Genomic DNA, 288,358 nt, shown 5'->3' on the forward strand with positions numbered 1-288,358 from the left:
GTGACACTCTCTCAGCCTCAGAGCAAGGCCTCTCTGAAGAAGCCTGCCAAGAAAACCCTGCTGTGCCACAAGTCAGAAACAACCTGAAGGCACACAACAACAAGGCTGGCAGCACTGAGAGCACTATAGGCCAGAGAGAGTGGCATTCTTCCCAGCCAGCCCCCCCTCCGTTGCCAGCAATGGGCTCGCCCAGAACTCCTGGGCTGTAGTTCTTCAGAACCTTCGCTGCTTAAGGACCCGAAGACTCTGGCCTCGCGGGAAAACTACAAGCTCCAGCATCCTTTGCGGGAGAAGGTCTGCGCTACGTGCAAAGCGCGGGGGGGATTTTGTTATTTGGCCAAATAAAAACCTGTCGCGGAGCCCAGGAAGCCGGTAAGTCTCTGTGTGTGCCATGAATGCTCGAAAATGGAGGGAGAGGGAGGCGCAGCTGCCACGAAAGGGATTCGGAAGGAAGGGAGGGGGATGCATCCACATTGCAGAAATAACCCAGTTTATACCACTTTCACTGCCACGGCTCAATTCTGTGGGATTGTGAGGATTGTAGGGTGGACCTCTGCCATGCAGGAACTCTCTGCCATTCTGCCATGCAGGAACTCTCAATCAAAGCATCCCTGACAGATGTGTCCAGCCTCTGTTTAAACGCCTCCAAAGAAGCAGACCCCACCACTCTACGAGACACTTTTTTTAGCCTTCACTGTGAGACTGCTCTGGGGCCCACAAGAAACAACTCCTCCCAGGATTCCATAGCATTCAGCCATGGCAGTGAAAGGGGCGTCAAACTGGACCATTTCTGCAATGCATAAGGTGGTGAATCTACACCAGTGGTCCACAAACTGTGCCCTTTAGAAGATATTTTGGACTTCAGCTCCCAGAATCCCAGGCTATTGGCCGACATGGCTGAGGCTTCTGGGAGCTGAAGTCCGAAATCTCTCATAAAGGGCACAGTTTGGGGACCAAAGATCTACACTGTAGAAACAATGCAGTTTGACACCACTTTAAATGCTGTAGCTCCTGAACCTAAATAAATAAATGACCCTGGAAGAATTCATCCTAGGCAATTAGAAAATGGAAATAGTGTATAGTTTATTTGTTGCTATCATTTTAAGGATGTTTTAATTGTAATTTGTTTTAACTGAATTTTAAGGGGTGGGTGGGATTGGGAGTCATGGGACATATATTTTAATGTTGTAAGCCGCCCCGGTTGCGTTGCTCAGAGGGGCAGGATATAAATACATTTTATTTATTATTTATTTATTTTTATGAATGAGTTTCCATACCTTGGATCAAACTTCGAACAGAATGGAGACCGTGGTCAAGAAATCAGAAGAGCATTATGAACGGGAGGGGCAGCCATGAACGAACTAGACAAGATGCTAAAGATAAACTGAGCACTAAAGTGAGAATCGTCCAGGCCATCGCATTCCCCATCACCATGTATAGATGTGAGAGCTGGGCAGTGAACAAAGAGAATAAGAGGAAAATCAATTCATTTGAGGTGTGGTGCTGAAGAAGAGTGCTGAGGATACGGTGGATGGCCAAGAAGGCAGACAAATGGGTTCTAGAGTAGATCATGCCTGAACTCTCTCTGGAAGCCAAGATGACTACACTGAGGCTGTCATACTTGTCAGGGGTTAAAGTCAGCACACTGGGAAATGCTTAGATGTGTGTGTGTCTGACCATGAGCATCCAGCACTGGAAGGACAAGGCTGATCAAGCACAGCTGATGCTCATAGGCTCAAGGACACTCTGGTGCCTGCATGCACTAAGCCTGGAGGATGAAACATCTAGCTGGATTGCACAGGAGGACACTTTAGAGTGTAAGACAGGAAGTCACTGTGTTTGGGAGACCGCATGGTCTGAAGGCTATATAAACTCAGGAGCTTCCAGTGATTGCTTTGTGGGTTGTAGTAGGAGAGTTGGTATTCGTGTGTGATCTGTATTATAAGCACTGTAAATAAAGCACTTCAGGAGACTTGGATTGTCTGGTCGTTTATCAGCTGAAGCCTGGCATCGGTTGCTGGGAGTCCCCGGAGGTTCCTGCATTTCTTCAGTTCCTGGAAGACATCCAGTTGCTGTTATCTCAACTGAGGACTGAGAACCACGTTTCTGAATTTGCCAGTTTACTCTGCCGTATGCCAGCATTGGCCACAGGGCTCAAATGAGTTGCTGACAATACTTTGGTCCCATTATGAGAAGGCACAACTCATTAGAAAAGGCAATAATGCTAGGAAAGTTAGAGGAATAGAAAGAGGAAGACAGCACACCATAGAACCATAGAGTTGGAAGAAACCACAAGGGCCATCCAGTTCACAAGGGCCATCCAGTTCACAAGGGACATCCAGTTCTGCCATGCAGGAACTCTCAGTCAAAGCATACCCAACAGACGGCCATCCAGCCTCTGTTTAAGGACCTCCAAGGAAGGAGACTCCACTTCCACTACACTCCGAGGAAGGAGTGTGTTCCACTGACGAACAGCCCTTACTGTCAGGAAGTTACTTCTAGTGTTGAGGTGAAATCTCTTTTCCTGTAGCTTGCATCCATTGTTCTGGGTCCTGTTCTCTGAAGCAGCAGAAAACAAGCTTGCTCCCTCCTCAGTATGACATCCCTTCAAATATTTAAATAGGGTTATCATATCATATCACCTTTTAACCATCTCTTCTCCAGGCTAAACATCTCCAGCTCCCTGAGTCTTTTCTCCTAGGGCATGATTTCCAGGCCCTTCACCATTTTAGTCACCCTCCTTTGGACGCACTCCAGTGTCTCAATGTCCCTTTTGAATTGTGCCCAGAACTGGACACAGTATTCCAAATATTTCAGGTGGGGCCTGACTAGAGCAGAATAGAGTGGCCCTATTTCTTCCCTTGATCTAGACACTATACTTTTATTGATGCAGCCTAAAATCACATTGGCCTTTTTAGCTGTTGCATCACACTGTTGACTCATGTTCAATTTGTGGCCTACTTGGACTCCCACATCCCTTTCACACATAGTTTCATTCAGCCAGGTGTCCCCCATCCTATATCTGTGCATTTCATTTTTCCGCCCTAAGTGTAGTACCTTACATTTCTCTGTTGAATTTCATTTTGTTAGCTTTGGCCCAGCTTTCTAGTCTAGTAAAGTCATTTTGAATTTTGATCCTGTCCTCAGGGGTATTAGCTACTCCCCCTAATTTGGTGTCATCTGCAAATTTGATAAGTATGCCCCCAATTCTGTCATCCAAGTCATTGATGAAGATGTTGAATAGCACTGGGCCCAGGACAGAGCCCTGTGGGACCCCACTGGTCACTTCTCTCCAGGATGAAAAGGAGCCATTATTGAGCACCCTTTGGGTTTGGCTGGTTAACCAATTACAAATCCATGTAACAGTTACTGTGTCCAGATAGAAAGATTCAGTCAGAGAGGTCATGGTCTTGAATTTACAAGACTACAAGAAGAGCAGTGGAGGTCAAAAGGTCTTGGAGATATCTCATCCACAGGGTCACCATGAGTCAAGGTCGACTCTAGGACGACTAACAACAACAACAATCTAACAAGCTCCATCCTATGGAATCCTGGGATTTGTAGCTTTACAAGGCCGTTAGCCTCATCTGCCAAAGAGTGATGGTCACTGCCTCACAAAAGTACAAATCCTAGGGTTGTGTAGGATGGAGCTATTGCAGTTAAAGCGGTGTCACACTGGACTTTATCACATGGGAGGCTTAGTGTCCTCCTCCTGTCATTAAATCGGCTTTAAATCGTCCAAATTGCGCAATCGGGATTCACACCCCTCCATGCTTCTCCCATCAGTAAAGTGTAAAACTTCCATCAGGCCTAACTGTGAATGTACTCACTTCGCTCTCTGTAATTTTATTGTATTTTATTTATTTATTGTATTTTATTTTATTATCTTTATTTTTACTGTTGTAACCCGCCTGGATTCCTTGTGATTGGGCGGGCTATAAATAAATCATTATTATTATTATTATTAATGGAGATGTCATTTGGTAATAACGGGAACTTCTGTTATTACCAAACGACGGCTCCATTACGCTTTAAACACAGGAGAAGGATGGGAGAAGCGCACGGGGATGTGAACCCCGATCACATGATTTGGACGATTTAAAGCCGCTTTAATGATGGGAGGAGGATGTTAAGCCTCCTGTGTGATAAAGTCCACTGTATTATTTCTATGCTCCCTATCTCGCATTTCCATTTAGTCACTGTTTTCCCCCTAAAAGCTCAGCTATTCATTGTCCTCTGAAATCCAAACACTTGCACCTTCCAGAAGAAGTCCATCTTAAATTTTCTTTCAGGCAGGTTAGTTTTCAGATTCCTCATGTTCACTTGTAGGAAACAAGGCAGAAAGGATATGTTTGTTTTATTATTTATTTTATTTGTATCACACAATACTTCTGACATTAGGTCCAAAGGTGTCTCACAACATTATTTAAAACAACCGTAACAGATACAGTTAAAAGTAAGTTACAATGTTAAGGCTCAATTAAACAGCTTTTTATGTTAAAACAGCTGCTGAATTTTACAAAAATAAAGAACTGTTTAAAAACAGCTTTGTCAACAGGGAACGTGAAGTCAATTTCTAATGTTGGCAAGATGACCGTTCTTTCATCAGAAAGAGATTCATGACAGAAAAATTGTTCTTAACGTTCAATATTCCGTCCATTCTTTGCAAAAATATAAGTGTAATATTGGCATTCTTGATATTAAATGCACAGAGCAGAGTAGTCTGAACAGTTTTTTTTCTCTTAAGCATTTATTTGAACATGTTTTCATGTGTGGACTTGAAAGCTATTTCAAGATCTCATTGACATATCTTAAACAAAATAGTGTTGCACATAAACTCTGTGAATGTTAGGGTTTTAACTGGAAACAGTCTTGAAGACCAAAGCTTTAAAAAAGAGTTTTGTGGAAACTGCAAAATTAACAGATTCACAGCCCAGTCCTAGCATTTCCACTTACAGGTGGGCTCCATTGAATTCTGTGGGGATTTGTTGTTGTTGTTTACTGTCAAGTGAACTTCAACATATGTTGACCCTATGAATGAGAGACCTCCAAGATTCCTGGTCATTAGCTGCCCTGCTCAGGTCTTCTCCTAAATAAGTAGGAATAAGCCATACTGAAAATATCATACAAAAAGCAGAATTAGGTTCAGAAGAAGGAGGTGTGAAAATTGGAGGAAGGAAATCAGCAATCTAAGATATGCCAGTGATACTATACTACTAATAGAAAATACCAGATGTGGAAATATTATTGAAGAAAGGCAAGGCAGAAAGCACAAAGGCAGGTCTACAGCTAAACACTGAGGAAAAGATAGTGACTACAGATGATCTACAAGTGGTTCTCAACCTTTGGGCCTCCAGATGTCTTGGACTTCAATTCTCAAAAGTCCCAGTCAGTATGCTAATTGTTCAGGAATTCTGGGAGTTGAAGTCTCAAAAGTCTAGAGGACCAAAGGTTGAGAACCACTGATATACATAATTTTAAACTAGGTGGTGAAGACATTGAAATAGTACAATATTTTCCGTATCTGGGCTCAATCATCAGTCAGAACAGAGACTGTTATTAAGAAATCAGAAGAAGACTTGGACTTGAAAGGAAAGCTTTGAAGGAATAGACAAGATCCCAAAGTGCATTAATAATAATAATAATTCTTTCCTGCCTCTCCTCAAGGCTTGAGGCAGGGTACAATGTTAAAATACAAAACACAATTAAAAACACATAAACCCATACTATAAAATCATTAAAATACACTCATAGGAGTACATATATTAATTAAAAAGTCATGATTTAAAAGTGACTGGGTAGGCCTGCCTGAAGAGATATGTCTTTAATGTTGTTTTGAAAGGAGTCAGCATTTTCAGTTGTCGTATCTCCTCTGACCAGTCATTCCACAGTCTGGAGGCAGCTGAAGAAAAAGTCTTATGGGAAATCATTGCCAATCTAGTCCTGTCTAGTTGGAACAAGCATTTCCCAGAGCACCAGAGTGTACAGGGCGGATTGTATAGGATTGTATATATCACTGACTACTAAAGATAGGACTGTCTGTGCCATCGTTTTTCTCATTTCTATGTATGGTTGTGAGAGCTGGACACTAGAAAACTGATCAGCTCATTTGAGATGTGGTGCTGGAGAAGAGTTCTGAGAATACTGTAGACCACTAACAAGACCAATGGATGGGTCCTAGAGCATATCAGACCCGAGCTCTCCCTAGAAGCAAATATGACTAAAGTGAGATTGTCATATTTTGGTCATTTCATGAGAAGAAAGAACTCAATAGAAAAGACAATAATGCTTGGTAAAGAGGAAGGCAACAGAAAAGGAGGAAGACTGTATACCAGAGCGATGGATTTAGTCAGAGAAGCCACGACCATGAATCTGCAAGAGCCGAGCAGTTCGGTTGAGGGTAGGAGGACTTTCTTATTCATAGGGTTGCCATAAAACAAAGTTGACATGAAGGCAGTTAGCAACAACAACAGCCGTATTGAATTTAAATTATGTTGTTCTTGTGTAGACATCTATGGGACTGTAGTTCTGGTATCACAATCTTTAATTAATGGAATTCATTGCTTCAGACCACTTCAGACGTTCACAGCCTTGGCTTCTTTAAATTAGGAGACAAAGAATTTGGAAACAAAAACAATGGTGTACAGTTTTGTTCTTCAGGAGGGAAACAATTTCAGCATTTCTTTTACTGGAAATTAATTTAAATTAAATATGGTTTGATGATTAATAAAGAATGAAACTGGTTTTTTTCCCCTATCTGCAGTCTATAATTGTCAATAATAATGCAATCTCTGCATACTAGATTTCCATGTTGCCCAAATGGTTTTGGTAATATGAATGTTAGTAGCAGATACATGTTGTCATACAGACACATCTGTCTGAGTGGTGCCATTCCAGATGTTGTGGGACTAGCTATCACAAGACAAATGGATCTGTAATGGTAGAATAATATGTTTGTTTTTTATTTATCTTTTCATTAGAGTTAGGATTTCTTTCTTTCTTTCTTTCTTTCTTTCTTTCTTTCTTTCACCTTCTTTTCTATTTTCTTTTCTTTTGATATTGATAGACTGATAGTGTTAAAAAATAAATAACTTGCAAGAAAGAAACAAAGACTTAACGATAATTAAAAAGATGTGTGTAGAAATGGAGTTTGGAAAAGTTACTTTCTGGGCTATAGCTCTCAACATCTCCCATCTGAGAAAAGTCAAGAGTATAAAGTTTTTACCCTCTGTACGTAAAGCATGGTTTGCAAGTATATGCATGTCCTTTTTTCACTGATTAAAACAATCCTTTCTGTGCTCAAGGGAGTATCATGTGATGCTGGAAATGCCCTAAAATATACATTTGTCAGAGGCAAGCTGTTTCTCATTGGCAGTTGTGGGAGAGCATGAGCAGAAAAAAAGGGTGCTATTGCATGCATGTCATGCTTGTAGACTTATCACAGGGTTGTTGATCACTGCAAGAACAAAATGGTTGGCTCGATGGGCCTTTGGTCTGATATGTTATTAATGGCTTTGCTTATGTTCAGTTAAAAAGATACAGTAATAGTTTAGATCCCCAGTGATTCCCAAACTTTGGTCCGCTAGGTGTTTTGGACCCAGAAGTGCCAGCCAGCTTGGTCAATAGTCAGGAATTCTGGGAGATGAGGTCCAAAACATCTGCAGGACCACTGTTTGGCAACCAGTGGATTAGATCATCCTTATGTCTTTGCAAGAAGGATGTCTTTATTTCTACTGTCTTTCTTCCTGTTGTTGTGTGCCTTCAAGGAATTTCAAACTTATGGTAACCCTAAGACCATCCTATGATGAGGTTTTCTGGGACTGAGAGTGTGACAATTACACAATTTAAGCTGTAGATAAATTGCATAATCACAACTGTGACTGAAATATCATTGCTAGATTGATAGCAGTTAATTGAGTCCAAATACTGTAACTGCATATGCAATACTGTGGAAAGTGGAGCTGGAAGAATCCCAAGCCTCTCATGATCTAAGCAGGTGGAAACCTGTTCCAGGGTACAGAAGAATCAACTTACTGACCCTATTGATTTCCATAATGGGACAAATTTATATCAGTGCTGTGATCCTAAGCATCTTTTGTGATAGTAAGCTTACCTGAATTCAGCAGGATTTCTGGCATTGAGAATCATTGTATTAGAAGCATATTGCATATCTGACAGGGCATTTATGATTCCCCTGACGGATGTTATACCAGCTCATTTATATGCCAGCTGTACGCCAGTGCCTTATGAAAAAGGTATAAAGTAATTCATTCTAACTGCTCCCTTTATATTTTAATAAATTCCCTTTTTATTACATTGAGAAATTAGTAGAAATAAAAAGGTGTTTGTGTTACTTAAAAGCACAGCTGCTATTCCACTTCCTCACTGAAGTTGCCATTCTTTGTTAGGTGTTGCAATTAATAGAGATAGTAGTAGTGGGATGGCACAAAAACTATACAATATGGCTTTAGGTGAGAATACAATATGGCAGCAGATGGGAGTTTTAAAATAAAAGTTCTTTTAAAAATGAAAAAATGGAAAAAGAGAGGAGAATAAGATTTTTAAAAGGAATTCTTCAAAGATCTTGACCGGGGGTGGGCAAGGTGTGGACTATAGACTGCTTGTGGCCCTCCAAGGCTGTTTTTATGGCTCTCAGGGCCTCCCAGGGTAGTAATACTATTTTCCAATTTTTTTGAAAGCTTGTTGGTTCCAGGCAGTGTGGAGGACATTTTCACCACATTTGGAGGCCCTCTGGGCCCCCAAGGGCCAACAATAAGTTTTGCAAAACTTTTCAAAAACATTTTGTTTTTGCCCTGAAAAGCTCCAAATGTCCAGTGGGGGAGTAGGGTGCATTTCCACCAGATTTTGCAGGCTCTGTGGGTAAACTTAGGTCGAGGATGGAGAGGTCTTTTTTGAAACCCAAAACATGGTAGTGCTGTTTCTGTAAATATAAATATTTAGCAATATATGACATATCAAACTCCTTCTTTTCCTACAGTTGCAACACTGCATTGTGTGACACTCAGTTGCATTACCAGTGCAGTGGGTTCTGATTAAGATATGATTACAGAGCAGGTAAAAGAAATATTTGTTCAGTGGAATCAAAAGAAACTCCCCCTCACTATAACGTTTAGCCCTAATAGCAATGACCTTATGCAGAGCATAGGATGGCTATGTGTCTTATTTGCAGAGGGCGCTCCTCTGTTAAAAGGCTGCTAGCAGACAATTCCCTTTGTAGGGTTCTGCTGTTTGCAGGTGTTTTCTACTGATTGGCCCTCAAACTTTGGCTTTCCAGATGTTTTGGACTTCAACTTACAGAAATTCTGGCTAGCATGGGAGGTGAAGTCCAATACCTCCATAGGACCAAAGGCTGGGCATCACAGTGTTCTCTGAAGAGCTGTCCCAGTTTAGTTTAAAGTCTGGTTTAAAGATAAAGAGCCATTAGAAGTGGGAGCAATTTGTCCATTTTTTTGGTTTGCCGGTATTACTACAATATGGACTTTAGCATTTGTCTTATGGCTGTATGAGCCAGCCTGGGCTTTGAGATCTTCAGGAGAGGCCCTTCTCTCAGTCCCACCACCATTGCAAGCATGGCTGGTGGGGACATGAGAGAGAGGCCGTTTTGATGGCTGCCCCTAGACTCTGGAACTCCCTTCTCAGGGAGACTAGAACGGCTCCCTCCTGGTTGTTTTTCGATTTGCAGACTAAAATGTTTTTGTTTAGACAGGCTTTTAAAACAGAAATTTTATAAAGAATGAGCCAGATGGTGCTTTATTGTTTTAACTGAACTGTTTTTAAGAGCTTCTTATCTTTTAAACTGCATTTTAGTCTTTTAAGCAGAGGTGTGAATTGTTTTAATAACTGTAAATAGTTAATTCTATTTTAATGTCCATTTTTTCTATGTTTTAATTCTATTGTCCTTTTAAATTGTGAGCCACTTTGAGTCCCAATTTTGTGGGGAAAGTGGGACACAAACAACAGCAGCAACAACAATGGTCATTGTTGTTATTCCTCCATATGTATGACTTGACACCCTGATAGTGGACTGAGGAGACACACAGTCTAGCTTCTTCACTCCAATGAGATGTATTGTTTTGTGCTTTCAAGCTGTTTCTGACTTATGGAACCCTAAGGAGATCCTATCATGGGGTTTTCTTGGCAAGACTTATTGGGGTGGGGGTTGCCCTTGCCTTCCCCTGAGGCTGAGAGAGTGTGGCTTTCCCAAGGTCACCAGATGGGTTTCCATGGCTGACTGGGGATTCGAACCCTGGTCTCCAGAGTCATAGCCCAACACTCAAGCCAATATACCACTCTGGCTCTCTTGATTGAAGGTATGCAGTATCTTATTGCTATGCATCCCAACAAGCTGGGTCGCATAAATATGACACCAATTCACTGGTTTTAAATGGGTCTCAGATGTAGTTTCTTGTGTAGCCACTGCTTCACCCCTAAAGTACCTCTGTTGCCCCTCCATTCCTGTTATCCCAGCAAACACAGATTTGGGAATACAGTTCCGGTAGATTAGTGACTGATATCATCCTGAGAAAGTGCCACTTGACCATGTATAATAGAAAGAACTTGGGACAGTGTTACTTTTGTGGACTTCTGTTCCCAGAATCTCTCAGGCATCATTGCCAGATGGGTAGAAGTTTCTGGGAGCGGAGGTCCAAAAAAGCAACTTTCCCAAGCTCTTGATAACAGTACGTAGTTATATACATTACCCCTTTTATCTCTAGTGTTGATTTTGTTTTGTAATCTAGTTGTCTGGGAGTTAGATGTGCTGGTTTTACATAGGAGAAGGGAACAGATGAGCAGGAGTTGGGAACCTTTGGCACACCAGGTACTTTTTGTGCATCCATAATCTTTTACCATTGACCATGTTGGCTGAGAGTGATGGGAGCTGAAATCCAAAAACATATGGTAGACATGGTTTTTTGTGGGTTTTTCGGGCTATGTGGCCATGTTCTAGAAAATTTTCTTCCTGACGTTTCGCCAGCATCTGTGGCTGGCATCTTCAGAGAAATGGCCCGAAAAACCCACAAAAAACCATGGATGCCAGCCATGAAAGCCTTCGACTTCACATATGGTAGACAAACGTTTCCCCACCCATTTCTGTGCATATTCTTGTGTCTTCAGGTTGCCTAAGAAGGTGATTGATTCCTGCTTTTTGAACCTGCTGAGGGTCTTGTCTTGTGGGTCAGGCACCCTTTGTTTAAAAGATTATAAAAGCCATTCTCCCCTGTTAAAATATGTTGCAAAATCATTTTAGAATATCACCCACATCCATACTTTTCTTCTGGTAACGACTCCTACTTTATTTCTCTGCAGTGTTTGCTGTTATGGCCAGAAGGGCTTTAAAACTTGCATCATTTGCAACAGTAGCAGCCGCCGCCACCACTGGTTTCTGTCTGTACAGCAACAAGCACCTGGATCCCAATGACTTTGGAGTTGTTCGAGTGGGCAGAGCTGTTGCCACAGTAAGTTGCACCCCAGCAGCTTGTGTGAAGTTGTTTTGCCCGCTGGAGTTCAGATGAGTTGGCTTTAAAAGATGTTGGACTCTACATGCTTCTTTGATCTGAGTCTTTCTAGTTTACAGTAGGAGTTTGTCATTGAGAATCCATGTTTTAAATTTCCTGCAGTGCAGAATTTGGTTTTTAAAAAAGGTAAATCATAGTCTGACTGTTCAAATTTAGGGGTGGCATCTTCCTGTTTCCTGACAAGACTCTGGGCCTTTAACAGCTGACGAAAACAACAGAAACACTTACTCCCCTTCTCTGCAGTTCCATAGCAGGAAAAAAATATAACTTGATACATTTCTGTCTATAAATTTGATAAAGGCTCAAAACCTGTGTCAGAAATTAGGTAGCAATCCAACCCTAATTGGATATCTGCATGATCCTACAGGGACAAAACACTGAAAGGATCCAGGAAGGAGGATAAAATCTTGAAAAAATTTCTTTTGTCTGTACCATTTAGGTCCATGTTTTGCTGCTGGACCACAAATCTCGAACAAGATGGTGAGATGAAATAAGGACTGACAGATAAGGGGGAGCTAGGTTGTGTAAAGCTTTAAACATTAAGAGAAGAAGCTTTTACTGAATCCTAAAAGGAATGGGTAGCCGGTGACATAGTGATAATGTCACTATGAGAGCAAGTATGATGCCACTATTATAGGTTGTGATGCAGTTGTGAAGTAAATAACTAAGGAAAAAACAATAAAAGTTAACTTTAGTCTGTTTTACCTTTAAGATAAAGTCAGCTTCACTCTTCTGTCTATTTAGACTCCAATCACATATACCTCTGTTGGTGGACGTCACAGTGCTAGGTTAGGCCATTGTTTCCTTGAGTTTTCTTCCCACCTTTGCTAAACAATCTTTCTGGGACACTGGATACATATTTTTTTACTTCATGTAAACACCCACATCTAAGACAGGCTATTTTAATTGGATCATTACTATTCTTGAAAGGACCTTTTCAGTATTTAGTTTTTACATATGCTCCCTTAATGTATTTTAGGCTAAACTTCAGTTTGGAAGCTTGGACTGAACAAAGCCCCTCTGCCAAAGTTTTTGGTAGAAAATATGAATTAGGATATGCGGGGGAGCTTGGTGAGCTGAAGATGAATTATTAGATAGATAAGGGAACACTTGAGCAGAATGAGTTGAGAGGTCAGACAGTGTGAAATCCTTTATAATAATAATAATAAAAGTAAGAACTACTAGGGAAGATGCTATGTGGTTTATAATTTTGTTTCTGGCTTGTTTTGTAGACTGCAGTTATCACCTTTGACTACCTCACTTCTTTACGGAATGTTCCACGTGGGACAGAAGAGTATGACTATGTCAAATCACAGGTAAAGGAACAACATTAGGGTGAAAGAGCCAGAGGTTGGGAGAAAGAAATGTTTTGATTACAAGCCCCAGAATCACCCAGCCAATATGGCCACTGACCAGGCTAGCTGAAGGATTCTGGAAGTTCAAGCAATAGAAGTAGATTTTTCAAATTCTGGAAAAAACTGTACTGAAGGAAATATCACGAAGTAGTGAATCCAATTGCTGATTTAGCAGCCACACAGCTGGAGAAGACATGGATTTGAGCCTATTGTTACTTTTACGGAAGTTTACCCCAGCCTCAAATGATGCACACAGCCAAGCTTTCAGCTGCTGCAGATGTGGGAACGCAAACTCTTTGACTGCGATGGCAGTGAGAATTTTGATTTTGCTGGGTATATGACAGCAGTTGTAAGCTGGAACAAATGCATATGTGAAAGCTAGGATGGGCATGAGAACAAGAAATGTTATCTGGATTCCTCTCCCTAGAGAAATGAAATTAAGACATTAGAGAGCATCTGTTGTAGTTGTTTGGATGTTGCTGAGTAGTGCGATTCAAAATAGCATCTGATATAGGACAACAAACAAGATAGTGACTGTCATATTTCTGTGTTGTTCTGTTCCAGAGCTTGGAAGTAACACATTACCAATATGTCATATAAACTTTATTGTTCATAGCCACAGGTCTTCACAGGTTTGTACATAACATTAAAATACATATAGAAAGCAGAATACAAAATTAACTTAGTATATCATTTCCATTTGTCAAAGAACAACCATTTCTAAAGTAGCTAAAATTACTAAAAACAGCTAAAACTTAAATCTATGATAAAACATCCCCTTCTACTACTAGAAGATACATTAAACCCATTCCAGCTCAAAGCATACATGTGTATGTGCTTTGTTGACTTACAGCAATCCCATCAATTTCATAGGGTTTTCTTAGATACAAAAGGCTTAAAAAGGCAAGGCAGCATTCTGTTTAGCCCACTATTTTTTTATGCTTGGTTATTTTTTTTTAAACCAACCAGACCAAATTTAGCTACGTGCATAGTACACAGTAAAAATATTTTTGCATCTCAGCAATATACAAATGTTCCCAAGGGGGATCTCTTTGCTAAGGAGCAAGAGAGGCATTGGATTTATGCACTGGGGACTTATACAGTGCGAATCTTAATAAACGCTGGGTGATAGTCTCAACTTCACTAGATACAAAATGCCACCCAAAAAGGCAGTGGGCATACATTGGAATCACAAAATTGTAAATAACTTTCTTAAGGGAGCTGCATTGAAGAGTGTGAAGTATGATTCTAAACCAAATGACATTTTATATAAAGGATACCATGAAGAATAGAATGTTTGTCTCACTGAATATTAATCCCACCATTTCGAATAAGGATGGATTCTTTCCTTAAACAGCTTTTTAATTCTGGTGGACAAGAAGGTTCAAAACACCTCAGTATTAGTTTCATAGATGTGCAAAATAGTTTAGTACAGTGATGGTGAACCTTTTACAGACCGAGTGCCCAAACTGCAACCCAGACCCCACTTATTTATTGCAAAGTGTCACATCCCTCTGGCTTTCTAGTAAGAAACTCTGGCAAACTCTGTGCTAGGAAGACAGCATGTGTGCCCACAGAGAGGGCTCTGAGTGCCATCTCTGGCACGCGTGCCATAGGTTCGCCATCACTGGTTTAGTAGAAGTTACTAAGGAGGTTTGTGATGGAATTTGCAGTTATTTTTTTTTAAATATCTTATAGTTTTACCGGCATTCCTAATGCTCATATAACCAAACTCCCCCCTTGCAGTTTTGGAAAAAAAATGCATCAAAGACTGTATGGAGCTTGAGGGTTTCAGTTTGTTTACTTTACGTTATTGGTTTCTTTGCTGTATTGCAGCTTCTGTTAATTTAACTTCTGTGAAAATGGCATCAAACCTAAGTGCCAAGTATTAAAAATGTATTTCTATTCAATGAGATTTTCATCTAGCTTCCATTTAGGGATTTTCCTCCTCTTACTAAAAACCAAATCTTTTGTTTTAGCATGGTTAATAGTCAGTTGTTCCAATGTGAAAAACTTTCTTAATTTACTCAACAGCCTTTGCATCCCAGTTTGTGAAGTTGAAATCTCAGGCTGCATCTGCACTGCAGAAATAGTCCAGTTTAACATCACTGTAATTGTCATGGCTCCATCCTGTGGATTTCTGGAAACTGTAGTTTGTTGTGGCACTCTGACAAAGAAGGCTAAATATCACAAAACTGCAAATCCCAAAATTCCATAGTGTTGAGCAATGCAGTTAAAGTGGTGTCAAACTGGATTGTTTCTGCAGTGTGGATGCACCCCCAGTTGCATCATGAGCATGTGAAAGGACTGTAAGCTTTACATCTACTTTACATCTACTAATGAAGCTGGGAAATGTTCCAAGTCACACAGTTCTTGTATGAGGTTGTTAATGTAAACATTAAAGAGGACGGGGGCCAAGAGGCATCCCTGTCATTGTCCTCTACTGCAAATAATTATTGTTACTTGTAACATATTGCTTTTGGAAGTAAGGGGAATGTAACAATGTTCCTTTGAAAAATAGCATAGCAAGTGTTGTTTTGATCAATTTAGCATAACAAGTAATGTTTACTTGATACTTTTAGGTGCCAAAATACTTTGGGATAAAAAAGCTAGGGTTTTTTTTTTTTTTTTTTGCCTTTCTAAATATTTTTCCCAAGAAAAGGAAGACTGACATAATGAAAAAAATATATAATGAACAACTTAATGAGATCTTCTAATAGGTAAAACTAACAATTTATCATTTTTTAAAAGAAAAAAAATCACAGTGTAATGAATTATTTTAAAAGTTACTTCTGTAAGCTCTGTTAACTGGAGTTGGTCTTCCTGTCTTTGGCCGTATCCTCACAGCAGAAATAATCTGGTTTGACACCACTTTAACTGCCATGGCTCAATGCTATGGATTTCTGGGGATTGTAGTTTGTTGTGGCACCAGAGCAGAGCAGAGTTTCGTTCTGGTGTCACAACAAATTACAATTTCCAGAATTCCATAGCACTGAGTCATTGCAGTTAAAATGGTATCAAACTGGATTATTTTGGCTGTGTGGATTCGTCCTTAGACCCTCTTACAGAAGGTAGAAAGGTTTCTGCTGGAGTACAATACTTTTGGAACAAATCATTCCTATGCCTTGATTTGGAATCTCCCATGAGGACAAAGATGACGTCCATTTACCTGAATCCATCAAGTAGGATCTCCCGAAGTGTTTAAGCCAGAACTTCAGCTGTAGCATTTTTTAATTGACATAAGGATATATGCTAACTTTGTGGCACACTTTTTCATGTTTTTTCTTTGTTATTATTATCAGGTTGTAATACTGGCAGGGCCTTATCAGTTTCATTTTGTACAATGTCACTCTGTTTCAGGTGCTTGATGATGATGCTGGTGGTGGTAGTGGTGCATCTAATAAGTAGGTTGTCAAAAAACCTGGAAAGTACTAATTATATAGTGATATTTCTGATATGTATTTGTATACTATATTTCAGTTAGAAAAAAGGCCCAGGGTTGTTTACAAATTTTAGTAAAGCAAACAAACCCAAATATGAGCAACTGTAACAGTTTTCAGGTTCTTGCTACCCTTTAGTTCTCTTATCCTTATAAATCAGATTAAAAACAAAACAACAGGACTAAAAATAAGTCTAAAAGCATGTAGAAAAAATAAAGCTCTTTATCTGACCCCAAAAGCACCACAAAATAGGCACCGGGCAGACCTCTGGCGAAACCAGAGCTTGGAAAAGTTACTTTATTGGACTGTAGCTCTCAGAATCTCAGCGAGAATGGGCTAGCCTCCAGTTTGGGCTTGAAGGTTCCAAGCTATTATTTCATTTTTGGGAGCAAAGAAGTATTGTCATTGAATAATGAGGCAGAATCCAAAACAGTAATATATACCTCTGGGATAGGAATATAAGTTGGGAGAGACAAGAATTGGATGATGAATCATGGGACAGGCTGGTTTGATAGAATAGTCCTTACGCCCATTAAATGTGACTTTAGAGGTAAATTGAACATTTTAAAAAATGCTAATAGCTGTTGCAGTGTGTGTGTATGTGTGTGTGTGACTGAGAGAAAGGGAGGGGAGGCAATGAGAATTTCAAGGACTGCAGCAAGTCAGAAAAAGGTGTTTGTCCCTGCTACAACCTTGGCAAATATTGCTCTTTTCCAGCTGATATTTGCAGCAGGAGAAATGCTCTTGTTGGCAAGAATGAGAATTGTCCTTCCAAAGAAGATAATGGCTTCAGAGAGGGAATTTTCATCAGGATGATAGCAAGAGGAGGAAAGGGTCAATTTCCCCCTTCCTACCCCCTGAGAGCCCAGTAGTAAATGTAAAAACATGATGCACGTGAAAAGCAAAGATGCAGTTAATGTCATATCTGCCTTGTCCCCGAGAAAGCCTAGGACTCTGGGATTACATAAGTTTTTATATAATGCTGCCTAAGCAAATGCAAGGTTAGAGTGAAAGCATTCCTCCCCCTTTCCTGCACCCTGCAATGAATAAGAAACAAAATGCAGGTTTACTTCATGGTAAGCTCCAATGTGTTTAACTAGTTAGGAGCTGCTGCTGGCTCTGGTGCAACTCAGTGACTTCTAGTCCTTTTCACACTAAATAATTGTAACACTATAATTCCACGTTAAATGCCATGGCTGCATGCTACAGAATCCTGGGTTTGTAGTTTGCTGAGGCACTAGAGCTCTCTGGCTGAGAATTCTATATGACCCTCTCTAAATTGCCAATTCCAGCACTCCATAAGATGGAACCATGAAAGCTAAAGTGGAATCATAGCACTATATTTGCATAGTGTGAAAGGGCCTCTAGATGCTAAAAGAAAAACCTACAGGCAGATAGATGTATATTTAAAAGGGGGAGAAGCAGTGTTCTGGTGGTGATTGCCAACTGGAGCTCTTTGGGACCAGCCCTGAGAGACAGCCTGCTTGTCCATTTTCTCCCTTTCCCTCCCTCCTGGTGACTAAGATGGTCCAGGAGGGCAGGAAGATGTTTTCTGCCAGTGATGCCAACAAGCCTCGAAGATATTCCCCAGAATGTTTTACCAAAATCCAAAATCCCCTGAATTCTCCAATATTTATTAATATTATTCAGTCAAAATCCCTGGAAAGAAATTAATTAAATTCCTTGGAAATTGGCAACACTGTTTGCTGCTGCTGCAGCAGGACCACAACACTTGGGTTGGTTTAACATCAGAAAGTTTAAACAATGCAGTCTGAGGACTCTCTTTCTCAAGAGGGGACAGGATTGAGAGAAGGTAAGCACAGAGGATCTTGAGAGGCAGCACGGCTTAGTGGTCTGAGTGTTGGACTATGACTTGGGGACCAGGGTTTAAATCCCCACTCGGCCCTGGAAACCCACTGGGTGACCTTTGGCAAACCACACTCACTCAGCCACACAAGAAGGCAAGGGCACACCTCTTCTGAACAAATCTAGCCAAGGAACCCATGTGATAGGGTCATCTTAAAGTTGTTTTAAGTTGGAAGTGACTTGAAGGCACACAACAACAAAAACAACAAAGCAAAAAGGGAGGAGGACCAGGACTAGAACCAGGACCTAGTGTGGGAGTAGGCACCACACTTCTGAGAACCATCTAGGCAAAGGACTCAGTTTCCAAGTCACTCAGCTGATGCTCCTGTTTACGGCTAAAAAGTGACGAAGGAGAAAGAGGCAGGCTGGGGAGAGAAAGATCAGCTGGCTGTAGTTGTCTGCCTACCTCTTTTCCTTCACCTGGCCAGTAGCAACAAGGCAGAAGGAGCATTATCCCCAGGGAGCTTGGAAAAACTCCACTGGTGAGTGGCCAGGCAAAACACTTTGCTTGTTCTTCTACCTGCTGGCTGTTTTGTCCCACTTGGCAGCAAACAGGAGGGGTGGTACCTTATCATCTGTGGGAATGGCTTCATTGGGTCTCATGTAGAGTGAGCCCTGAGCATTATTAGTTATGTGGCTGAAGTTTTCTAAGTGCTATTCAGACATTAAAAAGAAAGAAAATACCTGTTCATGGGCAAGGGGGGAAATGAATGGGGAAGGAGAGGGAATGCAAGCAAATTCTGGCTACAGTTTTCAAAACTAAAATGTGTCTGTCTGATTTTTTAAACTGTTAAATGACCACAAGGCTTGATGAAATTACAGCTGTCTTTTAAATTGCCTTTATCTTCTTATGCTAACTTTGAACAGATAGGTTCTAGGCAGATCACATTTTCTGGCCTCACTTTCCACAGAACATCTACACATTTTCACCTCTCCTACCAATATCCAAATATCTCTTTTGTCTCTATTAACACAGGTATAGTAGCAGTGCTCCTTTATCCATGACTATGGGGCATTTATAACACAGAGTTTTGCTTCATCCCCTCTGTTGGTCTCTGTGGAATCTGACAAGCTGCCATCTTGGCAGCGGAAATTTACAGGTAAAGGAGTAAGTAAAGGAGTGGATGAGATGCACTGCTGAAACAACAATTGCAATAATAATAATAATAATCATAATTCAGATTCAATGACTAATAATACTCTGGATTCCTCCTTGGCCTTAACAGAGCTGATTGAAAGCAATAATGACCTTGAAATCTGCTGAAGAGTTGATTGTGTTTATTTTCTGTGCTGCAATCAGCTTATTGTTTGATAGATGTTGCCAATAGCCCAAGTGATGCTTTGACCCTTGGCCTTGTGTCTCTATGGCCTCATTAACCTCTGTCAGGTACTGGTTGAAGGTTTTTCAGTTAATATATGGGGAAGAGGCCCAGTTCATTTCAGCTGATTCCTCCTGATTTGGCAGCCTAGATGTCATGGTTAAAGGTTTGCCAAGAGGGGAGGTAAGGCAGTGCAATGTGCTGCTGTATTGCAAGAACACTGGTCTTGTCAGTTTGTGTGTTCTCTCTTAACTGTCACTGAATTTAGCAATGTTGCTAAATTTTATTTTTTGGAGAGTTAGAATTTAAATATAATAATCCCATCTGGTTGGTTACATATGTGTTTTTTCTAGAACCACACTCTCACATGTAGCTTTCAGTTTCCTTCCAAAACTCATTTTGAGGTACTGAATATTCTTTCTGTCTCTGCGAGATGGATATCTCCGAGCCGTCATCTGAGAGATTTCACTCTTCATTCTGTAAACTGCAGGTGTACTGTATTCCACATACACCCAATCCCTTAGCTGTTTCTTTACCCCTGGAGACTGTCTGCAGGGAATGTGGATAATGCTGAGTAATTAGTAGGCTGTGCCACTTAATAGAATATGCATAATGGTATTCAGGAGATAGGAAACCTCAGTGCCTGCCTTGGTCCCTGAGCCTGCTGGGGCCAAACAAGGACATTGTCATTAGGAAACAATTACCTACAAAGCAGATTAAGCAGGAAATAGGCTCCCTATAGGCTCTTGGGCAAGTTCCTATTTAGCTTCAAGAAAATGTCTTCAGACCCTCTCTGTCTTCCTTTCATGTGTGAGCTACTAGTGCTGCTAATGCTCACAGCTAGGCAGTTTCATCCTGGCATCTCTTTATGGGCATCCAATTGGGGGACTATTTACTGCTTTCTGTACAGAAATGAAAACAAGTCTTTTCTGCAAGCGTTTCTCTCCCAGTTAACTTTTATTTTGGCTGCAGAACTGCTTTGTCAGGGAGAAGGGTGTGAGGAGGTTAATTATCTCCTTTCTTTTGGAGAGCAAGGCAAAGATATTTTCTGCCTCTGAGATACAATTTTTTGAGCTGGAGACGTCTGAGCAATCTGTTCTAATGCCATGCAAGGAGAGGCAGTGTTTTTGGGAAGGTGGAGTACGTGGGGGAAGATGTCCCAAACCCAGGTTCTCCTCAAGTAAGACCACTAAAAGTACTCAGATTTTGAATTAGGTGAAATGGAAGCCTAACCAGTCCTTAAAACTAGGTAGCAGTAGCACTGTTCTCTTCGTTTCTCATAAAAAAACCTTAGCCGACCATAGTATGTAAGGATGGCTACCAATTTCAACAGCTTCATGGGGGAATTAGACAAATTCATGATCAATCAGGCTATCTATGTCATATTTTACCTCTAGCATCACAGGAATGCATGCACAGCATCTGTATATCATTTGTTGAGGAATATGCTATCATACTGGTGGGCTTCACATAGGAAACTAGTTGGACACCACGCCAGAGTGAAAGCTGGAGTGGACTTCTGTTCCTTTAATGGTTTTGCTGAAATTCCCACTTCTATGCAACTATTAAAGGAACAGGAGTCCCCTCCAGTTTTAATTTTGGCAACCCTTTATGAACAGATTGTTGGACTGCATAGACAGGCCTTTGGTCTCATCCAGATGACCCTTTTAAATGTTACTTGCTAGGGGGTAAAATGGTGTGGCTAGATAAAGTAATCTCAGCTAAGTTATTTCAGTTTAGAGGAGGGGAAAAGCTCTTTAATATACAGGTTGCAATCTAAGAAGGCCTAGGCAGAGAACAAATGGAAGTTAAAAGTGTGCTCAAGCTATTTGACATTTACTTTGTGCTCCATATCATATTCAGAGCAAGCTGTATTCTCATGCTGTATTAGCTACCAAAAGATCTTAGAAGTAACTAGTTATAAAAAAAAACTATTTCCAAATAACTGCTTATGTGAAATCAATTCATATACTAAAGGTTACACTCCGATTATAATTTAGCAAGCCTCTAACTTCACTCCAAAACAGGGCATGTTGATAATCATAAATGACTGGAATGCAAAAGGAGGAAACAAAGCAGTATCAAAGACAGTAGCAAAATTTGGCCTAGGACCAAGAAATGAAGCAGGAGAGCAACTGGTTGAAATTTTTGAGGCTAACAGTTTGTTTATTGCAAACTGTATTGTATACATGGACATCACCTGATGGCTAATATAGAAATCAAATAGACTATATATTCCGAAGCAGAAGAGAGAGAAGCTCAATTCTCTGCAAAAATATGACCAGGAGCAGACTGTGGCATAGACCATGGACAGCTAATAGAGAGGAAAAAAATAGAGTAAAGCTAAAGAAGAACATTAAACCTGCCATCTTCTAAAATACAACCTGATGAATTTCACCGTAGAATTTAAAGATAATGCAAAAAATAGATGTTTTGCTAGCATCACCACTCACTTCCATGCCAGCATTCTCTGAAGATGCCAGCTACAGATGCTGGCTAAACACCAGGAATAAACTCTTCCAGAACACAACCACATAGCCCCCAAAACCCACAAAAAAAACTATAGAACATCTATTGATCATTCTTCTGCCCCAACCAGTTAAAGCTAAAGATATGTTTAAATAAAAAGGCCTTTGCCTGCCAGTGAAAAGTGAAAAGAGGGGCCAACTGAACCTCCATTGAGAAGGAGTTCCATAATCTAAGAACAGACACTGAGAGGGCTCTCCCCAATATCTCCTTCAAATGAGCCTGTGAGGACAGTGGGACCAAGAAAAAAACATGTTCTGAAGACTGTAAGATTCAGTTGGGCTCAAGGGGAGATAAGTTATTTCAGGGAGTCTGGACCTAAGAAGTATAGGGCTTTATGGATAAAAACTAGCACTTTGAATTTCTCCTATACTTGTTTTGCAATATAATGGGAACATTCAATTACTTTTATAGGAATGTAAGTTCACTATTGTGACAGAGTAGGAATATTGCATAGTTTCAATGCTGCTTTTCTGCTGTGCCTGATGTTCTTCATGTTATCTTGGAAGATGACAGTGAGGTACATGGGAGGACAGTATGTTTTGTACCATAGGCCTGGGACTTGTAGCCATTCAATTTTTTTTTTTACAAAATAACTAATTGAGAAAGAGAAAAACAAAGTGTTACTTTTAAAAGCTGTATACATTACAGTTGTAACAAACTACTTTACAAGCAATAGTCAGAATGGTGTAGTGGTTTGAATATTGGACTATGTATGACTCTGGAGATTAGGGTTTGATTCCCTGCTGAGTCTTGTACAAGTCACTCACGATAAGCCCCAGAAAATCCTGTGATAGATTCCCTGTAGGATTGCCATACATTGGAAAAACTTGAAGGCACACAACAACAACACCTTTACAGTATATAACTGTAACTGTAAATAATTACTTTTAAATGTATCTTTCTAAGCTATGAGTACCAGATATGGCTCCAGAATCTAGCATAGTTTCCAGCAGACGTATTCTCCTCCGAGAGTTCTCCACACATGCAGATTCTGGATGTGCTTTTTTCAGGTACAAGAACAAGAAACAGAGTTCATAATGTAATGCAATGCAAGATAGTAGATCACCTACTCCAGAACCACCTGTTTGAGATGTTTTACAACAGTTGACCAAGTGGTCCTTTACAAGTCTGTATAATAACTGATCATCTTCTAGACACATACCAATTTAACTTCAGCAGGATTGTTGGATTATGTGCTTTCAGAACAAGCATACCCTACAACAGTCACAGTTTGGCAAGGACAGTCCCAATTAATTCTCTGTCATCCCATTTTTCCAGCTGCTTTAAAAATATTCCAGTTTCTCTCTCCTCCCTCCCACTTTCTTCCTTTGCCCTCAGCTTACTTCCACTGATGTAAATTGGGTTCAAAGTGCAAAAGTAGTTTACTCTCAATTAGCTCAGCAGGGACAGAGGAGAGGAAGGGGCAGAATCTTGTGCTTGCCTGGAGACTCAGGCAAAAGGAAATGGCTGCAGCCTCTCCTAGCTTGGCTGTTCTTACTCATTAATAACATTTGCCATCTTGGCCACGCTGATGTTGCTTGTCGACATGCGTCCCAGTTTTCATCTGTGAAATGTTGGAGAGTATGGGGAGACATTTTTGTATAAAGTTTACTTTAAAAAAGGCTGCTAGTGGCAGACTAGTCCATTAACTTGATGAATGCAATATCTGACAACAGAAACTGAAAATATGTTGCCTTACTCCCCAGTTTGTCATTGTGGAAGTATCGGCTGTGACATTACGTTTTGAATTTTGCAAAGCAGTCATTTTTTTTTTGTTTGGTGGCAGGTGTAGCTCAGGGCTTGGAAAAGTGTCTTCTTCAGACTTCATTTTCCAAAACAAGCAGGCCATGGTGTCTGGGAGATTTTTACAGTAATATTCCAAGGAGTCACATTTCCAGGCTATGGAGATCTGCAGCGTTTGGAGACATTCTGTTTAGTGGGATGGACAAATTCACTCTGACTTCTAGTAAGGTACGTTTTGGAGGAGAAAAAATGGTGTCTTGCTCTTTGTTGTTTTCCATAATAATATTAGAACAAGTCTTCAAATAATATTTAGTTTAATTATAAATTATGATTTATAATTTATAATTATGAATTATATATAGTGAGCACTCACTAAAAAGGATATTTACCTCTGATTTCTAGTTCATTTACTTAGCAAGGATTTGTTTGCCTTCCCACTTGCCACCTCCAGGTGGGGCTGTTCCTTTGTTGTTGGATCAAAGATAGACCTAATAGATTTATCACCTTAAAGGACTTTGGCCCTTTTCCAGACGGCTGGAAACAACAAAATTCTCTTCCCTCTTCTGCTATTTTATGGCTTTTAGTTCCTGATCTGTGCCACTGCTGTGATATCCCATGATGATGTAGCGGATTTGGAGGTGTGTTTCGTGGGGAGGCAGGTATAGTCTTGCTGTGGGGTAATAGCTATATTTTTCCTCTCAGTTTTGCAGTCAAGGTAGGTGTGAGTTCCAGATCTGAAGAGGGCTGGGAGCACATGGTTGTCAAAGAGGAATGTTAAATTAAAAAACAACAGTGCTGTGTAGAATCATAGACTCATAGAGTTGGAAGAGACCACAAGGGCCATCCAGTCTAACCCCCTACCATGCAGGAACACAGAATCAAAGCACCCCCAGCAGATGACCATCCAGCCTCTGTTTAAAGACCTCCAAAGAAGTAGACTCCACCACTCTCTGAGGGAGTGTGTTCTTACTACCAGGAAGTTCCTCCTGATGTTAAGGTGGAATCTCTTTTCCTATAGCTTAAATCCACTTTTCTCTGTCCTATTCTCTGGAGCAGCAGAAAATAAACTTGCTCTATCCTCAATATGATATCCCTTCAAATATTTAAACAGAGCTATCATGTCATTTCTTAACTGTCTTTTCTCCAAGCTAAACTTCCCCAGCTCCCTAAATCTCTCCTCATATGCCATGGTTTCCAGACCCTTCACCATTTTGGTCACCCTCCTCTGGACACACTCTAGCTTCTCAACATCCTTTTTGAATTGTGGTGCCCAGAACTGGACACAGTATTTCAGGTGGGGCCTGACCAAAGCAGAATAGAGTGGCACTATTACTTAACTCGATCGAGACACTATACTTTATTAATGCAGTCTAAAATCTCATTGGCTTCTTTAGCTGCTGTATCACACTGTGCTGCATCACACCATGATTCTATGATCTCTGAACTGATAGTTGGCATGCAGTTTTTTCAATATCTGTTTACTTCTTTTTCACTGTGCTGAAAATTTACAGGTTATTATTAACAATGGGATGAACGGATGCTCAGTCTTTTCAGAAACCTAAGTGCTAAACCCCAAAGGGGGTTTTCTACCTTAGATTGCAAAGTAAAGGTCACAGTTCTCTTGTTAGTTGTCCTGTTTTGCCCTTGGGAAGCTAGCCAAACTCCTAGCCCATAGTCTAGCATCTTAAGCAGGGAGGGAGAGAGGGTGTCTAAGCTGACCAAGGTGTCTGTCAAAAAGTGGTAGTCGTCTAATCAAGTCCTGGTCCTTCATGAATCAGTTGTCAGTCCAAAGGGTAATAATCTTAAAGAATAGTCAGTGTCCAGGCAGAGTTCCAGGCAACAGGCAATCAATCAAGGAACAAGGCACCAATGTGGTTTTCTCCCAAATACTGTAAGGTTGATGGTTGTCCCAGCTCCAGGGGTTTCTGGATGAAATGGATTATCTAGATCCACTTCAGTCTGGCTTCAGACTTGGCTATGGGACAGAGACAGCTTTGGTTGCCTTGGTGATGACCTACAGAGGGAACTGGACAGAGGGAGTGTTGGTCCTCCTAAACCTCTCTGTGGCCTTTGATACCATTGACCATTGTATCCTTCTGTGCTGCCTTTCTGGGATGGGACCTGTGGATGCTATTATGCAGTGGTCCCAGTCTTTCCTGGAGGGGCAGACCCAAACATTGGTGTTGGGGGACTCTTGTTCGACTCCTTGGCCACTGACTTGTGGTGCCCCACAGGGTTCTATTTTGTCCCCCATGTTGTTTAACATCTACATAAAACTGCTGGAAGAGATAATCATGACTTTTGGGGTACAGTGTCACCAGTAAGCGGATGACACCCAACTCTGTCTCTCCCTTCCATCTGATTCCAAGAAAGCTGTCTCTGTACTGAACCAATGTCTGCTGTCAGTAATGGACTGGATGAAGGCAAGCAAATTGAAACTTAATCCAGACAAGACAAAGGGTCACTTGGTCAGTTGTAAGGTAGATCAGGTAATAGGAATTTTGCCTGTGCACCTCCTGAAATCTCAAACTTGCAGCTTAGGTGTTCTCCTGGACTGAATGCTGAGCCTGGATGCCCAGGTCTCAGGAGTGGCCAGAACTACATTTGCACAGTTAAAACTAGTGCACCAGCTGCACCCATTCCTTGAGACGTCAGATATGGCTATGGTAATACATGCCTTGATTACATCCTGTTTGGACTACTGTAACACACTCTATGTGGGGTTGCCTTTGGAAACTGTTTGGAAACTTCAGTGGGTTCAAAACGCTGCAGCCAGAATGCTGACCAGGGACAGTTATAGGGCACGTATAACCCCTTGGTTGAAATGCCTTTACTGGCTACTCATTTGTTTCTGGGGACAATTCAAAGTGTCTATAAATCATTGGGGGTTGGAGATGATAGCCTAAACATCAGGCCAAAGCCAAGTTCTAAATACAAAGATATGAATTCCAGAGGAGAATCTGAGGGAAAAAATAGGATCCACAGAAAAAGTGGTAGTAAATGAATAGGTGAGAACAATCAGAGCTTCAAATACCTATACACCAATGCACTGTTTGAAAAATAAACAAGATGAGCTTGAAGTCCTAATGCAGGAAGGTAAATATGACTTTATTGGCAAAACAGGCTTGGTGGGATGACTCCAATGATTGGAATATTACAATTGCAGGATGTAGCTTATTCAAAAATAATAGATATGGCAGAAAAGAAGCGGGAGTATTTTTTTAAAGGTTGTACGCCGCTTTGATTGTGGAAACAAAAAGCGGGATATAAATTAAAGTATTATTATTATTATTATATGCCAAAGATGTCTCCTGATATGCCATGGTTTCCAGACACTTCACCATTTTGGTCACTCTCCTCTGGACATACTCTAACTTCTCAACATCCTTTTTGAATTGTGGTGCCCAGAGCTGGACACAGTATTTCAGGTGGGGCCTGACCAAAGCAGAATAGAGTGGCACTATTACTTAACTCAATCGAGACACTATAATTTAAAGGGCCCCACATACCTCCATTTTTAAGGTAGGGTATCCAAAATTAATAAAATATATCCCAATCCTCTCATGGAAAAACACTGCCCAGTCAGCCAAAAACAAAGCTGGAATTAACTTCAGGATTCAGTTTTCAGTTATTTTTGGCTTTTGGAGGGTGGGATTGATTAAAGATAGGCAGTCGGAGGTCAAACTGCACACCTCTATAGTTGTTGGCATGGCTATAGCATGATAAGATCTTTATTCTCCAATGTACTTGGGAGGCAATAGGCCAGGGGAAAATTGCTCTGGAGTTTTTAGGAGATGGACGAAGATGAATCAAGCCTTCCCATGCAAGAGGCAAAGCCTATGGAAACAAGGGCCAGACTCTGGGCTAAACATTCAAACAACTGGTCTGTCACTTCAGTTACAAACTGTGGAAGCTCACTCTAGCCCTCTTCAGGTCTTCTAAATCCTTCTCCCAAACCATGATGAGGTAGGGTGGGGATGGGATGAGCATACTAATTCTGCTGTCTATGACTTGGAAGACTCTCCAACCAGGGAAGGGATCTGGGTCCTTTAATAAGGATGATGATGATGAAAAAGACAGAATTTAGACATTAATTGTCACAGATAACAACCAATTACCATATTTAATCAATACTGATGATATTTTATATTATGATTGTAACTTAACAGGATAACTTTACTCCTTTAGTGATGGGCATGTAAGCCTTTCTGTTATAGTTACAGAGGTGTGGCTTTCACTAAATGGTGAAGGAGGAATAATATCACATAGTTTTAGTGTTGGCTTGTGGATGCTGATGGGATGATGAGATTAACGACAGGAGAGTCTATTTTATAGAACAGGCCAGTGACTTGTAGCATTCAGATTTTTTGAAAATAAGTAAAGGCAGCTATTTTAGTTACTTTTGAAAAATGTGAAAGCATGGATCTACTTTTAAAATGTAATAATAATGGCACCTAACTAGTTTTTGGGGCACAGTGGGATAACAGTAACTAACTACTTAAAAATAATAACTTTCCAAATTCTGGGAGAGGACACAGCTAGAATGTTCATCCATGCTTTCCCTTGATCACAGAATCATAGAGTTGGAAGAGACCTGAAGAGCCATCCAGTCCAACCTTCCTGTCATGCAGGAATTCACAATCAAAGCACCCCTGACAGATTACCATTTAGCCTCTGTTTAAAAAAACTCCAAAGAAAGAGACTCCACTACATTCTGAGGGAGTTTGTTCCACTGTCAAACAGATCTTACTGTCAGGAAGTTCTTCCTAATGTTTAGGGGAATTTCTTTTCCTGTAGTTTGAATCCATTGCTCAGTGTCCTGTTCTCTGGAGCAGCAGAAAACAGAAATCAATTTTAATGGCATGAAGAAAATTAAAGACTCCTTCGGCTTAAGTTTCTGTTTTTTCAGTAGGATTAATACCAAGGAACAAGAGAACTTCAAATGTCTGTAGAGAAGCTCAAGAATGTTAAAAACCCTTCCCAAACTGCAGTATACAGGATTGGTGGGGGGTGGGGGGCGGGCGGGAATCAGTGAATAAGATTTCAGCGAATAAGAATATATCCACTCTTCCAACTTATATTAAGTTGGTAGAGTGGATATATTCTTATTCGCTGAAATCCAATGTAGTGTTGCTGTGAGCGCAATAGCTTCAGCTTTTCATCTGTAAAATGGACTCAGCTTGTGTTGTAGCACTGCACAGAGGAAGAAAAAGGCATGCTCATAAAAGATCAACATGCTAGAATGAAATCTGCAGTTTCATTTCAAGATATTTACACATGCTCAGCAGGGTTCATGAGTAAGAAAATCCCCAATGAATTCACATGAGATGGATGGCAATGGAATGAGAGTAGAAAAGGCGTGGTTTTGCCCTAGCTTACTTAGAAGAGAAGCTGAATTGCTGATGTTATTCCTGTTGTGGCAAGGTAGCTACTGGATCACGTATTTTTTTTGCAGAGACTGAGGAGTAGATTTAGCATAAATCCTACTAGCTTTCTCTGCTAAACCAGTGACCTTATCAAAATCTCCCTAAAGTGTATCTGATGAAGGGATATGCTTGAGGCTAACACACAATTAGCTTACCTGTCAAGCCAACATCTTCATTTTTACCCTATTCTGTCAGTGCCAAGGGGTTAACTGAAATTGGTATTGGCTTGTAGATGCTATTCCAAATTAGGAAAGGATCTTGAGGGTGATTCATACAACAGTTGGGGCTGATTTATATATTAGCTGCTTTGAAGACCTTCTGGTACCCTAGAAATAGTAATGCGAATAAATTTGTGCCACTTTGTGGGATATTTGGTTTGTGATAAATAAAGAGGGAAAAGAAAACAACCTTTCATGCTAGCTTTGTTGTCTGTAGCCAGCTGTTTCTGTACAGCTGCTGGCACATGTAGGATAAACCTTTGTGTGTAGAATGTTAGTTTTTCAAAAGCAACTCATTCCTGTTATTCATTCTAGAGATTAAACAGTAATTTGTTGGCTTTTGCTCAGTGCAGTATATTTTTGTATTATGTACTGCGTGAGTAAGAAAATCCCCAATGAATTCACATGAGATGTTGCTTTTCATTACCTTTAGGGGAAAACCCCCTCCCCCCCTACGCACCCTATGTTAAGAGAGTGGCATAAAAGTTGAAAAGATCCTGCCAAAACGTGTCTAAAAATGTCTTAAAATGCCTTTTTAAAGTTACTTTAAAAAGTAGCTAGATGATTTTATGTTATACCAATAAAGTCACTTTGTCCCGGTAGCTATTTGTGGAATGTTTCTTCTTTATGTCCTCACTGTCTTCCAAAGCTGGTTACAAGTAATTTAATTACTTTTAATGCATAATTTCCAACCTCTGGTTCCAGGTTCTCAAACTTTGATTCTCCAGCTGTTTTGAATTTCAGTTCCTTGAATCCTTGAGCAAGCTGGCTGGGGCTTCTGGAAGTTGAAGTCCAAAATACATACAGGACCAACATCACAGCTGTAAATCAGGGCTGGTTGAATGACAGCCCTCCAGATGTTGGACTAAAACTCCCAGAATTCCTCCTAGCATTAGCTGTCAGGCTAGAGTTGATGGGAGCTGCAGTGTAATAGTATTGGGAGGGTTGCACTTTGTCTGCCTCTGCTGTAAATACCAAAAAAACCCAGTTTGCAACTGATGTGCATTTTAATCCAACATCTTGCTGCAACTGTCTATGCTTGGTTGACAACTCACAAGAAACTGACATGGGTAGGTTTTCAGTGGCTTCCACATTAGCTTGTGTGAACCAGCCTTCAAGGACCTAAAGAAATACTGGAACCCAGTTGTGGGTTTTGGTTAAACTACTGGAGTGAAAGGCCAATTCAGGCTGCATCTGCACTGCAGAAATAATGCAATTTGATACTGCTTTAACTGCCATAGCTCAATGCTTTGGAATCCTGGAATTTGTAGTTTATTATTTATTTATTTATTTATTTATTTATTTATTTATTTAGTGCTGTAGATTTGCACAGCGCTGTACATAAAAGCAATAAATATATAAGAGTAAACCTGCCTATGGCGTACAATCTAAGAAATAATAGGATAATACATATAAAATACATAGCAATACAGGAAATGGTTCAATGAAACAGGCAACAAAAAAGAACATCAAATAGCAAATGATAATCACGCAATGCCTGGGAACGCTTCTCTGAACAGTGGGCATACATCCAAAATGATTTGAAGGCACACATTTTTGGTGAAGGGCTATGTTCTACCAGGCATGTCCAAAGGCAACATTTCTGGCTATATCTCTGTGTCTGAATAGAGGTCTGTTTGTTTTTTGCTTGTTTGTCACATTTAAGTACAACAATGGTAATTTTTCCCCTCCTCTTTGTTCCACTCCTGCAGACAACATTTCATGATTCAAAATACAATCAGGCAGTTGCAAGTAAAAACAGATTATGATCAATATATAAATGTATTCCCCACAAAAGCTTCCAGAACATCTTATGTGTCAATGATGGGCCATGCACAGAATTTAAATAACATTTATGTGTTATAAATAGGTAGAGAGCTGGTGTGATAATCATGCCAGTCAGACTGATAGCACTAGAAAACAACAACTTGAAATGTTGATGGTACACTCTTTGTGAAAACTAGAATAGCTGTACTGTCTAGATCTAGGTAGGAATTTGCTAAGCTTGTTAAATAAATGTGTGAGGAAGAAGTGTGCATTGGCTTTGCCTATCCATCATTACATCTGATCTCTTAGATGCATAAGAGTCAATAGTCCGAAGAAGAGAGTCTGTGTTATCCAGTGAAACAGTAGATGAAGTTTGGAACAATGATTTTATAGGCTTCCAAACTGCATGGGAGCCTCCACAGATAAGAGAGGCTCTCTGCTTTTAAAAACTGCCCTCCATCCCAAAGGGTGAATGAAATGGCAGGGAAGGCTAGTGCATTCCTGGGGCAGTTGGTAAATGTGTTGTCATGGAGGCAACAAATCTACTCTAAATTTTATGATTGCTTCTCCTGCTGCTATTCTAAGCTGTATTGCTCTCCTGATGCTGGGCCCTATCCTGACAAAGGTTTGACACTGGGAGAAGTCCTGTACAACTCGGAACTTCTATGGGAGAAGCACCCATTCAAATCGAGATGGGATTCACTATCACCACCACCAATGGCAGTGGATCCACCAATGGCAATTTATCCACTGTTTCTGGAGCTTGCCTTTTTTACAAATGTATTTAATACATAGACTCAGTTATTTAGTGAACACTTGCATATGGCTTCTGTGTTACTCCAGATGTTATGTGCATGTTATCAATAGAAATGGGGGGCATCATATGTTGGGCTTTTGCATTTTGCACTAAAACAAAGCTTCTAATCATTATCTTCCTGCCAACCCTGGAGTAACACATTCTGTTGCAGAACATCCTCTAAGCAAGATTTCTGAGGTCTTGAACTTTCTGAATAATACAAGTAGTAATGCCGTACCCTGGTTTAATACTGGCCATTTTCTGAAATGTGGAAGAAACAGTGCTTTGTGGAACATAGACTCAAGCCTACTTCTTTGCCCTGTAGTAAGCCCCCCCCCCTTTTTTTTTCTTGACTTGCTTTAAATACAGTGATTGTGGAACATATGTGCAATTAATGAAAGTTCCTTAAATATATAAATAAACTGTTGACTGCTTGTAAAATGTGAGACATATGTGCAGTTAATTAAAGAAGCAATGCATCTCTGAGGCCCCTCTTGTACCAATGACAGATGCCCCCCTCCACCTGGATTGTTTTAGAAGAAAAGTTTTATCTTCAGATGGAAGATGTAGTTTCAATCACAACATGCCCGTAATTAATTGCACAATAATTCCAGTGTGCAGCTCCGTCACCCATGATAGGGAAGGAGGAATGTGGACGGTGTTGATATTTTTGTTGATGGTTGAACATTTGTTTTCCTCATCATTTTGACACCAGAGGTAATTGCCATTCCTGAAAGATTTTCTTGCTGCCATTGCAAGGAAATGGTTAGGTACAAATTAATTATGAAGATTCTTGTTATGGCAGATTAATAAGGTGACAGACAAGATTTCTTCCTGTCTTCTGTAAATTTTGACTTGGTATGTGGTGGGCATTTTATACACTAAAAAAGAAAAATCAAACTTTCCCCTAACACTTGATTAAAGGTGTGTTATCTGTGCACATTAGGAAAAAGTGCATCAGTTTACTCCCTAGGACAAAATTAAGAATAGCTTTCATTGTGGGCCGAGTCTGGCTAGGAACAGTTTTGCCACCACAAGTCAATTTCATTGTTTTTCAAAGGGATTATATCTACCAGAATTCTTTTCCAGATGTTTGTTTACTAATTTGCATGCACACATTTATTCCTCTCCCTTTCTCTCTTTCTCTGACTAGCATAATCTATGATAACAGCACAATACAGAGGATGGACAGAACTAGCTACACTGTTAGGCAATATGAAGAAAATGTTTCAGCTGGGGAGTATTAGGCGGCAGTAGTAGCCTAAATACCTAAAGGCACCAGATCCCATCTGAACTTGGAAGCTAAGCAGGGTCACCCCTGGTTTGTACTTGAATGGGAGGCCGCCAATGATGACCAGTGCTGTAGCCTGTATTTTAGAGGAAGGAACTGGCAAAATGACCTCTGAGTAGTCGTTGCCTATGAAAACCCTATGAAATTAATGGGGTTGCCATAAGTCAACAGGCAGCTTGAAGGCACACCCCCACACACATGGTAGCAGACATGCAACCATTTCCATAGACCTTCCTAATCACTTCCCTCTCTTAGAGAACAGTGCTTGGCCTGGCCAGTCCTCCTTAAAATGGTCTGCTGTCTCAACAATGGTTTCAGGTCTGGTATGGCAGTTACTGAGACCTGGAAATGAGGAATTGGCTCCTGGGCCTCTGATTTCCCTACCCTGCTACAGGCAGTTTTTCAAATAACCTGATCCCAAAGTAGTTGGGTCCAGAAGCCCACTGGCAACCAGTGCAAGTAGTGCAAAATAGCTGTTACATATTCCAGTCTAGTCACTTGGACCTCCACAAGCAAGCTGCATTGTATAAGAGCAGAATCTTCCAAATAACTTTTATAGGCAACCTCAAGTTGTAGAGCACATCGCACAAATCTAATCTGGATGTAACTGGTGCATGAATTACTATGGCCAAGTCTGTTTTTGTCAGCTAGAGTTGCTGCTGGCAAATCAGCTGAAGTTGACAAAAGGTAATCCTGGCAACTGATTCCATCTGCATTTCAACAGATAGTGTTACATTCAGGAAAAGAGTTAAATTTGGTTGTTAAGAGAGAATACACCCTTGTATACTTGCCTGAGTACTGAGATGTGCTGAGAAGACTGTCTTCTGTTTCACACAATTAGAAGCAATACATTAAGTGGAGACATGGGACAGGCTCTTCTTTGCTGTTGTATCCTATTCATGGAAAATCCTAAGTAGGCCCAGTTAGAACTCATCCAAGTCAATGGTCTGTCCACTTAAATGTGAAGTCGAAGGCTTTCATGGCCGGCATCCATGGTTTTTTGTGAATTTTTCAGGCTATGTGGCCATGTTCTAGAAGAGTTTCTTCCTGACGTTTCGCCAGCATCTGTCCACTTAAACTTTTTGGGTTCATTGACTATGGCTTGGTGGGAATTGTTGAACTCTGTATTGTGAATTCTGTTTTGATTCTGTTTAGTCATGTCAAATTGTTTTACATTTTAAAGATTTTTTGTAAGTTGTCTTGAATTTTCCTCTGTTATCTGCATCCCTGTGCTGTAGAGTTAAAAATACAATATTAGGTGACACTGATACCTTATCTTTCTTTGGACTGAAGGTTCTTCGCAGATAACCTGTTATCTGCTTGGATATCCCTCTCATCACCTTCTGGTTAACTTGGCTCCTACCTTGTGATCATGGTATAATCGAAACAGACAGATTTAACATCAATACTCCACTTAAGCACTTTTAGGTACTGGGATCTCAGAATTTTTAACATGGGGAAATGAGTAAGCAACTTAATAACCTTTAAGGCTATTTTATTAAAATTCACAAACTAGTAAATATGTATACATCCTCCCGGGGTGTCGGAGGTGCGCATCTGCGCACCGCCCCGGGAGTGCCGCCCACGGACTGGGGAGCTCCGCTGCTGCGGAGCTGCGCAATTGCGCAGCTTTTATTGGGCGAAGAGGCTTTGGATTAGCCTGGGAGCAGGGGATGCCTGTGGTGGCTAACCCCTGCTCCTCTAATAGCCATAGGAGGGTGGGGGGAGGATAGGGAAGCGGGGGATGCCTGGGCCGGGGATAACATCCTTGCGAGCGGGGCTCCAATTGAGGTTGTGTGGGGCAGGGGGAGGTATGGTGGTGGGAGAAGGGACTGGCGTTCCAGGGGAAGGCGTGATAGATGCATCTTATCTATCCCGCCTTCCTGTCCCCCTCCCAACCAGAAGGACCTGAGGGTCACTCCAACCGTGCCACAAACCCTGTCGCTGCTCCTGTGCAATGCCAGGTCTGTCAACAACAAGACCCACATCCTCCAGGATCTGCTGGAGGACTCTAAGTGTGACCTGGCTTGCATTACCGAGACCTGGCTGGGGCCTGAAGGGGATGCGGTGTGGGCTCAGGCCCTGCCTGCTTGGTTCTCGGTGAAGGATCAGCGCAGGTTAGGTGGGCGGGGTGTGTGTGGCCTTGATACATAGGAACACCGTGTCCCTCACCAGGAACCACATCCGACAGACCTCCTATATCGAGTGTATTTACCTGACCCTAAAGGCTAGGGACAGTCTAGGGATTCTGTTAGTGTATCGGCCACCCCGTGCATTAGCGGACTCCCTTAACGAGCTGACACAGCTGGTCGCTGAGTTGATGCTGGAGACGCCCAGGCTTCTTGTCCTGGGCGACTTCAACATCTCCCTCACGGCCAGCCATGTTCCATCCGGTGCGGCTCGGGAATTCATGGAGACCATGGCGGCCATGGGCCTGTCCCAGCTGATACAGGGTCCTACGCGTTGTGCGGGTAATACTCTTGATTTGGTCTTCTGTTCGGAGGCGGAGAATCCGTGGGCGGAAATAGTTAATGTTTCCCCCCTGTCATGGACGGATCATTTCCTGGTAGAGGTGAAACTCAAGGCCTCTACCCAGATCCCCCCCGGGGGTGGTGGACCTGTTAGGATGGTCCACCCTCGAAGGCTGATGGAACCTGAGAGGTTCCAAGAAGCCTTAGAGGGGCTCACGGTTGGAAATGACGGCGACTCTGTTGATGCCCTCACCGGTATCTGGAATACCGGTCTTTCTAGGGCTATACACAGGATCGCTCCCAAGCGCCCTCTCAGGCCCGCTTCCAAGCGTAAGCCCTGGTATACGGAAGATTTCCGGGCAAGGAAGCGAGCTCTGCGACGGCTAGAGTACCGTTGGCGCAAACACCTCCGCTTAGACGACAAGACTCTCCTAGACCAATTGTTAAAGGACTATGGAGAGGCAATACGAGCAACAAAGAACTCGTTCTATGGTGCTCGTATTGCGTCCGCTGAGTCGTGTCCGGCAGAGTTGTTCAGGGTGGTCAGGGAGCTAACTCAGCTCCCTCCCGCCCTGAACCAGATCCTTGAACCTTCTAAGGCCTGCTGTGACTTGTTTAACGACTTTTTTGCGGATAAAACTTCTCATATAAGCGAAGGTCTGAACGCCGACATTACAGCAGAACCTAGAGTAGAAGTGTCCAGAGCCTCCGTGGACTATGTTAAACTGGATCAGTTTGAGTTGGTGAGTACCGAGGATGTGGACAAGATCCTCGGAAGTGTCCGGAAAACAACCTGCTCTCTTGATCCCTGCCCCTCGTGGTTAGCAGCCCAGGGGGGACCGGCGGTAACATTGTTGTTACGCCGGATAATTAATACATCTCTGAGGGATGGGCTATTTCCATCGGATCTTAAATTGGTCATTGTAAAACCGATCCTAAAAAAGCCCTCCCTCGACCCCCTGGTTCATAATAATTATCGGCCTGTTTCGCTGCTACCGTTTTTGGGAAAGGTGATCGAGAGGGCGGTTGCGATCCAGCTTCAGGCGGTCTTGGATGAAACGGATTATCTGGACCCATTTCAAACTGGCTTCCGGGCGGGTTACGGGGTTGAGACTGCCATGGTCGCCCTGGTCGATGATCTCCGTCTGAGCATCGATGGGGGAAGCGTGTCCCTGTTGGTGCTCTTGGACATCTCAGCGGCTTTCGATACCATAGACCATGGTATCCTTCTGGGGCGCCTGGCAGAGGTGGGGATCGGGGGCACTGCGCTCCAGTGGTTCCGTTCCTACCTCTCCGGGAGGTCCCAGATGGTGCAGCTGGGAGACGTGTGCTCTGATGAGAGGCCCCTTAAAACTGGGGTCCCTCAAGGAGCCATTCTGTCTCCCATGCTATTTAACATTTACATGAAACCGCTGGGAGAGATCATCCGGAGACATGGGGCGCGGGGTTATCAGTACGCTGACGACACCCAAATTATTTTCTCTATGTCTCCGACTGATGCAGTGACCGGGGATGGCGTCTCTCCTCTCGTGGCCTGTCTAGAGTCAGTAATGGGCTGGATGAGGGAAAACCGACTCAAATTGAATCCAGAGAAAACGGAGGTACTAGTGATAGGTTCCCCTGGTCCAGGAATGGCGGTGGTTCCACCTGTCCTGAACGGGGTCACGCTCCCTGTGAAGGACTCCGTGCGCAGTCTGGGAGTGCTCCTTGACTCGTCGCTTCACCTGACTGCTCAGGTGAATGCGACGGTCAAGAGCACCTGTTATCAGCTTCGGCTGATTCGCCAGCTGCGCCCATACCTGGCCCAGAGGGACCTAGAAACTGTTGTACATGCTCTGGTAACTTCGAGACTGGATTTCTGCAATGTACTCTACATGGGGCAACCCTTATACCAAACTCGGAAGCTGCAAATGGTGCAGAACATGGCAGCCCGGCTGGTCACTGGTGCTCCCAGGACCAGCCATATAACACCGGTTCTGAAAGACCTCCATTGGCTGCCCATTCGCTTCCGAGCCCAATATAAGGCGTTGGTAATCACCTATAAAGCCCTAAATGGCTTGGGCCCAGGATACCTGAAGGACCGACTCTCCCCGTACATTCCGCCTCGCACCCTCAGAACGTCTGGGCAGCAATTACTGAAGGTGCCTGGGGCTAGGTTGGTCTCCACTACACAGAGGTCATTCTCCACAGCTGCCCCAGCCCTTTGGAATACGCTGCCCACTGAGCTCCGCTCGTCTACCACCCTGGCCCAATTCAGGATTTAAAGACCTTCCTGTTCCAACAGGCATTCCCCGAATAAAATCCTGTGGGCCTCCCTCCTCTTCCGTGGCCAAGAGGTTGGGCTATGGGGCTTTTGTTGGTTTTTTTCTCTGTATGATTACTGTATTGTATTTTAACTCTTGTCTTGATGTGTTTTGATTGTATTTTAACCCATGTTGTAAGCCGCCCTGATTTTTAGAAGGGCGGGATATAAATAAAAATTTTATTATTATTATTTATTATACATACTCCCTTTAGGGTGGGGCATAGATCTTCCTTTGTCTGAGCACATAGCTTATATATTGACATTACATTTCATGTAAGAAATCACATATCTTGCATCATCTTAGCATCTTAGCACACATCACTATGTGGCAGCCATATGGTCTTATATTTGTAATTGAATAACCCTCATATACAGTACTGACACATAATCTCATATTGCCTGATTTATCTCTAGCAGGCATACATTAAATCATAGAGGAACTTAAACATTTCTGTGTTTATAGCCTATTAGATATGTGGTGAAGAGTTTCTCATACCCTTTCTGTTACCAGCAGACTGTTTGGGAATGGCTGTATCTTGAATGTACAATTAAGATCCACTTACTTCACAGAAAAGTGAAGAGGAAAACTGCTGGAAATAGTTTATTGACTTTGTGATAGAGATAATACAAGGAAGCAAATATTAACAGTTGGTGCCACTTGGTACCACCTAAGAGTGCCATCACATGCATTCTCTAAAAGGCATGAGGGATGTGGTGGGGAAGGATGACAGTAAACTGTCCATGCTACCCCTCCCATCCAGAATGACGATGAGGAGAAATGGCCAAGCAGGCTGAACAGACTCATGCACATTGATCCATACAAATCCTTTTGTGTTTCTTTGGTATGATGTATCTTGGCAGTTAAGTGTGTGTGCATGTACACATGTACACACACCTAGATAACAAAGAAATGAAATAGTTAAAGATTTCTCATACCTTGGATCAAACATTGATAAGAATGGAGACTGCAGTCAAGAAACCAGAAGATTAGGAATGGGAAGGGCAGCTATGAAAGAACTAGACAAAATACTAAAATGTAAAGATGCACAGCTGAACACTAAAGTTAGAATCACTCAAGCCATTGTATTCCCTGTTACCATCTATGGATATGAGAACTGGACATTGAAGAAAGCAGAAAGGAGGAATATTAATTCATTTGAGATGTGGTGCTGGATAAGAGTGCTAAGGATACCATGGACAGCTAAAAAGACAAACAAATGGGTCCTTGAACAGATCAAGCTAGAACTCTCCCTGGAAGTCATGAGGCTATCATACTTCGGCCGCATCATGAGAAGGCACAACTCATTAGAAAATACAATGTTGCTAGGGAAGGTGGAGGGAAGTAGAAAGAGAGGAAGATCGCATGCCAGATGGGCCTGAGTCTGCAGAATCTGAACACGGAGGTAGAGGATACAGGGACTTGGAGACATCTCATTTACAGGGTTGCCATGAGTTGGGATTGACCCGAAGGCAGCTAACAACAACAACAAGGTCAAGCACAAAAGAAATTGTGATCATTTTTTAAAATAAAATCAAGAGCTACAGCAACAAACACAGCAGGCAACAAAATCATTTACTCTTCTGGAGACCTCTATAAAGTGTTTTAAACTGCTGATAGGGCAAGAAACTCCATTTTTGGACACTCTTATAAGAACAGAAAGAATATAGGGAGTATCATGATGGGCACCTGTACTATGAAATATACTAATCCACCATCGGTTGGCCACAAAATAGTCTTTCAGTACAATGCCATAGGTATGCATCTTGAATTCTTGCACATTTCTCTGGCTGTAGAATGCAGCTGTATGGGGGGAATAATCTGCTTTTTCCCCTTCTCTTCATGTTTGTATATTTACCATAATTGGCACTCTAGGTCAAAGCGAGAGTCTTTTAAAGGAAGCTTGTTTTCTCATATGTTGAAAAGCAGTGCTGAAAGTCTTTAAACAGTCCAGATGCCCAAGAATACTGTCATTCAGAATGTTAGGTAAAGCCAGTTTTTGGTGATTAGACATCTGTGTTCATTGATGCACTGCAATCCATCCCATTTCTCCCTTTTCCTTCATTAGCATATTAAATACTACCAAAAATACTGACAAATCGGAGGACATTCAAAGGAGAGCAACATAAAATGATCAGGCAGCTGGAGAGATCGATCAGAAACTGTATGTTGCAGTATCATTTGTTTTCATGTGGATCCAAATGAAGAAGTAATGATCAGTAGGCTTGGTAAGTCTTATCTGCCCCTTTGTTACATTGTTGATCTTTGTCTCTGGGAGACAGCATACCTCGCAAGGCATCCTGTCAGTTCTGCTCAATATTTTGGGCTTGAGCAGATGGGCAGGATACCATGAGCCAAGCTGGTTGTATCCCGCCCCTGGTTCTAACCCGGGTAAGTCCTCAGGCTGCTGCAGTGATGGGCAGGTGTTTACATCCCCTCCCGCCACCACACCATGGACCCACTTCTGCCATGCACCCCTTACCTGCTGCCACTGTTGTGTCTTCTCTGAAGGCCCTCCATCACAGCCCATGAGGGTGAAAATGGTTTGCCTGGCTACATCCAGACGTCAGAGGTTGCAACAGAGGCCTTCAGAAAAGGCATGATGGCAGTGGCAGGTTAGGGGTACACAGGACCATCTGGTCTGCTGACTGTTGCCATGGGCTTTCTGGAAACTCTGCAGCAATCAGCCAGTCTTTTTGGACCAGATTAAGGCCCCTTCAGGCAGGATTGGTCTGGGATTGCAGGACTGGCATCTGGATTGGCCAATTTTGGTTTGGGGCTAATGGCCTGCATCATCTGGATAGGACAACGCTACACGAAGGGGAATACGGCTGTTTTGGCCCATGCATACAAGCTCTTCCCCTGAGCAGGGAGTCACCTATCACAGAACACGTATCTTCTTCCTCTGGGAACTGGCAGGGGCTCTTCTATCCACAAAACCCTCCAAGGTCACTACCATGCTGTCTGAGGAGTGAGACTGTGGTCCCTGTTCCTGTGCTTCATCATCATTGATTAGGGAGAGAGCTTGGAATTGATTGTCTAACCCCAAACTCACAATTCTTGATAGTCCTGCTTCAGTGTGTTATGTTGTTCCAAGTGTCTGCCTACTGCGTTTAGGAGTTCTCGTCATCCATAGAGGCATCTCCTGTGTGTTGTCCCCTGGCAGGAGAGTCTGTTGTGCTCTACCAAAAAACCTTCAACTTCTCTGATAAGTTTGAAGTGTAGAAACAGGGGCTTCAAGCTTTTGCATTTTGTCTTCCTCTTGGACTTGCTGCGGGTATAGCTTCCCACATTCTCAGACAAGAAAATGAATATACTGTATAGTCATGTATAAGTCCAGAAATTTAGGTCAAAAAATTGACCTGAAAAACCTGACTTGACTTATCCATTGGTCAATGTAAGTACTGTATCTTAACTCTCATTTAAAACAAGAAACCATCTCTTGGTGAAAAGCAAGAGTATAGTCTGTCCTAGAAGCACTGACCCCCTCTATTCTCTCATCCATCCAGCCTTAAGAGTAAGCACAAATAATTATGTCTGCTGGAATTTCGCAAGTTCTTTGACATTGTTTTGTTTTGCTTCATCCTTTAGATCCTTTGCTAAATACCCCTATGTTTTACCCTCGATTTATCCATGGGTCATAGCAAAATCCATAATTTTGGCCCCAAACTTTGCCCTTGACTTATACATGTAATCGACTTATAGTTGACTATATACGGTAGTTCTATCGCTGGAGGTGGCTGCAGCTGCTCCCTCACCAGCCATATTGAATGGTCCCACGGAGGCAGTTTATCAGCACTCTGGACCTCCCCCTAACACGCTTTGAGGAACATACTCATACAGAATATCTGTTGTCCTTGTCTTGTTAGCTGAACTCCTGTTTGCCGAATATGATTGATTTGTTCAATCAAATTATTAAATTACATTTGTAGGGTTTGTGTAACTGTCAGATCTATTCTGCTCCTGATAAGTTTAGCTTTTCTGGGTACCTAGTTGGAGTTTTTGGTTTTATGGCAAACTGCCATCTCCAATCTTGAGTTTTCTCAGAAATCCCTTTCTTGCTCTTTCACAAGAAAAAATTCCTTGTTGGTATTGCTTTGCCACATGCTATTTGAGTGACACTGTGTCAAATGTATTTTTCCCCAACTCCCATGAAACAAAGTTTGCTGTCACAGTGTCCATTTGCCTGAAATGCTTTGTTTGATTTTTGCAGCAGTTTCTCTCAATACCTTCCCATGTCACTTGTGTGATATGCACTTGTTCAAATTTCAATTTGGGTCATTGCTAGACTGGGCAATCAGCATTATCTACTGAAGCAGTATAATCCCATTTTTGGAAAACCATTTCGCCTCATTGTTCATGGGTTGGTCTTAATTGGAGAGATTGTGCAAATGACCCTGTGTTCTGTCCTCTAACCTTTCAGCCCCATTAGTTTTAGCTGAGCTTGGACCAGTTGCTTGTTTTCATGACGACATTTAGATCTTCTGTCTAGAGAACAGGCTAGGTCAAATGTTCCAAGCCTTTACTCCTTTTTGAGATGAGAACAGCAATAAAGCTAATGGGTTTTGAAGGCATGTCTCATGCATATCAGGTGATATATAGTAGGTAGGCTAAGCTTCAGGAAAAATTCAGGTCAAAAATATGTGAAAGGTTACCATAAAAAAGGCAGAGGAGAAAAAGATGTGTGTGTGAAAATGTTTTCAACTGTCATCATAGGTGATATCAGGATAGTATTTCCACTGAAATATTGACAGAAGTCAAATGCATCTAAATATGCCTGGTATTCTTATGCAAGATCCACACTTTGCAAAAAATCTTTCCAAGTGTAGTGGTGACCAGAAATGTAGTTCTGATCATGCTAGCAAAGGCCTCCAGTATATTTTGCCACAATTTTCTTTAAAAATTGCATTCTACACAGGAAGATAGTGTGCCCCATTTGGATTAAAACAAGTGTGTGCCTTGTACTGGGATAAAAGCACCTGTGTTTGGAGATGGATGAGAATTGCTGTAGCCACAGGCACACATATACCACACACAACTTATCTCCTTCCTACATGTACTGCCTTTTTATGAGGTGGTGCAAGAGGAATTTTCGTAACATCAGTAGGGAAAAATGTAAAAAACTTTAACCTAGTTGACTACCAAGCCCACTGAAAATGAATGGGCCTCTGCTTTGCACAGTGGTTGGCAACAACTTAAAGGAAATTCTGTGCCTGTATAATAGGAGGAAGCCTTGACTGATGATGCTCCAAACAATTGAATTCAACAGATCAAAGCTTTCAGACTGAATGCTTTGGACACTGGGCTCTTAAAATTGGAAGACTGAGAATAGGATGGCCCATTTCACTCTATATGTCCAGCAGGAGGAAAAATTGTGGTGGGATTCACTATTAGCTCTCTCTGTGCTGTACAAGCACACCCACATGAGTGCACACATGTGTGCTGTAGTCCCAGTGGCAGCAGGACCAACTACATCGACAGCTGACCTGACCACCATTTTGCATCATGCATCAGAATGTCATTCCAGAGCATTGTTGAATGGTAGGGCAGCAGGTGGCAGCACAAAAATGTAATAGAATACTTGGAGAAAATATTGCATAGTGATGTTTTCTAGGAGTGTGAGAAAAACAAAACATAAACATTTATCCTGAAAATATATTATGGTAAATTTTGGATATACTCTAATTCAAAGTGACTACAGTTGATTCTAATGTTTATGCAAATGAATTTAGCACCCTGTGCTGAGAAAGCTTTTACAAAACTCTCCTTCTGACCAGGGGCCATTCACACTACTGTCATGGTTCTGTCCTGTGGAATCCTGGGATTGACGGTTTGGATAGCCATTTAGATTTCTCAGCTAGTGCACTCCAGTGCCCCACCAAACTGTAGTCCCCAGAATTCTATAGGATGAAAGGATCCGAAACACACTGCAGAAATAATCAAGTTTGAGACTGCTTTAACTGCCCTGACTCAATGCTAGGGAATCCTAAGAACGTTTTGTGAGACATTTAGCCTTCTCTGTCAGAGAGCTCTGGTGCCACAACTAACGACAATTCCCAGGACTCCCTAGCACTGAGCCAGAGCAATTAAAGCAGCCTCAAATTGCATTATTCTTACAGTATGTTTTGGACCCATGTCAGTTAATGTGGAATAATAGCTATATAACTGTAGTGTGAATGGGCCCGATTTGTTGATTAGGTATTATCTTTTCTAAAAGACTGTTCTGGTCAACCACCTGAAGTATGTGGAGGCAAAAAGGAAGAGAACCAATAGCTGGGGGATTTGGAGCAGGGTGTCTGAGAAGGAGACCAACCAGTTCTAACTGCACTGAAAAGTTTCTTGTGCAAGGTATCCTCTGTGATGGTGTATGGGGTGGAAGTTTGGGAGTTGCTAGTAGAATTGCTGAGGCAATAGTTAATCTTCAAAATAGAATTCTTAAACCAATGCTAGTGCTTCCAAAGAAGACCCTGGTAGCCTTGCTGCAGATGGAAATTAGCTTCTTCTCAATTATTACAAGATTTCATTGTGCCTGTTGACATGGCTTGATAGTCTAGTGGCTGTTAAGGGAAGCATATACTAGTGTTTAGCCAGTGGATAAACAAGTTCACTTTGGAAGTTCTCTGAACAGGGAGCAAATGATCGGAAGCAAGTAAGGAAGTACTGCAATACCAGGTGAATAAAATCAGCCAAAGAGTATTTACTTTGGATGTTCTTCTTGATATTAGGACATCACAAAATGGCTCTCTCAACTTAGTAGAGTTCATGATAAAGTAAAATAGTTGGATGATTTGGCTGTCTTGGAGCAAAGGCACACAATGACTGTGTTTAATATAATAATAATAATAATAATAATAATAATAGGTTTTATTTATATACCGCCCAATCACTGGGAATCCGAGCGGTTTACAATAGAGGGGATAACAGACAGTTCCCTGCCCACAGGCTTACAATCTAAAAGACACGACACAAAAGGAGAAGGGAATGGTGAGGGAGGGAGGGAATCAGGTCCAGCATTCTTCTCTCCCTCTGAGGCCTAGACCAAGGCACATGGACCGGAGGGAGGGCTCTTCTTCTTCAGGCTAGCCCCTGATGGAACTGGGCCAACCTTCTCTCTCCCTCAGAGGCCGAAAGATGACAGTTAGGGAGGGAGGAGCCTCTTTCTTCAGGCCAGCCCCTGATGGAACTGGGCCAGCCTTCTCTCTCCCTCAGAGGCCGAAAGATGACAGTTAGGGAGGGAGGAGCCTCTTTCTTCAGGCCAGCCCCTGATGTAGTCCCCATATATAGCTGTGCTGAAAGGATGCTCTATCAATGTGCCCCGAAGGGGTGCAGGTGTCCAAATTGCCACATCAGTTGAGGATTTGATGCATTATCTTTTGAAATGTCCCTTGTTCTGTTACATCAGAACTGGGTCTGTAATGTACTGCATGTTCTTTTCCTATCTCAGTCACTTGTGTGTGTGTGTGTTATAAATGAGTGAGTTGACTCAGTAAATGGCCTTTGCTAAGACACATTCTCTCAGTCTCAATTCCCTACATGAAAAATGAAAGTAATAACGACCTATTTTCACAAGATGATTGTGAGAATGAAGTGTACAAGGAAGTTTTTCTTAAGCTGTGATATGCACTTCACTTTCAAGAGGTCCATAAAAATACCGGGGCAATAAAGAAAAATGCTGATAGGCCAGACTTCTGGCCATTTCCACTGTTGCAAAGGCAAGTGCATGGATCAGTGCCCACACCTTCCTCATCAGTGCTGTAGACATAGTATATGATTCTTGCTAGAATAGTAGTGAACAAATGTCTCAGTGACACAGAGCATACACAAAGCCAGTGACGACTACTGGGAACATAATAACACTGCCCCTTTTATTTTTTAAATTTTATCTGCAATTAGTATTTTGGTAGGGAGTATGTGAGAATTGTGCTGGAATGCAGAAGGAGTTGCATTTTAATTCAGAAGCCTTTTAAACACACTTCCATATGCTACCCAAGATTTAAGAAAATGTGATGTTTTGCAAAGAAGGAGAATAGAGGTCTACAAGAAAACAATATTGTTGTTAACTTGGTTTATATCCTGCCTTTCCCCCAACATTGGGACTCAAAGTGGCTTAATAATTAAAATGATTACACTAAAATTAGAAACATTCAAAATAATTAACATTAAACCAAAATTCAGCTATAACTATAATGTTTTAGGTATTGCTGAGAGCTAACCAGATGTTATAGGGAAGAAATCCATGTCTAGAATGTTTCAGTCTTTTTTCAGTCTTTTATTTTTTCAAAGAATCCTAGATTTTTAGAATTGGAAGGGACTGCAAGGACAATCTAATCCAACCTTTTGCCATGCTGGAACATACAACTGAAGCACTCCTGAAAGATGCCCATCCACCCTCTGTTTAAAGATTTTCAAAGAAGCCCCCCAGTAGTCTATTTCATCATCAAAAAGTTCTTACACTACAGATGTTCTTCCTAATGTTTAAGTAGGATCTCTTTTTTTGTAATTTGAATCAATTAGTTTCTATTTCATTCTCTGTCGGAGCAGAAAACAAACTCACTACATCTTCTACCTGACATCCCTTCAGATATTTAAAGATGGCTATCATGTTGCTTCTTAGTCTGCTCTCCTCCAAGGTAAACATACCCAGCTCCCTGAGTCATTCCTTATAAGGCTTGGTTTCCAGATCTTTGTCATTCTTCCAGATCTAGGTCATCCTTCTCTGGATATGTTCCAGTTTATCAAATCCTTCTTGAAGTGTGATGCTCAAAACTGGACACGGTATTCCTGGTGAGGTCCAACCAAAGCAGAATAGAGTGGCACTACTGCTTCTCTTGATCTATATACATTGTGCTCCAATTGATGCAGCTTACAACTGCATTGGCATTTTTAGCCAAACTGTTCATAATAATAATAGGATTTATTTATATGCCACCCAATCACTGGGAATCCGGGCGGCTTACAACAGAGGGGATAATGGATGGTTCCCTGCCCTCAGGCTTACAATCTAAAAAGACATGACACAAAAGGAGAAGGGAATGGTGTGTGTGGGGGGGAGGGGATCAGGTCCAGCATTCTTCTGTCCCTCTGAGGCCTGGACCAAGGCAGATGGACTGGAGGGAGGGCTCTTTTTCTTAATTGAGGCCGGGCCCGATGGCGTTGGGCCTGTCCTTTCACTTCCTCCCAGGCCAGAAGATGACAGTTGGAAGGAGAGAGGGGAGGGCTCTTCCTCTTCAGGCTCAATGGTGTTGGGCCTGTCTTTTCGCTCCCTCCCAGGCCAGAAGATGACAGTTGGAAGGAGGGAGGGCTCTTCCTCTTATCTCTCATCTCTTTCTGTTGGCACCAAACTGTTGATTCATGTTTAGCCAGTGTTCTACTAAGACTACTTAGAACCTTTTCATATGCACTTCTGTCAAGCTAGGTGACATCCACCCCATATTTGCACATATTGTTTTTCCTGCCTAGATGTAGTACCTCACATTTATCCTGGTTGAAATTCAATGCTATTAGAATGACTATATGTCATTCTGTATGCTGGGGAATGACTAGACTGACTATATGCCATCCTATATGCTGGAGAATGCAAGACAGATGCTGCAGGCACACTCATATCTTGCTAGTGGGATTCTCACTGGGGACTCTGAACAGACGGCTGGAGTAGATATGCTCTTGACCTCATCCAGAAATGCTGTTCAATTGTTTTTGGATCATCCCAAAGATTGAAGTGGCTGAAAGAATTTGGCAGATCATAAAAGAACCCTCAAAACAGAGTGGAACATGGGGGAAAATCAAGAATATAGAAAAAATAGGGCTTATACAGAACCACAGTTTTGGGAAGAGTGAACATTTTCTCCTGGTCTACATAAAGAGTAACAAAAGATTGACTTGTCTAAAATGCACCCATATCTTTGGCTTCTTTTCTTAATATCATACAAACGTTGCATCCAGTGTCTTTGAATTCAGCAGCCTTAGTTATTTTACAGTGCTCAGTTATGGTAGCTGTCTTAGGCCCGGTCCAGACCTGCGCTTTGTGCCAGCCTGGCCATGTAGTAGGGTTGCGTGGGGGCGGAGAGTCTGCATGCCCCGCAACCCTAGTACTTGGCGTTGTCGTCGTTATGGTGGCCTCCTGTCCACACAGGGGCCTCCATGATGACATCAGGCATGGGCCATGTCCAAATGGTGTGGCACGTGCGTGATTTCTCCGCACCGCCCCAGCCCACTTATGGCGGCTTGGGCATGGCGCAGGAAGGAGCTCCGAAATGGAACTCTTTTTGGGTGTCGCATTGTTCCCGCAGCAACCAAACGGCTGTGGGAACGGTGTCAGGGCATCCCCTTTCTCCCAGGGCTGTGGCTCTCGGGGTGCCCAGGGGCATGAAGCCCCAAGGACACCCATTTTCCACACCACAGAGATGCGGCATTTTGCCGCTTCACCGTGGCCTGGAAAAACTCCAGATTGGGGCCACAGGGCTGCCGGTGAGCCTGCCCTGCCCCCAACCCAGAGATAAAAGGGACGCCTACAGACCGCCCCTTTGGGGTGGTGTGTACCGCACCTACATCTTGTTTTTTGATCCTCATCATTTTGGGGGTGCTTTAATTGTGAGTTCCTGCATCTCAGGGGGTTGGAATTGATGGCCTTTGAGGTCTGTTCCAATTCTATGATTCTGTATTTCTAGTACACGTCTGATTGAGAATTTCTGGGAGTGCTCAGCTACATATAATTCTTGGTAGCCTAATATACAGTCTTCCATCCATTTGTGTGGACTTCGTATCCACATCCCTCGATTACGCATGAGGGGCAAATGGAGGGACATAAAATGGGGCATGTGTTTGTGGGTGCCTACGGGGGCATGCTGCCATTCAAGCCAGTGGGGCTTGAATATTGGCAGAGTTCCATTTTCATGAAAATGGAGGGACAACTGTATTATTCTGGGGAAAGGGCTCAAGCCTCCTTTGTCCTTCCCCTTACATGAGGCAAAAAGTTCTAGCTGTTGATTTCTCTGTGTAGCAAAAATGGCATATGTGAAAGCAGGATCTAATCTAAACTCTCAAGACTCTTATAAATTCAGTGAAGTTGGGTGTACCAAGATCCAACTAGTTTCAGTCTTGGGTAATTTCAGCTTTGGATAACTTAGTCTAGTTATCATTTGATACATTTGAATAAAGAGAATGAGCAAGGAGACAGTGGGGCCACTGTGCAATAAGGATAGCAAAGATCACAATGAAAAGGCTCAATACTCAATATCCATTTTGCTGCAGTCCCTCCCTCTCTCCCTCTCTCTCAAAGAGAGAGACAGAGAGAGACAGAGAGAGAACTGTGTGCTTCCATAGGGTAACAAAGACCTTGGAAAGGGATCTGGATTGCAAATCAAAATTGATACAGAGTTAGTGAGGTATCACCAGTCTAACTTAAATGAGTTCAAATCTGCAGGGCCAGAAAAACTGCATCCCAGAGTGCTGAAGGAATTTGCTGATGTACTCTCTGAACCCTTACCATGATTTTTGAGAAATCTCGGAAAAGGACAAACATTGTCCCTTTTTTTCAAAAGAGGCAAAAAAGAATATCCAGGAAACAACAGACCAGTCAGCCTAGTACAAGGAAAAATATTGGAATGGGTTATATAGGATTACTGTCTAAAAGAGTCTAAAAATGTATGCCCCAAAATTAACCCCCAAATCCCAGGTCAACTTATTTATGGGTCACTATGGAAATGTGATAGCAGCTCTTTCAGATTTTTCCCATGCAGTGTGAGGAAGAGCTTATTTCTCTCTGAAGCCAAGCAGAAAGAGTCCTGGGTGATTGATTGATATTAATAATAATATAAATAATAAAATTTTATTTGTATACCGCTATTCCTAGGTAGATCATAGCAGTTCACAACATACAAAAACAATACAATAAAATAAACAACATATATCCCCAGTAACATCCAACAATCTTCCCACACCAATTAAAACTTCAGAATACAACCTAAAAACATTACAGCATAAAACCATTAAAACCCCCAATACAAACAATAGCTGGATCGAACAAATGTGCATCAAGGGAAGGAAGGATGGTATAATTAAGGAACATGGGGGAAAGCTTGTCGGAAAAGATAGGTCTTCAAATTTTTCCTAAACAAGTCTATAGAGGTGACCGAGCGGAGCTTGTCGGGCAGAGAGTTCCAAATCTGATAGAAAATGCCCTTTGAGAAGATGAAATATATCTCGACTTAGGAACTCCTAACAGATTCTTCCCGCCCGACCTGAGAGTGCGGGGCGGACTGTATGGGGAGAGGCGGTCCTCCAAGTACCCTGGGCCCAAGCCATTTAGGACTTTATAGTTGATAACCAACACCTTGTATTGCACTCAGAAGTGAATGGGCAGCCAATGTAGATCTTGTAGAATAGGTGTTATATGACTGGTCCTGGAGGATCCAGTGACCAATCTTGCTGCCATGTTCTGAACCAGTTGTAGCTTCCGAGTTTGGTACAAGGGTTGCCCCATGTAGAGCGCATTACAGAAATCTAACCGAGAGGTTACCAGAGCATGTACCACCGTTTCAAGGTCCCTCCGGCCCAGGTAGGGTCGCAGCTGGCGTATCAGCCGAAGCTGGTAACAGGTGCTCCTGACCGTCGCATCCACCTGAAACGTCAGGTGGAGCGACGAATCCAGAAGCACCCCCAAACTGCGAACTGAGTCCTTCAAGGGGAGCGTGACCCCGTTCAGGACAGGTGGACAAACCTCCTTCCCCGGGCCCGGGGAACCTATCACGCGTACTTCCGTTTTCTCTGGATTCAAGCTGAGTCTGTTTTCCCTCATCCAGCCCATTACTGACTCCATGCAGGCATTTAGAGGAGAGATGCCATCCCTAGTCACTGAATCAGTCGGAGACACAGAGAAACATATTTGGGTGTCATCAGCGTACTGATAACACCGTGCCCCGTGTCTCCGGATGATCTCTCCCAGCGGTTTCATGTAAATGTTAAATAGCATGGGGGACAGAATGGCTCCTTGAGGGACACCAGATGTAAGTGCCCTCTTATCGGAGCAAACGTCCCCCAGCTGCACCATCTGGAATCTGCCCGAGAGGTAGGAACGGAACCACTGGAGCCCAGTGCCCCTGATACCTAACTCCCTCAAGCGTTCCAGAAGGATACCATGGTCGATGGTATCGAAAGCCGCTGAGATGTCCAAGAGCACTAACAGGGACACGCTACCCCTGTCCATGCCCAGGCGGAGATCATTGACTAAGGCGACCATGGCAGTCTCAACTCCATAGCCCGCCCGGAAGCCAGTTTGAAATGGGTCTAGAAAGTCAGTTTCATCCAAGATTCCTTGGAGCTGGAAGGCAACCGCTCTCTCGATCACCTTCCCTAGAAAAGGCAGCAGCGAAACAGGCCGATAGTTAATCCGATTCAGGGGTCTAGGGAGGGTTTTTTAAACAGAGGTTTAACAACTGCAGTTTTTAGATTAGATGGAAACCGCCCTTCCATAAAAGATGAATTAATAATACGGCGCAACACGATGGTTACAGCCGTTCCCCCCTGAGCTGCCAGCCATGAAGGACAGGGATTGAGAGAGCATGTCGTCTTCCTAACACTACAAAGAATCTTGTCCACATCCTCAGTACTAACAAACTCAAAATGATCCAGTTTAACAAAGTCCACGGAAGCTCTGGATACCTCTACTCTAGATTCTGAACAAATACTGGCGTCGAGATCAGCCCTAATCCGAGAGATTTTATCCGCGAAGAAGTTATTAAATTTGTCACAGCAGGCCTTAGATGGTTCCAAAATGGGATTTGGTGAGGGAGACAGCTGAGTCAGCTCCCTCACAACCCTGAATAGCTCTGCCGGACGTGACTGTTTGTTTAAGAGTCCATCTCCCGCCCACTGGTCTGGCTGAATCAAAAGCTGAACGATGAAGTAAAAAGCCTCAGTGAGAGTCTCTCTTGCCATATGCACATATACACACCTTGAAGGAGCCTCGAAGTTTTACCCTTAACGTATTGACTGGTCATGGCAAAATCCATAATTTTGGCCCCAAAACCTGACCTCGACTTATACATGAGGTTGAGTTGTAGGTGAGCATATACAGTATATTGCCTGCAAGTACCTTGATGACAATGCAGTGATCAGTAAGAGTCAGCATGGGTTTGTCATGAACAAATCCTGCCAAACTAATGTTATATCTGTTGTTTTTTTAAAATCAGGTCACTAGTTTAATAGATGGTGGAATACTGTGGATGTCATTATCTGGATTTTGGTAAAGATTTGATAAGGATTCCCCATAATGTTTTGATTAGTAAACTGATTAAATGTGGAAGAGATGGGAACACTGTCAGATGGATCCATAACTGGTTGGAAAAGTGCTGAGTCATCATCGGTAGCTTGTCTTCAAACTGGAAAGATGTTTCAAGTGGAGAGCCTCAGGCCATTATCCTCAGGCCATTACTCTTTCAATTTTTTTATTAATTACTTAGATGCTGTGGCAGAAGGAATCCTTCTCAAGTTTGCAAAAGACAAACCTGGGAGGGGTGGCTAACAAACTAGAAGATAGGAATAGAATTCAGAAGGAACTACATAAATTAGAAATCTGGGAAGAAATTAATAAAATGAAATTCAGTAGGGACAAATACAAAATTTTACGTATAGGTGACAAAACCCAAATACATAGGTATAAGATGGGAGATACATGGTTCAGCATGCAAAAAGGACCTTGGGGTTATTGTTGATCATACTCCGAACATGAGCCAGCAGTGTGATGCTGCAGAAAAGAAGCTGAATGCTATTTTAACCTGCATTAATAGAATCATGTTGGAAGAATTAATAGTCCCACTATATTCTGCACTGGTCAGGCCTCATTTGGGGTGCTGAATTCAGTTATGGGTGTCTCATTTATGAAGGATATTGGCAAGTTGGAGCAGATTCAGAGAAGAGCAATGAGAATGATAAGAGGCATGAAGAGCAAAACCTATGCAGAAAGGTTGAAAAAGCTGAGCATGTTCAACTTGGTGAAGAGAAGACTGAGGGGTGATGTGATTGTATTTCAATACCTCGGGGGCTGTCACAGAGAAAAAGGTGCAGGCCTGTTCTCTGTTACCTTAGTGGGTAGAACAGGTCTAATGGCTTGAAGTTACAGGATGTTAGATTTCGATTCAACATCAGACAGAATGTCTTGACAGAAAGAGCAGTTTGGCAACGGAACCAATTGCCTAGAGAGGTAGTGTGATCTGCTTCTCTGGATGTCATCTAAAACAGACTGGACCACTCAGGATGCCTTAGCTAGTGATCTGGCATTCAGTTGGCCTTGATGGCCCATAGGGCCCCTTCCTACTCTATGATTCTATGACTCCATGAGCTTGCAATTTCTGACTCTAGATTTTACACATCTGAGAATATTATTTATCTTAAAATTTCCCACACCATCCCTATGGAAATTAATGGGAGTCAGTCAAAAGCACAGTAGTGAAGAGTGAATGCTGGGTCAGAGCTATCTAGGCCTATTGGGTCCAGCAATTTGTTCACACACAGTAGTCAAGTAGTTGGTTATAGGAAAGCCTCCAGCATCACATGAATGCAGCGGTACTTACTTTCTTGCATTTGCCAGCAATATACGGAAGAACACTGGCTCTCTTTTGGAGATGCTACCTAGTTATCCTGCCTAGTAGTCACTGATGGCCAGATCCTCCATTGAGTGCCACCGTGCACATGAAAATATCAGTGGAGCTTTCAAGGGAGAATGTCCCAGCAGATTATGTTCTCATTTTTTAAAATATATTTTTAAAGACTTGGCTTCCAAAATTTTCTAATGGGGTCTTGTGCAAAGATCCTATTGTGTCTCGTTGTTTTTTAGATGGGGAACAGCTGCTCCCTATGCACATTTTGATCCTCCCCCTTAACAACCCCTATTGATAACTAATCGCAGCCCAGACACTTCTATTAGCTATTTACCCCAAATCGAGCTGGCTAATGAAAATGTTTCTAATTAATACGAGGCAGATTAAAACTCATTACAGCAAGGTCGTTGGTAATGAGAGATAATCAGAGTGCAAATGACCGAGCTTGGAGCAAAATGAAGATGGAGCATGAGCCAGGAAATCGGCACCAGCTGTGTGTGCATCAAACTGCAAGGGAGAACAGGAACATGGCAAGGTGGCTCGAGGAGTTCTCTGAGCTTTGCTGCAGGCCTTGCACGACTGCCTAGTCTCTTCCTCTGGGCTTCATGGCACTTCTGATTTGGACCCGTGTCTGAGGTTCTCTGTTTCTTTGACTGTGCATAGAGAAGCTATTTCCCAAGCAAGACAACAATGACAACTTTCTCAAGCCCTGGAGATGAATTTGGAGAGTCATGATGTACTTTTCTCACATTTTCCTGAAGATGATGCATTTATTTGAGATGCTAATTCATAGCACTGGGACATACTCAGTGGTGGATAAATGTTAGCCATCCAGATGTTGATAATTTTTCCTGGTTACAGAATGGTTATAGGGAACATACAACTTGAGTGGTTACAAGAGTTCTACTAGTTTTTTGAGCACAGTTCAAAATGATGGTTATGACCTGTGAAGCCCTATGCAGCCAGGTTTCCTGAAGGTGTTATTCCACACAAGCCTACTCAGTGCTGTCACAAGGGTTGGCATCACCCAGTGCTGTTACTCATAGAGTCACCCGCACCTAGTGAACCCCTCGCATACCACACCATACAGAATCCTTAGCAATGTTCTTTTGTACTGATGTTACTTATACATTGTAATCCCCATATATCACTAGATGTAATGGCAATAGTTGTGACATAAACAACTACCAAAATTAAAATTTTACCTTTAAATTACAATATCATTTAGACAGTCTAATATATTTACATGTACATAGTTTCGTGTATTTAAAGTGAAAATTTGGTAAATTGTGATGTTTTAAAGACAATTTTAAAATAATATTTTTTAAAATAAAAATTTTAAATTTTAAAAAACCTGAGGCCTCTCCTTTCTTCTCCCACTGAGCTTCACACAATCTCATCAGTGTTTTAAATGGGTGAAATTACAAAAGGCAAGAGAATAGGGGTCCATTCACACAGCAGAATTATAGTGCTATTATTCCACTTTAACTGGCATGCTTTCATCTGATGGAAACCTGGGGGTTGTAATTTGGGGAAGAATTGGAGTCCCTCCCTACATTGTAAGTCCCAGGATTCTATAGGACAGAGTTATGGCAATTAAAATAGAATAATGGCACTATAATTATGTAGTGTGAATGGACCCTAGAAAGCTTGTGTTCAATTTATCTTTTACCTGTGAAGCTCACAGCATGATTTTTGGGCAAGCTATTTATCTTTCCACATAGGGATGTTGTGAGGGTACGAGGAGGGGGAGGAGGGGGACAAAGCATCTGTCTTTTCTTCATTTTTATATCTCACCCTTTTTTCACAGTTGAGATGCAAGGCAGTTTCCAACATGCATAATTAAAACAGGCTCTAATAAAAATCCCTTTAAATATACATGTTAAAATACAATTAAATTAATTATGCTATTTAAGCATTAATTTGTGTCTTCTTACAGCAACCCTAACACAAATCTATCATGGGGTTTTCTTGGCTAAATTTGTTTGGAGTGGGTTTGCCATTGCCTTCCTCTGAGGTTAGAGAGTGTGACTTGACAGTGGATTTCCATGGCTGAGCAGGGGTTAAAATCCTGGAATCCCAGAGTCCTAGTCCAACACTCAAACCAGTACACCATGCTAGCTCTCAAATGCCAATTGAAACGAGTTAAATTGCCTCACTAATAATAAATAAGCAGAAAAACATCAAATAGTTCAGAATATACATTTTATTTTTTATTTATAAATAGGTTTTATTGCATTAAGTAGTGATACATATTTACATTGTCTTATTTCCTCCTCCTCCTCCATTATTTCAGTGTTGTTTATTCTATTTTCCATATTCCATTTCTCCCTGTTACTTCATTATTCTGCTTTTTATATATGTTTCTCTTTCTTGCACCATTTATCTATCATCTTATTACTTCACTCACCTGTCTTTTTTTTGTATTACATTTCTCTACTTTCTACTTCTTCATACCCTACTTTCCTTTTCTTTCTTATCCTTTCCTTATCCCTCTCATTTCTACTACTATGTCTCCTAACTCTTCCTTAACTTTCATCTCTCCTCTCCATCTCTTCACATACCTTCTTTTCACTTTCCCTTACCTTCTGTACTCTTTCGTATACTTTCCTATCTTTATCTATTCTCTCAACTTCTTCACTTTCCTTCTTATCACCTTCACATGCCTTCTCATATGCCTACCTACCTTTCCTGTCCTTTCAACACCTTCTCTTACCTTCTTATCACCTACTCATACCATCTAAACAGTTTTATGTATCTATCAGAATATACATTTTGTAACTATAGCCAGCTGTCAATTCTGAGACAGAAAGATCTGTGCCCTCCAGCTGAAGTTCAACTGGGGAGGGAGGCACTAAACTCCTTTGAAGAGAATTCCATAATCTGAAGGAGAAAAGAGGATTCACTTTGTAATAGGTCACCTGAAACCAGAATGACCAAATATCATATCCACAAAGGGGTACAAACACCACAAAATATAGGACATTCAAGAAAAATGTAGGACATTAAAAAAAGAAAAGCTAAAAACACTAATATAGATATGAACTCATGCTTCTCAGTCATGCTCAAAATGGAGAACACTTTGAAATTTCCTGGACAGAAGTTTGAAAGGAAGCTCATGTCTTGGAAAAGGAGCATACTTACCCTTTGGGAGCTGTTTCACCCTCAGAGTCAGTATGGTGGGTTAATGGAAGGAGAATCGGCTATCACGTTTTAGATTAGTGCCATAACAGTGATACATTAGTACTCTGATTGAAAAGAGAGAGAGAGAAAGGAGGAGGAGACTTTTGTATTCCCATATATCTTAGAATTTAAAAGAAACCCACTTGAAGGTGGGGATAAAATGTTGTATCTGATGCCAGGAATTGCCAGAAAATAGTCTGGGACAACATCAGCAGTTTTTGTTTTTGTTTTTAAAAAACTGAGAACTACAGCAACAACGCAATCTCTTATTTGCTCCACCTGGAGGATCCCCATGAATAATCTGAAGATATTGCTATATAACGTGAAATTATTTTGCTCTAAAGTAATTTCCAAAGATAATGGCAGAATTTCATATAAATAGTTGTGGTGTTTTCAAACATGATGATGTGTAGTAGCATGTATGATTCCTTTTTTGGAGGATGGGTGGGTTATTTCTAAAGACCACATTCCAGATGGATAGGTTCAATAAAAGATGAACAGAGTGGTGAAGATGGAGTGACTTGGAGGTTTCTCATTCATGAGAATTCCATAAGTTGAAGTTGACATGAAAACAGTTAACAACAACAAAGCTGTTTTTAGTGCAAATTTGTATTATATAAAAACCGGGGGAAAGTTTCCCAGAAGACAAAGTTCTGTTTTGGGATCAAGAAAACATTCAATATGCTCACCAAACTGTAACTTTAAGATTCTATGGGGGAAGCCAGGGCAGATAAATTAATATTAAACCAATACAGTTTTATACCCATGCACTTCTATCAGGCTTTGCCATTGTTTGTGCTGGCTAAGGCTGATGGGAATGTAACTTTAGGCATAAAATTTGCATAGGATCTTAGACTGCTACTGCAGAGTTGGGTCTGACAGCCCCATAATTCCGTTTCCTGCCCTGTTCCCATTTCCTTTATATCTATGCTCCTTGAGAAGACTAGCCAATCAAAATTATATTTTGCTGTAAAGACTTGATTTGCCCACATGTAACTGCCAACTGCAGTGCCATGCCAGAAGTACCTAAAAGGCAAGAAAGAACACACCACCTTGAAATTCACTGTAGTGATAGTGGTAGTAGTAGTAGTGAGCCAGCCTGGTGTAGTGGTTTTAGCGTTGGACAACAACTCTGGAGACTATTGTTCCGTTCCCCACTTGGCCATGAAACCCACTGAATGACCTTGGGAAAGTCACATGCTTTCAGCCTCAGGGGACGACAATGGCAAACGTCCTCTGAACAAATCTTGCCAAGAAAAGCCCATGATAGGTTTGCCTTAGGCTCGCTATAAGTCAAAACAGGTTGAGGGCACACAACAACAAACAACAACAACATAAACTGTAGTAGTAGTAGTAGTAGCAGTAGTTACTGTTGTTGTGTTTCCTGTAAAGCTCCTGCAATGATGCCATTCACTTTTTTAAACAAATACTTCTTTTGTAAGTAAGTGTAGAGAAAAGCTTAATATCGCAAGCCCAGTGGCTCCTCAGAGCTCAGAAACCATAAAGCAAATAACAGCACTCTAAACCAAAATGTCTTGCCTTTCAGTTCCAAACACACACATGCGCACGCACGCACACACACACACACACACACACACAGAGAGAGAGAGAGAGAGAGAGAGAGAGATGGCTATGTTAGTCATTTGATTTCTTGGGTTTGAGTAATGCTTTCTATTATTTTGACATTGACATTGGTGGCACTATCTCATTTTTCATTGTCTTTGTAATCTATTCTGTTTCCATTTCTACATTTTGGATTTACTGCACCCAATAGCTCTGCTTTTGCTCTAGTGGCTGCTGTGTAATCAAAAAACTGACCTGAATTCCATCTGGCACTGGGCTACCAGATCTCTGTGTTTGACTCCATATGGAGTTTCCAGGATCTTTCCTTAATCTAATACAACCCTAATATATAAGTCAACCTTGAAGCTTTACCACCTTCAGTCATGTTTTCCTACCTAGTCCTGAGGGCAGAATTTACCTCAGCAAATAGGTGTTCCCAAACACCATGCTGCTGTATGAACCAACAGGATAAATGCTATTTAGCTGATGCTCCATCCAAACAAGACGGAAGTAGTATTTACCTGAGGAGAGTGGTGCTTAGACTTTACTAGAGGGGTTTGTACTCACCCTAAATCACAGTTGAACAACTAACAGCCTATCCCTCTTAATTTGTCCCTATAAACCCACCACTCAAATGTTTGGGGAAACTGGAGGAAATGAGATTGTTATGGGGAGAAAGTGTGCAGGAAAGTCCCTTCTTGTATGCTGTCTTCCCCATATAAAATGCTTTCCTGAGCCTACCATGCATCTTTTTCACAGTCTGGAGGGAGCATAGATTGAGTGGGGCAAAGACTGATTAATTGACAAATTATTGTAGTCCACTGTTGCTATTTTCCATCAAATTGGCTCCAACTTTGTGGCAGCCTTATGAATAAGAGACCTCCATGATCACCAGCTCAGATTTTGAATCTCAAAGCCATGGCATTCTTCATTGAGTCAATCCACTTGTAATGTGGTCTTCTCTTTTCTTGTAGCCTTCTACTTTACAAACATTATCATTTTTTCCAGTGAGTCATGCCATCTCATAATATAGCCAAAGAATGAAAGCTTCAGTTTGTTGCAGCTTATATGTAATATATATTATGCATTGTTTTCTTTCTTATTTGATTATATTGCTGAGATCTTGTACTCTTATTTTGTTGATTCTGAGAAGATAAAGTTAGAAATATTTTACTACAAAAAGTTTTGTACAAATTGTTGTCATCAGACAGAAAGAGATTTGTCAGTAGCCCATGACATAAATGACTGTTTTTGGAGAGATTAAAACATCAGCATTCCTTTTGCCCTTCAATCTCTATTTCTCTTAATGCACACAGATGTTTGAGAAACATGCGTACCAGGAATCTACTAATCAGCTGCATATTGCCTTTCAGAACAATCAGATTTATTAGCCTGAGAAACTTCCACTAGCATCGGCTCACGAACGCATGTGGATATTTAATTCAACCTTTAATTTTAAGCATGGGTTGACTTTAATAATATCATTGCAGTGAATAACCTGTTGTATTCCATTTCAACCTTTTGAAACAACTTGATATCTGAGAATTTAAAAAATGTGGCCTTAAAAATGCCATCCTATTCTACCGTGTCTCAAAATGTTAGATAAATGGAGTGATAAAGAACTAGAAAGATCCTGCTATGAACACCTGTCAGATGTGTTCTGGAGATGAGACAGATTGCTTATCTTCAGAACACATCTGACAGATGTTCATAGCAGGATCTTTCTACATGCAGGTGTGCACCCAACACATATACATATATTATATGTCCAGTTTCATGTCCTGAATCTCACACCATTTAGTAATATTGGGTTCTAATATTAAGAGAGAGGAAGAAAATCTTTTTTCTATTGATTTTCTCTACACTGTGGGTAATTTTGTGTGCCTTCTTTTTTCTAAGCAAAACATTCCCTAGATGTTAATAACGCTCTGGTGAGGGAATGGCTTACAGAATCATTGCAACCACAATGATCAAGGGAAGTCCTAGTAAGGGAATTGCCTTGACCATTGTGATTGCTTTTTAATGCTCTTTTTCTAGTTATAAAGCATCATTTTCCAGGTATTGTGATCAGAACTGTCCACACTATTCCAGATGTAGCCATATTGTGGTTTTGTATAAGGGTAATGTAATATTGGAGAACAGGCATGGTGTAGTGGTTTTAATGTAGGATGACGACTCTGGAGACCAGGGTTCAATTCTCCACTTGACCATGGAAATCTGCTGGGTGGCCTTGAGCAAGTCACACCCTCTTAGCTCCAGAAAACCCAAAATAGGATCACTTTAGGGTCGCCATAAATCGGAAATGTTGACAACAACAATGTAATACTGACTTTTATTTTCCATAAAATAATTCTTTTTCACATAACACCCAATATGGCTTTTCCCTTTTTTACAGCAGTTGCACACTGGGTTGATATGTTCATTGAGCTATCTGCCACAACTCCAACATTCCTTCTCTGCCATCTCTGATGCCCTCAATATATGTTAAGTTAGGTTTACATTCACTTTCATTTTTCCATTTTACTGTCCATTCTCCCAGTTTGTAGAGATTCTTTTCAGGCTATTCACAATCCATTTTTGTTCTCCCCATTCTAAATAATTTAATATCATTAGCCAACCTACCCACCTCGTTAGTCACCTTTAACATCAAAAGTGTGAAAACTGACCATTAATTTCCTATTCTCTGCTTCTTATTGTTGAATGATTAATCCATATACGGACTTATCCCATAACTTCTACATTTGCTCAGGAATTTTTGGTATATGACTTTTGCAGCTCTAAGTAAACAATGCCTACTAGATCACATCTGCAAAATGGGAACATTAAAATGTAGGAGTTGGATGCTAAAGATAAATGGGAATTAAGTTTGTAAAGTATCTTGCAAAATAAAGTATCTTATATCAAATGATTAATAGTATTTAGTTTGTATTTGTATTTTAAATACAAAGCAAATGATTAATAGTAAAGACAGTCTAGTAATCACTACTTCTGTTAACTCCATGGCTATATTATGTCCATCAGGTGCCTGTCTTAGGCATAACTAATGTTTTCCAATATTTTGCGTTTGACACTAGTGGTGGCATCTAATTTCTCAGTGTTCACTGCAGTTTTAATAAAGGAACTGGCTCTACATCATTGCTGCTATTTGACCTTTTTCATAATTATTCTCAGTAGCAGAATATAAAGAAGTATTCTTGTGGCTTGCAAAGCCTTGTCATCACCAGGAACCGAGTTTCTGCTTTTTGGAGCTAAATCTGAACCTAACAAAGGCCGTGTTCCCACTGGCTTAGACTGCGTATCAGGATGCGAATCATGGGTGCATCATTCCCATTTAAGCATGCATTCGATCCGCATTGCTCCAATATCGTTCCCATTGGAATTCGAATCTGACTCCCATGTGATCGAATTATTCTGAAAAAACCCGAATCAGTGGTTGATAAGTCAGTTTAATTTAACACCTGCTTGTTCTCTTTCCTGCATTACCGGCGCCATTTTCTCCCGTTCGCATAGTCTTTCCCCCGGTGGATTGGGAAGCGGGGTAAGGCGATCTACATTGACCTCCAAACGCAGTAAACACATTACGACCCCTGCAACCTCCCCCCTGCTCCACATTCATAGATCAACGTGTGTGGAGACTGAACACCATTTTTTAAACTATTCTTTTTTCTTTTTTCTTCTTTTGCCTCTGCCTGAGCACCTGAGCAGCAGATTGGCTTTGCATTACATGCCTTCTTGATCGCCCCCCAGACAGCCCAGCGAGCAATGGGGGAGGCAAAGGGATTTGGGGGGAATAGAGGCCCCTTCTCTCTTTCCCAGAGGAACTATGGGAACTATGGGAAGACACAGAAAAACCTGGGACGCAAAGGGATTTGGGTAAATAGAGGCCCCGTCTCTCTTCCAGAGAATAGATTTGAGGGGAATAGAGGCTCCTTCTTCCTTTCCTGGAGGGGAAAAGTGGCTAAGCGACTGATTGGCTGTGACGTCAAGTGCTTAAGAGCTTGATTGACAGCTGCTTAAAAAAAAAAGAGGTTCCAGAAGGGCACTGGGAACGGGGAGCAAAATAACACGTTTCAAATTACCACAGGGAAAATACCAATGGAAACGAAAACTGGGGTAAAAAACCCCGGGTCTGTTTGTACCCATTTTTAATGGGAACGATGAGTCAGATTTGATTACGACTCAGAAAAAAAATCTGAGTAAGAATCTCAGCGAAATACATCGCTTTATATGCCCAGTGGGAATGGGGCCTTAGTGTTAAGAGTGTTAAGAACTACAGTGGTGCCTCGGGATACGAATTACCCAGGTTACGAAATTTTCAGGATACGAAAAAAATTAATTTAAAAAAACTGTTTCGGGTTAAGAAAGTTTTTTCGGGTTACGAAAAAACTTTTGGTGCTTTTCGGCGCGATTTCGCACCAAAAAGCGGCTTTTCCCCATTAGCGCCTATGGGGATTCGGCTTGCGAAAGCCTTTCGGGTTACGAAATTGACAGCGGAACGAATTAATTTCGTAACCCGAGGCAGGCAAACTGGCCTCCACCCAATCAGTATGTGGAAGGAGTAAACACACCATCACCACCAATTTGAGAACTCAGTTCTAGGCCTTTTTATAGGGTAGGAAGTAGCAGAATTGAGCAGACACTGGTGGCAATTGCTCCAGGCTTTCTACATGGAGGGAGCTATATCAGCACTGACAAGCCGTGGTATATGTCTGTGTTTCACACAATCCAGTCCTTTTCATTCCAAGCCAGTAACACTCACTGATCATTAAACAGAACTACAGAACTGGGAATCATGTGAGTTCTTTGGTTTTATCTGAACATTCAATTTCATCCATATCTGCAGCAGACCAGCATTTTGAAAGATTACTTGGTGGCTAGTAGAATAATCACTACATCCACGGGTGCTAAGGAATATTTTCCTGGCATAGCAATAGACTTGATGTTCAGTGTTAGTTTATGAAATCTGAGAAAAGGGTTTTGTGTATGGAAAGAATACTGTACTTCGCCAGTGAATCCAATAGCGTGTGTGTGTGTGGGGGGGCATGCATCTGTGTGCATGCAGACATGTACAATTTAATTCTCAGTTTTTAAGCCATAAAATCTTAATATAGTGCTGTGTTTTATTAAATTCAGAAATCAAATATATTTTTAAAGAGAGGGAGAGAGAGAGAGAGATGTTCTTTATTTGAAGTTTTTCTATGCTACCTTTCAGATGTAAAAAGTTCTCCCTACAGGACAATATATTTTGTTATATATGTATTCCAGCTGAGTAAAAAAATAAAATATTATACAGGTGCAGTGAAAAGAAGGGAGACTTTACATGAACATTCAGCTCTCAAGTCCTGTCCTGACTTTGACAAAAAGCGTATAAGCTGTTATCTGCCAAAGCAAATCTGTAGTTGCAGTACCATGGAAAGCTCAAAGTGAGCAGTTTACTCCAATGTAGCACAGCTATGCCTGGATATGTTTTCTGGCACTAATAATGCTTATTTCTTACCTTTTCTTATGGATCAAGGCAGGGAACAAAAACAGATTAAAATATACCAACAGAACAGACATGTGACACCAGTTAAAATAGCATATAAAACCAATACATATTAAAAACAATTAATTAATATTTTAAAACTTTAATTTAAAAACCATCTGGATCGGCCTGCTGGAAGAGACTGATCTCTAGTGCTGTCTTCAACTCAGATAGCATAGCCAGTTGTTGAATCTGTTCCAGCAGGTAATTCCATAGTTGAGGAACAACTGTAAAGGGTGACATTTGCCAGCCTAGACCTTACTGCCTTATGTAAACATCCCCCAGAAGACCATAATATAATGTACACTGTAGATCACTCCACTCTCCATATGAGGAAGGTTTTAAAGGAGAAGGCCTTTTCCCCAAAGTCATCCACTTTTCCTTCCTTCAGACAATTCCTTCCAGCTCTCCTGCTTTGTTGATGAGCTGACATTGAATCAGAAGCCACTGGGATTGATGGGACAGATCATGGTAAGCCACTGAAGTGCAGGTGACAACATTCTGGTGAAATACCCTCCTAGTGACTAGTGACACTACCTGCCCAAGGTGGCCTTTGGCTACTTCTGGAGAGGAAGGAGTCTAACAAGGCTCCTTGTTCTAGCTGAAGATTGGTTGAATAACAGACTTTTTCTAAGCTTCATCATGCTCTCTGTTTTTGCAGGGGATCAGTTCCGCGCCCCCCCCCCCCGAAAACGAAGGCTCATGCATATCCAAGCCCCATAGGCTTGAATGGGGCACATGCCTGCAAGTGTGCGCAGGCGTGTGCCGCAGCTGCACACCCCACTGGAAACAATGGAGGTCATCCCTCTGTGAGTATTCACGACTGCAGTTCCGAGATCTGCGCGTTAGGAGGGGCGACTGTATACCATTGGTTGTTCCTTGGTCCTGACATTTGGCTTGTTCTTGCTCCTATCTCCATGTTTATCCCTTGGTTCTCAAATTGACCCTGCCTACTGACTTTATCCCACAGTTCCTAGCTCCCCTCAGCTACTCCCCACAGCCAAACTCTCGTATGTTGAAATTTGTTTTCTGTCTGTTGTGGAGGGAGTCAGTTGTTATGACTTCCAATCTAATGATCTATGTTTTAGATCCAGCCATGGTGCTGGACTTGAGGCAGCCTCCAACATCTCTGCTTCTTGTGTCATCAGAATCATAGATATGATGAATCTTTTGAATCATAGTCAGATCCCCAGTTGCTAGTCAAGACAGTGGCCCTGCTATCCCTGCCTTATCCAGAATTTTAAAAGAGGCCAGCTCAGGTTCTGTTAGTTTTTGCTAGTAGTGAGGTTAGTCCTATATTTTGACAGGGAGGTGGATAAAGTTTACTTTATATAGAATAATAGGTAGAATTCTTTCTACTCATTTCTTAGTATGCTAATGGCATTGCAGTCCACTCTAGATTTGGTGATGACAATTGGACCTTTGAGTAGGACTGAGCTTGAATTCAAGTACTGGAAAGGTTAGTCAGTCCTGGTCATGCTTTTGCATTTCATGAAATGATTATTTTCTAACAATTTGTAATGGACTTCATCAAATGCCATTTGAAAACATTCTATTAAATATCTCCTCTCTGTCTCTGTCTCACAGTACTGTGTTGAATGTCCTAAAACTGTAATGAATTGGGGAGGAAATCATTTTTTCCCTTTGGCAAAGTCCATGCTGGTTCATCACGTATCATATTCAATGAGGTGATTTATAGCTCTGTTGTTAATTATTGTTTCAGATTGTTTATGTGTTGCTGAAGTAATTGAGAGCCCTGGTGTGGTTATGTGGTTAAAGGTTTAATTTATTAAAAATGCCTTTTATGCACAGTAATGCATAAAGCTGTTGTGCTCAGGAGATTTGTGTTCAAGAATTTGACCAACCACGAGCGTACTTTTAATTTTGTGGACAGAAACATAACACATAGGATTTATTTTATTTGGTTGTTCAAATAAAATATTACCAAAGTCTGGGTAATAATGTCCTCTGTTGGTGCTGAGCAATGCTCCGATCTAGCTCAGGTCCAGCCTTGGATTAATCTGTTGGGGACTACAACTCTCACTAGCTATGTTAGCACAGTGAATATGGGAGTACTAGTGAAAAAGTACCTTTCTCTGTTTAAGAAGAATGGATGTAACAACATACTGAAGCCATCTATAACTGAATAGTAGTAGGATGGTGTTCTGGGTTCCAGTGCATCATCCTACTATTGCTAATTTAAGGATGGCTACAACATGACACATTCATTCTTAAAAGTAAATTTCAAAGGTGTTAATCACATGGGACTAATTTCTCTTAATTTCAAATGAAAAGAAAGTGGGGTCAGAACGCATTCATGTGAATTCGCTAGTTCAGCGAATTTACGTGAATTCGAATTGCGTTCGAACTGACTTCCCATTGCCTGAAAATAGCTTGCCATTGCCTGAAATTGTGTGTGATCACCTCTCACGCAATAACGTGAAACCCCATGATTGCGTTCGGACTGACTTCCCATTGCCCGAAATTGCGTGTGGTAGTCTATCACACAATAATGTTAAACCCCATGATTGCATTTGGATTGCCATTGGATTATACTTCCAATTTCTCTTGTCTGATAATGTCCCAAGTCTGAAACTACTATTGCTAATTGTGGCTAAGGCTGATGGCACTTACAGTCCAACAATGTCTGCAGAGCCACATAATTCCCATCAGTGATCCCAAATGACTTGAAACTGAAAAAGAAATATTTAGTTGTTAATTGAGAAGAGTTCATTTCTGTAGGAATTTCACTTTTGTAGTTAACTAACTTGTCAGATTTTTAAAAAGGTTAAAGACATTTTTTGTTCTATCCCATTACAGAGAGCTCATTCACAAAAATGCCAAGCTGCCAAGCTTATCTTGGCACCCAGAGTGAGCATCCTAAGATGGATACAGTTGGTGTAGCAGTAAGCAAAGATCAAGACAATAACTCATTCAATTTGCAACCTGGCCTGATGAAGTATGGCAGCTTTTCCCAATCTAGCTCATCATCCTCATCCTCATAATCATCATCATTCTACCCTCCTCTCCCCATGAATCGATAATACTTACCCATCACTCCCCTTGGATCGAGGTGGGAAACAACAGCAAATAAACAATACACAACATCAATTAAAGCACATTAACTAAGATATGCAATAGTTTAAAAGGACAAATAGGGCATACACATTCTAAAATAATCCATATTTTCAATTCATCATTTAAATTTCACAATGTAAAAATCTTCTGGATAAGTCTGCTGGAAGAGACTGGTCTTCAGAGCTGTTTTAAATTCGGGTAGAGTATTCACCTGTCAACTCTCTTCTGGCAGGACATTCCACAGTCTAGAAGCAGCTGAAGAAAAGGTCCTCTGGCCGACAGTTGCCAACCTAATCCTGGCAGACTACAATAAATGTCCTCCAAAGGACCTGAGTGTATGGGGTGGATTATATGGTATGAAGGTAACCTGGACCCAAACCATGTAGGGCTTTAAAGGTAATAACCAACACCTTGTGCCTTGCCGGGAAACTAATTGGCAGCCAATGGAGTGATTTTAATACCGGTGTAATATGTTCACTCCTGAATGTCCTAGTAATCAATCTGGCTGCCGTGTTTTGAACTAAATGAAGTTTGCAAAATTGGCACATAGTTAGCCCAATGTCCAGTGCATTGCAAAAGTCCAGTCCTGAAGTTACCAGCACATGCACTATCATCTTTAGGTCTTCCTACTCTAGGTAGGGGCGCAGCTGGAGTAATTGCCAAAACTGATAGTAAGCACTGCTAGCCCTTGTACCTATTTGAGCTGTCATTTGGAGCAACAGATCCAGAAATACCCCCAAAAAGCAAACATAGTCTTTCAGGAGGAGTGTAACTAAGTACTGATTGACATACCTACAAACCCTAGTTAGGATCCTTGACAGTAAGCATTTCTGTCTTGTTTGGATTCAGCTTCAGTTTGTTTTTCCTTATCTAGCCCATTACCTCCTTCAGGCATTCATTCAGAGGAGACACACTATCCTTAGCTGAGGTTGAATGTGAAGGCATAGAGAAATATATTTAGGTGTCATCAGCAGACTGACAGCTCCCCACCCTATGCCTCTGGATGATCTCTCCTAGCGGTTTCATGTAGATGTTGAATAGCATTGGGGATAGAGTGACATTTTTGAGAAGCCGTTATCCTCAGGCACCACCATCTGGAACCTGCCTGAGAGATAGGACCAGAAGCACTGAAGTACAGTGCCTCCGATTCCCAAATCCCCCAGGCATTCCAGAAGGATACCATGGTTGATGATACTGAATGCCACTGAGAGGTTCAAGAGAATCAGCAGGCACACACTCAGTTGAAGATCAACTCAGATCCTGCTCTGAAGCTGGTTTGAAATGGGTCTAGATAATTTGTGTCATCTGAGACTGGAGTTGGGAGGCAATTACCCTCTCAATTACCTTGCCCAGAAAAGGGAGATTTGTCTATAGTTGTATAAGTCCAGGGGATCCAGGGAGGGTTTTTTTTAGAAGTGGTCATACCACCGCTTCTTTTAAACAGGATGGAAAACTTTTCTCCCCGAGAGATGGATTAGTAATACATTGTGATTGAAATCTAATTGCACCTCCTCCCTGGATGACCAGCCAAGGATAGGGATAGAGGACAAGTTATCTTCCTTATTTGCCCCAACAGCTTGTCCACATTGGTGGTACTCACCAATTGGAACTCATCCAGGATAATCCTACTGACAGATTCTCTAGACATCCTATTGTCAACTTTTGCTACAATGTTGGCATCTAAGTTGACTCTTATCCATTATTATTATTATTATTATTATTATTATTATTATTTATTTATTTATTTATAAAGCGCTGTAAATTTACACAGCACTGTACATACAATCTTTTTAATTGGACGGTTCCCTGCCCTCAGGCTTACAATCTAAAAAGACACGACATGAAAAGAGAAGGGAGTGGTGGTGGGGAAGGGGCCTGTCTAGTAAGATAATACATATAAAATACATAGCAATACAGGAAATGATTCAATAAAACAGACAACAAAAGAACATCCAGTAGCAAGTGACAATTATGCAATGCCTGGGAACGCTTCTCTGAACAGGATGGTCTTCAACTCCGTTTTGAAGCTGGTTAAAGAAGTGATGGCTCTTGCTCGCGGGGGAAGAAGGTTCCAGGAGTGAGGGGCAGCAAGTGAAATTGCAATAGATTTTATTTGTGATGAAATCATTGATAGCATCACAGCAAACTGCTGAAGGGTCTAGAATTTGATTCAGGAGGGATGGGTTTCATATTGGTTGTACCACAACTCTTGTCATCTGCAGGAGTTGTGATCCAAGACATGTGGCGGGCTTTAGGAGAGACAAGCCTGGTGTAGGGAATTGTTTGCTTGGCCTCTTAGATTGTGTTTTAGAACTCTTTGCTGTATACCATTGAGATCAGGTGATTTTTACATGTCTAGTTTGCCCATTTGTCCTAGGTCATTGGGAGAATGTTTTTCTTCTTATTTTGTGCTCATCCTGCTTACATTTTATTATATTTCAAATTTACGGAAGTCAACATTTCATCTTTATTCTGTCTCTTCAAAAATTCCTATGTGTAAACCAAGTATAGGTACATTCCTTCAGCCTTCTTTTTAATAAAATGCATTACAGAAGAAAGAACTAACTTGAGAGATAAGGGTAACTAATGAATCATTTGCAAAGAGAAAAGGAACGAGAAGCTCAGTTGTACACTACATGTTTAACACATCATGTAGTTTAGCTCTCAGTGTATTTGACACCTGAATGACATATAGCTACAGTATAGTCTTTTAACTTTTGTGCAGCATGGGCCAAAACCAGAGACCAGCTAAAACTCCACTGATACATTTATATTTAATTAAAATGCATTAATATAAGCTGACCATATTTCCAAAAAGACATTTTCTATAAAATAAAAAATACAAAATATTCATATGACTATCCTATGTACTACCCCTTCATCTCTTTTTTCCTTTTCCCATTCTATGTAATCACACTTTAGAAAAATCCAATTAATACATTTATCATGTTTCCCTGAAAAGATTTCTTGTGCAATTTGTTCTTGAGATAGCTTTCCCCATATTTTCCAGGTTTAGGGCTACATTATTACATCAACATTAGGAGAAATTTTGTTTGAATCATAGAATCATAGAGTTGGAAGAGACCACAAGGGCCATCCAGTCCAACCCGCTGTCATGCAGGAAATCTCAATCAAAACATCCTCGACAGATCGCCATCCAGCCTCTGCTTGAAGATCTCCAGGGAAGGGTACTCCACTACGAGGGAGTGTGTTCCACTGTCGAACAGCTCTTACTGTCATTAAGTTCCTCCTAATGTTGAGGCGGCTTCTCTTTTCCTGTAGCTTGCATCCATTGTTCCATGACCTAGTCTCTGGAGCTGCAGAAAACAAGCTTACTCCTTCTTCAGTATAACTCCATGAACAACTCCTTGTGTAGTTCATTCTTTAATCTCCCTTTTATTAGAGGGATGGGCAAAATGTGACTATGTGGCATGATTAAATTTGCAGAAAACTGTGGTCCAAGGCTGAAATGTCCAAGATTGTATCCAGACTAAAAAAACTATAGCAAATGCATACTTCTTCAGTTGCCCTGGCCCCACTGGGATTAGTTTTGTGAGAAACTTAAAATTCTCTCAATCACTCTCTTAAATTACAGCGCAAGAACAATCTGGCAGAGAGTGCTAAGGATCTCACCAAACTACAAATCCCAGGATTCCATAGGATGAAACTATGGCAGTTAAAGTGGTATCAAAGTGCTATAACTGTAAATAGTTAAGAATCATACCTGGTGCTACTCTATTTTCTTAGCCCCAGCTATTAGTGGAAGACAGCTTGTGAGAACCCTTGTTGTTGCCCAAAGTCATCCAGTGGGTTTATGGGCTGAGTGGGGCATCAAACTCTGGTCTCCAGAGTTGAAGTCCAGCTGTCTATGCTAGCTGATATTGAATTCAGGGCCCTGGTGAAAAAAGGGGTTCTACATCCTTATAGTAGAAGCTGATTTTTCTTCGTGTAATTTGCAGTCAAGGTAGTACTGTAAGTAAAAACCAAGACAAAAACATTTTAAAACTTGCATTTGAGGAAGTGAGTCAACACAGAGGTCCAGCTAGAGTGTGTTTTAGTCTCTTGGTTCAGCTTTATGCATTTACATGCAGCCTTAAGTGTGTGCATGTGTGTATTCATATTTATGTTTGTGTTTTCCCTGTAGCCTTTATTCCATGACTGGAAAAAAAATACTTACACAGCTCTTTTTCAACATTAAAATATTTTTTAAATGGGGGAAAAAAATCAGGGTTAGGTGTCTCTCCCAACCCCCCTCAATTCTATCCAACCTTCCCATCCTTTTCTTTGGAATGCAAGTTAATTCTGGAGAGCTATAGATAGACCCTTCTTGCTTTTGCTAGTTGCTGATCTCCCCCCTCCTTTCTCCTCTGCTGGAGACGGTGTCGAGGACAATTATCCAAGCAGCATAAAAGCTGTTTCTCTGTAATGGGCTGAACGCCCTGTACTGTGACAAACTGCCCAGCTGCTCTGGCTCTATCCCTCCCTCTTCCCACCCCCCAGCTGCACCCTTTCTTTTCCGGTCTCTCTTATTTCCTTTTTTCTTGACATCACTTGCATTCAAAAGACAAAGAATAAATGGCCTAGTCCTGAGTTACAAAAAACACTGCATGGCTACTATGTTTCTTTAAGGTAGTAGCTGTTTGCTCCTTGTAGGAGTCTTATTTATGGGAGGCAGAAGCTGCCATTTTGCATGCTGCTGCATGACCCACATCAAGGTTTATGGAGGCATGCAAAGTGGCAGCTTTTGCTTGCTGACACCAAGTAGATCAGGTGTCAGTACCAAGCTTTATAGAGGAGCTGTAGCCAGTATTTTTGCATGCAACTACTTCTTTGCTGCACATTTGTGTGTCCCCTTAAGGCATGCCTGAATTGTGCTTGTTGTATGGAGATCGGATGTGATCATGCAACATTTCTGTCCACAGCTGGCCCTTCTGCTGGCAGAGTGAGGTACTGACCTCAGGCAGCAGATGCTAAGTGATATGAAGGGGGAGTTGCATCCCTCTATCTATCCTCTTTCTTGAAGGAGAGAGCAGTATGTTTCAGACACTGTCCTGCATACCCTAAGCTAGCCTACTGTGTCCTCAGGGGAGGTGAAGAAAGCTGTCCCCCATCACAGTGTTGAAATAAGAGTCAGTTTACCAATCTACCTGGCTTCTGTAAGTGAAATACAAAAAGGCAGAAGTACTATCTTGCCTCAGGGAGAACAGTGACATAGGACAGCCCTTTGTCTACTGCCTGTAGTTGACATATGCAGTGGATGTCAGGCCACATTCTTCCCTGTTCTGTCTTTAGGGGGTGATGGAAGTATTTGCAGGAATACTCTACGCTTTGTAAACTGCAAGCATCAGCACAGGATGTCTTGGTGGGAAAAAGGAACCTGCTTTTTTCCATACATGCTTCTTGCACAATCTAAACTAATGGAGATTTGTTTATTCATTGTATTGCATTTATATTTCAGAGCCAGCATGAAGTAGTGGTTTGAGTGTTGGACTGTGACTCTGGAGACCAGGGTTCGATTCCCTGCTCACCTGTGGAAACCCATTGGGTGACTTTGAGTAAATCACACCCTCTCAGCTCCAGAAAACCCTGTGATAGCCTCACCTCAGAGTTGCCGTAAGTCGGAAACAGCTTGAAGGCACACAACAACAACATCTATTTATATCTCATCTTTCCTATAATGAGGATAGGACAACATACACAGCTCTTTACTTCCCAATTTATATCCTCACAACAACCCTGTGAGGTAGATAAGGTTGACAATGAGTCATCCAATGGGCTTCTTAAGTAAGTAAGAACTAGAAGCTTGATCTCTCAAGTCCCAATCCAGTGCTCTAACCATTACACCAGATCGGTTCTTCTGTACAACAAAGAAACTAAAATCTCTTCTGGACTGCATTTGGATGCCTTGGGAGACTATGTAATGTATGGTTAGGAGAAAAAGCTTCTGGCAAAATGTAAAAGGAATCTGAGCATGTGCATTTCAGTGACTCTCTCAATCTCTCTCCAGGTGCATTTGCGTTCTGCAGAACGACTCCGGGACCTGTGCTGTGCAAACCGGGGCACTTTCATCAAAGTAGGACAGCACCTGGGAGCTCTCGACTATCTGCTGCCTGAAGAATACACTAGCACGCTCAAGGTGCTCCACAGCCAAGCTCCGCAGAGCAGTATGCAGGAGATTGAGCAAGTGATCCAGGAGGACCTAGGCAAAGGGGTAGGTGAGACGGTAGGCACTTGACACCACACAAGCAAGAGCAATATATGTATTTTGGGTTTGGAAAAATCTTTTTGGACCACCTCCTGTATCAACACTCCCTACAAACAGCATAGTTAATGCCTGTGCTGGCTGGGGGATTTGGGGAGTAGCAGTCCAAAAAAGCCATGTTTCTTAGAGCTAATTCTGGGCAAAAGAAAAGCACTTTGAATAGACTTAGAGGCATTCTGTGAGTGCTAGTACTTTTCTTATGCTAGTACTATATTTTACCAGTGCTTCTCCTGGGCTGATCTGTCACTGTGGAAATACAAGTTCTTACTCCTGACTTTCTTCTCTATTGCTCCTCTGTTTTTTATGTGCCAGTATTGTTAGGTAATCTATTGGACATTGTCTGTGCCTCTGCTAATGACAAGCTATGCCCAGCTCCTGGCATAAACTTTATTTATTTATTTATTTATTTATTTATTTATTTATTTATTTATTTATTTATTTATTTATTTTTATCTCACCTTTCTTCCAATATAGGGACTAAGGTGGCTGCACAGTTATACACATACACACTTTCTGATTTTGTTTTTAATATCTTATATAGGGGATCACTCATGGGAGGGATATCTCATTACAGTCAGGTTGTAGGAGTTTTCTGTCTTCAGTAATTGGACACAGCTAGTGTTTGCTTTTCATGATTTCTAGTTTATTGTGACTGCCCAATTAAAAAGTGGATCTGGACTGAAATTGTGAAGTTACACAAGCAGAACAATAGTGATGCCAATTTTGGATAACATTTTGTCTGCAAGTTAAATTCAGAATATTAATTTGATTGATAGAAGGCTCGGCAATTGGACCAGCAGTGAAAGTGTGGGCTGAAGAAACTTCATGAGCGCAAATGTTCAGCTAAGTTGGGTTCAGGGCAGATAGGTAGATAGGATAAGATACAGAGGCATAGAGAGGTCAGTGAGAGACAGGCAGAAGGTTAGATAGTAACAGGTAGGAAGCAAAAGGCAACCTGGCAGGCTGTGTTGCATTAAAAATGTCTGAAGCATTATTGTTTTGATCCAGCAAATCACGGAAGGGCTTCTGTCTAAGAAAGATATCTTTGCTTGTGATTCAGAGTTCATAGACAAGACATGTTAGCACAGAGTTGGTGTACCCTGTGCTATTAGAGCAGCCCATGGTACAACAGCTTTGTCTGATAGCCTAAAGGTCAGATGTTAAAATTCTACAAGTGACCACTTCAGACAGAGTAATGGGTCACACCAGAGAAGGATACTAGAACATTGTTTTCCTCCTCTTCCTCTTTACCGATGTTGCATGCAGGATATCCTTAAGGATTTTACAAGTATCTTGGATTTATAGTGACAAGTTAATCATGATAGAGAATTACTAGGAATAGTAGGCCCTCGCAAGAAAATGTTGCTTGGGTGTAAGAGGGAAGCCTTCAGACCTCCCCCTTCTAAGACAAGGAAGCCTCCATAGATGGAAAGGTGTGACTGCACCATTCATCACATGCTGTGTCTTCAGGGGCTCTCCATTGTCTCTCATCTTCACTTAGTTGTTTCCTCCCTGGGAAAGGAAGGGGTTACTACACCTTAGAGAAAAGATCAGAAAAGGAGATAGGGTAGTGTGCCCAGGCAGACAGCAGATTAGTGGTCTCTGCGGGCTACTTCCTTTCTTTGCTGATCTGCATATAAGGGCACAGATTAATTGACTTGATTGCCCAGGTTACAGGTTTAAGATAGTCTAATATCTATAGTAAATCATGGTTTTCATTTCTGCTGTTGCTGCTTCTGTTGTTGGTTTTTTGTCCTTTCTCTTTGCCTCTTCTTAAAGAAAGAATTTATACACTTCTGAAAATCTTGGGGATTCACCTGAGTCTGCCAATATCATCATCGTGCCTGTGTGTGTGTATGGTGCCATTTTGGATAGATGAACAATGTTGCCCGCACTCCTTAACAGTAGAAATAGAGGCAATAATGGGTTAATCCTAACTAACAATAATTAGCATGAACTGAATTGTTAGACATTATCAGTATTCTGGTAGCAAACTTGCTGTTGGCTTTGATTTTTATTTATTTCTTTGGTATGAACTGATGTCCAGTTGCCTCACAGACATAATTGTAATTACAAGCCACTCTTCACTCCCACTTTTTCTCTTGTAAAACTTGATGTAATGTAAGCAAATTGATTGTTGTGGGTCAGGCTTAGATCTTCAAAGAGACATTCTAGCTGGGAAACTGGTGATGGCTTTGGTTTCAGGAAACCCAGTCACCAGATGCCTCTGATAATGACACTAAGACAGAAAAGGTTTTTAGAGGTCTGGGCGAAGAGGATTCTACTGCTGCAACTTGACTAGGTCCATCCTGATCTGAATTCCAACCTGAAAGAGGGTTTTCTGCAGGAGCTCCTGATAAAGTCTTCCCAATTTCCCCTATGCTGAGGTTGCAGATTCAAGGGAGAGACCAGAACCTGTAGTTCCACCATCTCATCAACTGTCCAAGCCCCATTGCCCTTATGTATGTTTGTTTGTTGTTGTGTGTCTTCAAGTTGTTTCCGACTTACGTTGACCCTAAGGTGAGCCCATCATGGGATTTTCTTGACAAGATTTGTTCAGAGTGGGCTTTGCCTTTGCCTTCCGTTTGAGGCTGAGAGAGTGTGACTTACCTAAGGTCATCCAGTGTGTTTCCATGGCTGAGCAGGGATTTGGACTCTGGTCTCCAGAATCACAATCCAACAATCAAACCACTACACCACACTGGCTGTGTAGTATTCCAGAAAACATGACAGAAAGGGTCCTCTTAAATACTTGCTCTCACAAAGCTAAGAGGCCTTTTGAGCATGAACACTCTGCAAACCTGTCAGATGATGACAGTCAAAAGACCTGCCCTTTAATATTTAACTGTGTAAGTGTATATTTAAAACTAGTTTTAAAGAAAATTGTTTTAGATTGCTTTTAATGAGTGCTTTTACCTGCTTTATCTGTTATATATCACCTTGGAGCTCTGGTAGACTTTGAAGCTATAAGCAAATATTCTAATTAATAAATATGTGAGCATGGACCTTTGCCAAATCAATAACTATCTACTTTTGGTGCTCCACTGGGTCTTGAAAGGTCTGCTTCTGTTATTTCCAACAGGTTTTTCCTGCATATAGCATGAACTACAGCTTGCCATGATCATTCTGGCTGGGGGAATATGGAAGTTGTAGTCCATAAAAGTAATTTCCCAAGCTTTGTTTGTACCTGGTACCTGCTTTGTGCAATGTGGTAAATTCCATTGAAAATCAACCTCCTCCAGGCCTTGCCCAATATACCTTGGGTCAGAAAATAGGATAAAGATAATTGAAGTTATTGGCTCAAAGTACCCTGAAGAGCTGCAGAAAGCAAGATAACTATGGAACAACACTTGGACAATGCAGATAGTCTTTGCCAGAGCCTTGGAGCTTTCCTTCTACAGAATTATTGGTATTGCTAAAATCAGCAGTAAACGTGATATTGGCAGAAAGCTGCATGCAATCAGTTTGTTCTGCTCATAGCTACACTATACCATTTTCAGACAAGCACCATCAGCCCTTTACATTTTCAAGCCCCCTAATTAACCCCAAATGAAAAAGAAATAAATCCCCTTAATAACAACATAAATCCTTGCTGTCTTTCACACTGAGGCCTTGTGGTAGCAAACAGCTATGTCACCATGAATTCTTCGTAGCTGGGAGTCAGATTACCTATCAGACACCCTGTTGTTCTCCTATCATTTGTGGCCGTTATTCAAGCCTCCAGTGGAGATTGATAAAGGGTGACACATGTGTAATAGGGCCATAGACTGTATTAGAATTTAGAATAAGGATGGTCAACCAGTGCTGTCCTAATATTTTGGAGTACAACGCACACAATTTGTAGCCATGGTCACTATGTTAGACAAGAGCTGAAGTCTAAAACATCTGGAGAATAGTAGGTTCCCTCCTCCTGGCCTGGAAGAATGATTGAGGCAGAACCCTTCAGTTTGTTTGTTTGTTTATTTAATATACCTTTAAACTCTATGTAAAAGTACATAGTACTAGCAAATCTTGATCTGTGTATTTTTAATGAAAGACCCTGGGCATTTAGAAAAGCACATGTTCTCATGGTTTAGCATTTATATTAGTGCCCATTTATATTAGTGTCCATTGTTGTCTCTCCCATCCCATCTCTCCCATCCAGTGGTTAAAAGAAAAACTCAGCTGAATTTAGATCATTGAGAGTATTGGATATTACCTCTATGTAAGTGGGCATGGGACTGCAACACATTTTAGCCCCTGGAATGTTTATAGGTAGCCAATACAGATGCCTAAGCCTGAATGATTTTTTTAAAAAAAATATATGGAATTTGTTTCTGTTTACAAACAGTGTTTGTTATTGTTGTGTGCCTTTAAGTCTTTTCCAACTTATGGTGACCTTAAAGTAACCCTATCATGAGGTTTTCTTGGCAAGATTTGTTCAGAAGAGGTTTGCCTTCCCCTAGGAGGTCACATTTTTATACCCTACTACTTTCCCTGAACTAGGGATGCGTCCTGTTACTGGAAATACTCTGTGACGGGGATAAGGAGAATTTCACTGGTTTTTATCTTTAAGAAAACTTTGTTACTTCCCAGATACGCATTTGGAACAGTTATTCTTTGGATAGTTTGCTTCTTTGAATTTCACAGTGCAGTTCTAAACTAGAAAGAATTACATACAAAATATGTACTTTAGAAAAGTTGCATAAAAACTATATGTGGAGAGCCATTATGTAGCCAAATGGCACTGTGCAGTTCAAAAAAACATATCCACAGATTATTGTTGATTTTGAATAAAGTGAGCATAGGATTGAATACTTGTAAAACCAATCCGGTTGAGAAATATTCATTGCTCCCTGCTTGATGAATCTGTATCTGATGAGCTTTGGCACAAATGAAGCCAGGTTCAGTATTAGTCATGCATTCCTCCAAATTGCTCCAAACTCACCCAGAGCTTCCTGTAAGTGGAGAAAGGTAGGAAAGTCGCATATTAAAATACAGACTCTGGTTGCCTCCAGCTTTGCTCGCGTGACTTGGAATGAATGCAGTTTCAGCAACAGAGTCCTTTTCTTTCTCTCTTGAATATGTTTTCAATAGCCGCCGATCTGCACTGGTTTCTTTCAGTGTTCCAGGAGCTAGACAGAATCTTCCATGCCTCATTGATTCTCAGTGAGGCAGCTCGAATCGCCTTTCAGCCACAGAGTCTCCTCTTAGCATTACTTTATCCACATGGGCAGCACCAGGCTGATATTTAATTTGAGAGAGAGAGAGAAGAGAGAGAGAGAGAGAGAAGGAATGACAAGGAAACAGAGGCAGAGATAGCTAAAGGATAGAAGAAATAGACAAAAAGAGATAAGACAAGAGCAGGGTAGCTTATGATACTGCACAGATTTAATAGATCATAGTGATCTGTGTCTGGCAACTGAAATGTGAAACTACTACTCCAATGGTGATTTTTCAGGACTTAATTGTGTTTTTGAGCTGGTAAAGCACAAAATTTTGTTAAAATGCAGCTAGGGTATGTGTTGTAGTTCTTGAGCGATTGCAGGGATGTAAATATTTGCCTATTTTATTCTTACACAAGAGAATTAAACATTTCAAAAGTGCTTCCTGGCTGGATGAAATTCCAAGAATTTTTGTACATTTTGGATGATTTTACATTTCAGGACTTTTTGTTGTTGTTGAAAATTGTTTTTTGCACAAAAACAATGTGTTTTGTGTATTTGCATAAAAAAACAGGCTTTGTTAAAAAACAATGAAAATTGAGAGAGAGAAGCACTTATCTTTTTGCTTTTATGAAGGGCCAAAGTACATGATGGTGGTTGGTGGTTGACATTTGTTTTGATGGAGTATCTCAGTGTCCTGAGACAACCTTTCTTCACATGGATGAAAAAATTTGCAGATATTCATTAGAATCCTACATGTCTTTGCACTGTTAATATTTTTGTTTGTATAATAATAGGATCTGTCTCCCTGACCACACAGTGATTCTTGATGCCAGCTCAGCTGCTTAGGAATTATTGTGTAAGCTCTCCCAATGCTTGGATTTTCTTTTCCTCTCAAAATGACCTTTAACATCATGATGGAACTGCTGAGAGAAATTATCTTGAACTTTGCCTTATGTTTAACTGAATCCACACAAGATGGAAGTGGTGTTGTTTGGTAATCCCAACTTTGGTTGATGGGGAGGTCTGGAATGTAGGGTTGTTCCCTGCACTCTGCCTACTTTGGAAATATAAGTGTCAGTGGTAGGCAGGAGTGCTTTCCCTCAGTTTTATTTTATCACTCCTGAGGAGTGGGATCATATTCAACATGTTTTGTGATTATTGCATATGAGTTACCAGTTAGTTTTTAGTCCTGATTCAAGATGCTTATGTCATCTTTCACAGCCTTTTCACATTCTTCTGAGACAGCTTTCCCATATGTGTTCCAGTCCTCATCAATATAAGCATAATCTAAGTTTATGCACCAACCACAAAGGCAAAAGAAGAAGATATTGAAAGATTCTATACTGGAATCCAGGAAGAACTTGATCACACACCTAAATAGGATTTCTTGTTAATCATATGTGATGGGAATGCAAGAGCACAGTTTGTTCGTAAACACATTCTTCATGCAACGAAAGAAATAGCAGTACACATGGACATCACTAGACTCAAACAAGGAAGCCATGGCCCTGAGTCTGCAAGACCCCTGAGCTGAGCTAATGAGGACAGAGTGTCCTAGAGATGCCTCTCCATAGAATCATCATAATTTGAGGTCTATTGAAGGCAGTTAATAAACACACTCCTTATGATCTAGGCAGTGCTCAGAAAAGTTACTTTTTTGAACTAAAACTCATTGTATGCCTGGGACACCATGATTAGTCCAAAAGATAACATTTTTAAACTCTGGGTGCATGATGGCCTTTCCCAACCTATAGGAACCTTCATGTGTTTTGAACTGCAACTGCTTTCACCCCAAGTATCACCAACAGTGAGAGAACACGAGACATGAAGTCCAAAGTATCTGGAGGATATCAGGCTGGGGAAAGCTGATCTATGAACTGGGCCCTTGTTTATGTGCCTATACCACCTGGATTAAGGCCTTTAGTGACAGGTAGCAGTTGGTCTGTGGAATGACTTCTTCGATGAAGACCAGAGCCCATACATCCATTTATTTTCACATTAAATTTGTGAAATGAATTCTATTAATTGGAGAAAGAATCCTTCTCCTGTATGGTTGGTGGATTAAATGATTACAACATCAGTGTTTTAAAATAAAGCTACACTCTGAATCTGTAGTGTCTTGAAATAAGGGATACTGATTATGTTTTGTAGATCTGTAATGATCTGGAATTAAGGACAGCTGGCAATCCAAACAAGGATTTTAAAATGCTTATTCTCCTGCTGTTCTGAGAAGCTGACACAAAAGCCTGGTGCCCAACAGCTAGGAAAATCATAATATCTAGAGGATATAGTTAATTTTGTAAGAGGTCAAAGAAGCTATAAGACCAATCATAATATCTAGAGGATATAGTTAATTTTGTAAGAGGCTAAAGAAGCTATAAGACCAATCAATTGCCTTTTTATTATTTTTTTGACCTGCTACATGTGTGGTTATCCAAACATTTCTTTTTCAAATGATGTTTCCTTTTACTTGTATTTTTTTTAAAAATTGTTTTATAGGACATTGATAAAAGGGGAAAAATAGCTTTGAGGTTTTCAAAAAGGGTTTATGAGGATGTCAAATTTTTGTTTTGATAATTAGTATGGAAAATATTAAACACTGTGTTCCATCTAACTGGTAATAAGCAATTAAATGTTAAGACACTGTCTATATAAAATCTTCATGGAGTCCATGCATATTAGGGATGGAAGCTATTTCTCTATGAAATTATGAATATGTTAATGGTTTGACGTAACTTTCAGTAAGCGTGGAAATCTTATCTGTAACTTGGACATTCAAAATTTTAATGTATTACCCTTCACCCACTCCAATGAAGAGTGGTCCAGTATAAAACTGTGTGAAGTATCCCATCAGCTTAAATCAAAGACAGCCAGGCTTAGAGGCATATGTGATTCCTTCCCAAGCAGTGCTTTGAGAGGTGTAACATGTTTGTAAATTGGGTCTCATAGACACTAAACATCTCAACACATGATTTCAAAGAGTCTGATGATAACTGTCAAGATTGTGGACTGATCAAATACAGTGGGCCCTTCCCTTTCACGGGGATCCATTCCGGACCCTCCTGCGTAAAGGGAATTCTATGTATCCTCAAGCCACATTTAAATGAATGGGGCTTGTGCATGGGGTGGCGTGGTGGTATAGCAGCACACACACCATTACCCCTTCCAAGGTGCACTGGTCCATCTTCCGGAGCGTAAGGCATGCCCACATATAACGCGGGTGCACTGTACTTGAGAAGTGGAAATGGTTGGTGTTAGGGTTCATAAGTTCTAGAGATCCTGAGATCTCACCAGAGCTTAGGAAGATACTCTTAAAAAGTATTTCATTCCTATATTCCTTACAGTGTTTGGGAAAAAAAATGGAATCATAGAATCAGAGTTGGAAGAGACCACAAGGACTATCCAGCCCACCCCATGCAGAAATTCACAATCAAAGCACCCCAACAGATAGTCATCCAACTTATCTTTAAAAACCTCCAAAGAAGTCGAACAGCTCTTACAGTCGGGAAGATCTTCCTAATGTTTAGGTGATATCTCTTTTCCTGTAGCTTATATCCATTGTTCATGTCCTATTCTCTGGAGAAGTGGAAAACAAGCTTCCTCCATCCTAAATTGAACTGTCACATCCAACCTCCCCCCCTCCATCGCCCTTCATTGCATTGGGCAGAACACCCAAAGAGCTAAAATGTTATACAGTCATCCCTCCATATCCACAGATTTTTTATCCACAGATTCAAGCATCCATGGCTTGAAAATATTTCAAAAATAAATAAATGCCAAAAAGCAAGCCTTGATTTTGCCATTTTATAAGGGACACCATTTTACTATTGTGTATAATGCGATTTGAGAATTTTGTTATCCATGGAGGGTCCTGGAACCAAACCGCAGCATATATTAAGGTCCCATTGTATGTAAGCTAAATGATAATATAGTTGCTTTTAATGCCATATGTCATTTTAATGTCACATGTTATAGATGGATCAATGCCTACAAAACCCTTTTATGCCAACCTAAACTTGCCTTTGTCCTACAAGCAGATAGGAAATTATGTGGTTAATACAGTTGGTGGAAAATGCACAGCAGAAATTTGTGCAACACCAATAAGATGTGGAAAAGTTACTTTTTGAGGGTTATAACTTCCAGAATTTGAGAGAATTCTGGGAATTGTAGTTCAAACTGATTTTTGGCTGTGCTCATTGTCACTACCACCACCACCATGACATGCCCTTCTACATTTCACTGATTAAAAATGAGGACATGTGTGGTCAAATAACAACAGAGTGTGGTGAAGATGGCAAAGGATATTAATAAGAAAGAATACATATGGTAGGAGAGGCTGCAGCAGTTTGCTTTTGTCTGAGTTACTGGGAAGGGCAAGATTCAGCCTGCTCCTCACCTCTCCTCACTTGTACAGAGTTGAGTGCAAACTACTTTTGCACGTCAGAGTCAGTTTGCAGTAAAAGAAGTAAGAGGAAGACAGGGAGGGAAAGTGGGAGGAAGAGAAAGACACAGAGCCATTTTAAAAGCAGCTGAAATAGTGGGATGGCAGAGGGATAATTGAAACTGTCCCTTCCAAATCAGGACAGCTGGAAAGTATGCCACTAGTATTCTGGGCATAGGCAGTTTCAGGCATGTGGAAGTGTCTTAGCAAGAGATTTGCAATGGGCTTTCCTTGTCAAAAGATGTACATTGGCTCTGTCTATGGACAAGAGGCTCGCCTTTCCTTCAGCAAAAGGGTGAGTGCATCTTATTTCATGCAACAGATTTAGGAGAATGTGAATACCCCCAACGGGATAGACTCACATTTAACCATCAATGACAGATATTACTGCACTGTCCCATGGTTGGGCCATAGGCAGCCTGTATGCATCCCGGGCTTATGCTGTGGCTTTTCAAGAATGGGCAAATCCCATTCTTGAATAACTGTGAGACAAGCCTAGGTTGCATATGGGCTGCATACAGGCTGCCTTTGGCCTGACCACGGGGCAGTGTGGTAAGATCTGTCATTGATAGTTAAACACACATCTGTCCTATTGGGGATACTTGCATGTGATAATCTCCTTTAAATACAGGGAAAGGAGAGAATAAAGATGAATAGGGTTTGTGTTGAGTCTGAACACCTTTCAACTATCCATGATCCCCAGCTTCTCCATAAATTTGCAATGATGTTTGTGATGGTCATGACTTCCAGCATGTGATTGTACTGACCTATGCATCTAAGGAATATAAAGGGAGAGCATCATGATGTAGCACTCTGCTTGTAGCAGCCTTGTGTGCTATAATGAAGAGTGATTTTTTATTTGTCCCTAGATAACCTTACACAGAGAGCCTGTTCAGAATGCATTGTCAAAGCCTCATGACCCACAGAAAGGTGAGCATTTTTCAAAGGGCAACAGATCTCCCAAGGCTCTTAGTGGATTCACTTTTTTGAGAGAAGGCTTAAAGAATTCAAAACATGTATGCTAGGTTCTGTGATCTGTTCTTCATTTATTCATATTTTATCTATGAATAGGCTAATATGATAGGAAGTCTCACTGTGGGTTAACCAGAAGATTAAATTTCCCACACTTTACCATTTTTAGCAGCTGAAATAATGAACCTAATTGCAGTAGTAAGTATCTTTGGTACAGATGGTTATTCTACACATTTGTGATTTCACAGAGTAGTATGTTTAATGGGCCGATTCAGATGACAAGATAAGTATGGGATGCCCTGGTTTATTGTTGGTTATGAGCAGCAGGCTGGCGCTCATTGCCTGATCCTTCCTGCTTGCAGCAGGAGCAGCTAACAGGGAGGTTTAGATCCTTGATCTGTTTATTGTGTTGCCCTAATGTGGGTACTTTCTCTTCTGAGGTTTGCTTTTTTACCTAGAAATCACTGATAGACCTGTTTTCATGCTTGGCTTCTTGAGAGAGAGGGAAACAAAGCAGAAAGAAAGAAAAAAGCTTCTTCCATTGGTTGGCATAGTAAACAAGCCACAGAACAAAGCTCTCTGGTATGCTTAGCTGTTCTTGCTGCAAATGGCTCATGCATAACAAGGCAGGGTTTACCACATGCCCCTGATTTATCATATGATCCAAGCTGGTCCAATATATATATTCGTCCCTCCACTTTCACTGGGGTTAGGGGCACAGGACCTCCGTAAATGTGGAAAAACCACAAATAACAAAAATGCTATGTTTTTACCTGAGAGAACACCTCTCTAGTAATCTCTACGTCCTCTAGTGCAACTCTGTGGTCAACATCTGCCAGACATTGACCATAGAATTGCACTGGATGAGCTACTCTCTAGGTCCTTCAGTGAGACTTTTGGTTAAAGTTGACCATAGAGTTGTGCTGGAGGACCTAGATATTCCTAGAGAGAACATATTAATAAAATAGCAAGAGAAAGAAACTTACATCTCACCCTGAGTTTCCTGGCTAAGGAATGAGATAGAAATGTTCCTCAGTAAATCATAATGTTAAATCATATTGGTCCCTCCAGCTTAATATTGGGTTCAGTGCTTGTGGATGTTCAGTAGCTGTGAACACAATCACAGTCCAGTGAAGGGACTCTAAACACTGCTATATCTGTAAATATTGCTAATACAGGTAGGTCCAGCACATGCTCTGTATGCAAATACTTAAACAGGGCTATCATATGACCTCTTAACTGTCTTTTCTCTAGGCTAAACATATCCAGCTCCCTAATTGATCACCCTGGCTGAAATGGGAGTCTCACCAAATGTTAAACCAACCCTAATACAGCTTTTCTAGAAGTGTTTTCTTCAGTTTCTCTAATAAGTTTGCCCAGATGCCCACTGAGAATATTGCCTTTTTTAGTCCATGTTAAACTTTCAGGAAATTTCGTATACTGGTGGAAGTGATCAGGATACGACAAAGATTTTCTTGATCATCTTAGAAACAGTTGACCATCTAGCAAAACAGGGCCATCTCCTTGCCTGGAAACCCTGGGTGTACTGCTACACAATAGCCAGTAGATGGCCAGCTAGATCCACCCTGAATAAGGCTCATTATGTAAGAGAAACGTTGGAGGCTTGGCTTGCAGAACCTGGGTGTAAATTAGCCCCCACCCAGTTTTATTTTGTTTTGTTTTTAAAACAATGCTTCTCTAGTGCCATTTTATTATAAATAATCTCTTGATGGATTTTGCACTGTCTCTTGTTCCCACTCCAATGCTGACAGGAACAATCTTCTTCCAGATGCTAGTGAGTTCAGAGAAAGAATGTATTCAAGCTAAATTATACTGAAGAGTCCAGAACTTGGGAAAGTTACCTTTGAGGCCACAGTTCCCAGAATATCCCAGCCAGCATACTCAGAATCAAACCATTAGTCCATTAAGCCTACTGTTACCTACTAAAACTGGGGCGTGCTCTCCAGGGCCTCAGGCAGATGTCTTTCATCACCAGCTTCCTGAGATCCCTTTTACCTGCAATTGTCAAGGAGTGAACCCAGGAGGGCCTGTAGCATGGAAAGCCCTTTCTCTACCTTGGAGTTGTGACCTTGTTCTTAAACCTTTATTTAATTTGCAGGGATCTGTCCTGGGCCTTTTGACTTCATCATAGCTCAAAGAGTGGAATAGAGAAAGAGGGCCAGTATTTCAGTATCATCTGTCAAAACAACCAGTATTATTTCTTTCTGTGTCACGCAGGGGAACAGATGAATGTAATACTCTCCAATGACACTTACAAAATATTCTCAGCTGGCATTTTAGGATTGCTTGTGTCTGCAAGATCAAGCGGAAAATGCAGAAGGTAATCCCTGATTTCCCTGATTGGAGATCAGAAGAGGCACACTTTTCTTGACTTTTCAGGGAGCAGGGCTTTGAAATGAGGGCAAAGGCACCTTGAGGTACATCTCTGATCAGGATTTCATCTGCAGGCTAGATGTTCCCATCCCCTATTCTGTGTGCAAGATTTCTAGACATCTCTTTTAAATGATCATAGCAACATATCTTTGGTTTCATGAACAGAATTGGAGTAGTTATGGTATCTCTCTCTGTATATCTCTCTGTGTGTGTGTGTGTGTGTGTGAATGTGTGAACCTAATAATAATTGCAGAAATTCTAGTTTTACCATGATATCCTTTTCTAAATAGCCAACATCCATTACATTTACCATTTCCATGCTTTTTAAAAAATAAAATAATATATACATTAGACAAAAAATAAGTACATAAGAATCGAGATGCAAAAGTTATGAACCCTTTTTGTATCAGCTCACTTAAAGGGAATAATTAGAATCACGTGATTAAGTAGTTAGGTTGGTCTACAAGAGTGAGTATAAAACAATCAGAAACTTTGTATAGTTGATCTTCTTCACACAGTTGTGTGAAAGTGTGTTATATCAAAAGATGTATCTGAGGGTCTCAGAAGAGCAGTTATTATCTGTTCATCAGCTTAAAAAAAAAAATTTCTACGGATTTGAGGTTCTACCAATCCAAGATGCAGAACATTCAAGATCAAAATCTACCTAGGAGTTACCATTTTATTCAAGTTCCTCAAAGAATAGTTACATCATCAAAGAATTGTTACATACAAGAATCTGCAAGCCATTCTCACCTTGCTAATGTGAGCATGACTCAACAATAAAGAGAAGACTAATGGGAAGACAGACAAAAGGAAACCATTCTTTCATGAAAAGAATATTGCTGCTTGCCTGAAGTTGCTAAATATCACTTATCCCAAAGATTTCATAGACTCATAGAATTGGAAGAGATTGCAAGGGCTAATCAGTCCAGCCCCCTGACATGCAGGAGCACCATCAAAGCACTCTTGACAGATGGCCATCCAGCCTCTGTTTAAAAGCGTCCAAAGGTGGAGAGTCCATCACACTGAGGCAGCGTATTCCAATTTCAAATGGCTTTTACTCTCAGGAAGTTCTTCATGATGGAATCTTTTCTCCTGTAGTTTGAATCCATTGTTCCATGTCCAAGTCTTTGGAGCAGCAGAAAAAAAGCTTGCTCCATCCTCAGTATGATATCTCTTCAAATATTTAAACATGTTCTCTGGACAGATGAATCAAAGATACAGGTTTTTTGGCCTCTGTGAGAAATGAGATGGTTGTTGAAACAAACACTGAGGCGGGTTACAAACGGCCCTCAAGGGGCCATTTTCCTGCTGCCGCCATTCGCTGCGTAGGGATGCCCCAGCGGCCAGACCGCGAGGCTTCCCCGCGCAGCGAAAAAGGAGCGCCGAAATGGCGCTCCTTTTCGAAATGCAGAGGTGGTGCCGCGAGGGGTGGAGTGCACCCTCGCGCCATCACTTCCACCGCAGCACGTCTGGATGCACAGCATCCAAGACGTCAAAATGGCAGCGCCCATGTGGATGGGCGCCGCCATTTACGACGCGCTCTGCGCGTACTGGGAGGAAGGGCCGTGAGGAAGGTAAGAACCTTCCTAACCCTAATACGGCCCTTCCTAACCCTAGTACGTGCGGAGTGCATACTTTATGGCGGTTTGTAACCCACCATAGCTTGAGATGAAGAAGCTCATTACAGCCATCAAGCATGATGGTGGGAATGTGATGGTCTGGACCTGCTTTGTTGCCTCAGGACCGAGATGGTTTTTCATAATTTGTACAGCCATGAATTGTGCAGTGTGTTAGAAGAATCTATAGTAGAATATTAAACCATCTGTCTAAGGTCTGATTCTATGATTCTAGGGTTCTGTGTCTCCCATGTTATTAAAGAGCTATACAAAATCTTTGGGAGAGATCATTTGAAACTTCAGACTGAGGTGTCACCAATTTGCCGAGGTTCATTGTCACCTAAGACCAAGATGACTTTGTCTGGGATTCTGGAATGATGCCTGGGTTAAATAATGGGCTGGATGAGGGTGAACAAGCTGAAATAAGCTGCTACACAGATCATATTAGTTTAATACTCAGAGTCTTACATTGGTTGCTATTTGTTTTCAAGACCCAATTCAAAATGTTGGTTTTAACTTTTAAAGCCCAAATGATTCAGGTGCTGGCTACCTGTCCATTATGAACCTCTTCATACATTAATGTCTTCAAGAGAGGTTCTTCTTGAGCATGCCATCACCTGCAGAAGTATGTTTGACAGGAGAGCAAGAGACTGGGCTTTTCCCACGTTGCTTCCACAAAGTGGAATGCTTTGCCCCTAGAACCCTGATAATTTCCTCCTGTTAACAGCCTCTGCAGGGTTAAAATGCATTTTTAAAGCTTAATGCTATGACCCCTGTTACTTAAACTTCAGGGGCATGTGGACTGAATCTTGTTGGTACCCAACTGTTTTAGGCTCAATGGAGAGGCAATATGAATATAAATCCCATTAATTTAATGAGTCTACTGTAGTTGGGATTATCAGAAGAATCTAATCTTTTGTTTCCATTATTTCTCTTTTATTCTTAGTGACAGAAATCATTTGCTTGTTTAAAGAATTTATGAATAACATTTTTGTCTACTGGGGCCCCAAAGTGATATATTCTGAAATAGATTCAATAACATCCAAACAATGATACCTTTATTCGGCTAACCAAAATGTACAATTACATGTTGCAAGCTTTTGATGTCACACTGGCTTCTTCATCAGGCAAACAGAAAAAAGAAATTGAAGATATTAGTCATAGACCTGCATTTCCTGTTTCTGGTCTTAGTTCAGATAGTAGGCAGGGCTACCTGCAGACATACACCTCCCCCTTTAACCATGTGGTCAGTGGTAGATTTTCAAAGGAAATTTAATGTCCATTTGCAATTCAAAAAAGATGTTTTCTTGGAATCCAGCATGTGACTTCAAAAGCTTGCAACATATAATTGGTTGTCCCAATAAAGGTATCATTGTTTGGATGTTGTTGGATTTGCTGTATGGCCAACACGGCTACCCCTAGATGTTTTTTTCTTAAATAGATTAATAGTGTTCTTTAAGAACAGATTTTAAAAAATTAAACCCAGTTTTAAAAACCAAGGGCTAGATGGAATAGTGTTTTGATGACCCATGGAGAGCTCATCAAGGATGGAGCCAGTGATTTTCAAGTTTTTTTTTGTGTGTATATGCATCTGTATGTGTCTCCCAAACCACCAGTTGATTTACGGTGACCCTATGAATTTCATTGGATTTCTGCAATGCGCTCTACATGGGGCAACCCTTGTACCAAACTCGGAAGCTACAATTGGTGCAAAATATGGCTGCTAGACTGGTCACTGGATGTTCCAGGGCCAGCCACATAACACCTGTTCTGAAAGATCTCCATTGGCTGCCCATTCACTTCCGAGCCCAATACAAGGTGTTGGTTATCACCTATAAAGCCCTAAATGGCTTGGGCCCAGGGTACTTGGAGGACCGCCTCTCCCCATACAATCCGCCCCGCACTCTCAGGTCGGGCGGGAAACATCTCTTAATCATTCCAGACGCACATTACAGTGCAACTCAGAGGGCATTTTCCACCTCAGCCCCTCGACTCTGGAACACCCTGCCTGACCAGCTCCGCACAGCCACCTCCCTTGATGTATTTAAAAGGACTCTAAAAACTTTCCTTTTCCACCAGGCTTTCCCCCCATGAGTTTGAGTTTGTTATGGTTTGTTATATTGTCATTTTGTGTATTGGGGTTTGTATATTGGGATTTTATGCTGGTTTATGATGTTTTAAGATGCTAATATTGATGTTTTTAACTGTTCTTATAGTACTCTGGGGGTTGGAGGGTTTTTGCTGTTTTTATATTGTTTTTGCTGTTTATATTGTTTTTAACGTCTATGTACACCGCTATGATCTAAAAAGGAATAGCGGTATATTAATAATAATAATAATAATAATAATTATTATTATTATTATTATTATTATAGGATTTTCTTAGGTAATGAATGATTGGAGGTGGTTTTGCCAGTTCCTGCCTCTGAAATATAGCCTACAGCACCTGGTATTAGTTGGTGGTCTCCCATCCAAGTATTTACAGGATTGATCCTGCTTAGCTTCCAATATCAGGTGGGATCTGGTGTCTTTAGGTTATTGTGGGACATAAAATTCTTCTGAAGATCTCAGACTCTGGTTAGATATATAGGAAGAGAAAGTTCAAACTTTCCAACTGTTCTGATTTGGCACAGGCAATCCGAATTAATCCTCTGTTGTCCCATTTTTGTAACTTTAAAAGAATGTCCCAATTCCTCTTGAGTTCCTCCACTTTGCCCCTTTGTCCCGAGCTTACTTCAGTTGGTGCAAATTGAGTTCACAGTGCAAGAATAGTTTGCACTCAGTTAATTCAGCAGGAGAGAGAGGATTTGAGAGGGTGGAATCTTGCCCTTCCCAGCAGGCTCAGACAAAAGCAGATTGCTGCAGCATTTCTTAACTTGTGTGTTCTTCATTAATAACTTTTCCCATCTTAACCATACCCTTGATATTGCTTGGCCACATGTGTCCTGGTTTTCATCAGTGAAATGTTGAAAGTATGGCTGGCTTTTACAAATATCATAGCCCCAAGTTCTTAAAGGGCCTACTTATACTATGCAGTTATAGTGCACTTATGCTACTGACTGCAATGGTTCTACCTTATGAAATCTTGGGATATGCAGTTTGGGGAGAGGCACTCAGTCACTCTACTGGCTCAATAGATTATAAGCCACAGGATTCCATAGATAAGAACAAAGGCAGTTAAAATGGAATAATAGCACCACTGTGCTGTGTGAATGGGTCTCTAGGTAATTATAGTTTTTAAAAAAGCATCTTCAGCTGAGCTTGGAAACAAATTGGAAACCAGTGCAATTGGTTCAATACCAGTGCTATATGGTGTCTGAAATACATGGTGGACATTAGTCTAGCTGTCACAATTTGCACTGCCTGTAGCTTCTGACTCTTTTTCAAGGGCAGTCCCATATACTAATTTAATTGATTGATCGATTGATTGATTTCATATATTTGTATGTCGCCTTTCTCCCAAAATGGGGCCCAAGATGATTTACAAAAAGGTTGAAGTGTAGGACACATTGCAGTAAAAAGTAATCAAGGCATCATGCCCTGTTTGCTAAAATTGCCTTCTCTAGGAAGAGGTGCAGCTGCCACACCAATCAAATTTGGGCAAATTGAATAATAAAGAGATAAGAAACTTTTAGTGCTTTTCTTCCCCACAGAGGATCAGTTTCATAAACATAGTATTTGGTAGTGTACTTTGCCAGTCCACATGTATTTCCTTTGTGGGCTTTGCAGGATTGCTTTCAGATGTGCTTTGCTTTGCCTGTCTTACTTGGAAGGGTCAGTCTGAAACTAGGGAGAATTCCTCCTCCCACAAATTTCAAATGGTGAGCAAACACATGTCGAAAGCAGCCTTTGGTTTCTTGGCTTATGAACTGAATCTGACAATTTGGATTCCAAGCACTAAGCTTTGAAAAGATCAACATTTTACTCAATTATTTTGGAACTGACATGTTGTGTAGCTATGAAAAAGGTGCTAATTTGCAATATATTTCACTAGAAACATATAGTTTCTAGGCGACACCAAGCTAATATCTCAAAACATCTGTCACAGAGCATAGCCTCAACTTCTAGAAGGAGGTATCTAGCTTGCATGCTACCACCCCATACTGCTACTCACTTTCCAGGAAGACTCCATTGCCATTCTGTAGCCTGCACTTTTTCAAGCAGTAGGAAGGTGTGAGGTTAGTTGTTAAATCCAATTTCCTGTGATGCAGGGAGGCTGGATACTTACAGCGCAACCCTATTTATTTATGTGGGTGAGACTAATAGCAATAGCACTTAGCAACAGCATTTATACTTCTATACTGCTTAATAGTGAACTGAGTACTTTATAAGTGGTTTACAGCCAATAAGCCAATTGCCCCCAACAAGCTAGGTACTCATTTTACCAATCTATTTATGGATGGAAGGCTGAGTCAATCTTGGAACTCTGGGATCTAACTCACAACATTGTTGCTGTAGTACTGGCATTTAACCACTGCACCATCATGGCTCCAATTAAGTTCCACTCTGTTCAATGAAGTTTAATCTCAAGGAAGTGGCCATGGGATTATAACATGCAAAACACAGGTAGGCAAACTTTTTCATTTCTATTAAAGGCTGCACTCCTGCAAAGGACATCTGTCAAGGGGCACATTTTGGCAATGTCAAACACAGCCAAAGCTATCAGCCAGAAGAATCAGTACCAATAGTAAATGGGTTGCCTTTATTTTCTTTCTCTCACCCTCCTTTTTCAGTTTCTTCCACCTCTTTTTCTCATCCCCTATTCCTAACTACCTGGTGTGTTGCCATGGAAGGTACAGATCAATCTTGCCAGAAATCTGACCTGATCGTTGCAGTCGACTTCTAAAATCAGACAAATCCTCCTTCTGCTTCAGGATAGGGTTTACAGTAATCTGAGTTTATCCAGACTGGTGATCTATTCTGCATGGCATCATATATTTAATGTTGCTTCTTGTCACTTTCCTGTCCTGACTTTTTTTTTTTAAAAAAAACTTGAATAAGAAGTCAACACATTTGGGCTTGTTTGTGCATGTCTTGCTTGTGATGTCGGTTATGATGTTAAATATGGATGCATCCAACTCCCTTGAATATCTCTCCATTTTACCTCCAGTTGTTTCCTGATAGGCTACTGCCAATTCACAATTTTAAAGGGATCTAGTAGCACTGAGACTAACTGAAAGACAGAAGCTGGTAGCATGAGCTTTTGTAGACTTCAGTCTACTTCCTCGACTACTCAAGTCTACAAAGGCCCATGGCACTAGATCCCTTTGCATACTGATTTTCCAGGCTAACACAACTAAGTGGTTAAGCAGAAGGGCCAAAGGAAATAGTTTCAGATCCTTTTAGTGGAACAGTATTTAGATGATGCATGCCCCAAAAGTGGCCTGAAACCACGCCATGGCCGTGTGAAGGGGTGAAAAGCCAGACTGAAAAGAAGAGGAAATAAACCATTCCAATCCAGAAAGTGTGCACCTTTGCACCTGTATGAACTGTTCTAGCCCAGAAAGTTTGCACCCATAAATGCCTCAACATGAGACCAGCCCCAAAGAAGTGCTCCAGCAAGGCAAAAAAAAATGAAAGTGTGACACCTCCAATGGATAGAACTACAACCTACACAAACCAGACAGTGCACGACAGGGCATGGGGTGAAAGGGGAGTGAAGTGGGCATGTAAGGAGGCATGATTGTGCATTGCCAATGTTTTACTGGGCAGACCTCTGCTCTGATGCCCTGTCCTGTTGGAGGATCACAGGTGCAATTGCGTGCATGATCAAAGGGGGTGGCCATCCAATTGGATGGCATTTAGGCAGCAGGCAGTCACTGGCACTGTGTCTGTGAGACAGTACACATGAATGGTGGGGAAAAAATTACACCCCCCCAGCAGCATGGCTTAATGCCACACTGTGCAATCAAAGCGTGCGCATGTGGGCCACCTTGGGAATGGGCAGTGCAGTCATTGGGGTCTCGACCCACTCTTGGAAAAAGCAGCTTCAGGATGCTTTTTCCTGCCCATCTGCTTCACCCCTTCATCTTTGAATTCTATTACAATTTTAAAATTATGTTTTGTATCTTTCTAGAATTCTGGCACCATTGCTATAATGGTGCTGTTTTAAAAACATCTTTCTAGCATTTAACACTATTACACTATTGCTGTAAATTGCTGTGGTGAAAAAGAGGGGAATGAAGCAGGGCAGGCAGTGGTCTATAAAAACAAAGTTAACATCCACAGCTAATGTCATAAAGCATTGCTCCAAAATGAAAAGAACTGCATCAAGAAATAGAAGGAAGAATTTGGAATTCAAAATATGCTGGGACAGGGGGAAAGTGCTGCATTCAGATAACAAGTAAAAAGTTGCAGTAATTGTTGGGATTTACTAGGAAATCTACTGGGGCAAGAATAATGTTTTTTGGATCTCAAAAATAAAAACAGTTTATAATACAACAAGGAAGAGACAGTCAGCCTGTCTAGATAAGCCCACTGTTTATTTTTAGATATACTTGTTGAAGAAGTGGGAGCCTGGTATCAGTGATAGTTCTTAAAATACCCCCAAACAATAACAACCCCCAAGACAAATTTTCACCAGCCAGCAGCACGAACATTTGGTAGCTATGTTCAGAACAGTACAGCTTGCTCCCCCAACACCTGTCTTGTCAAATAACCGTAGCTTGTGTACCAGAGTTATCTTGATAGTCCATTACAGGAATTCCTTGAAAGATAGCATGCGGCTCTACATAATAATAGGATATGCTAGAGTTGAGTTGAGATTACTCTCCATTTTAAGGGAACATTTACAGCAATGCAGAAAAATTGTTCCCTTTTGTCACTTGCAGAAAAAGAAAAGAAAAAGTTGCTTATTAAAATAGTTTTCATTTTTATTTGCCCCTACTGATATTGTCTGATTTCTTTGGCTACATATTATTGTGATATCATAATGACATTACATCACATAGAGAAGAGGAGGGAAAAGGAAGAGTAGGCATTGGTTGGGGAAAATTAGCAGCCCGAAGAAAAAAAAACGAGAGAGGATTAGCTTTGAAAAATATTCACAGCTTAAGTGGTTTGGGGGAGAAATTTCTATCCCAATGTAATAGCAGTTTCAGTCCCAAAATCAAAACTGGCAAATACTAAGTTAAACCCTAGTATTTTCCCACATCAGATGTTGAAAGTTTTGCATTTTAATCTCATCTCCTGAGATTTCAGAAGGTGTGTGTGTGTGTGTGTGTGTGCGCGCGCGCTGTGGAATATGCTACCTTCTAAAACTACAACTTTCAATCCTTTCAGTCAAATCAAATGGAAACTCTAATGATAGCAGTCAAAGACTTGAAAACACAACTGTACTGCAGCCTATTAGTTCAAATACCATAAGGCATTCTGAAAATGATATCAGTATTTTAAAATCTCATTTCTTTCAAATAACTTTTATTATTTTTGGGTGCCAGGCTCATGGTTTTAAACTGCTCTCAATTGGCAGTCATGAAGGAGTGACGCTAGCCTTTACTGTATTCACATTCTTAGCCACGGAGGGGGTTGATATGAAGGTAGATTGTGAGTGAAGACTCACTAATATTTTTTGAACTGCTCTGGAAATGTGCTTTCTGTCCTGCCCCTGACTCAAAACCATATTGCCCCTGGTAGATTTTCAGCATAAGGTTACACTGCTTTGGAAGTAATTTAACCGTACCTCGTGCATCGACAGGGGAAGTGTGACCTTGTTGGTGCTTTTGGACATCTCAGCAGCTTTCGATACCATTGACCACGGTATCCTTCTGGAACGCCTGAGAGAGCTGGGCATTGGGGGCACTGCGCTCCAGTGGTTCTGTTCCTACCTCTCGGGCAGATTCCAGATGGTGCAGTTGGGGGACACTTGTTCCTATAAGAGGGAACTGACATCTGGTGTCCCTCAGGGAGTGATCCTGTCCCCCACTTCGTTTAACATTTACATGAAACCACTGGGAGAGATCATCCGGAGACACGGGGCGCAATGTTATCAGTATGCTGATGACACCCAAATATGTTTCTCTGTGTCTCCAACTGATGCAGTGACTAAGGATGGCGTCTCTTCTCTGAGTGCCTGCCTGGAGTCAGTAATGGGCTGGATGAGGGAAAACAAACTCTGTCTGAATCCAGAGAAAACAGAAGTACAGGTGATAGGTTTCCCAAGCCTGGGGAAGGAAATTTATCCACCTGTCCTGGATGGGGTCACACTTCCCCTAAAGGACGAAGATTGCAGTTTAGGAGTACTTCTGGACTCGTCCCTGCAGTTGACATCTCAAGTAGATGCGACGGTCAGAAGTGCTTGCTATCAATTTCAGTTGATACGCCAACTGCGACCCTACCTAGGCCAAAGGGACCTTGAAACGGTGGTACATGCTTTGGTAACCTCTCGCTTAGATTTCTGTAATGCGCTCTACATGGGGCTACCTTTGAACCAAGCCTGGAAGCTTCAATTAGTACAAAATATGGCAGCCAGATTGGTCACCGGTGCATCCAGGTTTGACCATATATCACCTAAATAATAAAATAATAAAATTTTTATTTATATACCGCCCTTCCACAGATCAGGGCAGTTTACAGCATTTTAAAAACAATACATTAAAACATCAATAACATTACAATAAAAACAGAAAAGCCCCGAGTTAGCCAATCCACTTGCCAGTGAAGAGGAAGGAGGTCCATAGGACATCTTAATGGGGGAATGCATTACCAAAAAGGAAGGTCTTCAAATCCCTTTTAAATTGGGCCAGGGAGGTGGCCGAGCGGAGCTCTATGGGCAGCGTGTTCCAAAGGGCCGGGGCGGCGATGGAAAATGTCTTCCTGGTAGTGGAGACAAGCCTAGCCCCGGAAACCCTAAGTAGTTGCTGCCCAGATGTTCTGAGGGTGCGGAACGGAATGTATGGGGAGAGGCGGTCCTTCAGGTATCCTGGGCCCAAGCCATTTAGGGCTTTATAGGTCATCACCAACACCTTATATTGCGCCCGGAAGCGAATCGGCAGCCAATGCAGATCTTTTAACACCGGTGTAATGTGGCTGGCCCTGGAAGTACCAGTGACCAGCCTGGCTGCCATGTTTTGTACCATTTGTAGCTTCCGGGTTTGGTATAAGGGTTGCCCCATGTAGAGTGCATTGCAGAAATCCAGTCTCGAGGTTACCAGAGCGTGTACCACAGTTTCAAGGTCCCTCTGGGCCAGGTATGGACGCAGCTGGCGAATAAGCCGAAGCTGATGACAGGTGCTCTTGACCGTCGCATTCACCTGAGCAGTCAGGTGAAGGGACGAGTCAAGAAGCACCCCCAGACTGCGCACAGAGTCCTTCACAGGGAGCGTGACCCCGTTCAGGACAGGTGGAACCACCGCCATTCCTGGACCAGGGGAACCTATCACAAGTACCTCCGTTTTCTCTGGATTCAGCTTGAGTCGGTTTTCCCTCATCCAGCCCATTACTGACTCCAGACAGGCCACGAGAGGAGAGACGCCATCCTCGGTCACTGCATCAGTCGGAGACATAGAGAAAATTATTTGGGTGTCATCAGCGTACTGATAACCCCGCGCCCTATTTTGAAAGATCTTCACTGGCTGCCTATTCGCTTTCGAGCACAATACAAGGTGTTGGTTATTACCTATAAAGCCCTATATGGCTTGGGCCCGAGTTACTTGAGGGACCACATCTCCTCATACAATCCGTCCCGCACACTTAGAACATCCGGGAAGAACCTGTTGGAAATATCATCTTCCAGATATGTCTCCACATCCCAGAGGGCTTTTTCATTAGCAGCCCCGAGGATCTGGAATAGTCTTCCCGATGAGCTCCATCTTATGACCCCCCTGGAATCATTTAAAAAGAGCCTTAAAACCTTTCTCTTTTGTCAAGCCTTCCCCCCTGAAGAATGAAGCTTGTATCTCTGATGCCATCGATTCTCTGCCTACCCTGGATATATACGTTGTATGATTGTTTTTAGAGTTTTTATACTATTGGATTTTATTTATGAGATTGTTTGTAATGGTTTTTAATAGTCTGTAACCCCGCTTCGATCCTATGGGAGAGGCGGGGAAACATAAATAAAAATTATTATTATTATTATTATTATTATTATTATTAACTAATGGATACCTCCCTTCTCCTTGGTGTCAAACTTTTATTTTTATTTATTTATTTCAAATATTTACTGTATATCTCGCTTTTTTCCCAGTTTGGGAAGAGGTGCAGCTTTAAATACTCTAAAGGCACCAGATCCCCATCTGATCTTGGAAGCCAAGCAAGGTGAGCGTGGTTGGTATTTGGATGGGAGTCCACTAATGGAAACCAGATACTGTAGGCTGTATTTCAGAGGAAGGAACTGGCAAAATCACCTCGGAGTATTCCTTGCTTAAGAAAACTCAATGAATTTCATGGGGTTGCCATAACAGATGACTTGAAGGCGCTAGTGACAGCAGTTTTTAGCTAGAGCATGCGAAATCACAAACCAGCCTTCAGTATAAGCCTTTCTAGACCTCTTTCTCGAAGTACGGTTAATTTTAGGCTATGAAGAGGTATAATGTAGAGAATCTGGTTTTCTGCCGGCTGTGATCCAAAGGCAGATTTCTTAAATGCTTTGGTAAGATGCTCAAATTATGTATTAGAACTGTATTGCAAATATTGTATATAACTCATTGCAATTCTGTTTTGTTACATATTTACTTTATTTTCATATGCATTCTTCTTTTATCCTCCCAGGTTTTACTTTAGTTCTTTGTAATCTATAATCTAAATCTTTGAAATAAGTAACAGTAAATCATTTCAACCTGGCTCTTGATGCAGGCTTGCTGATGATCCACTAGCTATGGGGTCATATGATTTGCTATCAGGGTCAGGACAGAAGACTCATATCTCATGGGGTAAGGAAGTGTGTGCCTTCTAAATGTAGTCAAAAACATTTGGAGAATGCCAGGGCCCTGTCACATTTCACAGTTGTAGCTCTATGATTTCACTTTTAACTGCTATGATTGCACTCTGTGGAATCCTGGGATTTATAGTTTGGGAACAGGTATTTAGAATTTTCAGCCAGAGAGTTCTATTGCCTCACCAAACTACATTACCCCAAGATTCCACCAGATGCCATGATGGCATTTTATAGTGTGAAAGGACAATAGGTTGCCTATCCCTTTCATAACTTATATCCCTTAAATCCATGGCTCATGATCCTGTCATTGGTACGTTGTTGTTGTTGTTGTTGTTGTTGTGTGCCTTCAAATTGTTTCTGACTTATGGCAACCCTAAGGAAAACCTATCATGGGATTTTCTTGGCAGGTTTCTTCAGAGAGGGCTTGCCATTGCCATTCTCTAAGGATGTTATACCAACCACTTATGTATATAAAGAGAATGACAGGTGTTGGGTGGTGGGGTGTCTAAGAATCTTTGGAATTACATTTAGATCTCAGAAAACCTCAGTTGAGAGTGATAAAACTTCCTCAGACTGGGTGCTTCCAGATGTTTTGAACTATAGCAATGAGCAGCCCCAATTATCATGGCCATTTGTTGTGAATGGTAGGTTTTGAGGACCAAAAACATGATAAAATTCTCCCCACATTCCCAGGAGTTGTTGAGGGAGATTTTGGGTGTGTGTGTAAAAAAACCCTTATTTGTGAGGCTGCAGTCGTTTGATGCAGTCCCTTAAGATCCCCTGCAGAACTGGTGAAAGTTACTTACTCCTTTTAGAGATCTCCGAGGTTTGACAGTCCAAGGGGGGGGGGGGAGTTTGAGGAAGGAAACATATAAAATGGGAAGAATAAGACAGCTTTTCCCCTCCTCCTTTTTCAGTGTATCCAGTGAGGTTGTCAAGCTTTCCAAGCATGTCTCAATAAAAACCACATTTATATTAAAACTAAAATGAAGAATAAAAAAATATAAAAACACCCTACTTTTCCCCACAATAATGTAGGAAATAAAAAGGAGATTTTTATCAATTATGAAAAAAAGATTTCAGCCATAAAAAGGTAATTTAAAGAGTCAGAGATGGATGGCAAGGAGCATTAATGTCAGCCAGAACAAATGGGCCCACATTAGTCAACTGAAAAGTGGCACTGCTGCTGCCTTGGTTTCAAGAGAAGCTGTCTGCCTTTCAAAGCTTGCTGAGCCCTGCTGCACCTTAAAGAAGGGAGGTCGTTTGAGGGCATTTCCCTGCAAGTTGCCAATGGTACAGCAAGTCCTTACCAGTGTTGGTACAGGCCACTGAGGTCAAGTCTGATGTGTATTTCCTGGGGAGAGGAAACAGTAGCGTGCAGAGGAAAGGTTCTGTGAGGATTCTTGTATTTTCCTTTAGCCAAATGGGTTGGAAACAAGGTGGCCCTTTGCAGACTGTTGGTTTGCCACTTCTGCCATCCCTGACCAAGAGTAAGAGATGACAGGAACTCAAGACAAGCAATGTTACAAAGATCACTCATAAAACTATAGAGTTGGAAGAGACCACAAGAGCCATTCAGTCCAACCCCCTGCCATGTAGGAAAACACAATTAAAGCACTATCGACAGATGGCCACCCAGCCTCTCTTTAAAAACCTCCAAAGAAGGAGACTCTCTAACCACACTCTGAGGCAGCATTTTCCTGTGTCAAACAGCTCCTACTGTCAGGAAGTTCTACCTAATGTTGAGCTGAAATCTCTTTTCCTGTAATTTGAATCCATTGCTATGGGTTCAGTTCTCTGGAGCTGCAGGAAACAAACTTGTTCCATCTTCAGTATGACATCCCTTAAACAGGGCTATCAAATCACTTCTTAACTGTCTCTTTTCCAGGCTAAACATACTCAGCTCCCTAAATCACACCTCATAGGACATGGTTTCCAGATCTTTCCCCATTTTAGTCGTTCTCCTCTGGACACACTCCAGCTTTTCAACATTATTTTTGAATTGTGGTGTTCAGAACTGGACACAGTATTCTAGGTGAGGCCTGACCAAAGCAGAATAGAGTAGTACTATTACCTCCCTCGATCATTGATACTCCTCTACTGTCCCAGTGTGACAAGGACAGACCCAGTTAATCCTCTGCTGTTTTACCTTCTCAGTTGCCTTTAAAATGTCCCCGTTTTTTCCTCCTCTTTCCAGTTTCTCCTTTTGTCTTCAACTTACTTCACTTGCTACAAATTGAGTTCAAAGTGCCAAAATAGTTTGCACTTGATTAGCAGGAGAGAAAAGGGCAGCCTCGGTTTCTAAGAGGCTCGTTCAATTTTTTTTTTCATGCTTTCCTAAACTCAGAAGAAAAATATCTGGGTTTTTTTTTTTGTTGTTGTTGCTTTTAATAGTAATTTTGTGTGTTCTTCTGCATTAATACTGATCTGGGCTTTTGACTTCACTGTGCCCCGCTTTTCACCTGTGAAATATTGACAGGTATGTCATTCCCCAGCCCTGCTTTCCCAAGCCCAGCTATACCAGTGTCCATGACTTTTCAGCTTGAATATAAGTACCCAAGGAGCTTCTTGGTAGAAAAGGACAGTCCAGAAAAAAGGCTTGGGTAGCTAAAACTCATTGGCCAGAGTCCGGCATATCTGGCTGCAGCCTAAGGATTTGCTACTGGCAGGGCTGGCTCATCCATATAGGCGAAGTAGGTAGCTGCCTAGGGCGGCAAAATTTAGGGGTGGCTTGATGGCTTTTTTTGTATAATTTTTTGGCTTTTTGACTAATTCTCAATACTATAACGAGAGATTGGAACCTAAGTTTTATGTCATGTTTAGCTTTCACAAACGAAACAGTGGAAATCAAGGGGTGAAAACAATTATGGGGGGCGGCAGGGGGTGCCAAAATATTTCTCGCCTAGAATGGCCAAATACCTAGAGCCGGCCCTGGCTACTGGTCCCTGGAAGAGCAAATAATAGTAAAAATGGATTCTTAATTTGACTATGGGCTGGAGCAAACAGGCATGAAAGAGCGGCCCAAATCCGCTCTGGCTGGAAGTGAGTCTGAACCCTGCTGTCTGCATGGCCTGCTCCCAAGGTGGGCTGTGGATGCAAGAGCCGCCAAGAGTCAGATTATCTGGACTTCTTTTTGCTTCATTCTTAAGGACTGGAGTTTGGCTTTGGCATGGCTTCCGGCCTCTTTGGAGATGTACATCATTTAATCAGCACACCTTCAAAGCAGCCGGAAGCCACTTCATTTGGCCAGTCTGTTTCACTCCTATGCTGGTTTGTTTGTACTTTGACAGAAAAGCATGCTGTCATCTCCAACACAAGAACTAAATAGCTTACTTTAGTTGTACTTTCTACATGCTTATTCTACATGCAATTTACTCTTCCTTCAAAGAAGTGTGAACAGCATATGTAGAAGTGAAAATCTATGGTCCTCCAGGTGTTGTTTGCAATTGCTATCTGACTTAGCCAGCATACCCAGAGGTGAGAGGATTATGGGAGAGGTACTTCAGAAGCATACAAATGTGAGGTTACAATGGTGTCTCTGATACATTAGGTCATTTTACTTCACCCTTTCAGCAACCAAAATGAGGGTAACTGTGACTAGACTGGGGCCACTCAGTGATTTTTATGAATCAGCAGGTACTTGAACCCAGGTTCAGCATTCTGTTGACTACCTCACAGTAATACTTTTGTAGGACTAATTACTACATAAAATAGCCATGTGTGAGGTTAACATCCTTCAGAATACACATAGCTTTCCTGCTGAAGGGCACTGCTATGAAATTTCACAGGATCTTTCACACTGTTATTGCTGCATTTTCCTTTGATTGCATTGGCATTTGCATGCGTGTTGTGTCATTTGTGTAACCAATCCCTTGCAGCCATTTCACTCATGGCAGGTTCATACAGAGATATTGCTTCCATTCAGGACACCAGATCCCTATATGTGTACCTTCACATTCGATAGATCAGAGCTTCAAATGTTAGTACAAAAACCCCTAATTTGTTTCAGTCTTAAAAGTTTGGTTGATGAGCCCCAAACCCTAATTCAGTTTATGTTATAATTAGTGGGGAATTTTTAATCTATTGTTAATAAAGTTAATAAACATTTATAGGAATCTGATAACTACCAGCTTAGGGAAAGTAACTTAAAAATACAAAAAGTAGCAATTTTAAGGCACAAACAACTCATTGTGTCAACTGGAGTCAAGCTGTCAATCACATTAACATGTTACAGCTTCTCCTATCATTTCTTTTAAAAATGATAGGAGAAGCTGTAACATGTTAATGTGATTGACAGCTTGACTCCAGTTGACACAATGAGTTGTTTGTGCCTTAAAATTGCTACTTTTTGTATTTTTAAGTTACTTTCCCTAAACTGGTAGTTATCAGATTCCTATAAATGCCATAAATCAGTTGCTGGATGGAGATGATGATATTTCTAAGCAAACCTATCAAGAAACTGATTGGTTGGGAAACACAATTCTAAAGCATGGAATCTAACAACCTATTACATTACATTTTACTGTAATTGACATGTATCACTGATTTGCATCTCCTTTCTTCTTAATCCCGTGCCTCTGGCAACCTGTATGCTATTCTCTCACCCATCAAACAATGTGGATTGTTTGTCTGGATTAAAGAATGTAAATAAAAAACTATAGGATAAATCCAGTTACTAGTCTCAATGAGAATAGAGCTGATGAAATGAGTGACACTTGATAAGTCATCACTAATAGAAATCCCATTGATTCAACAGGCCTGTTTTAGCCAAGACCAGCTATTGGATGTAGTTGGATGTTTTAATTTTAGTTAAAGGACAATGATCTTGTTCAACACAGAAGTGCTCCCTTTTTGCTACACTGATACATGAATTAAGGTTTTATTTTTGTGGAAAAATATTAAAATGCCAGTCTCCACCAGCAAGGTAAGCCCAGAAAAAACATAGCTGCTTGACTTTTCTGCATGAATGAATTGGATCAGAGGCTGTTGAATAGCACATAGCATGGGATTCTTCTCAGAAGGCATAGTTGTGGAGAACACTTGTAGAAAAATTCTGTATAGCTCTCTCACAAGGCCTGGAATGGAGTCAGTTGTAAATCACAAGGGAGAAGAAACACAGACAACAGAGCATCATATAACCTTTCTTTCTCCTTTTTCTAGCATTCAGTGCAAACAAGCATACAGCAACTTAAATTATTTCCAGGTTTGTGTTAAACCTGTAATAGTGATTGCCATGGTTTTGTTCTAGATTAAATTAGATACTGACCGTAGTGACATTTAGCCTTCATTGGGATGAATGTTAATTAATTATGTGAGCAAATTAACAAGGAATTTGTTTTTTCCCAAACTCTGTGATATATGCACACAGGGCTATTTCACAGGGACTCTTGCACTGTTGTTCTTTTCAGGGCTACGTGAAGGAGACCAATAACATATTTCAGTGATCCCTCTTTATAAAAATGGCAAATGTTTTCAAAATTTTGATATCTTTTCCCATAGATTTATGTGGGAGTCTTCTCAACCACAGAAAAATTGCCATCTATGAGCCAGAAAATTGGCACTAGATGGCTCACAAGCATCCACAATATTTTAATGGACATTACAGCAGCACACAGGAAAATGCTTCTCATAGCTGCAAAATGAAGTACTCTACATGGACTTCTGAATGTTGGAAGCTGCAGTTAGATTTGTATACACAATTCTTCTGCCACCCTGCCCAGACTGAGATAATTAACAGGAGACAAAATTGACCACACAGCCTCTTACCATATGGATTGGGGTGTGATCCACAGTCTCAGAAGTGATCTCTCAATATTATCATTAAAGTCATGGACAAAGGAGGTATGGCTGTCATCATGAATAAGTTGGGCTACATACAGGACACTGAGAGGCAACTCTCCGACACAACATTTTACTCAGAATTCGCCATGGTGGTAAAGAACTGAATGGACACATCCCATGACATAAACTATGGAACCTGTCATGGCTCATTGTCTTAAGCACCAGAATTTTCATGGTTGGAGTATCTGAATATATGAACTTAGTTTTCAGACCATATGCCATGAACAGCTCAAGCTATTTGAAGGATACAAATACAGTCTGTCCCGAACCTCTCAGAGAATGCCATCCTAGCCACTATGGATGTGGAATCACTGTATACCAACATCTCCCACAAGGATGGACTACAAGCCATCAAAAATACCTTTCTGAATGGGACTACAGCACAGGTAGTGACCAATCTCTATCAGTTTGTACCTACTAATAACTGTTTCACTTTTGGGAATAACAAGTACCTTCATTGGCACTGCCTTTGGGGATTCAAGTGGCATTATAGTATACAAATATCCATGGCTGATCTGGAACAACGCTTCCTCATCTCACCTAACCAGAAACCCTCTCTCTACCTGAGGTACATTCATGATATCATTATCGTTTTGATGCATGGAAAGGAATCACTTGAGAAGTTTTACCAGAATTTCAAGAACATCAACCTTACCATCAACCCACATCAGGAGCAATCCATGCAGGAAATTGACTTTTGACACTTCTGTACAGTGACACAATGGACATCTAAGCATCTGTAGTGAAGCCCACTGATTGCTACTTAAGTGCCTCCAGTTTCTACCCATTGTAAACTACCAAATCAGTCAAGAATTCCTGTACAACAGCATCTACACAGACTCAAAAGATAATTCAAAATTCATGGGCCTGAAGAAGGCATTTATCTAGCTACAATACTCACTCAGTGAGGTGAAAAAAGAAATTAGTAAGGCAAAACTGGTACCCAGGAACAGCCTACTACAAGACAGACATAAAACAGAAAATGACAGAATGCCACTAGCTGTCAACTATAGCTCCCAGGTGAGACCACTCAAAAGACAACATCAACAAACTGCTGCTAGTTCTTGAGAATAATACTGCCCTCTGGGTAGCAGGCTTTTACTCCCTTACAGACATCCTTCCAACCTTAAACAGCTACTCACATACAACAGGATACATAACACAGACAGGAATATAGGGACATGACCCTGCTACTAACCCAGATGCCAACTCTGTCTGCACAATCTACCCTGGCAGCAACATCACAGGTTCTAACAATATCACCTACAACATTAAGGTGGAGTCATTTGCTCATCTTCCAATCTAGTGCCATCCTGTACTAGACAAATAGAATTGTCTCTACACAAAGGGATAAAATGACACAAATATGACATTAGAAATGGCAATACCCACCAATCAGTTGCATAGCATTTCAACCTTCCACAACATTCAGTCTGTGATTTATGAGTTTGTTGTTGTGTGCCCTCAAGTTGTTTTTGACTTACGGTGACCCTAAGGTGTCCTTGGGTGAGTGACACTCTCTCAGCCCCACAAAACCCTGTGATAGGTTTGTCTTAAGGTTACCATATGTTGGAAATGACTGCATCACAATGGCTTATGAACAGTCAAACAAACAAACAAACAACTTTCAAAGGAAAAAAAGTAGAACAAGAACCAATAAGTCAAATTACAAGAAAGAATTGCAAATAAACATTAGGAATAAATTGTTGACTGTAAGGGCTGGTTGACAATGGAATGAACTGCACTGGAGAGAGGTTGACACTTTTGAAAGGATGTCATATTGAGGATGGATCAAGCTTGTTTTCTGCAGCTTCAGAGACTAAGACACAGAATAATGGATTTACGCTACAGGAAAAGAGATACCTAAACATTAGGAAGAACTTCAGTTAGAGCTGTTTGACCATGGAATATGCTGCCACAGAGTGTGGTGGAGTCTTTGGAGGCTTTTGAAGGCTTTTAAACAGAGGTTGGATGGCCATCTTTCAGGAGTGCTTTGATTGTGATTGTGTATTTCTGCATAGCGGGGCATTGGATCAGCTGGCCCTTGTGGTGACTTCCAGCTCTGAGATTCTGTGATTCTATTTTATGATTCTTCTTTGGAGATTTTTAAACAGAGATTGGATAGACATCTTTCAGCAGAGCTTTAATTGCCTATCCCTGCAAGTTAGAGTTTGGACTAGATTTGCCTTCCAACTCCAAGATTCTATAATTAGAAAAAGAAACATCTAAATTGGAATATATCCACAAATTCCACTCCATTAGCAGAGGTGTGAACAAAGATAATGGTTTCTTGGCACACTACATATATCAACACACAAGTCCTTATAGCTGCACATATAACAGATGATAATTTCTCAAAGTAGGCTGTAACTAGGGAACTAATTTCTCGTAAGCAGATTTTTTTACTTTCATACCTCAGTATTAACAGACCAGCTATTTGAAAGACCTGCCTCCTCTTACACAACTCTTTGAAGATTTATGGCCAGGTTTTAATTTACGTTTTCTTTCTTTCTTTCTTAAAAATAATTTTTATTGAGATTTCATCTTAAAACACAAATATTACACTGAAAATTACACAATTACATAAACAATTTAACAAAATGTTGACATAACAAAATTGACAATACAAATACAAATAGTCATTCAATAAATGAAATAGTGACTTCCAAACCTAAAGCAATGATTGTATTTCCCCCCTAACTAAAAGTTCTCTTCTCTAAATTTTCCTATATATAGATCTGTTTTTGTCTGAGATGTCAATAACACATACCTCTAGTGTTTGATTGGAAAATTCCTTTTTAAAAAAAGTTTCAATATACTTTTCATCCATTTATCCAGTTCTCTAGACATTTATTATTACAACTATGTTTTTTATTTGTTGGGTTGTTTATATGACTCATGAAATACATATCATATTAAAAGCCCTAGTAAAGCAGAGTAATAAAGAAAAAAAATCTTTGTATTAATACAAGTCTATTATCACACCAAACCAGATATAAAGTGATATTAAGTTTTTCTATTAATCTTTATTTTTCCAGTTCCTTGCATAAAATATCCTGGCATTGACAGGGGAAGTGTGACCCTGTTGGTGCTCTTGGACATCTTAGCGGCATTCGATACAATAGACCATGGTATCCTTCTGGAACACCTGAGGGAACTCCAGTGGCTCCATTTCTACCTCTCAGGCAGATTCCAGATGGTGATGCTGGGGGACAGCTGCTCATCTGGCATTCCTCAAGGTTCCATCCTGTCCCCCATGCTGTTTAACATTTACATAAAGCTGTTGGGCGAGATCATCTGGAGACATGGGGCGCAGTGTTATCAGTACGCTGATGACACCCAAATTTATTTCTCTATGTCTCCGACTGCTGCAGTGACTAAGGATGGCATCTCTCCTCTTGATGCCTGCCTTGATTCAGTAATGGGCTGGATGAGGGAAAACAAACTCAAGCTGAATCCAGAGAAAATGGAGGTACTTGCGATATGTACCTCAAGTCCGGGGATGGAGATTTGTCAACCAGTCCTGGATGGGGTCACACTTCCCCTAAAGGACAAAGTTCGCAGTTTGGGAGTACTCCTTGACTCGTCGCTACAATTGTCATCTCAAGTGGATGCGACGGTCAGGAGTGTTTGGTACTAACTTCGATTGATAAGCCAACTGCATCCCTACCTGGACCAAAAGGATCTGGAAGCAGTGGTACTTGCATTGGTAATTTCTTGTTTAGATTTCTATAATACGCTCTACATGGGCCTACCTCTGTACCAAGTTCGGAAGCTTCAGTTGGTTCAAAATGCAGCAGCCAGATTGGTCACCAGAACACCTGGGTCTGACCATTTAACACCAGTACTAAAATCTCTTCATTGGCTGCTGATTACCTTCCAGGTGCAGTACAAAGTGTTGGTCATTCCCTTTAAAGCCCTACATGGCTTGGGCCCGAGTTATTTGAGGGAACGCCTCTCCCTACACACGCCCCGCACTCTCAGAACATCCGGAAAGCAACTATTGGAATATGCTAACACCAGGTTAATAAAAACTTCCCACAGAGCGTTTACTACCATAGCCCCCAAGCTGTGAAATGACTTGCCGGAAGAGATCCATCTTATTACCACCTTAAATGCCTTTAAGAAGGCACTTAAGACAGATCTCTTCCAGCAGGCCTGTCCACCCAATCTGTTATAAGGGAGTTAGAAATACTCCACCTCTATTTGTAATGATATGTATTTTAAATGATGATTTACTCAATATATTGTATTGGTAAGGATATATTGTTTTATTGAGTGTATTTTATATTACATTGTAGTTTTAATCTTGTAATCATTGTTTTTAATGTTGTAATCCTGCCTTGACCCACTGGGAGAGGCAGGAAATATAAATAAACATTATTATTATTATTATTATTATTATTATTATTATTACTGTCAATTTTTTTTGAATGGAATTCCAATATTGTTTAGCTTTGGTGCATGACCACCAGAAATGCATCATTGTGCCTCTCTCTACATCACACTTCCAACATTGATCACTGGACCCTTCGTAGATATGTGCAATTTTATCTGGTGTCAGGTACCATCTAAATTGCATTTTATAAAATTTTTATTTTTTATTATTTTTATTTTTATTATTATTATTAAATTATTATTAAATAATTTATGTTTTCTTATAATCACTCATCACTACTACATCTCCCCATATTATCATCATCATCATCATCATCATCATCATCATCATCATCATTATTTTCTGTATCACTTTTATAAGGATGTGTCTGAGGTTAAATAACTATGGATTTAATAATACACCAGTGCATCTGAAGAAGTGATTGATATCCAAGACAGTTTATGCTGTAGCAGTCTTAAAGGTGCTATGAGAATCCTTTTTCTTCTCCCCTAGTTTTTGTTTTTATCACCTACTTTTAGAAAATCTGCCCTGAAAGACACCTAAAATATTTGCTTATAAATAGATATTGTCAGTCAATAAATGCCATATCCTGAGCTTTAGGATTGTATAGAATGAGGACTTTAAATTCAGCTTTAAACTAAGTTATGTGGGGGAAAGAGACAGTACTTTGGAAGGCAGGAGTTCATCAAGGTCTGGAGATAATAGTCAAATTATTGTAGAGGGAACAAGGCAAATAGTGCAGGTGCCCATCAGTGGGAGGGGAAAAAACTTCACATAGGCATCCAGGGGAGAGGATCCACGGTCTTCAGTGTCATTACACTAATGCAGAAAGCATGGGGAATAAGCAAGATAAACTTGAAGTCCTAGCACAACAAAGCGAATACAATATAATAGGCATCACTGAAACCTGGTGGGATGAGTCTCATGATTGGAATGTAGTGATAGGGGGGTATAATCTTTTAAAGAGAAATAGGTCAAACAAGAAAGGAGTAGTAGTAGCATTATATGTCAGGGATGTCAACATCTACTTAAATCCTGGAAGCCATGTGGAGAGCATCTGGATAAAAATTAAAGGGGAGAGAAACAACAGTCTGCTACAGACCCTCAAGTCAGACTCAGAAATTGGATGATGCCTTTCTAGAACACATAACCACACACTCAGAAAGGAGAGATGTAGTAGTGATGCCTGATTTCAGCTATCCTGATATTTGTTGGAAATCAAACTCATCCAAAACATTAAGGTCTAGCTAATTTCTCACTTGCCTGGAAGACAATTAAATTGTCCAAAAGGTGGAAGAGGCAACAAGGGGGTCAGCTATTTTAGATCTGATCCTAACCAAGAGAGATGACCTGGTTAATGGGGTGCAAGTGGTGGGATCCTTAGGTGGAAGTGACCATGTTCTCCTGGAGTTTGTTATACAATGGAAAGGAGAAGCCAGGCATAATCAGAAATGCATTCTAGACTTTAGGAAAGCTGATTTCAGGAAACTAAGGGAAACACTGGGGGTAATTCTGTGGTCAGGAATAGTAAAAGAAAAGGGTGTTCAGGATGGATGGGAGTTTCTCAAAAGGGAGATACTGAAGAAACAATTTCAAACTGTTCCAACAAGGAGGAAAAATAGGAGATATCTCAAGAAACCAGGATGGATGACTAAGGAACTTTCAACCAAGCTAGGTTTTAAATGGGACATATATAAAAAATGGAAAAGGGGGGAAATCACCAAGGAGAACTTCTAGAAAATAGGTAGCACATGTAGGGATAAAGTCAGAAAAGCAAAAGCACAGAATGAGCTTAGGCTCTCTAGAGAGGTTAAGAACAATTAAAAGGGTTTTTTGGGGGTATGTCCATAGCAAAAGGAAGAAGAAGGAAATGATAAGACCGCTATGTGAAGAAGATAGCAAAATGCTAACAGGGGACAGAGAAAAGGCAGAATTACTCAATACCTACTCAGCCTGAGAAAAATGGAGCAGATGACACAATCGGAGAAATGCAGGACAGAATAAGTAAAGAGGAAATACAGGAATACCTGGTTAATTTAATGAATTTAAGTTTCCAGGACCAGATGACCTACATCCAAATATATTAAAAGAACTGGCAAATGTAATCTCAGAGCCATTGATGGTAATTTTTGAGAGCTCCTGGAGAACAGGAGAAGTCCCAGCAGGCTGGAGGAGGGCAAATGTCCCCATCTTCAAAAAGGGAAAAAAAAGAGGACCCTAACAATTATCACCCAGTTATTCTGACATCAATACCAGGAAAGAATCTAGAGCAGATCATTAAACAGAGAGTCTGTGAACCTTTAGAAGGCAGTGCCATAATCACAAAAAGTCAACATGATTTTCTGAGAAACAAGTCATGCCAGACTAATGTGATCTCCTTTTTTGATAAAATTACCAGATTGATAGACGAAGGGAATACTGTAGATATAGCATATCTTGATTTCAGTAAGGCCTTTGACAAGGTCCCCCATGATATTCTTGCAAACAAGTAGTAAAATGTGGGCTAGTCAATATAACTGTCAGGTGGATTTGTAATTGGTTGACCAACCAAAACCAAAGTATACTCAACAATGGCTCCTCTTCATCCTGGAGCCAAGTGACCAGTGGGATGCCACAGGGTTGTGTCCTGGGCCCAGTGCTATTCAACATCTTTATCAACTACTTGACCGAAAGATATCTAAATGCAGTACCTTACAACAAAATGCACAGATACAGGATGGGGGACACCTGGCTTAACAAGAGTGCATGTGAAAGGGATCTAGGAGTGATAGTAGACCACGAGCTGAACATGAGTCAACAGTGTAATGCGGCAGCTAAAAAGGCCAGTGCGATTTTAGGCTGCATCAATAGAAGTATAGTGTCTAGATCAAGGGCAGTAATAGTGCCACGCTCTTCTGCTTTGGTCAGGCCTCACCTGGAATACTGTGTCCAGTTCTAGGCACCACAATTCAAAAAGGATGTTGACATCTTTTTTGTGCCCAGAGGAGAGCCATCAAAATTTAAGCAGGCGTCATTGCCTTCACAAAGTTACTGCCTTAGACTCTTTCATGCACAAGGACACAAACATATACATGCATACATCTGTTGCTTGTCCACCCAAAGAATGGGTGGACAGGCAACAGAGGAGCCCTGGCCAGTGGAGGGAGATGGACACAGGTAGGGGTGTCCTGAGAAGGACAATGACCAAATGCCCATTGGGGAACATCAACCCGAGGGTGACACTCTGTGCTCACCGCACCCCTTGCACCTTTATAGCAACACCACTGACTTTTTCTTAATGGGGAGACCTCATAGTGTTTTCAGTGCTTTAATATATAATATAGAGATGCCATTTTATATGGATATGTATTTGAATAGCAATAGTAATAGCAAGTACATTTCTATAACACTTATCAGTGCACTTAAGCACTCCCTAAGCAGTTTACAAAGTGTAAACTAATTGCCCCCAATAATCTGGGTACTCATTTTAGCGACCTATGGAAGGATGCAAGCCTGAGTCGAGCTTGAGCCCTTTTGCTGGTATTGAACTCGCAACCTTATGGTTTGTAAGTGGCTGCAGTACAGGCATTTAACCACTGCGTCACCAGTGTGCCAATCAAAACCCATAAAACCAATATTACAATTTTATCCAATAATAATAACACAGCATAATAGAAGAAAGAAAAGTCAGCAATAACATTTTATGGCAAGATCTGCCAAGAATCATATCAGATCTACAGTATGCAGCCCTATTAGGGAGAGTCTATCTCCAAAACAGATTAAGCATTTTTGATAGCTCCTAAAACCAGGAATGGACTTCCCATTCCACTGACATAGAAACCACCATCTGTCTCTACTGGAGAGTCACTGCCAGTTAGGGTAACTGATTTACTGAACTAGATAGATAAATACTCTGGTGTGGAATAAAACAGATAGGTTGTTATTCCTCTGTGTAAGAGGCAGACATGCACAAGCTCTAGACTCTGCAACCATCCATACAAACATATGATAATGTCCATTATTACATTTCCCCCCCTTTCCCTTGCAGATCATGTCCCCATGGCTCAGCAGCAGTCCTGGGCCTGTAAGTGTAGTTGATTTATGTTAACTGTTGAAATGATAATGTTTAATCTGTAAAGTGCTAATCTATTTTTATGTTGCTTATGAATAGGCCAGCTGTGCCTACTTCCCTATTCATAGAGTTTAGTGAACAACCCCATTTTACAGGCTGGGTTCTGAGGGTGATTTACATGCATGCAGACAGACACTGCTTTAAGCAGAGTAAATCAGCTGAGTTGCACTACTGAACTGAAGCTCTGGCAGCTCAGCAAGAAAAGAGATAGGTAGAAAAGGAAGAAGAAGGGAGGGAAGGGTGAATTGATTGAGAAAGGAGGAAATGAATAGCAAAGGGAAAATTGTGTGTGTGTACCTTCCACTGCTTGCAAAGCAGATGCAAGCAGTGGTTGAAAATGCAAAATCCATGCACCAAGAGTGAAACTTTGTGGCAAGAGCTGACAGTTGCATGCAACAAGTGGGGAAACAAAATGTGACACAATGGAGATTATCGCACTGTGTTCTGAGAACGTTCCTATCATCACGTGATGAGAACGTTCCTGGAACAGATATTACTGCATTAGTAAACTAGAACGTGATCAGAACGTGATCAGAACTGCATTTTACCGCACAGCGATTCCTGAAACCGTTCCGAGAACATATTCCACCAAGGCCGCCTCCGTCTCCTGATTGGCTGAAAGAATGACAGGCAGGGAGGCAGTGAAGCAGGCAGGCGAGCGACTGCAGTGAGGGAAGGGGTGTGTGTGAGAGAGAGAGGGGGGGAAAGGAGGAGGGAGGGAAGAAGGAGGGATCGGGAGGAAGGCAGGGAGAAAGAGAAATGGGGAGAGATGAGCCTTGCAAGTTACATCCCAAACCTCCTTTGCAAGGCTGGGAAGAAGGAGGAGCTCCATGCAGGTCTCTTCAAGCCGAAGAAAAGCAAGTTGCCAGGGAGGGGACTGGGCCAAGGGCAGAGCCCCGGCAGCCATAGCAGCTCTTTAAACCGGTTAGAAAAGAAGAGTCCTCTGCTGTCATCCCAATTCCCCATTTTGGCTGCTTGTCAGCCTTTTGCCTCCTGTGTGTGTGCGCATGTAATGTGTGCCTTCATAGAATCATAGAATCATAGAGTTGGAAGAGACCACAAGGGCCATCCAGTCCAACCCCATTCTGCCATGCAGGAAATCACAATCAAAGCATCCCCAACAGATGGCCATCCAGCCTCTGCTTAAAGACCTCCAAGGAAGGAGACTCCACTACACTCTGAGGAAAGAGTGTGTTCCACTGTCGAACAGCCCTTACTCTCAGGAAGTTCCTCCTAATATTGAAGTGGGATCTCTTTTCCTGGAGCTTGCATCCATTGCTCCGGGTCCTAGTCTCTGGAGCAGCAGAAAACAAGCTTGCTCCCTCATCAATGTGACATCCCTTCAAATATTTAAACAGGGCTATCATATCACCTCTTAATCTTCTCTTCTCCAGGCTAAACATCCCCAGCTCCTTAAGTCGTTCCTTGTAGGGCATGGTTTCCAGACCTTTCACCATTTTAGTCGCCCTCCTTTGGACACGCTCCTTTTTGAATTGTGGTGCCCAGAACTGGACACAATATTCCAGGTGGGGCCTGTGAGCTTCCCTCCCCGCTTTAATTCTTGTCTGGCTCTTTGCTATGGAATTCTGGGAGTTGTTTGCTTGCTTTTGTGTGTTGCTCCAAACAGAGGAGCTTTTGTGGGTTCCTTCCTGGAGGGAAGGAGGAGAAGGTCCTGGGCATCCCTGCCATCCTTGCCTCCTGCAGGCTGCCAGCACAGGAGCCCCGCTGGACATGACACTAGAGGCCCCCGCAGAAGCAGCCAGACCCTTTCCCTCTTGCTCTCTGCTCTGGCCCCCCTGTTTCCCTCTCTCTTTCTCTCTCTTTCCCTTCTTTCCTCTTCTCTCACTTGTCCCAACTTTCCTCCCTTCCCTCCCTCCTTCTTTCCCCCCTCACACACACACACCTTCCCTCACTGCAGTCGCTCGCCTGCCTGCCTCCCTCCCTGCCTGTCATTCTTTCAGCCAATCAGGAGACGGAGGAATGAGAGAACGGATTTGAGAACAGATAAGAATATCGCACACACCTCTGTTGGAACGTTCTCATCACGTTTCAGCTCTCTGGGAACACATTCATATCTGTACCCTCCTGGAACACATTTGGAACACATTTAAACGTTCTGAGAACCCAATTGGAACACATACGTGCGGTATACTCAAATGCGTTCCGTTCTCATCACGTGATGAGAACGGTCTCAGAACGCAGTGCGATAATCTCCAATGTGAAATAAACAGTTTTTACAAGGAGGCACTTACTTATGCATACAGTTCATGATGTGCACTTTGCTGCAGTATGTTTAATATCTGAGGCATGCTCTGGGTGCATATCACAGGACAAAAAACAACATTAGCCAGGATGATTATTTAATCCTTGGTAGGTGACTCAAGAGCCAGCATAGTATAGTGGTTTGAGTGTTGGACTATGACTCTGGAAGCCAGGGCTGAAATTCCTGCTTGGCCATGGAAACCCACTAGGTGACCTTGGTCAAGTCACACTCTTTCAGTCTCAGACAAAGGCAAGGACAAATCTCCACTGAACAAATCATGGCATGATAGGTTCACATTAGCATCACCATAGGTCAGAAAGAACTTGAATGCACACAACAACTATGTAACTCCACTGCCATATGCCTTTGCTGTTCGAAGGGCACAAATGTCTACTTCCACAATAAATGAAGGTTTTTAAAATTTCTTTATTTATGTCATGCCTGTATTATCTCAGGGAAGGATACAGATAAAAAGGAGATTCAAAACAATGTAAAACTATTCAACAGGATAAAACTGTGTGATCCCTCCCCCAAGAATTTATTTGAAGCCAACCCTCTTTCAGCAAGTAGGTTGAATTCTCTTTCAGAATTTCTCAGGGGTTCCATTCCATTGGTAGGTGAGGTCAAATGGAAAAAAGGATGAGACCAATAAGGCTAGCATAATTTATCTTAAAGATTTTATTTCCAGTAACTAAGCATTAGGAGAGTATTTTAACCTTTTACAACTTGAATCAACCCCTGCAAAAGGTAGGAAACTGCCAACTGTAATGCTGTGGGGAAGGAGACTGGCCATTTTGGGAAGCCCAGGTTGATGGATTTGGGCTCTTGGACTACACTGTCTGGCAGTGGCCCTCCAGGGTTTCAGAAGAATTCTTTTCCAGCCTAGCTGTAACTGTGAAGAACTGAACCTGATTTTTTTTAGTTTGGGATCCATGTTCTCCACCACTGTACTACAACTGTTCTCTCAATCAGACATCTCGGCATTTTCATGTGTTTTAATGACAAAGCGGATTTGTGCAAAGTGCTTTGCGATGTCACAAGCACCTAGCCAATCAGCTGTCTGCATAGCCCCTTTAGTTCCATATTGAAAGAAAAGGTTCCTCCTAAGGAGGAAGATGCACAAGAGATGGATTGCTAAGTGATAGTAATGTGGTTAGTGTGCTTTCCAAAGTAGGTGTGGGCCCTGTCTTTAACCAAACTTGAGAAAGTTACTTATTTTGACCACAGTTCCTAGAATTGCCCTGCCAGTGTGATTACAGTGGCCATATTAACTGGGGTATTCTGGAAGTTGTAGTCCAAAAACTAACTTTCCCAAATTTTGGTTTATATTACTGTTCACATCCTCCCCCACTCACAGTTTTTTCTTAATTAAGTTCAGAGGCCAATTTAGTTCCTATACATACCAAATATTTCACTTTTAGAATGTGAATGAGCTTGAGTAACACTCAAAGCAATAGCAAGTACATTTCTGTACTGCTTACCCGTGAACTAGCACTCCCTAAGCAGTTTACAATGTGTAAGCCAATTCCCCCAACAAACTGGGTACTCATTTTACTAAACTACAAAAAGATGGAAGGCTGAGTTGACCTTGGAGCCCTCCTCTAGGATTGAATTTACAGTCGGCCCTTATTATACACAGATTTTTTTATACACGGATTCAAGCATCCATGGTTTGAAAATGTTAAAAAAAGTATAAATTTCAAATATCAAACCTTAATTTTCCATTTTTTATAAGGGACACCATTTTGCTATGTCATTACAGTATATTTAATGGGACTTGAACATACACAGATTTTGTTATCCACAGGGAATCTTGGAACCAAACTCCAGCGTATAACAAGGGTCCACTGTACAATGTTGTGCCTGCAGTACCAACATTTAACTACTGTTCCACCATGGCTCACTCATAGGAGTTACTCCCCTGTCTCTCATATTTCTATGTGGGTTGCTGCTTCAGGTATTCCTCCTAGTTGTGTGATAATTTTAAAGGTATCCTGCCCATGACTTCCTTTGGGCTTATTCAGCCACCACAAAATGCAGAGAATTCCTTTCTTTCAGAAAACTGGGATTGGCTTGTTAAAACGCTTTTAACGTTGCTATGTTGCACAGCGTGTGAGTCAACACATCAGCATTTTCACCAAATTCTCCACCTTCCACTGTAGTCAGTAGCTTGTGAGAAAACAGAGGTGCTTGCGATAGATACCCTAAGTCCAGGGATGGAGTTTTGTCAACCAGCCCTGGACAGGGTCACACTTCCCCTAAAGGACGAGGTTCGCAGTTTGGGAGTACCCCTGGATCCGTCTTTGCAGTTGTCATCTCAAATAGATGCAACGGCCAGGAGTGCCTGGTATCAACTTTGGTTGATATGCCAACTGCATCCCTACCTGGACCGAAAGGACCTTGAAGCAGTGGTACATGCACTGGTAATCTCTCGTTTAGATTTCTGTAATGCACTCTACTTGGGGCTACCCTTGTACCAAGTTCAGAAGCTTCAGTTGGTTCAAAATGCGTCAGTCAGATTGGTCACCAGTACATCTAGGTTTGACCATATAACACCAGTGTTGAAATCTCTTCACTGGCTGCCAATTAGTTTTTGGGCGCAGTATAAGGTGTTGGTTATTACCTTTAAAGCCCTACATGGCTCGGGCCAAAGTTACTTGCGGGAACGCCTCTCCCTACACAATCCACTCTGCACACTTAGAACATCTGGGAAGTATCTATTGGAACATTATAACACTAGGTTAATGACAACTTCCCATAGAGCATTTACTGCTGTGGTTTCAAAATTATGGAATAGCCTACCAGAAGAGATCCGTCTTATCACTACCTTAGAGGCCATTAAGAAGGAACTCAAAATGGGCCTCTTCCAGCGGGCTTATCCACCAGACTTCATATAAAAGGTTATGATGCCGAAGAAGGTGAGATAGTTTGTGGGGGCTCGTCGGGAGTTTCAGACATCTTTCTCAACCAAATTCTGCCTCGAGAGACAGACATTGGAGGAGAGAGATTTAGAAACCGCAGAGCAGCTTGCGTCATCATTGCATTACTGTGTGCCAATGGCCCACTCATGGCATCCACCACGGGAATAAAAAAGAACCCGCTTTTAGTGGTTTCTTTTTGGTGTGGAGGAATGCCGCAGCAACCAAACTCAGCAGCAAAAATGGGCATCTCCAGCCTGCCCTTTCGGGGCAGTCTGTCAAGTCTCTCAATTCTCCTTTCCAGCAGATTTTCTCCGAGTAGTGAAATTGCCTTCCCTTATTTGCTTTAGCTAGAAACTTTGAATCCAACCATAAAGCAACAGTTTCAACAAACAGTTAATTAAAAAGCAGAGACACAGTTTATCTAGTCTATTGGCATGTAGCTAAGTAGGATTAATTAATACGACCAGCCCTAATGAATGCATCATCTATTCTTGTTTGGCATCATTATAGGTATAGATTTTAAAATAAAATTTGTTATAGAAGAGTTGTAATAATACATTCTTGTCATCAATTTTAATTTTTAGTATTATTTGTATAAGGTTTTTGTTAGTAAAAAGAAATATCCCACTTTTAGCCCAACAGATCTAATAAGGTGGCTTGCAAACCTGTTTAAAGATTTAGAAAGTACCAGTTGGTGGGATGGTGGGTGCAGATGGTCTTTGGGGCTACCATATCCAGAATCTGGACTTTCAGTTTAATGGTAGTCTTCAACATAATTTCATGTGGGGTGCTGTACAGAACTGAAGGATAGAGAAATAATTTGGCTTACAGAGAGAGCAAGAGTGTTCTGTGGAATCATGTCGCATTACAAACCTTTGGTTTTTGGTCCCATGACAGATTCACTTTCCTTTGGATTTGATTCTGGCCATGAGTAGCTGTAGCCAGTTGACATCTACTATGGGTAAAAGGTTGTACTTAGGAATAATGTTCCCACCCTGGTTCTAAGAGAAGATTCATATAGGTGTGTTAATATATTGTAACACCAGATGATGGTCTGCACGTGTGAATGAGCCATCACAGTTTTAATGCCACATCAGCTCTCATTATGTCAAAGAACAGTGCTTTCCAATGTAAATAGATAATCTGTTCAGCTGTAAGAAATGTATGCATTTATATAATATCCAAATCAGTTTACTGCAGCTCTGTACTGGCTTTATTTGTATTCACTTAAGAATACAATTCATCAAGTTTCTGCATCACTTTGAGATTTTAAATAAGTATGAACACTCACATTTATTTTCGTATGAAGCTTTTCCTGACATAATATTTTATATGCATCCTTCTCTAATATACACATTTTTGTAAACAGCTTTCCTTAATATGCATTTTTGAATGGATAACTACATTGCAAGATTCAGCAAGCACAGACCCTAAAGGCTAATTGTATTTAAATCTATGTTAGTCTAGAGAATGTGAATTACGTCACTTTGCTTAACTCTTTCAGCTAAACACAATCCTCCAGTATGCCCTATTTGCATGTAACATAAGGTAATGCTTTTGTAAATCACACAAGCTGGATGGAGAAAACTTGTTTCTATAGAATAGGAGCCAAATCAATGGATTCAAATTACAAGAAAGTAAATATTTACTAAATCATAGGAAGAATTTTCTGATGGTAAAAATTATTCAACTTTGGAACACAGTGCCTTAGAAGGTAGTGGACTCTCCTTCTCTGGAGGTTTTCAAGCAGAGGATGGACAGCTGTTTGTTAGAGATGCTTTAGCTTTTGATTTCCTTACAATAGTGAGGGGATTGTCCTTGGTGAGCCCTGTAATTCCTTCTAATTCTACAATTCTATTACTACAGAGAAACACGTCAGAGACAGCGTGAAAAATGGTGCAGTACAAATATAATAAATGAAGATATGCTCCTGTACTATCCAGCGATTTGCATTCTGCATTATATAAATACAAGGATTTCTTTCATTACCTCTACTGTATATGTCACTTGACAATTCTGATATCTTTTTTTCCAGTTGACTGATTTCTAGAACAGATGTGCAGACATCCCATATGAGGTGTTAGTTTGTAGGATAAAGCATTTCTTACTATACATGAAGAAATGATTGAAAACTCCCTGTTCTTAGCATCATAGGATGTTCCATTACACCATGTGAGAGATGTATAAAATTAATCTTGGTCTGGAGAAGTGGATAGGGAGTTTATCTCAGTTTCATACTACAGTCAGCCCTCCTTATCCATGGATTTTTTAAACCACAGATTCAAGCACCCACGGCTTGAAAATATTCAGAAAAAGTATAAATTCCAAATAGCAAACCTTGATTTTCCATTTTATATAAGCGACACCATTTTGCTATGCCATTGTATTGAATGAGACTCAAGCATCCACAGATTTTGTTATCCATGGGGGGTCCTGGGACCAAACCCCAATGGATAACAAGGATCTACTGTAGTAGAACCTGGGATCATCCTCTGAAGCTGAATGGTGATAGATTCAAGACTGATGAAAAGAAGGATTTCTGCACACAGCACATGTTCACACTGTAGTATTTGTTGCCATAAGATTTGGAGAGTTTTAAAATGGAGTTGGATAAGTTGGAAGATAAGGTTATCAATAGTTGATCATCATGATGTCCCTTTATTGCCTCTAATATTGGAAGGGGTAATTCTCGTGATACTATTTTTTGGGGAACACAAGCACAAGGGCTCATGTTCTGCTTGTCTTCCCATAGGCATCTGGTTGGTTGCTGTGGGAACAGGAGGGCTGGCATAGATAGTCCTTTGATCCACCATGGATCTCTATATTCTTAGATGATTTGTCCATCTAGCCCAGTATGTTCTGGATGACATTATTTCTCCAGAGTCTCAGACCAAGACCTTTCCAATGCTGTCTGCAACTTAATACTTTTATACTATTGTTCTGGCCTCTGAGGGAGGCAAGCACAGGTCCCAGGGATGGTGAGAGGCTCTTTCTCCAGAGTCAAGCTGCCATTCCTTTGGCCTCTAAGGGACAGAAAAGCATTCAGCATCTGCTGGAAGCAATCCCCTCCTACACTGCTATCCCATCTTCTTTGTGTGTCCTGTCTCAATTAGATTGTAACCCGGAGGGCAGGGAGCTATCAGTTTAATGATCTGTAAGCTGTTCTGGGTTGAAGGGTAATGTACAACTATTTCAAATAAAACAAAACACAATAAATAATAATTTTAAATAGAGATGCCAAGGTTTGAACCTGGGACCTTCTGTGTGCAATGCATCTACTCTAGCCATGGTTCTGCCTCCTTATGTCTAAATTGGACTAAGTAGAAGGTTCTATGTGTATCAAACCTTCCCCTAAATGTATGAAGAGATTATTTTTGACATATGCCGAGAGAATTTTGTGACTGTCAACTCCTAGTTAGCAGTTGATAAGAAGCTAGCATCTTGATTTCTGTAGCAAAATTCATTGCTGCTCTCAGCTTCTTGTTTGGCTAAAAATCACATGACAGGGCTGACAAGGGGGTAAATGATGTCCCACATCTTTTCACTGTGATTTGAGAGAAATTGTTGCCAGAATGAAACAATTAAAGCATGTCTTGTTTCCTGTTGTCTGTCAGCAAATTAGGACTAGAATCTTCCATCAGGAATAGTGAAAGAATATCTTCTTTTAAGAATACATGTATTATAATTGCTGCCGCTGAGAAATTTACACATCCTGGAAGAGCCACAATTCCAATCCTTCCCTGACATTGACAGAAACAGCTCCATACTCATGGGCAGGCTAGTGGAAGAAGTGCACAAGACAATATTTCTCTAAAGAGAAAAGATGAGAATGCATTTAATGAATACCATTCAATAGCTTGAGATAGAAGAGCAAATTAGGAGGAAACTGATTTGGGAATAAGACTGTTTCAGATCCAAGGATGCCTTTACTTTGGCAAAGGTAGAATTAGAAGGGCATTGGTGACATCAAACTACAAGGAACCAGGCCTTTTCCATACATCATGTTGGAAAGGCAATACAGGTTGAGTATCCCTTATCTGAAATGCTGGGACCAGAAGTGTTTCAGATTCCCCCCCCCCCCCCCCCCCGATTTTGGGATATTTGCACATGAGTTATGTTGGTGATGGAACCCAAGTTTTAACATGAAATTCATTTGTGTTTCATATACACCTTATACACTTAGCCTGAACATAATTTTATGTAACACTTTAAATAATTTTGTGCGTTAAACAAACTTTGTATACACCAAACCATCAGAAAACAAAGATGTCATTATATTTGCCACCAATGGATTTCAGATTTTTAGATAAGGGATACTCAACATGCATATGCACTTTTCTTGGTTTACATTCAAAGAAGCTTCTGGATGAAGGCATTTTATTTGATTACCTAAGTGAAGCTCCAAATTCTTCTAATCAAAACTTGGCTCTTATTGCTCCTAAAAAGTAAATAATTACTTTAAAAAACCGAGAAACAAAAACATTCCAGAGAAAATTGATTTTACGTCTTGGGTATAGGAAAGGATGGTGGGTTTTCAGGGCTGAGCAGGCATTTGAACTCTGGTCTCTACGCTCCAACTACTACATTACACTGGCTCCAACCAAGGAAAGAAATATAAACGGTATAAACTATCTTCTGAATCCATATTGTATGAGAGGCTATTAATGTGTTATCATGTTGAATCTTTGAATTGTTAGCAAACATGGTCAGGTCTGCATTTTCTTTTTCTTCCATGACTAGGGTAGGTCTGGAAGTGGTATTTGCTGTTGGGCACCAGGCAGCAAAATAACTTTGGCCAGTCTTGCCTGAGGGTCTGATGGGCAAGCTAGAATTGAATGTTATATCTGACTATAATTCAGGGGTGTTAAGAGTTTGATGTAGCTCAACTTTGGGTAGGTATTGCTGCTGTTGTTATCAGCATGTTAGACAAGCTAGCTATCAGCAGTCTGGGGTTGCTGATTTTTTATTGCTACTTTTGCCTTTTATTAAGTAACTGGCTTTATTCGAGGATTCTCTATGTGTTTGCCTGAGCACAAATGATAAGCAATACCAAACTAGCATGGAAGAAAGAGTACTTTCCTTAAGGTTTCACTCTTATGGATTTTTTAAGAAACAGAACCAGGTAAATAGCTCTCATTATATTATACTGTACTCCAAGCACAGAAAAGAAAGGAAAGGAAGGCAATGTGGGAGGCTATGTTCTCACATTTATTTATTTATTGGATTTACATCCCACCTTTCTTCCAAAATTGTACAGTATTCAAGGCAGCTAACAATAAATGTAAATAAATCCAATTAAAACATTAATTTACAAAAGTTAAAAAGAATTAAATATAAATATTATCAAAACATTAAGACAGCTAAAACACTTACCTGTTTAAATTATAATTACAATAGAAGATTTTTAAAATGCAGCACACTGCTTACACACACACTACAGCTCTGTAATTCAGAAAGCATATCTATATGCCCACAGAAAAATTGAAATTTTCTATCATCAAAGGCAAGTTTATAAATTGACTTTACAGATGTAGGTGATTTGCATTTCCTTGTTTTTCATAGTTTAATTTCCCTTCTATAGAGCTAGGTGCGATGCTGAAGTCCTGCCTCCCAACCACTGGAAATAAAGCTTTCCTCTGGCTTCTGAGTACTTATCAGGCACTGTCTACACCAGCAGTTCATATATATATATATATAGGTGGCCTGCTTAGAAATGGCTGTGGACTTTGGTGGATTTGTGGTTCCACAAATTAAAGCAATACATAACTCATATTTTAATAACTTTTTTTTGACCACCATAAAAAACAATGCCATGTTACAAAAAATAATAGGCGATAAGCCGGAGCACTGTTAACTTGTATGATGTTCTAGACCTTTTCAAAACTAATTCTCTCTTGTTAGAAAACCAGTAAACAAATGCAAAGCCAAATATTCCCTCAAGTGGTAAAATATGTCTGTCTGTGACAGTATAATTGTCCTTATTTTCATCCTGGAGAGAAGTGACCAGTGGGGTCCCACAGGGTTCTGTCCTGGGCCCAGTGCTTTATCAATGACTTGGATGAAAGAATTGGGGGAAAACTTATCAAATTTGCAGATGACACCAAACTAGGAGGAGTAGCTAATACCCCAGAGGACAGGATCAAAATTCAAAATGACCTTAATATATTAGAAAGCTGGGCCAAAGCTAACAAAATGAATTTCAACATGCAGAAATGTAAGGTACTGCACTTAAGGCAGAAAAATGAAATGCACAGATATAGGATGGGGGACACCTGGCTGAACGAGACTACATGTGAAAGAGATCTAGGAATCCAAGTAGACCACAAATTGAACATGAGTCAACAGTGTGATGCAGCAGCTAACAAAGCCAATGCAATTTTAGGCTGTATCAGTAAAAGTATAGTATCTAGATCAAGGGAAGTAATAGTGCCACCTTATTCTGCTTTGGTCAGGCCCCACCTGGAATACTGTGTCCAGTTCAGGGCACCACAATTAAAAAAGGACATTGAGAAACTGGAGCGTGTCCAAAGGAGGGCGACTAAAATGGTGAAGGGTCTGGAAAGCATGCCCTATGAGGAATGACTTAGAGAGCTGGGGATGTTTAGCCTGGAGAAGAGAAGGTTAAGAGGTGATATGATAGCCCTGTTTAAATACTTGAAGGGATGTCACATTAAGGAGGGAGCTAGCTTGTTTGCTGCTGCTGCAGAGACTAGGACCCGGAGCAATGGATGCAAGCTACAGGAAAAGAGATTCCACCTCAACATTAGGAGGAACTTCCTGACAGTAAGGGCTGTTTCTTAGAAGTCTTTAAACAGAGGCTGGATGGCCATCTGTTGGGGGATGCTTTGATTGAGATTTCCTGCATGGCAGAGGGTTGGATTGCCCTTGCGGTCCCTTCCAACTCTATGATTCTATGATTCTTACCTGCGAGTTTTGTATTTACCATACTTCGTGTTGTAATCGGTCACTGGAAGGTAAAATGGACTTAATTTGTGAGTCTGACTACGGAAGCATGAGCCTTTGGCAAAAACACACTGTGAGGGAGAAGATGTATTAATCGCAGATAATACACATTGTCCTTATTCTAAACTTTGGCTCGCAACCTCCATCATACAGTGATCTTGCACCCTCTGAGTGGTTGTCTGTCATACGTACAAAGCTCTCATATCATAGCTGGGTGACACAACCAGTGGCTGGGTGCAATGTTTGCTGTCTTCTTTCTCACACATATTAACATCACTCTTTCTCTCTAAGTTGCATAGAATGCCATTTACTTTGGCAGTACTATCCCAAACAGCTGTGATGTTTGTGTGACATTTATTAAAAGTGTTTGGATGCCACTTTCTGCCAAACAGTTTGTGAGAACAGTTTGACAGAATTCTGTTAGAAGATAGGAGACCTCAAACAATATATAAATACACAATTTTACAAAAATGATAAACACTACTGGGTAGCCAAGCACAGCAAGACAAAGTAAATGCTCTAACAAATTAAACTACTTGCATTAACAACCAAAAACCTGAGAAGGCAGGACAGACGTTTCCTAGTGTCCAAGGAAGGGGTGGGAAACATGTTGTCCTCCAGATGATGGACTGAAATTCCCAACAGCTAGAAGGCATTAGTAAGAGATGATGGACACTATCATCCAATAATAATAATAATAATAATAATAATAATAATAATAATAATAATAATAATAATATAAACAAATTCCAAGAGCCACAATTTGCCCCACCTCTGGCCTCAAGGATATTGATCAGATAGTAGGGAGTTGCCCATCAGGAGAGAAAGTGGAATCATAGAAAAGGACTTGGCTGACCTTATAGTTGCCTCAGTTGGAGAGGTGCAAAGCAGTAACAATTGGTTGGACAAAACGGTGTGTTCTACACAGCTGGTACGGTACCCTTTGAGCTAGCCTGTTGCTTTCTCATGCCATGTAAGATGATGTCCTATAACTACATAATGTAGAATTCAGATTCAAATGCCAGTCCAGGCAGCTTTTGTTGAAGTGGGTGTTACCCATGCTGTTTTATATAAATTTTGGAATCAATGATAACCCTTGGATGACCCCTGGCCAGACTCCAAGCCTGTCCTCCATTACTGGCAAAGCGAGAGGACATGTACACCTCCCCTAAGGGAGTTCCCATATTAACATCTCAGAGGGTCCAGGGAAGTCGCATGAAGGGATTATCATAGGACCAGGAAGAGCAAATGTTTGCCTTGCCTGAAGCTATCACCCCCTCCTCAAGTCTGTTGTCCGAACAACTTAAGTCATTGATATTATCAGATCCAGACATCCAGGTGAAAAGAAAACAATTAAGCACCTTTGTTTCGGCCAAGCCAGCCTCTCTGCCTCAGGCCAAATTTGGCCTATAAAAAGTCCCCACTTTTGCTGCTCAGCGCGCCATTTACAAGGTCTACTTACTCCACGTCAGTCGGACCTCTGTTCTGGTAGCCGGCATTTCTGCTCAAACCCAGGTTGCGGAGCAGGCTTGTCTCACTGTCCATCACCCCATTCGCTTCCCGGAGGGAATCTACATTCTGGTAAGCATCTCCATTAGTAACGCCTGAAATCTGTTCCCATCTTCTAACCCTAATTTTCCTGAGTCCTGAGTGTATGTGTGAGTGTATGCGCAATGCATGTGTTTTTCCCCTATTTCAATAAATTAGATATCTAGTTATTGCAATCTGTCTCAGCTTCAGTTATTGGGAGGCCCTGGTCTACTCCGTATACATATCGGGAGACGATCTCAGTGGGCTCTTGTAGCCAGCCCCCTCTTGCAATATTTGGACTAATAACAACATAATAAAATTCCCCTACGGACCCTTGGCTACATGGGTGCTTATGGGAGGTGCCATCATATTTTTTGCCTCAGGCAGGAAAATATCTTAGACTGGCCATGGGAAAGATCTTTCTTCAAGGGATGGGATTTGGAGGCAGGCGTCTGACAGTGAGCTGAACTACTGGGTGGGTTATTTCTCTCTTTCTTTTCTCCCAATAGGGTACCCAAGGCAGATGAACAATTCATAAAAGAATTAGACGGTCTAGTGAGTATCATGACTTTGTGTGGAGAACTAATTGCGTACATTTTCCCCTCTTATTAATTTTTCTGTCATATCTTAAAGACTCATGTAGTGATGATATTCCTGCACACAGATATCACAGATGAATGGGGTAGTATTTGACTTTGTACCAAGTGTGTGTATGTGTTAGACAGAGACACACAGATAGAGTGCACCACTTTGGCACTACCTTTCTGTGGTGGTAGTCTTGCATGCTCCTGTTAGGCAAGATGCTATGCTGGTGGTAGCAGTGCTGCTAGTAGGGTCTCCCAAATCAAGACAGGCTTTTGCAGAGAAGCCAGACTATATGTGCCAAACAGCTACTAGGCTGTAGCAGTAATTGGGGATGACACTGGCAGAGGACCTCTCAGAAACAATGCGAGTGGGACCATAGCTAACACTTATTAGTATGGCTCAGAAGGAGGCATCAGTAAACCACGTCTGAATGTCTTCTACCATGAAAACCCTATGATGAGACAATCCAAAATGAAGCGAGAGAGAGAGAGAGAGAAGGATTATTCAGAAGACAGCACACCTATTGAAATCTATACTTGTCAACTGATGGTTACCTCCTGTTTGTGAAAATTGACCTTGACTTAAACAGAAGGGAGAACTGGACAGTATTATTTTAATACAGAGATTTCTTTTTTCTCCATCCTCCATCCTGGAACTGTAGTGTGTTGTGTTTTATCATTAGCCACACTGTGCATTAAATGGACCAAGAGCTCCTCCAGGCTAAACAATAGGCAGTCATCATAAGGGCATGATTCATCAGCATTAGGAAGAGGGGAAAGAGATTTTCAACCATGTCATCAGTTTGGGTGAACAGCACTATATTGCACACATGTTAAGATATTATTAAAAAAAACTTAATAAATATAAACTTCTGACAGCCAGGTTAGGCTGTCATCAATTAAGCTTGGCATTCATTAGTCAAGAAGAAGTCCAATCAGATTTCACAGCTCAGCTTCTATAAATTGTGGACTGTTTGTTCTGACATTTGATGAATTATTCTTCATAATCCACTATCTGCTGTGATAAATCTAATCTTTCAGCCTCTGCTGTCTTAATAACTCCTAGGGTAACAATATAGCACTTGATTTCTGAGCACAGAAAGCACAAATTGATGGCGGGGGGTGGGTGGGGATAGAAGAGAATTTCACTTAGAGTCCAGTTTGAAAGTTTAGAGTCCCACCATGACTCTAGCTAGCCTGACATTTGCTGACCTATAGGTCTAGTTCTTGAGGGGAAAAACACATCTTGAATAATAATTTGTATTTTTAAAGTACTTGGTACTATACCTGGATTTAAAAAAATAATAGACTGTCCATACATTCTGGATATGTCCCCAAATGAGTAAATTTTTAAGAAACCCCAGAAGCATTGTGAAAGCTTCTGTAGGAGCATAGAAAGCTGCTCTACACCTACACAGATTATTTGTCAATTTAGACCAACATTAGCTTCTTACCTGTAACTGGTCTCAGATACTGGACATACATATCACTGGTTATCCAGTTCTTTTAGCCATAGATGCCACGATTAGATCTGGATGTTTAGCATGCAAAGCATGTGATCTATCACTAAACGAAGGCTCCATCCCTATCACGTACTGGCTAAAAATGTGAATTGCATAGTCCAGGGGTTTCCCTAATTCAAATTTAATCTCATCTGCTGTTATTGTTACCACAATTATAATATGATCACTATTTCTGCCTTTACATGCATTATTGTCATGATTAAAAACCATCCTTAACCATCCATAAAGTTTAATGCAAATTGGAGCTGGCTGTGCAAATTGAATTTTATCTTCTGCTTCTGCAAAGATTTTTGTGGGTTGAAAATTATTCTGGTTGTGAGTAGGTCAGTTGAGTGGCTGCTTAGCCATACTACCTGGTATTAATGCATGTTGAACTTGCTCTGAAGCCACAGATACTTGGATCCTAACCAATTAGACACTAGGAAATTGGATCCAAACACAAATAGACATCTAGTACAGCTCCTTGAGAAACGTTGTCATCTGAGCCTGTCTGATTACATCTAATAGTATCCTATCGGTCCATTCTGAACTTTTTGAAGTCATTTTCAAGAGCAGCTTCATAGAGGAATCCCGTTGTTGTTGCTGGTCACCTTCAAACTGTTTCTGTCTTATGGTGACTCTAAATTGAAACTTTCATGCCATTCTCTTGACAAGATTTGTTTCGAGGAGATCTGCCATAGCCTTCTTCTGAGGTTGAGAGAATGTGACTTTCTCAGGGTCAGTTCTGGCCATGGCCCAAGTTGACCTTCCATAGAGGACACCACTCTTCCTCTTTCAGCTCTAGGAATCTCACCACACTTTCTTCTCAAATTAAATACCAAAAGTGCAGGAGTTCAAAGGGTAAGCAGTGTCTTTGACCCTTTTTTGGGGCCATTTGATATTGGGCTCCAGCCATTACCAATACATCACATCTCTCAATTCAGCTATCACCTCTGCACCTACCTTCATCAATGGGAACACATTATCTGATGGGTCCTCAATATTTATATAATATCATTATATAGAATTCCATTCTCCACCTCCAGACACATTCCCTGTCACAATATCCCCTAGACAGGTGGACATCCTACTATCTGAGGGTGCCATTGAGAGAATCCCACATCACAGAAGAAGGTTTTTTTGAGGGACTTCACTGTCCCCAAGTGAGATGGCAGATAGACCAATAATCAACCTGAGGTCCATAAATTCCTTTATAACTATGTATCAGTTTCAAATGTTTATGCTTGCCAGTATCCTTCCTCTTTTTTGGGAGAGAGATTGGCTTGCCACTATCAACCGTCTAGAAGCATATTTTCACATCAATGCCCATCTAGAACATCAGCCATATCTCAGATTCACAATCCACAATGATAAATTTCAGTTCCAAGTATTGCCTATTGACCTGTCAGCCACACCCAAGGTCATGCCTGTGGTTGCAGTACATTTTTGCTAACAGAGTATACTGATTTTCCTGTACATCTACAGTGGGCTGCTCGTTGCTAGCTCCAGATTCAAGCTTCAAGTCGAAATAAGGGTGGTACTTCATTTTCTCCCTTGCTTCATGTTGTGCATAAATGTAGACAAGTCTCAACTCACTCCAACCTGGGACATCTTCATAGGCTCTCAACTGTCGTTTTTGCTGGTCCAGGCCATGCTTCCTCTGGACAAGGCAGACTGCCTGTGACCTCACTTACACTTATTGGATCGGAACATCATCACCATAGACCTTGTCAAGTTTCTACTCGGCTGTATAACCTCCACAACAGCAGTGCTCCTGTTTGCATGGCTTCCAACTGTGGTTTCTTTGGCAGGTAGACATGCCTGATTTAGTCATGTTGATATGTCTCCACCTTCCACAGCACTTCTATACAGCCTGAAATGGTGGACAAATACTCCAACCTTGGTAAAGGGCATTCTCTTCCTCCCTCCTCAGTCCATGATTACAGTTACCTCTGATGCTTCCCTTACAGGACGGTGGAGACGTTGTCAGGGTTATCAGTTCCAAGGGTTATGATTCTATACTGAGAAGACCATTCACGCCAACATATTGGAACTGCTCTTAGTCTTCACCATATGCAGCATCTTTCTCCCTCTCCTCAGGAAATTGAGTTGTTCAGGTGCCGAGCACGTACAAAATGGCGGCACCCTATACACATGGGCGCTGCCATTTTGACGTAGTGAACGCTTAGCGTCCGCATGTCGCAGCACAAAAATGACGCTGCAAGTGTGCCATTGGCGCCTTGAGGTGTCATTTCCGCTCTGCAAAAAGAACCCGCTTTTTGCGGGTTCTTTATGCTGTGTCAGGGAATCGCGCGGTTTGTCCGCTGTGGTTCCCTGACGCAGCAAACACCGGCGCCGGCAGACCGCCCTTTTGGGCGGTCTGTAAAGCACCACAGGCAGAATAGGGAAAATGGTAAAGAAACACAACCTCCAAATGGTTTACAAACTGACCAAGAAAATCCAGCAAATGCTACTCTCAGCAAAGGACAAGAGACACCCTCTCACAGCCGCAGGAGTTTACCACATACCATGCAGCTGTGGACAAGTCTACATAGGGACCACCAAACGCAGTGTCCAAACATGAATCAAGGAACATGAGAGACACTGCAGACTGGGTCAGCCAGAAAAATCAACAGTAGCAGAACATGTTATAAACCATCCTGGGCACAAAATGCTGTTTGAAAACACTGAAATTCTGGACCATGCCAACAACTACCAGGTCAGAATGCAGAGGGAAGCCATTGAAATCCACAAACACTTGGACAGCTTCAACAGGAAAGAAGAAACCCTTAAAGTAAACAAAGTTTGGCTACCAGTCCTACAATATAGCAAAATCAGCACTCAGCAAATGCAAATGAGAAACCACCCAGGGTCAGGGGCTTTCCCAGCAGACAATGATCACCAGTTAGCTAATCCTCTTTTGCATATCCTCCCACCCTGAGGCCCGGCCATCAACAATACACAATTTAACATGGGAATCACTCCTCCTTACCCAGGGTCACACAATGTGTGTGTGTGTGTGTGTGTGTGTGTGTGTGTGTGTGTGTGTATACCCACTCTCTTCCAGGTCAGCATTCTCTGAAGATGCCAGCCACAGATGCTGGCAAAACGTCAGGAATAAACTCTTCTAGAACATGTTCACATAGCCTGAAAAATAAAAATCTATGGATGCTGACCATGAAAGCCTTCGACTTCGCAGTTATTGAATTGAGGTTTTTTTTTTTGGGGGGGGGGGGAGTTGGAGACATTTCTTTCTGAAGGCAGGAATGTCAAAAGGTTTGAATCATGGATTCAGTGTAATTAAGAAACCTCCGCATAACTAGTTGTTTTCAAACGTGGTTGTTCTACTTAATTGATTCTGCCACCAGAGGAGTAAAATAAATAAATAAAAAGGCACCTTCCCTGTGAATTACTGGAGGCGGCAGAGACTCTGTTTGAATCTAATTGCTGCAAATGTGCCCGTTTGTTGCTGGTAATAGTTATTGTAAAAGAAGTGGGTATGTGTGTGTGACAGTGTGTGTGTGTGGAGCATAGTGGAGGGAGAAATGCTGTCAGCAGCTGCATTAGAAGCTGCACGGGGCTGCTTCTAGATGGTGCTTCCCACCCTCTTCATCAGCATACACAAAAAAATCCTGCTAAATGTTTTGAATATGATCTCTGTTTAAATGAGTTTTATTCATATTTAATTGCTGCCTTGCTGTTGCTCCAGTCTTTAATTACCATGTTAGAAAGTAGGATATAAAAATGCACCGGTATTCAATTTGTTTTCTTTTAATTTTTGCACATATGATGTGTTTCTTGACCATTGGCCCATGTTTGCATGGCTGTGTATATATTGATGCACATGTTGTAAAAGATAAGCAGGGGGCAGGCAGTCTTCGGGTATACCACCTGTGTACCTGGTTTTATACACATGGAGCTGCCCTAGGGAACTTTGCCAGAGTTGAAGGTGAGACCAGGTGGCCACTGAAGCCTCTGTGGTTATATCCCGAGAGCAGAGTTTCCGAATTTTTCTCACCCTGTTTCCTATATGCAGCAATTCTAGTTCCATGTCAATGGGGTGGTGAATCCACTCCTGGCTGTGGTCCATACTTTAAAATTGCTGTTCAAGGCATTAAACCAATTTTGGAGGTTTTAGCACCTTAAATATTTCGTTTAAATACTGTACTAAATCCTGGGATAGACAGATGCCATTCCAGATAATCTCATCCAATCTTCTAAATCAGGGGTGGGAATTGTGGGGCTTCCAGATGTTGTTGAACTGCAATTCCCAACATTCCCCACCTTTTGTTGTGCTGGCTAAAACTGCAGGGAGTTGCAGTTCCACAGTAATTGGAGGACCACACTAATCACACCACTTCTGTAGCATCTGTCTCCAGGGTTTTTCTTATGTGGAAGATCGTTTTTCACAGAACTTGCATTCATGCAGTGACTTGACCCAGTGTCTCTTTACAAAGATCATTTGTCAAACAAGAAGTATAGTTGGACTGGGAGTGAGGCAGCTGAAGCCAATGTGGAAATGCAGGCTCTTGGAAATTATGGACAATCAGTTTATTTCCCCAACTCACAAAATGAGAGGTGGAAAGAAGGGCAATGAGCATAAGGTAGCATAAGGTAGCACTTTCCTAGGCAGTTAGGAAGTTGCATTGTCCTCTATCCTTGCACTTGCTTCTGTACAGAGGGTTCATGACAAATCACAGTGCCCTCCAAAATAGGTTTGTCGCCTCATTTGAATAAGTAATCACCAATGAATAACAAGTGCTGTAAACTACCGGTATATATTTCAGAGGAAGGTACTAGCAAAACTATCTCACAGTACTCCTTGCCTGAGAAAACCCTATGAAATCCATGGGGTCGCCTCGCTGTAAGTTGACAGATGACTTGAAGACACATATGAGAGCCAGCATGGTGTAGTGGTCTGAGTATTGGACTACAACTCTGGGGACCAGGGTTTGAATCTTCTCTCAGCCATGGAAACCCACTTTCTTTCAGAGTCAGAAGGAGAAAAAGGCAACCCCCCTCTAAACAAACCTAGCCAGGAAAACCCTAGGATAGGGTCATCTTAGAGTTGCCATAAATCAGAATTGATTTGAAGGCATGCAACAACAACCACCAACAATGACATAATCTTGGATATTTCCTTTAAAGTTCAGGCTAAAAACCAGAGTTGGTTCACCATCCCACTGATGTTTAAGCTACAAACCTCTACTGCCTGTTGAAGTACAGTACTCAGGTCACATAGTGTTAAAAGCACAAGAATACTGTAAGTGATTGTACTGTATTGTATTGGTTTATGCATATCCTTCCTTTCCCCACAAATAGGGACCCAAGGCAGAATTGTGTGCAGTCCTCAGGGGATACAATATTTTGTCTGTTAATTGGTTAATCATTTTTTAAAGGTCTAATTGATTAAAAGATGCCTTTAATCAATTGGACAGATTTTTAAAATAAAAATATTGAAATTATTTAAATGCACAGACACGGGTGGCATATAGAGTGTTTCCCCAGATCCCTTAAACAGAAGGGGATGCATGTTTTACTAAGTGCATATCAACATAAAAGCACTTATAAATTTAATAATATAGTAGCTTAAATAACAGCATTTTTATCATAGCCCCCATCCCAAAGTTTTTCCTTTCTATTTAAAATTTTATTCAGAAATTGAATATACTCTGTAAGAGTTGCATATCATAATTATAAAAGTGGCATCAACCCAAATGAATACTTAATGTAATTATACAGGCTTTCTTTCTATCTCCTGTTCTCTTAATATCTTTAATATGTTTAATATCTTATTATCTCTGAAGTTTGAAGTTTAAACATACAGTACTCTGTTCAGTCAAAATGCTCTGTACTTACCTGTCCCCTATGTATATATTGTGTGCTTTCAATTGATTTCTGACTTATGGTGACCCTAAGGTAAACTTATCACAGAGTTTTCTGAGGTCTGAGTGTGTGTGACTTGCCCAAGGTCACCCATTTGGTTTCCATGGCTGAGCAGGGATTCGAACCCTGGCCTCCAGAGTTGTAGTCCAGCACTCAAACCACTATTCCACACTGGCTTCTCCCTATGTAATTTCTTATACTAATCCGACAGCCTGAAACACAATGACTTAACGAAATTCTTTTGGTTGCATAAACAGTCCTGGCTCATCCATATATTTGCTCAGATTCACAGACTATGTCAACAAAATATATGGTGTCTTCCTCCTGATGATAAACAACAGTTTTGTTTTGTTTTTGACACACATGATGTGTGAAGTCTCTAGTTTTCCCAGTGATGTTTTCTCTGTGAATTATGTTGCAGTGATATATTTCTCAGTTTTATGCTCTGTGACACAGGAGGGCCAAGGGCTAAAGCACTGACAGATTACACATTTATGCAAGGCTAATAGCTCTCCTTCTTTGCTTTCAGATTAATGAGCTGTTTGCAAGTTTTGAAGATTCCCCACTGGGAGCAGCATCCCTGGCCCAAGTCCACAAGGCTGTGCTACAGGATGGGAGGACAGTTGCTGTGAAAGTCCAGCACCCAAAGGTTCAAGCACAGAGTTCTAAGGATATTCTACTGATGGAGGTAAAACGGGGCTTCTGGAGTCACCGCTACAAAGCACCTTTTCAGCTTATGAAATGCTGGCTGGAGTGGGTTGGTTCTGGGAGTTATAGACAAAAAATTAACTTTTATGAGATCTGACCTGTATCCCCTTTATTGCAAGCCAGCTCAAAAGCTATTTCATAATATTTTACATGCCTTTTAATGCTGCGTTAACTTGTGTTTTTAAATTAGTTTAATTGTATTTTTAATTGTATTTTTTAAAAAAATATTACTAAACATAACCACACAGATATTATACACTCACACACATTTCACAAAAAACAAAAACAAAAAACCAACAACAGCAAAACTACAAAGGCAAATAAACAATGAAACTAAAACAGATAATACTACACTACTGACTTCCCACTCCCCCACTGATTACTTTACTTCCTTTTTATGATAATACTGTATAGGCCCAATACAGATGGCCTGGGGTCAGTTTTATGGTTCTGGAGCATGCAGCATCCACACGCTGCAGAACCCTAACAAGTATGGATGGTGCCATCTTTACATGGTGCTGTTCATATGGTATGTGCATGCATGATGCAAGCGTGGCGCCAAGTCCGCACCTCCAGGTGCTGCACTTGCGTCTTGGACACATACAATGTGCCAATGGCGCATGAATGACGTTGTCCCCACGTGCCAAAAAGAACCCAGTTTTTCCGGGTTCTTTTTGGTCTGTAGGGATGCTGTGCCGTTTGGCTGCTCCGGCATCCCTCTGGAGGGAAACTGGGCGCCTCCAGCCCCATAGTTAGGTTTCTATGACATACAAACTGTTTATTTTATGAAACCTAAAACTGATGTATGAGAGCCAGCATGAAACCCACTGGGTGACCTTGGGCAAATCAGACTCTCTTGGCCTCAGAGGAAGGCAATGGCAATCCTTCTATGAAGAAACTTGCCAAAGAAACACTATGATAGGTTTGTCTTAGGGTCATCATAAGTAAAAAATGACACAACAAACAATAGAAAATTGATATATTCCCTCAACGAGACTGCAAAGAAGTAACAAACAATTACCAAATACTTAAAAAAATAAATAAAGTAAGGCTGAATTTTAATCTCTGCCAGTACTGTGATTCTGTTATTTTCAGTCTGTTACTTGCATGGCAAGCTAGACTCTAGTGCTATACAAAGAAAAACAACATAAGTACAAGTCAATAGGAAAAAACCCTGACAATTGAAATGGCTAATTAATACAATTTCAGGCTGGACTTGCATGAAATTTTAAACTCAGGTCTTCTTCCTGTGTCTGAGATGATTAGCCTACTATCAATTACAATGTCAATTCTCTGAAGATGAAACACAAGCAGGGCAGAAATATACACAAACACAGACACATACACACAGTTAATTAGGCTGCACCAACAGAATCTCTGCTCTCTCCCTCATGCTCATAACACTTGATGTCTAGACTTGGATCCTGGTGTAGCTGATAGAATCCTTGTTGGCTACAGCAGCCTTTCTTAACATAGCACCCTCCAAACGTTTCAGATTATATCTCTTATCATCCCTAGCTGGCATGGTTGACAGTCAGAGATTATGGGAGTTGCAGGTCAAAAAATCTGTAAGGGACATCCTTTTGGGGAAGGTTGGACTTGACTGTTGTGATATCTACTCTGTAATGCCGCTGTTACTAGTGCACCAAGAAACACAGTTGGGAAATATAACCACCACCACCTCCAACACACAAATTTAGTCACTCAAGTCTCAGTAATAAAAGCCAGGTTGGCCTCTTCCTGGTGCAGTCATGTTTACACAATTGCATTTTCAAATATCATAGTAAATCACTATTTGCATTTTTCTGTCTTTGTATCTATGTTTCTTTCACCCATCTCCATCACTCCATCCAAAGATTAGTTACAGTTTTGATCATACACGAAGTAGATTCACAGAATCGATTTGCTTTCAGCCATAAGTGATATGTGGACAGCTCCTGACAAAATCCATGTAGGGGTGGTGATCTTTGGAAGGTATAGTTATCACACTTTTGCCATGGATCTCAGATATGAGTCATAGTGTGTATTCATAATGTTGGGGGACCACAATATACAGTGCATCTCTTTGCAAGATTCTCCTGCTCCATCTTCTAATTTGTATAATTTAAAGTATTTGTGTTCATTTGAAATAATATATTCTCAAATCTGGACAAAGAGAACCTGGTAATTCATCTTAAAGTCAACTGAGAAGTGGGGATATGCTATCCATTTTCATAAAACATGACCCCTTATGGTTGCCCTTCTAGATTGAGAAATGTTTTGCAATTCCTTTTATAGTATCAAAAACCTGGAAAAAGTGCTTTTTGACTAGTGACGATCTTCAGAATTTAAAGACTATCTCTCTCCAGCCTCAGGCTTCAAGTAAAATGGCTATCCTCGCTCCTTAGTTGAGCCATAATGCAGATGCTACAGTGCATGCTGGTTTCCATCACTGGGAGTGCTGAAGGCTGAGGAGGCTGATGGAAGAGAACAGGCCTCTATAGTATGGGCATAAAAGACAAGACTGAGGGCCAGCTAGTAACAGCAGCAGCTCTGTGGGTGGAAAGATGGAGCTGCATAAATACTCCAGAAGGGGTGGTGTGTGTGGTGAGACCCTTTTTAAAAAGTTACTTTTATTAATCTCAAAAGTGAACATAACAACACACATAACAAGAACAAATACATACAAAACAGTAACTACAGCACAAAATCCATAAGACCTAGACCAGAACATCAACATAAAAATACTTCCTAGCCTCTAATCTTGGTTATTATTCATTGTCCTTTTACTAATAATCCCATAGCACAGGTACAATAATGTTCTACTACTGCAATTAAACTATTGTATCATCCAATAATAATAATAATAATAATAGGATTTATTTATATGTCCCCCAATCACTGGGAATCCGGGCGGCTTACAACAGAGGGGATAATAGACGGTTCCCTGCCCTCAGGTTTACAATCTAAAAAGACACGACACAAAAGGAGAAGGGAATGGTGGGGGGGGCGAGGGGATTGGGTCCAGCATTCTTCTCTCCCTCTGAGGCCTGGACCAAGGCAGATGGACTGGAGGAAAGGCTCTTCTTCTTAAATAACTTTAAATAACTAAAGTTAGATTAAGCTCTTGATTATTCTCTTATCAATTGTTCTTGTCGATGTTTATATAGTAAATAACAAATAAATTAACATGGAGAATTTTTTTTCATTTTTATTTGATCCTTGAGAAGATTTTTGATTCCAACAGAGTTTTAAATATCATGTCATTGGGAGCCATTCCTTCTTAAATTTACTAGTAGAACCAAATTTGATCAAATGGGTCAATTTATCATTTTCTATAAATAATCCAGATCCAGTCCAGTGTCTGGTATACCTTCTTCTTTCCATTTCTTTGCATAAATTATTCTAGCACCACTGATCATATAAAATAAAATTATTCTGTAACTTATCCTATCTCTTTATCCACTATTTCTAATAGGAATGTCTTAGGTTTCTTTGGTAGATTAATTTGAAGTATTTCAGAGAAGACTTTATGGATTTCTGTCCATTACTGCTTGGCTTTTATACAAGTCTACCATATGTAGCATGGTACCTTTTTCTCTGCCACATTTCCAACATCTATTACTAAGATTTTTATACATATGAGATAGTCTGTCAGGGTTTAGGTACCATCTCAATTGCATTTTAAAATATTATTTTAAATCAACACAAATAGTATATTTTATTCTTTTTTGCCAAGTCTTTCCCCATTCTTTTAAAAGAATGTTCTCCACACAATCCTGAGCCCATTTTATCATACAATCCTTAATGTACTCTTGTTCCATCTCTATTTTCAATAATATTTTATAAACTTTAGCTGTATTGCTATTTTTTTTCATTAGACTTTTCTCCAAATCTGTTTCTTCAGTTGCTAATCCATTTAATTTCATTTAAAATTTTGAACTGCTCTGAGATTTGCCGATATAAATACCATAGGTAACTATGCCCTTCTCCTAACCATTTTGTTGTTGTTTTCATTCGATATTTTCCTTTCTCTCCTTTCGTTAACAAGTCTGCATTCATTGCCCATTTCCCTGTTATCATTTCCTCTCTCTGATGGAAGGCCTCATTAGTAGACATTGGAATCTTTCTTTTAACATGCAGTTTACAATTTTGCCATACTCTAAGCAAGGTCCTTCTAACAAAATGGTTCAAAAATACTTATTAACATTTACTTTGTAATAAAACATATAGGCATGCCAACCAAAACGGTTGTCCACCCCTTCTGATTGCAATGTTCTTCTGTTTTCTAAACTGATCCAATCCCCAATTCAATATAAAAATAAATTATAATAATATATTTTGAAATTTGGCAAACCAAGACCTCCCCTTGTCACTTCATCTTGAAGCAACTTAAATCTTATTCTAGGTTCCTTACCTGCCCAGATAAATTTCTGGAGATCCCCTTGCCATAATAAGTGAGCCCTATTTTTAATACAGTAGGGCCTTGTTATCCAGTGGAGTTTGGTTCCAGGACCCGCCCCCATGAATATCAAAATGCATGGATACTCAAGTCCCATTATATACAATAGTGTAGTAAAATGCTATTCCTTATAATAAATGGGAAAATCAAGCCTTGCTTTTTGAAATTTAAAAAAAAAATCAAGCCATGGATGGTTGAATCTCTGGATGCAGAATCTGTGGATACGGAGGATCAATTGTACCAAAACAAGTGTGTAAATGAGGAATTCTGTCTCTCTCTGTGGTGGCCATTTATCTCACCACAATATTTCTTGCCAAGCCCCTTTCTGCCTGAGGTCACTTTTTTCCATTATACAAGGAAAAATTTTCAGGGAAAGAAGGTTTGGGGAGAGAAGTTGCAGAAGATGGAACCATTACTTAATAATGCAAGTCCCTTCTGCTGTTATAATTGGGACCTACCCTATTTTTATGTGACTGGTATGGTTCTGTGTTTAAATTGTTCCTATCATATATACTTCAGCTCTCCATGCTGGCTTTCTGTTGCTGTATGATACTCCCATTGCCACCTGTCTAGTAGTGCAGTAGCCATTTGGAAACTGAATGCTTGCACTGGTTTGTTTTTCAGATCCTTGTCCTGGCAGTGAAGCAGATCTTTCCAGACTTTGAGTTTATGTGGCTAGTGGAAGAGGCAAAGAAAAACTTGCCTCTCGAGCTGGACTTCCTTAATGAGGGAAGAAATGCTGAGAAGGTGGCCCACATGCTTCGATGCTTTGACTTTCTGAAGGTAAGGTGTTTGTTTTTGTGTGGGTATGCATTTAGTTACCTGTGAGTAATTTCATATGCATCCAGCTGGATGTATTTCAAATATTCAGTAGACACGGTGCATTATTAAATGGAGAGAAGAATCTAAATTAATAGGCTTTAAAGGGAATGAGAGTCTGCTGAAGATGCTAAATTAAGTTTTAGGCATTGAAAGCCTCATCCCACCAAGGCTGAACAGCAGGAAGAGAAAGGCTTAACTCTGTACCAGCAGCACTGCCTGGAGAAAGAAAGAAGTACTCATTTTTACCAGCCAGTTTTGGGTGCCATAGCAGCAGCTGAATAGAACACAGCTGGGACACTCCTCTTTGTACACATAGCTCAGTGATTTATATGCTATGTGATATTTTCAGCATTGGCACATCAGCTTCACGTAAGCTCAGTCTTCTAGGGCAGCAGAGTTCTAGTGGGCAGAATGCCTTCTTGGAGTATAGAACATTCTTTTGAATCACCTGGACAAACATTCTAGCCCAGAACATGCTGGGATATGAACCAGCAATTTAAATTAATATCAGGACCTGATGTTACAAAAGTGTGAATATTGGGAAGGATCAACACAACTAGTTAGCAAAAATGCTAAGTAAGGCTTCCTTTCCTTTCTTCTTTCCTTTCCTCTTTCCTTTCCTTTCCTTTCCTTTCCTGTTATAACAGCACATTGTAAAAAAGGAATCTAGTTTTGTCATATTTTGCTGATGCTACTACCAGTACACACTGAATGGAAGGTGATAACAAAATGAGTTATATATATATGTCTACATAGCAGCTTTCTGCACCCTTGGTTTAGTGCAGGTTTCCGCAACCTGGTGCCCACAGGTTATGTAGGATTGCAGCATCCACCACCAACCCAGTCAGTGGGATGGGGATGGTGTGAATTATAATTTAATACATTTGCAAGTTGTCAAGTTGTTGAGGGCTGCTTTACTGCAATATTGCTTAAACCAGAAGTATGGGGGAGATATTGCTTATAATGCTTTTTTGCTTTCTTACTGGAAAACTAGTGCAAATCACATGGCTGGCATAGAAACTGATCTTTTTTGTGGGCTACCAGGGGCACTTGGGGGATGCACACAGTGGAAAAATCCCCATGCATTTGTTCTGTGGAGCTTTGTTGAGTACGCTTCTGAAAAGTTCAGCATCTCCATGCAGGTTTGAAAGATAGCAAATCCTATTAGTTAGTCATCTCTCCTGCTAATCATCTTCCTGAAGGATGGCTACCCCTTGAGAGAGATTTCAGAGTTTTTATAAACTCTGAACTTGCTCTTATCTTGACTGCTGGGCCATCAGAGGGCACCTGTCATGAGTTTCCTCAGAATAAGAGAGAGGAAATTGATATAAATCTGTTAAGAGTAGGATGGAAGGAAGCAAATGAGTCTGAAAGGAAGCCTGGACATCAAGAAAGGAAAATATTGTTTTTTATAAAATGTAAAAAGTTAGGAATTTCTTAATGTTTTCTCAATAATTGGTCTCTGTTAGTCCACTGTGACAGATAACAAATAGGTATCCTATAACAATCTCATATGGCTCCTACACATATACCACTGATGTTGCACAGAGCTGTTATTTTATGGGTATGGAGTAGTTATGAGATAACATCCCTATCTCTATTCTACTTCTATTTTACTGAACCCTGAGATAATACTGAATTAAGAACTTCAGCAAATTCCTGATAATACTATGAAAGATATAGAGTTCTTATAGCAACCACCTGAACAACAATTTTGATCAAACTCTATTAATGGCACCATCTAAAGAGGTAATACTAGGAATTACCCTTATTTTAGTCTTTTGTTTAACATCTGCTTATATCAGGATGCTAGATTTACCAGGGTTACAACAACCCAAGGGTAATATAGAAGAGAGAACTGTTGAAGGAAAGGAGGGTATGGATATTGATATAGACACTGAGTGGAATACTGTTCAGGGAGTACCAATAAGAGTTGTGCAGGGCATGGGGAGATATAGCTGACCAAAATTTTTAATGGAATACGAGATCGATGCTTAATATCTATCCCATCTTCCAGTCACGCTGTTAGCCCGAAAGTGCCGAGGATCGTCCCAAACATACCACAGACTCTTACCTTGCTCCTATGTAATGCTAGATCAGTGAAAAATAAATCCCATGTTTTATACGATCTGCTTGATGGGAAGACTCCCAACCTAACTTGTATCACCGAGACCTGGCTGGGGGAGGATAGTTGTGTGACCTGGGCTAAAACTCTCCCAGCCGGATACGTAGTAAAGGAGCAGGTTAGAGAAAGTGGGCAAAGGGGAGGTGTGGCCTTGGTCCATAAAAGTCACATCACCTTGACCAGAAATCCGGTTCCGAAACTGAGACACATCGAGCGTATCTACCTGACCCTAAAGGCCAAAGACAGTCTGGGGATTCTGTTGGTCTACCGTCTACCCCGTAGCCTAACAGACTCCCTGGCTGAGCTGACACAGCTGGTCTCTGAGCTGGTGTTGGAGTTCCCCAGGCTTTTAGTCCTGGGCGACCTCAACATCCCCTTCGAGGCCGGCTCCTCAGAGCTAACAGGTGCCGCTCGGCAGTTCATGGATTCCATGACAGCCATGGGCCTGTCTCAATTGGTCACAGGTCCAACACATTGTGCTAGTAATACGCTTGATGTAGTCTTCAGTACGGACCGAGAATGTCCGTGGGTGGAAGTTAATGGTATTTCCCACTTGTCATGGACGGACTATTTTCTGGTCGAGGTAGGACTGAAGGCCATAATCCAAAAAAACCCTGGGGGTAGAGGGCCTATTAGAATGGCCTGCCCTCGAAGCCTGATGGAACCCAAAAGGTTCCAAGAAGCCTTAGAGGGAATTATGTTTGGGAACGATGGCGACCCTGTTGAAACCCTGGTTAACAACTGGAACAACAATCTTACTGGGGTTATTGACAGTATCGCTCCCGAGCGTCCTTACCAGCCTGCCCCTAATAAAAGACCCTGGTACACAGAAGATCTATGCCAGATGAAGTGGGCTGCGCAACTACTAGAGCGCTACTGGTGGAAACACCAGCGCATATCCGATAAGACACTCCATGAGAACAAGTTACATACCTATGGAGTGGCAGTCGATGCAGCAAGGAATTCTTTATGCGCTGCTCGGATTGCATTGGCAGAATCTCGTCCAGCAGAGCTGTTCAGGGTAGTCAGGGAATTAACTCAAACTCCTGACACCCTGAACCCTTTATTAGAGTCAACTACTGCCTGCTGTGATGCTTTTAACGACTTTTTTTGCTGATAAAATCTCTCGGATAAGGGCTGATCTTGACGCCAGTTTTATAGCAGACCTACGACAAGAGGTGTCCAGTGCCTCTGGTAACAAAGTTATACTGGATTGCTTTGAGTTTGTAAATACCAAGGATGTGGACAAGCTTCTTGGCTGTGTAAGAAGGACGACTTGCCCTCTCGACCCTTGCCCATCCTGGCTGACCGTTCAGGGAGGGGATGTAATAACAATGTCATTACTACGTATAATTAATTCATCCCTACAGGAGGATTCATTTCCATCAGCCTTAAAACAGGCCATAGTGAAACCTATTCTGAAGAAACCCTCTCTAGACCCCCTACAAATGAGTAACTACAGACCAGTCTCTTTATTACCTTTTTTGGGCAAGGTGATTGAGAGGGCAGTCGCCTTCCATCTCCAAGCTGTCTTGGATGAAACTGATTATCTGGACCCATTTCAAACTGGCTTCAGGGCGGGGTTCGGAGTTGAGACTGCCATGGTCGCCTTTGTCAATGATCTCCGTCTGAGCATCGACAGGGGAAGTGTGACCCTGTTGGTGCTCTTGGACATCTCAGCGGCCTTCGATACCATTGACCATGGTATACTTCTGGAACGCCTGAGAGAGTTGGGTATTGGTGGCACTTGCGCTCCAGTGGCTCCGGTCCTACCTCTCGGGAAGATTTCAGATGGTGAGGCTGGGGGACTGTTGCTCTCGTAAAAGAGAGCTAACATCTGGTGTCCCTCAGGGCGCCATCCTATCCCCCATGCTGTTTAATATTTACATGAAGCCGCTGGGAGAGATCATCCGAAGACATGGAGCTCGGTGTTATCAGTACGCTGATGACACCCATATCTATCTCTCCATGTCTCTGACTGATACAGTGACTAAGTATGACACCTCTCCTCTGGACTCCTGCCTCGAGTCAGTAATGGGCTGGATGAGTGAAAACAAACTCAAGTTGAATCCAGAGAAAACAGAGGTACCCCAAGTCCGGGCAGGGAAATTTGCCATCCAGTCCTGGATGGGGTTACACTTCCCCTAAAGGACAAAGTTCGCAGTTTGGGAGTACTCCTGGATTCATCTCTACAGTTATCATCTCAAGTGGATGTGATGGCCAGGAGTGCTTGGTACCAGCTTCAGCTGATATGCCAACTGCATCCCTGTCTTTTTTTTTTTTTTTTTAATTTATTTATATACCACTATTCCAAAGATCATAGCGGTGAACAGCAAGTAAGCTAATCAGCAAGTAAGCTAATTTGCCCCCAACAGTCTGGGTACTCATTTTAGCTACCTCGGAAGGATGCAAGCCTGAGTCGAGCTTGGGCCCTTTTGCTGGTCTTGAACTTGCAACCTTGTGGTTTTGAGTGAATGGCTGCAGTACAGGCATTTAACCACTGCGCCACCAGGGCTCCTTTTGTCTGGACCAAAAGGACCTAGAAACAGTAGTACCTGCACTGGTAACCTCTCGTTTGGATTTCTGCAATGCGCTCTACATGGGGCTACCTTTGTACCAGGTTCAGAAGCTTCAATTAGTTCAAAACGTTGCAGCCAGATTGGTCGCGGGATCCTCTAGGTCGGACCATATAACACCAGTATTAAAATCTCTTCACTGGCTGCCAATTCGCTTCTGGGCTCAATACAAAGTGTTGGTTATCACCTATAAAGCCCTACATGGCTTGGGCCTGAGTTACTTGAGGGAGCGCCTCTCCCTACATAATCCGCCCTGCACACTCAGAACAACAGGCAAAAATCTATTGGAATATCCTAGGGTGAGATTGTCGGTAACTCACCAACGAGCATTTACATCTGTTGCTCCTGCATGTTGGAATGGTCTCCCTGAGGAGATCCGTCTCAGCTCTTCCTTGGAAGTCTTTAAGAAAGCGTTGAAGACTTACCTATTCTGCTTGGCATATCCCCCTGATCCTTCATAGAGATAATTATCCTCCTATCCCATCATCCTCCAATGTTATGAGTATTTGTGATGATAATTTGTAATTGTGAGATTGTGAGCTTTTAATTTGTTTTTATACAATGTTTTTATATGAGGTTTTTAGGGGAATGTTTTTTACTGTATTATATGCTGTAATACGATATGTTGTACATCTGTATTTGCCTGTGAACCGCTTTGATGTCCCAGGAAAAGCGGTATAAAAATAAAGATTTATTATTATTATTATTATATTATTATGTCCTGCAACACAACAGTACACCAATATGATTAAATACTCATTTTATGTATAATCTCACTTACAGTATTAGGTACACAATATTCTTGTACAATGAGTAGAACCTAAAGGCTGAGCAGTGACCAACTATGGGAAGGATCCAGTTTGTATATTGTAGGTGCTGCAGTATTCCACAGATATGCACATATGTGTGCAGATATGCATGTCAAAATCATGCCTTGACAAACTAGGCTTGATGGCAAGAACAACTTTGTAAAAGCTGCATTATGTGAACCATGCTCCTTCATGTCCTCCCTCAGCAGAAGTAGAACCTGGAAAGTTCAACTTATGACAAGTAGGTTGCAACAGTCCTACACAAAAGCCAGTTCCACAGCAAATATATATAACACAAATTCCTCTGAAACAGAATTAATAGGAATATTGCAATCTCTGAAGTCTTAATTTTGTTTTGTTTTTCCAAACCCTGCCTGCACATTTTTCCTGTCCTTGTTTCATATCAGGTTGTCAGATATTGTGGGGGTTTTCATATGGAAATTTGTGTCCTTTTAAAATACACTTCCCCTAATCTGCATATTTATTTATTCATTTAACCTAATTTACTCATCTACCCATTGACTAAAGTGGTCTTATGTGTCTTGTTTTTTCAGCTGTGTGCATTTTAGTTATTCACGTCGTAAAATGTATGAATTGTTATGTCTGCATTTTATTTTCCTGAAATACCCTGTAAATCTTGCAAATGTGAAAATAATCAAAAGGAAGTGTATTTCTTCTCACAATAAGTCTCAAGAGGTAAGAAAAAGCCACAGGTACAACGAATGATGAAATGAGTCCCTAAGCATTACTTCTTTAACAGAAATTTTGGTACCAGAGGCAGAAATAATTTGGAAAGAATAGGGATAGGTTCCTACATCACAAAAAAGAATAGTTCAACATATTTCAACAACATTTTTGTTCAAAACTAATAGTATATATGTGTGAAATGAAACAACTAGTCAGATAAGCTGACATTTTGAACCTTTTAGAGACCACTTGGAAATTCCTTCTAAAATGCATCCAACGATGATATTTTCTTTTACTAGCCTCCACTTTTTATGATTTCCATGTTGGTGACCAAACTTATAGCTCTATGCTGCTTGTTTGTTAATGTGCTGGGGGTAGCTGGTGTAATAGATGTATCTGCTTTTCCCCTTTCTCTCTTTTTTGCTGTTCATGTATGCTCACTTGTGGATTTTGGAGGCAGCTGCTGTTTACCTTGCCTGTCATAAGCAGGCACATGCAGCTTCAGTAGAATTGGCTAGAGCAGAATTGCTTCCTTGCCCATATCAAGCTTTATTGCATTGTTTACTGCAAATAAGTTGCCACAACCCGATGCTGCAACTCTGTGTTTCTCCAGCCTTCCTGCAACCTCCCCCCTGCAATGCTGCTGCTAAAAAAAGGTTCCTGCTAAAGGATGAGGAGGAAAGGGGAATGGGGCCATAAAAAAGAAGCTTCTTCATCCAAGGTTTTGTTAACTGAAGTATGCCTCAGACCATTTTGTCTACCCCTTGGCTCACTGCAGAAGCTAGAGCTACTACAACTGCCCCAGATGTCTGTTCAGCATTTCTTTGAAAATGTCCATCAAGGGAGAGCCCAGCATCCCACTAAATAGTTCATTCCACCGTGTAACTGGTCTTACTGTCAAGACGTTTCTTCCAGTGAGCCACCTTGAGTCCATTTTTGTGAGCTGCGTTGAGAAAGGTGGCTAAATAAATAAATAAATATAAAATATAAATAAAATAAAATGTTTACTGCAATCTACTCTCTTGCAGCATAAAACCATTAGATCGAGACTTATCCTTTGAAGCAGAACAGAACAAGTCTTTGCCCTGTTCTCTGTTACATCTCTTTTGGTATTTGGGAAGTGCTGTTATCTCTTTTCTTTTCCATTAGAAGGTTAAACATGATCTTTGAGAGGCATACATTGAAATGCATGTTTTTACAACAGTCATTTTCGTGATCTGACATATGTGTGCATTTACCCTTACATTACCCATACAAAGATCTGCAAACAAATGAATTTGTACAAGCATGTATTTGCCCACATAAACACTTGTGAACTTGCTGCCACCTTTGGCTTATCTCACAAATCATGCTGTGAAGATAACACTAACACATCCAAAGCCACATGAGTTTAGTGCATTTTGAAGGGCATGGAGCTCCTTTCCTATATCTCAAACCTTGTGGCGATTAGCCCTTGCCAGTCTTGAAAGCAGCTCCACAATAGTCCTTCCCTTGTATAATGCAAGGCAAACAGGTCTTAAAAGGGCACAAAAGGCCAAAGGCTGATGGCTTATTCTAAGCGAATGTTTATTGAGAGCATTGTGCCTTGGAAAGCCATGTCCGTTGCGCTGCTGTAACAACCAAGAGAGTGTGGAGCAAATCCCCATGGAGACAGCCAATCTCGTCCTTGCTGGGTTAAAGAGCCACTGCCTGCAATATCGATTCAGGGAATAACAAATTGCTGCAAAAATGGCTAAATAATAGATTTCCCTTGTCCGACCCGTCGATTTCAAGACGTTTTCATCAAGCCCGGAGGCGTCAAAAGACTTAGCTCCTGTATAAATACATTTCTTTTCCTGGAGGTGGAAAGGGGAAACCCATAGAGCAACAGGGAAGTGGATTTCTGGCTCTGAACCCGGTTGAGCTTGTAAAGCCAGAGATAAATTGTGTCCATGCGTAGGCATTAAGGGCCAAAAGTCTGTTTATAATTTGAGCTTGCCACAGACTGTGACTCTGTGCGAGTGAGACTTCTACACAGCTTAATGACTGTAGACTGCTGCTGTAAATTTTGAAATGGGGACAAATATTGACTCAGGGTTAAAGTAAGCTTCGGCATTTGAGATCAGTGGATTTGAGACCCAGTCTATGTAACGACAGCAGCTGAGGAAATGGTTAGCGTTGAGGTTGGTGTGTATTAGCTGAGAGGTTTTTAATTTTTTTTAATAAGAGGGCCTAGAGATGGTTCTGAGCAGAACTTGGAAAAGTTACTTTTAGGGACTACACTTTCTCGAATCCTCCAGCCAGTATGGCCACTGGATGTCTTGATGAGGGGATTCTGGGAGTTGCAGTAAGAAAGAAATTCTGTCCTAAGAGCTGGATCTGAGCAAGCCCACAGATTCAAATATGTGCCTTTTATTCTGGAGATACAGCTTCTTATTGCTGAGAATACAGCAGACAGCCAGAAAGTCAAACAAATTGGTCCAGGAACAGATAAATAAATAATAATAATAATAAATTGTTTATTTATTGACCGCTTTTCCCAGGATCAAAGCGGTGTACAACATGTAAGATAAATACATTACAAGCAATGACATATTTAAAAATTTGGGAAATATTAAAATGACTTACAATCTAAAATCAAATATTTACAACATACAGCATACAGTTCAGCAATTATTAAGATTCCAGTATATATACACTCTAGACAATCGGGGGGAAAACTTATTACAAGGAGTTAGGAGGGTACACTTGAAGGAAGAGTTAGGTTTTTAGTGCCTTTTTAAAGGCTTCCATCGTTCCACTAAGGCGGATCTCATCTGGTAAAGCATTCCAGAGAGAAGGCGCTACAGCTGTAAAAGCCCTTTGCTGGGTAGTCACCAATCTCACCTTAGGATGATCGAGTAATAATTTGTCCTGAGTGTGGGTAGCTGGGTAGATTCAAACAAGGAAGCCATGGCTCTGAGCCTACAAGACCTGAGCAGAGCAGTTGAGGACAGGGGGCTAGGAGGTATCTCACTCACAGCATCACCATGAGTCAAAATTGGCAAAGTTGGCACAGGTGCTATACACTGCTGAAGGCACAGCAGAAGAGCTGGAAAGGCACAGTATGGTGTAGCCCTGGGGAAAGAGGAGTTTAGAGACCCAGAATAAAGAGCAGTGGTATACATATTTAAAAACTCCAAATCTGGTAGTAAGTGCTGGCACCAGAGGATCCCCCTGCAACTTCTACCTTGTATAGCCTTGAATGCTCCTAAGGAGATAAGGAGCCTTGGTTCATTACTGGAACACATGGTTTGCATGCCTCATGGGCTTGTGGTGATGACCTCATTGCCAGCCAGCTATCTTCCCATGGACATCTCAGTGTTGGCACCTGTGGGGATTTGGAGAGAAGCAAGACACAAGGGAAATAATAATAATAATAATAATAATAATAATAATAATAATAATAATAGATTTATTTCTAGCCCGCCGAATTATGAAGAATCCGGGCAGGTTACAACAATAAAATACAACAAATTACAATAGAGTTAAAAAATCAAACTCTAGACCTACCACCCCCCCCCCCCATTCCCAGTACTAAAACAGAATTAAACAGTAATAATATTAAAACATTAAAAACATTAAAAACATTGAACAAACAAAAAATAGGCAGAAACATTGGCGGGGGAAATAGTGTTACATGTCACAACTTTGTGTTTCAAGTTGTCCATTGACGTATGGTGACCCTATGAATTTCATAGAGTTTTCTTATACTCAGAGAACTGATGGGGATTGCAGTTCAATAACATCTGAAGGATCATATGTTCTCCATCCTTGATCTGAAGGTAAGGTTTGGGAAGACTTTAGGTGTAAAGACCTGCATAATAATAATAATAATAATAATAATAATATTTTTATTTGTATCCCGCCCCTCTGAGAACAATTGGGACGGCTAACAAAGTTAAAAATACAGCACATATAAAATCCCTGGTGCCCTCCCCCCCTTAAAAAAGTATTAAATCCAATGCAAAATTTAAAAACAAACAAACAAACAAACATACAAGTTAAAAACTGACCAGAAGGTCAACAACATCACTCAGCAAGCAATCAATGGGAGTGGCAGTATCTTATTCCCAGACGTTTTTCTGAGGCCGGGTTCTCTATTCTGGGAAGGCCTGTCGGAAGAGATCCATCTTAACAGCCTTTTTAAAGCTATCTAAGTATGTAAGTAGACGGAGCTCATCCGGCAGGCCGTTCCACAGTCTGGGGGCAACGATGGAAAATGCTCTCTGGGAGGTAGCCGAGAGCCTAGATTTTTGTGGCTGAAGTAGGCCTCTCCCAGAGGAGCGGAGTGCGTGGGGAGGATTGTAGGGGAGAAGGCGGTCATGAAGATAGTTTGGACCCAAGCCATTTAGGGCTTTAAAGGTGATAACCAACACCTTGTACTGGGTCCGGAAGCTAATGGGCAGCCAGTGGAGGGACTTTAGAACCAGGATAATATGATCCCTTCTGGATGTTCCAGAAATTACTCTGGCTGCCATATTCTGTACTAGTTGCAGTTTCTGGACCAAGCACGAAGGTAGCCCCATGTAGAGCGCATTACAGAAGTCTAGACGTGAGGTTACCAGCGCGTGCACAACAGTTTCAAGATCCCTTACTTCCAGAAAAGGGCGCAGCTGGCGTATCAGCCGAAGCTGATAACAGGCGCTCCTGACTGTCGCATTTACCTGGTTCGACATCAGGAGCGATGAGTCAAGGAGCACCCCCAGACTGCGAATGCAGTCCTTGACGGAGAGTGTGACCCTGTCCAGGACCAGAGGTTGCAACCCAATTCTTGGTTTAGGGGCCGCTACCGTGAGCACTTCCGTTTTGTCTGGATTCAGCTTCAATCGGTTTTTCCTCATCCAGCCCATTACTGCCCGAAGACATTCATTGAGAGAGGAATCATAGAATCATAGAATCATAGAATCGTAGAGTTGGAAGAGACCACTAGGGCCATCCAGTCCAACCCCCTGCCATGCAGGAAATCCAGATCAAAGCATCCCTGACAGATGGCCATCCAGCCTCTGTTTAAAGACCTCCAAGGAAGGAGACTCTATCACCTTCCGAGGAAGTGCATTCCACTGCCGAACAGCCCTTACTGTCAGGAAGTTCCTCCTAATGTTCAGGTGGAATCTCTTTTCCTGTAGCTTGCATCCATTGTTCCGGGTCCTGTTCTCTGGAGCAGCAGAAAACAAGCTTGCTCCCTCCTCAATATGACATCCTTTCAAATATTTAAACAGGGCTATCATATCACCTCTTAACCTTCTTTTCTCCAGGCTAAACATCCCCAGCTCCCTAAGTCGTTCCTCATAGGGCATGGTCTCCAGACCCTTCACCATTTTTGTCGCCCTCCTTTGGACACGCTCCAGTTTCTCAATGTCCTTTTTGAATTGTGGCGCCCAGAACTGGACACAATATTCTAGGTGGGGCCTGACCAAAGCAGAATACAGTGGCACTATTACTTCTCTTGATCTAGACACTATACTTCTATTGATGCAGCCTAAAATAGCATTGGCCTTTTTAGCTGCCGCATCACACTGTTCACTCATGTTCAACTTGTGGTCTACTTGGACTCCTAGATCCCTTTCACACGTAGTTTCATTCAGCCAGGTGTCACCCATCCTATATCTGTGCATTTCATTTTTCCGCCCTAAGTGCAATACCTTACATTTCTCTGTGTTGAATTTCATTTTGTTAGCTTTGGCCCAGCTTTCTAGTCTATTCAGGTCATTTTGAATCTTGATCATGTCCTCTGGGGTATTAGCTATTCCCCCTAATTTGGTGTCATCTGCATATTTGATAAGTATGCTCCCAATTCTGTCATCCAGGTCATTGATAAAGATGTTGAATAGCATTGGGCCCAGGACAGAGCCCTGTGGGACCCCACTGGTCACTTCTCTCCAGGATGAAAAGGAGCCATTGTTGAGCACCCTTTGGGTTCGGCCGGTCAACCAATTACAGATCCATTTAACAGTTCCTTTGTCTAGCCCACATTTTACAAGCTTGTTTGCAAGAATGTCATGGGAAACCTTGTCAAAGGCCTTACTGAAATCAAGATATACTATATCCACAGCATTCCCTTCATCTACCAAGCTGGTAATTTTGTCAAAGAAAGAGATTAGATTTGTCTGGCATGACTTGTTTCTCTGAAACCCATGTTGACTTTTTGTGATTATGGCATTGCCTTCTAGATGTTCACAGACTGTCTGTTTAATGATCTGCTCCAGAATCTTTCCTAGAACTGATGTCAGACTAACTGGACGATAATTGTTGGGATCCTCTTTTTTCCCCTTTTTGAAGATGGGGACAACGTTTGCCCTTCGCCAGTCTGCTGGGATCTCTCCTGTTCTCCAGGAGTTTTCAAATATGATTGCCAATGGCTCCGATATTACTTTTGCCAGTTCTTTTAGTACCCTTGGATGGAGTTCATCTGGTCCCGGAGACTTAAATTCATTTAGATTAACAAGGTGTTCCTCTACTATCTCTTTACTTATTCTGTGCTGAAATTCCCCTATTCTGTCCTCTGCTCCATTATCCTCAGGTTGAGCACCCTTTGCCTTTTCTGAGAAGACTGAGGCAAAGAAGGTGTTGAGTAATTCTGCCTTTTCTCTATCTCCTGTTAGCATTTTGCCATCTTCTCCACGCAGTGGCCCTACCGTTTCCTTCTTCTTCCTCTTGCTGCGGACATATCCAAAAAAGCCCTTTTTATTGTTCTTAACCTCTCTAGCAAGCCTGAGTTCATTCTGCGTTTTAGCTTTTCTGACTTTACCCCTACACATGCCTGCTATTTCTTTGAATTCCTTTTTCGTGATTTCCCCCTTTTTCCATTTCTTATACATGTTCCGTTTCAAACTTAGCTCGGTTGAAAGTTCCTTAGTCATCCATCCTGGTTTCTTGAGACACCTCCCGTTTTTCTTTCTCACTGGAACTGTTTGAAATTGTGCCTTCAGTATCTCCCTTTTGAGAAAGTCCCATCCGTCCTGAACTCCTTTATCTTTTAGTATTTCTGACCATGGAATCGCCCTCAGTACTTCTCTAAGTTTACTGAAATCCGCTCTCCTAAAGTCTAGGATGCGTGTCTGACTCTGCCTGGCTTCTCCTCTCCATTGTATAACAAACTCCAGGAGAACATGGTCGCTTCCACCTAAGGATCCCACCACTTGCACCCCATTAACCAAGTCATCCTTGTTGGTTAGGATCAGATCTAAAATAGCTGACCCCCTTGTTGCCTCTTCCACCTTTTGGACCATGAAATTGTCTTCCAGGCAAGTGAGGAATTTGCTAGACCTTGAGGATTTTGCTGAGTTTGACTTCCAGCAAATATCAGGATAGTTGAAGTCGCCCATCACTACTACATCTCTCTTTTCTGACTGTGTGGACATCTGTTCTAGAAAGATATCATCCAATTCCTCAGTCTGACTTGGGGGTCTGTAGTAGACTCCCACCGTAACACCCTTGTTGTTTCCCTCCCCTTTGATTCTTATCCAGATGCTCTCCACCTGGCTTCCAGGATTGATGTCCAGGATCTCTTCACTGGTGTAAATATCTCTGACATATAGTGCTATTCCTCCTCCTTTCCTGTTTGGCCTCTTTCTCTTAATAAGGTTATACCCCTCTATTTCCACATTCCAATCATGAGACTCATCCCACCAGGTTTCAGTGATGCCTATTATATCATATTTGCTTTGTTGTACTAGGAGTTCGAGTTCATCTTGCTTATTTCCCATGCTCTGTGCATTAGTGTAGAGACATCGCAGACCATGGTTCCCTTTTACTTGCTGCCTGTGCAAGTTTTTTTGCCTCCCACTGCTGGGTCCTTGCACTGTTTGCCTTGTTTCCTCTATGTCAGTTTGACTATTTTCGCCATCCCTTTCGCCTTCCTTAATATTGTCTCCCTTCCCCTCGGAACTCAGTTTAAAGCTCTCCTGATCAAGTTCTTGAGACTGTTGGCAAAAACATTTCTTCCAACTGGCGTGAGATGCAACCCGTCTGTTGCAAGAAGTCCCTCCTCATGGAACCGCAGCCCATGATCGAAGAATCCAAATCCTTCTCGGCGGCACCATCTGCGAAGCCAGTTGTTCACATCTGCTATTTTCCTCTCCCTTCCTGGACCATGCCCTTCAACTGGCAGAAGAGACGAGATGACAACCTGTACATCCATTCCTTTCAGCTTCCTACCAAGCGCCTCGTAATCCCTTTTGATGTTCTGAATGCTGTGTCTTGCAGTATCATTAGTTCCCACGTGGACCAAAAGGAAGGGGTATTGGTCAGTAGGCTTGACCAGTCTTGTCAGCCTCTCTGTCACATCACGGATCTTTGCACCTGGAAGACAACACACCTCTCGAGACATCTTGTCAGGCCTACAAATCACTGCTTCTGTTCCCCTCAGCAAGGAGTCCCCCACTACGACCACACGCCTCCTCCGAGGCTTAGCAGCGACTGTTCCCTCGGGTGGGACTCTCAGGCTCCTCTGCTCTGTCCCAGAAGTCTGTCCATGCTGCTCTTCTTCATCCTCCTTGATAAGGGACAGAGCTTCGAATCGATTCTCTAGCTGCAAGCTCCCCGAACAATTCCTTCTTGGCTTACTTCTCTTTGTGACATTCCTCCAGCTGTCTGCCTCCTCTGTTTGGCAAGTGACCTCTTCCACCCTAGCATCTTCCTCTGCGTGGTACTCATCCAAGATGGTTAGTTCTATTGAGTCCAGGAAATCCTCTTGTTCCCTAATATGCTGAAGTGTAGCTACTCTGGACTCCAGCTGCTGCACTTTCTCCTCCAAGAGTGCTACCAACTTGCACTTGGTGCATGTGAAGTTCTCCACTTCTGTAGGCAAGAAGAGAAACATCCCACAAGAGTTGCAGGTGACTGCGGCAGATCCCTCGTTGTCCATACTGCAAAGTCTTTAGTAATAAATATAACAGTCAATCTATTGGGAATACTTCTTTAAAGGTAAGTACTGGCTGCTATCTTACACTTAAAGGGAAGGTTCTGTTTCAATATCTGATTCTAACCTGATGCCACTTGAGCAGAGTTGTTGAGTTAAAGAAAATGAAAAATTCTCACAGATGTGACTCACAGAAGCTCCTCCCCTTCAGCAACGAGCACACGGTCTCGAGCACACGGTCTCAAAATGGCTGCCAAGCAGCTCCTCTCCTTCTCCTCTCTCTGGCCGGACTGTTCTGCAGGCTCTGGAAGTTGGTATACAAAGCTAGTCTGCTAGCTCCGCCCCCTTGTGACTCACAGATGTGACTCACAGAAGCTCCTCCCCTTCAGCAACGAGCACACGGTCTCGAGCACACGGTCTCAAAATGGCTGCCAAGCAGCTCCTCTCCTTCTCCTCTCTCTGGCCGGACTGTTCTGCAGGCTCTGGAAGTTGGTATACAAAGCTAGTCTGCTAGCTCCGCCCCCTTGTGACTCACAGATGTGACTCACAGAAGCTCCTCCCCTTCAGCAACGAGCACACGGTCTCGAGCACACGGTCTCAAAATGGCTGCCAAGCAGCTCCTCTCCTTCTCCTCTCTCTGGCCGGACTGTTCTGAAGGCTCTGGAAGTTGGTATACAAAGCTAGTCTGCTAGCTCCGCCCCCTTGTGACTCACAGATGTGACTCACAGAAGCTCCTCCCCTTCAGCAACGAGCACACGGTCTCGAGCACACGGTCTCAAAATGGCTGCCAAGCAGCTCCTCTCCTTCTCCTCTCTCTGGCCGGACTGTTCTGAAGGCTCTGGAAGTTGGTATACAAAGCTAGTCGCCATCAGAATTCAAAGCCGACGAACGAGACATGGAGAAATAGATTTGGGTGTCATCAGTGTACTGATAACGCCCAGCACCATAACTCCGAATGATCTCGCCCAGCAGCTTCATATAGATGTTAAATAACATCGGGGACAGAATAGCACCCTGTGGAACACCACAGGTGAGCTCCCTCCTACTGGAGCAACTTCCCGAGCATCACCCTCTGGGATCTGCCCAAGAGAAAGGAACGGAACCACTGCAATGCAGTGCCTCCAATTCCCAGCCCCCTTAGGCGATCCAAGAGGATGCCGTAATGTATCGTATAAAAAGCTGCTGAGAGGTCACACTGCCCCTGTCGATGCTCAGATGCAGATCGTCGGTCAAGGCAACCATGGCAGCCTCAACCCCAAAGCCTGTCCTGAAGCCAGTTTGAAATGGGTCTAGATAATCGGTTTCATCCAAGACAGAGCAACTGCCCTCTCGATTACCTTGCTCAAGAATGGTAGCAAAGAGACTGGCCTATAGTTGTTCATATCCAGGGGGCCCAGGGAAGTTTTTTCAGAAGCGGCCTAACAGCCGCTTCCTTTAAGCAAGATGGAATATAACCTTCCCAGAAGGATGCACCAATGATGTTCGTAAGGAACTGTCTCAATGCATCTCCCCCCCCCCCCCGGACGGCCAGCCATGATGGGCAAGGGTCAAGAGGGCAAGATGTTTTCCTCACTCTACCAAGGAGCTTGTCCACATCATCGGTACTCACAGATTGAAGCTGATCCAGTACAATCTCATAAACGGAATCGCTGGACACCTCGTCTGTTGTTTCTGTTACAATACTGGCATCTAAGTCAGCTCTTATCTGAGAGATTTTATCTGCAAAGAAGTTGTTAAACGCATCACAGCAGGCCATTGTTGGGTTAAGTAAAGGGTTCTGCACAGGGAGTACCTGCGTCAGTTCCCTTACTACCCTAAACAGTTCTGCTGGACGGGACTCTGCAGACGCAATATGTGCAGAGGAGAAACGTCTCTTCGCTGCACGTATTGCCTCCTGATAGGACCAAAGAAAGTTCCTATGGCGAGTCTTGTCAGATAAGAGTTGAGTTTTTCGCCAGACGCTCTCTAGTCATTGTCCAACCCGCTTCGCTTCATTTCCCGAAGCTCTGGTGTATACCATGGCTCATCATCATCATCATCATTATAATTTTTATTATTTATTCAGACTCTTGTGACTCACCATTCAGAGCCTGATGCAAAGCATGTACACTTAACATTGAAGACCCAGAGCCTAGTAATTTGATTTGAGTTCAGGAAATAAGAAAGCTCACACAATCCTTCTACACAAAAACCCATTCCTCATTATCCCAAACTTCCATCATTTCAACAATATAATTTAAGAGAGGAGGAGGATATCATTTTGTGCTGGCAACCCTCCTAGCGTTAACAGTCCGACATTTACTGAATTTAAGTTTACTTAGAGCTGGCTCTGCCATGAGGCTGGATGAAGCAGTTGCCTCAAGCGATGGAGCTCCATGAAGCAGCAAATGGACCCTGCCAAAAACCTGCTGCTCTGGTGGACTGCAACTGCTCAGTGAGAATATCATGGGAAAGTATGAGAAAAGATATGATACTCTGGGGTTATGTGATGTTTCTGTGGCTCCCTTCTTCTCTTCTCTGTGGCAGACAACATGTCCCTGTTGGAGCCACTGCATTCCAGGCACTTCTCTTGCCTGAGTGACATGGATAGTGTAGAGAGCTTTTTGCCTATCTTGGTTTCACCAAGCTAGGCAAGTCTCTGCTTAGCCCCAATTTAGGTGTTGGTTGAGCAGGGAGGCTTGGGAAGTCACCTGACCATATGCAGGAGAACAGTTATGCAAAGAGACACATGACAAGCATTACACATGTTTGAATAGATTAAGAGGAACCAAGATCATAGTTAAGAAATAGAGGCTCCAGTGTGAATTAAACTGTAGTGGTATGCAACACTTTCTGATGAGGTTAGCATTTGCCATGCCTATGTGTTTGACAGAGCCATTTTTTTCTTGGATGCAATGACAGAAAGCTCATCAAACTAGCCGTATATCCATAATAGGAGGACAGACTTTTACTTACTCCAGATAACCTCTTATAGCAATCAAAATAGCCAAAGCAATCCACATTTTTAACTGATAGAAATTATGTATCCAGGACAGTGCAGAAAAATGATAATGCACAGGTCTGCCTAGCAATAGAGTGAAGCAGCTACCTCAGAGAGCAGATTTTGAGTGTCACCAAAGGCAGCAAATGGTTAGTCATTTGTTATTGTTGCCCTTTTACTTCAGCATTATGTAGAGGTGCTTGTGTGATTTTCTGCCTCTGTTACCAAAATAAATCGGCTGGCTTTATGTAAAGTCTTCTTGAATTGGGAGAATTTGGGTGGCAAGTGCCATATCTCCCTCTACCTCAGGTAGCAAAATGTGTTGGGTTGGCCTTGGGATAACAATACATTTCCTATTAAGAAGCTGAACTGCAGATTTACTGAAAAATTGTACAGGTGCCATAACACTGAGGAAATATGCTTACGTTGGACAGGAACACTTTACCTATGCAAAATTATCTATTCACTTGCAAAATAGAAAGCTTCAGTTTGCTTGAATGGACACCGATATCACAAACTGCTCCTGGGCTAGCTTTAAAAATGCACACAAGCAAACACCTCACATCCACAGCCCCACTCCCTGGATTTATTCTGAACAATGACTCTGCAAAATTGTGGGAAGTTTCCATGATTTAATGCTACCTATTCATTATTCAGGTTTTGGGAGGTTAGAATCTTTCTGATATGCTACCAGGTATCTTACTGGTTCATCCTGGAAACATGACTCTATGATGATGAACCTATGGCCTGATCCACTAAGGCAGTCTTGTTTGCAGAAAATAAAAAGTACACCCCTAACTATCAGTGCTTTCCCTGCATACTGTATTTCAGGATTCTAATCACATATCTTCTGCTTTGGATGGCCAATGGAAAAGTAGACGGGGTGTCTGTACCTTAAACAGCATTGTAGAAGGTAGGATTTCTGTAAGCGTAGAGAAGCCTGTAGCTTCTACGCTGCAGAAATGCAGTCTTTGACCCTACTGTTGAAGGAGCAAGAGCTCAGTCCCCTTCCCCATTTGTCCACTCCAGTCAGAAAGCATGCAATCTGAATGCTGAATTGCAGGGGAAATAGCTAACAATGTGGGGAAAGTACATGACAAATACATAGCAAATGGTGCTTGTGTTTCAGCAGCCAAGATGGATCGCTTACTTATATTGAGTTATAAGACCTTTGTTACAAGTGTTATGTCTGCTTACTTCAAGAACCTGGATGTTTTCTGTGGAAAATTCACTATTTGTTACACATTATGTAGACTTTCCCACTCTGTTTCCTCATATCTGATGTTATTCAGAGAGTTATCTTCTGTTTCAGGTTCCAAAGATTCATTGGGAGCTTTCAACAAGGCGTGTTCTCTTCATGGAGTTCATGGAAGGTGGGCAGGTGAATGACAAGGCCTACATGGAGAGAAACTGCATCAATGTCAATGAGGTAATGTTCTAGCCATGACAACAGCCAGTGGTGATGATATATAAAAAGAGCAACATCCTTAAGCATTACTGAAGCCTAGTAGTATTTCAAAAGCCAGTAGCATAAGACTTGGAGTAAAGAAAGATATGTGGTATAAGGTATAAGACTTGGAGTAAAGGTATAAGACTTGCAATAAAGAAAGCTATTTGAAAAGAGACCTGTATTGGTATCGCTAGAGATGCATCTGCATGGGCCAAATAATACAGTTGCACCTAGTTTTCAGAGCGAGTTGTCTAAACAATGTATGAGATGATTGGGGCTGAATCTTCAGGCCTTTCATCCATAAGGGAAAAAGCGGAGATTCATTCCAGTTTTGAGCAGAAATGTTGGTGTAAAGCCAGGGAGTGGGGAGGAGTTCAGAAATACATACATTCACATGTGTGCATGTGTGTATGAGAAAACCCCAGAGCGGCCACTTTATTGGAGCGGGGTGTGTTTGAAAGGACAGTTGTCCTAAACTACTTCAGTGTGTGTAGACAAGCCCATGGCTTCTAAGGATTGGGGTAACTAGAAGGTATACCGGATTTTCCTGACATTGTGGACACACCCTGGGAGAGTCCCCAGTCCACCATACTCCAGTTCTCCATGAGACTCCGGGGGCCTTCTTATCATTTGAAGGTTCTCTGTTATTATGCAATTGCACAAATCAAGTGATCTAAATGTTTGTTGGAATCAGCTTCTCCTATATAGGTGGATGTTATGAGCTGAGTCTAGTACAATGTGTGGAATGATACAGACTAAAGAATGCATGATGAATCTTTGGCCTCATTGCCAGATAAAGCCAACAGGGATTCCACACCTAGCTGGCCATCTTCTCCCCAGACATCACCTGTCTTCAATAGGTGGAGAAAAACTGTCATAACGTTTCAGGTCTATTCAGTGACAAAGGGAGTTATGCTTCTTTTCTGGCTTGCTCAGGTGAATATTATTTTTATCTAGTGCATATTTCATTGCCTTTTCAGCCTAGAAATATTCAATATAAAGAAATAAATCCCAAAACCAAAACTATTAGAATAACAAATAAAACAGTACATAAATAGTAGCAGAATTCATGAAATGCTGAAAGATAATATATTCCACAGTGAAAACGTATATGACTGTTTGTGTGTAAGGGCTATCACTTTTTGACACACCATTCATTGTTATGATTTGTATGTGCATTTAGTATTTTGCAAAATGTGAGAAATGGGTTAGGACTGTTGTTAAGGACTTTGCATTTAGGAGAACCTTTACCTTGATTCTCATGGGGCAATTGAAGGGCATAAAAAGCATTGCTTTTCGAAGATGCATTGTTGTAATGGTTATCAACAACACTGCAAAATCCAGTGTGTCACCTATGCTTTCCTGTCCATATGCTTCCCTGTCCGTTTTCTTCTAGGGTTGATCTGAAAATCGTCTTGCGGTTCAGTGACTTTTGGAGTCAGTTTCTCTAAAAGGGTAAAAAAATGTTTACTCTTTTCAAACTAAGAGCCATGCTGAGGATGTATAAACTATGGCCTTGTTCTCAATTGACATTATTTCCCCTAAAGATCATGTAGCCAAACCTCATTGGCCATATGTTGTCATTATATCATTAAGTGAGTCCCGATTGGCTGAGATTGCCCGTGTGACTATTCTCAAGAAGAAGTCAAGAACAAGAAGGCAGCTGAAGCAGTATCAGTGGAGAGGAACAGAGATGGCAAACGGGACATAAAAAGATGATTGGGATTATGCTAGTGGGGGAATCCTTGCAGCACTCCGCCAAAGCATTGTTTTTGGCCCCTAAAGTGACATGCACATTTAACATAATTCAACTTATAGTTTTGTGTTTCAGTGAAAAAGCAGAGCTTCTTCTGCCTGTTCCCCACAATTCAAGTTGTGTGTTTTTAAAATGTCACATAAGTCCAAATGTAGAAACGTTTCACTGCCTGATGATGCAAATGGTACCTGGGGCATGTAGATGATTATTTAGATACTAAGTATGTAATTGGAGGTGGGGAGAAATACTTGGTTTTATTTGCAAGAGATGGGGCAGGCTCAACCTGTCAACCTTGCCCTCCGAGTCAGTGAATTTTGATGGAATCAGTGCTGCCTGCCTTCCCCTGTGCACTATTGATGGGCATCAAAATGCCACTTGGCTGACTAGTTATCAAAGAGCTCCATCGTAAAATCAATTGGACTTAATCTGTCTGTCTGTCTGCTTCTGAAGCCTGATGCTCCCTCCCCTGTCATCTTTTTATTTTGTGGCAGAGTTTAGTCTGCCTCACTTATAGACATTCCAAAATATATCCAGAGGGGAAGTCAAGCCATGTGTTCATTATTATCTAAGAGACTGCATCTACTACATTCTCCAACTTTCCACTAGAAGGGATTGCTCACAAATGTAACTAAGCACACACAAAACATATTAATGCACTAATTGCCAATGGCATGAAGTGATATTAGGATTCAGAATCACTGCCTCATTGCCTTCCTATAGGCCATTGCTAGTGTCTGTCTGTGTGTGTGTGTGTATCTTTGTATCAATCCCTAACATTCTGTTACACTTTGACATAATCAAGAAATATTTCTGAGTATGGGACTATGCATACAAAGGGGTGGGGTTGTGCAGATAAAAGCAGTCTTGAGTCTCTGTATCTGGACAGCTAGCATATTGTAGTAGTTTGAATATTGGACTAGGTCTCCAAGAGGCCATTGTTTGAATCCCTGCCCAGCCATGGAAACCTACTGAGTGACATTCAACGTGTCACATTACCCCAGCAACCTAAAGCAATAGGAATCTCCTTGGAATAAATCTTTCCAAGAAAACCCTAGGACAGAGTTGTCATAATATGAAGTTGACTTGAAAACACATAACAACATAATCAGATCACCAGTGGCAAGGAGGAGATTAATCTCCCGTCTTAATGTGGTCCTTGTGTGCAAGGTGTAAGAAAGCTGCCACATATGAATAAATGGTGGTTATTTTTATTGGGGGCTGTGTTTGAATGATGGCAGAACCTCACCCTGATTTCAGGGGTGGGTTCATTATCTTGCCCCATATCCTGCAGAGATCACTGTTGTTTATAAGCCATCCGTCCACGCATACTTTGCACATGACAGTGATGAACATTTTGCTAGTATCTTGAATAAGCTAATGGCAGCTTCCTGAAGACCTCCCACTGTGCTTCCCACTGAGTTATGTTGAGCTGTTCTTAACCCTTTGTACTGTATAGCTAAACAGACCAATTGTTCCTTTGAGACATCCTTTCTAAAATAAATCATGATTGATCCTGACCATGGCTCTGTAGTTAGAAGCGAAAACCCCACTTCCATAGGACTGAAATAATGGCAGACATGACAGCTACCCAAGGCTTGCTTATTTTGTCTTGTTTGCTCCTTGCAGAATACTGTACAACCCCCATATCTATGGGAGATACATTCCCAGATTTACTGAGAATAGGGAAAGTTGTGGATAGTAGCAAACCCTATATTTCCAGTGGAAATTGGCCATAGAGTCGTGGTGGAAGACCTCCAGATGCCTCGAGAGACCACATTTTCTAGGATGTGGTTAATTGAAACCATGGGTTTCTCTGACACAGTAATTTTTACATTAAACTAGAAAGTTGGGCCACAGCTAACAAAATGAACTTCAACAGGGAGAAATGTACGGTACTGCACTTAGAGCGGGAAAATAAAATGCACATATATAGGAGGGGGGACACCTGGCTGAATGAAACTACATGTGAAAGGGATCTGGGAGTCCAAGTAGACCACAAGTTGAACATGAGTCAACAGTGTGATGTGGCAGCTAATGCGATTTTAGGCTGCATCAGTAAAAGTATAGTATCTAGATCAAGGGAAGTAATAGTGCGACTCTATTCTGCTTTGGTCAGGCCCCACCTGGAATATTGTGTCCAGTTCTGGGCACCACAATTCAAAAAGGACATTGAGAAACTGGAGCGTGTCCAAAGGAGGGCAACTAAAATGGTGAAGGGTCTGGAAACCATGTCCTATGAGGAACGACTTAAGGAGCTGGGGATGTTTAGCCTGGAGAAGAGAAAGTTAAGAGGTGATATGATAGCCCTGTTTAAATACTTGAAGGGTTGTCATACTGAGGAGGGAGCTGACTTGTTTTCAGCTGCTCCAGAGACTAGGACTCGGAGCAATGGATGCAAGCTCCAGGAAAAGAGATTCCACCTCAACATTAGGAAGAACTTCCTGACAGTAAGGGGTGTTCGACAGTGGAACACACTCCCCCCAGAGTGTAGTGGAGTCTCCTTATTTGGAGGTCTTTAAGCAGAGGCTGGATGGCCATCTGTTGGAGATGCTTTGATTGAGAGTTCCTGCATGGCAGGGGGTTGGACTGGATGGCCCTTGAGGTCTCTTCCAACTCTATGATTCTATGATTCTACATAGCACCAGCTATGCTGTCTGTATATAGTGGAGATGTGAAAAACTCCGTTTCATGGTATTTCTCTGAATCTTATTTGCATTCTTTTTCCATATGTTATTCTTATCAGGTTGTGAGAATTTGTTTTTCTTTCCACATGGAAATTCATATGCATTTTCCATACACCTTTGCTTTAAGGCACATGTTTATTTATATATTTCCCCTAACATACACATTTTTTTCCCAATGAATAAGTATATTTTTCTGCATATTTTTAGATTGTACACATTTTAGCCTTTTGTATGTTTAAACTGTACACATAAATTTCTGCATACAAAATGTACTGCAAGTTTGAGAAATATGCACATTTCTTAGTCAAGGTGCACTTTGGTTCACAAAGAGATAAATACAAAATAGGTAATTTCTGAGAATCTTGAAACCAACAAAATTAATTTACATCTCTGATGTAAAGCTCAGTAGTCCATTTTAGTGCACTTTATCATGTTATAGCAGGGGTGGGCTAAGTGGGACCTTTGGGACACACGCGGTACATGGATCCCATTTTTAGGGCCTATGAAACCTCCCAACTCCCAATGTTTGCCCCAAACTAAAGAGAGCCCTCCAAATGTGTGAAAACATATATCTCCAAGTACCTCCACAAGCATCTGTAATACCCTGATATACCTCCTTTTCCCTCTGCAGTTATTTTCAAAATGGCAAGAGGCAGGACACTGCCTTACCTGAATATTGTTGACCAAATAATCTCCCATCTGGATTACTATAATCTGTTGTACATGTGGCTGTCTTTTAAGAAGGTTCAAAGACTGTAGATTATACAGAATATGGATAGTGAAATCATGAACTGGGACCTGACATTTTGAACATATTGTGACAGCCCTTCCCTTCCTTTTTGTTTTGTTTCTGATCCCAAAGATCAATTATTTGTTTCTGGGTTTTAAAGTCTGTTTTTGTCCTCTCAAGCCTGAATGTCTTGGAATCTCAGTGCCCCCAAAGTAAGTCACTTCCTATATGATCTTTTAGTATCTTAAGATGGTTCTCAAAGTGCCTTCTTGAGCATTCTTAAGTCTGAAAGGTAGTCTCAAATGTGCGAGAGGGCCTTTTCACACATGATCTCTCATTTTTGGAATGCTTTCTTGAGACAAGCTGATGTGATACACACTTTACTGTGCAAGGCTAAAATAGCTTTATTTTACTTATTAACATAATGTTAAAAATATTACAGCTATTGTTGATGACGATTTAAAAAAATCTTTTGTGAGATGGTCATGGCTGTTTTGTAAGACTAATTGACATTTACTGTTGCTGACATTTGTTTTATCCTTCTACATTGGATTTGGAACTTGCTGTATTTTTATCGGGTTTTAATTTTATTTGATCTTGCGTGTTGCCTGGAGAATTGTATTTTGTAAAGCAGCTACATATAACAAACATATGAATAATTATAAGGCAGCTCCATATTCGCTCAAGGATCTCAGGTTTTGTTTGTTTACTTTCTTTTTCGCTTTCTTTGTTTTTACTAGCCAATGTATCTCACGTGGCAGTATCAAATGACTTTATATCAAGTGGGATCATTGGTTCATCTACCTGGGGAATATTGTCTACTTTGAATGACCCTTGTTTTCTTATAGTCAAGGTGCTAGAGAGCAAATGTCGAGCCAACTCTTTTGTTCTAACAGTGAGCCACCATCTCTCTGTGGACTCTTGACTCTAACCACGCCACCTGATTTTCCCTGAAATAAGTCTTGATATATTTAGCTGGGAGGAGCAGAGAGGAATCTCTGCTAAGCAGGCTTTCTTTTGTAGAGCAATGCTGCCTTGAATAGGAGGCCAAGCCTTTCTCTTCTAAATGGAAAGGATCCCTGAGGTGAAAGCTCCCTTCAAACCAGGTTACTGACATTTACTTAATGCCGTCTGTAGCGGGATTATCATTAAAGCTGCCCAAAAGCACATTAATCTCTTTGGATCCATCCAAGCGCTGGACTGTAATGGCATTTAATCAGAGAAGCCTTTGATTTTTAAAGACAAGTGCAAACACTGAAATATCTGCCTGTGGAACAGTTACTTATTCATGTGCAAGGGCAGTCTGTAATGAGAGCATTGCTGAGGGACTAGCAAAGGGGAGGGGACAAATGGAAGAGACAGATTTGTCAATGCAAAGCAGCCTCCTCCAGCTGATTGCCCTCGAAATGGAGTTGGGTTGGCTAGGGATAATGGGAGTTGTGGTCCAGCACTTCTGGAGGGTGCCAATTTGCATCTCCAGAACTGCATACAAACAGAATGGATTAAACCAAAATATAGCAACGTAAACTTGCCCTGCCCTAATTTACGAGGTTATTTTTGCTCTTCCCAACAGTTCTTCAGATGTCATAGGCTGCATCCACACTGCAAAAATAATCCAGTTTGTCACCACTTTAACTGCCATGGCTCAATGCTGTGAAATTCTGGGAATTAGAGTTTGTTGTGGCCCCAGAGCTCTCTGACAGAGAAAGCTAAATGTGTCATTAGAATTCCCAGAATTCCATAGCATTGAACCATGACATAGAATCATAGAGCTGGAAGAGACTGTGTGGGCGGGGCCTGCGCTCCAGCCTGCATCTTGCCAGGAAGTTCCTCCGTGTCCAGCGCACATGGGAAACAAACTTACTCTCACCACAAGTTTGCTATGCCAAAACCTTTACTGTAACACAACCATAAACAACAACAGAGCCCTCCACCAGCCATTTCCCCAACTTCGTGCGCTTTGAGATGCTCCCCTCCGCCGGCCTATTCTTCCTCAGCGCCTGGACTTCCCTGTCCACCGGGCCGTCTTCGATGCTCCTCGAGCGGCTTGCGGTCTTCTTTCTGCCACTCGATTGGGGCTGGGTTCTGCTCCCAATGTTCGCCTTTCACGTCCCACCACTCCTTCTCTAGGCCGCCTAAAGTTCCCTTCCTCTCTGGGGTTTCTTAGCTGTACCTCTGTGTGGGGCCCCACTCGCAGCAGCCTGTGCCACCCTTGCAAAGACACAGGCCGAGCCTCTCTCCTAGGGCTATGGGTTACCTTTCCTTCCTCTCGTCCGGCCGCTTCTCCACGACCCCCTCTTCCGTGTCCCGGCCCTCTCGTCTCGCGTCTCTCTCCCTCCTCTTTTATAACCCCCTGGGGCCTTCCTTCCTCTGCCCCTTGCCCCTCCCCCGGGGCTTCCCCCTTAACTTCCTCCACCTGACCCATCTCGCCCCTCCCAACTCTCCCATCAACTCTCCCCACTTCACTACAGACCGCAAGGGCCATCCAGTCCAACCCCCTGCCATGCAGGAACTCCCAACCAAATCATCCCTGACAGATGGCCATCCAGCCTCTGCTTAAAGACCTCCAAGGAAGGAGACTCCACTACACTCCGAGGAAGAGTGTTCCACTGTCGAACAGCCCTTACTGTCAGGAAGTTCCTCCTAATGTTGAGGTGGAATCTCTTTTCCTGCAGCTTGCATCCATTGCTCCGGGTCCTAGTCTCTGGAGCAGCAGAAAACAAGCTTGCTCCCTCCTCAATATGACATCCCTTCAAGTATTTAAACAGGGATATCATCTCACCTCTTAACCTTCTCTTCTTAAGTCGTTCCTCATAGGACATGATTTTCAGACTCTTCACCATTTTGGTTGGCTTGGTTTGCATACCGTACACCATCTTGGTTGCCCTCCTCTTGTGGCATCATTTATCACAGCAGGTGTGTTATTGTTAGCTACATTGTTTTCTTCTCTCCTTTGTCATTGCCTAGGTTTTTCTCTTCAAACCTGTCCTTGCCTAGATTTTTCTCTTCAGGGATGGGTATTGGCCATCTTGATGGGCTACAAAGAACAGGAGAGAGGGAGAAGCAGGACAAAGAAGTCTATGACACTCTGGTTTGCATTTGTTTGTGCAAAGAAAACTAGAGAATGAGAATTGGGAGATAGATGAAAAGTTGATTAGAGGTGAGAGGAGAGAGAGAGAGAGAGCATAGACGAAGACAGGACACACAGAGAGTCAGAAGAAATACAGGCTGCATACTGACTGTCTCAGATAAAAGTAAGTGACATGTGTTAGAGTACCTAAGCAGAAGACAGAAGAGAAATACATAGAAGAAGAAACAGGACACCAGAGATGGATACTGATGGCAACACGGATACTGCCTAAACTATGGGAGAAGAATACTTCAAAAAGGTGAGGGTCATAAGAGAGCAGCTGGGAAGGACTGAAGGGAGGAAGGGGAGCTCAAAGGTAGTTTGTACAAAAAGGAACAGAATTAATAAAGTTAGGGATCATTTTATAGGTAATATTTTAGCAGCTGTATGTTCAGCCAGAAATGGAGCATAATGTACTAAATTATTTTTAAACTTGCAGCTAGATAAAGCATAAAACTACTTCATATCTTAAATTATTATTTTTATATGTGGATTAAGGAAGATGTTACTGCAGTATTGAACATTCCAAATAGTTGTTATTGTTGTTGTTATGTGATTGCAAGCTGACTCCATTTTATGCCAATCCTATTATGGGGTTTTCTTGGCAAAATTTATTTAGAGATGGTTTACAGCCCATTCTATAATTAAAAATTAATTATTAAATTAAATAGGTTTAAATATACTGTCAACCTAGTTAGAAAATCGTACATACAATTATGTCTTTAATTATCAATTTGAATGAGATGTTTTGAAAATTGTATGTGGATATAAGAATCTTGAGAGACAGTGTGGTGGTAGTGGTTTGAGTGTGGGACTAGGATTGTGGAGATCAGGATTTGATTCCCTTGGCCATGGAAAAATGCTGGGTGACTTTAGGCAAGTCACACCCTGTCATCCCCATAGAACCCCATGGTATGTTTGCCTTAGTGACACTGTAATTCAAAAATGATTGATGGCACACAACAGCAACAAATGGTTATTTACTTTAATCCAAGACTAGATTATTATGATTGTTTATGGTTTTTAGAAATAAATGGATTTACATAAGAATATCAAATGGTTTACTACAGGTGTTGCTTCTTCTGTGAAAACTGCTGCTTCTTCCAAACATCAAGCAGGAGGTGGAGGATCTATTACCATTCATTCTTTAGATGAATAATAGGGTACCTTTGTGCAGATATGATACAGTGGTAAGCCTTATAACCAGAAAGTGCAAAGATATACCAGTAAAGTGCAACTTTTGCTGCTTTGTTCTTGTTAAAAAAAAGAAAAAGAGGGAAAAAAGGACACCTCTTTCCGAGTATTAAAGTCCTTTGATATTCTAGATATATTATTGTTGTTATTATTCTTAGTCCTCTTCTTCAAGTTCTTCGTTTAATTTATTTCCAATAGTCCAATTCCAAATCATTGTCCAAGTCAATGTCCACCTTCCACAGATTGAGAGTAAATAGATTATAGAATTTGTAATTTTTTAAAATATAGATTTTAGTATTTAATATTGTTACTTTGTCTCTGCTCCAAATTTCTTCCTTTCTTTTGATCCAGCTAGAGGGTTTCCCTCATGGGGACAAATCAGCTGCTTAGACCCATTCAATTTAGTTCTTTCACAGTAGCAAATTCATACAAAAGAAAGTTTTCCACTGATAAGGTCGCGTTGACATTAGATCTTCTTTTCAACAAACAGCAAGCAAATAAAAGGGATGGCTGGGGCGCTTTGCTGCATACTGGAAAAAAGTGGCAGCTTGCCGCAGGTGGATCACCCAGGTTCCCCTTTCGTCTCACCCAACTTGCCCAGCTCCTTTCCGTGTCTTCAGCTCATTCCTCTCGATTTCCCACTCACGAGCATGCTAGGAGAGTCGATAGGGTATCAAAATGGGGTCATTAGGATCTCCTTTATCAGGGAGATATTTTCGTCTGCTTGGTTTGTGTCCAAGCAGATTGCCCACGCCAGAAGCTGTCTCCTCTCCTGGATCACTTGGAAGAGGTGATCTTCACGTCCGCCATGCCACCGGAACCTCTGCTGCTTTGTTCTTGTTAACTGCCTTCAGGTCAATGTCAACCTTTGGTGACCCCATGAATGAGAAACCTCCAAGTCACCCTATCATTAACAAGGCCTGTTCAGGTCTTGTAGACTCAGGGGTGTGGCTTCCTTAATTCAGTCGTTCCATCTGGAATGTGGTCTTCCTCTTTTCCCTCTGCCTTTTACCTTACCAAGCATTATTCTCTTTTCTAGTGAATCGTGTCTTCTCATGATATGTCTAAAGTATGACAGTCTCAGTTTAGTTATCTTGGCTTCTAGGGAGAGTTCAGACTTGCTTTGCTCTATTATTTATTTGTCTTTTTAGCAATCCATGGAATCCTTAGAACAATTCTCCAGCACTTTGAGTTGATTTCCTTCCTATCAGGTTTCTTCACTGTTCAGCTCTGACAGCCATACATAGAAATGAGAAATATGATGGCATGGACCATCCCAACTTGATAATCCAATTATATATCTTTACACTTCAGGATCTTGTCTAGTTCCTTCATAGCTGCTTTTTCAAGTCCTTGTCTTTTTATTATTATTATTATTTGACTGCAGTCTCTATTCCGATTAATGACTAATGCAAGGTATGGAAAATCTTGAACTATTTCAGTGTCATATAATCATAGAATCATAGAGTTGGAAGAGACCACAAGGGCCATCCAGTCCAACCCCTGGATGGCCCTTGTGGTTTCTTCCAACTCTATGATGTCTTTACTTTAAAATATGTGGTCTATATCCTGCTTTACACATGATATGTTCAGCATACAAGTTAAAGAAATAGAATGATATGATGCAGCCTTGGCAGACCCCCTTGCTAATTTCAAACCATTCAGTTTATCTATATTCTGCCTCTTATTCTAAGTACAGGTTACACATCAGGACAATAAAATGTTGTGGTATATCCATTGTTTTAACAGTGATCCATAGTTTTTCATGATCTATACAAGCAAAAGCTTTGGTATAATCTATAAAGTTCAGAGTGCTTTTCTTTTGAAATTCTTTGTGCACTTCATTTTATTATTTTCCAACATATGTTGCAACATTATCCCTAGTGCCTCTTCTTTTTCTGAACCCATCTTAGACATGTGGCATTCCTTACTCCATAGATAGTAAAAATATTTGTTGTAGAATACTGAGCATCATTATGATTGCATAGGAAATTAATGCAGTGGTCTTGTGGTTACTTGAATCCCTGGTGTCCCCTTTCTTGGGGATTGAAATGTATATAGTTTCCAATTTGTGGGCCATTCTGTTGACAGATTTTAGTTAGAATTAGAGTAGAGTCTGTTTCTATGCTTTGTAACAGCTCTACTGGTATGCCATTAGTTTCTAGTGATATATTTCTCCCAAGTGGTCTGAGTGCAGCTTCCCTATCACTTTCTAACATTAAAGGTTTGTCCTTATATGGCTCTTCCTTGAACAATTCATTCCTTTCATATAATTCTTCCATATATTGTTTTCATCATCTTTTTATTTCTACTAGGTCATGTGATGTGTTCCCCTGCTGGACATCACCACTCTTGGTTTAAATACCCTTTGAGTTCTTGGATCTTGTTTTTCCTTTCTTATTGTCATCTTCTATTTCTCTGCATTGATTATTGTAATAGTTCTCTTTATCCTTGCACCCAAGGCATTGAGCTATTGCATTCAGGGGTTTACATTTCATTTCTGTCACCTTTTACTTTTGCTTCTTGTCTGTCCTCAACTGCTTGAAGAGTTTCATCTGTTGTCTATTGAGGCATCTCTTTCTTTTTGGGTACAAATAGTATCTTTTTATATTCTTCCCTTACAATATCCATGGCTTCAGTCCAGAAGTCTTCTGGCTTGTAGTCAATCGGCCTTAATAGTGCAGATCTGTTTTTCACATGATCTTTAAATTCTGTAGGTATGTTCTTTAGATTGTATTTATGCATGATGGTTGTCTTAGTGTTCTTCTTTAGCTTTACTCTAATTTTTGATAATAGTAGATCATGGTGCCACAGTCCACTCCTGGGTTGATTTTTGCAGAGAGAATGGAATTTCTCCATCTTATGCTTTTCATTATGTTGTCTATTTGGTATGTGTCCATGTATACAGGGACGTAGCCAAGGAGAGGGGTTCTTGGGGTCCGGACCCCCCCTTCCATTAGAAAAATGAATGGTGTGTGCTGCTGCGCCACCACGCCCAAGCCCCATTATAAAGGTGGCACTTAGTCTGGACCCCCCCTTCCTAAAATCCTGGCTACGTCCCTGATGTATACAGTTGCCTCTTTGGTTGTATTAAGAATGTGTGTGTGGTGAACAAAGTATTGATCTTGCAAAGTCTAATCAGGTGGGCTTCTGCTTCATTTCTTGATCCTAGCTCAAATTTTCCTAGTCTTTGATTTTGCTGTTTCTTATTTTTACGTTCTAATCATCAATGATTAACAAGTCCTGTTTTGGTGTTTGATCATTTTCTTCCTGGACTACAGCACAGAATCTTTCCATTTCTTCTTCTTCTGCCTCTTTAGTTGGAGTATAAATTTGGATTACAGTTATATTGGTGGGCTTTCCCTGAAGTCTTACTGTCATGATTCGTTCTGACTTGGCATTATATCTTTTGACTGCTTTTGCTACCTCTCTCCTCACTGTTAATACCACCCCATTTCTTCTTAGATTTTCATTTCCTGAGTAAAACACTCAAAATGTCACATTTCTGTCAACTTTCATCTGCTCATCCCAAGTATTACAATGTTCATAACTGCCATTTCTTGTTTTACTAACAGGCTGTACAGGCTGGCAGTAAGCACAGTCTTGGGGGTGGCATGGGGGTATGGCGTTTGGCAGACACACACCCTGACGCCACCCCCAAGCCAAAGTCAGACTACCTGCCTGACCACACAGGTGGCGATGTTACGGTGCTCCTTTGGTGCGGCATTCACATGTAGTGATTAGAGAAACCCATGTTTTTCTTCTCGTTAATTGAGAGCTTGAGGAGAACTTTTAAAAAAAATATTCGTTCCACAAATCCCTCTTTCAAAGGGTGATTTCTTCTCTCCCTTTCAGTAGCCAGCGAAATATTTTTCACAGATTTCTCTGAATGACAATAAAAGACAAGGCGAATAATTACGCTAATTACTTTGCATTTCAAACTCAATTACCATGTCAAAAGGAAGTTTGGCAGAGGTTTAAAGAACATTTCTATGCTTAAAAAACCCTGAAGGCACACACACAAAAGGGGGAAAAAAGCCCAGTCTCAACAAATAAACTGTGATTGAAGCCCCAACAAGAAATAGTAGAGTTGAGGGGACCCTCAAGGACCATGCAGTCCAACCCCCTTCTGCTATGAAGTAATACATAGGAATACATGGCATACTAGAGGACATGTATTATTATTATTATTATTATTATTATTATTATTATTATTAACCTTTATTTATAAAGCACTGCAAATTTACACAGTGCAGTACATACAATCTTTTTAATCGGACGGTTCCCTGCCCTCAGGCTTACAATCTAACAAGACACAACACAAAAGGAGAAGGGAGTAGTGGTGAGGAAGGGACCTCTCTAGTAGCATCTCCTAGAGGACATGTAGTCTGACCCCTGTTCAACATCAGGATGTCACTGGAAGATGGGACAAACCGAGGGTTTTCTTGGCATAAAGAGGAGTTTTGCCATGGGATGCCCCTCAAGCTGAGACAGTGTGACCCACCAGGGACGTAGCCAGGATTTTGGGAAGGGGGGGTCAAGACTAAGTGCCACCATTTTGAGATGCTAAGAGCCCCCCCAAGACACAAAAAGAGGGTCGAGCGTTTACCCTAAACACATCGATGGCCCTACTTTAACTTCCGTTATGGCTTCGTGCTATGGAATCTTGGGATCTGTAGTTTTGAGGACCTGTTGAGTCATCTGTCAGGTGCCACAACAAACTACAAATCCCAGCATTTCACAACATGGAGCCAAGGGCAGTTAAAGTGGCCAGCTGGATTATTTTTTCAGTGTAGATGCAAACTGAGTCCTTCCTCTGAAGGTGTTTACATCAGATAAATTCATCTCGATCAAGCAAAGTGCAGCTGCTCGAGCAATGAGCGGCAGGCACTCTGTGCATGCTCAGAGGCACTCTGCTCATGCTTTGAGACACTGTATTCCAACTTCTGAGCTGAGCTAAGAACCCAGGCTGCATCCACACATTTCATTCCCACTTCCAAGAGGGATTTTTAATTTTAAGACACACACACACACACACACTTTTTAATTCCAAGACCTGTCTGTCTGTCTGTCTGTCTGTCTGTCTGTCTGTCTGTCTGTCTATCTATCTATCTATCTATCTATCTATCTATCTATCTATCTATCATCTATCTATCTATCTACCAACCATAATTTTTAATTCCAAGCCATTATACGTTCCTTTCTTTTTATAATAAACAAACCCCTTTAAGAGAATCCTATTTTGGGAGAAAGGCAGGGTATAAAATCAATCAATAAAAAATTATAGTGCAATAGTCCATCAGTGCATGGCTTGCATTATAAGACTTTATACCTTTATACATTTAAAAACAATTAAAATCACAGTAGGCTCAGAGTGCTATAGAATCATGGAATCATAGAGTTGGAAGAGACCCCAAGAATGGCCATCCAGTCCAACCCCATTCTGCCATGCAGGAACTCCCAGTCAAAACATCCTCAACAAATTATTATTTTTTTTTTTAATTTTTTTTAATTTTGATTATGAGTTTTTTACAATCAAAGGAGAGAAAAAAAATATAAAAAAGACATTCCATATTACATGCAATTTTATCTCTTACCACATCATATCCCTCTCCTTTCCCCCTCCCCCTCCCCCTCCCCCCAATCCTAATATGTCTACTTTACTCTCTCTTATATACTACTATCTCTACACCTGTGTATTTTCTTATTCATTCACTCTACTTCTATACTCTTCCAATATTGTACAATTAAATTCCAATCTTCTTCTTCATCTTCCTCTTCAACTTCTTTTTCTCTATCTTCTTTCAACTTTCTAGATAATTTATCTGATTCTCTCATGTCCAGTATTCTTTTAAACCATTCCTCCAGAGAGGGTATCTGATCCACTTTCCACTTTTGAGCATATAGCACTCTCGCTGTAGTAATCATGTATAACATAATTTTCCAATACTTTTTCTCAATTTCTTTTCCTATTTTACATGTCATGTTCAATAGGTACAATTCTGGATTCTTTGGAAACTCCCTTCCTATAATTTCTGTTATGACAGAGTGTATGCTATCCCAAAATTATACGTTCCTTTCTTTTTATAATAAACAAACCCCTTTAAGAGAATCCTATTTTGGGAGAAAGGCAGGGTATAAAATCAATCAATAAAAAATTATAGTGCAATAGTCCATCAGTGCATGGCTTGCATTATAAGACTTTATACCTTTATACATTTAAAAACAATTAAAATCACAGTAGGCTCAGAGTGCTATAGAATCATGGAATCATAGAGTTGGAAGAGACCCCAAGAATGGCCATCCAGTCCAACCCCATTCTGCCATGCAGGAACTCCCAGTCAAAACATCCTCAACAAATTATGTAATGGAGGTGTCCATCTACATTGTAGAAAGATATACTATAGCCTTATTAGACTGCAGTTCCCAGCAGTCTGTGGTGCTCCTCTTTTTTGTTGTTGCAAAAATCCAGAAATGACTGTTTTTGAAAACATGAGTCCATTCTCAGGAGAAATGTCCAGAGTAGAGTCTGAGTCTCCTTTCTCTGGACTTCTGAAACCTAAATTATCAGCTCAGTGTGCAGAAGCACAACATTATTTTAAAAATATTGTGCATTAAATTACCTTCAGTCTATGTCTATGAGATGCATATGAGACATACATGGATCCCATCTCCCATTATATCCCATTAGACATACTGTATAAAAATATACCAAACTCTGAAAAACTCCAAAATACATCTAGTCCTCAGCATTTTGGGTAAGGGATATTATTATTATTATTATTGCATGACCTTAGCATCACCATGAGAGAGGTGCAGAGAGAGAGAGTTGGTCATGTCTTGCCTCTGAGGCTGAGAGAATGTGACCCTCACAAAAGAGAATGTGGGAGAATGAGGATCTGCTGAACTTTTCCCCTGCCATTCGCTTCTCCTTTTGTCTCTTGTCCCTTTAGATTGCAAGCCTGAGGGCAGGGAAATATCTAGTAATTTGTAAGCTGCTCTGATAGCCTTTTGGCTGAAGAGCTGGGCATAAATTATTATTATTATTATTATTATTATTATTATTATTATTATTATTATTGGCAAGGAGAGTGCAGAATTTCCAGGAATGAGAGAGTGTGACTTACCCAATGTCACCCTGTGGATTTACATGGCTGAGCTGGGATCAGGACTCTAGCCTCCCAGTTCACCATAGAAATTCACTGGCTGACCTTGGGCAAGTCACATCCTCTCAGCTTCAACTCCAACTCCTAGGTATTCCTTCATGGTAGGTTTTATTCATGGCAGAATTCTTGCCATCACACCCTACTCTGCTCCTAATTGAGGATTCCTGCTTGGCAGAAGAGCATTGCCACTTGGCACCCGACCCCTCCCCTTCTCATCTGTGAGGGTCACACTATCTCAGCTTCAGGGGCATCCCATGTCAAAACTCCTCTTTATGCCAATAAAACCCTTGGTTTGTCCCATCTTCCAGTGTCATCCTGATGAGACAGTGTGACCCACTTGGCTGTTGATGTTTGTTGCCTTCTGGTGGGCACTCTCAGTGCTTTGGGAGGACCCTGGCAAAACGGGGCAAGAAGGGGGGGTTGTGGGTTTTGTGTGTTTTTGGAGGGCTCTTGCAATGAGGACATGCCAGTGTCTTCCTCTGAGACCCAGAGAGTGTGACTTGCCCAAGGCCTCCCAGAGGGCCCCTATGGCCATCCAAGCCCTGAGCTCCCTTTCCCCATGACCTCTTGGAAACATGGCTGTTGTCGTGTGTTGTGACTTTTAGGACTCTCCTGGCATGCAAGGCTTGTTGGGGGGGGGGGCAGTGCCTCCCTTTGAGGCTGAGAGTCTGTGCCAGGGATATAAGAAAATAACAACAACAACAACAACAACAACAACAACAACAACATCTGGGTATTGTAGTTTTGTGAGACATTTAGCCTTCTTTGTCAGAGAGCTCTGGTGGCACAACATACTACAAATCCCAGGAGTTTCCATAGCATTAAAGTATTGTCGAACTGGATTATTTCTGCAGTGTGCAGCCTTATTAGACTGCAGTTCCCAGCAGTCTGTGGTGCTATCAGAGCAGCTTACAAATTGTTAGACATTTCCCTGCCCTCTCTCTCTGCACCTCTCCCATGGTGATGCTAAGAGGTCATGCAATAATAACAATAATAATAATTGGCACATTCTCTCAGCCTCAGAGGCAGGGCATGACAAACATCTCTCTCCAGCTCTCTCAAGGTGATGCTAAGGCAAACCTACGTTTATTTTGCATTGTGTGTGTGTGTGTGTGTGTGTGTGTGTGTGTGTGTACTTGAATTTCTTGGCCTTGGAGAACCCAAATCAATGTCTCCACTGCAAGGTAGTCTCCAGATCATAGTGATGTAACTGTATTTCATCAAAGTGATTAGTCATTTTTTTATCATCAAAATACCTGTCTTAATCCAAAAAACTGTGGCCAAGACCTTTCCTGCTAAGTTTTGAGATTTGAAGTTCTTCTCTTCTGTGAGAATTTGAATGTCAGAGCATGGCATAAAGGGCAGAAGCCTCACCTTTTGTTATCTTTTGTTTTTCAAAGCAAAGCTGTTAATGAGCAAAGTTGGAGGGGGAATCAGCCTTTGGGATCACCCTAACAAAGGAAATAGCCTCCAGGATGAATGGTAGCTTTTCTTACACAAAATATGCAAATAGTGGCCATCGAGAGTCAGATGAAGGTTTCTTCTCTTACCCTCATTTCGAAATGACTAACCATCAAGATTCTTACTCATTGATCGAGAACTGCTCAGAATTTCTTCTCTCTAAAATGTTATCGAAATTGTCGAATTAGGCATATTTCTCCTAATTTTCGAATTTTGGAGAATATTCTTTACATCCCTATTCACATGTCGCATGCCAAAAGGAGCTTGGAAGAGTGCCACTGCAGTGGCAAGTGCACCCTTTTTCTGGGCCAAAAAGAAGCAGCATTTTGCCACTTCTTTTTGACCCAGAAAAATTCTGGATCGGGGCTGCGGCATTTGGTTGCCTTGGCCCCAATGTGACACTCAAAGGGGCAGTGGCAAGCCACTCCTTCAGGGCAGTCTGTTTCGCCCCAAAGTCTGGCTTCCTCTGATTCATACTTCTCGCATTCTATGTTCCTATAATATGTGTTCTTCAGACTTTCCCTTCACCTCTCAGCATGTCAATAGCTGAACATGCTTTTGGACTTGAGTCCATTGGTGTCAGTAGCCCAGCACTATTCTGCTTTAGCACTGTAGCTTGTTGTGTGCCCTCTGATTTGAGAGTCTCATCTTCTGGCACTACCTGTTGTTCCATTATGAATTGTGTCATCATATGGTTTTTGTACTGCTATCCAATACATAAAGCCAGTTATGTGTGATAAGTTCTTCAGCTAGTGTGGAGCAATAATTTAAGATAAGGTTTCCTCAGAGTGACAGTTTACCTCTACTTGACTTTAGTTTTTATGTAACAAAGAAGATGTTATGTGTTTTGAATCTTTTATTAATGTGAAATGCATTTCTTTCCAATATTGTCTCAGGATTTGTTTATTTCTGTTTTTCCTTTCGGTAAGTAAATCCCAAGAAATGGAGAAAAACCGTGAAATTCATTGGAATAGACAGAGAACAGGAGTACACACTGTATCATAACAATATCATCGCCGAACTGTCCTGTTTCTCCAAAATATGTTTGACTAAGAATAAAAGAATTGTTCTTATTGGTTTTTGTTGTCGATTATTGTTGACGAGGGAGAGGATGGATCTTAGTTTTTGATCATATTACAAATAAACATTTCTGTATGCATCATTCTTCCTCTGTGTATTTCTTTCTACTTTCTCTCATTCACTTCTGGAGTACTGAGAAATAGAATTCGCCCCCCCCCCCCAAAAAAAAGGAGGAGGGGGGGGAAGATGGAGATGTTTCCTTCTTTCCCAATCTCAAAATGAGAATAGGGATGTGGAAGCAAAACATAAAATCATGGATGGGATTTTTCATCCTGATTCTGGTAAGCTTTTTAACACAGTAATGGAACATCAATTTAAACACCATTTTAGAATGAATGTAACACCGTTGTATTTTTTCACTAATTTTACTCTAAAGAATCCATTGTAGGCCCCGTAAATCCGAAGTCTTCCCTCCCTTAATTTAGTTATCTAAATTTCTCATGTGTCCTTTGTAGAGGTCCTTTTCTCCGAAACACTAAATTAACAGTAACTTTATTTCTTTTGATTATGCATCTGCTTCCAAGCAGTTTAGATAAAGCATGTTGTACTGCAAAGACTCAAACGTCCATAATTACTGATTCAGATAGCTCTGACACCTACTTGGTAGATTTGATAGCCATGTCAGAACCTGTGATCTTCACAGCCTTCAGTTAGCTACAGCAAGCGTAGAAATGCTACTGTATGTTTTGTAGTTGGTTAGAGAATGTTCATGGCAAGCAGAAATAATCATTCTAGCAATAACAATAAAAAAGAATTATTACATATATTGCGGTATGTATTTGCAACTCTTCCCTTTGCTACCTCCACAATGATAGTAAATTGTGAATTTCACGCATTTCACAGTAGAGTTTCTAAGTATTCTGTTTCTCCTCACTTTGAATAAATTGCCAGTAGCCTATTGTCCTTCCTTAAAGCTTCTTTCAGCAGATTCTCAAACATAAATGGGCTTGGTCAGGGAAAAACTGGTAAGATTCTGCCAACTAAGAATTGGAGGCAAAGGTTTACCATGGGCCTTAAAGGAAACAGATCACAAAATGAGGACTTATGCTGCTACTTTCCTGTTGTTGTTTGCCTTTAAATAGTTTCTGATTTATGCTGCCCCTAAGGAACCTATCAGGTTTTAATGGCAAGTTTTATTCAGAGGAGGTTTGCCATTGCTTTCCTCTGAAACTGAGAGAGTGTGATTGCCCTAGATCAACCAGTGGATTTCCATGGCTGAGCAGGGATTTGAATCCTGGTCTTCCAGAGTTCTAGTTCAACATTCAAGCCATTACATCATGGTAGCAGTCCTGCCACTACATTTATCTTAACATAAATTTTCTTCCATGCCATATGCCATCACAAGCAATATGATCAGTTGGGCTAAACTGGTACCAGGGAACCCCAGTTTTGATATTGTAAGAAGTGTGCTAGTTCTCTTTTTATGTGGAGTCATTTTCCATGGTGTTGCATCCATAAATTACTTCAAATACCTGCAGTCTGTAGCAGTAGAGTTCACTCTTATCATCTCAGGATTCTTCTACTTCATTTGGCTGAATGTATAGACCAAGCTAAAAAACCTTGCTCTTGCAGTGGGTTTGGAAATCGATTTTTTCCGGCCACTAGTGATGAATCAGCTTTGTTGTTAGTTGCTTAGCTGTCAACATTAACTCTTTATCTGTGCCCAACATTTTGCAAATGTGTTTCCTAGAGAGCAAATCCTCCATATTTTCTGCTTGCTGTGTGATTCCATGCTCCCATTAACAAAGGATGCTGCAGAATTGTGATGTTGAGCAAGGTGAAGTGTATGGACCCCACATGTCATGCTGCCTTTACTCATTTCACATGAAATGTGACTGGGGAACTACAGTGGCAGGATTAAAGAAGAGACATGTTCACTAATCCAATTAACCTTCGATTAAGGTTCTAAAATCGATGCTATTCTTTTGGCCTGAGGAGGTAATATTGAGCCCTGAGAAATGAGCAACATCACGACCTTTACTTTTAATGAGATCAATAGAAGTTAGTGTCGCTGTCTCTTAAAATAATTGGCAAATATTATGCTCAAATTACGGCCAACAGTTAGTACCTAAATTGAAAGGGACAAGAATAAACAGAGGAAAGTTACAAAAGGAAAGTACTGAGTGTTCACTGTATGGTATTTCCAGGGTGAAAGTCAAGTTCTGTATCTGACAACTGAGCTTCCACAGGGAGGACCTTCAAACAGCCAAAATCTATACCTTAAAGGACACTTACTGTCCTTCCTGATCTTGGGAGACTACTATGGGAAGGCATGGATTAGGTCAACTGCTTTCTTGGGATCTGGGCAGCCTTTCTGTGAAGAAGGAGCTTTGATGGTAACTTGTGTTACATCTGGACTAGAAAGTGACAGATCCAGATCATAAGGCTCTGTTACCTTTCCCTTGAGAGCAGAAACAATTCTGCACTTGGTTTATTGTAGCAAAGATGTTTCTGCTGTGAGGGTCAATGTTTCTGGCTTGGTAGTTTATTTTTCATCCTGGGCCACTTAATAGATTCCAGACCCCCTGTCTTAAAGTCTGAGTGCCAGCGTTTCCACAGACCCCAACACAATCTTATGTCTGATACTCTCCACCACAGCCTTGTTTGGTTTCTGGAATAATTTCTACTCAGGCAACTCCTGAAAGCTCTTCTCCCCTTGCCACCTCCAACTGGTTTTTTTTTTTTTTTTTGGTTTTGTTTTGTTTTTGTGACCCCAGCTAGTATTCACCCCTATACAGCTCCACTGAGCATATCACTCTTTGGCCAGATGCCTCTATATTGCTCTTTCTGATGCTTCCTCCTCCCATACATGTTTCATCTTTTTTTCTGCTCAAAATGCAACTGGTGGACAACTTTGGTCCTCCAAGTATTTTGGACTGCAGTTCCAAAATAGTCACTCACTGTGCTGGCTAGAAGGTTGTAGCGAAAAAATACCTGGAGGGCCCACAACCAAGAGTTAACATTTCCTTCTCTAAGACACTGAGCCTACTTGGGCCCCCTGCCCTTTGCTTCCATTTTCCAATCCTTCTATCCCTCCTTCAGCAGTTCAGTTGCTTTGGACCCCAATAGGCCAGCTGACATCTACTTGATCAGTGCTTCCAGGGCTCCATCCATTTCTCTTCAGATGTGGAGGTTTTTTTGTATTTTCTTTTGTTCTTGGCAACCTCCCTGCATGAGAAGAACCAGCTGACAGCCAACTTCAGAGGCATCTAAACAAGCAGGTAACTGCTTGGATTTTATTCTCTGTCTTGACCTGCCTCCAGGAGCCTCTGGATCTGAAGGCTCTGATGGAGAAGTTTGAGAGCCCAGGAGACATGATAGGGCTGCAGAGCTCCAGCAGCTCTTCGAGGAGAGCATGCAGTCACAAGAACAGAGTTCCCTGCAGCCTCAACCTTCAGATGAAGAGCCAGACTTACCAGTGCCTATCCCCGGAGAGATACCAGGAAAACGACACCAGCACTCTCAGTGTTTAAATAAGAAGCACACTGCAAATAGGGAACACTTGTGAGCACTAAATATCCCAGAATTTCCATCGGTCCAGCATGGCTGACAACCATCCCTTTCCTTTGGAGAAAGCCATGCTGGCGCCTCATTCCTTGATTGATTGCCTGTTGCCTCAACCTCTGCCTGTTCTTTTCGATTATCTTTTGGACTGCTTTCCTGAACTGAATATTGACTCATGAAGGACCTGGTCTGGATTAGATGACTTCTGCTTTTCTACTGACACCTTGGTGAGCTAGATTCTCACTTCCTCTGCTTAAAACCTACACAAAATGCTGAGGCTTCAGGCTGCAACTTTGGTGAACCTCCCAAGCACAAACCAGGGCATTCTCTCTGATGTCTAGTAAAAGAATTTTGCCAAAATTGCTATTTGATTTAATGTTATATATGGGATTCATGTCATCACACCCAGAACAGAGGTCACCAGCAGTGATAAGATAGAGGGTTCCATTAATCCTAGAAGGTTCAACAGTCTGAAGATGTCTGGAGTTTATTTGGCAGGGTATTTATACTGCAAATTAATATGGCTAAACTGAGGTTGTTATACTTTGGACATACCACTGTGACTCACTGAAAAAGATGATAATACTCAGTAAGGTGGAAAGAAGCAGAAAAAGAGGAATACTGCATTACAAGTGGATTGATTCAATCAAAGAAGCCACAGCCCTGAGTTTGCAATACCTCAGCAAGATAGTTGATGACCAGGGGTCTTTGAGAGCTCTCATTCATGGGGTTGTCATAAGCCATAGTCAGTTTGACAACGTATAGCAAAAACATGTAATCTTGGGAATTGTAGTTCTCTTTATAGGAAAGTAGACATCATTAGCAGATTATTCTAAGCACCCCACCACACTATACATCCTAGGTTTGTTTAGCAAGAAGTCATGCCTGTTAATGTGGATACATAAACAATGTAAGTTTGTACACTCACTGAGGTCGTAAGAAGGGATACCAAAAACTGGGTTCTCAGATTTATTTTTCAGCTCATTTCTCCTTGTTTCACAACATCCATTACTTCTACTTTGATCACAGTATATATGAAATTCAAGATTTCTTGCTTAAATTCCTGATTGGCCGATTGGCCGAGAAAATTAAATGTTGCAGCTGCTGTTCCCTAATTAAATGAGCATTCATCTTGTCATTAATACAGTGTAATATTTTGACATTTATCTTCTTTTGAAAAAAACAAAACAAAAACCATTGGATTCTGTTCATGCTTGAAGGCAAACTCAAAAGAGGCAAATGCAGCCAGAATAAAGTTTTGAGTGATATTTCACTGGAAATTGTTATTCTCCAGTCTCTGGTAGGCACAGATTCACAATTCATCTCAGGTTCATTAATGCTTTAACCTTAGGCTCCCAGGCAGATTCACAGTTATGTGTACACTATTGTGAAACTATGTATCTGAACAAACATACTCAGACACAACTGTTTCCACAACCTGTTGGCCTTTGGATGCATTAGACTACTATCTCCATCATCAGCAAGGTCAAATATCATGCTAGGCAGGGATGATAGGATCTGTAGTCCAACACATCTTGAGGATGATTAGTTGCAGAAAGTTTTTCAGATGTATTGATATACAAAAAGACTGATGGCTCCATGCCACCCATTTTTGTCCCTCATTGGAGCCGCGTGAACCACACTGCGTGGCACCAACATGTGCCCTAAAAAGAAGCCGCCTAGAGCGACTTCTTTTTAGGAGTGCCATAATGGTGCTCGTGCGCCCTGACGCTGCCACTTCCGGCGAGCGCCGTTTGAGCATGCGGACACCCGCACATCATCATCGTGCACCCCGTATGGGCAGGGCTGCAGCAAGATGGCACACAGGTGCCACTATTAGGGCTGGGCGCAAATGGACACCCAGCCCTATGGAACCCTTAAATCAGCCCCAGGACAGCACTTTTGCCCATCTGTATTGGGCCTGATGTCTCTCACTTCCTCATGTTCTCTTTTCCACAGTCTCTCTCATCACCTCTCACAGACAGATACATTCTCTCTTTCCTCACTTTGAACAGAGAAATCCACAGGGAGAACTGGGCAGCACGCACAACTCAGTGATATATATGCTGCCTCTCCACACACTGGGCATAGATAGTGACTCTTATTATCTCGGCTTCGTGATTAATGTTGATGAACACATTTAAATTTCTTCCAGTGTTCTGGCTGCTGGCTGATCTTCATGTGCTCAGAATCCCAGAAAGCAGGCTGTTTTCCAGGATGCTACCAGGGTGTGTGTTTATGTGGATCTTTATCTGGGTGTCTCTTTGTCTCATGCTACCTATTTTGCATCAAAGTAATACATCTTACAGGGAAAGGCCTACCCCACATCCTAGGCTCTTAGAAGATGTTGGTTCTCAAGCTCTTAGAAAATGGTGATTTTGATAAAGGAAACAAATATTCAAGATGGAAGTTCACACAAGGGTACATATCATTACAGTACAGTTCCTTCCCTTTAGTCTTTGAGTCTCATGCCTCCTTTTTCTGAATTATATTACCTCCTTGTGGGGCCTGGCATTCCATGAAGCAATGTAAAAAGATCTTGGTCTACAAGCTACCTGAAATTTCAGTATTAGGAATTTATTACAGATTGAGTCTCTCTTATCCGAAATGCTTGGGACCAGATGTGTCTTGGATTTTTTCAAATTTTTGAATATTTGCACATACATAATGGGATGTCTTGGAGATGGAACCCAAGTCTAAACATGAAAATCATATATTTTTCTTATATACCTTATACATATAACCCAGAGGTAATTTTATACCTAATATTTTAAATAATTTTGTACATGAAACAAAGTTTGTGTACACTGAACCATCAGAAAACAAAGCAGTCATTATCTCAGCCACCCATGAAAAAAGTTTTGGATTTTGAAGTATTTTGGATTTCAGAATTTTGAGGAAGAGAGACTCAACCTGTTTTCGAATTGTATCAGCTTTTCTTGCTTTTTATTCACTCATGCATACTTCAAGAAACCTCTTGCATTTTTTTAAAAAAATCTTTGCTTTAACCAACAAAGCAGGGGAAGCTAACATGGAATTACATAGATCTGTCTCAGCTTCACAGTTACCCCTGACCAGCTCAATGCACCCATCTGGACTGACATTCCCAGAGTTAAGAAATCAGTTCTAAGTGATTTAGAAATACTGTCAATCAGAGACCCCTGTGGGACCGAAGGTTGGATCTCCTGAGGTAGAAGCCTCTGGTGGCTGGCCTTTGTGTAGAACACACTGAAGAAGTTCATTTCTCCAGCTTTGTTCTGTTCTGAAACTGGGTGTAGTTCCTGACATCCCTGAGACTTTGTTTAGCACCAAACACTGACAGACTTTACTGTTATAAGATAAAATGTATTGATGGTAAATGATGCAACAGATGGCATCTATAGAAAAATATTCCAAACATTTTGCTGATGAGTCCAGCATCCCAGACATACAGTGGTGGACTCAATTGGGCCTCTAAATAGTTAATTCTACCCACACTATTCCTGACCAGAAATTTAATTCCCTGTAGCTACCTATAAGGAACCTCTAGGCTAAAGCATCCCTCCCCAGGGCAAGGACAATTGGAGATGGACTCTCAAAGATTATATAGCACAGAAATGAACAAAGAAAAACAAAAGGTGCAAGTGTGACTCCCCCCCCCCCCCTAGTTTTACATTCTTATAAAGAAAGGTCTGTTACAGACTGCCAACATAAAGCTGCTTCGGGTCTCTTTGGAGGTATGCTGTTTAAATGATGCATGCATCCTAAGAATCCGGAAGCTGCACCAAAGCTGCAGTCCAGTGCTTAGGAATGGAGTGTGGCTTTGGCGTGACCTCTGGACTCTTAGGACCCATGCATCATTTAAATAGCATACCTCCAAAGCGACCGGAAGCAGCTTAATTTTGGCAGTCTGTAACAGGCCAAAGATGAATCTAATGAAAGCTTATGGTTCACATGGGCTTCTTTGTGTGTGATTATAAGCATATGTTTACTTCTTATTTTAGTATCTTTTTGTGTAACAGTTGACAAGGGGAATTGTTTAGTTCTTGTGCGGGATATACTTCCTGCTGCTCCTAAGATACTAGGCAGAAACCTCTTTAGTGGTGGCATCCTGATTACAGAATACTGGTGGGCTAGCCATCTGCGAATTGGAGTATCCCTAGATGGCCCCGCTCCATTATCATCAGTGGCAGCACATGCACTCAACCATGCTGACACGGCCATGCGCAGGTCAGCATCCATTGACAATAATAGGACTTGAGTTCAGACAGCCCTCTGGCTCATGCTAGATTTTGAATTCTGACATCAATTCATGTATATGAAATGTGGTGTATAGTATATGTTCTATAGACTGTAGAATTAAGCTAAAACTAACAAAATGAATTTCAACAGGGATAAATGTGAGGTGCTACATCTGGGCAGGAAAAATGAAATGTGCAAATATAGGATGGGTGGCACCTGGCTGGAACATAGTACATATAAAAAAGATCTAGGGATCTTAGTAGGCCATGAGCTAAACAAAAGTTAAAAGTGTGACACAGTGGTCAAAAATGCCAATCTGTCAGCATCAAGAGGAGTATAGTGTCCTGATCAAGGGAAGTATTATAGTCATGTCATACTGCTTTGATCAGACCTTAACATGGAAAACCGTATCCAGATTCTGGGCACCACAATTCAAAAAGGATAGTGTCAAGCTGGAACATGTTCAGAGAAGGTTAACCAAGCTGATCAAACCACTCAGTGGAGTTTTTGCACCAGGTCCCCTACCACATCTTTTTCGCAATGCCACAATGATCCAGATCTTCAGTGGAGAGATCCAGATGGTGTGGGAAATCATTTTGAAAATGGAGGCACCTCCATTTGCAAAATGACCTGGCTCCTCTTCCTCCTCCTTCCTCTTCCTCCTTCTCCTGCACCTACTGCACCACATCCTCCTCTTGTCCTCCTTTCTCTTCTTCCTCCTCTTCCTGCCCCCAACTGTCACTTCCTACTTCCCTCTCCCCCATCACATTATCCCTCCCCTTCCTCCCCCCTCCTGCCACAATCAAATCTTTCTGTGGCATTCCCCAAGTGTGAACGGCAATAGGGATAAATGCCACAGAGAGATTCAATCATGGCAAATATACCAAAATAACCCGGTTTCCAGACTAGGTTATTTCCTAGTGTGAACAGGCCCTGTGAGAGTCATTTGTCAGTAGAATAGATTGCCTCAGAGGATGATGCTTCAGAGGGTGATGCCTCAGAGGTTGGATGGGCATCTTTCAGAAGTGCTTTACTTGTGTATTTCTGCATGGTAAGGGACTAGATTGGGCTCTTCCAATTCTCAGAGTCTATGGTACTTTGTACATATTTGCTCAATGAGATGATCTTTGCAAAGTACTCTTGGAATCATAGAATCATAGAGTTGCTAGAGACCACAAGGACCATCCAGTCTACCCCCTTGCCATGCAGGAATGTTGTTGTGTCGTCATCATCATCATCATCATCATCATCATCATCATCATCATCATTCCTTTCCCCAAAACGAGGACTCAGAGCAGCTTACAATGTTAAAAAACAGTACAATTAAAAACATACAAATGTGATACATTAATACACAATCAAAGCACTCCCAACAAATGGCTATCCAGCCTCTGTTTAAAAACCACCCAAAGAAGGAGATTCTACCACTCTCAGAAGCAATGTGTTCCAGTGTTGAAGAACTCTTACTGTCAGGATCTCTTAAAATCCAGCTTCCTTACATTAAGATTGGACATATGTTTTGTTTGTTACCAGTTTCCATGCAGAATCTCACTCCTTTTCCTGACAGAGTTTTATAGTTTGTTGCTTATACTGTGCATGTTTTGTGATATGTCAGGGATCATTTATAATAATTGTTTTTTAATTGTTTCTTGGACAGCCTGCTGTAGGCTGTCTGTATCTTGCTGGAGGTTGTCAGGCAGCAGCTTGTGTGTGTATGTGTGCTGATATGCACAGTGCTTGTGTAGGGCTATTGAAACCTTTTAAACCTGAAACCTTGAAATATTTTTCAGGTTATCTCAGTGAGCCTTGCCTAAAACATATTATATCTATAGCTCACAAAAAGTTTAATTTTTTTCTAATCACAATCTCTCACAGAACCCCCAGATAATTCTTGCTGACCTCTTAGTGTTCCAGGGAACCCTGGTTGAGAAAACATGGGCTATAATAATAGAGGGATATATATGCCCCAACTCCAGGACTGTTTGCTGACTCTGAGCTGCCTTTTTGACTTTAATAAAATGTTGTGGTGATAAGGATATGATTGTGGAGTGGGGTTGATGAAAGGGGATCAGAAGCAGTGACAGAATGATTTAAATAGCTTTGTGGTGTCACTTTATCTTTGTAGGCATCATCAATCAGACTAGCATCTGGTTGAGACAGGAGGTATGGAGGGTGGCACAGTCAAAGCAAAGAAGGGACTGTGATATTCTCATGTGTACTAGATAAAATAATGGAGTCCACTTTCATAAAAAGCATTTAAATCATTTCTGACATATTTTCAACAGCAGAATGATGGAATCACGTTGATTCAGATTTAGGCATGCTGGAAGGCTATATGATAAACTATATGTTATGACAAACATGTGGATACCACTGAAATGACCACAGATGATTTACACAAGTTTAAAGCAGACAATGAAGATGTTGAAATAGTTGAAGACTATCTTGGCTCAGTCATTAATCAGAATGGAAACTGCAGTCAAGAAATCAGAAGAAAACAAGGAATTACAATGGCAGTTATGAAGGGACTAGACAATATCCTAAAATGTAATGATATATAATTGAATACTAAAGTTAGGATTGTCTGTGCCATTGTATTTCCCATTTCTATATATGGTTGTAAAAACTGGACAGTGAATAAAGCTGATAAGAAGAAAATCAACTAATTTGAAATGTGTTGCTCGAGAAATGTTCTACGGATACAGTGGCTTGCTTAAAACAATGACAAATAAATAGATCCTAGAGAAAAACAAGCCTGAACTCTCCCTAGAAGCCAAGATGACTAAACTGAGACTGTCGTACTTTGAATATCCTGAGAAGACACGACTCAGTAGAAAAGGCAATAATGGTTGGTAAAGTAAAAGGCAGTAGGAATAGAGAAATAGATTGAGATGGATAGACTCAATCAAGGAAGCCACAGCCCTGAATCTGAAATACCTGAGCAGGGGTGTTGATGACAGGGTGACTTGGAGGACTCTCATTCATAGGGCCACTATGAGTCAAAGTTGTCTTGATGGCAATTAACAACAAACCACTGAAATTAGCAGCTTTGTGTTGAGCTCCCAACCCCGTCTTCTTAATGTGACATAAAATTTAGTCGTGTCCTGATATCACTGTTATGCATTTCAGAAGCAGCCACATTTTTATCACAATGTGCAGTGCCATTATGATGATCCATGTTGAAAAAGGAGATCTGGAACTACTAATATGTATCTTTAAGATCTTGACTATAAACTGGAATGAAAAAGTCTTCAACTACCACATCTTTTAGTTTAAATTAGCATTTATTTTTTTGAGATCCTGGTTTGCTGCATTACATGTTTTATGAATTATAGCCACCTCATAATAAAGAAAAACATCATTCCTATGTCATTTATGAATGCACCCTAGTACCCTATGTCTCCACTAAAACACAGGCTGAAAGCTAAACACACTTTCTTCTTTCCCCCTGGCCTACTTCATGTATTTCATTTTCTCAGAAGTCTGTTCTCCCACACTAAGCATGTGCATCTCTATACTGAGTGAGATTAAGCAAGGTTTATCTCTACATTAAGTATGGAATGTCCTGCATTGGACAATTCAGCTTTGCCTTTCACAGTTCTCCTTTCCACTTCTCTGCTATTTCATTGGTTGCTTGGAGATGTTTAGAAGAGCTTTCTGATTCTGACTTTATTTGGTATGTACTGTCTGAGAAATATTTTCAACATATCTACTTACTTCCATTGTGGTCTTCTCTAGGATGCCTCCAGCTCTAGGCAGGGAAATGATCCACTTTGTATCCTTCCCATTTTGTCTTGGAGCACCGCCTAATTTTTTTTCTTATGCGTTCACACTCCTCTTGAATATTTATGGGGATGTTGTCTTCTCTATTCCCAAAGTCATCAAAATGTAAAGGAAATGACAGCATTTTCTCTTTCTCTGGTAAACCAATAGATTGCACATGTTCCTTTCTAGAGCTGTTATTCCTTGGCACATGAGCTTCCTGACTTTAATACCATTGCTTGTCATGGCCATGTCTCATTCTGTGACTGCTTTTCTCACTTTAGATCTCTCGCAACCTGGGAAAATTATACAGTGAAATGATTTTTGTGAATGGCTTTGTGCACTGTGACCCACACCCTGGCAATGTGCTGGTGAGGAAGTGCCCAGCTACAGGCAAGACACACATTATACTCCTGGATCATGGACTCTATCAGGTAAGCAGAGGACGAAAAAAGCAGATGATGAGAATCTTTTGGCCTGTGTGAAGCGCAGCCACAGGCCAAGAGATATTTCCAGGCATGGTAAATTACCTGGTAAAAGTAACCTAGTGTGTTGGACAACCATTAGTCCATTGTTTCCAACTTGGCCTGGATCAAGAGAATCTGAGACTTTACAACCTGCACCAGGAGAATTTCACCTTTTACAGGACATCCTGTGACCCTAAGGCAAAGTTGAACCACTGTGTTGGGGACCAGGGCCAAATTCCCCCAGACCTACATGACCAGCCCCCCAGTACAAGCCCAGATTCCCCCATTTTCCTTTGCAGTTCCTCTTGAAATAGTGACAGGAGGTAACAGATGCCATTTCCTGTCACCATTATGAGATTATGTGATTATGTCACATTATTATAATATTATTAATATTATTATATTAATATAGAGGAAACAGAATTATTGAGGAGGGGGTAGTATGGAACTCTGGGGTGCTTATGGGGAAGGTGGGGGCAGTTTCATGTGTCTGCATGCCTTGTGGGGGCTTTCTGTGTGGTTTTGGTGCAAAAGTTGCCCCAAAGAGCCAGAAAAGTGAGGGATCAGGGGGCCGCATGCACCCACAGGGCACACTTTACCAACTCTGCTCTACAGCAATTAGGGGAAATCCATGGTGCAACCACATCTGGAATATAAAGTCGAAGGCTTTCATCTGGAATACTCTGTACAGTTCTGGTCTCTGAACCTAAAAAAAAAAAAAAAGATGTTGTAAAACTGGAAAAAGTTTAGTTTAGGGAAAAAAGTGATCACGATACAGGTATATGAAGTTATGCATAGTGTGGAGAACCTTTTCTCCCTCTCCCATAATACTACAACTTGGGGCCACCCACTGAAACTAAATAGTAGCATATTCGAGACATATAAAAAGAAGTACAATATTTTTTTAGGGAACGCAGATACAAATTGTTCACAATTCCTTGCTATCAGATGTAGCTATGCCTGTTATATTGAATGGCTTCAAAAGATGGTTGAATAAATTCTTGGAGAATGGTGCTGTCACTGGCTACCAGACAAGATGACTATATGTCACCTTCAATATCTGAGGCAATATGCCTCTATATATTAGTTGCTGGGAAGTTTCAGATGAAGGATGCAGTTCTCCTTCTATGCTCCTGATGGGCTTGCCACAGATTGCCCACTATGTGAACAAAGTATTGGACTAGAGGGGCCTTTGGTCTGATAAAACATTACTTTTCTTATGTCATATTCAGTTTCTCTCAATTTCTCATTTTTCAGACATTAAATTTATTCTATTCATAAATTCATCCTGTTTCTGAATCAGATCACTCACCTTTTGCACAAATATTTGTGTAAATTTCCTCTAACATTGAAATGGGGAAATTATCAGTTACATTTTCTCTTACATTTGATTTTTTTTAAAAAAAAGTTTTGATTTTTCAGTCTTGTGATTTGTGAATTTTGATAATTTTTTCAAACAAAATAGCTTTATTTACATACAGTGGTACCCCGGGATACGAATGCGCCGCCTTACGAAATTCCCGGGTTACGAAAAAAAATTATTTAAAAAAACTGTTCCGCGTTACGAAAGTTTTTTCGGGTTACGAAAAAACTTTTGGTGCTTTTCGGTGCGATTTCACACCAAATCGCGGCTTTTCCCCATTAGCGCCTATGGCAATTCGGCTTGCGAAAGTCTTCCGGGTTACGAAAAGGGCAGCGGAACGAATTAATTTCGTAACCCGGGGGACCACTGTACTGCTTCGTACTGAACTAGCAGTGTCTAAGTGGTTTACAACTGTAAGCTAATTGCCCCCAACAAGCTGGGTACTCATTTTAGTGACCTCGGAAGGATCCAAGCCTGAGTCAAGCATGAGCCCTGGCTATTATTATTATTATTATTATTATTATTATTATTATTATTAACCTTTATTTATAAAGCACTGTAAATTTACACAGCGCTGTACATACAATCTTTATAATTGGACGGTTCCCTGCCCTCAGGCTAGTACAGTATTGAACTCGCAACCTTATTGTTTTGAGTGAATGACTGCAGTACAGGCATTTAACCACTGCACCACCAGAGCTCTTCAAAAACCATCTGAATTAAATCACTAATTTGCATTGCTGACTTGAACAGAAACAGTTGTGCTAAGACAAAGAGCTAGACATCATATTCTGGGTTAACAGTTTGGCCATAACTTTACTGCAACTACAAGTACCACAAATCTGTTACATTCATAAGTAATTTATTCCTTAAGGTGACAGTAAGCCTACCATATTGGTGGTCTATCCATCAGTGGATTGAAGTTCCCTTGGATCACCCCACTCTATATTAGCCAATGGTGATGTGCACATCACTGCCCATTGATTAATATGGACTGGTCTGCATTTCTTCCCATCTGTGGGAAGGGGGTTGGAACCAAACTCCCATGGATGGGAAATGTTTACTGCATGGGCAAATTGAGGTTGTGTGGACATGGATCCTGATGATTTGAATACCTGCAAATGCTCAAGCTGGACTGCCAGACACACCATCTAGTAAGCAAATGGGCAGGGCTTTCATACCAGCCAATCAAGGTGACCTGTCCAAGCAATTGGCTGGAGGAGAGGTTATCTGCATCTGCCTAGACTGCAGTTCCCCTGTTGATCCTCTAGCCTCCCTCCTCAGGCTCCCCCTCCCATTTAGCATGTGCCCAATGTCCTCTCTTCCCTTTGATATCTGCCAGTTTATGATGAAGCAGCATGAGCAGTCAACATAATAATGAGAAGTTAATCATAGATATAAGGTAAAAACAAATAAAGGAATCAGCATAGTAACCAACATGGTTTCAACAAGAAAATCATAGATACAAAGTAAAAGCAAATGCAGGAATCAGTAGAGTAACAATCACATCTGCAACATAACACGGCAACTATAGGAAACAAACAACAAACAGAAAAGACCCCCAAGAAGGCAAAAATCCCATGCTCAAATACCATGGGAAAATTCCTTCTTGGCCCACAAAGGTGACCAGCTGAAGCCTGGGGGAGCCTTGGAGATTAATGCAAGAAAAGGCAGGAGAGTGATTCGCATGGAAGGGCCAGCCACCAATATATGCCTGTATAAGTTGCATGAAGTATTGCAGGAATTCTGGTCCCATGAGACTTCCCTCAAGATCTGGCATGGTATTTCTACCAGATCTTGATCAAAGTCTCATGACAGCATTGCTGTCTCAAGACTTCAAGCTGCTTGGAGCCTACAGTAATCACAATGGTTGGTTGAGGAAAGCCTGGTGCAACAGGACTCATCTGGGCAGCATTGGAGGAAATCTTCAGTTCCCAGTACAGAATGGGTCATGTTGTTCTTTCATGCCATTTCATGAGGGAATTCTTGAGAGTTTTGTTCTAAAAAAAAAAAAAAAAGTGGCAACCATAACATTACCACTACTTTTGGTAATCCCAACTAGATTTGATCCACTGAATCAACTGTTAAATGCTAAACCAATTTAATATGACTATTCTGTTTGGGAGTCCCAAAGGGATTCAGATCTTAAATTCTAACCTTGTATCAATCTTCTGATTTTGCTTTCTCCTATATTCACATTTTTAAAAGAAAGACAGGGCATAAATCCAATAAACAAACAAACAAAATCTCACATTTTTCCGCTATTATGAGGAGATTTCTCTATTTTGGTAAATTTGTATTTTCAAAAAACCAAATGAAACAAAATTCTTATCTTTCCCCTGCTATGCTTGCTTTTGTGCAACATTTTTGCATGTTGTATCAAAGAATTCTCTATCTTCAGTCCATTATGTTATTTAAGCCTTTTGTTGGACTTTGCCTTTTGGATTAATTTTCTTTCTTTTAAAAAAAATTATCCTTTCTCCTAAGGTCCTGACAGACACTTTCCGCTTGGACTACTGTCGGCTTTGGCAGGCTCTGATCAAGGCTGATATGAAACGGGTACAAAAATATAGCCAGCGACTGGGAGCTGGTGACCTGTACCCCCTCTTTGCGTGTATGCTCACTGCCAGATCTTGGGAATCAGTCAACAGGGGTATTGACAAGTCGCCAGTCACAGCTAAAGAGGTACATCCTTTGATATTAGTATTTAGCAGAACATTATGTTGAAGCGTGATGTAATTTGAATAAGAAAGCCTGCATAAGAATCCAGGAAGTTGCTTTGTCCTTTGCATCTCTAGTTAAAAGAGTTAAAAGCTCAGTCCTTTGCATCTCTAGTTAAAAGAGTATTAGTAGCAAGTATGGGAAAGATCCCTGCCTGATACCATGGTGCTACTAATCCGAGGAAAAAGTGTTGGACTTAACGGATGACTAGTATGAATATACATAAGGTAGCTTCATGTGCACAGTTATTTAGTCCTCTTTCCTGATTTGCAACTGAATATGTGAGCTCCTAGAGGCTGTGCAGAAAACCTTGGTAGTGGTGTGTGATGTTCCATTATAGCTCTAAATTCACCAGGATTCTTGTAGAGTGAGATGGTCAGGCAACTAATGACTGACTACAGAGCATGAGTTTGTCAGTATAGCTGTATTGTCAGATCTGGTTTTGTTGTTGTTGTTTTTCTTTTTTACTTTTATCATAAGTGGCTGATTGATTGTTCTCTATACAAAGAGAGAACATCTTCCATCCTGGAGGGAGAGAGGGGGTGGGCCCAACGACAAGAGACTGAGCCCTCCCTCCATGGCAACAACTGCCATCTTTCAGCCTGGAGGGAGTGAGGGGGATTGGGGATTGGAAAGGGGCTAATTTTGAATTGTATTCTGTATATATTTTTATTGCTGTAACCCGCCTGGATTCCTTGTGATTGGGCGAGCAATAAATAAATAAATAAATAAATAAATAAATAAATAAATAAAATTATTATTATTATCATTACTATTATTATTGTTGTTGTAACTGCAAATATGCCTAGATTATCCTCCCCCAGTAAGGTGCCCTCTGATATGTTGGCCACAAGTTGTCATCATTCCAGCTAGGATGGGCAATGGACATTTCTGCTGGGGATCATGGGATTTATAGTCAAATATATCTGGCAGGCACCATGTCAGGGATGGCTGCTCTAAATTATGGCATGTGGAAAGAGTGAGAACCAACACTTTCCATACAAACCACTTTCTTTCCTTCTTCTCTATCCCTCCAATCTGACTGTGCCAGGATGTGGAGATCCGGAACAATGCTGCTGCTTACCTACCTCAGATCACCAAGCTTCTCAACAATGTCCCTCGTCAGATGCTCCTGCTGCTGAAGACCAACGATTTACTGAGAGGGGTAGAATCTGCATTGCACACACGAGCCAGTGCCAGCTCCTTCCTCAACATGTCTCGCTGCTGCATAAGAGCTGTTTCCATGTGAGTACTTCTACCCATGAGACAAGATCCCAGGCTGCTCTTTTCCTAGACAAAGTACAAGAAGCTTTCTCTGTATATATTTAAATGTGATGGGGAAATGGACTTCCCACTGAATCCTTCAAGAGCCAGATGATGTCAAGGTGTCTTATTGGTTTCTTGACTTTGCACATGAGCTTTTCTCTGTTGAGGAAAGACTCTAAACAATGACCTACCCTCCCTGCCATTACAGATGCATTCCTGCAGTTGGTGCTTGGGTTGAGGTGGTTCTACCTGCTGCCACCTTCCCCCCATACAGAGGATGTGGGACAATAGATGCACCTTGTTGTTATATCCATTCACAGGGAACACATGCTATGAAGATGGGGATTAGAAGAGATCTTTCAGAAGTAGGCAACTGTAATGGGGGGCAGTGTTTACAACACCACCCCATTTTCAGCTAAAAATTGCATCGAGAGTTCATGTTCAGTAGCAACCCCTGGGCTTGTTTTTGGATTTAGACACAGGGTGGGTGTTTTAAAATAGTTCTGCTCCTGGAGGCTTCCAGGACCAGTAACTGACCTTTCTTTCTGGCATTTTTCAACTAAGAAATGAAGATTGTATGATGCTTTGTGTGTGTATTTGTACGTGTGTGTGTACATGTGTGTGTGTGTGTGTGTGTGTGTGTGTGTGTGTGTCTGTGTGTGTGTCTGTGTTAGCAAAAAGGGTGTGACTAATCTTTCCTCAACCTCTGCTTGAGGAAATGAATGAAAGTATCATGTAAACCAACAGTCATTGATGATTTCTTCTGTACTCAGCCCAAATGCCTGAATCAGCCATCTTGAATCCTATTTTGGGAGAAAGACAGGATATTAAATAAATATATACATCGGTAATGCTCTTCCACTGACTTCCTACTGGTAGACTATATCTCTGTAAGATGCAATATATTCTTCTGTTTTACCTAGGTATCAGAGGAGCAGGACGAACTCACCATACAGAAAGGCACAGATATCGCTTTCTCAGGCCCTGAGCTTGTGGCAAATCAACTTGTATGAACTCTTCCTGCATCTGAAAGGGTCCTGGCTGGGGAACTGGGTCATTGCTTTCCTGAGCTGGATGCACCATTCTTCATAGTGACACAGACTGGTGGGAGGAGCCGGGCTCAATTTCTTCCTCATCTTTTTTCAACTGTAACATTCTGTTCATATTTATTCTGCTGGAGTTTTCTGGGTTCATTTTCATGTAACACATGGTGCTGTCTTTGTTGCCTTTTGCAGAGTCACTGTCCCTCTGGCACAAAAAGGGGAAAGTGCAAAACAGCAGCCAGAGCTCATGGGAGCCAGAAGTCCTGTGTTTCCAGACATAGTTCAGGGAAGTAGTAACTTGGAGAGAAAGCAGAAAGACTCTCAGTTTTCAGGTCTTTGGACATCCTCCAAATGAAATTCTAAAAGACTTTTAAAATTCTAACCTTTTTGTAGGTCCAGGATTGTTGATTTTTTTTTTAAAAAAAGTACAATTAAGAAAATATAGTCTGGCTATAAAGTTTGATAGTGTAAAAAAAAAAAAATCTGCAAAAGACCAGTAAGCCTCTAGCAATGCCCTACAATAGCCTTCCCATTTGCCAACAGTTTTCATAAGCCTTAGCCAGCATTGTCAAAGGGATGATGGTAAGATACGATCTGCATGGTGCTTGAGTGGGAAAGATTGCCCTATGCACTTACTACAAAGTACTTCTATTCATCCTCCCTCACCTCTACTAATTAAAAAAAAAACAAAAAACAAGAAAGCAACTGGGCAAAAGTATGGAATCCATTAATTCTGAATGGTCACAGTTTGAACAAGTTATCTTTTGGCCATGCTGGCTTGTGGCTTCAAGGAGTTAAGAGTTCAAAAAAGTAATTTTCCAAAGCTTCATGAATGATACTCCCAGTTATGAGATGTTTTGAAAGCAAGGAATGGAACTGAAGATATTTGAATTATCTTCTCACATCTGCCACAAGTTAACTACAAAGTTTTGGGCCTTTGGGGATAGTTTCTTTGCCTTGAATGTCCAGTGAGTAAAATGGAAGCAGAAATGCCAGCCTGCTTTGGAAGTGTTCAGAGAGAAAATACACTGTAGAATGGCAACATGTTATTATCTCAGAATAATTCAGAAGTCAAGTGCTGGTTATGTATATGTGTATTTGCAAGAGAAAATAAAACAGAGTGTCCTCCGTGGGGTGGAAAAAGAAGTATGTCTGCCTATTTGCTTTTTTTGTTTTTCAGCATTCTATCTCCTGTAAGCAAACTGTCACTCGATGGTGTTGACAGTGAAATCAGATCTCTTCAACTTCACAGATGTGCAGATGTAAGAGGCTGCTTTTGTGCCCAGGCCACCTGGTGCTGAATCACATATGTTTTCAGAAGCTATTCAATACTCTCTCATACAGGAGCAGATTTGGAGTATGTCCACACTTTTCTCCATTGTTGACTCTTATTTGTTCACTAGTTTGTTTTAGAAAGAATGCAGACATTCCTCCTGAGAGAATGAATGAATGACAAAACCCAGCAAGGGCAGCACAAAGCCTCATATTGTCATGCAGCTTAGCATTCCAAAATGTTATAAACAGGGACCATCTCTGTATGAAAAGGCTCTGGCTAATACAGAGTGGGGAATGTGTGGCTCTCCAGATGTTTTAGACTACAGCTTCCATCACACCCAACTTACTTGGTTGATAATTAGGGTCAGGGACACTAGGAATAATATGCTAGCAACATTTGAAGGGCTACAGATTTCCCAGCCCCATGCAAATGTATACTCTCAAGCCTATGACCCAGATCTTATAGGGAACATCCAACAGCAGAACAGTTCATCTGAATAGAGACAGGGAGACCTTGCACACTACTTCATTCTTCCATCATAAAAACCTGCTCTGGAAGACTGAGAAATTCTCCAGAGCCCACATCTAAGCAGTGTTGAGAGCTGCAGGGAGAGGGGAAAGGAGCAAAGCTCCAGTGTTGGATTTTGGCCTTTACATAATAAATTATTTTAGGCATAATAGTAAAGCCCCATTTTCTATAGAATCGGGTTGATCAGTGGTTTTCAAACGTTACTCTTGTGACCCCGTTTACATCTACATGTGGACATCCTGCTCCCACACTGAATGTTGTATATGAATAAAAATTACTGTTAATTGTGCATATTTTGGTTTGTATATTCATGTATATTTGTATTTTAACATTTTATAAGGAAACAAAATTGCTCAAATTAGAACAGTTTTATTTATTGTACATACTCAACTTTAACTTGACTTCAGTATAAGTTGAGAACAGGTTTTGGGGACAAAATTATGGATTATGATATGAATCATGGATAAGTCAAAGGTAAAATTTAGTGGCATGTAGCAAAGGATCTAAAGGCTGAAGCAAAGGAAAAACATGCCAAAGACTTTACAAAATTCCAGCAGCCATAACTGTGCTCACACTGAGGGCTGGATGGATAGGAGAATAAAGGTGTGTGTGTGTGTGCTTCCAGGACAGATTCAAGTCTTGCATTTCCCTCCCTCCCCCCCCCCCCTTTTCTATAGTCCCTTTTACAATAAGAGTTAAGGCAGAGTACTTACATTACCCTGTGAATAAGTCAACTCAAGTTTTTGGGGTCAATTTGTTTTAATAAAACTTCTAGACTTATACATGACTTATGTATAGACTTATACATATATTAAATAAATTCATTACCTAACTTAACATGTGTAAATTCTACAACATAGATTTAAACACATTAAATTAGAACACATAAACACAGGACATATTTAATCATCCAACATAAAATTTAAAATATACCAGTTTAAAATTCTTAGTTTAAAGTCAACTGGATAGGCTTTCCAGAAGAGAAAGGTATTTAATACTATTTCAAATTCAGACAGCATGTTTAGCTGTTGAATCTCTCCCAGCAGGTCATTCCACAGTCTAGGGGTGGCCGATGAAAATGTCCTCTGGGTGACAGTTAACAGTTTGTTTATGGCAGGTTGAAGTAAAAGTCACTTACACACCAAGGTACCAAGAATGTGTGAGAAAATGCTAGTGTTATTGTGTGAGAGAAAGAGTAGCACAGTGTGCATGTGTGAGAGAGAATTAACATGTGAGAGAGTTTGAGAATGTATGTGAATGAGTGTCCGGGAGGGAGAATTATGACTTGAAAATGTGCAATTAAAACATAACTGGCTAAGAAGGTGTGAGGGAGAAGCAAGCAAGAAAAGCATACAGCTGAGCATGTGTGTGTCCATGAGCAAGACAGAGGCTTGTATGTGTCACAAACAAAGAGAAAAGGGAATCCTGTGTAGCACCCTTTGAGACTGAAAGAAATTCACCTCAGAGAAATGGGTCAGTGGGTCAGAGAATTGTTGTGAACAAACCCCTGTGAAAGTGATTGTGTGAAAGAAAAAGAGAAAGAGAAACAGTGTGACTGAGTGTGAGAGAATGAATGTACATGTGAGAGTGGGGCCACTCAGAAGCTGGTTCTGCTAGGCCCCCAAATCTTCTGCCACCCTGAACCTTCCAAAGACTGTCCAAAGGGCTCTTTCTTTTGTTCCTTCTGTCCTTTGCTCCTGTCCTGGCTGGCTTGTAAGGATATCTGCTCAAATTTTGGGGAATATTAATTAGCTCAACACACCAATATGGGGCTCCTTACAAGTACCCTTTTCGGATTGAATCCCAGCAGTGTTTACGAAGGGACCAGAACTTCCAGGAACTGACGCAAAGGCAAAGTCTTTGAATTTTAAGCTAGTTTATTGATGCACAGGGGGACACACTCACACACATACATTCACTCATGCAATCACTCACGGCTAATAGAAGAAAGGGAGGAAAAATGGAGAGAACACAAGGCCTGCTAATGGAAATACTTGCCTGCAATGGTTTCCCTCGGAATCAAGATAGCTGCAGCAACACTATGAAGGGAAATGGGGAAAGGGGTGAGTGGACCCACGCCAGGAGAAGCAGACTGACAGAGTGCCTGCCTGCCACCAACATGGAACTTCAAACAAAAGAAAAACTGGACTTTAAATAGGTTCCTAGTCACATAGTCAGCAGAGACTGTTGTCCTACATCAAAGTAAAACCAAATTTACACATCACTTGATCTATGGGCATCCTATGCCATGGGAAAACGATTGTTGCCGGAATGGCTTGTGTCTGTGAAACATCTCCCCATCAAAAATCTGTCTCCTAGGTGTGAAGGAATCTCCCTGTCTGCAACTCCTAAGTAAGGCTGCTGCCTACGTGGTCTCTCCGCTTTCAGGTCATGGCAGCCAAGGGGGCAGCTCCCATAATGCCTTTCCCTTAGGGTCATAAGGAGACATACTTCACCCTATAGATGCAGAACTTACTTGGAGGCCTCTATGATCAAGTGATGCTAGGGAAAAGGGGGCCACCTGATTACCTCCACAGATGCAGTTTGGGGGTATTTTTATAAAATTCCAGACTTGATAACAGGCTCTAGGTATTTGGTCACCCTAGGCAAGAAATATTTTGGCATCCCCTGTCGCCCCTCATAATTATTTTCACCCCTTGATTTCCTCTGTTTTGTTTGTTAAAGCTAAACATGACATAAAACTTAGGTTCCAATCTCTTGTCATAGTACTGAGAATTAGCCAAAAAGCCAAAAAATTATACAAAAAAAGCTGCCAACCGCCCCTAAATTTTGCCACCCTAGGTGGCTGCCTAGTTCGCCTATATGGATGAGCCGGCACTGCTCCTGTCCAGACCTTGCCACCTGCCTGCCCACCTGTTCTATTGGACCAGGGGAGCAGCTTGTCATGTGCCTCTGCCTGTGAGTGAGAGTCCCTGGATATTTTCATTTTACTGTGGATTAAATGCCAGTAAAATGTCCTTGGAGCACGAGGGTGGGAAAGCCGGTTGCACTTCTGAAATTTGAGTGAAGCGTCCCCTCGCTTCTACCACCATTGAATCATTCACGGAGCAGCCATTTCCTATTAATGATAGTTACTGTTAATAGGAAATGGCTGCTTCGTGAACAATTCAAGGACAATAGAGGTGAGGGGATGCTTCACTGATGTTTCAGAAGTGCAACCAGTTTTCACACCCTTGCGCTTCAGGGACATTTTACCAGTGCTTTATCAGCACTAAACCCACAGTAAGTGCCAGTGTGAAAATCTTCCATCTGTCTGTCAGTCTGTCCAGGATGGTGGTAGCATAGGGCAGGAGCTAGTCCAGGCACACACTGTGCTCCAGTGGCTCGCAGGAAGCAGTGTGCTTGTGCTGCTGCTCCTCAGCCAGCCAGTTCAACATGCAGTTTGTTCAGGAATGGAACCACTGGGGCAAATTCTCCTCTGACTCCAAAGGGACCCAGCCAAAGCCAGGTGATGCTGGCAGCCCCAAGAAAAAGGTTCCACCAGCCTTATTCAGGTTAATTGATACAAATCTTCTATGGATATAGACCTCTGTTTGTATTACTATCCCTAAAATCTTTCTTCCATTTTACTTGACAAGCCATCAATGTATCAGCTAAGGGATTTAACACTAGTTGGATTTCTAGTCTACCAGTGAAACAGAAGAACAACATACTTCCGTTGGATGAATCTCTCACAGGACTGGGCTTGACTTGGTGCCAAAATGAAATGTCTGATCTGAAAGTATTACAACAGCTGTGAAATGCATTCTGCCTGCTACTTGCTGAACAATGCCATTTTTAGTGAAACCTTTCGAGAACATCTGAGGAAGTAGACTGAAGTCTAGGAAAGCTCATGCTGCCAACTTCTTTCTTTCAGTTAGTCTCAAATGTGCTACAAGATTTCTCTACATACCTTCAGGAACAACATTTTGCTCCTCCATGCAAACATCACCAAGTATACATTTCTTGTAAAATATATTATATTCAAGCAGGATATCAGACATTTCCAGGAACAGGTATATCTGGCACAATAGCCCTGATTATGCAAACATACCCCTTGCTGCCACAAAAACCTTTGATCTAAGCTTACAGAAGTCATCAAGGGGAGGATAATACTTGACTGTCCAACAGCACCTGTTGTCTTGTCTAGGTTAGTTTTCAATTTGTTTAACCTCATCCATTCCATTATTGATGTTGCATACCATTTTAGAATTAAAACAGCTTTCTTGGATTTACGTGACTAAAGTGAAACGTGCCTCAGTTAACAATGCCTCTTGACAGAGATGCTTAATAATAATAATAATAATAATAATAATAATAATAATAATAATAATATTCTATTTTCCTGCCTCTCCCGAGTGGATCGAGGTGGGATTACAACCTAGTATAAAATTACAAATACAGGCAGAACAATAAAATGCATAAAAAATTAACAATTAAAAACAAGGTATCAATAGTGACTATGAAGTGAAATATTCTAATCTTGTTCAAAAGAGGTGGATCTGTGTGTTTTATACAAGATCGGTTGGGTATGCTCGCCAGAAGAGATCCATCTTATCTGCCCTCTTAAAGGTCTCCAAGGAGGTAGTAAGACGGATCTCTTCTGGGAGACTATTCCACAATCTTGGAGTGGCTGTAGTAAAAGCTCTTTGGGAAGTTGAGGCTAGTCTAGTTGTTTTTAATTCCAGCAAAGTCTTCCCCATTGTTCTGAGAGTCCGGGGCAGATTATGTAGGGAGATGCGTTCCCGTAAGTAACTCGGGCCCAAGCCATGTAGGGCTTTAAAGGTAATAACCAACACCTTGTATTGCGCCCAGAAGCAAATTGGTAGCCAGTGAAGATCTTTTAAAATTGGTGTTATATGGTCAAACCTTGAGGAGCCAGTGACCAATCTGGCTGCCATATTTTGTACTAACTGAAGCTTCTGAACTTGGTACAAGGGTAGGCCCATGTAGAGCGCATTACAGAAATCAAAATGAGAGATTACCAGAGCATGTACTACTGCTTCAAGGTCCTTTCGGTCCAGGTAGGGACACAGTTGGCGTATCTTTTGTACAATCTTTTAATGTCTCCCCAGCCCCCACCTTTCCTTCTCATGCTGGAAAGGTTTTTTTTTTTTTTTTTAGCAGCATCAGCATTGGGAGGATGGCAAAGGAGGGCTGGAGAAACACAGACTTTTCGTGTCAGGTTGCAACAGTGTGTCTGCAATAAACAGTGCTTCAGTTTGAGCTGGGAAAGAATGGAGTTCTAGCTGATCCTACTGTAGCTGTGGATACATCTACAATGCAGAAATAATGCAGTTTGAAGTTGTTTCTAGAGTTTATCGCACAGGCCCTAAAATGGGCCCATAGCGTTACAAAACGCGCACAGGCACACATGGAATGGGAGGGGGCTAAGAACCCCATTTTACTGCATGAGGGAATGCTGCCACTGCCTCTGGGCGTTCCAATCGTGCCCTCCCTCTGTTCCCGAGGGCGCAATTTCTGAGAACTGTGCACGCACACGTTTTGTAGTGGTACGGGCCCGTTTTAGGGCCTGTGCGATAAACTTTGTCTCACAATGGAACTCATACATATAGATACACATATACAGTCGCCCCTCCCTTTTCATGGACTTAAAATCTGTGTTCTTGCTTATACATGGACCTCCATTAACCCCAATGGAGCATGCCCCCACAGCATGCGCCCCCTGTGTACTTGCGGGGACATGCCCCATTCAAGCCTAGGAAGCTTGAATACATGCGAATCTCCGTTTTCGGGGGGGGGGGGAATGCAAGATCAGTGGCGATTTAGGTATGATAACATCTGGGGGCCTCCTAGATCATGAATTCAAGCCAGAAGAGGTAAGCCAGTTTATTTGTTAATGCAATAAGCTCCTACTGAAGATTCATTCAGCTGCTTAATGGTATGTCAAAATTAACCAGCTACTGAGCAAAAGCAGAGGACAAGTACAAGTAGCATGGCAACTAGGCTGAAGCTGAAAAGATGTTCAGGGGCAGACATATGCAGAGGTGAAACAACAATCTGAAGCCGTACAACACAAGCCATGACCCTGAATTTGCAAGACCTGAGCAGAGCAGTTGTTGACTGGGTCTCTTGGAAGTCTCTCATTCCCAGGGTTGCCATAAGTCGAAGTCAACTTCAGGACAAAGAACAACAAAAACAGTGTCAGAATTATGTGTAATGTTCCATTGATTCAATAGATCTGCTCTGTGTGGTGTGTGGTGTGATATGCCTTCAAGTCGTTCCCAACTTATGACAACCTTAAGGCGAACATATCACAGGGTTATCTTGGCAAATTTCTGCAGAAGGAGTTTGCCATTGCCATCCTCTGAGGCTGAGAGAGAGTGGCTTGCCTAAGGTTACCCAGTTGGTTTTCAAGGCCACACGGGGATTCAAACCCTGCTCTCCAGAGTCATAGTCCACTGCTCAAACCACTACACCATGCTGGCTCTAAATCTATGATGGACTTTATTGGATTTACTCCATTGAAATAAAGGTTGTTTATGACTTTCTTTCCCAATGCAATTGGGTTTAACCTGTCTCCTTCCGTAATGCTGCTGTGACACTCAGAAAAAAATGATTCCTAGCTGCATCAGTGGAAACTTTTTTATTAACTTCATTGATGAAGCAGTAGGTGGGATGTTTCTAACTGTGGCTAGGAAGAATGAAGAAACCTACTCTCCTCTCTACATATGCTGGCCTTGAAATTAACTGAATAAAAAGCAAAGCTATAGCTACAGAGTACACATTTCAGCACAATGGGAATTTTAGTCTTTCATTTATTGGGTTGTTGAAAAAATACAAAATAATGTTTATGGCAGATATTAAATATGCAAAAGCATTCTATAAACCAGGGGTGGTGAATTCATAAGGCCCTCCAGATGTTATTCTATTAAATTAAATTCCAGTATTTCTCATTATTAGATAGGCTACTGAAGTGGAATTAGCATGTGCAAAGCCATATTGTAGGTTCCGTTTCACTACCTAAGGCTGCTGGGCATTGCAATCCAATATCTGGCAGGCTATGTGACTCCTTTCCCTCCATTTAACTGCTGAGGTTCTGTGTATGTGTCATTCAACCTACATGCCATATGTGCCCATTAGGTTGTCCCCTCGGTGTACTTCTAAAAGACTTCTGTTCAAATATCAAGGCTTTCAACTAAGCAGATTCCTTCTTGTTATAAGTAGTATATTAGTTAGAAATGGAACTACTTAAGACTCTCACTAGGTAAGCTGTTGCCCCTTTCTGACAGAACCTTTTATACAATGAAATAGCAGCTTCTATCTGGTTAGCATTAGAATGGATTTCTTCAATAATTTCCCAATGTTCAGATTTTGGGGTTGACTATTCAAAATTTTCTTCTTCTTCTCTACTTTGTATTTTCAGGCAATATCTGTTTTGCTCACAAAGAGCTTCTTTCCAGATAACCTGTCACTTCCATGACTAGGCCCTGCCCTTAAGGGTAATTTTTCTAGGGACACAATGTCATTTAGAGGGTTTGTTCCATGCATTTCCCTTGGCTCCCTCTGGTGGCCCAGCAGCACAATGCCAACTGAAGTCAGGGCCATTAAAAAGTTTGCAAGTCTTGGTTGAATTGATGCATCAACAGTGCTTTCATCAGAGGGTGCTATGTATGTTTTCTTATTTCCTTCAAGTCCACCTCAAAATCCAGTTTTTCCAGAATGCTTTTGGAACATCCCCTGCTTCCATTCAGCCATAGTAAAAGAAAATGAAATAATTATATACAGTTTCTTCTCCTGTTGACTGATGCCTCTATTCCCCTTCTGCTTGTTTCCTGTAATTGTTTTAGTGTAAAGGCTTTGGGGCAGGGATCTATCAAATCTTTCCTTGTAGGACGCTATGTACACAATCAGTGTATGTGGATTGTCCAATAGGCAAATCGTTGCAAATGGCTGCTACAGGCATTGGAGTGAGGTATGAATACCACAGACGTGGAACAACTACTAAGGAAGATCACGGAAGAAGGTACAAAGGCAAGCTTACTGCTGAACATAAAGAAAACAAAAATAATGACCACAGAGGATATACACAAATTCAACCTTGTCAATAAGGAAATCAAAATAGTAAAAGTGTTCCCATATCTTGAATAAAATATTGATCAAATCAGGGACTGCAGTCAAGAAATCAGAAGACTAGGAATGGGGAGGGCAGCTATGAAAGAACTAGAAAAGATCCTAAAGAGAAAAGCTATACAATTGAACATGAAAGTTAGAATTGTACAAGCCACTGTCTTCCCTATTACCATGTACAGATGCAAGAGCTTGACAGTTAAGAAAGTGGATAAGAAGAAAGTAAATTCATCTGAAATGTGCTGGAGAAGAGTGCTCAGGATACCATGGGACTAGAAAGACAAACAAGTGGGCCTAGATCAGATCAAGCAAGAAATCTCCCTAAAAGCCAAGATGAGTCTGTCTTAATTTGGCCACATCATGAGAAGGCATAACTCACTGGAAAAGACAATAATACTAGGAAAGGTGAAGGGATGTAGAAAGCAAAGAAGACCATGTGTTAGATGGATGGACTGTTTTAAAGAGGTCATGGGTATGAATTTACAGGACCTAAGGTGAGCAGTGGAGGATAGGGAGTCTTGGAGATGTCTCATACACAGCATCACCATGAGTTGGAATTGACTCAAAGGCAGTTAACAACAACAACAACAAATGAATTGGTAAAGGGTGAGATGAGTTTATTAGTGGAAGGAGCAGGGAGAGAGTAGATGAATCAACGGAAGCATGGAAGGGAATCTCTTAAAAGTCACATTTTGTTCTGTTTCCTTTATGAGGGGTGGAGAACCTTTCACCCATCAGATATTTTTACCAACAACTTATTCCATCCTTCCCCAGCATGAATAGTTGTAAGGGAATGTGGGAACTATAGTCAAGAGCATCTGGAGGGATCCAGGACATCTACTGGAATCTATACTTAACAGATGCTTCATAGATAACAGCAAAGGGAGATGTTAGTGGGTTCTTTGTCCTGCAGTAGGAGCTCATGACACTGAACACTCTCAAACATGGTGCAGGCTAATATTTTTGGGAGACTCATATCTCTGAGCATATTTCTTTCTCTTCTGACAATGAAGTGCTAAGTAAAGCTATGTGCAATGGGAACTGTGTGTTCTCCCAGTATATCTGGAAGTGTCTAGACTCTGTTGAGCCAGAACCTAAGAATTACCAATTCTATTGTTTGTCTAAAATCTTGCATTCTCTCTCTGTCTTGTTCTACTGAGTAAAAGAATCAACGCCTAAAATGCAGCAGTGGGAACCTGGGCCCTATATATGTTGTGGGATTACAATTCCCCATGATGAGAAATTATGGGAGTTGCTGTCTCATGTTTTCCATCTCTGCTAAAGAGCAGACTCCAGGAAGCTGCAGCATTGGAATACAGCCCTGACCCTACCAAGACTGGTAAAAAATCACCAAGGGAACCAGAATAATTTGTACTTAGACTCCAGCACAAGGCTTCTATTTTACAACTTTCCAACCTGATCTTCTATATTTTTAATCAGGGAACATGTGCTAATGTTCTCTGTTCCACATCAAAGAGTCATGGTCCCATTTGATGTCTGCAGGGTCTGCCTTAGGGCATTGCTCCTTCAGGATCATAGAGCCTGGAGTCAAGCTTCTTCAAATGCATAAGGCACTGTTTAAACAATATTATAAATATTAAAAACATGAAGGATTTAACAAAATAGGCATTCACATTATATTTGCCATCATATATTAACTGATTAAGCATCAAAGAGAATGCTTATACGGCACTAAGAATTACACTAACAGCAAAAAAGGCTTTGTAATTATATCACTACTTTTTACTCATAGACTCAACAAAGGAGCTCAAGAATTCTGAAAATGTTATCTCCCCCACCCTTTTCATATGCATACCATTTCAGTAAGATTGGACTTAATGTTTATATGCCGAGCCTGATTCAGCTTATTCCTTTCCTTTTGGTAGTTTAGCTGATTGTCTTTCTACCACTATTAAATTTTTAGCAGCTATTACTAGCAAATTTAATACGTTTGTCTGTTCTAGGCATACGTTATTCTTCAGAAGACCCAGCAGTACACATAGTGGGTTCTTTGACACGGTATATCTGTATGACACATGTTTAACAGAAATTTCAAGTCAAGCTTGTTGAAACTGTAGAAAACTCTTATTTACTGGCCAACAAACCATTCATATCACATACAACTTTCATTCTTTTGTCAGGAGCCATTTTTAAATTTGTCTAACTAGTGGCCTTCACCACTCCGTATGGCAATGTATTCCATAAATTAGTTATGTGAAGTAACCCTTCCTTAATTCAACTGTCCGTCAATTTCACAGAATGACCTAGAGTTCTAACAGTATAAAATGGAGAGAGAATAATTAACTCTACTCATACTTTTAACAGTAGATATTTTAAATACATTTTAAACATTTCCACCCTTAGATGCTACACAGAAGGTGTGTAAACATTCTTTTTTAAAAAATGTAACACAAGGATAGGAGGAACTTCTACTAGCTTCCTCAAAAGCAAGGCCCATGGTCAGGAATAACCAGGTCTGGAGGGCCACAGGTTCCTTGCCCCAGTTTAGTGAAAAGCAGCCAGTGGAATGGAGGAGGGGGGGTTAATTAATTGTGAATCCATGATGGCTGTTTCCCAGTCAAAATCCCCCAGCTGGATTTTCCACTTGCAGGATCCTAACAGAATTTCTTCTGTAGGGAGACATACAGCACAAATGAGATGACTTTGACTGAATAATGAGCAATTGTGTATTTTAAAACTCCCTCTCCCTTTTACTGCAAATATATACCTCTCCTCCTACATTTCCGTTGTTGTCACTGTCATCAGACTGCTCATTTCATGGTTCTACCTAATTTGGTCTTAGTCAACTTTTAAAAAAACCTTGAAATCTATAACTGGATTCTTTTGTTGATAGAAGAGATGCCCAATGTACATTGTCAGATTAACGGCTGAAAAAAAAAAAAGACTGGACTACAGCTCCCAGAATCCCCCTGACAGCACAGTCACTGACCTTTCTTGGAGATGCAGTCCAATAATAATAATAAATAACTTTCCCAAGACTTAGACATGGCCATCTGTACTTTCTCTGGGTTTGCAATATCCTTTAGGTAAGCTACCTATTTTGTGGCTGCCCTGGCCTTTCTCCCTGCCAGGTCATCTCTGGTATTGGAATAAGGATGGAGGAAGCAGTAGAATGCTGGGAAATTACCCTTACCTTTGCACTCCTTTTAGTGTTAAAGGCTAACATCTGCTGTGCTTTATAACCCACCTAGTGAGTGTATTTAATAGAAATACACACAGATGTGTATGTACTTAATAAACACACACATTTGCTTTAACTAGGTTTCCCAGATATCAGGGCCCTTCCCATCTCTGAGCCTCAGGAATAGGAGAAGACTCTCAGCATGAGTCCTAAAAACAATTTTTTAAAAACTCTGTGCTGCTGGTCCTTGTTCCATGTAGCCTTGCTGTAGCTACTATAAACTCTCAACAGAAGACTGTCCCCTCTCCTCTGTCCCTTGTTTCATGTGCTAGATTTGTGTGTTTTTTTATTTGAAGATACTCTGAGTATCATTGTTGTTGTTGCATACCTTCAAATAGTTTCTGATTTATGGCACCCCAATACGAACTTGCTACAGTGTTTTCTTGGCAAGATTTGTTAAGAGGGAGTTTGCCTACTTCTGAGGCTGAGAGTTCCAATTGCTCAAGGTCACCCATTGGGTTTCCATGGCCAAGCAGGATTTGAACCCTGGTTACAGAGTCATAGTCCAACAGTCAAACCACTACACTATGCCGGCTCTCTAAGTAGCTGTAGTTAATACTTAATGTACCATGTTTAATTACATCGCCAGGTTCCACTCCCTGGCCGGTTACACACTGGCACTTTAGTGCGTGACGAGCACGCACTAGGGTTACAAAAGGGCGGTGCTTCCGCACCGCCCTAACTCTAGTGCGTGCTCGTCATGCACTAAACGGTGGCGGCCCTTCCATACGGCCGCCGTCGTGAGGACGTCACGGCCACACCGCCTCTAGATGGGGCGGCGCGGATGTGACGTCCTCAATCCGCAGCAGGGTGCCTAGGGCGCCCTTTCCGCGGACCAGGGAGGAGCTCCGTTTTGGAGCTCCTTCCTGGTCCGCGGCGCCGCTTTGCTTCGCTGGGTGCAGCGCGGGTGTCCTTATTTTTGTTGGTCCATGACAGATTAGTACTCCTAGATCCAACCCTCTGACTTCTACCAAAAGGACTTTGTTGTGTTTCCATCTTTCATTGGTAACAGTGAGAAACTGTATTGGTGAGCAGGCTCAGTGAGGTGCAAGGATCTCATTAATGGGGATACCAGCTTTTAAAAACCAAGCACAGGGATTGTAGTGGTGGGGTTTTTGTATATACCAGGCTTAGGATCAGAATCTAATGTGCTGCTTTCTACTCTTAACTTTCCAGTTGTTGAAATACAATTCCCACAATTCCTGATCGCTGGCTATGCTAGCAGAGTCTTCTGGAAGTTGAAGTTCAACAACATTTGATTACCCAAATTTGAGAACCACCGGTCTAGTCAATCTATCCCACTTTATGCCCTCAACCTCTATGCCCAAATTAGGATTACTTGATGGACTTTGGAGGGGGGGGAATCAGGGTTACACAACCTTTCTGTTCTTTAAGGCCACATATAATGCATTTAAACTTTGGGGATTTTTTTTTAATTGGGAAAGAATGGAATCATAGAATCGGATGGAAACCTGAGGGTTATCTAGTCCAACCCCCTGCCAAGCAAGTAAAGTATACAGTGGGCTCTTCTTATCTGCTGGCTTGTCATCCATGGATTTGAGCTTCTGTGGATAGCAAGCCCTGCAGCTGTGTGCAGAACACACAGCCATAGGAAACAATGGGACTTGAGGTCCTGCATTGTTTGTTATCTGCTTGGGTGTGTGTGTGTCTGCAACAAATCCCCTGTGGATAAGAAGGGAAACTGTCCTTCCAAAAGATGGCCATCCAAAGATGGCCACCCAATCTATTTAAAGAAAGCCTTCTCTCCTTCCCTTCTTCACTGTGAGACTGATAAGGTATGAGGTTAAATTCACTTCTAAGCTTTTGGTGGGTAATAACACAAAATGTGCTAACATGTATCTTATTTTCAAATTGTTTTAAAATATTCATATAACTAGTTCACTCATTATTAGTTAGAAAGGAAGTATAGGACTGCCAAAATAAAGCTGCTTCGGGTCTCTTTGGAGGTATGCTGTTTAAATGATGCATGCATCCTAAGAATCCGGAAGCTGCACCAAAGCTGCACTCCAGTGCTTAGGAATGGAGTGTGGCTTTGGCATGACCTCTGGACTCTTAGGACCCATGCATCATTTAAATAGCATACCTCCAAAGAGACCCGAAGCAGCTTTATTTTGGCAGTCTGTAACAGGCCATAGAATCATTTAAAAAGGAAATAAATGAGTAGCCAGAAGTGAACACTATTCTACAGCTGGATATTGTTGTTGTGTGCCTTCAGGTAGTTTCTGACTTATGGCAACCTGAAGGCAAACCTATCATGGAATTGCTATTGCCTTCTACCACACACACACACACACACACACACACACACACACACAGAGAGAGAGGGGGGGGCATTACCGAGCCTGAGACATTTTGTTGTTTGAGGTGAAGGACAAGATAGCATCCCTTTCTTTCCCTCTGAGAAACTAACTAGACTGACAGTGGAATCTTTGAAACTGGAAGTGTCTTCCACTGGAACTGAGGATAGCAAATTGATTTTTGGTGTGCAGTGCAAGGCACAGCACAAATGCTTCTGTTCACCAGTGTCTCACCACAGCTGCTTATCATTCCTGCATCTGCCACTCAGGGCATCTAATTCACTCTGGCTAATGATAGAGCCAGCCTAGTGGCATAAGATTGCTTGATAGTTTATTGTGTAAAAATTAAAACACATTTGGGCTACTCTAGGGTTGGAACCCTGTTGGGGACTTACAACTTAATAACTGGACCTACATCTCTGGGAATTGAATTGGGCTGTTTTATAATGTCCATATTCAGTAAAGAGCTGTTGTTATGTTAATACATGGAGGAGCCAGTGAAGTGACCAGTGTGCATTGTGACTGATGCACAACAGGATGCACATCAGTCTCAGTTCTGTTGTGCATCAGGACACCATCTAAGGAGTGCTAAAGGGCCAAACTAGACATGGGAGGGTTTTGATGAACCACTCGTCTGAAGTTACTATTTACACCGAGCAGAAATTACTTAAGGGTTGCTATTTACATTTTATAGTGGGCCCTTGGTGTCCACTGAGGTTTGGTTCCAGCATCCCCCTGTGGATACCAAATGGGTGGATGCTCAAGTCTCATTAAATACAATGGCAAAATAAAATGGTGTCCCTTATGTAAAAGGGCAAAATCAAAGGTTGTTTTTTACAAACATTTTCAAGCCATGAATGCTTCAATCTGTGGATAAAAAGTCTGTGGATACTGAGGACTGATTACTTCTTTTTGAAAAGCATACATATAAAATGCAAGGAAACAGCTCTATGCTAAAAATGACATTAAATGTTTCTTTGCATTGTATATGTACACTTTTTAAAAAGAAATAGTCAGTAGCTTAAGCATTGGAATAGGACTCTGGGAGACCAAGGTTTGAATCCCTCCTGCTCATCCATGAAAATCTACTGTGTGACCTTGGTTAAGCTAGACTCTCTCAGCCTTAGAGGAAGACAATGGCAAGCTTCCTCTGAATAAATCTTGCCCAAGAAACCCTATGATACGTTTGTCATAAGCTGGACTTGACTTGAAAGCACGTAATACAATGGGCCCTTAGTATCCACTGGGGTTAGGTTCCAGGAACCCCCGTAGATACTAAAATCCATGGATGCTCAAGTCCAATGAAATACAGTGGCATAATAAATTGGTGTCCCTTATATAATACATAAGATCAAGGTTTATTTTTTTGGAATTTTTATATTTTTGAATACTGTATTTTCAAGCTGCGGATGCTTGAATCCATGGATGAAGAATCTGTGGATACAGAGGGCTAACTGCATAAGGAAACCATTGTAGGCAAGGGGATCTATTTCAGTGACAGACCACATATTTCACCTATAAAATATTCCAAGTGCTTGCATTGACATCTTCAGTTAAAAGAATCCAGTAACTACTTGAACACCTCAATGACCTGGTGACAGCTGGTCTAGGTGGAGAAGCAGTCTAACCTAATATAAATGCTTGCACACTTTACTGGCTCCTGCTGTACACAGACTGCATTCTCTGCAGCAACTTGCTCCTCAAGCATCCTATCTCCCTCCTAGTAGTTGTTAGGGAAAAGGCTACTATGACTTACGCAGCAGCCACACACTATTCTTTGTTCCGTTAAAGAGCCCATACTGTCATGAAGAGCATTGTTCTGCAGACAAAGTAAACCTGAAAGGGCCAAATACCATTTGCTTTATCTAATCCCTATTCTTCTGTGTTAGAGGCTTGTGGTGGCAATTACCATTCTGCTTCTGTACATGGATAGGGAATTAACTTTAGCTGATTTGCTGCAATGTTGCAATGTCCAAAGGAATAATAACTTTTTTGACATTCCAAACATGAAGTGAAGTATATCTAAAAAAGCAGCATAAGGTTTTGCATTGGTCTACACTGCAGCTGATACCAATTTTCCAATTGGGAGAAGGGGAAAGGGCATAGGGAGACTAGAAGAACAGAACAGCTCTTTGGTGTAAATATCCAGAGTTCCATTTACATATGTTAAACATTTGTGCCTAACATTTATTCATCTGCTCCTTGTCCTTTTTTTTTTTTAAATGTAGATGTTTAACAGACAAAAGAGATTTGGCATCTTCAGATTCCCTATTTTGTCAGCCACTGTGCCTTCTCAACACTACTCTTGCTGTGCCTGCTCTTTTCTAAGGATTTCCTTCTCTGGTGTGTTTTAGAACTCTACTCCTTTGTTTCTTCCTGTCTTTCATGCAACTTCTTCATCTTCCCTTCCCCTGTGCATATCAGTAGACTGGAGCAGTTGTCAGTTTTGTCAGAGTGATGAGCTGTCAAATAAAAGACCATGCTGGTTATGCAATCTAGAAAAGGAAGAGTAGAGCCAACCTTTACTCTCAGGCTCCTCAGAAACAAGGCTCTCCCAGAGCTGGGATAATCTGAGAACTGCTGGAATGTATAAGGTGTCTCCTAGGCTGCTGTATAATCAAGGTCAAGAAGGCTGCCCTTTTCTTGCAATTGTATGTTCTTTCTTCTTTAGTGCAAATGATGGCAGGGTGGGGGAAAGCATAGAGAAGTAAGGTGTGCAGCCACCGATGATAACCCAACAGTGTGAACTGCAGGCTGTTATCTGTGTTGGGTGACTCTCTTCAGCTGCTCTCCTTAATGGGAGGTGACAAAGTGGGTCATATGCAGATGTACAAATAGGCAGGAGACAGACTCTGCATGACTGTTTGTCACATCTTACTCCTCGAAGCCATGCTCCTATCTCATCAGATTTCACTTCACGGCAGCAAAGGATCCAGTATGCATAACAACATGCAGTGCATTTTATTTGGAAATATTATCATAATGCCTCTCCACAGGCCTTCTCTCTAGAAACCACAAATATGTGGGATGATAACTATGTATGGTTCAAGTGACCACACCAAACTTCCTGTGGTCAATGGTTCTTGCTTTAGTTTTTTTTAACTGAATATTATGACTTTATTTTAGTTCAGGTTTTAATGTTTTGAAAGCAAGTATAACATTTGAAGAAAAGAGATTTTAGTATTAGAATTTAAAAGGTTTTTTTAAATCCCTTTCTTTTGTTTCATAATAGTTGTAATTACTATCAAGTGATTTATAATTAACTGATATCAATTTAAATTTACTTAAAGCAAAATGCCCATTTTGGGGACATTTAAGAAAGAAATTCTTTCACATGTTGGATAGCGTATGGTCTTTGAAATTCCATCTAGCTTTACATTCATAGACTGCTGCCACACTGCAGAATTAATACACTGACACTGCTTTCAATGTCATGGATCCATCTTATGGAATCCTGGAATATGTTATTTGTTGTAGTACCAGAACACCAGAGCATACTGACCGAGAAGGCTAAATATTTCAGAAAACTACAAATCCTGGAATTATATAGCACTTAGCCATGGCAGTTAAAGAGGTGTCAAGCTACGTCAATTCTGCAGTGTGGATTCAACCTTAACTTGCAACAAGTTTGGCTTAACAGGAACCTCTTTAGTTCAAACAAGTGTATTATTGTTCTTGGTGCAGATAACCATTCACTACTATTTAGTGGCCTTCTCCCTTGCTTGCATTGACTTTGAACATGATACAGTTGGATGGGTTAAAAGAGAGTTTCATGACTTCATCTTTCAACCGAGATAAGCAGTTTAAAGGACCCTGTTAGAAAATTATCTACACCTACAGTACATCCACAGCATCTGCAGTTTGAGGCACTGGCAAGAAGACACATGGGTGCTACTAATCCATATCTATCCTTTTCACTATTCTCTCCCTTTAGCAAATGCGTCATGTAACCCTGTAGCATTTACAATTTTAATCTCTTCCAAGTAGAAACCAATGATGGAGACAGAGGGCAGGGAAATGCCCATGCACAGATGCTGGATTTCACACGCACACATGGAGAGAAGGAGGGAGGGAGAGAGGGAGGGGGGAAATGTGGGCCAGCGAGATTCATATGTTTAATGTGTGGTGTAGGCCTGAAATTATTTTCTAGATTTGGAAACAAATCTGAAGGAAAAGCTTTCTTTATCTGTATTTTTGTCCAGAGCTAATACAGGGACCCAGCTGTATTCACATATAAGATGTCCCATAAATGCTCCCATTCAATATCTTATCTCACATTAGCAAAACATAACCTTCCACCAGTGTATACATAAATGGTCCAAGAAGATAATGATAGTCAGTTGGACAACAACATATGAGAGCTTTTGTAGCATACCCCACTTGGCCCGTTAGTGTCTATTTGGATCAGGTGGTAGCAGTGAAGATGTACCATGGACAGCCATTGTACAGCCAGGGACTAACCACTGCACAAGGTGGTATAGGATGCTGCTTGAACACTGTTTGCAAAAGTAATTTTGCTAGTTTAACTTTCAGCAGTGTGAGAACTGTTAAGCAGCTCTGCATGCCCCATGCTGTTTTTTGGCATCTTCATATTTTTATATCTCCTATCTGGAGATAACATGTTTCTGAGAGATTGATGACCTTTCATGAACACTAGGTCAGGTTCCCAGGAAAAAAGGATAATTTTCCTGGAACATATGGACATCCAAGTAAACAAAACCATCAAATCTAAAGTGCTCCTTCTTTCCCCAAGTAATTCACATTTCCTCTCAAAACCTGAGACAAAGCCTCTCTTTGCACCTAAAGCAGTAAACAAATCTCTCTCTTCTTACCCTCTGTTGTTCTCCTGGCCAAACTCCATCCCTCATCTCAAGGATATCCTGATCTAATCACTGTTTTTGTTACATTATGGTTAAAACTGCCAACCAGTCAGGAATCCCATTGTCGATTCCTGGGACAAGTCATTCAACTTTGTTACCTGGCTAAATAGCCCATTGCCTAGGGCTAGGTTTAAGGTATAACACAGCCCAGTCTGCATACACACCTGCACTCTCTGTATGTTCTGTGTCACTCTCTGGCCTCCCAGTCTGAGCCACTTCTGCTTCTCATGGTCCTCTCATCAGACAGGAAATTGTACCCCATTGTAACCCCTAAAAACTCTGCTGTCCCCCTTCCATATTTCCATTTTGGTTAGCTCTGTATGCTATGTTTGTATGAATTGCTATCTTGTGAGTGTGATTGCACTATGCATATTTTCTAAATGAATAAATCCTTTTTAATTCACCCCAAATCTGGCGTCCTTCCAGATAGTACTGGTATATATTGGTGCACACAGTCCGAAAGTTACACAAGCCTCTCGCAAAGCTAATTTCCCCAACATTTGAAGTATCGCTGATAGTTGCTGGGAACCTTCCAGCCCTTCCACCTGTTCTTTGAGTAACAGAACATATGCCAGTGCAGCCCCTGGTTAGCAAAAATCACAAAGTTTTCAAATTGTTTACTAGTTCCACTGAGTATTCATGAGGCAAATCTAAACTGTGATTAATTCTTCAAATTATTGGCCACACTGTATAATTTATTACACCTTGCACTTAAAATATGCAATTCTAGAATGTTTCCAAAAGAAAATATCTCCAAATGTTCTAAATCTGTCTTTTACTTCATCACTTAGGTGCAATACAGACCAGCATAAAAAGCCAGATACAAGTGTCTGGGGGCGGGGGTGATGTACATACAATGCACGGCCCCATGATGCTCAGAAGCTGGCTTAAAGCTGCCCAGCTTCCCAGAAGTGGGCTGGCTTCTGGACACTCCGGTGGCACAACATTTATATGCAGCATGCCGCTGGAGCAAATTAAAGCCAGCTTCCAGCCATAGTAGGAAGAAAAGCCAGCTTTTTGCCAGTTCAAAAAGGAGCGGCTGTTTGCCACTTCTTTTTTGCCTGGCAAAAAGGCAGATTGGGGCCATGGCTTGTGGTTGCCGTGGCCCCAAACTAGTTTCAGCCAATGGAGGTTGCCCCAAGTAAGTGCTTAAAGCACTTTTTCCACGCAATCAGGCCTGCTCTGCTGGATCTCTTTAAGTCTCATGTGTGCAGCTATTTGGCTTGTGGCAGGTCCTTTCCCCCTCCGGCCCATGGCTGCAGTGCTCCCAACTTCTGTTGAATTAGCCATCTGACTCAATCATAATGATTAGAAATTGCAAACTCTAATGTGTGCTGAATGTGCGGCAATGAAAAATGGCAGCTTTTGCTCTTGGCAAACAAGTCAGACACCCTGTTCACCATGATGAGGGAGCTGTCATGTATTGTAGAAGAGAAAGTAGCTGCCACAAAAGATTCAGATATGTGCATCTGAGCTTAAGCAATGGAGTTCTATAATGGTACAGTCCCACAGTTAAGCAAATGGTTTTCAGTGCTGTGCTACCATGTTCTGGTTTTCAGTGCTACAATATTGTGAAGCTGCACATATTGGGAGTCAGTGAATTCTGTCAATCCGTTTCCAAGCAGAATTCAAAGATGTGGCTATGATCTTTAAAGCCCTATATGGCTTGGGTTCAGGCTGTTTGGAAAAAAAAAGTATCTCTATATGATCCCGGCCATGCTATAAGATCTGCAGGGGAAGGTTTTCTCTTGGTCTCACCACCATCCCAGGTACATTTGGTGACACCCGAGATAGAGCTTTCTTGATGGCTGCTCCCACATTATGAACTCCCTTCCCCAGAAGGTCTGATTGGTCCCCTCCCTGCTATCTTTCTGATGTTTTTTAATTGAATATTTTATCTGGTAAGCTATTCCACAATTTGGGAGCCATGGCAGTAAATGTTCTATGAGAAATTGATATTAGTCTGGTTTTTGGATAATCCAGTAGATTCTTCCCAGATGTTCTGAGAGTGTGGGGCGGATTGTGTAGGGAGAGGCGTTCCCTCAAGTAACTTAGGCCCAAGCCATATAGAGCTTTAAAGATAATAACCATCACTTTGTACTGCACCCGGAAGCTGATTGGGAGCCAGCGAAGAGATTTTATTACTGGTGTTATGTGGTCTGACCTAGGTGTTCCAGTGACCAGTCTGGCTGCCGCATTTTCACCAATTGAAGCTTCCAAACTTGGTACAAAGGTAGCCTCATGTAAAGCGCATTACAGAAATCAAGACGAGAGATTACCAGTGCAAGTATTACTGCTTCAAGGTCCTTTCGGTCCAGGTAGGGATGCAGTTGGCGTATCAACCAAAGTTGATACCAGGCACTTCTGGCCATCGCATCTACTTGAGATAACTGTAGAGATGGATCCAGAAGTACCCCCAAACTTCAAACTTTGTCCTTTAGGGGAGGTGTGACCCTGTCCAGGACTGGTTGACAAATCTCCATCCCTGGACTTGGGGAACCTATTGCGAGTACCTCCATTTTCTCTGGATTCAGCTTGAGTTTGTTTTCCCTCATCCAGCCCATTACTGACTTAAGACAAGCATCCAGAGGAGAGATGCCATTCTTAGTCACTGCATCAGTCAGAAACATAGAGAAATAAATTTGGGTGTGATCAGCATATTAATAGCACCGTGCCGCATGTCTCCAGATGATCTCTCCCAGCATTTTCATGTAAATGTTAAACAGCATGTTAGAAGAGCAAGTGTCCCCCAGCTTCACCATCTGGAATCTGCCCGAGAGGTAGGAATAGAGCCACTGGAGCGCAGTGGCCCCAATACCTGGCTCCCTCAGGTGTTCCAGAAGGATACCATGGTTTGTGGTATCAAAAGCCGCTGAGATGTCCAAGAGCACCAACAAGGTCACACTTCCCTCGTCGATGCCCAGATGGAGATCATCGACTAAGGTGACCATGGCCGTCTCAACTCCGTATCCCGCCCTAAAGCCGGTTTGAAATGGATCCAGATAATCGGTTTCATCCAAAACAGCTTGGAGCTGGAAGGTGACAGCCCTCTTGATCACTTTGCCCAAAAATGGTAAGTGCGAGACTGGTCTGTAATTGTTTCTCATCAGGGGATCTAAGGAGGGTTTTTAAAAAAGTGGTTTAACTATTGCTTGTTTCAGTTTGGATGGAAATATTCCCTCTTTAAGGGATGTATTAATTATAAGATGTAATAAAGTTTTTATTGCATCCCCTCCCTGAACGGTCAACCACGATGGGCAAGGATCAAGAGAGTATGTCGTCCTCTTTACACTTCCAAGGAGTTTGTCCACTTCATCAGTATTTACAAACTCAAAATGATCCAGTATAACACAGTCTGCGGAGTCACTGGACATCTATCTTACTGTTTCTGTTATAATGTCCGCGTCCAAACCAGCCTTTATCTGAGAGATTTTATCCACAAAGAAGTTGTTGAAAGCATCACAGCAGGCTATAGATGGTTCTAGTAATGGGTTCAGGGTGGGAGGCAGTTGGGTTAGCTCTTTAACCACCCTGACTAGCTATGCTGGACAAGAATCCGCTGATGCAAGACGTGCAGCATAGAAAGAATTCTTTGCTGCATTGACTACCACTCCATAAGAATCTAATAGGTTCTTATGGCGTGTCTTATAAGCTAAACGTTGATGTTTCTGCCAACGGCGTTCTAGTCGTTGTGCAGCCTGCTTCATTTGGCAGAGACTCTCTGTATACCATGGTTTTTTGTTCGAAGCAGGCTGGAAATGACGCTCAGGAGTGATAGTGTCAATAGCCCTGGTAAGATTGTTGTTCCAAGTATCAACCAAGGCTTCGACAGAATCACCATTGTTTCCAATCATAAATCCCTCTAGAGCTTCCTGGAACTTTTTGGGTTCCATCAGCTTTCGAGGGTGGACCATTTTAATAGGTCCTCCACCTCCTGAGAGGACTATAGGAAGTAGCCTTCAGTCTGACCTTGACCAGAAAGTGATCTGTCCATGACAGGGCAGACGTCTGGATTACTTCTGCCTACGGATGTTCTTGATAGGTACTAAAGACTACATCGAGTGTGTTACCAGGCTTAAGCTAATGGATGAAATTTTGAGGCAGAACCATCCTAGCCAGGGTACCCTGTGATCAAAAAGAACTAGTTAACTCCAGATTTCTCCTACATAAGCTTTGGTTTACATTTATCAGTTTCCCAAATTTAGGGTCTGCTTTAGTGATGTATGAAAATATCTGGCATGAGTTGTGGCATGTGGTATGTCTAAGAATTCTCTCAGAATACTTAATTGATCCACAGCATCTGTGGGTTCCTTTAAGTCATATGGATAGAGAAGCCTTACTTATGAAAAAAAAGGATGCCTAAAATAGGCATCAGTGCACTGGATGATCATAACCTTGAAACTTCTTATTTAGTGCTCCATTTTCCTACAGTCTGGCAGTTGAAAGAATCCTCTGAATAGCAGTTTATTGTTTTTAACTCACTTGAATGATTTGCTAGCCTTTCTAATTGGGCTAAAGGGGCCTCTGTCTATGGATGGATGTGTTAGGGCACATTTTACTTGCAAAATGTGTATTAAATATTTCTTGTTCATGTATCTGCAGTTCCCAAGATTGTGATCAGATGAAATAATTGGTTTGTTTCAGGGATGGGTGCCCATTGGAACGGCTTGCTGCAAGGCATGAAGTCCTGCACAGTCAGTAGCCCCATGCCAGCTAAAACTGTAATAGTGTCTCCAAGTTTAATAAAAGGAGGATTGAAACTATTGCTAAGTGTTTTCTGAGTGATAAAGCTGTATGCCAGGAGCACAGTAATATATTACTGCCATTAAAGAAATTATGGGAAATAGTAATTGTGGCCATTGTTATCGCTATCTTGTCCTTCAATGTGCCTTTAGACAATCCATCACACTGATAAGGCTGAAGAAAAAAAAACTTCTGGCACTTAGTAAATATAAGGAACATTCTCTGCTCCCCCTCCCTTTCCTCTTTCAGTTTCAACACGTGGCATGAGACTGCATTTTTCCATGTTCATTTTGTGGTGGAATCACCTTCACTCAACCCTCTCTTGTGAATTCTGGATCTCTCCCTGCAGGACAATAGCAGAAGGATTCTGCTACTTTCGTCTCTTTAGTTGAGAAATGTGTAGATAAATAGCCATCCTTTGTATAAATGAAAGGAACTCTGAATGAGATAACGCTAAGGCTCCATAGGCTGGGGATTTATTTTGGTGTATCACTGCATCTTTGATACACTTGAACAAGCCAGATGGGCCTGTAGGAGGGTGGTAGCTTGTTTTAGCTTAGCCCTGGGTGGTAGAAGTCAGTGGAGAAAGCTTTGTATTTCTGCTAGCTGTGGGCAAGATGCTAATGTTCAATTAAACAGTCATGTAATCTGGCTAAGAAGGAATTATTTGCTTCTTTAATGTGTATTTTTGGGGAATGAGAGCAGGAAAGAATATAGACACTAGAAAAGACCTATAACTGATTGCCAATCAACTCCTAGTGCATTGTGACATGGCTGTTTGTAGAGAGGACCAAGTGGCTTACTTTGGGAAGCAATAGGCTAGTGGGAAAGTGAGACTGAACCCCACATTCCTCTTTTTGAATAATATTAAAGAGACGATCAAGTGGATTTTAATGCAGTTTTAATTGAAAACTGTTACTATAATATTTTATTCCTCTGGGGACGACAAAAGAGAGCAGTGCAAATGATGGAACACTAAAGTAATGCACTCTGGAAGACTAAATCCTGGAGGGAGACCGGCTGTCATGTTCAACGTCAGCTGATCAGCTTAATGTAAACCAAGGCCACAATCCAACTTAGAATTAAGTGTGCTTAAACGCATTGAAATCAATGAGCTTAAGCATGCTTAACTCTTTGTTGGATTGTGGCCCAAGTGGTTTTGAGGGATTATTCAAGGCAGAGTTCTCAATATAGTACATCCACTACAACTTCCTGAAGACCAGTCTTATGAGATGGAGGCATGGGGTTGATCAATGGAAAGCTGAATCAGTGGCAAGCAAGGGAGTACACTAAGAAATCTGTATATGGGTTGGGTAATACTGGAAGGGCAGAAGGCTGAAGACACAAGGTCAGACTAGAACATATGGAAGCTGATAGACATAAAGATGAGAAAGAGATAGGGAGATAACAGGAGAACTAGTAGTTTGATCAGCAGAAATGCTTGGAGCAAGAATGTGGAGCCACAGAAGTACAGGAAGATTCTGACAACAGCAGAGACCTGGTTTTATAATATTTATAGAGAAGAAGGTTAGGAGGAATAAATTGCTGCTGGATAGCAAGGGTTTGTGTTGGGACAGGTCAGAGCAAGCAATGCTGGGACCTGGGAAAGCAGCATTACTCCTTACTCCATTCTGTGGCCTGGCCTGGAGTCACCCACAAGTGCACACTAGAAAGAGACCTATAGGCCTGTTACAGACTGCCAAAATAAAGCTGTTTCGGGTCTCTTTGGAGGTATGCTATTTAAATGATGCATGAGTCCTAAGAGTCTGGAGGTTGCGCCAAAGCCACACTCCATTCCTAAGCACTGGAGTGCAGCTTTGGTGCAGCTTCTGGATTCTTAGGATGCATGCATCATTTAAACAGCATACCTCCAAAGAGACCTGAAGCAGCTTTATTTTGGCAGTCTGTAACAGGCCTCAAACTTGCATTTGAAAACCCAGCTGATTCTTTCAGAAAAAGAGCACAATCATGGCAGAGTACATGTTTTGCATACAAAAGATGCCAAGTTCAAACTCCAAGTAGGACTGGGGAAAAACACATTATAAAACCAGAGAGGAACACTACCAGCCACTATACACTAACAGCGGACAGCTGTTGGAAAGTAAAAATGCCTCCACATCCTCTGACTACAGCAAGTGATTTTGGTATGCTTTTTTCCACATGCTGTTTTAGGACCAGAGAAAACCTTTCTTCAATCAGGAAGTAAAACAAGTTTGGAGGCCCTTAGGCAGATCAAAATGGCTTTATGGGCTCTGTACAGTCCATGGGCGACACCTTGCCCAACTCTGCTCTAAATACTAGATAGATTACTACAGTATAAGACAGTTTATGATGGTCTTTGTTTACCTCCTATTTCTTTCCCAGGGCTCTTTCTGTGTTTCTGGACACTCTTATGCCCTCAGCATCTTGGGATGGTACAGTTGAATGGGATAAATGTAATCTGCACTGAATTATCTTTTGTTCATTCTTCTTGGGAGAGAATGCATATCTGTGTACATTAAAATATATGCATTCTCCAATTGGTTGAAGTATGTTTGTGCAGATTTTTCAATTCACGTTTTTAAAATTTATGCATGGTTTTGTTCATATTTTATGTCACAGAAACAACACTCCAAGCCTCACAAATGTGTGAATTTCTGAGATATGGTATGTTTTGTCTTAGAACAAGTCTTGAGAGATTTAAAATAAATATTTTTAATGAGAATCCTGAGTCTAACAAAATTATTTTTCTATCCCTGCTTGGGACACAGTGAATGATTGGGGAGGAGAGACAGGTGATTTTTTTTTTTTTTAAATGGAATTTACCTGCATTGAAAATGGTTGCGATTTTGCATCAAGCTATTCAAAGCATAATCCTCCATACATGTAGCTCTGTGTTGATCCCCCTAAAGCAGATATCAAACTCTGGGGTCAGTGCCACAGCCATTTACTGCTATGGGGAGGTAGGGAACAAGATGACCAGGCAGTGACAGGAGGCAAGTTTGTAGTAAGGGAAAAAGAAATGAGACAATTCTTCCAGGTGACTAATAACTTACTGGAGAACACTCTCATTTCTCTTTTCCTAGCTGCCAGAGTACCACTAGTCACCTTTCCCCCTCCTCTCCAGCCAGAAAATAACTATGGTAAGGCACCCAGGGCTTGAGAACTGTGTGTATATTATTTGGACATTGCACAAGGAGTTAATGAATATCTCCTTGCACTATGTAAAACAAAGAAGAAAGACATACATGCATGTAACACTGAGATACAAATATGTAATCCCATCACCAATTTGGATAAATGAGGACAGAGAGTCAGATCAGTATGTGTGTATACAATATAAATAATAATAATAAAACTTTAATGTATATCCCACTTTTTGTTACCACAATCAAAGTGGCGTACAACCTTTAAAAAATACAATATATACAATCCCCCCCCTTAAAAAGGATTAAACAATTCTATCCATTAAAATTACAAACTATAAAATCTAAATACAATAATACGATAATAAAATAACGGTGGGTCACGTCTTCGCTTATATATGTCTGTGGGGGAAGTGTTACATGGCCGGGTTCTATTCTGGGAAGGCCTGCTGGAAGAGATCTATCTTGACAGCTTTCTTGAAGCTCTCTAGGTTGATAATTTGACGGATCTCATGCGGCAGGCCATTCCATAAAGTGGGAGCGATTGTGGAAAAAGTCCTCTGAGAGGTTGCCTTCAATCTGGTCTTTGTGGACTGCAACAAATTCCTTCCAGAGGATCTGAGGGTTCGGGGCGGATTATACGGAAGGAGGCGATCCATTAAGTAGGTTGGGCCCAAGCCATGGAGGGCTTTAAAGGTAATGAACAACACCTTGTACTGTGCCCGGAAATGAATAGGCAGCCAGTGGAGTGATTTCAATATAGGTGTAATATGGTCACTCGTAGTTGTTCCTGGGCTGCCATATTTTGTACCAGTTGAAGTTTCTGGACTAGGCACAAGGGTAGCCTCATGTAGAGTGATTTGCAAAAATCAAGTCTTGAGGTTACCAGTGCATGTACTACAGTTTTGAGGTCACCCCGTTCCAGGAAAGGGCACAGCTGACGTATCAGCCAGAGCTGATAACAGGCACTCTTGACCGTTGCATTCACCTGATTTCTCATCTGAAGCGACGAGTTGAGAAGCACCCCTAAGCCATTTGTTGTTGTTGTTGTTGTTAGCTGCCCTCCATTTGACTTTGACTCATAGTAACCCAGTGTATGAGACATTTTCAAGACCTCCCATCTTCCGCTGCTCTGCTTAGGTCTTATAGATTCAGGACCTCTTGCCCATAGGGCAGTGCACGTTCACGGGGAACCCGAATTTTTTGAGTCTAGCCATCTGGTAATTGAGTCTAGCCATCTGGCATGCAGTATTCCTCTCTTTCTACCACTCTCAACCTTTCCTAGCATTATTGTCTTTTCTAATGTGTCGTGCTGGGGAATACAATGGACTGGACAATCCTAACTTTAAAGCTTAGTTGTATATCTTTACGCTTTAGGATTTTGTCTAGTTCTTTCATTGCTGCCTTTCCCATTCCTAGCCTTCTCTTTGCTTGACTGCAGTCTCCTTTATGACCAATGTGTGATCCAACATACAGGAAATCTAACTATTTTGGTTTTGTCATTATATAAGTTGAATTTATGTAGATCCTCTGTGGTCATTATTTTTGTTTTCTTTATGTTCAGCAACAAGCCTGCCTTTGCACTTTCTTTCTTGACCTTCCTTATTAATTGTTCCAATTCTATGATGTTTTCTATTAGTAGTGTGGTGTCATCCATATATCTTAGATTGCTGATGTTTTTTCCTCTATCTTCACTTCTCCTCCTGAGTCTAAACCAGCTCTTTGTATGCTATTTTCTGCATTCAGAACAAGTTGAACAAGCAGGATAATAACATGCAGCCTTGTCTGAAAAGGAAATCATAGACCTAGAATATTATCTCATCCAGCAGGAAACTTATAATGTTCTTAAGTAGCCTTTACTCGAAACAGTAAGGGAAAAGCAAGAAACATGAACATTTTGGAGAGGAGGAAACAAATACCTGGGGGGGGGGGGGGGACCCAGCCCCCCTGAAACATTTCAGCTTTCCCAAAAGCAAACTTTTTATCTTGAAAATGTACACAAGCCCCATTTGTTATGTCTGTTGTTGTCTTGTGCCTTCAAGTCATTTCCAAGTTATGGCAACTTATGGGGTTTTCTTGGCAAGTTTCTTTGGAGAGGGGTTGCCATTGCCATCCTCTGTGGCTGAGAGGGTATGACTTGTCCAAGATCACCCAGTGAATGTACATGGCCGAAATGGAATTTGAACCCTGGTTTCTAGAGTCATAGTCCAATGCACAAAACACTATACCACACTGGCTCACTGAGATCTCTATTTTAGATCAGTTTTAGAAGTATAGTGTTTTGAAACATTCTCAGGGACTATTGGTCTCTACTGTTCATGTTGACTGTTGTTCTTAAGGGCAATAGGGGGTAATAATAATATCCCAGGAGCTGAGAATGTCTATTCTGTGCCGCTCTTCCAACCAAGCACCATAGGCAATCTGACTCCCAATCCAGGCTGTTCCTCTCAGATGGCAACGGTAAATGGCAGACAAAAATTACCTCGCTACCAAGTTAAATTAGTACTGCTGAGCTCTCTCTCTCCTCGCCTTTCACCATAGCACTTACCTGAAATTAGCTGTGGTCGGCGTTTTGCAGAGGTGAAGCCGGTTGTGATTATGAATGCACTTTTTGTTTGTCTTTTCACTGCTGAAATCCTGTCAGTGAGGAGAAGTGATAATAGCATGCTATTAAGTTCTTTCTGTATAATGTAATTCAGGAGTCAGGAGGCTGTTTGGTCATTTATGCCTTTGAAAAGCTCAGAATAATTTTCAGTTATTATCTTCCATTTTAAAGAGCCTGTTTCAAATATCAATATACAGACTCCCCCCACTTTCCCCGGCCTTTCCTATCACTTCATGCTGTTTTGTGATTTCCTGGCATCTATTATTCTTGTGTGCTCTGAATTTTCAGGGATTTCATTTTTTAGAAAAAAACAATTCTACGCCACCTTCTCCCTTAGTCACCTTTTTATATTGACTGTAGCAAGGGACTAATATTTATTTAGCATTTGTAAACTGAACCCAGCTCTTCATACATCCTGAAAATCGAATCAACAGCATTGCCTATGATGGCTGCAAATGCTGGTTCAGGCCTTTTAAACAACAGCAGAGGACGCCCAGCTTGTCAGTTTCTTTCAAACAGAGCAGTCAGGCTTAAAAAAGATTTAATAGGAGTTGTATTCACCACCACCTCCCCATGACATCTGATAGCCATTAAAATGCTTGTTTTAGTATTTAATATTATTCATCTTATGTTATTTATCAAAAGGAGAAATGTTAGAAGGGCTAGGTAAAGCCATGTGGCACACTCACCTCTCAAATTAACCTTGAAAAATATGGGTTACATTCTCTTTGGATCATAGGTGCAATGAATTTCAGTAGGTGTAGAGACACATAAATCTTCCTCACCACTGATTTGTCATGATTTTTCATCTTGCCATGTTCTGCTAGCTATAGCATAGTAACAACTAGTCTAGCAAAGACAGATGGCAGATAGGATTTGAAGAGCCATTGTTCCAAATCTCAACTGGCTTCTCTTATTAGGCATCCAGGAATAGGGATGGCTCTACCATGGAGCAAAGTATGGAAGGTGCCTCAGACTACAAATACTGGGTACTAGTCTGGAGGAAATCCGTGTGGAAGAAAGCCAGTGTGGTGCAGTGGTATATGTGTTGGACTACGACTCTGGAGCTCTGGACTCAGGGTTTGATCCCCAGCTCAGCCATGAAACCCGCTGGGTAATCTTTGGGAGGTCACATGCTCTCAGCCTCAGGGGAAGATGGCAATGGCAAACCTCCTCTGAACAAATCTTGCCAAGAAAACCTCATGATAGGCTCACCTTTGGGTCTGCATAAGTTGGAGATGACTAGAGGGTAGGGTTGCCATAAGTCCAGGACCTCCAAACCGGGACAAATGTAGGACAAATGTAGGGCCACATTTTCAAATGTAGGACATGTTTTTAAAAATGGAGGACACATGAAAAATTTGATAATTTTTTTAAAATGTTAATATAAATGCATGTTTCTTCGGCAGCTCAAAATGGAGGACATTTTGGCATTATTCCTAGACAGATGGCAGAAATGTACTTCTCTTTCTGGCCAAATACCCCCCACCCAATTCTACAACTACATGTCCCACTCCCAAGCAGGCATAGGATTTGAAAGACCACAGGCACCCCCTTTTGCCACTACAAACTACATTTCCCACTCCCAAGCCTTCTTAGCAATTCCCCCCTTCCTCCTTTTCCTTGCCTCCTCCAACCCCCCCCCCCAAAACCCCTCACTCTCTCTTTTTCCCCAAGTATGTCTCAACTTAGGGGGGATTTATGGGTCAGATCCCTTCCAAAGTCTTTTTTCTTTTGTAATGGGGGCAAAGCCTTGAGAAGCCCTGGACCCCTGAGAAGAAGAGGAGGGAGGCTTAGAGAGAGGGGGGTAAATAAGAGGACTAGAAGCAGGGTTGCCATAAGTCAGAAAGGAGTTGGGCACACAACAAAACAATAACAACAGCAACAGCAGAGGAGGAAGGGGGAGGAGGAGAAAAAAGGGGAAGGAGAAAGAAGAAAAGGAAGGCGAAAGAAGAAGAATAGGAACAAAGAGAAAAAGAAGATGAGGAGAGGGAAGAAAGGAAGAAAAAGGAAAGGAGGAAGAGGAGGGGAAGAAGAGGAGAAGAAAAAAAACGGAATAACAAGAAGAGGAGTGGAAAGAGAAAGAGAAAGAGGGGAAGAACTAAAAGCAGCTTGCCTGAGTGCAAAGCCCTCCCTGCTTGGAGTTGGAGCATGCCCAAATAAGGAAGCAGAGGGCTGGCTCCTTGAGATGGCTGGCCAATAGGGGCAGGGCAGAGAAGCAGACCCCGCCCCCTGCTAGCTCCAGCCACTGCTGCTGCTCCAGACATGCTGCTCAGCACTGTAGGAAAGGGAGGCAGCAGCTCTGGGAGCCCTGAGTCGGGCAGCCACCCGGGAATGAGGGGAGGGCGGGGCGGGACCGGGCACGCCCCCCAGGAGGCGGGAAAGTCCCGCCCACTGCCGTGAAATGGCAAGCCTACTTGAAGGCACACAACAACAATAAGTGTAGAAAAACTCTGTAGGATGGAATAATGGCTGCTAAAGTAGCATCATAGCACTATAACTGTGCAGTACGAAAGGGTCCCACAGGATGACTGCCACAGCAGGACCAATAACCATTTCCTTTCACACTACACAATGATAACACAATGGTACCACTTTAAGTGCCATAACTGCATCCTACAGAATGTAGGATTGTTTAGGAAGGTTTTTTAAAGAGTTCTTATCCAGATAGCATTACTGCCCCGCCAAACTATAAACCTCAGGCTTTCATAAAGTGTGGCTGTGGCAGCTAAATTGGAATCATAGTGCTATAATTTTGTCGTGTGAATTCACCTGGCCATTCACCTCTGTTGGAAGACAAAATCTAAATACCAGGCAGTCTGCCCTGTTCACAGGCATGATGTATGAGCCATCACTAGTAAAATGCAACTGCTTAGAACTGCAGTGGTTTCTATGTGACATGCTATCTTCTCCTTTGCTTCAGGCAGCTGAATGACTTCATCAGGCCTGACCCAGGACTGATTCAACATCTTCCTTCCTAGTTAATTACTTTATTGCTCCCTTCCCAAGTGCAGAAAATGAAAGAAATAAAGTGGATAGAAATCCTGTACCTATACTGCACTCATTCCACCTTCCTCAGCTATGGGCTGATTAGGAAGCTGTTTAGCAGAGACAGAATGGAGAGAACAGGTGGCGATCATGACAGGCAGAGGAGAGAAAGTATGTAGCCAGTTCTCAGGGCAAACAACTGTTACCTGTGTTACCTGCTTATTCTATCTAGACCCTGACTTGCCAGTCACATCTCCACAAGGCCTAGCTGTATCACTGACAACAGACAAGGTTGTAATTCTATAACTCATATCCTCCAAATTGTCCCAGTTTAGCAAAGACAGTCCCAGCTAGTCTTGTGCTGCATAGCCTGTAGCTGTCCCACTTTGGCAAGGACAGTCCCAATTGAACCTCTGTTCCAATGTTTGATCGGTTGATCGTAATAAATAAACTGAATTGAACCTCTGTCCCCTCACTATTTCAGCTGCTTTTAAAATCCTAGTTTCTCTCTCTTTCAGATGGCGCAAAATGAATTCAAAATACAAAAGTAGTTTCTATTCAGTTAACTCAGCAAGGGGGAGAGAGAGTAGGGGATGGAATCTTACCCTTCCTAGCAAGGTCAGGTGAAAACAAAGTGCTGCAGCCTCTCCTAGCTTGTCTATTCTTACTCATTAGTAACATTTGTCATCTTGACCATATTCTGATGTTACTTAGTCACACATGTCCCAATTTTCATCTGTGGAATGTTGGTATAGCACTGCCTCACTTTCTCAGCCACTTTTGAAATGCCCTAGTTTCTTTTCCCTCTTCCTGCTTTCTTCATTTTTGACTTGCAAACTGAGCTCAAAGTAAAAAAGTAGCATACACTCAGTTAATTCAGCTTGAGGGATGCAAGCGGGCAGAGCCTTGCTTTTCCCAGGAGGCTTGTTTGTTTTTGTTTTAATTTTTCAGGCTTTCTCAAACTCATTACCTATATTCCAGTGTTTCTCTGCTTTTGCCCAGTTGTTGCCTGGCCACATCGTTTGACCACACTGTGATGTCCACAAGTGCACTAGTTTTCATGTTTGAAGTGTTGGAGAGTATGATAATTGAATGGTTTCACTTTTCATTTTTAAGGCTTGGATCATGTGAATGTTCACTCAAAATCTCTACAGACAGAAAACTTGGGGCTCATTACCACTTACTCTTTAAACCAATTTCCGATTCACCTTCGTTCTGTATTGGTAATCAATTCCAAAAGGTCTGTTGTTCCCACAATGAAACCAGATCTTTTCATTATCCCTGTGTAATTGCTTCTTTTTTGGCACAATTGTTGTCCCCACTAGCCTGCGCCACTTCAAAATCCATGTCAATCATCTGTGCGTCAACAGTGACGTAAGAGGGAACTCTTTTTTTGGTCAGGCATGGATGGGCTCCTCTGGAAGGGTCCTCAGGCATCAAAAGTGCTAGAGTGGGTATGAGAGAGAGGATTTTCCACCTTGGGCCTCCTCCAAAATGAGGGCCTTGTCCTCCCAAATTAAAAATCCTGACCCCCCCCCCCAGTCCCATCAAACATTCTTTCACCCCCCCCCCCGCCTCACTGAAAGTAGTTGCAATACCAATGAATCACATCTTCTATCAATTTTTTTAAAAAAAATCATGCACCCATAGGTCATACCACAAGCACAAAGGCAGCGCTGGGGGGGGGGGGGGGGATGGTGGATCTACTAAAAACTGAGGAGGGATGGTAAACACCCCTCTGCTATTAGTCCCTCTCCTCCAGAATGATGCGATTCAGATTTGTCATTCCCACTTGTTGAACACACTTTGGAATCGATTCTTTTCAAAAGAACCACTAAGAAACTACTGTCTGGAAAAATTGGGGTGGTGGTGGTGGTGGTGTTTGCGTCCTTTATCAGAACAGGAATCAATCAAATTACAACAGGAACCGGTTTCAAATGAGAACGATGGTCATTTAAACCAATCAGCAATTCGTTTTATTTCATAGTGGGAGCATGCTCTAGATATGAAAGAGAAGGAGGAGGAGGAGGAAAAAAGAAAAGAGACACATACAGCCATAAATTGGACTTACATCTGCATAAGACATTAACAGGCTGCCAGCCAAAAGCCTTTCTTCATTAGCATATCCATCTGAAAAACACTGCTTATATAGATAAAGGAAAAGAATAGGTAGCTAGGCATTATTTTTATTTTAGCTCTTGTGTTGTAATTTGTTGATACTAAGTAGATGTGGTCCTGATAAGTTTGTGGATGAGATGACAGAGTTTCATTTATGCCCCTTTAATCCCTTTCTGGATGAGTGGGAGAGGATTCATATATGCAAAGATGCTTCCAATGTCTATTGGGGTACTGCTAGCAGAAAAATAATGCACTCCTGAATTCATTATAGCTAGTGTTGATTCCCGCAAGTGTCCTCAGTATGCATGACCAGTTACTTATACACAAGGCTGACTCAACCAGTGCCCATTCTAGCAAAGGAGAAAACACTCATAGATATTAATATGTGTTGAAGGATGCCCTGACTCAGAGATGGGGAGGTGACTTAATGGTATGAGTCATCCTGGAAGTCTAGTAGGTATTACAGGATGATTGTGAAGAGGGTCACAGCTCAGTGGTGGAGCACATGCTATGCATACAGAAACTTCTAGGTTCAATCCCTGGCAGCTATAGCAAAAACAAAATTAGAGAAACATCTAGTGGACAAAGGGAAAGATTATGCCTGAAACTTGAAGGGGGCAGAGGGACACAACCTGAGTGTTTAATACTGCACTTCTTGAACCAATACTCTCATTCATCATCTTTTTTCAGATCTGAAAATGCCTTTAGGCTCAATAGGCATTTATATATCTTTCTCTTTTTCTCTTTAGGGCAGGGATGGGGAACATGTGGCCCCCTAGATGTGTTAGACTCCAGCTCTAGTCAGCACCAGCCAACATGGCCAGTGATCTTAGTTGAAGTGTGTTAGGATCTAATATTTGGAGGTCCAGTTTCCACACCTTATGCTCCTACAGTAACCAGATACAAAAGAGACAGGCATCATATGGTAAGTACAGCTACTTGTACACAGGGGCTAAATGCTGCACTTATTACAATTTCTTTTGCAGTTCCTCCCTTCTTTTCTCTTTCTGTTAAAAAAAGTAGGAAAATAAAATCCTGGTGATGCATCAAGGTTGTTTGAGCCATCTTCGTTTGGGTCAACACATCATTATGAAACCTGGTACACTTGATGAAAACCAGTAGCATATTGCACTTTAAGACTAACTGGTTGACTGATATTCTGCCCTTTCTCAAAGGAGTCAAAAGCAGCCAATAGCCTACCTATTTTTATTAAAACTTAGCATTTATGAAATGTATATTAAGTCTCTCTTTGACCTCTGAATTGGAATGAAAAACCAAGATACCTAATACGCAAGTGGAAAATGTTGGGAAGTTAAGCATTTTAAAGGGACATTTCCTATGGTGAGATTTAGGCCACTTTGATGACTGTAGTTGATAAAATATTGGAACCACAATTAGGTCAAGTGTGACATGTGGATGTCTGTGAGTCACCTTGGGTCCTTCCTGGGAGAAAGGTGGCATACAAATGAAATAAATAAATGTTCATATTTAATAGGAGAAATGTTTCAGATTATGAGAAGAGTCTTGTATGAGAGGTACTGGTCTTGCAGACAAAAGAAGCATGTTCTAAAGTAGGCGTTCCCAGCCTGGGGTGCCCATACCCTCAGGGGGGACAAGATGGAATTTCAGAGGGGCATGACAAAGAGTGCCTTGTGTCCTTGAGTGATGAGTCTTTGGCCTTCTCTTCTGAATCTAATTGCTCAATTTAGATTTACATTTTATGCACAGACTTAAAAGTTTATTTTTTAAAGATTAATTTGTTCACCTGCTGTATCATATTGGTTCAATTTGTGATTCAAAAATTAGAAATTAGACACCTTCATCTTTGTGTGGTATAGTGGTTTGAGTATTAGACTATGACTCTGGAGACCAGGAATCCTGGCTTGGCCATGGAAATCCACTGAGTGACCATGACAAAGTCACACTCTCCCAGAGGATGGCAATAGCAAACTCCTTCTGAACAAAATTTGTCAAGAAAACACAATTATAAGTTCACCTTAAGTTTTCATAAGTTGTAAACAACAACAATAACTTCAAATATGATATTATTTTTGTAGGGTGTATGAACATTAATCAACTTTTTCCTGGGGGAACTATTGCTTTAAACTTTCTCAGCTGGAAGCAACATGTCATGCTCTAAAAATGGTCAGCGATCAGATTACCCCAGTTAACCTGCTCTACCATTTCCAATTTGAATCTACTTGGCTTTTGTGATCAGCCTTGGATGTCCTGTTATGTGTTCCATAATTCCATTCAGTCACTGGATCATATGGATAGGGGTGAGAGTCAGGGACTTCTCAGTGGTGATGGCACATATGAGGAATTTCCTCCTGATGGAAAATGACCAGACTTACATGTCTTTCAACAGATAACAATGACTTCCTTATTTCAACTACCTTTACTTAATAATCTCCTGTTTTTATGAATTTCCAGATGGAAGGTTTTGGCACTGTTACCTCTTAATTTTTTATACTAGGCACAGTGGGCCCCTGGTATCTGCTGGGGTTTGGTTCTAAGACCCCTTGAGAATACAATCAGTGGATGGTCATCTCATTATATACAAGGGTATATAAAATGGTGTCTCTTATATAAAATGGCAAAATCAATAGATTGGGGGAGGGGGACGGGAGTAAAGTCGTGGATGGTGGAATCTTTGAATGCAGTATCTATGGATATGGAGGGCCAACTGTATGTTTTTTCTACTGACATTTTATTCCTGGTTTTTTTTATGGTGCATTTTTTTTTTACTGTTGTATTACACTATTGTTCTTTTATTTTTATTATCCAATATTACTAAAGAGTCAGCATGGCACAGTGGTTTGAGTCTTGGTCTAGATTCTGGAGACCAGGGTTCAATTCCCTGCTCAGCTATGAAACCCACTGAGTGACTTTCGGCACATCACATGCTCTCAGCCTCAGTGGAAGGCAATGGAAAATTTCTTCTTAACAAATTTTGCCAAGAAATTTTTTTTATATTAGGGTTGCTATAAGTCGGAAATGACTTGAGGGCACACAACAACAGTGTTACTAATTATTTTAATACAAAAGGTTCATAAATCTTCAACTCAACTCAGACACAATCCATTTAAGGAATGACTGAATCTAGGGTTTCCTACCCATCACATTCAAGAAGTTCTCAAAGTATTAGCTGGTGGCATTTTGTACACTGTCACGTTTATCACACGGGAAGAATTTCTCTTAATTTTGAATGAAAAGAAAGTGGGGCCAGAATGCATTCACGTGAATTTGCTAGTTCAGCGAATTTATGTGAATTTGAACTGCGTTTGAACTGACTTCCCATTGCCTGAAAATAGCTTGCCATTGCCAGAAATTGCATGTGATCACCTCTCACGCAATAACGTTAAACCCCATGATTGCATTTGGATTGCCATTGAATTATACTTCCAGTTTCCTTTGTCTGATAATGTCCTGTGTAGTAAAGGGACCATAATCCAGTGGAAGTGGCAGCTAGTGACTCCGTTTCGAGTTTTAGTCCAAAATTTAAAGGAGCTATCCTGTGTGCTGAACCTTTTGTTGGGAATAAGGTTCAACACTTGGGCAGCTCTTTTTAAAATTCAAAGTAAAATTGAAAGTAGATTTACAAGCTTACTTGTATCAGAGCCACTAGCTAGACAGTACACTTTGCATGCAGACACTTCCAGTTCAGTCCCTACTAACTCCATACTAGACTGGGAAAAGATGCCTATTTTAAATCTCAGAAGAGCCACTTGCTATCAGTGCAGACCTGAGGTGAGCAACTGTGGAAGTCTGAAACGATCCATTTACTGCCTTGCTGACACCCAGTCCCTCCCCGCTTCCATGTGTGATTCAACCAAAGTCACCTAGTGGGTTTCCAAGGCTGAGCAAGGATTCAGAACCTGGTCTCCCAGAGTCCTGATCCAACATGCAAACTATTATACCACATTGGTGTAGACAGGAGATTTTAAAGAGGAAAATAAATAGCAGAAATACACTCACCCCGAGGCCTCTGTATGCACGTTCTCTTCCAATTGGTGATGAGCAAATTGTACAGAAGACTTGGGAATTATATATTTGGTCCATGGGCAACTCACATCTCATTGGGCTAGATGGACTAATGGTTTCACTCAGTATAAAGCAGCTTCCATAGTCTCTCACAAAGGAGATAGTGGAGAATATGGAGTCACAGCAGCTGTTTTCTTGTTCTAAATGAATTTCCTCTCTTTTTCTTTCTCTGAGCATGGCCTCTTTTGATGAGTTATATGTTGAGCTTGATGTATCATTACATTATTTGCTCATGCTTTTGTGGAGTGACTGCTTCAGGGTGCACAGTTAATGGATATTTTTTGCCCTGAAATAGCCCCCAGGAAAGAAAGCCCAGAGGTGCCTTAACAGATGAAACTCGAACACCAGCCTATCCTGCAGGCATGAAAACAGATGTTTAAAAGCGAATTCTGCAAAAACCAGAAAACAAAACGTTATCCAGAACTGATTCATGGAGGGAAAAACCCTGAGAAAAAAACTCTCCGCTTGTGTGAATGCACAGGGCAATCCTGGAAATAAATGAGAATTTTATTTTGTTATGTTAATTGGAATGGGATATGAACGATCACACTAAATGTTGCCTCAGAGTCCTGGAAAATGCTTTGCTATCTACAAGTTAAGGCAGGGGGAGCAAAAGCTAAACACTGATCTGGTTCTCTGCACATCAAGTCTGACATTGCTTTTTTGGTAAAAGTTCTTACCTTTACATTGGTGCGTTACAGACCGCTGAAAAGCGGCGGCCTATACCCGCCCCTTTCCCTGGGGTATCGGGGCCTCAGTAGCCAGATCGGCAGCCACTGAGGCCCCGATCTGCCGCTTTCCAGGCCACAGGGAAGCGGCAAAAGGCCGCTTCCCTGCAGCCTGGAAAGGGGTGTCCTTGGGGCTGCAAACCAGGAAGGAGCTCAAAAATGTCACGTCCGCGCCGCCCTGTATAGAGGCGGCGTGGTCGTGACGTCGTCATGGCGGCCCCCATGTAGATGGGGCACCGCCATTTTGTACGGACTCAGTACCGCACCTTCCTAACCCTAATACGGACTGACTACGTACTAAAAGGCCCGTTTGTAACGGGCCATTGTTACTTTTCTTTCTCTCTCTTCCCCCCAAAAGATAAGCAATATTTCCTCAGCAGTCTAGAAAGTTTGCACTGGATAGGTCCAACATTAACTCTTCATGTGAATTAACATTTAGGGAGAAAATGACTGGCAGAAAGGGCACATGATTTCTTACAATACACTTGATAACCACTTAGGAAGGCAGTAAAAGAAATTATGCACCCATACTGCCAATCTTGCCATACTAAATTTTAATCTGCATGTGGGAGGCTCACAGAAATTCAGGAATGTTTATCCAAAAGCAATGTTTTGTAGTAAGTGTTGATCAGATATCAGCAATATATGAGTCAATGAGTCCCAGTCCTGGGAAAAGAGCGGGATATAAATAAATAAATTATAAATAAATAAATAAATAAATATCCATTGGGAGAGGTGGGAAGATAGAAATAAAATTATTATTATTATTAATAGTTTCTGGTTTCTGCTTCTCTGTTGACCTATAAGATACAAAGCAGGTCATAATGATATCATTTTGATAAAACTTTGTATCACTGAATACTGCTTTGGTTCACTAAGGTAATTATATGAACAGAATTCAGATACAATTCAAGATTTATCAGATTAAATCTTATTACAAAATTCTAGCTACTGGACAGGGCTTCCAATGTCATTCTAGAGCAGGAGTTCCCAACCTGGGGGGTTGTGACCCCTTTGGGGTTGATCGACCCTTTCTCAGGGGTCACCAGGTTGGGACTTGTCCCTCCTCCTCCTCCTCCTCCAAGCGGCCAGGCCTCCTCTGGCCTGCCACTGCCACAGTCTCCTCCTCCTCCATGTGGCCGCAGCCACCACCGCCATAGCTGGGGCTACTGCCGCCACCGTCTACCACCACCACCTCCTCCTCCTCCTCTACCACGCAGGGCTGGGCCTGCCTCTTCCTCCTCCTTGCGGCCACCGCCAGCACCACGCAGGGCTGCCGCTGCCACCGCTATAATCTCCTTCTCCCCCTCCTCCATGCAGCAACCGCCGCCAATGCCACAGCCACTATTGCAATGACTGCAGAAGCTCCGTGTGATGGTGGTGGTGGCAGCAGGCCAGAAGAAGCCTGGATGGCGCTGGAGGAGGAGGAGGAGGGATAAGGAAAAAGAGGAGGTAGTGGCGGCAACAGTCCAGAGGAGGCCTGGCCAGCGCTGGAGGAGGAGGAGGTGGCGGAGCTTCCAGAAGTCCCACCACTTCTTCCGGCCAGCAGTCTCCCTGATTGGTTGGGCGGCCGGGAAGGGGCGGGACTTCTGGCCACAAAGGCCACTGAGGCTTGCAGGTGGCCAGAAGTCCTGCCCCTTCTTGACCTCCCAACCAATCAGGGGGGGCACCAGGTGGGACTTCCAAATGCAAGGGGGGTCGCAGCCCAACAAAGGTTGGGAACCGCTGTTCTAGAGAAAGAGGCTAAACTTGATATACAAAGCTGACTAATGAGCATATCGCTTGGGCAAATAATCTGGTTTACCTTTTCTGGTTTAAATTCTGGATCTGGGATACCCCTGGATGTTATCATACCTAAATCACCACCAATCTAGCCAGTATACCACCACCTGGATGCATCCCAGGTCAAAGCCTCGCTCAGCCAGCCAATTTTTGAATTCGAAAACTCTGACTTTGAAAAAATGCTGGCTGAGCAAGGCTTCGATCTGGGATGCATCTAGGCAGCAGCATCCCACCTAGATCGGTGGTGATTTAGGTATGATAACATCCAGGGGCATCCTGGATCCAGAATTGAAGCTGGAAGAGGTAAACTAGCTTATTTGTCCAAGCGATAAGCTCCTAAAACACAACATCTAAAGAGGTCATTGGAAATTTGCTATTTCCTTCCCCTGAGGCTTTCCGACTTTGAAAAGCAGCGGCTGGGCCCCAGGATGCAGCCGGGCTGTACTCGGCTGGCAAAATTAAATGCGAATTATATGCAATAATTCTCTACTGCATCATGCCTGCATCCCATTAGGGTGCAGTTGGGTTAAAAGTCCATACGATAAACTTCTAAAAATTTAATTAAATCTCAGTTCAAACCTTTCTTATTTTCCAAAGTTTTTGTATTTTAGATTGATATTATTTCATAATCACATATATTTTGATTATATTGTGTATACATTTGTCAGATTGCTTTGTACTGTATTGCATTGCTTCCTCTTCCTACTTCCCCCTCCCTCCTTCTCTCCTTTTCTTTGCTATCCATTGTAGTTTGTTTAACTCAGCCTGCTCTCCGCAGAGTGAAAAACTCTGGTGAGCAGGACAGGGAAGGGGACATAGCAAATAAAAACATCCCTCGTATAATTCCCAGGAACATGTGTGTAAATTACATGGAAATTTACTGAGGAAAAAAAGTATTTATGTTCAGCTATAGGTTTTCTTTTCGCTTTTCAAATATAGTGAGCAATGCAAGCCAGAATGGTCTAGTGGTTTGAGCATTACATTATCAGAATTTGAATCTCTCCTTGGCCATGGAAACCCACTGGGTGACCTTGGGCAAATCACTCTCTCTCAGCCTCAAAGAGAGGCAGAGACAACCCCCTTTGAACATGCAATGTCTTAAACGGAATATGCAATGTCTTAAATGGAATAGCATTTTTATAATGAGGATACTCTGAAAAAGAAACATCATTTTTGGAAGAACACTCATCTTTATAGTAGAGATTCTCCCCAACCATGATAATGAATACCATTTTTGGAAAAGCCTTTTCCCCCCAACTGGAAGTAATGAGGAGGTCAATTTCTAGGTCACATCATATAAAAAAGAAAAGAAAAAGATTTCTCCTGGTGAGGAGGGAACATGGCGAAATAGCTTCCCACTTCCCTTTTAAGGCATTAGTGCATTTGGGTATAGCTTTAAAAATATGTTTAGTGGGTTGTGGGGCATCATGGGAGCCACAAAATTGCCCCAGTCAAGATGGACTTTCTTCACTTCTGCTAGAGTGCTTCAATTTCCTAAAAATAGCTTGTGGGACAAGCTGCATGTCCACTGCATACACATATTACTTTTGTCCTACCACCTGCCACTATTTGTCAAACAGGTTTTCCAAGTTTTTTTAAACAATACTTGAAACTGCTAAGTGTATTGTCACACAGGTGCACACATACACCTCACAGTACATGACACCTTTGGTCCCTCTAATTCACTAAAGTTGACAACACCAAGGTGAATCTTTTCCAGCCATACCTGCAGACTGAACCTGTGTTGTTTTGAATGTGAATCCAATGCTCTGCTTCTAAGGGGCTGTGCAGACTGGCCTTAAAGATGGTGTGTCCACATGATGCAGCGCCAAAGGAATGCCGTAAAGCCATGGTGCTGCAGCTATCACGTTTTTGCAGCTCCTTTTTGTGCCCTGCAAAGGCCAGATCAGGGCTGCAGCATGCAGGAGCTGCGGCCGTGATCTGGAGGCCACCCTTTTGGGGCTGTCTGCACAGCCCCTAAATGACAGCCCTTTCTCAGAAGCAACAGTCCCTTTTTCAAGGCGCCTTCAGTTCTCTGACCAAAAAAAACTACCAACCCAGAGCAAACTATTGTCCAACTTCAGTCCTAAATGCTGAACTCTCACTTACTAACCCTGTAAAACTTTACATGGATTACAGCATATGGTTCATTTTGTTAAATGTCTGCCAAATGCACACACAGCCAGACACACAACCAAAAGTGTACTACTACCAGTTTCATAAGGGGCAGGTAGAGATGTATTACCTGAGGATGTTTATCTCTGTGCACATCAACAACACACATGCAACTCTTTTCCCACAATATACAGATGAACACAAGACAGTGAATCATGGGCAAAAGTGCCCAAATCCATCCCTGTGGAAACTTAAACATATGGCCCCTGTATCCATTTCTAATGTTGCTTGCCAAATGTGGGCCTCTAGATGTTTTTGAATTTTAGCTCCCCGAAGGCTCAGACTCATAGTACGGCCAGTGGTCAAGAATCCTGGGAGTTGTAGCTCAACAACATCCAGGGGCTAAAAACTGGAAACCACTTTGCTATAGCACAACCACCACCCAAGTATATTATGTGCAGTGAAAACATCTGGACCAGAATAATGAGAAAATGGACTGGCTATACAACAAAATGAAACAAAATTTTGATTTTATCCTATGCTGGATGTTTGTGTTGTAGCTATAGATATAAGGCTACTGGCATGTTAAAGATGTCCACATGATGGCTCCCTAAAATACTGGGTTCCTCTTCAAAGAGAATAGAAAGGCCCACAATTTAGTAGTGACACAGTGCTTCAGATGGCCTCATTTTATATGCAGTAAAAAGCAAACTTGTAGTGTGTGTCCCTGGACACCATGGAACAATGAGTCACATCTCTGCTGACAGACCTTGTTGGTATTCAGTTTGCATGGCACTTGTTTTGCTTGCCATTTTCCTTTATGCCTGTTTTATTCAGATTCAATATAACTAACACCACCCATATTTTCACCTCTCTACTTGTTCAGCCAATCAGATAGTAAGAGCTGGAGAAAGATAGACCTTGGAGTGCATGGGAGAACCAGAGGATTTTAATCAGTCCTGTTTGTGGCAGTTGGCCAATTGGTTGATGGGATTATCTGTCCCTAGCATGAAATGATAATCTTCAGAGGAACAGACTAGGAGGAGGTGGCAGTGCAGTTAATCTCTTTTAAGCAAGGACAGCACCATAGTGGGAGATGGGGGGTGCACGAATTCAAGAAACAGAACAATGTTCAAGAGGAGACGGCATGGATAAGAAACTAAAGCACAGAACCATGTAGGAAACTCTGTGTGAACAAAATCCTTTACAATCTCTAATTTGTATCACTCTGCTCTCAGCCATTTCCACTAAAATAGCTGTCAAGGATCTTTCCCCTTTGTCATCACACCAAATGCTCATAATTATGGATGAAGTATTCAGCACAGAAATGGCCCTAGACAGAGAAAAGTGGCAGGCAGTAGTGGTCACTGTTTACAAGTAGTGGCAAGATTTGGAAGTAATGTCTGTCTTACAGTAATGTCTGTCTTACACCGTACTCGCTAAATTTGCTCTCTGTCTATGGTTGCTCTCACAACATGCTGTTCCATCCTCAGTGTTGCAATAGGATTCAACGGCTAGTCCAGTCAGCTTCTGCACTTCAAACTGGTGAGAACTGGCACCTTCTTGGCCGTTATACTTGGTAGTAAAATGTATCAAGTCAGCCTTGATTCAGCATATTGTGTAGAGTAGGAGTGGGAATCATGTGACAGGTGCAAATTTGTAGCATGGAGTGGATGATGTTGTATCTGTCTTTCATACAGAAGTTAAAGAAGAAGTGTGCCTTGGGGGGGAAAAAAACGATTGGTCACCTCATTTCAACAATAATATGGCTGAATATTCAAGAAATCACACCCAAACTTTTAAGCACACAAATTCACAGCCCAGATGAAAGATCTATCAATTTTGATTAAATTCAGATTTTTAAAATCCCAAATCCTTTGCATCTAAAATAAGGAGAAACGTAAACATGTTAGTACTTTCTTATATAAAAAAATAAAACTGGTCTGGCATCCTGTTCAGCAATTACAATATTATAAGAGTGACTTGTAACACTGAAATTCACTTTTATGGTCTTTGTACCACTGTAACAGCCAAAAGTCCCTTCAAAGCCCATCTTTTAACCCGTGCTGGATCTATATTGTTTCCAGGCTGCCAGACAGCAGGTGCATATGTGACGGCACACCTAGTCCTTTCCTGTCACAGCATACCCAGAGACATGAAGAGTCACTAGCACTCTCCAGTCTTCAGCAATTTGAAAATGGCTGCATGGCTTAAAAGGTAGCGGTGTTCTGGGGTAGCATTGAGAGCCGTAGCTACATCTCCTTCAGGATTTTGGCCCAGAAATAAATTTTTGCCATCTGTAAGAGGAAATGAACCAGTTTTCCCCTACCCTTGCCACAATGTGTCTTCACAATGCTGGGCCAAAGCCCTGATTTGAGTGCAGATTGTCTTCAGGATGTGAAATTAATTCCACATCCCTGCCTTAAAAAGAGTCACCTTTTGCTCCAGATTTTCCCGGAAATGTGTGACTCCAGGCAACTGTTTACACAGTATCCTGTTGTGCTATCCACCGCTACTGCTGGCATGGATGACTCTCTCTGAGATCACAACAAGGTGTCCAGCCATGAGATCGATCATGGGCATCTCATTTTCAACCTCAGAGGAAGTAACTTGCATCAGGTTCAGTTGTGTTAGGTGCACAGTGGGATACATGTATAGAGAGTTACTCTGGAAGGCATAGGTAAAGGGGGCAATTCAGGGCAGTCATGGGGCCAGAATACTCCAGGAGTAGCTGGTGTAGATCCACTCTAATTTGGTACCGTAGATGGATCTTGAAGTACAAAGGGTCTGGAACAATCATTAGCTTGCTGTACACCTAGTGAGGGTGATAAGACATTTTGTGTGAACTCAGATGTTATACAAAGAAAAGAAGAAGAAAATATCTCTGACTTATTACAAGGCCTCGCCCCCTGCCTCATTTCAAGCCACATGGTCCCCTCTTTCAAAATGTACTTTGAAATCTGTGGATCTTTTTTTCCTTCTTCTTGTGCACTTATCTGATACTGCCAGCAAAAAGGATAATTTCTACCAGCTGCAATGGTGCTATTTATGATATGGAAGTCTGCCCACTAGACTAAAAACCCATTAGCTCATTTTACAAGCCAATTCTGATGATAGGATTTATTTTTTAAACACTTGATATTATAATTTCCACTTGACTGAGATGTGTGCTTCTTTTACTATCACCTATATTTTCACCAGTTTCAAAAGGTGAGATTTGCAGTAAAAAAACAAACCTTTCTGATATTTAGAGATGTGCAAAGTAAATGAGTGGGAGTCTTGCTTTTTCTTGAGACATGCCTGGTATGGAATCCAAGAAAGGGCAGCCCCCAGTTTCTAAATAGCTACTTTACAGTGTGAAATATGAAAGCCTAGAATTAGTTTGAAAGAGTTATCATAGAAGGGGTGTGTGTGTGTGTGTGTTTGAGAGGGACTGTTTGTTAAATGTATATATCACATTTCCTCCAGTGAGAGCCATCTTTCCTTCAGTTTAGCATCCATGCTGTTGTTGTTGCTGTGTCGGCCCTAAAGCAAACCTATCATGGGGTTTTCTTGGCAAGATTTGTTCACAGAAGGTTTTCCATTGCCTTCTCCTGAGGCTGAGAGCATGTGATGTGTCCAAGGTCACCCAATGGGTTTCATAGTCAAGCTGGGATTCAAACCCTGGTCTCCAGAGTTAGTCCAACACACAAATCACTAAGCCATGCTGGCTCTCAATGACTCATTCTCACTTAATTCTCACAAGGACTCTGAGGTAAGTTGCCCCGAGAGTGAAAGAGTGAGTGAGTGAGTGAGTGAGTGAGTGAATACAGGTCTACACTGACCAGAATACTCCAGGCTGCTTTTGGAGTTTTCTGGCCCCAGAACTGCCCTGATTCCCCGCCTCCCCCCATTACTTTCACATTCAGGAGTGACACTGAGTGGCACATGTCTCACTGTGCTGCCTGGCACTGCTGATGCTGGTGCATGTTGCTCCCTCTGATGTTGAAAACGATGTGTCAATCATATGGTTGGTTGCCTTGTTGGGTGCCTCGCTGTGACCTCATAAGGAGCAACTCATGTCAGTGGTGACAGTGCCAGGTAAGTTATTTTAAGCCAGTTTAAGGCAAGACTGGCCCATATTTGGTGCAGAACTGGCCTCGCGTCATGAAGACAGTCAGCAGTTGAGCCAGGCTTTGGACCTCTATCTTGAAGACAAGTTGTGGTGAGGGCAGGGGAAAACTGAGGAAACATGTGCAGAGAAAGGCTGATCCAAAGGTATGCAATAAGTTTGATGTCTCATTTTGGACCAGAACCTGGATCCCCAGGATTCCAAATCCCAGTCCAACATTTGTAGGTCTCACAAAGCCTGGGCTTGTGCACTTGAAAAAGTAGTAGGCAGGGTGTGGGGAGGACAAGGGAGAAGTATTTTACTGGAAAGTCTTTGGCAGCATTCAAAATTGATATTGAAATAATAGGAATATGGCTGGGACATGACACATATAAAAGGCAAATGCCTACTTAATTAGCCTAGGAGTGTGAGGTGAATGCAGATAACAGTGAGAAAAAGCCCTTACCTCTAGCATTGCAAAGAACCCTGAATAGGTGGCTAGAAATGATCCTGCTATCTCTACAGATGGGACAAAATGGGAGACTGGCCAGCTTGCTCTTATAATAACCAGGAACTCGTTAAGAATTCTAATCAGGCAGAAATATTTTCCCGTCAGCTCATTACAATATATAACAAGGTCACAGCTCTGGGTTGTGAATGGCTTTTTCTCCTGCTAGAGATAACCAGAGTGTCTGCAGGAGCTTTGGCTAAGTTATCTATTATATTTATTATAATATGCAACAAAGGCTGCGTCCAAATACCAGCTTCCTGCATAGTTTGTTTAGGGTGGTTGTGTTAAACTAGCAGTTGAGGCAGTACCAAATCTAGTAAGAGGCACCAAGGAGTGGTAATAGTGTATCAAGTAGTGTAGCGGTTTGTTATTATCAGATTTTCTTGGGGAATGTGGCACCTGCACCTGTCTTAACTAGGCTCCAGTTTGCCATTTGGACTAGCAGTAATTAGTCAACAAATTGGCAGAATCTCTCATTGATACTAGATCTGTTTGGCCACATTAGATTTTGATAAAATTATTTTTTATAACAATACTAAAAAGATTTCTCTGTTCTATAAGTTTTTTTTTTTTTTTTTTTGAGAATGGAGATGTATGAGGAAACGGTGAAACCTACAATGGTTAGATGGGCCCAAGATCTAAGTGAAGCTATACCCCTGGAACAATGGGAAAAAATTGGAAAAGTAGATTGAAATACACTGCCTGTACAGATATTAAGGAAAATTATTTCAAAATGCAAAATCGATGGTACCTCACTCCTATTAGAATATCTAAAATGCATAAAGATAACAATCCAAACTGTTGGAAATGTGGGAAAACAATAGGTTCCACACATGTGGTGGAAATGTGAATCGGCAAAGAAGTATTGGAATCAAATTCATGGGAAAGTCCAAACCATATTAAAATGTCAATTTAAACTAGACCCAAAATGTTATTTGTTAAATATGATAGAGAATATACAAGTAGAAAATAATTTTGGTATATTATTTTACATGATATCGGCAGCATGTACAGTCTACGCTGCATATTGGAAAAGAGAAAGCCCTCCGACGTGGGAAGACTGGTTTCAAAAACTGATGATATATTTCGAGATGGATAAACTCACCTGCTTGATACGAGATAAAGATTGGAACAACTGAAAAAAAAGCTGGATTCCATTAATAAAAATTATTAAGAATGAAAGGAAATTGGATAAATTTATTTTTTTATTTAGGAAGGAATGGAAAATTAATTAGGATTATACTGAACGTATCTGGCAGAGTAAAATTTCTCTGAGAAGAATATATATCAAGATAATTTATAAGAAAATAGTCGGCATATAGAAATTTGATTATGTCACAAATGTGTTAATAATTTGAAACAGTCAATACAGCACAGCCAAATGAACCTTTTGGACAGGAGACTAACTTTTGTATTATGTGTTCATGTTGTAATTTAGGTTTGTTATGTATAATGTAACATATGTATATAATGTTGTTGTTTTTTAAACCAATAAAAATTTATAAAAAGAAAAAGAAAAGAAAAAGATACTAGATCTGTTTGCTTGTCACCTGAAGCCTCGCTGCTTAAAGATATTATTAATATGCAAAAGAAAGAGAGGGGAAGGGAAGGAGGGAGAGATGGGTGAATTAGAAAATAAAGAGGGAATGCTGGGGTTTTTATTTTACAGTGGTGGTTAACAGAGTTTGATATTCATACTAGGAAGACTAAGCTGGGCTTCCAGAACTCTCTTACAACCACTGGAAGGCTTCTAATTTTGTGGTGTGTTTTCCCTTCTATGGCCCCAAATGGCTCCTGTCAGTCATATGCTTGAAAGTGACAGAACATGTACCAAGGTACTTGATTAACAGATGAAATAGATAGTTTGGGAGCTGCAAGGGAAGCATCCACACCTCTGAGACAGGAAGGCTAGGTGATTTACAGGCAGCATGTTTTGCTAGGAGCTTTCTGGCTTTGAAAAGCAGGGTTTAGGCTGATGGCATTGCCTGCAAATTTGGATTTCCTTTGATGTGATAATACCCGATTGCATCCCAAAAAAGAATTCAAACTGGGAAAGGTAAGCCAGGATTTTTTTTCTTTTTTTTTTGCTGTGTGAAAAACTCCATAGTTAGATCTTTACTTGCACATCTGTAGATATAAACCAAGGGGTCATTCACATATTGTTTTAGTGCGGCTATGCAAATAATCTCACTCATGCATTCCAGGTTTGTTGTTTCCACTATGGAACTGCATCTCTGCAAGTTCGGTTGCTCACATGTGTCAGCACTTGACTAAAGATGGAATCAATGATGCAAATGTATTTGAAGCACATTCAAAGCATGCAGAGTTTTATGCCAGTTTATTCTGGGTCTGTTCACATTGGTTGTTCACACAGCCGAGAATCTGAATCTTTTAGAAAAACACAGGGGAAAACCTTGACAATTATCTTGGATTAAGTGGAGGTTTTTTTTGTTTTTTTTGCCAGTCCCCTGAAACCTTAATCAGATGCATTCAAAATGCATGTGAACAACAAAGATTCAACCCAGATTCTACTTGGATTACTTTCACTATCTGAATACCCCCCCCCCCCCCCAAATTGGGAAAATCTGCAGCCCTCCATTTGTTGGCAAACTACCAGTAACTTGATATTTTATCAATGATTAAAACAGGCTAGGCCCGATGAAGATTGGCTTCAGTAATGTCTAGAAGGTCACTGGTTCACCAACCTTTATATCTTTAATAACATAAAGTCAATGATATACAGGATATAAAGCTTAAAGAATATAAACATTGACAAGATGCTGTCATTGACTTGACACAGGCAAGCCTCCAATGACACCAGGAGAGCTAGGTTTTAAAATGTTGGAAAAAGCAGTACCTCCTTGTGCAAGGCATTTCTTCCAGGCTCTGCAAAGACAGCCAGATGGCTCCTGGACACTGCTCTCCCCCTGCCACTGAATAGAATAGTTAGTATAGAATAGATCCCCTTTTCTTGATCCTAGAGCTGTCTTTCCCAGTCATCTGTGTAGTTTTGAAACAGGAAAATGTTCATTCTAAACCTACCACAGTTCAAAGGGATGCTGGCAGTGACTGTAATACCATCCACAGCAGTCCCTGCAACTCTTCTTTCTCCCTTGCTCTTTAAAACCTTTGGCAGTGTGAGTTTGCAGCTGAGAAGGAAAGCAGAGCTTTACATTCATATTCCTCATCCTCTTTTCTCATTGTGTCTCTGTGGGCCTCACCGGGGTCCCAAAAGGACTCTGGGATTAGGAAACAAAGGTGACAAATGTAACTGTGGAGCTTCACTGTGCAGGAATATACCCCTTACTAAAGGTTTAAAAAACAGAAGAAGACATTGATTTTTGAGGGCCTATGAAAAACGGGAGCCATATATTGTGTTCAAGAGTATGGTTGTATTGCAGTATGGTGCCATGGGGAGGCTGCTACAATTGTAATGGATATAATGTTTGCAGCAGATCCATTGTTTGATCCAGCCAGGTTTGTCAGAATGCCCTGGACTAGGTATGGATAACCCACCTCAGGCCTGAGAAAGCTGGAACAGATGGTCTAAGCCTAGGAAAGTGAGGGAGCTACAGAACAATACAGCAGGCATCTTTTCAGTGTCTGAAGGGCTTGTGGTCTTACTTCTGCGAATGATCCTTTGCCTCCAGGTATGAATTTCCCCCTACCATCAGCCTCAACTTTTATAATGATTTCCATTTTGGTGGCCAAACACATGGATTATGCTTTTAAAACACGGGGGCAGCTTTTTGCCCTTCTTGCCCTTCTTTCTGTTTTGCTGTTCACACATGCTCAGTAAGAATTTCTAGAGGTAGCTGCTGTTACTTTGCCTGTTGTAGGCAAATACAGGGGCAGTACAGACTGGCCCCTGCCCCGGATTGGTGCCACAGCAGCTGCATGCTGCTGCACCAATCTGCACCCCAAAAGCTGCTGCTCTTGGCAGTTTCCTGGACGGGGTGTCATAAACGCATGATGACACCCCTTCTGTCCAGCACTGTTTGGGTGCTGCACCCAGTGCGCATCATCATGGCATGCACTGTGTGGATGGGCACGCACCATGATGGTGGCCGGGTGGCAAAACTAGGGCTAGGAGCGTCTGGACGCTCAGCCCTAGTTCGCGTACAGGCCAGCATAAAGTGTAGGAACGACTGAGAAGTATTTTCTTTCCCAGCTCAAGCACTATTTATTTCAGACACGCTGCCACAACTTGGCAAATGAAAGTTTCTGTTTGTCTATTCCAGTGGTACAAACACTTTTTTTACCCTTGGGACCCCACTTTACATCCACTTGCAGATGTTGTGCACCCCACCCACTCATATATATAAATAAAAATATTTTGCTTTAGTGTGTGTATTTTCATTTGCTCATTCATACGTATTCATATTTTAACATTTTTATAAGGAAATAACATTGTTAAAATTAGAAGAGTTTTATTTAAATAAATTCAATATTTAACAGGACACTTTACACATAAAAAAGTTTGGAAACAGGAGGAGGAGGAGGAGGAATCAGAGTCTCCAAATCTTGTGCCCTTCCTCAAGCAACTCTTGCACCCCCAGGGCGCTCTTTAAGAACTACTGGTCTAGTCTTTCACCACCCTCAATATCAGTGATGTGTGTGTGTGTGTGTGTGTGTGTGTGTGAGAGAGAGAGAGAGAGAGAGAGGGGGGGGGGGGGGGGAAGCTTCCAGCTAGAGAGGACAGGGAAAAGAGGATGGGCTGGGTGGGCAGAAAACACTTTGTAATAAGGATCTTCTTTGTCAGAGGTTTTGTTAACTGAGGTATGCCTGTGCTATGTTTCTTCTGCTACTTTTCACAATTATTATTATTATTATTATTATTTTATTATTTATTTCATTTATATGCTGCTTTTCTCCCAGAAGGATTCCGAGGCTGCTCACAGGTAAAAAGCACTTAAAAAACATTACAATAAAAACCATAAAACATTTAAAATCATCTAAAAATCATATAAAGCCACATAAAAAGCCTCATTTTGTACATATTCATATTTAGCTTTTCCTTTTGCTATTCCTGGCCAGCACTTTTCTTACAGGTTGCATTTACACTGCAGAAATAATTCAGGTTGACACCACTTTAAATGCCATGGCTCAAAGCTATGGAATTCTGGGAGTTGTAGTTTTGTGACACATTTATCCTTCATTGTCACGGAGCTCTGATACTACAGCAAACTACAGTTCCCAGATTCCCATAGCACTGAGCCATGGCACTTAAAGTGGTATCAGTCTGCATTATTCCTGCAGTGTGGATGCTGCCTCAGATGGCTTTTCTCTGTTGCTTCCTTGCATTACAATACTAATAATAACAACAACAACAACAACAACTTTATTACAGACATTTGGCCAGCACACCTTGCATTACAAGCCATTTCCCAAATGCCAGCCTTGACCTATATGAGTTTTTCATCCCAGCCAAACCGACACTTTCTCTCACCTTAACATCTGGAATGCAAGTGGATTAAATTCCTCAGCAACTCAACCGTCCAAGTCACCGACAGCATCAGACCTTTCGCTACAACATATTCAATACATTATATGTCATGAGAAGAAGTAAAATACTAACTGGATAATCCATGAATTTACAACCTTATTTAAAGGGATATACAGTCAGCCCTTCTTATCCATGGATTTTTATCCACAGATTCAAGCATCTACAGCTTGAAAATATTCAGAAAAAGCATAAATTCCAAATAGTAAACCTTGATTTTCCATTTTATATAAGGGACACCATTTTGTTATGCCATTGAATTGAATGGGACTTGAGCATCCACAGATTTTGTTATCCACGGGGGGTCCTGGAACCAAAACCCAGCAGACAACAAGGGCCCACTGTATAACTGAATAAGGATTTTATACACACACACACACACACACACACACACACGATTTCTTCCCCCCCCCCTCTCTTTTCATTCTTTCTTTCTTTTTGTTACAACCCAGAATGAAAAAGCAGAATCAGGTTTTATAATTACCGGCACTTTTTCCTCTAGCCTTAGTAAGAGGCAAAGAATTGCCCATAGATCAAGGCTTTACAATTGTTACCGGTTGTTTGAATGCTTTGCACATGATTTTTCTTTCTGGCTGAATACAAGTTCTACTGCCATCTACTGGCAGGGAATTCAAAATGTCCAGCTTTGTGCAATGAGCCAGAAAAATTCCTGCTTTCTTCTTGCAGGCTAAAAAACCAAACTCGATGCAATGGATAGAAGTGGAGGGCCAGTCCAAATCATTTTGTTGCCAGAGCCAAAGGACAAGATGGTGACCTCTTTCATATACAGAAGCTGGATGAATTGCCAATTTAATTTTACTTTGACAGTGGGAATGATGTAATGTCTTCAAGTATACCTGAGCGGAGCAAGTTTGCTTCAGAGAAATGCAGGCTGGCCACTCCTCAGCTTTTCACAGCTGGTATTGTGCCCTCCAACCCCTCACAACTGCTTCCACTACACTATTGTTTATCCTTTATGTCATGTAAAGCATCACTGGGTGCATTTGAAGTCATATAATGTTTCAAGTCTAGTGGCAAGTGTTTGAAAAATTCTGACTTTGTTTACGAACAAGAAGACTTGGGTCCAGAGCTACTATGATGTCTTCAACCTGGATGGAGCAGAAGTGGGTGGCAAATACATGAAGTAGCAAAATGGAATTTAAAAAGAAGAAGAAGGAGACAGTTGGAAGGAACCAAAAAGCCTTTTCACAGCACAGAATTGTACTCTTTCCTGCTCTGAACCTGCCACAGTTTGCTCTGAACAGAGACCCGGAGCACAAGCGAAAGTACAAATCTATCCTGATGAGATGCAGTAATAAGAAATGCTGGACAGAAACAAAGAAGTTCATAATGTTGGTTGAGGGTTGGTTTTCTTCTGTTTCTATACATACCAGTAATTATAATGGTGGAACTGTATCAGTGTGGCATTGCTATGTTCACATTTCAAGATTTGAAGTCTAAATAGAGGCCTGTTACAAGTGGCTTAGACATTTAATAAGAGTTTATTTTAATGCTCAGAATGTTTCTAACAGTACTTGTTTCAATGTTTTCAGTTCATGAGCAGCCCTTTGTTTCTTGTCATCAAATATATCTTGCAGATTTTTACTTTGAACATTCTTATTCTTGAGGAAGGTGCCTTTTGGACCAACTTCATGTGGAGAGGATGGGTTCTTAAGCTAGAAATTTTAGATGGCTGTGCTGGTCATACTTTGGTTAAAACTGATTAAAGGGTAAGGGAGTGGGTTAATTTAATTCTAGGTCCCTTAGATTTCTCCCTGTAATTTGTAACTTGGCGCCAACTTCCTTTTTTGATGTGTTATACCTGCATAGAAAAGATCATCCTGTTGTGATCTCTTGCACAGTGGGGTCACTAGGGTTGGCGTTACCTGGTGTGGTAACTCTTGGTGTCACTGCCCCCCGGCATTGACTTCCTCCCATACCACACCATACAGAATCCTTAGTGATTTTTTTGTATCACTGTTACTCATAAATTGTAACTCCCATATATCACTGAATGTAATGGTAATAGTAGGGCCCTGGTGGCACAGAAGTTAAATGCTGGTACTGCATTTACTCATTCACAATTGAAAGGTTGTGAGTTCAATCCCAGCCAGGGGCTCAGGCTTGACTCAGCCTGGCATCCTTCCATATGTTGCTAAAATGAGTACCCAGCTAGTCGAGGGAAATTAGCTTACACATTATAAACTGCTTAGGGAGTGCTTAAGTGCACTGGTAAGTGATACAGAAACATACTTGCTATTGCTTGCTATTGCTAGTGATGTAAACAACTACCAAAATTAAAATGATACCTTTAAATTACAATATCATATGCATAGCCTTAATGTATTGACATGTACATGGTTTCATGGGGTTAAAGTGAAAATTTGGTAAGATGCAATGTTTTAAAGAAAATGTAAAAAAAAATATCAAAATTTAAATTTAAAAATTATTAAAAAAAAAAAAAACTTCAGCCAACACTGGACATCTATGGCAGAGTTTAAAACCTGCCTGGAGATTACAAAATAAACAGTGCAATTACTTAATTTAGTCACTAGATAGCAATAAACTGAATTGTATCTCCCTGGAGCCAGAGACCTGAATCCTAGTAGAAGTCCCAACAAGAGTAGACTAATTTATTCAAGACTGAATTAATTGTTTTAATGGTGAATCAATACAGAAATCCCATTGAGTCAATGGGTCTACTCTAGTTGAGATTACAAGTAGGATCATGTCAGAGTTTCTTGTGTCTCTTTTCTTATTGGAGAGAGATAATTAAGTGCTTTTCTAGCTTCCTGTCCAACATTCTTGAAGCTGTCAACAGAGGACTGTTGTACCTTTTGATCTTGTCCTCAGAGGACTGTTGTACCTTCTGAATCTAAGCCTGGGAAAGTGTTGCCCTCTTCAGATGCTGTTGGTCTCTAAATCCATGTCTATGCTAGCTGAAGCTGATCAGAGTAGATTCCAGTAACTTTGGAAAAGCCAATTCTTCCCCATCCTGGATGTCATCCTTGTGTGACAATTGCTGTGTAATTCCTTATAACCCTTATAACCCGGTTGACTGGGTAAAAAGGTAAAGGTTGTACCCCATGAAATGAATGTTTACTTGTGACTGACTGTAGGGCTACAGTCTCTGACTACAGATGCCTCATTGGTTCTTAACTGTATTTTTCCTCCCTCTTTTATACATGGGACAAAAGAATAATACTAGCTTTAAATGCTGAACCACTGACAGCTTTTCCACAAGTTTCCTCCATGTTTTGAACAACTGCAGATAGGAGGGACCAGGATCCTGCCCCCACAAGCTTGATATATACACATGACCTACCTAATAGCAGAGACTGGCAATGCCAAGATGTGGCTATCAAATAAAGCTCCATTCCCAATTCTGTGCACTTACTCTATAGATTGTGGGAAGCGGTAAAAGATTTTTGAGGGTGATTCATAGACTTCAATAAATTTGGGATTCAGCCATTAGGAAAAGCTTCAATCACATTTTTGAGCTGCTGGCAGGAATCCTGAAGGCTAAAAACTTCCGTTAACTTGATGAATGCTTCAGAGAGTCTCATGAATTGTATACCACTGCTCTTTGGCATTCTGAATGCAACTGTAAGGCAGTCTTGATGGCAGCTGACAGCTTCAATGTCAGTGGAGTAGTGACTATGCTCTAGGGTTTGTCCAAACTGAACCCTAGATCTCAAATAGGCCTTTCTTGAGAAACCAGTAATGTGGTTACTCTCCATTGATTGTTGTTCTGCAGGGGAACTAAAATCATCATGAAATTATTTGCATAACTGACAGATATAAATGTTTACTTCCCCAAATCCTACCTGTTGCCCACACTGCTGAAAATTAAATGCAGTATTCTTGGACTTTATTTTTAACCTCTTTTTATGAATAGATGTGGGGGGGGGGGGGGAGTCCTGAGAGAGTTCTTAAAAGAATTGACATGTCAATATTCTTCTGAAAATGTAGTCATTTGTCCAGGGTCCATACATTCTGGTAAAAAGGGAGGTTTTGTTAATTCTGAATTCAACTCAAGAAATTCTAAACACCTTTTTTTAAAAAAAAAACACACAAAAATAAAAACAGAACATTTCCCCTTCTGGGTGATTTGCCTCCCTGATTTAAGACTGACCCCGATGCACCATTCCTCTTGTGCACACCTCTAGATGGAGCCTATGTTCCACTCAGTATTGACACACTTTTGGATGGGACCCTGCCCCCTGGTTGCTCCCTGTATTTTGACTTGAAAGAGGCTGACTTAAAACACACCCATTTCCTCTTTGCACTTTAAATGGCCACAGCCCTGATCCAATTTCTACAGCTTGAAATCCTGTACATAGAAGGGAGGGAATAGCCTTGCTAGAAGGGAAAACCATACCCTACAAAACATAATAAATTTGTACTTCAGTGCTGGGGATGGGGAGGAATGTTTAGCTATTAATTCCTTATAACCCTTATATTTTTAAAGGTTGGCAAATTGGTAAGCTTCATAGGAGAAGATAGAAATAAGCAGTGGTTGATCTCATACTTTCAAAAGAAGTTTGCTAGAGAACTCCTGCATTACAGCATGGTAGTGGGGGTGTTCTTAACAAATTAAAAACACACACAAGGGATTAAGCCAAATAGCCCCTGAAATTGTTGCTTCTTTCACAGGTGGCAAATATTTGAGGGCGTATTTTTTGGAATTTTCTTTTTTGGACAAAGTAATGAAATTCACCAGCAGGACGGTATCTCAATATAAGCAGTAGCAGCCAAGGTCTTCCTGATTTCTTTTTCTTTTTTGCTGTCACAGGCGGAAGCAACAAAAACAGAAAGGTTATTTCATTATCCATCCACCATTGTATTTCTCTTGCAATTCCAGAAATATAATATTGTTCCAAGACCCTGACCCTGTATGTATATGTGCATGCTTGTGCCTAAGGAGAATACCTGTTGTTGTTAAGTGCCTTCAAGTCGACTTCCACTTATGGTGACCCTATGAATGAGACCTTCAAGTCACCCTGTCCTCTACAGGCCTGCTTGGGTTGTATACACTCAGGACCATGGCTTCACTGATTGAGTCTATCCATTTGGAATGTTGTCTTTTTCTTTTCCTACTACCTTACACTTTACCAAACATTGGAACTGTGCAGACAGACCTTAAAGGCTGCCTTGGGGTGGAGTTGGGATGTGGCGTCATGTGGACACCACACCCCAGCTCTGCCCCAGGGCGGCATGACACTGTGCGCCACCTCACATGGCGTATGGCATCATGGCACTCCTCTGATGCTGCGGTGCCATGGTTATTGTGCCCTTTGCAGGGTGCAAAAAGGAGCTGCTTTTTGCAGCTCCTTTTTGCGCCCTGCAAAGGCCAGATTGGGGCCATGGCATGTGGTTGCCGTGGCCCTGATCTGGCTGTATAAGGGATGGCTGAAGGATGCCCCTTTGGGGCTGTCTGCACAGCCCCATTATCATATTTTCTAATGAATTATGTCTTCTCATGATATGGCTAAAGAATGACAGACTCAGTTTAGGGTCTTATCACATGAGAAAAGAAAGCTGAAATTCAGTTGGGAGAGTTGCGATTTTCTCCTTGCCTCTCCACATGACGCCATAGTGCTTCTGTTCTCGTTCCTGAGGGAGACAGTCATAAAAGCATGGCTTTTGTCAAATGGATTTTTCTAGCGTGACAAAAGGGATGCTTTTCTGACCATCCCCCTCATGAAGAGAATGCAAGTGTTATGATGGTATTCACCCTGACTTCTACAATTGCACCAAATCTTTGCTATTTTCTGCTAGTAGCATAGTATCATTTGAATATCTAAGATTTTTGTTGTTCCTTCCCTTCTCTGAATCTGATTCTCCTTCACATACTATACTTTCTTCATACAAGTTAAACAGAATGATAACACAGTCTTGCCCAACTCTTTTGCCAATTGGAAAGCATTCTGTTTCTTCATATTCTGTTCTAACCGTAGTCTCTTGTCCAGAGTGCAGATTATGTATTCTTTAAGAGTGACCCATAATTTTTTGTGATCTACACTGTCAAAGACTTGCTATAGACTATAAAACACTGGCTGATTTTTAAAACATTATTTGGTATGTTCCATTATCTAGAATATGTTTGCAATATGATCCCTAGTGCCTCTTCCTTCTTGAACCCAGCTTGGGCATCTGGAATTTCCCACTCCATATATAGTAAAAGTCTTTGTTGTAGAATTTTGCTTGCATGAAAAATTAATGTAATGGTCCTGTGATTATTGTATTTTCTGGTGGCCCCTTTAATGGGGATCGGAGTATATATGGAGTGTTTCCAATCTGTGGGCCGTTGTTTTATTTTCCATATTTGTTGACAGATTTTCATTAGGACTAGAGTAGTTTCCATCTTTGTAGAGGGAAGCAGTTGTATTGATATGCCGGCTGTTCTTCTTGGTGATTTTGTTCTCTTAAGTGCTCTGAGTGTAGCTTCTACTTCACTTTTCAAAACTGGAGGTTTGTCTTCATTTTGTTCTTGTTCAAATGGTTTTGTATTGGTTTCATCACTTTTAGATAGTTTCTTTTGCATAGTTTTTTGTGGTTTTTTTGGGCTATGTGGCCATGTTCTAGAAGAGTTTCTTCCTGATGTTTCACCAGCATCTGTCAGGAAGAAACTCTTCTAGAACATGGCCACATAGCCCAAAAAACCCCACAAAAAACTATGGATGCCGGCCATGAAAGCCTTCGACTTCGCAGTTCCTTTTGCCTTTCTGTTGCTTCTTGGTCATGTAATGTGTTTAACACCCCCACTCTGGTTTAAATTGTCTTTTGATTTTCAGATCATGTTGAAAAGGTCTACTGTTTTTGCTTTTTTGTTATCTGTTTTTCTGCATTGATTATTGCAGTAGTTTGCTTTATCCCTGTGCCCAAGTTGTTGAACAGTTGCATTCCAGGTTCTGGTATTATTTCTGTCACCTTTCTCTTCTGCTTCTCTTCTGTACTCAGCTGCTTGAAGTGTTTTATCTGTTATCCATTGAGGCCTTCCCATTATTATTATTATTATGGCTGTATATTCTCCTTGAACTACATAAGGAGAATATACTGCCATACATTTTTTAAAAAGTCACATTAGTTGCTGGCCATCCCTCTGCCATGTCCCAGAACAATGCTACATCTGGAGCATTATGGAGAAGACAAAGTGTGGACAAGATATAATTTTACGGAGGAAAGAAGGAAAAAGAAGTCACTTACCCCTGCTCCTAGCGGTCAGCTCCCCCACCCCCATCATGTGGTCCCTGGTGTTGAATTCCATGCCTCCACAAGTTTAGAGAAATGGCCCTCTATTTCATGGGTCATGGATTTTGCTGCCCTGCACAGTTCAAATCCTATGAAAACGTTTGGCTCAGCCATAAGAGAAATATTTTAGAAACAAAAAATAATGAAACTTCTAGCTCTCCAGGGGCCCAGTTAGAGATCTTTGCTTTCACCTTCTGCCTGATCCTTTTAAAATGTTTCAGTTGTGGTTTGCCCAAGTGGAATGCCTTTCCTAGGTAATTCTGATCAGTCTCTGTAATGAACAGGTTTGCATGGCCTTTGACAAAAGTTTTTTTATTAGCTGTTGTTGGGTGTGTGAGTGTGCATAAAGAGTTATATTCAAATATTAGACAAGATACATTTTTGGATTATAACTCTCAGAATCTTTCAGCTAGCACTGGCTGAGAGTTTTAACTTTTGAAGCTCTATATTTTATTTTCCAAGATATACATATAGATATAGATATCTCCTTTATGCTTTTGTGGCAGACAGTTGTTTCTGCTTTGCATTTTCCTGCATTGTTTTGTGGTTATAGATTTTTTTTTTCATGCTAGATGAGGTTAGTTTGTTTTAATTTATTTGAAGTTTGATTTTGTGGTTACAGTATAATTGTAATTTTTGTTCTAATCCTCTTTAATCACTTTCTGAAGATTAGAGTAGATTCAGCAAGATGGATATCTTTCCACAATAAGCTACAGCTGGATGGGAGCTGGATGGGAGTTATAGTTTATAAACTATACCCATATAGTTCTATGGAATTGATCCTGCATTTTTTTTCAAGGAAGGCTTTTGCAGAATAAACAAAATGGAAGAAAAAATTGAAAGTTCGTTCAATTTACATAAAGATGATAGATTGTACCTTTTGTTGATGTAGAATTCTCATCAACTGAGCACAGAATTTTAATGTGATTTTCATCATTGCTGGGAAGCATGGCATATACTCAGTTGCGATTATTACTGATGTGACAAGGGTCATATCTATTGTGGTCTGGATATGTTTTGTCCACAACAGGTTTATTCAAGGCAAAATTAGAACAGAAATAGTCAAGCTATCAAATATTAATAATAATAATAATAATAATAATAATAATAATAATAATTTGTTTTATTTATATACCGCTATTCTAAAGATCATAGCGGTGAACAGCAAGTAAGCTAATTAGCGAGTAAGCTAATTTTCCCCCAAAAGTCTGGGTACTCATTTTAGCAACCTTGGAAGGATGCAAGCCTGAGTCGAGCTTGGGCCCTTTTGCTGGTCTTGAACTCGCAACCTTGTGGTTTTGAGTAAATGGCTGCAGTACCAGGGCTCCCACTGTGCCACCAGGGCTGAAATGCTGCCTCAGGGATAGCACCAACAGCAAATGAATAGTTACACCATGGCTCAGACTTTGCGTTGGGAAATGCAGCTCCAGCAAGATATCTATGGGGTCATTCCCACTTACCTATAAAGCGGGTCATGATCCGAATTTAGGGTGTATTGTTCCCACTGAAGCGCGAATTTAATCTCCATTACCCCTCTTTTGTTCCCACAGCATCTCGAATTAGAATCGAATTAAAATGTTTAACCGGATTATCAGCCTATAATTCGGTTTAAAAAAATAGTAGGTTATAACGCGAGTTATTTCTGAAAGTGGGGTACGATTCGCTGTATCCGAATGGGAACGAAAGGGTGTCTGATTCGGGAACCTGGAGATGGGAGGAGCAGTGCTCAAGGGGCTGGGCTGGGGGTATCACCCTCTTTGTTCTCTTTCTGCATCGTTGGTGCCATTTTCTTCCATTCGCATAGACTTTCCCCCGGTGGATTGCAGCCTCCCCTCTGCTCCTCATTCATAGACCGATGTGTGAGGAGAGACATTGAACACCATTTTAAACTATTTTTTTCTTTTTTCACCCCTGCCTGAGCGCCTGAGCAGCAGATGGGCTTTGCAGTACATGCCTGCTTGATTGCCCTCCAAACAGCCCAAGCAGCAATGGGGGAGGCAAAGCGATTTTGGGAAAGGAGGCTCCTTCCAGAGGAACTATGGGATGGGCATTGCAGGACATGCCTGCTTGATCGCCCTCCAAACAGCCCAAGGAGCAATTGGGGAGGCAAAGCGATTTTGGGAAAGGAGGCTCCTTCCAGAGGAACTATGGGATGGGCTTTGCAGTACATGCCTGCTTGATCGCCCTCCAAACAGCCCAAGGAGCAATGGGGGAGGCAAAGTGATTTTGGGAAAGGAGGCTCCTTCCAGAGGAACTATGGGATGGGCTTTGCGGTACATACCTGCTTTATTGCCCTCCAAACAGCCCAAGGAACAATGGGGGAGGCAAAGTGATTTTGGGGAATGGAGAGCCTGGACGCCCAGGGATCTGAAGGGGGGGGGGGAATTGAGCCTTATCTTCTCTCTTCCCCAAAGATTCTCTCCACAATAATGAAGCCCACTGCCTTCTCCTCCTTGATCTGATTTGCCAAGCCTAGTCTGGGGAGACACAACAGAAAAGCCTTGGATGCAACCGATTTTCATTGGCTGCCCCGCCCAAAAAAACCCCAAGACCTGTGACGTCTGAAGTCTACACACTTGATTGACAGCTTGTGGACACAAATGGGAACGGGGAGCAAGTTAATCCACTTTAAAATAAAGCGATTTAAAATAAATGGGAACAAAAACAGGGTCTAAATGAATCAAGGTAATTTGCCCCTTTTGGTAATGGAAACGATGGAAAAAATTTGAATTATTCCCACAACATAATCCGATTCAGAATCGCTCCAATATAATCCATTTTATCTGCCAAGTAGGAACTCCCCCTATGTCTCTGTAGTTATATTTCCCAATGCAGAGCCTCAAAACCTATGTTTTAAGCCATGCCTCATCACCAAAGGTGAACTTCTGAGGCACTAGAATGCAAGACAGTAATGATGATGTGTTCTGCCAATATGGCCAATGGTCAGGGAACTGAAGTCACAAAGATCTAGAAGAACAAAGTTTAAATATCACTAGTATACAGCAGGCCTTTGCTTGGCAGATTTGCACTGTTGGATGGCTAGCCCAGCAGCAACTGAATATATGCGATGAGCATTACATACATTTAAAATGCTACATGTTCTCCCCCACCCTTTGTCTGTGTGTATGTCTCTGTCTCCTATTCCACTTCTAAGGAGGCCAGATTATATAAGGCCTTCTTTTCTTTTCTAGCCATGTTGCCAGGGAGCTATTAGAGGTCTCCCCATCAGTAAATGCTGTGATGATGGTGATGGAGTGTGGTGAAAGGGGATGAAGTGAAAACACCTGTCACTGCTTGAAAGCTTCTTGATTACTGGGGCTTTGCTGCTTTGAAAACTGCCCATTTTGATCCCCTTTTCTCGGCTTCTCCCATCCCACTCTTCTCTTTAAAAAAAAAATCCAACATAACACTGAGCGATTAGATTTGCAAATAAGCAGGCAGGAAAACAGCAACAAAAGGGAGCTGGAGCTGAGGAGCAAGCAGGTATAATTACTGTAATTAACTCGAGCAGCAGGGGCACAGCCAGAGCCGGCAGCAACTGAGGTGGTTGCTGCTGGGAGAGAGACAACACAGGCCAGAGACTGGAAAAGAGGCTGTAGCAGACAGGCACACATGCACTCAGACCTCGTCCATTCACAGCACTGCAGCCATCCTCCCTTATCTAGCTAAGCTCTTGCAAAAAGGTGCTGATTCACACAGGCGCTGGCAAGGTGTTGGTACAGGCATAGCCCATGTGCCAGGGACTTATGTGGCTCTTGTCCTGACTCAACAAACTTGTTGCCCTGAGATGTGTCCTGTGTTAACTGGGAGTGATGTGGTTGTAGGTACTAGGCTAGGGAAAGCTGCTCTAGGTAATGTACAGATAGCAAAGTACTCAATGTGTTAGTCATTTTGGCCCTCTCCTTAGTGAAAGAAAAAGCCAGAGTTGGCAGAACAAGTTTTTTTTTAAATCCTGTAGTCTAGAACAGGAGCTTTTCTAGGCTCTGCTGTGAAGATGCTGCTAACAATGCAAAGAGGGTTCGGGGATTTTGTTCTCATGTCCTGTTCCTTAGCTTTCACAAGGTGTCTGGCTATTTGCTGTTGTTCCCATGTACTGTCAAGATGTATTCAGTATCACATATCCAATGGGGGGGTGTATGTATTTGCAGGCATGTGTGCATTAGACTGCAGCTTTTCAACCTTTAACTTTTCTTTAGAAATATAATAAAAAATGCTAAAATTCAGAGTATTGCTTTCAGCATGATGTAGAGTAGCCTTTCCTCACATGGCATTGTTCAGCTGTGTTAGAGTGCAGATCCCAATCAATAAAACCAATGACCATCTTATTTGAGGCTGAGGAGAATCTAATACATAAAGCACGCCAGGTTGGGGACTCCAAAGGCACTGCTTTGGCATTTTTAGACTGACATAACCCACTGGAAATTTACCTTGTTCCAGCCCCATTGAAATGAACAAGAATCATGCAATGATGTAGCAGTGCACTCAAGGATATTGGTTTATAGCCAAATATAATTTCATTTTCCTTGTTGTTTGTTTTGCAGAATCAGACAGAGAAATATTCTGGCAAATTTGAGAAATCGATACAGATTAAGTAATATGTACTTCAAAATTTTGTAATTGAAGTCCCTCAAAGAATTATGTGAACCTTGAGGGTGGGATATTTGAGGCATATGTATAAAAGGATACGGCTAAGACTCTCTGGATTTTTATTACACTCGTTTGAATTCATGCAACTTATTTATCTGGGTGGATTTGCACACATTATATTATGTGGCATTTACTAGACAAATTCCTCTTCCTATTTTCCTTTCTGTTTGCATCAGTTTTGCATCATTCACACAACTGACAAGGAGGACATGAACACACATCTTACTAAATTACAAAGGATGGGGGTACACAAAATGCCACACACTGAATAAACAAACAAGGAAGATTTCAAAAGCAGCTGTGGTGGGTAGTAGAGAACTCTTTCCAGCAAGTGTTAAACTGATCAATGGTCAGATGCTTTTCTGAGCCCCACAGCATTCTCCTACCACTGCTGAGTTACAGATGCATAGCATTATATCAGTTCTTAAAACAACTTCCCAAGTTCTGGAGGAGGTCATGTTTACCCACCTAGCAGGTACACTGCCTGTAGTAACCTGAAAGTGTGTCTACACTATTTAGCATCAGTTTGTTACCACTTTAACTGAGGTGAATTCTCTGCTACACATCTCTAGCACTCCCCTGAACTATAATGCTCAAGAAGAGAATCCTTCAAGATGATGGATTGAGGATTAAAGTTTTGTACTTTCAGGGGCCATTCCCACTTGCAATTAAATCACTTTGCGAGTCGCATTAACACAGAGTGACTGAAATGATTCAGGCCAATGTGTAGTTCCCACTATAGAAGCGTATTATTTCATCATTTTATGAATTCATGTCTTTTTTTTGACACGATTGTTGTTCCCACTTGATATGTGCCGCTGTCAATCATATTGCATCATCAGTGGGGAGGAGGTTTGTGCAGATCTCATGGGTGTCTCTGAGGGCAAGCAGCAGCAGGAGATCTTGGTCCTCCTCTTCCTTCTTTGTCTTTGCAAACGCACATGTCTGCAACAAGTTGCAGGAGGAGAGAAGCGGCAAGGAAGGGGTTACTCCCTGGAAAATCTTCTGCACTTAGTGAGATCATGACCCTCCCACACACTATAGTAGTTTATATATACCTGGAGGAAGGGCTGCCTTGCCCTGAGTTTCCTTCCAAGCCCCCCTCCTACAAGGCATGCACATGCACACGCAGAGAATAACAACAACAGCAACACACACACACAACCCAAAGCACATGCACACACTCCTCCTCCCCTCCTCCAGAAAGTCTCTCTAAAGTAAAGCAAGCTGGGAGAGTCTGCAATAGTAGTACCAGCAGCAACAGTTGGAGCTGAAGCCAGAGCTGGACTTTGGAGGCAAAGAGGAAGGTGGTCTGGGCTCAGGAGAAGCTGGCCTCTTCCTCCGCCTGTCTGCGGTGCTGCCCTCACCTTCCCTGGGAGCTGGAGGGCTGTGGCTGGCCGAGGGGGCTTTGGTGGGGGAAGGTGACCAAGAGAAGGTAGGGACTTGGGGATGTCCAGCTGGAGGGAGGCTGTGCAAAGAGGGAGCCAGGCAGGCAACACGTCTAGCCTCCCCACCCTATCACATCACAAGTACCCATCCCCTTGTCTTGGGTTTTATCACTTAAAGGTTAGGGGATGGGATATTGCTGAGCTGGTAACTTTTGTTGGGAGGCATGTTTCCAGCCCTATGACAGAGTGTTCAATGTGTTCTCGCTAGTCAAGTCAATAGATCCTGCTTTTAATACTAATTGGAACACACCCATTCAATCCATGGGCCTTCTCTAATTGGGATTAACTAATAGAATTCAGGCCAAGGTCCAGCTCTTTTTAGGATTGGTTTATATGTGCAGAGTGATCTTAAATGATCCTAAATAAAAGTTACTGAAAGGGAGAAGCCTCTGTTCTTAGGAAACAGAGCTTGATTATTCTGCCTGTTTTTCTACAAGGCCATATCAAGAACTTATCAAGGATGAGATGGGAGAATGCTAGGAAAGTGGGTTAGAACAGACATCTCTTGAAAGCCTCTCCAGGTAGGAGAAAGATTGTTGAACTTTACCCTATGTTAAACATTCCCTGAACATCGAAGAACTGACACCTGCAGCAAAACAGTGAGTTAGAATATTTATCTTTGCTATGCTTGTTTTAAAATAATGGATCGTTTCAGACTGCATTTCAGACAGTAGAACAGATTATTTTTAAAAAGATTCTTTCTGCTGCATGTATAAGCTCTTACCTTTTTTTAGGTTTGCTCCTAGATATGGTGGGTGGGATCACAAATTCTGGCCACACCCTGACATACCCCTGATATTGGTACATTCAAAGGAGATCTGTAAAGCTGCACCATACTGCTGCTCCCTCTTTATGTGCTAAGTATAGTCATAAATATACATTTTAAGCGGTGATCCCCTCCCCTGCTGATACAAAGAATCATTAGGAAATTAGATTTTGCACCTTGAAATAAGTCTTGAATCATATATCCCTGCCAATTGATAGGTTCCTCTGTGAATTATTTTATCATTGTGTCCTCATCAAAGATCTGTCTTGGTGTAAGATATTTACAATGATACTTCCTGAACAGCAAGTAAAGTAATCAATGGTGCCCCACACCCACCTGAGTAAAGTTGTATGATACCCAAAGCTAACAATGTTATTTTGGTACAGAAAACAAATTGTCTCCTTATCAACATCTCTGACTGTAAAAATACGAAGGCCTAAACCCTATGGTTAGTCTTGACTAGCCTAGAGCCATTGAACTGATTATATGCATGTATATATTGATTCACTATTCAACAACTGTTTCATTTGGCCTACTCTAGTTGGGATTCTAGCCAACAATAACAAATAGCACAACTAATATTGTGCTGCCCTTTCATGCTGCCTGTGGAAATTGCCTCCATCTGCCTAATGGCAGGGATTGTGTTCAACCCACATTGTGGTCATGAGACTACAAGGGACAAGGCCATTTTCCAACCTAAACATGCATACTAAAAATGCACAGACTTTGAATGGTGCAGTAGTAGCAGGTGTTCTTCTAACATGAAATCACAAAGAAAAACAGTATCATGTTAACCACAATGTATACAATGTGCAAGATTACTTTACTATTATTCGTAGCCATTCATTAATATTCATTAATATTCTTTATTCAAACAAGATTAAATATGGTGGGAGTTTTCCAAAGAAAGATTTTGCGGTGTGCATGTTGTTTTATACAGGTTAACCTTTTGACTCCCTTGAACAATTTTACATAATATGATTGATATAATAGTGGGGTCATGAGAAAACTCTATGAAATTCATAGAGTCACCATAAGTTGACAGGTGACTTGAAGACACACACACACACACACACACAAACACACAGATATGTGGAACAGGGATTGATGAATTCGGAATATTGTAATAATGACTCTAGGGGTCAAAAGGAATTTGAGTTCTTACCAATGCTGGATCTACCATTTGGCAGAGGAAGGCAACTGATTCAGGCCACAGATTTTGAGTGAGTACCATGTATCAAGGAATGTAGTAGCTTAGCAGTTAAGACACTGACTGATGATCATGACATCAGCAGGTCAGCAGTTCAAGACCCAAGCATTGCATAACAGAATGAGCTCCTATCACTAGTCCCACCTTCTGCCAACCTAACAGTTTGAAAGCATGTATAAGTGGAAATAGATAAATAGGTACCACTTTGGTGGAAAGGCAACAGCTTTTCATGCAGTCATGCTGGCCACATGTCAATGGAGTCATCTTTGACTGGTCCCCTCGGCTTAGTAATGGAGATGAGCACTGCCCCCTACAGTTGCACATGACTTGACAGTCATGTCAAAGGGGAAATCTTTACCTTTATACCATGTATGAGACTTAGTTGAAGAGATCCACTTTTGCTGCTCTGCCTCAAAGAGTAAAATAGTTGGTGCTGATTCTTGCTCATTTGCATGAAAATGAAGCTTTGGACCAGACACAGTGTAGGCCATTTCACAGATGATAGTTTAGCATTAGTGATGGTGGTAGATATGATTTGTGGGTGATCCAAAGCTTTATTTTTGCATGGAAACCAATGTTTGGTATGCCGTATCACCTTGCTTGAGGGTCTCTTACAAACAAACAAAGAAACACCAGCCAAATCATTGGGCCAGGCACAATAGAGGAATATCTTGAAGGGATGAACTTCTAAGGGATATAAGTGACTCAGTGACCCAGTGATTTAGAAATATGATTTGTGGTAGCCCATAGCATATTTAAGGGTGGAACACCTCCAGTTCTTTATGCACAGATTATTTTTTAAAAATGTAGAAATACATGGAGGCATTACATTTCCCCTGTATGGCAGAAAAAAACCCCTTTGGCACAGATGTGTATGTGTGCTTTATATTATATCCTACTTTTCTCCCAAAACTGAGATTGAAGGTAGAAAACACAGAAAAAATAAAAAACACGAAAGTTGTAAAACAATTAAATTATAATATTAAAATGCGATCAGATTAAAAGCAATTAAAACACACACAAATAGAGTATAACACAAGTTGGCTTAAATACCTTGAAGGCCCCAGACCCCATCTAATTCTGGAAGATAACCAGCCTCTGGCTGGTTAATATTTGGATGGGAAATGCCAAAGAATACCAGGTTCTGTCAGAGGAAAGCAGTGGCAAACTACTCCTGAGTACTCCTTGCCTAAGAAAACCCTATAAAATTCCTGGAGTATCTGTAAGTAAACAGGAGATTTGAAGGCACATACATACAAAGTACAACACTCACATATTAAAAGTCTCTTCTTTAGTAGCCATCCAATTGCTCAAATTCCCTCTTTAAAAAATCAATGGAATAACAATAGAAACACTCCACTGCCTATGTCCAGCTACTGAGAAAGCCTCTTTTTGTGTCCCTACTAACAATTTCTGAGGGTGATAGGACTAAGAAAATGACCTCCCCAAGGACCGCAAGGCCAGGACAGACTCATAGGGAAGAATGTGGTTCCTCAGATAGTCCACCCAAGCTACATAGGACTTTACGTGCCTACAAAGAGGAAACTATTCACAGTCATAATGGACTGTCATGCTTGCTGCAACAGGCCTGGTCAACAGTCTAATCACAGTATTTTTGACCATTTGAAAATTTTCACATGAAATTTGAGATGCTAGGGCACTTCAGATGGAAGAATTTCCTAGTGGCAGTGGCAGTGTTCAAGACGGCTGAAACAAAGGCATATATTGCAATGAAAATCCCATATACCTTTATCATATGTACTGGTGTTGGGGTATCCTGTGAGAGCATCTCAATACTAAAATGATGCTTTGAGCTGGAAAAAAATGCTAAGTAATCTTACAGAAGGATTGGGTAACATGTGACAAACCACCACACACCCCAAGGTAGTTGTTGAACTGGACTTCCCACCATCCATATTCAGCACAGCCAATGGGAAAGGCAAGCCATATATTTCCCAGCCCTGTCACAATGTTTCCAAAGTCAATACAGCTCAACATAAAATTGGGCTTTCAGGCTCTTCTCTATAAGTCTTACCCCAGTCTGAGCTGAAAATAAAGCCAATCAAACTAGGTCAGGTATTCAAATATTTGGATTAATTTGGTATTCAGCCAGGTGATCTGCCTCTAGTCCCCCCTCCTTTTTTATTTTTGCTGTGCTAGCTATGAGAAAGAGCACTTTCCTTCCCACTGATTTAACCCATCTAGTTACTCTTTATCTGTTGTGCTTTAAAAAAAATTAATTCAACAGACACAGAAACTTAAGAGCTTAACACTTTGCAGGGAACTGTCAAGGAATCTCAAATTGCAATTTTCTGCTTTTCTCGTCACCAGGATAATCGGATGATAAAAGTCAGAAATGCTGATTTTCTTCCCTTACATTAAAATAAGAAGTGCATTTAGATATTTTTAGAAAGTAAATGCGACAAAATGCGGAAGCAGCTAAATATAGTAGCCCTAAGTTCTCCCCCCTTGCAATCCCATCAATGGGAAAAAAATGTTCCCCTATGTTTCTCTGAGAAACATCAAGTAATGTGTAGCTGATAGAGGGGGAAAAACTAGTTCTGTGCCATTAATTCAGAATTAGATTTTGTATGTTGGGTGAGCTTCTCTCATTGGAAATCTAGTGGTACCTTTATTAGCTTTGATAACACGACAAAGTTTACCAATGCACACTAGGGCGGGTATGGAGGAAAAGGCCATAAGTCAGGAGTAAAAACATATCTGTCATCTGCAGAAAGTCCCAGTTTCAGTCCCTAGCATCTCTAGAAACATCTGGAAATAACACTGAAATCATGGAAAGCTGCTGCCAGTCAATGTAAATAATACTGAGTTAGATGAGCTGATTTGATAGAAGGCATATGTTTTTGGAAGGAGAAAAAGAATTGACAAAAATTTGTCAATATTTTGGCATGCTGTAAGCACACATATTGTACATATTGGTCCAGAGCTTGAGAAAATTACCCTTTAAGCTACAACTCTCACAGTTCTGTGGGATTCAGGGGAAAAAAGTGATTTTTCAAGCTCTGATAAAAACGATATAGCATTTGTGCTCTTGTTGTTATGTGCCTTCAAGTGGATGCCCAGTCATGGCAACCCTATCCTAGGGGTTTCTTGGTAAAATAGGAGGATGTTTGCCATTGCCTTCCTCTTCAGCTGAGAAAATGTGCCTTGCCCAAAGTCATGCAGTGGGTTTCTATGGCTGAGTGGAGATTCAAAGATCAGTTTGCATCTGTCTTAGTCCAGCACTCAAACTGTTACACCAAGACCCTCCATTTGTGCCTACTGTGTGCCAAAATATGAAGTTTCACCTCAGAACATTTTCACATCACCAAGGATACATTTTTGGAGACAGGTGGCCCTGCTTCCTTACCCCTCCAGAGCTTATCCAGTGTTCTCTAGCATCTCATTAGACAGAGAGAGGAGGTCTCAGCAGACAATGGGAGACACCTGGCTAGACAACAGTTCATGTCAAAGGGATCTAGAAGTCTTAGTGGACCACAAGCTGAACCTGAGTCAGCAGTGTGATGTGGCTGCCAAGAAAGCCAACCTGATTCTTGGTTTCATCAAGAGGAGCATTGTGTCTTGATCAAGGGAAGTGATAGTACTACTGTATTCTGCTTTGGTCAGGTCTCATTTAGAATATTGTGTCCAGTTCTGAGCATCTCAATTCAAGAAGGATGTTGACAAGCTGGAATACATCCACAGGAGGGCAGCCAAAATGGTGAAAGATCTGGAAGCCATGCCCTATGAGGACAAACTGGGAATGTTTTGCCGGATGAAAAGAAGGTTAAGAGGGGACATGATAGTCATGTTTAAACATTTGAAGGGATGTTATATTGAAGAGGGAACAGGCTTGTTTTCCATGGCTCCAGAGACTAGGACAAGGAACAATAGATTTCAACTACAGGAAAAGAGATTCCATCTAAACTTCCTGATGGTCAGAGCTGTTTGACAGTGGAATATGCTGCCTCAGAGTGTGGTGGAGTCTTCTTCAGAGGTTTTTAAACAGAGGTTGGATGGCCATCTGTCAGGGGTGCTTTAATTGTGTGTCCCTGCATGGCAGGGGGTTGGACTGCATGACCCTTGTGGTCTCTTCCAACTCTGTGATTCTATGATTCTATGTAATCAGAATGTAATCATTTTGTGTATGGATCTGGGACATAGCCAAGTGCTTCTCCAACCAGCCCTGCTCTGCTCCAGCCAGGAAATGTGGAAGGTGAAGACTGCAGAAGTTCAATGATAGGTCTGGGAGGTGATGAATAGCCAGTTGTGTTATGGTGCTGCATGTGGAACTACTATGCTATGCTTTGCCATCCATGATTCCAGCCTTTGGGTGTCAAAAAAAGGGAAGCAGATGGTTAATGATTTACTTTGTCGATTTTTTTTTTACATTCAGGATGGGAGAATTTTTTGTGGGGTTTTCTACCTCATATGCTAAAATAACTTTTTGGCTTTGGATACTTTATACACCTTGGCTTTAGTAAGCTAGAGGTGGCATTTGCTGCTCTGCTTCAAGCAGCAAAATGAAATTTAAAAGCCCTATCCAAGGTGCTGAACCATATTCTCCAATCAGTTTCAGCAACTCTGCCTGCGTCTACACAGTTTGACACTGCTTTAACTGCCATGGCTCAATGCTATGGAATGCTGGGATTTGTAGTTTTGTGAGATATTTAGCCATCTCTGTCAGAGAGCTCTAGTGCCACAACAAACTACAAATCCTAGGATTTCATAGGATAGAGCCATGACAAAAATAAAGCAGTGTCAAACATCATTAATTCTCCAGTGTGGCAGCAGCCTAACATAGCTGCTATAAAATTCACACTAAAACCTGAAGCAGACTTACCATCCTACTGGCATGGAAGCCAACAGCAGCCGCTGAGAATGGGCTCCATCTCCCTGTGTATATTATGTGGATTAAATCTAAGTGGTGCAAGCAAGGAAGTCACAGATCTGCAGAAGAGGCGATTTAGTCCTAATGGGCCTCTCCTCCCTATGTCAAGGCAAGAGGCTGGCTCTGACTCTTCTCTCTGCCAAACAGTCCTGTCACACTGGGTTAAGCCAGTCATGTCTTACAGCATGGCTGAGACACTCCCTTGTCATCTCCCTTGCCCCCACCTTCACTTCTCCATTCTGTTTGTGATGTGAACCAGAGAAACAAAAAGGCTTTGTTAATCCATGGCAGTCTCTCCTGCTACACTCTCTACCTTACAAAGATGACAGGAATAGCAGCAGCAATGGCATATATCACAGTGTTAATCCCACCCCCCCCCCCCAGAAGAGCAGCAAAAAAGAAGTCAGAGTTGCATATTCTTTGCATGGAGCAGTGATTTCCAGGAATCAGGTTTTAGCCTACAGGGACCAAGGAATTCCTTTGAGGGATCCTCAGAATGGTCACTCATCTGTCACTGGGCTGCGTATTGGGGCCACTTGCAATTCATGGCAGAAGTGGTAAGGGAATTCAGATACGTTTACTTTGGAAATGTACTCACTACTATATAACACCTGATTCTGTATTAACTGTATAAAACATAGCTTTCTCTAATATGATACTCCCAAATGTTTTTGATTACAGATCCCATCTGCCCCAGGCAGCATTGCCAATAATCAGAAATGTTGAGGATTTTACTCCAAAACATTTGGAGGGCACCAGGCAGGACAAAGCTGAAGTAAATGGTACACAACTTAGAGAGTGGCAATGGACATCAGTCTCAACCCCCTAAGTCTCTCCCCTAATCCATGCCCTCATACTCATCTAGAAATATGTTAATAGGCTATCTTTAAAGTTAACATTTGTATATAATATTAGTGTGCCAATCCACCCAAAACATTAGTCCTTTTTGAAATACAGACCAGAGTGCAATACAGAAAATGTTCACATGACTATACTATGTGCTTAGATTTAGAGCACATTTGAAAGCCATACTGACCTAAATCCTGTTGTTACTCTTAATTAGAGTAGACCATTGAATAACTATTTACCTACATGTTGATTCACCATTCAATAACTGATTGAATACATCTACTCAAGAGGATGCTAGCCACTGTATGTTACATATAGTTGTTTTCAGCTTTTCCTTGGTTTCTTTTTTAAATGAAAACTAGTTGTGACACTATGAGGAGAAAAACAGCAGGGGAGAAGTTTCTTAAACCTTCCTCTTCAGTTATTGTCCCAGTCAGAATTCCACATGTAAACTTTTGCTTCTAAGACACTGAAAGGCACAGGTCCTTGCATCTTTTGTCTAAAGGGTTGCCAGACTGAAAACTAAAGAGGGCTGCTGTACCTTTATCGGCTGTGTAAAAGGCAGAGTTTCAGAGGTGGTGCTCATCATGCAACAAGGTAATAAGCAGCACCTCCTGAAATTTCCTCTTATACACAACCATCAAAAGTACAGGAGCCTATTCCAGTTTTTATTTGGCAAACCCTGTTTCTCTAATGGTAGAAAAGCCTAGAGGAGAAGAGAAATGGATCCAAAAGTGTGTGTCTGTGAGAGAGAGAGGGGTGGGGTGGGGGAAGAATGGAAAAGAAAAGAAAGGAAGACAGAAAAAGACTTCCCAATTTCACACACTTTGGATTGCACTTATTGGCTAGCAGTGATGACATCATCACCAACATACCTGTCCCCTCCAGTTCCTGGGACCATTTTGACATTCTTACAAAAAATCCAGAGTTTTTGTTTTGTTTTGGTTTTTTGCTGAAGGGGAAAGGTGAACACAAACATGAATAAATACAAGCATTTATTCAACTTCTAAATTATATCTCTGTCTCTATCTGTAGGCAGCTCATCTTGAAACAAAAGCAAAGGAATGAGTGACAGCTGAGCCATCAGATAGAGATTTGGTACATGTGTCTGTTATGCCAATGGAATACATACTGTAATGAACAGCCTGCTGTAACATTCTCTTTTAACATTAGTCTACCTTCACTAGAAGCCACCCAGAACTGAATTTTAGCATGGATTTTGAATTGCTACAGTTGCTTGAATGAGAAAGGTTTGCATTTAAATTGTAAAACCCTGGTGCAATTGATTTTGGGAAAACAATCCATCTGTCATCTGGGTACAATAGTATTTGGCTAGACCAATGTGGAGACAACAGCCAGATTAGAACCTTGACAACAGACAATAGGAGCAAAGTCAGAAAGGTGGGAATTGCTCCCAGGAGTGAGTATATAAGAGGGAGGAGCAGGTTTGAGAAGGATTGATGTTTATTGTGCCCTGATGAGTGAAGAGCCGTTGAGGCTAGGATAGGCTACTGTGAGGGGAAGTTAGAAAGGTTTTTAGGTACTCAAGAAAGGGATGAGAAGTGTCCTTAATTAAATTGTTGTAGTGTCCTGCAGGAGACATAGTGTTTGCTGATTAGTGGAGTCACAGGTAACCAGAACGGTTATAAGATACAAAAATTTAATAAAGGTTCTGTGAAAACCTGGGACTTTATCACACGGGAGAAATTTAGGAATTCAAAAGGCATTCTGAAGGGAAAGTTGCACGATTGCGGCTAATATTATCAAGTGATGTCACAGTTAGTGAAGGCTTATTCCAGGAATAACCAGGAACAAATCATTCACAGGGAAATACCATGAATGATTTGTTTCTGGTTATTCCTTGGTTATTCATGGGATAAGCCCTCTCTAATCACAATGTGTGGGATAATCTTAGCTGTGATCATGCAACTTTCCCACTGGTTGTATTTCCACCTTTGACCTATGTGAAACCATGAGGCTTTACTTCCAGATAATATTGTTGTTGCCATTATGATACTGATGAGGAAGAAGTAGAAACTTATATTAATCCTAGAGAACCAGTGTGGTGTAGTCGTTTGAGTGATAGATAACAGCTCTGGAGACCACTCAGCCATGGAAACCCACTGGATGACTTGGGGAAGTCATTCTTTCTCAATCTCAGAGACAGGCAAAGGCAAAACCCCTTTGAACAAATCTTGCCAAGAAAACCCTGTGATAGGTTCTGCTCAGGGGGTGCCATAAATCAGAAATGACTTGAAGGCTCAGAACAACATTTTTTTTTTGAGTGGGGAGTACCCTCTTAAACGGTTTCAGAAAATGGTGGACTTACCTTTAAGCAACTATGATGGATGACCACTTTCCAGCAAAGTACTGCTAGCATGTTTCTCTCTCTCTCACACACACACACACATATAGGGAAAGAGAGAGAGAGAGAGAGAGAGAGAGAGAGAGAGAAATTTTGGAAGTTATTCCAAAAAATTAAATACAATTGGCCCTCCATATCCATGGATTCTGCATCCAGATATTCAACTATCCAAGGCTTGAAAATACTTTTTTAAAAATTCCAAAAAGCAAGTCTTGATTTTGCCATTTTATATGAAGTCTAATGAAGGGATGTGCGGTAGAGAGTGCTCCCAAATTATTATGTATGCACTTCCTTTCATTAATGTAATTGCAGCAAGAATGGGGGTCATGCGATAAAGTCCTAAAAAAGATCCACAGTCCATTATGGTTTGGGAATATAGTTTATAATATTTTTTGTAATTATCTGTTATATGTAAAATGCAAAAACAACAATAAAATATTTAGTAAAAACTCTTATGCATCAAGCTCTCTTTACATCCACTTTGCCATCACTTCAACACTTACAACAGAACATGAGGTAGCAGCATAAGCCTCATCATAAACCAGCATTTGAACCATGTGATTTTCTCTCTCCACCATGTAATAATCATAAAAGGAACTAAAAGTTACAGTTATGCTACAAAATGAGTAAAACTATTCCTCATAAAAGCACAGTCATTGTGTGAGTTGGGATACCTTTGTTATTTGGAAAAAATTAATTCCAAGGCAGTAACTAGTTTCTTTTTTATACTGTTATGTATTACACAAAAGTCGTGTCACCTTGGATCAAAGAGTTTTGTTTTGGCATGTGAAGTACTGGGATAGCTCCTTGCCCCTGCCTCTATTTCTCCCTGTCTAGAGCCAGGTTCCTGTGATCCCCTGTGTTTTAAGTGTTTCACTAAATGATGATGAGGTGCATTGCAGGAGTTCACTTCATGTGCCTGGGGATCTAGAATAAATACCACCATGTAATAGATTTTTATCCACTGCCTTGCTGTAATCCCCCTCTGAATCCCATCCAAATAGCAGTCGGGCGGCTGTTCGTACAAGTCAAACATTGATTCAGCTGCCTCTCGGAAGGTATTCAGGAAAAGAGTCAGGATAATGGGATTTATTGGTTGCATGCAGAAGGGTTAAATTCTTTTCACAGAGCTCTGTGCTAGAATCTCTCTCTGCCCACTGCATGTGTGAGGAGGAGGAGGAGGAGGAGGAGGAAAGGTATTTATAGAAAGGATAATTGCTTAAACAGTGAAAGTGGTATCTTAAGGAGCTCTCCTCTTGCTTTTCAAGGAGGATGCAAAGGCCAAGATGCCTCTGACGTCTGAACTTGGGAAAGGAAGGATGCGCCCCATGTCTGTACATGTATATCAAAGACGACTAAGGGTGCATCTTAGAGATAATGTAGAAATAATGAAGTTTGGCACCACTTTAGGTGCTGTAACTCCAACCTGTGGAATCCTGGGAGTTTTAAATTAGGATTTTAGCCTTCAGAGCAGTGGAGGACAGGAAGTCTTGGAGATGTCTCATCCACAGGGTCACCATGGGTTGAGCTCAACCCGAGGGCAGTTAACAACAACAAAACCAAAGAGCATTGGTGCCTCACAAAACTACAAATCCCAGAATTCTTTAAACTTCAAATCCTGGGATGGAGCCGTGGCAGTTAAAGTGAAGTCGAAGTGCATTGCTTCTGCAGTGTAGATGCATGCACCCTAGACCATAGAAGATGACTTGACTTGCATTTAGAAATGGGTCCTCAAGGGACAATTCACTCTAATGTTGCAAATTAATAATTCTTATGGAGAGTGTGACTGCCTAGAAGTTGCAGATCCTGGGGGAAAACTTGCTTCCTAATCACATGATCATTTAGTATCAAATTTTCAAACTCTCAAATCCTTTCCATCCCAAAGAGGAAGACATTTGTATATTTTGGAAATTCATTAAATTCTCATCCATCCCTACCAGACAACACTGCAGGTACAGAGACAAGGACAAAGTCAGAGATCCTTACTTTCCAAGGGTCACATGCCCTTAGAGAGCTCCTGAATTGCTATAAGGGAGAATGCCATTACAGGAAGAAATTACCATAGTGCTGGAAATGTGAAATGGACTAGCATCCTTGGACCGGTGGCTATGTCCCTCCAGAACACGTAGTGTTCCCTCTTTCTTTTTGTCTGTACCTAATATACAACATCTTCCTGTCCACTTCTGTCCTTTCCTCCCCTCTTTCTGTTTCTCATGTAGCCAGAGGTATATTTTCTCTCCCAGACAAATAGTTTGCTCTAATAATCTCTCTCTTCACTGAAGATAGCCTTTTGCTGATGATGTCAGAACCTGCTTCTGTATAGGCTAACAAACAGAATCTTCATTTTGTAGACCAGAAAATGGATAGGAATGGAAAACCACAGCTATTATCTGTAGTATTGTTCTGTGCCATGTTTCACAGTCCTTAGCTGTTAGCTGGAATGGGTTTCTACAACAGTAGTTTTGGTAGAAAAATAAGATGATGACCCTGGGTCTAATGGCTCCATAGCTTTTCAGGCTCTAGCAGCCTTCTCAAATGTCCAAGTCCATACATAAGTAGCATGACTGCAGGCTTCACTCATTCTCTGTAATGACACAGGAAGTCAGACCCTCTACACAGACACCATTGCAGTGGAGATCTGGAGTGTAGGATGGCTGCTTGTCACTAATGATTTTGAATGTAAGTTCAGCAAGGCAGGAATGGTGGTTTGCCCTAGATTTTTGTTCACTTGTAAGCACAGTAATGATGATTAAAACAGCACACACAAACATACCCCACCACCCCCTTGTCTTATCCATAGAACTAGTGATGTAACTATAGACTGCCTGATATTCGAAGGAGGGGGAAACTTGCAGTACTGGCCCTGATAATCTTTTTACCTCTCAGAGATGAAGAAGGATGTAGACTTCCTGCTACTCTCCAAAAATAATAATAGGAAAATAACTTCTGGTATTGGTAGAGAATGAGACTTTTTGCAGCAAAATTAAATGAAACTACAAGGATGTTTGATTTCTCTAAAACAAACATTTTGGACCAAAACAACATGTTCCTACACTGGTTATATTATATTTGGTTATATTAAAGGAGGTTGGGGGGGATTGAACATTTTACCTTTTTATCATTTTTAAAAGTGTATGCTTTAATTTGTTTTAATATCAGCTTGAATTTGCTTATTCATGAATAAATAACCAAGAGTTGTGTATTCCTGACCTGTATTCATGATCCCTACATATCCACTAGTTCAGGGGATATGTAGGGGCCATAAAAGTCCTCCAGCCCTCATTTACTAGACAGCAGCCATTACAAGTGATAGAGGCCTGTTCTCTTATTGATTGAAAAGCAGCTGACTGAAGTTTCCACCAAATCCCTAGGAGTGATCTCCAGTTCAAGGGGGATCTGGCTTTTGAGTGTTGCACTGGAGATTTCTGGCCGGAGGGAGTAGAAATGTCCATCTGTTGCTTCCCAGTTGACAGGAGAACAGACCCCCACTGCTTGCAGCATAAGGTAATTACATAACTAAGTAGCTGAGTTAGAATCTCAGCCACAGTTAACAGTTTTGTTTTATTCTAATGCTCATCTTTTGTATTTTTGTTATAATAAATGCCAACAGCAGCCACAACACTAACTGCTTTCTTGGTCTCAAGCTCTCAGAATCCCCCAGCTAGTTTGTACAGGCTCAGAAGTCCCAGCACCATCCAGTCAACATGGCCAGTGGCCAAACTGGGTGGCAGATTATGAGTACTGTTGTCTTGGCTGCACTGGCTGGGAGCTTTGGGGAGCTGCAGTCCGAAAATTTGATGTTCACATGCTATAGATATAAATAAAACCAAGGATGCATACTGTTGATACAATATTGTGGTTTAATGTTCAAACAGGAAAAGCAGAATTTTCAATGTCAGAATTGGGATTGAAGATAATAATAATAATAATAATAATAATAATTATTATTATTATTATTTGTATACCGCCCTCTGGCAAACCAATCCGGGCGGTTAACAACAGTAAAATATAAAGATAGACTCCTCAAGGTTATACAGTGCAGAAGCAAACAAAATCAAAGCACATGAGCTTTAATTTAGATTTCCTGCATGGCAGGGGGTTGGACTGGATGGCCCTTGCGATCTCTGCCAACTCTATGATTCAATGATTCTAGGCAGCTCTCTCCACCCATTAGCAATGAGAATTGTGCAAGTAGGTTAGTAACACAGGAAATGTAGCCATTTGCTTCTACCTCTTCAAGCTCCCATAAATCCTCAAACAGCAGCAGCAGCAGCAGCAGCAGCAGCAGCAGCAAAGCCAATGACTGAAAATTGACCAAAATGGCCAGAAATGACAAGATGTTCCTTTTGGCACACCACAACACAGTGGTACAAACTGCAGTGTGTTGGTACAGAGATTTAAATTGGCCCCACTGCCTCTACAGCTGGCCCTCCTTGTTGTAAGGGAGAGTGTGTGGGAAGAGGTCTGATCACTCAACAGTGGGCATCGTGTTTATTATGACTATTACTGTTATTTTTAATAGGTAGTGTACAGTGCTCAGAGGAAGGCAAAGACAAACCTTCCCCTCAACAAATCTTGCCAAGAAAACCCAATGATAGGTTCACCTTAGGAATGCCATAAGTCAGAAATAACTTGAAAGTGCACAACAAGAAGTGTACTGTGCTAGCATGCTGTAGTGGCACTGGACTAGGACTACAGGAAACAAGGGTTCAAATCTTCATCAAGTTATGGAAAACAAATGGGTGATTCCAGGCAAGTCACAGCCTCAGGGGAAGGCAATGGCAAACTTCCACTGAATAAATCTGGTGAAGGAAACCCTAGGATAAGGTAACTGTACTTTGGAGGTGACTTGAGGGCACAAAATCATCACAATACACAGGTAGCTTTCTACTAGTGAAAAGCACTTCAATGGAGGGGAATCTGGACAGTCAGTTTTCTTTCAATCCCCCAAAGGTGCTTTTGTAGATTTGGGAACCTGCTAGAAAAGAATAAAGTCTAACATGGAGGGAGCACCAAGAAAAATAGGGGGCTTCACTTTCCACTAGCAGAATGCAAATTGATACACCCTGGTATAACTGCCCAGCAAAACACACACTTTGCCATTAAACTATTTGACACCTGCAGGATTCTTTTTGTTTGACTTTTAAAAAATCATTTCCATTTATACGTTGCCCTTGCACTTAAGGCTACTTACATAGCTGCCCTTCTGTCTACTTTTTCCTCCCAACAAACCTGTGAAGTAGGCCAGGCTGATAGAGAATGACTGGCTTAAAGTCACCCAGTGAGTTTCATGTCTCACTGGTGACTTAACCCTGACTCTCTCAAGTTGCTGTTCAATGCTGGTAACACCCCAGCCAATACTACATCACTATTTTAGCCATATTTAGTGCTTGGAATTTTAACATATGCAAATTGGAGAAACATCAAGGGAGAGTACTGCATAATTGCTTGATGAAAGCAGAACTGAGAGAACCTTTCCCTCACTGCTGCCTGTTTTTAGACCAATGTTATTATTATATTTATTTATCCTCACCTTTTCCCTAGTTTGAGATTCAAGGCAGTTTACAACAAATTAAAAAACACTTAGGGTGCATCCAGACTGATCAAAAAGTCCAAGATTCTGTTTCTGCTCATTCTGATTTTATATTGGGTTAAAACAAATTGACTTGAGGGCTTGATGTAAAATATCTCAGATCATACCAGGAGCTGACAGAGAATATTCTGGCATACACAAAATGTGTATGGATGTCCAAAATAAAATAGGAAAGAACAGGATCAAAAACGAGGACTTCCTGGTGTTTTTTTTTAAAACAGTAGTTAAAATTAGCAAAATATAGTTTAAAACTATCAAAAATATTAAAACCAGTTAAAAACATAAATCATTAAAACACCCACACACAATAAATTAGCAGATGGAAAGTCCAGCATGTTGTTTAGGTGGTATGGGCCTTGTTCACTTAATACTCAAAAGCTTGTTGAAACAGAAATGCCTTCACCTATCTGCAAAACAAGAGTAGGGAGAATGCTAGTCCAACCTCTCTGGGAAGGGAGTTCCAGTTTCTGGAACTCATTTAGTTCATTATTTTTGCATAATTTCATAAATGGTGGAAAATTTACCCCTTAGCAATTTTAAAACTTGATTAAGTCCAGCTTAGCCTTTTAAAAAGTTATATCCCACATTACATGGAAGACAATTCTCACTGCTGATGCCTACTGAATAATCAAGCCATCTTGCTTTGGCATGATTGAAAATATTGACTCTTATGAGGAGGCTGGGAAATGCTCTACAAATAATGAGTTAGGGGTGACTGTTCCTGCCTTTTGGCAGAGAGATGGGCACCAGTTAGTCTTCTGTTCTGTACTAATACTCAGGATTTAGGAACATGCATGATCTTAGGTTCATAACTCTCTACAGGTGCCCAGTTATTAATGTAGAAACTGGCCTGGCCTTTCCTTCACTATAAATACCTCACTGAAGTGAACTAAAAATAAAACCAGCTGAATAAGACTTGATTCATACAGCAGGTATGAAGTTTATTGTGTTTCACAGGCTCAAATCTGGGAGACTTGCATCCTACTGCATACAGTAGGTGCTCAGAATATATTGATCTTGGAAGCTACATTCCTCAATTTCTCTTTAATCCAATCTGAAATGCAAAAGCAGGCTTCTATTGCATTGTTGCTGTTGTTGTTAATCACTATGAAGGTAAATTACATTTATAGCAACCCTATGAATGAGAGACCTCCTTGAGTCCCCGTCATCAACGTACTTGGTCAAATCTTGCAAACTAAAGGCTGTGGCTTCCTTGATTAAATCCACCTACTTGTATTGCAGTCTTCTTTGATACCTTATTAGCACAGAAAAGGATCCCTGCTCATGTTCAGACATCCTCTTTGCCTTCATCATATCTACAGAGGCTGAGTCTTCCTGGCATTGAAAATAACTCTTGAGGCTGAGCTGCTGATTCATACAGGCTTGCTGGGTTCAAATATCAGCTCATTCATTGTCCTGTTGTACACACTTCATATGCTTTGCAGAATATGCAAAGAAATTAAAATGAATTTAGTTTTTGTGTGACTCATGTAGCTCATTATCCCAGCCTGAGTTCCACTGTGTTTTAAAAGTGGGAATGCCAACAAGGATGCACATCTTGTAAGGAATGCAAAATTGAACTGAATGGTGTCTAGTCGATTTATTATTAAATGAATAAAATCTAAGATCAGTAAATGATATATATGACTGACTTTGTTTTCATTATCCCAGTCATACCAAACTGGGTGCAGGGTTACCTTCTCTAGTGGTGCTGGCTGCTTTGGTAGCTGCCTTGTTATTTGGTCAGGATGCCAAAGACATTCTTTAGAAATCATGGTGCATCAATAAGGATTTCTAGTGGGGTCCAGCAGTTCATCCTCTGCCTTAGAATTCACAAGAGTAATATTGCTTCCGGGAGTTCCATGAGCAGCTGATGGATCCAGATCTGCAGCTGCCACCATTGATAGTGAGGGAAAAACCACATGCAGAGAGAAAGAAAGAATATGACTAATGAAACAAATATAATAGAAGCAAAACTCAGATTTAAATCTAATTGCTAGAGTCCATCCATTGAATTAATTGCTGAATGTAAATCCCTTTGATTTGGTGCATATACTCTAGTTAGGAGTAGCTCTTGGATTCAGGCCTAAGCTTTTAGTAATGAAAATAAATTGAATAACAAAACATACCCAACAAACCTTGCATAACTTACAGTATAATATAATGCCAGCAACCAATTGGACAATGCTGTTTTGCACACTGCACATGCTTTGCTCATGCAAAGTTAAACCGAGAAGTTACACTGCATTTCCTAAGGAGTTTCTAAATATGAAATGTTTCATTTTACATTGGAGAGACTTTAGGAAGTATCACAGTGACTGTTAGTGAAGCAAACTTTTTTTTAGAGATAATGTGAATGTGTATGTATGGGCTGTGGTGGCTAAAGGGGATAAAAGATTGTCATCTTAACTGTGTTAGCCTGCGACCAACATGAACACAATAAAATAGTTATTCATCATTTCTTTCTCTTGAGAATCATACTCAAGTTCAAGCCAGTGAAAACTCTGGGGTTACCATAGGAGCAGGGGGGAGGAGGAGGAAAGAGCTGTCCACTCACAGACAGAATGAGAAGCTTTTGGCTGTTCAGCATTCGAGAAAGAAACTCACTCCCCTGCAGCTTGGAGTCCTGCTTGAAAATGATGGAGGCTGACAGATCTGGGATTAATCTAAAAAGTTTCAGCTCTTTGAACACCAAATGGAAATTTGCCTGGAAACCACAGTGTGTGAGCCAAGCCTATCGGACAATCGGCTGGGAACAGTGGGGTATGCTGGGGTGTTTCTTGCATCCCTGTTTTAAGTAGCCCTAATGGTCTTCAGGACTGGGCCTGGAAAGCTAACTGCCAAGAAAGGTAAAATGGGGCACCTTTTGTATACACATTTTCAAACAGAATTTCCTCTGCTGAGTAGCTAACAAGAAGCCAAATGAAACAAAACCCAAAACATCCCTATAATTAGATATGAGGGACAATGGTGCATTCTTAGTATCTGCAACAGTACCTTGTTACCAGATTGCACACACTCCAGCAGATGGAAGATTAAAAGGGACAATTACGATTCTAAATAATTGTGCCTGTGATTGTGATCCTGCATTTAGCAGTAAACACAAAAGTGCACCTGCAACATCAGAAGCAAAATTGTAGCCATGCTGAGAGGCAGACCTGAATGTTATGCTTATGTGAGTCTCTCCCCCACCCTACTCTGCCAGGCCTGTCTCCATTAAAACAGTTTGGCCACTGTCCAAAGTACAGTTATGTACAATTAATGCCCATTAGTACCATTGCAGTGGAAGTATGCATAATCATGACTAATTTCTAGAAAAAGAGATCTAGAGGTCAAGGTTATTTAGGCATCATCACTTTTGACTCATAACAGGCTAGTTCCCCTTGGAACTGGCTCATTTAGCACTTAGAACAAGCCCCCCCCCCTCTCTATATATTACTTTCCCAGCTATTTCCCCCCCTCAAACCCATAAGGACTGATGGAGCCAAAAGTCAGGAGTTAACCTTAAAAATCTTCTGCGTGTCTGCCTGCAAAGCAACTGAACTTTGCTCTGATGAATCCTGACTGTGCTCACAGTCTTGTTCAACTTTCTCAGCTGGACAAGAGCATCTCAAAGAAATTATGCACAGTTTGTATGAAAGCCAAGTATTATGAGCTGAACAGATTTGCATAACAAATGAGGCAGTTACCAACATCAAGACTTCTTTTCCTCCATACTGTAAAAGTGAGTTTATTAACAGGATACTAATATAACAATAAAACAAAAGAAAACAATGAATCTACATACATTAGTTGATGTCACTTCCAGTTTTGAGCTAAAAAAACCATACTGAGGTCACCGGAAGCAAACATTATCAGGAGTAAGCCACACACAAATGTATGTCACCAAATGTTTCTCTCTAAGAAGACTGATGAACTAAGGTAAGTATGCTTGCAGATACACAGATCATAATATGAAGACCAACAGAACAGAAGTTCAGTACCTCATTGTTGACATGTGCAGGATGGCTATAGTTATTCAGTAGTTAAGACAGGTCCACAACATGTTCAGAACAGTGTATTTATTTATATGTTGGCTCTCCTAAGTTGAAGCTGTAGAATTAAACAAACAAATATATCACCCTAAGGTGCAGGGGTGAGGAACGCATGTCCTTCCAGATCTAGCTGGCCTCTGACTCCCATTAGAACCTGCCAGCATGGTTGATGTCTCATGATGTCTCTGATTTTTACTAGCATGGTTGATGGTTAGGGATGGTGCCTTTCCTGCAATGTCTTGAAGTCAGCCAGATCCCATTCCTAGGCTAGAGTTTAGTTTTTGTGAGGCTGGGCCTTGCATTACTACTGGCCTGTTGAGACTGAGGGATATTTGAGCACTGTCACTGGTTATGATATTGGGGGGGGGGGGGGGGTTTAGGTATGTATAACTCATGCCATCTTCCTAATGAATACATGTTAACTATTAAGATGATTATTAGTGTGCACTACAAGACGTAAGCAAAGCAGAGGAAAATAGGGCTATTTGGAGAGGTCTTATCCACAGGGTTGCCATGAGTTGAGATTAACTCAAGGGCAGCTAACAACATTGTCTATAGCACTAATCAATTGACTTGGCAACAAATAGAGTGATAAAATGGTGTGTGTGTGTGTGTGTGTTGTAAATCTTGTCTCTTTTCTTCCCAAATATAATGTCTCTTTTTTGACAAAGGAGGCAAGGAAGAAAGAAGGGTGAGCCATTGATAATAGGATGTCTATGACCAAGTGACTATATATATATATATATATATATATATATATATATATAGAGAGAGAGAGAGAGAGAGAGAGAGAGAGACAGTGTGGTGTATTGTACTGGTTGGAGCGTTGGATGACAATTATGGAAATTTCTCACTTGATTTCCCACTTTGATCTGGAAACCCACTGGCTGACTTTGGGTGAGTCACACACTCTCAGCTCCAGAAAGTCCTGTGATAGGTTCACCTTAAGTTCGCCATAAGCCAGAAACAACTTGAAGGCACACAACAACAATAACAAGAGATTGAGAGAGAGAGAGGCAGACCTTGTTTTGGCTACAAGGCTGAAGATGGTAAGAACATATGAGCAAAGGTCAGATTCTTCTCTGGTTCTGTTCATGTTTATTTGAAAATAAAAAGTCATGATGTATACACGCATATGTCCTTTTTCATAATACAACAGGCATGTTTGTTTGTCTGATGTTTTGCAGCCTGAATATTAATATGTATAATCAAATAGCATCATCTGTTTACAGGTTACAGAGTAACATAATCAAAGAGATGGCTCAGAATGAAATAAATCCAACATTTTGATGGTGGAACTTTTAGTCTCTTCTTTCCCTTTCTGTGCTGTCTGAAAGTAGTTGCTGGGGAGTTTTCAGCCCATCATAGCCACTAGCCTGTTTTGGCGGCAGGCAGGTGGGGAGGGCTATTGTGGAAAGGGGAGATTTCTCCTCCCAGTTCCACTGGATTCTTCTATTTCACCAAAAGAAATCTACCATTGGATCCTGCCCAGTGCCTTAGAACACAGGCTTTTGAGCAAAGGCATCTTCATCTATTTCCTTCCACAACTACTGCCAAGTATCAATAATACCATCAGCCACAGCCATTACAATGCCAAAGATTAGTTTGCTACCAACCATTTAAGGCACAGACAACCCACCATATTCAGTTTCAATTCAACAATACCAACACAGTTAATGTAAATATAAAAGGTCTGGAGGGGGAAAAATCACATAGCAGTGAAGAGCTCAATCTTTCAATTTGCAATGTCATTATGGGATGTATTATTTACATGCATACAAAATATATTTGGGCATGATTTGTTTAGCAATGTATAGCATGAAGCTGATCTGATTATTTTAAAGACAAAGGGCCACAAATAAGCTGGTGGAAAGCAACCCAGTCCCATTGATTGGTGTGGAGCGATGCCCATTTACTCCAGTGGAAAATCTGGCCCTCTCTGTCAATCTATTATAGAAGCTTGTTTGTATTTCTAATAAGCCAAGACATTTTGATTGTGTAATCAACTGTGCATTCTTCTTTTTGCCCGCATAGGATATAATTGTAGCTCTTGGATTATAATTGTTATTAAATTATTAAATAATGGAGCCTTGGAAGGTCATTTTGAGGTTGTGCATTGCAGAATTTCTTTGGTAGGAGCACTGGAGGAGATAGTACAATTGAATTGAAATGGAGTGTGTTGGTCTACTGGGGTGTGACAGTGCACAAATTGCACACATGGGCGATTATGAGTGTACCAGTGCCATTGCAAAGAAATAGAAGCTGCATTTGGAAAATGTACCCCCCTTTGACACTAGAAGCTCATTCATTCTTGCTTCACTAATCTATAGACTGAGTCATGCTTTGAGGAGGACACTATGACAGTCTCACTCCAGTTTCCAGGAAAAATTTAAAGGACCAGACTGCAAAATTATAATCTTGTTAAACAGTGACAAACAAGGAGCACTGGACAAGCAGCGCTAGAATTTCTTGTCACTCCCATGAATGCAATATGTAGTCTTAACACCTATAACAGCAGTATGAACCTTGTCAGTATAATATGGGAAGTAGCCTTTTCAAAAGTAAGAATAGTAGTTCTCAGAAGACTAGTGACAATCACGTTTACCAGATATTTCCCTCAAGGATGTGGGCAATACTGCAAATTGGATCAGCAAAAAATCGAACTGCCCACAGCTTGGAGAAGTTACTTTTGTTGGATCACAACTCCCAGAATGCCCCAACCAACATGGCTACCAGGGATCTGGGAGGTATTTGACTAATGCCAGAATCCCATTGATACTTGCTGTATGCACATGAGTCCATTATGCAATTTGCACTTTCTCCAAGCTTGTGCAGAAAGGACGAAGTGGTGGTTGTATTTGTAAGAAGTAATTGTAATTGTAAGAATTGGTGGTTGTAATTGCTTGACTGG

At 41.3% G+C, this 288,358-nt stretch overlaps 1 protein-coding gene across 2 annotated transcripts; it reads left to right on the plus strand.

Moving 5' to 3' along the window:
- Positions 1-250: 250 nt before the first annotated feature.
- ADCK1 (aarF domain containing kinase 1) lies at positions 251-199,783 on the plus strand. 2 transcript variants are annotated; one of them, XM_089522302.1, is made up of 11 exons: positions 251-372; positions 11,329-11,477; positions 12,770-12,853; positions 73,013-73,216; positions 135,246-135,404; positions 140,490-140,648; positions 160,058-160,174; positions 191,168-191,317; positions 195,201-195,398; positions 196,486-196,679; positions 197,624-199,783. In XM_089522302.1, the coding sequence occupies exons 2-11, from the start codon at positions 11,340-11,342 to the stop codon at positions 197,790-197,792; spliced, it is 1,572 nt and encodes a 523-aa protein (XP_089378428.1). In that variant the 5' UTR covers positions 251-372; positions 11,329-11,339; the 3' UTR covers positions 197,793-199,783. The 2 variants fall into 2 exon arrangements, with proteins under 2 accessions (XP_089378428.1, XP_089378427.1); XM_089522301.1 differs by lacking the exon at positions 251-372 and adding an exon at positions 4,218-4,296.
- The last annotated feature ends 88,575 nt before the right edge of the window (positions 199,784-288,358 follow it).

Source organism: Sceloporus occidentalis, unplaced genomic scaffold (assembly GCF_023333645.1).
Source record: "Sceloporus occidentalis isolate IW3139 unplaced genomic scaffold, rSceOcc1.0.p SCAF_4, whole genome shotgun sequence".
Lineage (NCBI taxonomy): Eukaryota > Metazoa > Chordata > Lepidosauria > Squamata > Phrynosomatidae > Sceloporus > Sceloporus occidentalis.

Coding starts and splice junctions, on each gene's coding strand:
- ADCK1 (XM_089522302.1), top strand. CDS start 11,340: ATGGCCAGAAGGGCTTTAAAACTTGCATCATTTGCAACAGTAGCAGCC. Junction 11,478..12,769: donor TGGGCAGAGCTGTTGCCACA/GTAAGTTGCACC, acceptor CTTGTTTTGTAG/ACTGCAGTTATCACCTTTGA. Junction 191,318..195,200: donor TGGATCATGGACTCTATCAG/GTAAGCAGAGGA, acceptor CTTTCTCCTAAG/GTCCTGACAGACACTTTCCG.